The sequence below is a fragment of the Schistocerca serialis genome, chromosome 9 (genome assembly GCF_023864345.2).
Source record: "Schistocerca serialis cubense isolate TAMUIC-IGC-003099 chromosome 9, iqSchSeri2.2, whole genome shotgun sequence".
NCBI classification, from domain to species: Eukaryota; Metazoa; Arthropoda; class Insecta; order Orthoptera; family Acrididae; genus Schistocerca; species Schistocerca serialis.
The window spans coordinates 359,473,676-359,762,033 of NC_064646.1; positions in this window are offsets into that span (position 1 = coordinate 359,473,676).

Here is a 288,358-nt window from a genome sequence, read left to right on the forward strand (position 1 = left end):
AGATAACTGAACGAAACTTGGAATAATACGTTGAAAGAACGGTTAAAGAATGGCACAGAACGTAACTGAAGGAAATACTGAATGAAACGAACAGAAATGACATCAAGATTCATAGATATTAAATGCATCGAAGTCGCCACGGTTTATGATGGTCCCCTGGACATTGCAAAAGAAAGGAGACGATTCTAAATAAGGTGTGTGAACACCATGGACTGCACTGCATTCTCTGCAACGTGTACAAGGTTGGAAAAGAGCTCTTCTGGTAAGGCGTCCCATTCCTCCACCAGTGCGGGTGGCAGCTGATGGATGGTCGTTCGTGCATGTGGATATGCTGCAGTAAGTCTCCGCAGACCCTTCCCACACGTGTTCGATGGGACTGAAGTCGGGGTAGCGAGCAAACCAATCCATTCTCTGGATATCCTTTCGTTCCAAGAGCTTCTGCACCGGCGCTTGTCTGATGCGAGCGAGCATTGTCATCCATAAAAATGAAGCAGGGCCGAATGCACCCCTGAAAAGATGCACATTGGGAGGCAGTGCAGTGTCAGAATAGCGTTGACCAGTGAGAGCAACGTGTTCAAAGATTTTTAGGCGGTATGCACATGGAATGTTACGCTTCCGCACACCATAACAACTGGACCATCAAAATGGACACGTTGAACAATTTTCCTCAGTGCATTACACTTACTGCCTCTTCCCATATGAGGGAAGACCTATTTCCATGCCATCAGTGTTTGCTAAAGTTATTGAAAAGGCTGTGTATGTAAGAATAATTGATCATTTTATAGTGCATAATTTGCTATAAAATGTAGAGTTCGGCTTTAGAAGTCGTTTAACGACTGAAAATGCTATATTCTCTTTCCTCTGTGAGGTACTGGATGGGTAAAACAAAAGGTTTCAAACTCTAGGCATATTTTTTTAATTGACTAAGGCTTTTGACTGTGTTGATCACAAAATATTGCTCCAGAAGTTGGACTATTACGGAAATGGTTCACCCCTTACTTTAACAACAGACAGAAAAAAGTTATTATTCACAGTGTTGAGAATGGCTGTAATGTGGGGTCTGAGGGGGGGGTTACGGTCAAATGGGGGGTGGGTACCCCAGGGATCAGTTTTGGGGCCATTCCTGTTGCTTATTTATATAAATGATATGCCCTCTAGTACTACGGGTAACTCTAAAATATTACTGTTTGCTGATGACACTAGCTTGGTAGCAAAGGGTGCCGTGTACAATACTGGCAATATTTCTGTTTGCTGATGACACTAGCTTGGTAGTAAAGGGTGTCGTGTACAATACTGGCTCAGTTTCAAACAGTGCAGTTCGTGGCATAAGTTCATGGCTTGTAGAAAACAACTAAAGCTAAATCACAGTAAGACTCAGTTTTTACAGTCTGAATCATAATTGCACAAAACCCAAGGTTTTAATTTCACAGAATGGGCATATCATTAGTGAAACAGAACAATTCAAATTTCTAGGTGTTTAGAAACTTACTAAACTGTCATGGCCAAGATCTTGTTCAGAGACTAAATACTACCACATTAACTATTCGAACAGTATCTGAAGCAAGTGATCGTTCCACACGAAAATTAGTCTGCTTATTTTCATTCCCTTACGTCATCTATTATATTTTGAGGTAACTCTTCCCATTCTAAAAGGATATTTTTGGCTCAGAAACGGTTGGTTCGAGCAAGAGGTGGTGTAAGTTCGCGCAACTCTTGTTGACCCTTGTTCACTAGGCTGGGTATTTTGAAATTGGCCTATGAATAAAATATTCTTTAATGTCTTTCTTGTTAACAATATCAGCTTTTTCCCAAGAATAAGCACCTTTCACTCAGTTAATACTCGGCCAAAATCCAACTTGCATTTGGGTTGGATTTCCTTAACTCTTGTGCAGAATAGTGATGCATCCATTTTCAATAAGCTGCCACAAGAATTCAAAAATATTCTCAGTAATGCACGCGCTTTCAAATCGAAAATAAAGAGTTTCCTTATGGGTCATTCCTTCTATTATGTTGAGGAGTTCCTTGAAAAATTAAGCTTATTATTATGTTATATTGTTGACTGCATTTACTGAAACTTATAGCTTGAATTTTTTTGGATTCATAAACATTTTATTTTTATTTGTTATTACTTTTATGTTGCAATTTCATGTACTGACACTTTCCATGACCTTGGAGATTTGCTCCTCAATTTGGTCCAGGGGGCTTGACGTGTACATAAATAAATAAGCTATGATCCGGGAAGAGCATGCAAACCCACTCCTCGTTGGTCCAATCCTTATGCTTTTGACACCATCACGGATGTCAACGAAACGTACATACTGGTCGTTGGACAAACAGCTCACTCCTATACCATCGCTGCACCGTTGTGGTGTGTGAAATTGCCTGCCTTGCAGACGTGTTTAATGTAGTTGCAGCTGCACCTGCCAGTACATTTGGGTCCCTTATACTGCACATTGAAAGTCTCATCTGCTGCCGTAGTTGACTGCTGTTGATCATCTCCTCTCGTAGAGGCAGGAGAGTCTGTGTTTCAGAATGCTCCCATTGCACATGAAATAATGCTACGAAAAATATCAAACTCCTCATCTACACTCATTTCATTCCTCTTCCAGTTTCCCAATGATTCTTTACCACGGGGAGTCGCCCAGATACTGTCTCCATGTCATGTTGTAATAAGTAACTCCAGCACAGTACACCGTATATGCTCGCTGATTGACACACGCTGCCTTCTTCTGTTCCTTCAACTGCCTTGCGTTGTGGCGCTATAGTCACGATGAACTCATTCCATGTGTCGTCCAGCTTTCTGTGCGTGACTATGAGACATTGGGCAACATTCTCCCATAGTTTTATTCATTTCCACAGAGTTACTAATAAGTCAAGTTACTTCACATGTCTGGTCCGTAGGTTTTCCGGAGCAGTGTGCTTTGAACTACACTACTGGCCATTAAAATTTCTACACCAAGAAGAAATGCAGATGACAAACGGGTATTCATTGGACACATATATTATACTAGAGCTGACAGGTGATTACATTTTCACGCAATATGGGTGCATAGATCTTGAGAAATCAATACCGAGAACAACCACGTCTGGCCGTAATAACGGCCTTGAAGCCCCTGAGCATAGAGTCAAACAGAGCTTGGATGGCGGGTACAGGTGCAGCTGCCAGTGCACCTTCAACACATACCACAGTTCATCAAGAGTAGTGACTAGCGTATTTTTACGAGCCAGTTGCTCAGCCACCATTGACCAGGCGTTTTCAGTTGGTGAGAGAACTGGAGAACGTGCTGACCACGGCAGCAGTCGCACATCTTCTGTATCCAGAAAGCCCCGTACTGGACCTGCAACATGCGGTCGTGCACTATCCTGCTTAAATGTAGGGTTTCGCAGTGATCGAATGAAGGGTAGAGCCACGTTCAAAATGCCGTCAATGCGAACAAGAGGTGACCGAGACGTGTAGCCAATCGCACCCCATATCATCACGCCGGGTGATACGCCAGTTTGGCGATGACGAATACACGCTGCCAATGTGCGTTCATTGCGATGACGCCAAACGAGGATGCGACCATCATGATGCTGTAAACAGAACCTAGATTCATCCGAAAAATAGACGTTTTGCCTTTCGTGCACGTAGGTTCGCTAAACTTAACGCTTGAAATCTTCCAGTGAACGATGAAGTATAACTACTCTTTCCTATAAGGGGGTCTTTATATAAAAAACAATTCGTAAATTTCATAAGGATCCGTCAACGCATTATCATTCATTCTCACTTGAAGTGTTTGTTCTGGTCATCCTATGTAATATCGCTAAGTGGGTCTAAGGCTTCTATCGAGTCAACTGCTGTTCAGTCAGGTGTAGCAAGAGAAGATATCAAAAGTGAGAACCAAATTTTAAATTCTCATTTAAGATATCGTTCACGTAGAAGAATCGTGCAAACATACAGTTGTTTGACAGTCGCACAGACTCCCGTGTGAAGGACATGACAATCGCTGGTGTAGAGAAAGAACTAAAAGAGTGGAAAACAAATAAGTCACCGGTCCTGATGGAATCCCAGATCAGTTTTACAAAGAATACTCTAAAGCATTGGCCCCTTACTTAGCCTGCATTTATCACGAATCTCTCGCTCAGCGCAAGGTCCCAAGCGACTGCAAAAAAGCGCGGGTAAATCCTATGTATGAGGAAGGATAAAAGAAAGGAGCCGAAAAATTACAGACCCGTATCCCTAACACTGGTTTTCTGCAGAATTCTTGAACATATTCTCAATTCGAATATAATAAATTTCTTTCAGAGGGAAAAGCTTCTGTCCACAAATCAGCATGGTCTTAGAAACAATCACTCATGTGAAACTCAGCTTGCCCTTGGATCCTACGAACCATGGATGGAGGGCAAATGCAGATTCCACTTCCTAGACATCCGTAAAGTATTTGTCATGGTGCCACAATATCGACTGTTAACGATGGTACAAGCATAAGGAATAGCTTCCCAAATCCGAGAGTGGCTCGAATACTTCTTAACTAACACAACTCAGTATGTTGTTCCCCAATGCGAGTGTTCATTCGAGACACGGTTATCGTCATGAGTGCCCAAAGGATGTGTGACAGGACCACTCTTACTCTTTACATACATAAATGATCTGGCGGACAGGATAAGCAGCAATTTACGGCTATTTGCTCATTGTGCCGTGGAATACGGGAAAATGTCGTCGTTGTGTAAGTGGAAGAGAATACAAGATGACGTAGACGAGATTCCGAGGTGATGTGATGAATGCCAGCCAACTCTAAAAGTAGAAAAACCTAAATTCATGGAGGTGAATACGGACAAGAAACCTACAGTGATTGTGTACAGATTTGCAGTGTGCTATTTCACAAGGTCACCTCGATTAAAGATCTATGCGAAACGTTGCAAAGCAATATGAAATATAATTACCGTGGAAAGACTGTAGTACGAAAGGCGAATGGTAGACTACGCTTTTTGAAAGAATTTTAGAAAAGTGTGGTTCATCCGTAAGGGAGACCGCATACAGGACACTAGTGCGACCCATTGTAGAATAGTGTTCGGGTGTTTGGAATCCGCACCAGATCGAATTAAGGAAGACATTGAAGCAATTCAGAGACGGGGTGCTAGATTTGTTACCGATACGTTCGAACAGCGCGAAGGTACTACGGAGATGCGTCGTGCACACAAACGGGAATTACCGAAGAGAAGGTAGATTTCTTTTCGCGAGGCGCTGCTGAGAAAATTTAGAGAAACGGCATTTGAGACTGCTACAGAACGATGTTATTTTCGCCAATGTAAATTCCGCGCAAGGACCCTGAAGGTAAGACGAGACAAATTAGGGCTCGTACAGAGGGATAAAGACAGTCCCTCTATTTGCGACTGGAACAGCAAGGCGGCTTCCAGAATATGTACGTAGATGTAGATGTAGATGAGGTGCCACATCTGAGAGACAGGGACTTTCCATTTGCTCTGAACTTCCTGGTTTGCAAACCATCAGCTATTCTTCACGCTCCTGATGCACCTCAAGACATTAGTTAAACTCTTCTTGCTGGCTATGTTCTGAACTAATCCCACGTTTCTTACCTTCCAATTCAGTCCTTGTACCACGTCTGGATTCCAAATGTCTATTGATTCTCCACACCCGCTGCTACTCTTTACGCTCCAGTTCAGTATATGCTTCTGGACAGTGCCACCTGATTTTCTTAGAGGGTGTGCCAACCACTTGTTTTTCTTTTTTTTTTTTTCTTTTTCATTCCTGTTTCTTTATTCGATATCCTTCAACAGATACAAATGTATTTAGACATTAATAATGGATTCATCGAAGACAAAGTTTTATGGACGCTTGAAATTAGTGTGTGTTCATTCATGTTTCATACACCTCGTTGGGGTCAGACTTTTCAATATTCTATACTCCGGTCTCAGTTTTCGTGGTGGCATTTTCAGTATCCCATTTTATGGGAATGTTGCATGAATGTTCAGTTTTTTATGCTCCCGCATGTTATTTTTTTCTCTCTCTTATTTGTAGGATTCGGTAATTCGAATGGTAAAACCAGAATACTTACGGGATCTCTTTGTTGTATGCCTGGCTGTCTGTCTGTTAAGACCCCTTTTCCTCATGAACGGATACAGGTATCAACCTGAAAATTACACCGAGGTGACAAGAGTCCTGGGGTACATCCTAATATCCTGTCTTCCTTTTGCCCATCGTGGCGCAGCAGCTAGACCTGGCATGGACTGAAAGACTCGTCGGAATTCTCCTGCAGAAGTAATGGAAAATGCTCTCCCTATAGCTATCCATAAAAGCGAGTGTTCCTGGTACACGATGTTGTGCACGTACTACCCTCTCGATTATGTCCCATAAATATTCGATGGGCTTCATGGTGGGTTATCTGGGACGCCAAACCATTCGTTCGAAATGTTCAAAATGTTCTTCAAACAAATCACGAACAGTTGTGCCCCGGTGAGATAATATCTTTGTTTCGGAACATGAAGCCCGTGAATGGTTTCCAGATAGCCGAACATAACCATTTCCAGTCAATGATCGGCTCAGTTTCATCAGAGAACCAAGTCCATTACAGGTAAACACAGCTCACATCATTGTGGATCTACCACCATATTTCACAATGTCTTGTTGACAACTTAAGTCTTTTGTATCCCACCTGGATAGGCGGTGCGTGTGTCTGTTCCTGTGAACTGATTCTGCAATATAGGCCGAGAGTGAAGGAAGTGAGTAGGAGCGGGAGAGGTGAAGCACTTCAGTACTGCTTGTAAGGTTGGACTATTATGGAAATGGTTCACCCCTTACTTTAACAACAGACAGAAAAAGGTTATTATTCACAGTGTTGAGTATGGCTGTAATGTGGGGTCTGAGGGGGGGGGGGGGTACTGTCAAATGGGGGGTGGGTACCCCAGGGATCAGTTTTGGGGCCATTCCTGTTCCTTATTTATATAAATGATATGCCCTCTAGTACTATGGGTAACTCTAAAATATTTCTGTTTGCTGATGACACTAGCTTGGTAGTAAAGGTTGTCGTGTACAATACTGGCTCAGTTTCAAACAGTGCAGTTCGTGGCATAAGTTCATGGCTTGTAGAAAACAACTAAAGCTAAATCACAGTAAGACTCAGTTTTTACAGTTTCTGAATCATAATTACACAAAACCCAAGGTTTTAATTTCACAGAATGGGCATATCATTTGTGAAACAGAACAATTCAAATTTCTAGGTGTTTAGAAACTTACTAAACTGTCATGGCCAAGATCTTGTTCAGAGACTAAATACTACCACATTAACTATTCGAACAGTATCTGAAGCAAGTGATCGTTCCACACGAAAATTAGTCTGCTTATTTTCATTCCCTTACGTCATCTATTATATTTTGAGGTAACTCTTCCCATTCTAAAAGGATATTTTTGGCTCAGAAACGGTTGGTTCGAGCAAGAGGTGGTGTAAGTTCGCGCAACTCTTGTTGACCCTTGTTCACTGGGCTGGGTATTTTGAAATTGGCCTATGAATAAAATATTCTTTAATGTCTTTCTTGTTAACAATTTCAGCTTTTTCCCAAGAATAAGCACCTTTCACTCAGTTAATACTCGGCCAAAATCCAACTTGCATTTGGGTTGGATTTCCTTAACTCTTGTGCAGAATAGTGATGCATCCATTTTCAATAAGCTGCCACAAGAATTCAAAAATATTCTCAGTAATGCACGTGTTTTCAAATCGAAAATAAAGAGTTTCCTTATGGGTCATTCCTTCTATTATGTTGAGGAGTTCCTTGAAAAATTAAGCTTATTATTATGTTATATTGTTGACTGCATTTACTGAAACTTATAGCTTGAATTTTTTTGGATTCATAAACATTTTATTTTTATCTGTTATTACTTTTATGTTGCAATTTCATGTACTGACACTTTCCATGACCTTGGAGATTTCCTCCTCAATTTGGTCCAGGGGACTTGACGTGTAAATAAATAAATAAGCTATGATCCGGGAAGAGCATGTCAACCCACTCCTCGTTGGTCCAATCCTTATGCTTTTGACACCATCACGGATGTCAACGAAACGTACATACTGGTCGTTGGACAAAGAGCTCACTCCTATACCATCGCTGCGCCGTTGTGGTGTGTGAAATTGCCTGTCTTGCAGACGTGTTTAATGTAGTTGCAGGTGCACCTGCCAGTATATTTGGGTCCCTTATTGCATACTGCACAATGTAAGTCTCATCTGCTGCCGTAGTTGACTGTTGTTGATCATCTCCTCTCGTACAGGCAGGAGAGTCTGTGTTTCAGAATGCTCCCATTGCACATGAAATAGTGCTACGAAGAATATCAAACTCCTCATCTACACTCATTTCATTCCTCTTCCAGTTTCCCAATGATCCTTTACCACGGGGAGTCGCCCAGATACTGTCTTCATGTCATGTTGTAATAAGTAACTCCAGCACAGTACACCGTATATGCTCGCTGATTGACACACGCTGCCTTCTTCTGTTCCTTCAACTGCCTTGCGTTGTGGCGCTATAGTCACGATGAACTCTTTCCATGTGACGTCCAGCTTTCTATGCATGACTATGAGACATTGGTCAACATTCTCTCATACTTTTATTCATTTCCACAGAGTTACTAATAAGTCAAGTTACTTCACATGTCTGGTCCTTAAGTTTTTCAGAACAGTGTGCTTTGAACTACACTACTGGCCATTAAAATTTCTGCACCAAGAAGAAATGCAGATGACAAACGGGTATTCATTGGACAAATAAATTAAACTAGAACTGACAGGTAATTACATTTTCACGCAATATGGGTGCATAGATCCTGAGAAATCAATACCCAGAACAACCACCTCTGGCCGTAATAACGGCCTTGATACGCCTGGGCATTGAGTCAAACAGAGCTTGGATGGCGTGTACAGGTACAGATGCCCATGCACCTTCAACACCATACCACAGTTCATCAAGAGTAGTGACTAGCGTATTTTTACGAGCCAGTTGCTCGGCCACCATTGACTAGACGTTTTCAGTTGGTGAGAGATCTGGAGAATGCGCTGGCCAGGGCAGCAGTCGAACATTTTCTGTATCCAGAAAGCTTCGTACTGGACCTGCAACATGCGGTCGTGCACTATCCTGCTTAAATGTAGGGTTTCGCAGGGATCGAATGAAGGGTAGAGCCACGTCCAAAGTGCCGTCAATGCGAATAAGAGGTGACCGAGACGTGTAACCAATTGCACCCCATACCATCACGCCGGTTGATACGCCAGTATGGCGATGACGAATACACGCTTCCATTGTGCGTTCACCGCGATGACGCCAAACACGGATGCGACCATCATCATGCTGTAAACAGAACCTGGATTCATCCGAAAAAATGACGTTTTACTATTCGTGCACCCAGGTTCGTCGTCGAGTACACCATCGCAGGCGCTCCTGTCTGTGTTGCAGCGTCAAGGGTAATCGCAGCCATGGTCTCCCAGCTAATACTCCATGCTGCTGCAAACGTCGTCGAACTGTTCGTGCAGATGGTTTTTGTCTTTCAAACATCCCCATCTGTTGACTCAGGGATCGAGAAGTGGCTGTTCGATCCGTTACAGCCATGCGGATAAGATGCCTGTCATCTCGACTGCTAGTGATACGAGGCCGTTGGGATCCAGCACGGCGCTCTGTATTACCCTCCTGAGTCCACCGATTCCATATTCTCCTATCACTCATTGGGTCTCGACCAACGCGAGCAGCAATGTCGCGATACGATAAACCGCAATCGCGATAGACCTCGATCCGACCTTTACCAAAGTAGGAAAAGTGATGGTACGCATTTCTCCTCATTACACCAGGCATCACAACAATGTTTCACCAGACAATGCCGGTCAACTACTGTTTGTGTATGAGAATTCGATTGGAATCATTCCTCATGTCAGCACGTTGTAGGTGTCGCCACCAGCGCCAACCTTGTGTGAATGCTCTGAACAGCTAATCATTTTCATATCACAGCAATTTTTTCCTGTCGGTTAAATTTCGCGGCTGTAGCAAATCATCTTGGTGGTGTAGCAATTTTAATGGCCATTAGTGTAGAACATGGCTGTACTTAGTCATGCAACGAAGTTACAGTTTCTAATACTGTTGTGTCTACAGCTCACTATGTCAAGTTATAATGATGTACTTAGAAACTGTAAGTTATTTAAGTGGTAACCGACTAGTTTTCTTTGGGATGCTGCAGAGCTGGTGTTTCCCGTGTTTGCCAACAGTTGCGTTGTCGCTGCTACGTAGTTCGCACCCGCCTGGATGCGACCGGTCGTGAACGATTCGGCGGCCAACTTTTCTGCCGCTTCGCCTAGGCTGGCCGTCGTCGGCACGCGTCCGCCCCTCTCGACCAATAAAACTCGGCGACAACTCATTTCACCTGCTGTCACCTGCAGGACACGCCGTCCGCCGCGCGTTACACACCCGCTCGATAACATGTGCGCCCAGCACGTGGCTTGATTGGCCGTGTCACCGCAATTATTTCCTGACGAGCGAAATGTTACAAAAGAAGCACAAGTGCGTTTTGTTCCACAGCGCTAGTTTGACAGGACTGCCTGATTCCACGGCAACGTGGGGGCCTTTGTTGGCTGCGTACTCGCATTTTCGAGATTCTCTAAGTGTCTTGGTCACCTGAGAAGACAAGTACTCGGCAGCACTCAATAGCATTCACTCTCTTCACAGTAAAATGAAATTAGGGGAGAAATGTGGTATGGATAACAGATAATCTCAGCCTTGTGTCGAGCATCAGAGAAGTTTTGCGGTAGAGTCGATTCACATTTTAACCATCGTTTCTGTAGTAAAACAGAATTTTTGCTATACAATCGATGAGTTTGCCACCTACACGGTGTATAGTAGATTACGATTATGGCTTGTTATACAAAAAAGTTAAAGATTTTATCGCACTGATAGTTAGTTGACGAAAAACTAAAAAGTGTTTGTCTTTCTTTTGTTGCATATATGTCGAGCAAATTTGCCAAGTGCTGAGGCTGCTCTTTGTGTGGCATGGGAACTTTGAGATGCCGGATTATTCATCTGATCTATGAACTGGGCACAGTTTTTTGTTTGAGGGATCTACAATAAATTATAGGTAAAAGACGGGCTACCTCAGCCGAAAATTTAGTATAGAATCTGTCAGGAATTCCATCGGGGCGTGGAGCTTTGTTATGTTTTGAAGATTACAGTTGTTCCTCAAGACACTGACACTTTGTGTGGTGGTCTTCAGTCGAGAAACTGGTTTGATGCAGCTCTCCATGCTGCTCTGTCCTGTGCAAGGTTCTTCATATCCCAGTACGTACTGCAACCTACATCCTTCTGAATCTGTTTAGTGTATTCCTCTCTTGGTCTCCCTCTACGATTTTACCCTCAACGCTGCCCTCCAATACTAAATTGGTCATCCCATGATGCCTCAGAACAAGTCCTACCAACCGATCCCTTCTTCTAGTCAAGTTGTACCACAAATTTCTCTTCTCCCCAGTTCTATTCAGTACCTCCTCATTACGTATGTGATCTATCCATCTAATCTTCATCATTCTTCTGTAGCACCACATTTCGAAAGCTTCTATTACATTCTTGTCTAAACTATTTATCGTCCACGTTTCACTTCCATACATGGCTACACTCCATACAAGTACTTTCAGAAAAGACTTCCTGACACTTAAATCTATACACGACGTTAACAAATTTCTCTTCTTCAGAAACGCCTTCCTTGCCATTGCCAGTCTACATTTTATATCCTCTCTACTTCGACCATCATCAGTTATTTTGATCCCCAAATAGCAAAATTCATTTACCATTTTAAGCGTCTCATTTCCTAATCTAATTCCCACAGCATCACCCGACTTAATTCGACTACATACCATTATTCTCGTTTTGCTTTTGTTGATGTTCATCTTATATCCTCCTTTCAAGACGCGGTCCATTCCGTTCAGCTGCTCTTCCCGGTCCTTTGCTGTCTCTGGCAGAATTACAATGTCATCGGCGAACCTCAAAGTTTTTATTTCTTCTCCATGGATTCTAATTCCAACTCCGAATTTTTCTTTTGTTTCCTTTACTGCTTGCTCAATATACAGATTGAATAACATCGGGGATAGGCTACAACCCTGTCTTACTCCCTTCCCAGCCACTGCTTCCCTTTCGTACCCCTCAACTCTTATAACTGCCATCTGGTTCCTGTACAAATTGTAAATAGCCTTTCGCTCACTGTATTTTACCCCTGCCACCTTCAGAATTTGAAAGAGGGTATTCCACTCTACATTGTCAAAAGCTTTCTCTAAGTCTACAAATGTTAGAAACGTAGGTTTGCCTTTCCTTAATCTATCTTCTAAGATAAGTCGTAGGGTCAGTGTTGCCTAACGTGTTCCAACATTTCTACGGAATCCAAACTGATCTCCCGGAGGTCGGCTTCTACCAGTTTTTCTATTCGTCTGTAAAGAATACGTGTTAGTATTTTGCAGCCATGGCTTATTTAACTGATAGTTCGCTACTTTCGGTGGCACTAGAATTAAATTGGGTCAATTCTCAGAGGTTTACCTTTGTAAAGGTCCTTACGTACCTGAATTTCTTTGTGTTCTGCGAAAGATCACTTGACAGTATTCTGCCACGGTAGTCATTGAAGGCATAACGTATTTCTCTCTTGACAGCCAAATGCGTTTCATTCAGCATCTCTCTATCTATAGCCCCACGTTGGTTTACACCTATTATGCCGTAATCTTCGTCTTTTTAGAAGTTTCTATACAGTGACTGTAAACATGCAAGTTCCTCTCCCCAGTATGAACTGTACTAGGGGGTGAATATCCATTCAGTTCGAGATCAACTATTCTTTTAAACTTGATCCAGAGTTCCTTTATATGCTCCTGCCCTGTGCTAAAAGTTTATAGTTCCTCGCTGAGATTTGACACTACCGATTTTTATCTAGTTTACTGAACTTTTATATCTTTCTGCTTTGGTATTCATTGTTGACACAGCTGCGTCATGGTCACTGATACCATTTTTGATGTGGACATCCTCAATGAAGTCAGGTATCCCTCTTGCCATTAGATCTAATACATTTCCATCACGAGTGGCGTTCCTGACTATTTGTTCTAGGTAGTTTCAGAGAAGGCATTTAGTCAAGTTTCACAGGATGTCTTATCACACCGATCACTAGCAAACCTGATATTTTCCAAATTAATTGTTGAATGATTAAAGTCCCCACCTATAATTACGGTGTGATTGGGGAGTTTACATGTAAGTGAACTGAGGTTTCCTCTAAAGCTTTCGGTTACATCAGAAGATGAGCCTTATGGGCGATAGAAGGATCCAATTACCATTTCATGCCCACCTCTGATACTGAGTCTTGCCCAGACAATCTCACATGCATCTGCGATTTCTACTACGGCGGATTTGAGTTTCCTATCTACCGCAACAAATACACCACCTCCATCTCCCATTTGCCTATCCTTTCCATATGCACTTAAAGTTTCCCCAAAAATCTCACTGTTATTAATTTCCGGCTTCAACCAGCTTTATGTATCTAGTGTTATGTGAGCTTCACTGTTTCTCATGGGCCTTACAATATTTGGCAATTTGTTGCGAATGTTTCTACAGTCTACCATTAGGATTTTAATCATCTCACCTGTGGAAGGCATTTCTTTCAGTCTTACAATGACACTTCTGGGTTTCCTACAGCTATCGTTATCTGGACTGGATGGAGAGTCAACTAATCTAAAAAAAGAACGTTGTGGGCCCCACATACAGTAGCAGCCTCTTATGTGTAGTGCACACCTGATCTATTTAGGGGAACCCTACAGTTCTCAACACTTTGGCGCAAGTCCAGGAAGTCGCGCCTTGCTTGTCTCAGGACCTTAGCAGTCTCTGGTCCAATCCTTCCACTCGATTCAAAACCATAGCTCCTCGATCAGTTCTGAGGACAGTGCTGCAACTTGTGAGCTTCGTTGAAACTCCACGCGCAAGGCTGCGCTTCTCAACCTTCTCTATCATTCGCTGGAATTACCCAAGAATGACCTCGGCGCCCAGACGACAGGCATCATTCGTTCCAACGCGCGCCACAAGATGCAGTTGGTTGCACTCTGTTCCCTCAATGGCTGCCAGAATATCGTCTTCAGCATGTTAAATGAGGCCCCCATGCATACACACTGAGTGCACCTGATGTCCTTTTCTCTCCCTTGCTGCCACTTCTCTAAGGGGTACCATCATTCACCGTACGTTTGAACCGTCGACGATTAATAGACCACTAATCTTCTGCGTTTGCCTTCTCCTGACACCGGACAGAACGGGTTTCCCCAAAACAGGTGAAGTGAGTCCCACTGGCTTAGCTTCGTTTAGTGAAAGACAGCACCTCAGACTTGTTGGTTAGAGCGATCTGTTCAAAACCCAGAGTCCTCCCTGGTTCCCTTCCCCCCTGTTGTACATGCTGTGCATGAAACCGATCGAAGTTATGCGCTCTTAATTGTTTTTGACTCATTTTCACCTAAAAACTATACGTGTTTTCTCTGTTAACTAATCTCATTCAAGTATCAACCCAAAAATCGCTTATTTTACGAGCCACGCAACTCTGTTGGTGTTGGCTGCTGTATTTTACAATCGCTGCTTGTCCCTGAAGTCACGATACGGTTGTTTGTCCTCGCCTCTTGATGGTTTTGGTGGTAATACAGGAACTTGCGATTCACAGAGTGTAGTTGAGCGCTAGATTAAATAATGTCATTGGTTGTCTGAAAAAAAATCAACATACATCTTACGACGACTTCTGATGTCAGATTACAACGAAAAATATCTGTCCTTTGCATCCTAGTCCACCTCAAACGAGGCGAACTGGCAAACCCTTGCTGATTTAACGACGAACAATTAAAGAGTATTGACTACTGAAAACAGTTTAAGTAGAAAAGGGTTTGTATATGGTCAACGTATAAACCAAGTATGTTCAACACTGTAAGGACGTCAGATTACACGGTGTGAAACACAGGCTGGATGTTAGAGAATTCTGCGTTACGATTTGGCGCGTAATTCCGAATCGCGAAAGCTTCAGACACCAGATAAAGCAGAAAAGGACAGAAGTCAGAATGTTAACAGCTCACCACAAGAAAAATGTATGGTACACGTGCTGGGATGTACTGGTAGTAAATAAGTAAATTTGTGAAGCAGTTGCAGTTGCCTCTGAGGAATGCAAGATAATGGCATACCTAGGTGAGAAGACTAATAGAGCGTCACTTCCTCTGCGACTGATTGCAACCAAGTACCTTTCACTTTTTGAAAAAATTGGCACCTCTTCTAACGAATTTACGTTTCTAATTCTAAGCTTAATATCGCCACCCCCCTTGCTTTGGCTGCAATCCGGTTTGATTCGTGTTTTTAAGTAGTATTATGTATACTTATTATTTTCAATCTACACTAGTGGAAATGGAAAAAAGAACACATTGACACCGGTGTGTCAGACCCACCATACTTGCTCCGGACACTGCGAGAGGGCTGTACAAGCAATGATCACACGCACGGCACAGCGGACACACCAGGAACCGCGGTGTTGGCCGTCGAATGGCGCTAGCTGCGCAGCATTTGTGCACCGCCGCCGTCAGTGTCAGCCAGTTTGCCGTGGCATACGGAGCTCCATCGCAGTCTTTAACACTGGTAGCATGCCGCGACAGCGTGGACGTGAACCGTATGTGCAGTTGACGGACTTTGAGCGAGGGCGTATAGTGGGAATGCGGGAGGCCGGGTGGACGTACCGCCGAATTGCTCAACACGTGGGGCGTGAGGTCTCCACAGTACATCGATGTTGTCGCCAGTGGTCGGCGGAAGGTGCACGTGCCCGTCGACCTGGGACCGGACCGCAGCGACGCACGGATGCACGCCAAGACCGTAGGATCCTACGCAGTGCCGTAGGGGACCGCACTGCCACTTCCCAGCAAATTAGGGACACTGTTGCTCCTGGGGTATCGGCGAGGACCATTCGCAACCGTCTCCATGAAACTGGGCTACGGTCCCGCACACCGTTAGGCCGTCTTCCGCTCACGCCCCAACATCGTGCAGCCCGCCTCCAGTGGTGTCGCGACAGGCGTGAATGGAGGGACGAATGGAGACGTGTCGTCTTCAGCGATGAGAGTCGCTTCTGCCTTGGTGCCAATGATGGTCGTATGCGTGTTTGGCGCCGTGCAGGTGAGCGCCACAATCAGGACTGCATACGACCGAGGCACACAGGGCCAACACCCGGCATCATGGTGTGGGGAGCGATCTCCTACACTGGCCGTACACCACTGGTGATCGTCGAGGGGACACTGAATAGTGCACGGTACATCCAAACCGTCATCGAACCCATCGTTCTACCATTCCTAGACCGGCAAGGGAACTTGCTGTTCCAACAGGACAATGCACGTCCGCATGTATCCCGTGCCACCCAACGTGCTCTAGAAGGTGTAAGTCAACTACCCTGGCCAGCAAGATCTCCGGATCTGTCCCCCATTGAGCATGTTTGGGACTGGATGAAGTGTCGTCTCACGCGGCCTGCACGTCCAGCACGAACGCTGGTCCAACTGAGGCGCCAGGTGGAAATGGCATGGCAAGCCGTTCCACAGGACTACATCCAGCATCTCTACGATCGTCTCCATGGGAGAATAGCAGCCTGCATTGCTGCGAAAGGTGGATATACACTGTACTAGTGCCGACATTGTGCATGCTCTGTTGCCTGTGTCTATGTGCCTGTGGTTCTGTCAGTGTGATCTTGTGATGTATCTGACCCCAGGAATGTGTCAATAAAGTTTCCCCTTCCTGGGACAATGAATTCACGGTGTTCTTATTTCAATTTCCAGGAGTGTATATATCTTGCAAATCGATTGAGCACTCACCTGAGATAGATTTAACTCTACTGCCGAGTCATTTTCATTTGTTACTGACAAGAGAGAGAAACAAAATAATTATAGAAATGAAAATAAATTTTAATGTACCATGTTTCTAAATCGAACTAAACCGAATAAAACAGTTTCTGCTAGTCCCGTGCAACTTCCTGACCCAACACCGATAGTCCTAAAAATTCGTGTGTGAGGATTTTTAACAACTTCCACAAAACCTGTAACATTTATAACGAGAAACGTGGGACGCATACACGAGATTAAAGATGCATGAATAGTTCACCTCCTAGCTGTTACCTGGTTCATGAGCCCCAATTTTTCATTGTAATCTTACAATTATTGTCATAGCTGTTAACAACTGACCAGCACAAATTTTTCAGGACAGTCTGTATAAGGTTAGCAATTTGTATGGAGCTAGAAGAAATTATGTTACAATTTTTAGTCAGATTTAAAATGATTTACTCTAAAAACTGATATTTTTTAAAATAATTAATTTCTTGTGTTCTGCTTTATAGACTTGTGATTATGAAATTTATCAATGCATTTTAAACATTGCAATGAGATTACATTTTTATTTAAATAATCAACTGTATATATACCAGCTTTTTACTCACACTTTTCCCTATGTATGTATATATAATATATATTGTACACTTCTCCTCCTCCCTCTCTCTTTCTCTGTCTCCTCTTCCTCCTTTCTTTGCACAGCCATGCCTGTCTGCTCACATACTGCCTGTAACACATTCCGATGCTCTCCATACAATACATCGTACCGGCAGAGCAGCTAAAATGTCAGGCGTTACCAAACTTTTCCATCCCCACCCCCCATCCCTACCGAACAGATCATCAAGAAAGCAAGTTAATACTGCAGTATCACCCACTCCTGGGCTATATTTAAAACTGCAACTCTCTAACTTGTGAGGTAATGGGAGAGTTGTTGCACCCTGGGAATACTTTAAGTTCAGAAGTTGGTGGCCACTGCTTGGGCCGCTCAGCAAGCCGCAGCTTGTTAGCAACTGTATGAAGCCGCACAACAGCTGGACCACAAGGTCCAGCTGACCGTGTGGCTGGGAATACCATGGTGACGCTGTGTTGATGAAGGAGACATGTCAGAAGTGGATGTACATTTAAATAACTTGACTTTGTGAAACCTTAATGGCAGACATTTCACAGTTTGTTTGGAAATTAACTGTAACCAGACGAATCATGACACCACAAAAAGAAACATGTACATTACCATTATTTGCATTACAATTCTCATGGTGCAATCAGATTTTTAATATTATTAGTTTAAAGTTCTGTATTTGATAATAAATTATACAAGTAACACCCAGCAACGAATTTCCAAAATCTAAATGGTTCATCCGATTTTGTCGATAGACGTGCCTTTAAAAAGCTATTAGTGTAAGCCTAAATTGGTATAAATTACAAGCATGCAACTTGAATAGTACATGAGTTATTGGAGGTCAAATTGGCCGATTGCTATCGATCACGTCGGGTAATAAGTACTCCACAGTTACTCGAAAAACGGTAGCAGCATGCTTATATTTATTCATCTATGTCTTTGTTTATGTCAGATATATACTATGCATGAAGAAATTGGTCAATTATTTACTGTGTTTTAGAAAGCACAGAGACATTAGGCTACTGGCTCACTTTTGTTCTATTCCTTTGATATATTTCCATTAATTTGTTTATTTATATTTATGTATTTTCTCCTCCGATTGCGAAAACATTCTGTTGGCACCCACCTACATAGGGAGAAATGATCATCTCAATAAAATAAGAGCAATCAGGGCTCGCACGGAAAAATTTGAGTACTCGTTTCTCCTGCGTGCCGTTCGAGAGTGGAACGGTAGAGAGACAGCATGAAGGTGGTTGATTGAACCCGCTGCCAGACACTTTATTGTGAACAGCAGAGTAATCACGTTGATGTAAATGTGTGTTAGAGAGCGTGTTTATGGTCCAGCCATAGAAATATTTATTTAATTTCAAGTTATTTAAATGTAAATACAGTATTTTGAATGTGTTTCATTATGTTTGTGTGCGTTGGCTTCGAGACAGGGCGGGAGTGCTCTAGCCAATCACAGCGATCGTTCCAAAAAGGACACTTGGAGAAGTTTGGGAGGAGGATCGTTTCGAGAGAAGACAATGGAGTTCTGGACAGAACGGCATAGGACACAGGAGCTGCTGCACGGAAAGTGCTGGATGGTGAGTCGCGGGATAGACAGGGAGAGTGGAGCAGTTTGCCCATGGTCGCGTGAGATAAAAATATTTCGTAGTGCCGACTCGTGCACTTGTGAGACTTCCGTGGCTTCTACAGTGAAGACGTAGTATGCGTGTCGGAGTGAATATATCGCGAGCTATGTTGTTCTTCATAACTAATTACGTGAAGTAGGAATCTATTTTTTCCACCCTGTTATTCAACTTATATTTTATTTAATTGCTGGGCCATCGACACCAATAAGTGTTTTACAGTAATAAAGGGCATTCTTAAAGGTTCTTTTGCTATCGTACTCATCACTTAAAGTCGTTAAAACAGTGCTTGCAGAATTTATTTAATTGCAATCTTTCATGAATAAATGTCTATGTTACGCTCAAAATTCGCAATTGCCGAGTGATAGGGACCTTCGACCATTCGATTCATGTGTACATTTATATTGTATACTGTAGACTCAACAGTGTCTGGCTTGTAGTGAGGCAACGACGTATCCCAGCCCTAGACAACGAAACCAGCCAAAAACTTTTAATATTTCAACTCTGAGTCTGTGGGTACGTAGTTGAGGGACACTTCATCACATCTTTATTATTTGAAAGCTCTCAAGCTCATTAGGAAGTTCGTTTAAAATCAGTTGAAAAATTTGTATCAAAGAGACAGACTGACAAGGAAACGACCTTAAACTGTTGTCTTGCACTATCGTATCGAGCACATACATGTCAGAAGCACGTTCGAACTTGTGTCTCATTGCACTCAAAAAAGATTTAAGTTTATAGCATCATAGTGTTGCCTGTAGTTTTACAAATAATATAACCATCCGGATATGCTTTCATGAACTCGAAGGTCAGCAGCCTATGAAAACTGGATACAATCAGAGGAAGGTGAGATTGCAAAATTTATCTATGTTACTGTATTTTCGAATCTAACATACGGCTTTAAACAGAACTGTTATTCATAAATACTGAATACATTCACCACCATCAAGCATTTCTCGAAAATTAACCAACATCAAACACCACAACAGTTAATAAAAAGTATGAATAATAAAATAGTCCCTGCCATAAAATTGAAGACCTAGAAGCCACGGTCTGATCTCAATGTAACTTTGTACATGTACACACTGTTCGCAGATGCCGAGATGCAACTCTGTGTATCAGGTAACTGCCACTACAGTACGTTGGCGGTGTTTATGTTTAGTGATCACTGTGAATGATACGGAAATGTCGCGTTCTCGCGTGAGACAGCGTTATCACCACGTAACAGAGGTTGTAGGGGCCAGTTTCTGGTTCTCCATTTGGACAGCCGAAACGAATCGTGCAGTATCAGATATGTGGGGCATTCAGATATGAAGTAATCCAATGCTGAAATGCATGGAAATATGGTGGCAAGTATATTTGCCGTTAAGTTTCTGGTCGACCACTTCTGATCACCACAAGGGAGGTTCCCCGTATTTTGCAGCAAGCACATCATAACCCCTTTTCATCTGCCCCTGCTATCGGAGAACCAGCATCGCATTCCCTGCAACATTCTACATCATCTCGCACCAATGGTCAGAAACTTGGAGCATCCGGACTAGGGAGTTACTGCCCTACGCATAAGTTGCCATTAACAACAGACGGCTGCATTTAGTCCCGTCACCAGGACATAGGGACTACTGATGAAGGGCGGCGTATTGTGTTCAGCGATGAATCCTGATTTTTCACTCCCCCAGATGACCACCTTCAGCAAGGTTCACCGTGACCTGGGGAGAGGTGCCACTTTTCCATTGTCCTGGAAAGACAGCGGCGGTGTGGGGAACCATCGAGTATGACTTAAAGTCATAACTTACAGAGACGGATGGGACGGCACAGCCGTACATCAAAAACATCTTGCGTCTGCATGTGTTACTTCTTACGCGACTGTATAGTGGTATCATCTTTCAGCAGGACAATGATCGTTCACAGATGGCACTAGTCTCTATGTACTGTCTGCGTGATGATGCGATAGTCCTGTAGTCAGCAAGATCCACGGATCTATCCCAAATGCAACGAGTATAAGGCCAACACGAACGTCAAATCTGTCCCAGTGATAGTACTCGTAATATCAAGGACCATGTTACAACTGTGGGTTAGTTTGCCTCAGGAGAGGATAAAATGGCTTTATCACACCCTTATACTCAAATCAGAACGTGTATCCAAATCAGAGGGGGTGCAACGTCATACAGGTAAGTCGATTCATACTGCCATTCTTTGTAAATTTGACTCGATTTGGTAATAACGTCACACACCCTTTCATCCCGTGAAGTATAATTTCGTTTTGTTCTCCCATCCTGGGTGCTTTAGCTATTTCTCAGGGAGCGTATAATCTGACGGACAGTGCTGAATGTGATGTGAAACTGGGCCCTGTTTTTGCTTCAGGCGGATAGGACACCATTCTACTAACTAAAGGACTCTACTAGTGTCAGCTGCTAGGCATTAAGCGAATAGAAGAAAAAACAAGAGATGCAATGGATCTAATGGTGAAATTTTTTTCCAGACAGATACTGTTTAATACAAGATTTGGCAATAAAGTACCTGTACCGTAATGGAAGCCGTGTGATAACAGCAAATGAAATGTAGTATCAATCTCTCTGCTATGAGGTTAACGGTTTTTGTTGTTATAAGGTACAGCTATGTAGTATTAGGCCACTACAAAACTGCTGGTTACGATCGCACCAGTAAGTTAGTTATCAAGAGTAAAAGTAACGGTCTGATAACAGAAATCCACTTTCTTCACAGGGATTTGATCCGGCAACAAAGAAATGTTCGAATGTATCTGATCGTTGCCAACTGCTGGTTCTTATGTATAGCAAGCAACTCAAATTTTTGCCTAATGTGTCATGTCAGTATTGCAACGAAATTACCACATTAAAATGTGTAGACAAGGATTAGGCAAAAATGTGTTGCAATTCTGACATGAAAAGATTATCCTTGCAATTCTGAGTTGAGAGCAAGTATGAATTTACAGACACGAAAATATTAGAAATGCACATATGTGAGATTACAGCACTGATTCCATTTGTTTTTAATATATCTGTAACATATGAAGCGCAGTACCAGTGGACATTCACCGCCAGCTATGTACGAGGGGTGTCGAGAAAGTAAATTCCGATTGGTAACAAAATGGAAACCACATTGTAAATCAGATCAAGCCTTGCACAGATGTGTTGTGCATTCTCTCAAATACATCCATCGATCGCATCACGTTGGACTTTGCAGTTCTGAATCTACAATGAGTACACAATAATGCCTAGAAAATAAAGTTTCCCATCAAGTATGGCTGCCTGCCGAGAGATTTCGCCTGATTTCAAGCATCCCACGTAATGTAACAGTCACACATTTTTTCTTCATGACAAAACTTGATCGTACGCTGTATGGGCAATGAAGAAGCTCCTGCAGCGTTTTCCATGGGAAGTGTTTCTTCACCCTCCTTACAGTCCAGACACGCCTGGTTCCGATTTTCATCTCTGCTTACATGAACTGCTGGCTATGAAGAAAAAATTTTGGCACATAAAAGGAGTTGCAGATCGTCGCCTTCCTTCTATAACGAAGGTACTGCAAAGCTGGTACAGCGCTAGGAAAAATGTCTAAGTCAGAGCGGCGACTATGCAGAGAAGTTGCTGGAAGGTTCTGCTAACGATTGTAAATAAAACATTTCTCATTTTCACTGTGTTTCCCATTTCGCGACTAATGTGAACTTACTTTCTAGACATCCCTCGTAATAGCCATGGCAGCGAAGGTGCTCCTATAGATATATAAACGGTTGGTGGATGGGTGTAAATGTTCAGTTCATGATTTTTTTAAATATTCATGGCACAGAGCGAATTTATTAAACATCAATATGGTAAACATTTTGAGCCACTTATCTTAAATATCGGGAAAAATTCTGGTGATGTAGCCATTAGAACAAAAGGGAAACAACACATTGCAAAATCTGTAAAATCCGTTTTGGATAGATTAACCTATGTCATATCTTCAATACACTGTATTGATGAGCAAAATTTACTAATATCTGCTTAATCAGTAAGCTATGAAACATTACAGGATCATGTCAAAGTTGTTTAACTATGAGCACAACAAGAAATTCAAGGAATAAATACGTAAGGAATTAGTAACGAATCAATATGCGGAGTAGACTCAAGCACAGATGAAAATTCTGGAATCCTGGAATATTACGATACCGAAAACGGAGAAGTGATCAAACTAATCTTTGGTTTATTCCTGAGGTTCTAGAACACATGCCCTCAGCATCAATTACATTGAATGTCGATAATGTATCAAGGAAAGACAGAAAATTAGAAAAAATAAATAACAAAAAAATACGGGACGAGGTAATATCAATAAACAAAAAGAAACGTATGGTTTACACTCTTCATTGTCAAATTCTGCACGTTTTCGTATGTCTTGAAAATCAAATAAAGTTGTGAATGAATGTCCAAAACAGCACCCAACTGGTGTACATTTTTAAACAAGAACACCCTTTTGAGAAGCATGTAATAGACAGTTTTAAAAATTTTCTATAAACTGTAGTATGCAGTTTTTAATAACTAGCTTAATGATATAACAAAATGTCGGAAAATGGAAGAAGAATTGTACAGTACTACTCTAAAACAAATAACAGAAAAAAATATGGAGCTCATGCGGAGAGTTATATGGTTTTTGACGGCTTTCAATAGAACTTTGGTAAAGCTATAAGTGAAAAACTGTAGTAGTCATGAAGAACATGGTCTCTTCTGAATACGTCACTACAAAAGTCTTCGATGTCTCTGTCGCAACAAATCTTAACGGTCAGATTTGATTGGTGACTTCAGTGAATTATTTACATCTAACAATGGACTACTTTGCATCTCCTACACATTTTAATTTTAACGTAGACCTGATTTAAAGTTTTGGATTATTGCAATAGGAACTAGATTTTATGTTAAATCTATCGTTGTTCTGATTACTACTTAATACGCTAAAGACATAGTTGTTACACAAAGAACTGAATATTGTAGGAAACAGCAACATTCAGATTGCACATAAGTTACCAGGATTACAGTATGGTAATATGTGAGGATAAAACGAAAGTAATAGTGGTTCAGGCCAACGATCAAGTCAGTTTCTAAGCACTGCACAGGGGGCAGTAACTGTGACCAGGAGTCTCACGACAGATATCTTGGGCGCAATTCAGGTTTCGAAATCAGGTACCATGGCGTGACATGATTAAAAAACATCAAATATCTGGAAGAATACAAAAAATTCCAGAAGAATAATATAAGATACGAAACACAATTAAAGTTGTACAATACAATAGTCGCCTCAGCTATGCTATGCGGAAGCGAAACTTGCACGCCAACAAACTTGGTTAGTGTGCAAGACTTAAATGTGTCATTGCCAAGTAATGTGGCTCCATGAAGCCTGTACCACGCATACAAAGAACTGCTACGGAATAGTACTGAAGGTAGCTGAAAGAAATATACAATGAGCCTGAGCTAAAACGAATAATTACACAGCGATTTATGATAGTACCTAGGCCATTATTTTTGGTCGGCACATGGTTCTTAGTAGTGTGCGTGGTAACCACGGGCGGTAATGTATGCTCTGCAACGTGGTCACGCGCTATTGACGAGATTAATAAGGAGTGTTTGTGACAGGAGATTCCGTTCCTCCACCAATGCGCTTGCCAACTGCTGCACGGTTGATGGTGAGTGTGAATGTGCTTATGTGCTGCAATATATCTCCCTTCTCCCCAATGCACGCCATTCGCCCTCAATGGGATTTATATCAGGGGGGCGGGGGTTGAGGGAACTGGCAGGTCAGTTCATTCGCCGAATATTCTCTCGCTGCAACAGCTCCATCACCTTCGCTGTTCGATGCAGTCGCAGATTGTCGTCCACAAAAATACAGTACAATGTGAGAATAACTTCGATTGTCAGCGGATCGGAAAGTACCGGTCGTCGAGCAAAGAGACCGCACCCATGCATTTACTATACCGTTGTGGAGGGTGACATGGTGTGCCATTTCAGTCATCAGTCTTCTGACTGGTCCGATGCGGCCCGCCACGAATTCCTCATCTGTGCCGTCCTCTACATCTCAGAGTTCTCAATTGTTTGCTCGATTTATTCCAATCTCTTTTTTCCTCTACAGTTTTTATCCTCTACAACGCCCTCTATTACCATGGAAGTTGTTCCCCAATATCTTAACACGTCTCTTACCACGTTATAGCTTCCTCTTGTCAGTGTTTTCCATATATTTTTTTCTTACTCGATTATGCGGAGGAGCTCCTCATTCCTTACCTTCTCACTCCACCAAAATTTCAACATTCTTCTGTAGCACCACATCTCAAGTGCCTCGATTTTCTTCATTTCCAGTTTCCCACAGTCCATGTTTCCCTATCAAACAATGCTGTGCTCCAAATGTTCATTCTCAGAAATTTCTTCCTCCAATTATGGCCTATGTTTGCTATTAATAGATTTCTCTTGGCCATGAATGATACATTTGTCAGTGCTAGTCTGCGTTTTATGTCCTTTTTGCCTCCACCATCACGCGTTATTTTGCTGCCTACGTAGCAGAAATTCTTAACATCATCTGTTCCGTGATCTCCAATCTTGATATTAAGTTTCTCGCTGATCTCATTTCTGCTACTTCTCATTACTTTCGTCTTTTTTCGATTTACTCTCAATCCATACTCTGACCTCATTAGACTGTTCACTCTGTTCAGCAGATCCTGTAATTCTTCCTCACTTTCCTTGACGACAGCAGTGTCACAGCGAATCTTGTCATTGATATCCTTTCTCCTTGAATTTTAATTCCACTCTTGAACCTTTCTTTTATTTCCATCACTGCTACTTCGATACATAGAGTGAACATTAGGAGCGAAGACTACATCCCAGTGTTACACCCTTTTCAATCAGAGCGCTTCGTTCTTGGCGTTCTCTCTTGTTCCTTGTACATATCGTATGTTAGTAGTCAGTCACTATAGCTTACCTGAATTTAAAATATCTTGCACCATTTAATATTGTCGATCGCTTTTTCCACGTCGACAGATCCTATGAACGAGTACTGATGTCACTTTAGTCTTCCTTCCATTATCAATCACAGCGCCAGACTTGCCTTCCTGGTGCCTTTACCTTTCCTAAAGCCCAACTGGTCGTCATCAGACTGGTCCTCCGTTTTCTTTTCTATTCTTTAATATATTTTTCCTGTCAGCAACTTGGATGCATCTGATGTCAGTGAGCGATAATTCTCACAATTGTTGGCTCATGCAGTCACTGAAACTGTATGAATGATATATGAGACTCGGCTGTCAACCCGAGAAGATTTTATCACTGTGTGAATGATGCTTTTTTTCCGAAATCCTGATGATATAGCACCAGGCTACACACCAACGTGGATAGTCGTTATGTTGCCATTTCCCTAATGATTTTAGAAATTCGGATGAAATTTTATCTATCATTTTGCCTTATTTGATCTTCAGTCCTCCAAAGCTCTTTTAAATTCTGATTCTAATATTGTATCCTCTACCTCTTATAAATCGACTCCTGTTTCTTCTTCTATCACATCAGGCAAATATTCCTCCTCATACAGGCTTCCAATGTATTCTTTCCACCTAGCCGCTCTCTCCTCTACATTTAACAGTGGAAGTTCCGTTGCACTCTTCACATTACCACCCTTGCTTTCAATTTTGCTGAAGTTTGTTTTGATTTTTCCATATGCTGACTCAGTGTTTCCGACACTCTTTTGTCTTTCGATTTATTCACATTTTTCATGTATACAGTTCGTCTCAGCTTCCATGCACTTCCTATTTCTTTCATTCCTAAGTGATTTGTATTTCTGTATTCCTGAATTATCCTCAACATTTTTGTACCTGTTTCTTTCATCGCTCAACTGAAGTTTCTCTTCTGTTAACCATGGTTTCTTCACAATGATATTACGTTCTTTGTACTAGTGTTTTCCGTTCCAGCTTCTGTGATTACCTTTTTTGGAGAAATCTATTCCTCTTCAACTCAACTGCCTACTGAGCTATTCCTTATCGTAATATATATAGCCTTACAGAACTTCAAGTGTGCCTCTTCATTTCTTAGTAGCTCCAGATCCCACTTATTTGCTCAATTATTCTTCCTCGTTAGTCTCTTAAACTTCAGACTACTTCATATTACTCTTCATCACTCCTAAACTGTGACCACAATCTACATCTGCTCCTGGGTACGCCTTACAATCCAGTACCTGTTTTCTGATTTTCTGCCTGACCATGATGTAACCTAACTGGAATCTTTCCGTATCTCCAGACCTTTTCCAAGTATACCTCCTCCTCTTGTGATTCTTGAATAGAGTATTCGCTATTACTAGCTGAAATTTATTGCAGAACTCCATTAGCCTTTCATCCTTCTCATTCGTAGCACCAAGCTCATTTTCTCCCGCAACAGTTTCTACCACTCCTTCCCCTACAATCGCACTCCAATCCCTCAGTACTATTAGATTTTCAACTCCCTTTACGTTCTGAATTTCCCGTTCAATAACTTCATATATTTTTTCTATCTCTTCATCTTCGGCTTGCCATGTCGGCATGTATACATGAACTATCGTTGTCAGTGTTGGCTGGCTGTTGATTTGGATGAGAACAACCAAATCACCTAACTGTATCTCACAGTCTTGTTTTACATGGATCCCTTCTTGCTTTTTGCACAATGTAGCGGACATCTGCTGCTGTATATGGCCATAGTCGACCACGTCCTCTATTTCAGGCAGCACTGCCTGTCGCTCGGAAGGTATGCAAGTGAATCATTGCTGTAAGAACTGTCAGACTCCTGAGCTACTCTCGTCACACTTCGTCATTCCTCTAGTTTCCTGATGATTCTTCTTCGTGTGAAGTCATTCCAAGGCTGTCTCCAGACAATGTTATAATGAGGAACACCATCAATGGGCACCGCAACTGCCCTCTGACTGATACACACACATCTTTTCTCGTTCCCTCAACTGCCTCATGTTGCGGGACCAGCCCCATTTGGCGCTGTAGTGACGCAGGCCACACACCATGCGACATCCAGCTTTCCGTGCACAACTGGGACACCTCTGGCAACATGCTTCACACATTTGTATCGGGTTGTTAATATGTTGTGTTACACTGTGTTCGTCATCATTAAGTTCTGCAGAGTAGTGCAGTCAGTCAGATACTCATCTAAACATATCCTGATAATCACCAAAATAGTAGTATCAGACTAATGTGAATTTCAACTTTGGTCGATATGGTTACCTGTTTAATTTATAGGGAAAATTAAAACCACTGAATGTAACAATAGGACTAAAAAGTAATTAGCTGCAATAGCGATACGAAACATAGCCAGAAACTTACAGCCATGACAACAGTCATTTCTTTCGCCGACTTTCATCGAAACCTTCAATAACCAAGCCTATTGTCTCTTTTAGTTACACTCACTCCGACAAAACTGAGAATCTAAAAGCGAAAAAACTGGCCAAACTCTGTATTCCACAGACAACTAGCAGCAGACAATAAAAAATTTACTTCCTTGTTTCGTGAAACATGTTGCCACCTGTTGTAACTTCTGCATACAACACGGCTACGGTAGTTTTTATAGAATGCGTTTCATTGTTCGGGCGCTAGTAAAAATTTCATGCTTTTTCGCAACAACCTTGATAGGGGATGCGTGCAGTACAAACAAACTGCTGCAAAATTTTACGTCGTGCTGACTGGTTCATCGCATTGCCTGGAGCCATTCGGAATAAATATGCAACCTCCCTCGAAAACGTTTTGTCGTCCACGTCTGTACGTGAGTTTATCACACGGGTTGATGTTCTATTGAAGCGATTATACTAGAAATGCAATGGTGTGTGTGTGTGTGTGTGCGTGTGTGTGTGTGCGTGTGTGCGTGTGTGCGTGTGTGTGTGTGTGTGTGTGTGTGTGTGTGTGTGTTCGTATTTGATTTTTCAGTCACAGATAGTAAGGCAGAGATTTTTTTTTGTCTGTAAAAACACATGATTTTTCTTGGCCTGTACTTCAGTCTAGTGTGATTTTAGAATCACGTGAAGAAGAACGTACTTAATTCCGCCATTTTCTATAGTACTTGCAGTTACTAGACATTAAGTTCTATTATGTGCAGCATTCGTAAGTATTTAAGTTCTGTATAATATATCAAATTACGAGGGTTGCCCGGAAAGTAATGTAACGCAGTTTTTTCTTTAACAATGAGAATTACACACACGAAACGATGTTGTTTTGTCTACACACCTTATTTTTTCTCGTAATCTCCATCCCGTTCTTTGGTCTTCCTCCAGCGCCAAACAAGGGCGTGCGTATCCTGCCGGTACCACTTCTTGTCCTGGTGGCGGAGCCTGTGTTTCACTGTGTGGATCACATCCTCATCGACTTCAAAATGTCTCCCACAAATGGCATCCATTAATGGCCCAAACAAGTGGAAGGGTGAAGGGACTAGATCAGAGTTATCAGGTGTGACATCCGTCGATGGTCTCCCCGACCGCTGCAAATCGTGGAGCTCCCCACAGTTTCTTTCTCTGCAGTGAGAAGTTCAATGACGGCACATTCCTCGTTACGTACATCGCCTACAGACACTATTTTGAAACTGACCTGCAGCTACGTTATTTGTCGGAAGTGACGGAATCTTGGCGCGCTCACTCAGGAGACTTCAAAAGATACATACGTAACCTTTCGCATTCGTAGCATTGTTTTCAGCTAAGAAAGAAAATGCGGTGCACTATGTTCTGGGCAACCCTAGTATTTGGAATCTACTGTTAATTCTTCATTTACAGAAATTTATGGCAATTAAAACTCTATATACATTGGCGGAATAAAAATTGCAAAACCAAAAATAATTAAAATAGAGTAATGAAATTTCGAAATATATTTATATAGGTAACATATTTAAATAATTAACATAGCAGTATCACAGGTTAAACCAAGCTAGAGATAAACCACTGCAAATGTGAAATGTTGGTACATTAATTACCGGTGTAGCCGCCAGAATGTTGAATGCAAGCATGCAATCAAACATTCATTGTGTTGGAAAGGCGCCGGTTGTCAGTTTTTGGGATGGAGTTTGGAACTTGGAGCCCGTTGCACTTTGGCGGTCAGTACAAGGACCGATAACGCTGGCTGTCAATGACGCTGGAGCTGACGTCCAATGATGTTCCATATGTGCTCGACTGGAGAGAGACCCAGTAATCGTATACGCCAAGGCAAGATATCGACACTCTCTAGAGCATGTTGGGTGACAACACACTACCATTACTGGGACCGAGGCAGCTTTCATCAGGAAACACAACAGACTTTCACAGTACCCTCCAACGAACTCTCGCTTGACATCGATAAAGTCACAAATCGTGGTGGTTTGAGGTCAGTGGGATACACTGTACAGGGCGCGAGATCCCCACCGATCCGGATCAAAGGAAGATATCGAAGGAATTTAGAGACAAGCTGACAGTTTGTTTCCGGTAGATTCGATCAACAGACGAGTATTACCGAAATTTGTCTTAAACTCAAAATGGGAACTCTTGGAGAGAAGACGACATTCGTTTCGTGAAACTCTATTGAGAAAGTTTATAAAATCGACATTTGAAGCTGGCTGCGGAACGATGCTACTTCTAGCCAACGGGAAGAGCGTCCTGAAAAAGAGAAAATAGTCCTGCGAAGGAGATGGCTCAGACATCAAAACGCTTTTGGAGCACCACTTTGAAGACTGCGTGGCCAACGACGATCTCAAATTCTACACTGAGGTGTCAGACGAGCGGGAAAACACTCCTAGAGTCGCGCCTGCCGCTGCGACCCCTCGAAGCGAGGAAGAAGCCGGAAGCGATTTTGAGTTGGTGGACAGTGTTGAGGTCGATGTCATTTAAAAGAAATTTTCAGTCAATTTCATCTGCTAGAATTTTTTATCGCTGTTTTAACTAAGATGAAACTTTCAGTCAATTTTATAATTTTCTAAAATTTTATCCCTGTTTTACTAAGATGCAATTTGGAATTTATTTTATTTTCTACAATATCTTGTGATGACGAAAGCGCGATGGTGTATTTTGTTTTAAAAAAACTGATGTTGAACATTCATTTCTGTTCTCTTTTTGAGGTTAAACAAGTCAGTTTTGCTTAGTAAACTAATGTCACTTTCGTATTTTTATATGTCAATTTTGTAGAATTTTCAGACTCCTCTTTGAAATAAAACTGTTTATATTCGCAATAACTAAATTCCTAACGCACCACCGAATAGTAGGTTTTTCAACCGAATTTTGGTTTCCTATTTGAATCGGTATGTGTGCAAAATATTCCGACTGCGTAATAAGGATGCGAAAACCGCTAAGTCAATATTTCAGTTAAGATATCAACGTATAAAACCTAATCGCAGATTTCAGTCATTAAAACTGAGTAATTAATTACCTTTTCCTAATTTTTAGCCGGCCGCAGTGGCCGAGCGGCTTTAGACGCTTCATTCCGGAACCACGGTGCTGTTACGGTCGCAGGTTCGAATTCTGCCTCGGACATGGATGTGTGTGGTGTCCTTAGGTTAGTTATGTTTAAGTAGTTCTAAGTCTAGGGGACTGATGACCTCAGTTGTTAAGTCCCATAGTGCTCAGAGCCATTTGTATTTGCACCTAATTTTTAAAAAAGGAATGAAGTCTTAGTTTTAATGTTTTGATGCGACGAGTTTTTTGCGATTATCTCAATTTCGCTTATCATGCTGTTAGCATCTACATCTACATCCATACTCCGCAAGCCACCTGACAGTGTGTGGTGGAGGGTACCTTGAGTACCACTATCGGTTCTCCCTTCTATTCCAGTCTCGTATTGTTCGTGGGAAGAAAGATCGCCGGTATGCCTCTGTGTGGACTCTAATCTCTCTGATTTTATCCTCATGGTCTCTTCGCGAGATATACGTAGGAGGGAGCAATATACTGCTTGACTCCTTCGTGAAGGAATGTTCTCGAAACTTCAACAAAACCCCGTACCGAGCTACTGAACGTCTCTCTAGCAGAGTCTTCCACTGAAGTTTATCTATCATCTCCGTAACACTTTCGCGATTACTAAATTATCCCGTAACGAAGCGCGCTACTCTCCGTTGGATCATCTCTATCTCTTCTACAACCCTATCTGGTACAGATCCCACAACAGTGAGCAGTATTCAAGCAGTGGGCGAACAAGTGTACAGTAACCTACTTCCTCTGTTTTCGGACAGCATTTCCTTAGGATTCTTCCAATGTATCTCAGTCTGGCATCTGCTTTACCGACGATTAATTTTATGTGGTCATTCCATTTTAAAGCACTCCTATTGCCTACTCCTAGATAATTTATGGAATTAACTGCTTCCAGTTGCTGACCTGATATATTGTAGCTAAATGATAAATGATCTTTCTTTCTATGTATTCGCAGCACATTACACTTGTGTGCATTGAGTTTCAATTGCCATTCCCTGCACCATGCGTCAATTCGTTGCAGATCCTCCTGCATTTCAGTATTATTTTCCATTGTTACAACCTCTCGATATACTACCGCATCATCCGTAGAAAGCCTCAGTGAACTTCCGATGTTATCCACAAGGTCATTTATATATATTGTGAATAGCAACGGTCCTACGACACTCCCCTGCGGCACACCTGAAATCACTCTAACTTCGGAAGACTTCTCTCCATTGAGAATGACATGCTGCGTTCTGCTATCTAGGAACTCTTCAATCCAGTCACACAACTGGTCTGATAGTCCATATGCTCTTACTTTGTTCATTAAACGACTGTGGGGAACTGTATCGAACGCCTTGCTGAAGTCAAGAAACACGGCATCTACCTGTGAACCCGTGTCTATGGCCCTCTGAGTCTCGTGGACGAATAGCGCGAGGTGGGTTTCACACGACCGTCTTTTTCGAAACCCATGCTGATTCCTACGGAGTAGATTTATAGTCTCCAGAAAAGTCATTATACTCGAACATAATACATGTTCCCAAATTCTACAGCTTCTGCATCTGGGCTGCTCAAGTAAGTCCCCACAACGAAATTTTCTATAATGCCGCACCATACACTTCCGCACCATGGCCGCTGATGTTGCACCTGACAAAGCCAGTGTCGCTTTTCGGCTGTCCAGTAGTGCGTGTTATGCAAATTTACATTAGCGTGGTTAGTAAACGTTGCTTCAGCGGTACAGAGCACACGTTGGAAAAGTGTAAGGTCGTCTTCCAGTTGCTGAAGGGCAAACTGGCAAAATTCTGTACGACGACATCACGCTCGTCGAGTGCCTGATGTAGTGAACTATGATAGAGATGGAAATTCTGTCGAAACAGGATGCGATTGACACTCGTCTGGTTGATTCCACATTCCTTGGTAATATTTCTCGTACCAATATGCGGATTCATTAGCGTAGTAGTCTTCTTTCTTGTCCTATTTTTGACGTTCAGCAGCCTGTCCGCACTGGTGTCTTGACACTTATGAATATTATAACATTATGAATCACCTTGAGGAAAATGACTTACTGATACATAACCAACACGGACTCAGAAAATATCGTTGTTGTGCAACACAGCTAGCTCTTTATTCCCATGAAGTAATGAATGCTGTCGACAAGGGATCTCAGATCGATTCCATATTCCTAGATTTCGAGAAGGCTTTTGATACGGTTCCTCACAAGCGACTATTAATCAAATTGCGTGCATATGGAGTATCGCCTCAGTTGTGTGACTGGATTCGTCATTTTCTCTCAGAGAGGTCGCAGTTCGTAGTGATAAACGGTAAATCATCGAGTAGAACAGAAGTGATATCTGGCATTCCGCAAGGCAGTGTCATAAGTCCTTTGCTGTTCCCGATTTACAGAAATGATCTAGGTGATAATCTGACCAGCCTACTTAGACTGTTTGCAGATGACGCTGTAATTTATCGTCTAGTAAAATCATCAGCCTGCCGGTGTGGCCGTGCGGTTCTAGGCGCTTCAGTCTGGAACCGCGTGACCGCTACGGTCGCAGGTTCGAATCCTGCCTCGGGCATAGATGTGTGTGATGTCCTTAGGTTAGTTAGGTTTAAGTAGTTCTAAGTTCTAGGGGACTGATGACCACAGATGTTAAGTCCCATAGTGCTCAGAGCCATTTGAACCATTTTTTTTTAAATCATCAGACGATCAATTCCAATTACAAGGTGATCTGGAGAGAAATTCTGTATGGTGTGAAAAGTGGCAATTGGCACTAAACAAAAAAAAGTGGGAGGTCATCCACATGGCTACTAAAAGAAATCCGATAAATTTTGGGTATACGATAAATCGCACAAATCTAAGGGCTGTCAATTCGATTAAATACCTAGGAATTACAATTACGAGCAAATTAAACTGGAAAGACCACATAGATAATATTGTGGGGAAGGTGAAAGAAAGACTGTGCTTTGTTGGCAAAACACTTAGAACATGCATCAAACCCACTAAAGAGAAAGCCTACATTATACTTGACCGTCCTCTACTGGAATATTGCCGCGCGGTATGGGATCCTTACCAGGTAGGATTGCCGGAGGACTTCGAAAAAGTGCAAAGAAGGGCACCTTGTTTCGTGTTCTCGTGCAATATAGGTGAGAGTGTCACTGATATGATACGCGAGTTGGGCTGGCAGTCACTGAAACAAAGAAGGTTTTCTTTGCGGCGAGATCTATGTACAAAATTTCAATCACCAACTTTCTCTTCGAAATGCGAAAATATTTTGTTGACACACACCTACGTAGGGAGAAATGATCATCATATTAAAATTAGAGAAATCAGAGATCGGAAAGATTTAGGGGTTCCTTTTTCCTACGCGCTATTCGAGAGTGGAATGGTAGAGAACTAGAATGAAAATGGTTCGATAAACCCTCTGCCTGGCACTTAAGTGTGAATTGCAGAGTAACCATGTAGATGAGATTCGTGGAATTGCCTGGCGCGTCGGACATTGGCGATCCGGATAGATAGCCCTACACAGCTTACTGTTCTTACGTGTTTATTTTACATTCACGATGTAAAAGTAGTGTGTCCCACTTCTCCTCATGGATGTACATGCCTGCACGCGCCGAATGTAGAAGCAGAAATGAGCGGCTTACAGTGCAGACAAGTAAATAGGCAAATGTGCAGGAGAGTTCTGCAGGCAGTGCTTGCACTACTACTGCCAGTTCTGCCCACCATGCTCTCGAATTCTATGACATTTCTCGAATTTTTTACGACAGGTTTCAACGTCAGCATTGAAAACGTTATATCCTTGTAATTATATTCTCAGGAGCTATCGAATTCAGTTATAAAAAGTTATGTGAAGGTCGATTGGCAGCATGTCATGACCGCACACAAATACAGGATGTTTTTCGATCGGTACCCCTGGGATTTGCAGTGGGATGATAGAGGCTAGCACGAATGGGACGGTAGTAGGAAACTAGAACATTCAATAATAATTAGTGCAGGAATGACAGAGTAAATAACTTTTACTTAACTCTGTCCTGCTACTGCACTCCAGGGACATAACTAATAACAACTATGTTTCTTGGATACAAATGCCTCATTAACAACCATTAACTGGATTATACAACAAGCATGATAACACAATTCTGGTATTACGTGCGTAATACATGCGCGAACTAGAGACTGCGAACCTAGCGAGCTGAAGGCTATTCTAATCTGACATCGTAGCTGACTCGGCTGGAGCGATCTGCAAGTCTCTGTCCGTGCCATACGGCGGCGCTGCAAGCGCCAGCGAGTCCAGAGAGGTTGCAAGTGCTGGACCGCTATCGATTATCGCAACCTCTAGCGTGCTGTCTAACGTTGACACCACAAAAAGTAAATGGTTTTATCCAAAAATAGTATTGCTTCAATATCTGTGTTGATACAAGCGCTAAGAACATCAATCAAATAAAAAAACAACGTACCCCTTGACGCTCTGACATTTGGCGGAAACCGCGTTTGGATAGGTGTAGCCATTCACGAAATAAAAGGGGTGTTACGTCTTACGTGACTCACCCTGCACACTCAGTCAGCGCGTACTTTGCGCACTTGCCTTATCTTTGCATTAAAACCTAGAGATCCAGAGTTGCTGTATTCAATGATTTTTAAATCTCTTTGCCGCCACGCGTAACCACTTGCAGACTTTGTGATTTTATAAAATGAATGAACATATATGGAAAAGATCCATTTCACCGTTATTCATTCTGCGTTGTATACTTAAATCATTCAATCATTCGAACATTTTCCGAGTCGCTGATGATAATTTGTCTGACTTGATTGACAATAAAACAAACAAAAACGAGTGTGTCCGTGTAAATAATGCAAATAACCAAATACTGCCGTTTACCAGATTAATAAACAAGTAACGAGAGATATTTTTCTATCGCACAAAAGAGAAAATATAGTCGACCTTTTAGTGTCTTGTGCATTATAATTCTATCTGGTGATATATACACTCCTGGAAATGGAAAAAAGAACACATTGACACCGGTGTGTCAGACCCACCATACTTGCTCCGGACACTGCGAGAGGGCTGTACAAGCAATGATCACACGTACGGCACAGCGGACACACCAGGAACCGCGGTGTTGGCCGTCGAATGGCGCTAGCTGCGCAGCATTTGTGCACCGCCGCCGTCAGTGTCAGCCAGTTTGCCGTGGCATACGGAGCTCCATCGCAGTCTTTAACACTGGTAGCATGCCGCGACAGCGTGGACGTGAACCGTATGTGCAGTTGACGGACTTTGAGCGAGGGCGTATAGTGGGCATGTGGGAGGCCGGGTGGACGTACCGCCGAATTGCTCAACACGTGGGGCGTGAGGTCTCCACAGTACATCGATGTTGTCGCCAGTGGTCGGCGGAAGGTGCACGTGCCCGTCGACCTGGGACCGGACCGCAGCGACGCACGGATGCACGCCAAGACCGTAGGATCCTACGCAGTGCCGTAGGGGACCGCACCGCCACTTCCCAGCAAATTAGGGACACTGTTGCTCCTGGGGTATCGGCGAGGACCATTCGCAACCGTCTCCATGAAGCTGGGCTACGGTCCCGCACACCGTTAGGCCGTCTTCCGCTCACGCCCCAACATCGTGCAGCCCGCCTCCAGTGGTGTCGCGACAGGCGTGAATGGAGGGACGAATGGAGACGTGTCGTCTTCTGCGATGAGAGTCGCTTCTGCCTTGGTGCCAATGATGGTCGTATGCGTGTTTGGCGCCGTGCAGGTGAGCGCCACAATCAGGACTGCATACGACCGAGGCACACAGGGCCAACACCCGGCATCATGGTGTGGGGAGCGATCTCCTACACTGGCCGTACACCACTGGTGATCGTCGAGGGGACACTGAATAGTGCACGGTACATCCAAACCCTCATCGAACCCATCGTTCTACCATTCCTAGACCGGCAAGGGAACGTGCTGTTCCAACAGGACAATGCACGTCCGCATGTATCCCGTGCCACCCAACGTGCTCTAGAAGGTGTACGTCAACTACCCTGGCCAGCAAGATCTCCGGATCTGTCCCCCATTGAGCATGTTTGGGACTGGATGAAGCGTCGTCTCACGCGGTCTGCACGTCCAGCACGAACGCTGGTCCAACTGAGGCGCCAGGTGGAAATGGCATGGCAAGCCGTTCCACAGGACTACATCCAGCATCTCTACGATCGTCTCCATGGGAGAATAGCAGCCTGCATTGCTGCGAAAGGTGGATATACACTGTACTAGTGCCGACATTGTGCATGCTCTGTTGCCTGTGTCTATGTGCCTGTGGTTCTGTCAGTGTGATCATGTGATGTATCTGACCCCAGGAATGTGTCAATAAAGTTTCCCCTTCCTGGGACAATGAATTCACGGTGTTCTTATTTCAATTTCCAGGAGTGTAGTTTCAGTGGCCATTAATTACGATTTTCCTTAAACGACAATGAACCTGCAGAGTTCGCGCCACGGATCAACTTTAATTTCATTTACTAGTAAAAGCAGATTTATTAAAGAATATTTTCACCAAATAGAGCGGCTATTACATCGCGTTCTGTAATGTAAAGGAAGCAATACACTAGGGAAAGGGGTGGCTTCATTAACGCCCTTTGTGCCATCCTCTGAGGCCTTGCTTTGATTGTGAGCGGCGATGTGTCCTCCCATAAATAAACCGCGTCATTTCAACACTAGGTGTCGCATTTCTGAGCTCCATTGCAGAGATGTCAAACGAAAGGGCCGACATGTGGATATCAGGAGCTATGACGACCCACCGTCGTCTGCCACGTCCACAGGAGGGCTGAGCAGAATTCTAATGGCAGTGTGACATCATTAACCCACCTTACAGCTCACATGAATTTCTGAACTGCGGCCTTTTCTTCGGAAGTGTCAACAACTTGCTGTTTGAGGCGTCACCGAGCCAGAGGGTGACGTCACAGGGTACCACACTTCTGCACCACCACAGAGGAAAGTTGCAGACACCTTCGAGCCAAATTTCAAACTTAAGCGTCACATTGGGAGACGATTACGTGGTTTCGAAAAACTGATCCTTTAATTTTGTTCCGAGATGTGGCAAAACAGACCATCCGGGTTATAAACAGACAAAAAATTTGTTTGTATTTCAGTGCCAAATAGGGTTCATAACCGTATTTGTCCAATATGTACACAGGACCTCAAACATTTTTATCTGTGTTGGCACAATTCAATGCGGGCACCGTTTGTAGCTCGACAGACAGCGAATCATCGCATGTACATAAGCATGACAGGTGAAATGTCCTCTACTGCGGCATTGATCCGTTGTCTCAAATCTACCTGATGTCGAACCTCTGTGCTGTAAACAAAGTCCTTGATACAACCCAAGTGCACTAAAACAAAGCGAAGTCAGATCGGCGGGTGACCGAAGGGGCCAAGCAATGGGACCCTCCCTCCTCCTGTCTCCGATCCAACGCACAGGAAACGTCTGATGGAGAAATGTGTTAAAGTCCCCGTGATAGTTGGGTGGGACACCATCCTATTGGAAAATGACGTCGGAGGCATCTGGAGACTTGCATAGTTCGCCAATATGTCGAGATAGGTGTCATCTGTAGCTGTATACTTCATAAAAAATGGGCCAATCATACCATTTTATGTAATCCCAAACCTTTCGTACTCAGTCACTTCTCCTGGAGTCTCACGACCCCATATTCGAAGTTACGTTGATTAACTCTGCCACAGACGTGGAAGGTAGATTTATCTCTGAACAGCACTGCAGTGACGTAGCCGTTTTCGTCTATACGCTGCAACATTTCAACAGCAAAATCAAATCGTCTGTGGTGATCCTCAAAATTAATGTGAAGCAAAAGTTGGACTTCTAAGGCATGCAACCTGAGACATTTGTGCACAATGTCGTGCACCGTCGAAAGGGGGATGGCTAGTATCCTATTACTTTGTCCAACGCATTTTCGTGGTCGTCTGGCGAATTCTTCGGGCACGGGTTGCACTGTCTCTTCATTCACTTGTATAATAGGATGTTTTACAGAATTTGAAATCAAACTTCCAGTTTTTCGATGATTTTTGTCCCACTGATCAATAGATTTACGTATAGGAGGATTCACGTTCCGTTCTCTCGTTGCACGCCGCTGCATACTTGTAGATTGTAATTCCACTAATCATAGCACGTACTGCACCTTTCATTGTGGCGTCCACATGTTGACTGTCAAGAGTACGTCTGCCTCCTGCACAGTAAATATTTGTGCGCATGAGTGCGCATGCTCCATACGACTCAGTGCTCTTCATGAAATGCTGAGTATCACATCTTGGAGAATGTTTCTATTGACTGCGTGTTTGCCCAGCAAAATAGAATGTGGAGTTCTTTCGTTATAAGCATTTGTTTGTGTGTGTGTCTGGTCCTGACACCCTTTAAGTAACCGCCCACTGATAAGAACCTGTGCTGGATGTCTGATGTTACAGATCTAAGACGTATAGGCTGTGGTACTTTTACATTACATAAAATGATAGGTTTTGGAGTGTTATAATTTTATTGCGATTTATGTGCTTCTCAATTGTCACGAAGACAACTTGATCTAAGATTTTTACAGTTTTGATACTTTCGTTTACAGTCACCGGAAAGTTCTCTTTTAACCACTTCAGGCGTTGGCAGTTCATTACTGTATCATCCAAGTGCAGGCAATGCGAATCCCGCTTTCATATTTACATTGGAAAAAGCTACAAACCCAGTAAATACACCCCCTCGCCTATTTTGAGAGCATTCCGCGATTACCTCTGTCCGCTGCCCGCTTATTTAGAGATCGCAGTAGTACGTTTACACACATAAATTAACAGTTATACAGCTATCACAAAATATGACCGATATTTCGACTGAAATTAACAATTTGGGAGCTGTATGAGTGAAATTGTATAGGCATGAAATATGGCAACAGTGTGTAGGAGTAAAGCAGAGTAAATCAGATGCTGGCAAATATGAATATTACTCAACTGTCAATTGAACAAATAATGGTTGCAAAATACTATCAAGAATTATGTACAGAAGGGTGGAAAAACTGCTATGATACGACTACGGGAAAGATCGGTTTCGGTTCTGGAGAGATGCACGAATACGCGAGTGCAAACTGGCCCAATGAAATATCTTAGAACATCGGCTGAAGAAAGTAAAACGTACGTTCATAATCTTTGTAGATATGGAGAAAGATTTTTACGATGCTGACTGAAACACTCTCTTTAAAACTCTTACGGTAGTAGGAACACAATACAGGAGCGAAAAGAAATCTTGCCAACAAACCAGACTGCAGTTAAAAGAGCGAAAAGGACATCAAAGGGAAACCGCTGTTCAGCGGAATAGAGACAGTGTTATACCCTGTACCATTTTTTATTCTGTCCGCACGTGCAGCAGACTGTGATACGAGTAAAAACCAGAGAGAAATTTGTGAATTAGAAATACAGTCTTTGAGGTTTTATAACGACGCTATAATCTCTCGGCAAAGGACTTGGAAGAGCAGCTGAAGCATACGGATGGTTTATTCTTTCTGCCGTGCATCCGAGATATTATTAATTTTTGTTCCGAAATTTCGGCCGACAACCTTACGGCCATTCCCAAAGTCAGTAGCTTGCGACACTTTTAAATCACTTTACGCCTTGTTGTGGAGTAAAGGCGGTGATACTCGAGGAATGAATAGCATTTTGGAAAGAAGTTATAACATGAACACCAACAAAACTGAAACAGTGCTACTAGAATGGATTCGAAATAAATCAGCTTTTGCTTGGGTAATAAGACCATAACGTGAGTAGTATTGTATTGAACAGGGACCTAGAAACGACGGAGAGTCTTCGCCCCTCCGTAGCCACATTGGTTCACAACCCTACAATATGGTACAGCAGTCCACTCACCCCTCCGCCGCCCCATAACGAACCCAGGGTTATTGTACGGTTCAGCCCCCAGTGGACCGCCCCCGCCCCCCTCCCCCCTTTCCCCGCGGGAACGTCTTACACGAGACGAGTGTTTGCTTAGTAGAGTAATTATGGTGTACGCGTACGTGGAGAAAGTGTTTGCGCAGCAATCGCCGACATTGTGTAATTGAGGCGGAATAAGGGGAAACAGCCCGCATTCGCCGACGCAGATGGAAAACCGCTTTAAAAACCATCCACAAACTGGCCGGCACACACAGACCTCGACACTAATCCACCGGGCGGATTCGTGCCGGGGATCGGCACGCCTTCCCGCCCGGAAAGCAGTGCGTTAGATCGCACAGCTAACCGTGTGGGTAGCATGAATAATAGATTAGTTTTGTTGTTTGGACATAATAATAAGTGACAATACCAGAAATAGAGAAAATATAAACTGCAGACTGGCAGCAAGAAAGAAGACATTTTGGAAAAGAGAAGATTGTTAACATCTCTATGTATCCAAACTGAAATCGCTTGCTCGCGTTTGTCTGTATATGCAGGCTAATGTCATAAACTACAGAAGGGATTTTGATCTAGTTCTGACTAATAAATACACTGATTCACGAGGAACGTTTTTGTACATAATTTTTAAATATTTCGTAAAAATTGCCTGAATCATTGAATCATGATGAATTAAAGTGAAGTTGTGAAAACGGTGCTACTCTTATCTAGCGAACAGCCGCCATAGCTCGGGAGAGCAACCGTGCAACAAGAATGCAGCAAGTGGAACCAGATTTGCTTCTGTCGTGGTGGTCTGTCAGTCTGTTGTCTCACAAATCTCACCAGCCTACTGTTGGCGATCCTAATTCCGCCCCTTCTCTCAATCACTATCAAGCATTCAGACGTCCCGCCGCCCTAATTTAACTTTCGCTTCTTTTTTTTAAAGTTCCTGGCAGGTTAAAACTGTGTGCCGGACCGAGACTCGAACTTGGGACCTCGAACTTAGTTATGTTATTAATACTCTATTGCCAAAACACTTGATGTCTACGAAGGCGCTCCATCGCTATGTTCAGCAGCACAGGACACCGAATTTGCTTAAGGGGAAGCATCCCCACGCTGACTGGAGTGTCCTCTAGCAAGCAGAGTGCGCTCCTTATCTTGCCACTGACATCCAGTCTGCATAGTACCTTACGCGCAATGGGAAGAAAGTACACCGGTCACAGCTTCACGGGGTTCATCTTGCAGATATCCCAACGTGTGTCGCCTGTGATGTTCTAGACATGGACGTGCATCGCCTGGTGCGCAGATCAACGTTAGGTGTCTGTTTCGTGGTGCGACAGATGCTGGCAGGGCCTTTATTACCCGTACGAATCCTCACCAAATACATCCTCACCTGCTCCTCGTTGTGGACTCGGGATATTTTCCACTGTAGTTCAAAATGGTTCAAATGGCTCTGAGCACTATGGGACTTAACATCTGTGGTCATCAGTCCCCTAGAACTTAGAACTACTTAAACCTAACTACCCTAAGGACATACATGCGCGAGGCAGGATTCGAACCTGCGACCGTAGCGGTCGCGCGGTTCCAGACTGAAGCGCCTAGAACCGCTCGGCCATACCGGCCGGCCCCACTGTTGTGGCACTACTCAGTGTCATTGGTAAAAGTATTAGATCTTACGTACCAGTGACTGAAAGAAGCATGAGACCGCCGCGTAATATTCCGGTGGCAGTGCCATGCGTCAGCCAAGTTACGTCGACATGAAGGGCGCAACAGATGTGCAAGTGATTTATGAGCATGGATAGCTGATCGCAGCGGTAAACTGCCGTGCGGTCCAAGGAATGATGTAGTAAGCGAGTCGTTGCCACCACACTTGAGTGAATTCCTCTGTAATGGACGACGTGACACCAGGTTCTAGAGAAACAAATGGGCAGAATCGGAGTGTAAATGGGGCATAGTTTGAGGACAGGACATCATTTGATTCGGGGACTTGGTCATCGCTGAGTAGCCGCCTCACGACTCCAGAGCACCTCTGCTCCGCGAGACAACCGGCCATTGCCAGCAGCAGCTTCCGGTTCGAGACCAGGCTGCGTCCGCCGCCACTCTGGGTCCTTCACGGGGCTTGGTGCCGCAGCCCCGCCGGCCTGCCGTCCGCGCCTGCTGCCGCCGACGCTGAAGCCCAGGAGAGAATCAGAGTCACAACGCCAGCCGCCGTCTGTCCGAGAGATGCGGGTCAAGGTCCAAGTTCAACGGCCCCCATAACTGTGGAGCGAAAGCAGCGAGGCCGCCTCCTAGCAGGTCACTCCACCGGGAAGTTCGCTGTCGCAACAGCTCGTGGCCTCGCCTTCACCGCCGGGGCTGGAGTCCCCATGCAGCATCGCCGGGTGACGTTCTAGCAGCAGACGTCAACTGCACCGTCCAGAGATCATGACGAGAGGCGTGATTGTCTAATGTAGAATTAAATATATACAGGGAAGCTATATTGTTAAAGTTCCCATAGCGTTTCTACTGGTCCCCCCCCCCCCCCCGGCTACAGCATCACCACATACACACCACCCCCTACAGTGGTGCCACTACAGTGGTGCCACTACAGTGTAGCCCATCCAGAATTGTGTCAGCAGGCCCGACGTCGCAGAATCCATCAGAGGAGTGTATACCACCTTTACAGCAAATCTTTCGAGCCACAACCCGCAGTGTCGTCGTTCTGCGGCGTAATCATGTGGTCGAAGTTTAGAGGACGAGGTTTTACGAAAGCTACATTTATGGAACCAGAGGAACCTGTGAAAAAAATGGTTCAAATGGCTAGGAGAACTATTGGACTTAACATGTTAGGTCATCAGTCCCCTGGAACATAGAAGTACTTAAACCTAACTAACCTAAGGGCATCACACACATCCATGCCCGAGGCAAGATTCGAACCTGCGACCGTGCGGTCGTGCGATTCCAGAATGAAACGCCTAGAACCACTCGACCACAGCGGCCGGCAAACTGTGAATCTGGCGCATTTAAGGAGTATGTATGTATGTATGTTAACCGGGGGCCTAGGAACGACAGAGAGCCTCCATCCCCGCCGCACCCGCAGTGGTCAACATTCCCACGACGACTACCACAGTCCACTTCGCTCCTCAGCCGCCCCACACCGAACCACTCCTTCAAGATATTGTGCGGTTCGGTGGACCCCCACACCCACCCCCTCACCCCCCACCAGGGAACGTCTCACACCAGACGAGTGTAACTCCTATGTTTGCGTGGTAGAGTAATGGTGGTGTACGCGTACGTGGAGAACTTGTTTGCGTAGCAATCGCCGACACAATGTAGCTGAGACGGAATAAGGGGAATCAGCCGGCATTCGCCGAGGCAGATGGAAAACCGCCGAGAAACCATCCACAGACTGGCTGGTTCACCGGACCTCGACACAAGTCCGCCGGGTGGATTCGTGCGCGGGACCAGGCGCTCCGTTCCAGTCAAGAAAGCCGTGCGTTAGACCGCATTTCAGAGTAATGATAAATATGAATGGTTAGTAACTGTACGCTTCACTCAGCGTTACTCGGGAATTCTGTGCCTTGGCTAAATCAGTAACGGAACTGCTTTACTTGTAACCATTTTGGGCACACAGCTAGGCAATTTATAGAGTCTAGGTGGCTCATGATTAGAGAGAAGAATAACTTGGTAGAACACTTTGGGATTAACTCTTTGATGTGTATTGCTTTGTTGTATTGTAGTATAATTATCGTGGATAATAGACGCAGAGGCAAATTCAGAGACACTACGTATCGCCAGTGAAGAAGCTGTGCAGTCATTAATCATTAATAGATCAGGTGACTCAACTGAGAACGGATAATCTGGTTATGTTTAATGAACAAGAAGGAAAGAACAGCTAGATGGAAGCGTTAAAGTCCCAAACTGTAGGAGTGGACCTGAATGTGGCTAGTCTTGTTTCTCCTTTTCTGGTAGAGCGTCCGAGGATGTGTTGGCATTTAGAGAGGATCTTAAGTCATGAGCTGACATAGAGGTATGGTCAGATAAACAGTTGTTGTACATCGAAAGATCATGTTTGTCTCGAGAAGAAAAATTATTCGTAAGGTGCACAGAGGCATTGTAAAATGCAGGAACTTTGACCAAGTGAGACAGGGGTTGGAACGACGATACAGGAAGTATAATAGTGCACGGTATTTTCGCTAACATTGAGGGATGGTATCCACGAGACGAGATGAGGCTATAGAATACTTTTAGGATAGAATTAGGAAAATGAATGTTAACAAGTACCAGCTCTCATTAAACGAGAAGTTAAGCGCCTGAGGATCTACGTTAAGGAGTTAGATTAGCTTTGATATACGAAGAAATCGATAGGACGACAGGGGTAAGAGAAGGGGAGTAGTTATTTATAACGAAAATTAAGTGTTTTAATTGCTGTCGAACGGGACATGTACAAAGACAACGTTAAGAATTGCGGAACCCACAGCACAATTGGAGTAACAAGGATCGCCAACATTTTGGTGGAAATGGCAGTACAGGAGATTTCGGTTAACGGCAAGGGCATAGGGGTGGTGGAAGATGTATTCCAGGAAATAGCAAGGATGTCCCAGGGCCGCCGACAGGTATTCCCGATAGGAATAAGTTCAGTCAGAGGGAATACAGAGGTTGAATGTGCCATAATGGGTCTTGTGAATGGAAGAGAGTATAAACTATTGTTAAATACAGGAGCATATCTGTCAGTAGTCTCGAGAGAATTAGTGGATAGAAAGCATTGGAGCCCACCTCGAAATGATTTAAGTGGGGTGGGGGATAATTATATATGACCATTGGTATCAGTAGCGGTGAATTTTTTGGTTGGCAGTGTGTGGAGGTGGTGTATCGTGTAAGTGAGAGGTACAGCATGATCCTAGGGTTAGATTTTCAGCCTCGACATCATGCCATAATTGACCTTCAGCGACGTATAATGGAACTGAGAGGAAGACATTCTGACTAGGGGAAACTGTTGTTAATGTTAATCTGCCGCAAGGAGTGTCTAGCATACAAGACGATCCAGTTAAACCAAGAGCAATAGCATTAAGGTTCGATTCGCACGATTTTGTGTCGAAATGCACCAGGAAACAAATATCGGTGAATGTGTAAACGAACTTAGTGTGACATATGTAATAGAACCGTTGGAGGGTAGTGAAGTGTTAGACACAGCCTGTTGTTGGGTCAAATGTAGTATTGCACTCATATAGGAAAGGGATGGAGGAAAAGTGATATCCATCAATGTGGATAATTTTGTCACTGAAGATGTAGAGTTCTTGAAGGGAACGTTATTAGCTACGATTGCCATAAAGGAGGTGTGAGCTATGAGAGGCCACAGGAAGCAGCTAGGACTGCATTTCGTGAGATGTTGAACCATTTGAAAGGAGCAGAAGGAGCGCTGTGGGTGGACCTGTAGCTATAATTCCAGGATCTGGTTTTTCTCAGAGGAACGTTGCCTGCCACGCCTGTAACACAACACAGGATTCCAACAGCAAATGAAACATTGGTATACTAAAGACGATATAGAATACCACGGTCGCTGCAACCTGTTTTAGAAGAGTTCGTAGATCGACAATTACCTGACGGAATAACAGAAGAAAGTAACAGTGCATGGGCAACAGGAATTGTAATCGTACGTAAGAGGTCTATGGACAATTCGCAGAAGATTCGGTTTTATCGTTATTTGAATAGCAAGAATACAACAGATGCATATTATATTCCGGATGCCATGGAAACCACAAATAACCTAGGCAAAAGTAAGTATTTCTCGAGCTTGTACCTAAAGATCAGACAGCATCAGGTAGAAGTGGCCCCTGAAGACAGAACAAAAACAGCTTTTTCAGCAAGTGGGGACACCACCAAAATTGAAGGAGGATTTTTAGGTTAAAAAATGCGCCGGCAACATTCCAACGGTTTCTGGACGGATAACTGGGAGGACTGAGACTATGTCAGCGCTTAGTATATCCTGATGACATAATCTTCCATTGGGCTATGCAGGAACATAGACAAAGTCAGATTAAGGACAGCACATCTCACACTCACCGCTGAAAAATGTCACTCTGCGCTGGAGGAAGTTAACTATTTGGGCCATGTCATAAATGAGGATGGTGTAATGACTGATTCGAAGTTGGCACAAACAGTGCAAGATTTTCCAGTATTACAAAGTACTAGGGAGTTACAATCTTCCCTCGTTCTTGCGTATTATTATAGGAGGATTATTGAGGCATTAGTGGATATTGCAAGCCCACTTATGTAATTGTTGAACAAAGTGGTTAAGTTTACTAGGATGAAGGAATGTCAAGGAGTGTCTGATGAGTTAATGAAGGTGTTGAAATGCTGTCCAGTTCTGGTGTTTCCAAACTTTCAGAAAAAATTTATATTGTCACATGATGTGTCAGACCATGCCTTTGTCTGCGTTTTGAACACGGAGGTCGATGCTCAAGAACATCCTGTTGCCTTTAAATCAAGACAACTGAATGCCACATAAAGAAATTACTCTTCAACGGAAAAAGAAATGCTTAGTCTGGTATACGGAATAACGTACATGCAATGTTATTTGAGCAAGAGGAAGTTTAAGGTGGTAGAGTACCATGCAGCTTTAAAGTGGTTACTAAGCTTGAAGGCCACATCTAGTAGAATAACGAGATGGGCATTGAAACTTGGTGAAATTGAGTACGAAGTAATCGACATGCCGGGAAGGAAACGCACAGAAATGTGGATGCACTAACCAGAAAGATAGCTGTAATACAAGCCCTAGGTCACAAACTTGTGAAATGGTGAGTGGCGCCAAACACTGACAAGGAATGCAGACAATATAAGAGGCAGAAGTAATTTGGTGTGTGTTGTGTACATAGTTCCACGTAGTCAGCGCGTACACAACTTTCCCACTAGAGTGCGCCCCGCTAAGCACAACAGCACAGGCGCAGCGCTCGTCCGTCTCTGCACTACGAGATGGCGCTGCCTTAGACACGGACCAAATTCTGCTTCTGCCGATCCACGTATTAATATGTAACGCAGCCAATGAGATTGCTGCTATCGTAGAACCATTTCTCCTCGCGGATCACACTCACGCAGTGATCCCTGAATGCATGAGGTGTTATAACGAGTGTACAGACCTCCAATTAGTCAGTCTGCATTAGTCTGTATGAGTCTGCATTTGTCTGCACAAGTCTGTACCAGTCTGCATTAGTTTGTCTATAGTCAAGTTTCAGTCTGCACCTAATAAGATTACCATATTCCTGTACATAGCCATGAAGATAAATGAATAGACACTTTCTCAAGTGTCAGAGATATGTGAGAATAAGATTAATGTACCAAGACCAAAGGAACTTCAGATTGTCAATTGTAAACAGCATCCAGAATCAAGTTACGTAATGCCTATGCTTTTTATTATTTTAATAAATGTGTGTGAAAATTAATCAAGTTCTGTTTAAAGTTGGTCACCGTCAATCTGCTACTCTAAGCGTGCAAGTGGCATTTCTTTTCGTCTGACCTAATGGCACAAGATAAACACGCCACGATAAGATCACGAGACATATTGCTGACACTCGCCTACTTCGTTAGAGCGACAAGTCAAATAATCTGATGGTGCGTGTACCGAAGATCTTACAGTACGCACACCACAGTGTGCATGATGGATTATTACGCAGGGAGACAAAATTAGGACCATAAGTGGTGATGTTGGCCAAGTTAAAATTGGAAGCATTACATGAGATACCTAACCACGTTTTGCCAGGCCATGGTAAATGCAGGGCGGTGAATAGAAGGGTGCCCGAGAAATAGTGGTGGAAAGGAAGGAAGGATGATGTTGATCTATACGTTAAGAATTTTGTGGATTGCACACAGAGGGCTAGTCTGAGTGAGAAGCAGGTACTGTTACAAAGATTTCCAGAAACAACAGAACCTTTTAGTTTCATTGGGGTGGACATATTAGGACCATTCAGCCGAACACCAGCTGGTAATCGTTTTGTGCTGACCATAATAGATCTACCGTTACATCGAGATGAATCCAATTTCGGACCAACGGACAATCACAGTCGCACAGGCGTTAGTTAATAGGTGGATACTGAAGTCTGGAGTGCCACAGACGATGATAACGGACTTCATGTCATTCTGATAAAGGAATCATTTCGGTTGCTCGAATCTGAGGACTAGCCCACTACATCTGCAAGCTAATGGAAGGACAGAGGGAGTAAGCAGAACAGTTTGGAAAATGCTTAGTTACTATTTGGATTCAAATCACTGAAACTGAGATACATACCTAGCTTTTGTGGTAAATGCATATAACTGTAAAGCACATACAGCACTGGGTCATCACAATTTGAGGTAGTGTGTGGCCAAAAAATGCCGTCATCTTTCCACATGATTGACCAGAAGAGTGGCAGAGAGGGAGAAGCATTCCGCTATTTTGCAATAAAAATGAAGGAGTGTGTAAGAGGGTACAAATAGCAAATAAAAAGAGTTTGGAGAAATAAGAAGAAGCCGTTAGGCCTGTGAGAACGTCACTGCACAATAAGGTGGGCCAATGGTTAATGTTGTCAAGTCCATATACGCTGAAGGTGAAGGCAAAGAAGTTTTTTTATTCCATGGGAAGTGGTAGAAAAGACGAGCAAGGATATTAAGAGCAAAAAGCGAAATGATGAGCAGTGGGAGAGGGAAGTTCAGATACCTAAGGCTCGGTATACATTGGGTTCAAGAAAATATCGACTTTGTGCAGTTTATTTATATATGTATTGTTGGACGTAATCTTGATAATATTGAGGGTAGACCTGTATAGTTATTTGAGGTAAACAAGTCTGTTTGTGTGGCCATCCTCCGCAGCAAGCATATAAATATTTGATTTGCAAATAAAAATACCTTTTTCTGGAGCTACTTACTTTATTTATCTCATACGCATTTCGCCTTCTCCTGTTCTAAGGCATCATCAGTGGGATCTATAACGATACAGTTTTGTTAGTTATAGATTATCAAACAGTTCACTTCGATATTTTTTGTAAAAAAAGTAAAATAATTACCAACGATTTGCTGATATGAGTTTCCTTACATCTGGTCTGGAGGCCACACTACCACTTTTTTCACTGCCATATAATCACATTTTTGTGTTCTCTCCTTCCACACTCTGTTCTCCATGTTTCTCACTCTTTTTTATGGTAGACTATTGTTCGTTCGTCACTCGATACAACTATTTGGTGGTACCCTGATTTTCACAGCGTAAATATTGCTGCTCCATTACGTCTTTCATCTTCTTTGGTATGTTTATCTATTTGTTGTCAACCTAACGAAGTATATGTTCGAAACTAATTTCTATTTATGATGTTTATACCATGTGTGTGTGTGTGTGTGTGTGTGTGTGTGTGTGTGTGTGTGTGTGTGTGTGTGTGAGTGAGACAGAGGGGGGGGATAGAGCCGACGTTTTCTTTGGGGGGGGGGGGGGGAGAGGGTGGCAGGTGTACTAGGTGTTAGCGAGTGGCTGAAAACTTTGATGAGAGCTGATTTGACTTTTCGTTTCAATATTCTGTGGAGCGGTTCATGAATGAGTGAGTGTAAAGATGTTGGGTTCTATTATTATTACATTGGACAGTATTATTACATTAATACTTTTTGCGAATGTTATTCTATTATTTTATCTATTAGTGTAAATAATGAATTGCTTGGCATGTGTCCTTGGTCATTCAACTGGATTTTCCCCTCTCCTTTGCTTTTATGTATGTAGAAATTTTCTTGCATGGTCAGGAGGTGTTTTTTATTGTTGATTCTAATTATTTTCATGTCATCCTCTCTACTGTTTGGTTTGTGGACATTTTCTCTTAGGTTTTCTGCAAATGTGCAGTGGTTTGTCCCATATTTTCAGGCTCTCATGTGCCCCTTGTATCTGACATCCAATGTTCTCCCTATTTGCCCTATGTATGTGCCTTCACAAGTGCTACACTGTAGCTGATATAAACCTAATTTATGGTATATGCCTCTATTTTTTGTCAGTTTTGTGGTGTATTTTTGTATGGAATTGACTGTTGTGTATGCTATGTTTATTCCCTGTCTTTTGAAAATGTTCGTGATTTTATGGGGCAGTTTGTATGTCATTGTGTACCATCTTTTTCTGATTATCCTGTGTAGCTGTTATGAGACTGCATGTTTGTGTTTGGTTCTGTTATGTTGTTGTCTGTGGTTTGGAGCTTTCTGCTTTTATTTTATTTAAAATTTTGTTGTTTAACTTTGTGACTGTGTTATTACTGTAACCATTATTTTGTGCTATCTGCATTATTATGTCCAGTTCTTTTTGGTACCTTTCTTTGGTGAGTGGTGCTGCGTTGAGTCTATGGAGCATGTGTCGAAGTGCTGCTTTCTTTTGTGCGTGCAGGTGGTTCGAGGATTGGGGAATGATAATGTCTGTTGCTGTGGGTTTACAGTAAATTTCAAACATATGCTTATTGTTTCGTTTTTTGATTGTTATATCCAGAAAGTTAATTTGGTTGTTCTGTTCTCTTTTAATTGTTAATTTTATATTTTTATGTATCTTGCTGATGTCAGTATGTAGTTTTTCAATTTTTGTTTATGGTTCATCTATTAAGCAAAGGATGTCATCCATAGACCTGAACCATTATAATATGTTGTATTCTTTTGCTACTATTTTTGTGAGAATGATCTGTTCAATGTGATTTACAAAATTTTTGCTAAGGCCCCTGAAACTGGGGACCCCATTGGTAATCCATCTTCTTGTAAATAAAATTCATTATTGAACTGGAAGTAATTATGTTTTCTATATCAAATGAGAGTAGTGTTGCTGTGACTGGGATTTCTATATCTTTTATTTGTTGTATTAGGTGTGTAGTGCTTTTAATAGTTATGTCTTGTTGTACTTTGAAATTTTCAGACAGTACTTTTAACATGTATCCTGCAAGCTTGTAAGTGGGGGATTTTCTGAAATCCAGTATTGCCTTCACAGGAAGGTTCGGTTTGTGGATTTTTGGTTGGCTTTGGAGGACTGATGCAGTAGGACTGATCTGTGTCAACTTTCTTTTCTCTGTGTTATCCAGTATGATGTCAATATTTTTCATTGTGTTTTTTACTTTTGTCTGGATCTGTATGTCGGGTCTGATTTTAATTTTGTAATGGTATTTTGTGAGATGAATTCTTGTGTTTTTTCAATGTATTGTTCTTTGTCTATCAGTACTTCTGTGTTCCCCTTGTCTGCTTTCAAAATTATAACATTTTCATTTTGAAATTTTCTCGTACGTTTTCTGAGTTTTTTGTGTTTTTGTTGTTTTTGTGTTGTGTTTCAATACTGGTTACTATATTCTGGATTTCTTTTTCCACTAGTTCTCTAGTTAATCCAATGTTGACACTACTATTTTCATTCCTATCTTCCATTGTCAAAACACTTTCTGCTTCTATAATTAGATTTTCTAAGTAATCTTCATCTATTTCTGAATTTACGTTGTACTTTAATCCTTTCTCCAACAGCTGTCTTTTTTTATTGCTTAATTGTTTGTCTGTAAGGTTCACTAATCTTGGGTAGAATTTGTGTGTGTGTTTCTATTGGCTGTGTGTAAAGGTATTATGTTGTGACTGAAGTTTTTTGAGTTGGTTGATTTTTCTTCTATGAACTGTTTCCATTCTTTGTACAGCAATTTTTGTGTGCTTTTCGACCTTGTTGACCAAATGGGAGAAAACTGTCATATTATTTATGGTGTCTTCGAGTCGTAAATGTGTCTCATACAACTTGTAATGTAGCTCTTTTTTTTTAGAATATAGGGATTTGATATCGAATTTTAACCATATTTTCTGAGTAGCATGCATTGCGTTTTGGGAGCTGGGCGAACTGTTTTTAATCTTCACATTGATATATTTAGGCACAAGATCGTTACATTTGCATATGTTGTTGAATTTTATGTGTTGTATGGTTTTATTGATTTTCAGATGAAGTCGTCTAAATTTCTGGTATAGGCCACCAGGAAATGCCTGGCATGGCGTGGCGTGAATAACAAGTTTGTTTGTGTGGCCATCCTCCGCAGCAAGCATATAAATACCTGTTTTGTAAATAAAACTGCCTTTTCCTGCTGCTAGCTACTTTATTTATCCCATACATGTTTCGCCTTCTCCTGTTCTAAGGTATCATCAGTGGGATCTATAACGATACAATAATGGATTTCAGTAAATCCCCAACTTACAAGCTTGCAAGATACATGTGAAAAGTACTATCTGAAATTATCAAAGTACAAGAAGACAAAAACGCGTATGGGATAAATAAAGTAACTAGCAGCAGGAAAAGGCAGTTTTATTTACAAAACAAGTATTTATTTGAGGTCGTCTTTTCAGTAGACAATAAGATGATAGCTGTTCATACACTACCGGTTTCTTGGGGAAAGGGAGGTGGTATGGATCCCTGTCCTCAGAAAGCAGGCGAAGGACACGAAGATGAATAGTTTTGGCAGTACTGATCCTCTTCGCCAGGGGGCGGAGTAACGGGACTAGGTGTGTTATAGTAGGACCTATGTATCATTTGCCAGAGGCTGTGATGGGAGATACTATATTTAATACTACACAGCCACAGCTGTGCTGGCCAGACGAACCACTAGAGATCTTATCCCAACAGAATCTTAACTTTCTGAACGATACTTGGTATCCAAGACTACACCACTCCTTAAGCCAAATGGCAGCAAACTAAGAAGGGCAGGTAACTGCACCATCTACAGCACTATTAGAATAGGAGACGTCAAGTAACAGTAACTTTAAGTGTTTCAATTCCTGGCACCATGGTAATCCTGATTTTGCTCTGATTGCTTTTTATTTTTGAGGTGACGAAGCATGAGGAAACCCGATCCAGGGGTGATACAAATTCCAGCAGACTGGATTCCTATGGCAAAAGATGACAGATAGATCGACTTATCTGATGCAGTACTTAGTAATTGCTAGTAATAGACAAGTTGGGGTAACTCTACAGATTAGAAGTACAGTTGTAATCAAAGTAGCGTACTGGCTCTGAGTAAGACCCGAAGGATCAGGTCTTCTCCATCGAAGCAGGCAGTGTAGTGGCTCTAACTAGCATTCAATCTGTAGTGTAAGCGACAGAAAGTTGCATGGAATCGACCGCGAAATGTTGTGGTAATAGAGCTGGCCGTCAGCCTTGCTATTTCAACATGTACTCCACAACAACAGATGCGCAAGTGAGCTCCGAAGCGACGGTAATCTGCTTCGTGCAGCAAAAGCGATGTAACATATGGGTCATTGCCACCACACCCGAGCGAGGCCCTTTGTTAAGGGCGGCCTGTCTGGGCAGTAACGGAATATAAAGGAGGCTGAATTTGAGGACAGGACTTCATATGATTCAGGGATTCGACTCAGGGACTTGGTCATCACTTGAGTAGCTGCATCAAGACGGCACAGCACTGCCACACTGCGAGAAGACTCCAGTTCGGGAGCAGGCTTCATCTGCCTCACTTGGTCCTTCACCGGACTTGGTGGCACAGCCCCGCTGGCATGCTGTTCGCGCCTGCTGCCGCCAACGCTGAGGCCCTGGTAGAGACTCCGCGTCACACAGCCAGCTGCCGTCCCCACCTGTCTGAGGGACATGGGTTGAGACTCATGTGTGCCACCTCCACCACCACAGAGTAAAGAGCAGCGGGACTTAAGCGCCACTGTCGCAACTGGTCATGGCCTAACCTTTGTCTCCAGGCTGGAGCCCTGATGCAGCATCGCCGGGACCTGTCCTAGCAGCCGACACCAGCTACATCATCCAGAGCTCACGAGGAGAGGCGTGTCTGCCTCATGTAGAACTGAAGATAGTATAAAGGTACACTGCTAAATAGCTCACAGCGTTTGCACTGGTTCCCCATCACCTGTGACACCACCACACACGATGAATCCCATAGAGTGGTGCCACTGCAGGATAGTCCATACACCTCAAACGGATTCCAATTCCATAAAGTGGATTTGTGGACATACAATTCACTTCTTGTTTGGCGACGTCGAGAAAAATGCTCTTACCTTTTGACACTTCCTTAATGAAAGACATCGTGAAATTGACTGTAATCCGTGATATACACTACTGGCCATTAAAATTGCTACACCAAGAAGAAATGCAGATGATAAACGGGTATTCATTGGAAAAATATATCATACTAGAACTGACATGAGATTACATTTTCACGCAATTTGGATGCATAGATCCTTAGAAATCAGTACCCAGAAGAACCAACTCTGGCCGTAATAACGGCCTTGATACGGCTGGGCAATGAGTCAAACACAGCTTGGATGGTGTGTACAGGTACAGCTGCCCATGCAGCTTCAACACGATACCACAGTTCATCGAGAGTAGTGACAGGCGTATAGTGACGAGCCAGTTGCTCGGCCACCATTGACCAGACGTTTTCAATAGGTGAGAGATCTGGAGAATGTGCTAGCCAGGGCAGCAGTCGAATATTTTCTGTATCCAGAAAGGCCGTAAAGGACCTGCAACATGCGGTCGTACATTATCCTGCTGAAATGTAGGGTTTCGCAGGGTTCGTTTGAAGGGTAGAGCCACGGGTCCTAACACATCTGAAATGTAACGTCCACTGTTCAAAGTGCCGTCAATGCAAACAAGAGGTGACCGAGACGTGTAACTAATGGCACCCCAAACCATCACAAAGGGTGATACGCCAGTATGGCGATGACGAATACACGCTTCCAATGTGCGTTCCCCGTGATGTCGCCAAACCATCATGAGACTGTAAACAGAACCTGGATTCATCCGAAAAAATGACGTTTTGCCATTCGTGCACCCAGGTTCGTCGTTGAGTACTCCATCGCAGGCGCTCCTGTCTGTGATGCAGCGTCAAGGGTAACCGCGTCGTCCAACTCTTCGTGCACATGGCTGTTGTCTTGCAAACGTCCTCATCTGTTGACTCAGGGATCGAGACGTGGCTGCACGATCCATTACAGCCATGCGGATAAGATGCCTGTCATCTCGACTGCTAGTGATAGGAGGCCATTGGGATCCAGCACGGCGTTCCGTATTACCCTCCTGATCCCACCGATTCTATATTCTGCAAACAGTCATCGGATCTCGACCAACGCGAGCAGCAATGCCGCTATACGACAAACCGCAATCGCGATAGGCTACAATCCGACCTTTATCAAAGTCCGAAATGTGATGGTACGCATTTCTCCTCCTTACATGAGGCATCACAACAACGTTTCACCAGGCAACGCCGGTCAACTGCTGTTTGTGTATGAGAAATCGGTTGGAAACTTTCCTCATGTCAGCACGTTGTAGGTGTCGCAATCGGCGCCAACCTTGTGTGAATGCTCTGAAAAGCTAATAATTTGCATATCACAGCATCTTCTTCCTGTCGGTTAAATTTCGCGTCTGTAGCACATCATCTTCGTGGTGTAGCAATTTTAGTGGCCAGTAGTGTAGAAAATTTTCTCTATTTTCCCGCTCTTAGTATAGTTTAAGTTCTGCGCTCTGGAATGTTCATCTCCAAGTAAATATGCATCGATAGTTCCACTAAGAGTGCGGACTGACGCTGCCTCCACCTCGGGACGTCGATTTCCTGCTACTCATGGTGGTCTTAAAAAAGTAATATAAGAACCTTGTTTCGTTGATATGCTTTTCTACCTCTGCTACTCCTCATTCCCTACGCTTTCATTGATTCCTGGGGCAGAGAACAGGACATAGTGGCAGCACCTTGGGATATGACCGCTGCCCAGTTGGCTTCCACCTCTCCCTTTGGGAGTCGCGAAAGTTCCACTGGAGAAAAATAAAGAAAAAAAAGTAGAATAGTCAGATTTGAAAAAAATTTAATAGGCACAACTACACGACCAAAGAAAAAAATGTAAGTAGGCTGTTTAGGTTTTCTTATTGGTAACGCCACGTGCGCTCTGTATGAAAATCACTGGCTGTGCTGTGTGCAGTCTGTGGCTAGTTTGCATTGTTGTCTGCCATTGTAGTGTTGGGCAGCTGGATGTTAACAGCGCGTAGCATTGCGCAGTTGGAGGCGAGCCGCCAGCAGTGGTGGATGTGGGGAGAGAAATGGCGGAGTTTTGAAATTTGTAAGACTGGATGTCATGAACTGCTAGGTATATTATGATTTTTCAACACTATTAAGGTAAATAGATTGTTTGTTCTCTATTTAAATCTTTCATTTGCTAACTATGCTTATCAGTAGTTAGTGCCTTCCATAGTTTGAATCTTTTATTTAGCTGGCAGTAGTGGAGCTCGCTGTATTGCAGTAGTTCGAGTAACGAAGATTTTTGTGAGGTAAGTGATTTGTGAAAGGTATAGGTTAATGTTAGTCAGGGCCATTCTTTTGTAGGGATTATTGAAAGTCAGATTGCGTTGCACTAAAAATATTGCGTGTCAGTTTAAGCACGGTCATGTATAATTGTTCTAAGGGGACGTTTCATATGGCGACCCTGCCAGGATACGAACCGGGTATCTTCTTTTAAAGATATTTGAAGTACGATGATACAAAGGTTTTCCGTGATACATATCATTCCATTGCTGTAATCTGTAACACCTGAGGGTATAATTACATTAATCCTCAGGGGGGTACACACTTACTTTGTGCACCATGTATTTGGCAAGCACAAGGAGCCCTAGCTAATATGGTATTTGCTTATACAACTTTACACATCGGTACCATATTTCCCTAACACACAAATTACACAGCTATCTGATCATTTAACTGAGAGATAAACATTTTTTTTACTACATCAGTGACACATGTTTACGCAATTACGCAGTTGGATAACTTCACACCTACGAAACTGTATTTTGTATGTACTTTGTGAACTCTTCATATTTTTTCGGAACCATTGTGATACTATGAGAGTGTTGAATGGTGTATTTGGTAAGGGAGCATGATTTTAAAGTACTTTTGAGTTAGATGACACTATTGAGAATATTTTTTAGGGTTTGAAATTGTTGGAGGAAGCTATGACGTTTTTGAGATTTGATTGAGGTGTTATGATGTTATTTTTATGACGACAATGTGTATTATGCTGTTGAGGTATGTTTATGATCAATAAGATGATGCTACCATATATGAGGAATTTGATTATGCTACGTATTAATTATGATAAAATATTGAAGTGTTGACACAAGATTGACGTGTTGACGAATATGTATATGTGTAATAAGGTAAGGAATATAGAGTTGTGGTTATGGACTCTGACTTGTGAAAAAGGATGATGGAAACCAAGAATCGTACTTTGAAGAGTTATGAAATGTATGTAAATGTGTGAATGTATCACAATGCCGACGAAAATTTTTTGGACACTATTATATTTAAAGGATTTTGTTTCTACACATTTGTAACGCAAATTCTTGACCTGTGAAATATTTTTGTATGTGACTGTCACTGTAGCGGAAACTGCTGTCGTGAATATTTTGGTAAGAAAGTTAAGTGATCACCTTCACGTAATTTGTCATGGGCACCCAGCTGCGCGACAGACGCCTGGAAAAAACCATTAGTGTGTGCCTTTCAGAGGCACAGGTGGAGAAGAAAAAAAAAGAGGCCATTATCCTCGCTATTGACACTCCTTTGCAGAAAGCACCGTAAATACGACACCCTCAAACTTGAAAACGTGATTACACTGTAGAGTTCTTAATTTATGATATGTACTGAAATGAAATGATGAGAAACATTTCATGTCTATTGTCTTGCTAGTTGAAAGATTGTTTACTGTATTATGAAATGCCATATAGCTAGTGAATGACGTTTCACGCCTTGCTTTGCCTATTATGTTTAATATCTAGTTTCTAGCTGCACTGCAGCATTGGTTAAAATAAAATTTAATAGATGAACTAATATAGTTATTTTATGCCTACAGATCCAGTCAATTATAAATTTATGATCTACTTCCAAGAAAACGAGGGCACATAAATAGACATTTCCCTTCACAGGAATTGCATAAATAATTTTTCTACGATTTGGTAACTTATCTGCTAGCATAAGTTCTCGTGATGTGTCACCTTAGTGTTAAGATGTGACATAAGTATTAAACATGGCCGTTTTCACTGTAATATTTTTTCTGCTTGAGCTATGTCATGTTTAGATATAAGTTACTGCATTTGCTGCTGCTGTTTGCAGGCATAGTGATACTAAATTTCACTTTACATTACTCTGTTAAGCCAGTTTTACTACTGTTTTATTTTCCTTGTTTGCTGCTCATTGCCTTATATTAGTTGTAATATTGCAATTGCTTTGCCGATTTCTATAATGCTGCTTGCTTTGCAAATCTGCATTTTTTATCATTGCTGTTTGTGTTAATTGTTTTGTGCTGCTGCATTGCCTCGTCCCTTAGTTTAGCATCTGAGCTCAGTAGATTTAAGTTAACTTAAGATGGGATAGGCCATATAAGAGAACAAGTTGTGATGAATTGGAAGAAATGCATTGAGAACCTATAAGAAAATGGTTTGGCTAAAAATTATTTTGAAAGAGAGTATGAACCAAAAAAGTAGGGTTTAGGGACAGCAGTTTTAGGTAGGATTTTCTTGGAAATAAATGATGAGGTAAGATAATGGAAAATAAATAATGAGGTAAGAAATATGTGAACATATAAATACAGAAAGCATGCTTGGATATGATCTTTTTTGGTGGAAACAAATGTTGAAATAAGACGAAAAATCTATGGAATGAAGTTTTGGGTTGGACTGCAGTACCAAATGTTACACTGAAAACAAACCTTGTCCTGTATTTTTGTGTTATTACACTATGTGAATTTGTGTTTTTCCTGTCTGTATGTGTTTAGCGAATAAGATTTATGTTGTAGAATTTTTCTGATAATATGTTACTTCCTTGTAAAGATGTTTAGACATTATTTATTCTGTTTTGTTTTAATGCTCATGTGTGAAGTTGATGTTTTGAAAGTTATTCTGATCTTTTATGTATGTACTCATGTCATAATTCCTGTAACACTGACGTATATGTTATTTCGATTTTTTTGTAAAGCCTGTACTACAAATGTTATCTGTATTGTTATGTTCTTTAATGATGTATTTTGTACCTTTGTAATTGTATTCTTATGCTATAAAATTGTAATTGACACCAGTTCCTCATATTATTAACTTGTAAGCTACATTTCACTGCACATGTTTCTGTTGGTCATAGTATATGGAAAATATGTGAGAAGTAGGGACTGTTAGTGTTTGCACGTGTGTTAATAATTCAGCAAGGGACTGGATAACAGCATTGCTGGTTCCAAGGACAATTCCAGAAACTTTGTGAGTGCACAAGTGGTCGTTTATGGACTTGCCATATTCTCTGCAAGACCCTTCGATGGTGATTGTGCACCTGCACAGTCGCAACAGATGGCTGCTGGCCGTCTCTACAAGGACTACAGTGGGTCTGCACCTCTGGTGGCCCACCAATACCATACTCTCTACCAGGACTACAGTGGGTGTGCTCTGTGATCACCTACCTACCAATATTCTTGAAATTGGACTGACTCTGCTGTGGGTTTGCTCTGTTGTGGACCATTACCTGTCTGCATTTCAAGAGCCAGCACTGTCTTTCCGTTGGAAGGACAACACTACTTATTCAAGACTGCATGGAAATCCACTACTTCCGTGTGCATTTTCTTTTACTGCTCAGACTTTGAGAAAAACACTGGAATTTTACTGTGATGAATGATCGGGACTGTATTTATAGACTGTGAGAAAATTTTAGCTTTTGACCAACATTGTATTAATAAGTGTGTGCATTTGATATCTTTCTTACTGTAATTATGAAAAAAATTTTCAAATCTGTATTGGCCAGTGCCCAAAACAATTTGTAAAATTTTTTGTGGGGGAGCATGGGGGCTATGAAAGTAGGCTGTTTAGGTTTTCTTATTGGTAACGCCACGTAGCGCTCTGTATGAAAATCACTGCCTGTGCTGTGTGCAGTCTGTGGCTAGTTTGCATTGTTGTCTGCCATTGTAGTGTTGGGCAGCTGGATGTTAACAGTGCGTAGCGTTGCGCAGTTGGAGGTGAGCCGCCAAGCAGTGGTGGATGTGGGGAGAGAAATGGCGGAGTTTTGAAATTTGTAAGACTGGATGTCATGAACTGCTATGTATATTATGATTTTTCAACACTATTAAGGTAAATACATTGTTTGTTCTCTATTAAAATCTTCCATTTGCTAACTATGCCTACCAGTAGTTAGTGCCTTCCATAGTTTGAATCTTTTATTTAGCTGGCAGAAGTGGCGCTCGCTGTATTGCAGTAATTCGAGTAACGAAGATTTTTGTGAGGTAAGTGATTTGTGAAAGGTATAGGTTAATGTTAGTCAGGGTCCATTCTTTTGTAGGGATTATTGAAAGTCAGATTGCGTTGCGCTAAAAATATTGCGTGTCAGTTTAAGCACAGTCATATACAATTGTTCTAAGGGGACGTTTCAAAAAGAAAAAAGAAAATTCGGTTGAGTGTGTGGCTGTAAATTGAAAAATTGTGGGATCGAATCCTGGCTGAGTCACTTGTTTTCATTCTGCCTTTTAAATTAGCATTCACCCCTCAATGATGTGGGGAGACGCAATTTGACGGCAGTTTAAGACTGCCAGTTTGTGGTTCCCTCCGATTAGCAACCACAGTTCGTACTCTTAATTCATTGCATATTCTTCCAACAACAGACAGTGAGTTATTCAACTTTGAAGTATCGTAATAAAAATTAACAATAACGAAAAGATAACCACCTCATCATCAGGCTGTGATGTGAGACTTACTGTTTGAAAAAAATCAAATATTTTTAACCAGCAGTTTCCTCCAATGTGTGAGACTAACTGCATAGTGAAAACGCACGCGAATTCAAAATGTATGGTGTGCAATTTTTTATGCTAAAAGTAAAACTTTTCCACCCAAGTTTGCTTCGTTTACATAAAGTACTTTCTTGCAGTAGCATATGCCGTCCTTCAATCAAACCTCGATGCATGCATGTCCGAAGGAACTTTGAAATTTGCATTGTTCTTTTGAAGAACACAAGTACTGCAATACGCTATTGATCCGCGGATACCGGACAGTGACTTTAAATTAAAATGTCCTCCCCTGTGCGGGAAATACGTAATGTGTGTACGGTTACAGGTTGTGACGTAGGAACGACGACATATGGATGTTTGGCTCTGTTGCTAGTCGTGCACGGATAGCCAAAACATTTGGGGTGACTGCTCGGGTAAAGTGGGAAATCCGTGTTGGAGGACTTGCCCAAAAGAAATTTTTATTGTCGTCATTCCCTTATAGAGTTGTGTTCGCTCTTATGAACTGCGAATACATTTCATGTAAGATAAACTATGCCACACAAGATACTTATGCTTTCTGTGTGAAGCTGGACAGGGTCGCTAGTCTAATATAAATTTAGGTGTTCAGAAGTATTTTCTGACGGTATTTTCCAGAGTTTATGTTGTGCAGGGGTGGAACATGGGTGATAAACATATCTGAGAAGAAGAGAAATGATGGATTTGAAGTGTGGTACAACCAAAGAATGTTGAAGACTATATGAGTAGAGTATCTACTGAAGAGATACTAAATCCAGTTAGGAGAAAAATAAATTTATGACTCAGCTTGACTGAAACAATGTAACGGTTGACAGGGGTCAAGGCGTCAAGAACTCGCCACATTGGTAATAGAGGTATGTGTGTGGGATGGAAACTGTAGAGGAAGGCCAAAGCTTGACAGTAGTAAGCAGGTTCCAATGGGTAGTTTACAGTAGTTATACATACTGATACCTGTGTTATAAATCCGATAGTAACTCTGTCTTTCATGATCAAACCGCTAAACTGATTTTGATGAAATTTGGTTTGGGGACGACTTCAGCGCCAAGGGATAACATAGGCTACTTTAGGAAGTACGTAGTACAAGACTTTTACCGGTTTGAAGATTATAATACAAAATATGGAGAATAATTACGTTTGGAAAAGCTGTTTACTCTTTGACTTTTGAACTTCATCATACATGTGAAAATGCTGTACTTAATACGAATAAACGTGTTGAATACAATGCTTATAAATTCTCAATGAGTTTCATCCACACTTTCGTACTAATATCTATCACAAGTGCGTCAAATTGTTTCCGATGAGCACCAAGTGTCTCTTAGAGCTTCTGAGACTCTTGATTCCCCCAACGACGGCTTTCTTTATGTGCTGCAGGATAAAGAGTGAGATTTTTCTTTACGCGTAGTACGTGAGAGCCTGCATTTGATTACGATACGCGAGCACACCCATAGGTGACAGGTAGACAAATGAGAACAAATGGTTCAAATGGCTCTGAGCACTATGCGACTTAACTTCGGAGGTCATAAGTCCCTTAGAACTTAGAACTACTTAAACCTAACCAACCTAAGGACATCACACACATCCATGCCCGAGGCAGGATTCGAACCTGCGGCCGTAGCGGTCGCGCGGTTCCAGACTGTAGCGCCTAGAACCGCTCGGCCACCCCGGCCGGCAGTGTTCTGAACTACAAACTGCTTATTTTCATGCTTCGTCAGTTTAACGCTATTCCACATTGTATTTTATTGCCGTCACAGTTACTCATTATAACAAAACTACTAGTATGCATCAACAGTTCATGCTCTTGTCGTTCAGTCGACATGTCACAGCCAGTATTCATACCTGACGCAAAATTCCTGCCGCTGTGTGTGCAGTCGTATTTCGTAAAGATTCAATCTATACTTCCATGTTAATACTATTAAATGCGAAAGTAGCTGTATCTGTTACGTTTTCACGACTAAACCGTTGAACTGATTCGATGTAGTTTGATATGGAGATAGCTTAAGCCATGAGGGAAAACGTAGGCTACCTTAGAAAGTAAAAAGAGAAATCAACTCCTTAGTGGATGAAGGAATGAATGTAAACTTTATGTTACATCAATGACTGCAAAATCTCTTAAAATATTAATAAATTTGTTGCATAATGTACACGTATAATGTATGGGTGCTCCACTGCACGCACCGCTCGACTATGATATGTGAGATATCGATAGTTCCAATGCCACAGCGAAGGTGCACGATCGTAGGTTGGCACTACGAGAGAGGAGAAACTACGCCGACCACAGCGCCCTGTAGCTGACGCTGTGGAGCTCAACGAGCGCAGCTCTGCTTTTTGACCATTTCACCAAGAGCACACGGCCTGGAAACATCGCTTCAACTTCAAAGTGTGTTGGCTTGCTATTGAGACTTTTTGCTAGTTACAACGGCAATACGGCTTCGCACCTTCGAGCTCATCATCGCAAAGTTATGTAACCATTTAACTTGTTTTTATCTATAGTAAACATCTTTAATTTTAGACGCTGTCCCGAAGTGCTTTACCTCACCTGCTCCTACTCGCTTCCTTCATTCGGCCTATTTTGCAGATCGCAGGAGCAGACCCACGCGCCGCCTTCCAAGCGGGATACAAAACTAGGCTTTCCCTAACAGACAGAAACGTATGTTCAGGTGACATTATTGCACGTACGATAGCTTAGTTACCCATCATCAGTCATCATAAGAGAACAACAGATATGCAACAGCAGCTCTCGGTAACAGCTAGTATAAAGAGACTTGCACAGACTACCGTTGAGAGTTCCATCAAACCAGTTTGCGACTGACGACTACGACAACAGTGGTAACTCATGTCTAGCCGCTGTGAAAGAGAATTTATCTGAGAGCTTGCCGGCGATTAGCGGAGGTGGATGCGTAGAACGTCTTAAAACTGCGCACCTACCGAGCCGAGGAGAACACAGTGCAAATGTACGCCTGTGATGTGGTGCCGCTGTTGTCGATGCCCGTGTACGCACCTGCGTTTACTCACTACTTAGTAACGATGAAAGGAAGGCTGCAGGTGTGGAGAGGGTTCGCCGGGCGGCCTTCAGCAGCTAACGAAGCGGCCGGAAGGCGACGGCGCTCCCGCGGTAATCTAGTTTAACGCGACGAGAGCCGGCAGCTCGCCCGTGAACAATCCGGGGCGTGTTGCTAGGCAGCGGCCACAACACGCGCGCTGGAGCGCGATAACTGCCACCGCCGCGCCGCGCCGCATTCCGGAGAGCCGCCACTCGCCACGGCACTGCGTTCTGCGCACCGTGGCGCCTGCCCGCCGCAACCCGCAGCACACAGGGAGGACTCCAATGCTCTAGCTATACACGCCAAATGAGTCGCACGCTATCTATCTCGGGTAAACTTCAGTATTAGTACGGACTGAAGGAAAGCTGGCACTCCATGGACAAGTAAAGTCCCGTACAGGGAAGGAACGTATGGCCACCTTGCCGACGGATGCCATTTTTTATTTTTAACGCTGTTGCTTATACGACGGGTGTTCAGTAAGGAATGCAAAACATTCATTTCTGTCCAGTTTCGGCTCTAAATACGCGGAATTTGTTGCGGGACTACATGGAATGTTCCCGATTCAGTTGAACTTCTGATTGGTGGCTTCTGTAACGGAGGTGCATATCCAAGCAGAGACCTATCATTGAGTTACGCTACTGGCCATTAAAATTGCTACACCAAGAAGAAATGCTGATGATAAACGGGTATTCATTGGACAAAGATATTATACTAGAACTGACATGTGATTACATTTTCACGCAATTCGGGTGCATAGATTATGAGAAATAAGTACCAAGAACAACCAACTTTGGCTGTAATGACAGCCTTAATACGTCTGGGCATTGAGTCAAACAGAGCTTGGATGGCGTGCACAGGTACAGCTGCCCATGCAGCTTCACTCGATACCACAGTTCATCAAGAGTAGTGACTGGCGTATTGTGACGAGCCAGTTGCTCGGCTACCATTGACCAGATGTTTTCAATTGGTGAGACATCTGGAGAATGTGCTGGCCAGGGAGGCTGTCCAACATTTTCTGTATCCAGAAAGGTTCTTACAGGACCTGCAACATGCGGTCGTGCATTATCCTGCTGAAACGTAGGTTTCGCAGGGATCGAATGAAGGGTAGAGCCACGGGTCGTAACACATTTGCAATGTAACGTCCACTGTTCAAAGTGCCGTCAATGCGAACAAGAGGTGACCGAGACGTGTAACCAATGGCACCCCATACCATCACGCCGGGTGATACGCCAGTATGGCGATGACGAATCACGCTTCCAATGTGCGTTCACTGCTATGTCGCCAGAAACGAATGAGACCATCAAGATGCTGTAAACAGAACCTGGATTCATCCGAAAAAAAGACGTTTTGTCATTCGTGCACCCAGGTTCGTCGTTGAACATTGTAGGCGCTCCTGCTGTGATGCAGCGTCAAGGGTAACCGCGGCCATGGTCTCCGAGCTGATAGTCCATGCTGCTGCAAACGTCGTCGACCTGTTCGTGCAGGTGGTTGTTGTCTTGCAAATGTCTCCATCTGTTGACTCAGGGATCGAGACATGGCTGCACGATCCGTTACAGCCATGCGGATAAGATGCCTGTCATCTCGACTGCTAGTGATACGAGACCGTTGGGATCCAGCATGGCGTTCCGTATTACCCCCCTGAACCCACAGATTCCATATTTTGCCAACAGTCATTGGATCTCGACCAACTCTAGCAGCAATGTCGCGATACGATAAACCGCAATCGCGATAGCCTACAATCCGACCTTTGTCAAAGTCGGAAACGTGATGGTACGCATTTCTCCTCCTTACACGAGGCATCACAACAGCGTTTCACCGGGCAACGCTGGTCAACTGCTGTTTGTGTATGAGAAATCGATTTTAAACTTTCCTCATGTCAGCACGTTGTAGGTGTCACCATCGGTGCCAACCTTGTGTGAATGCTCTGAAAAGCTAATAATTTGCCCATCACAGAATCTACTTCCTGTCGGTTAAATTTCGCGTCTCTAGCACGTCATCTTCGTGGTGTAGCAGTTCTAATGGCCAGTAGCGTACTTTTGGCGGGAAACCAGGGCGCCGCAGGTATTCGTAGCCGCTTGCAGAATATCCACGGAGACCTGGAGGATAATAAAAGCTCGTTGAGTCTTTGGTTGAGTCATCTGTCATCATCACAACAAGTCGCGCAGACGTATTCCATCTCACATGCACCGGCCGGGCGCACCAAGCTCTGGCTCCTGCAATGTCGAAACATGCGGATACCCTCTTTCGAGGTGATCAATGGATCACAATCAAATACCTCGCTGAACAGCTGGACTGTGTTGGTTAGCAATGCTGACACCCCCGTCCTCCACTTGGAGTACTCGATGCGTGTGTCCGTTGGGTTCCTCGCCAAGAGAAGACCATAAAGAGTAACGAAGGACCAGCTACGGGGAGCTACTTGAGAATCATGTGGTTGATCGTGAAATTTTTGGCGAAAATCGTCAAAGGCGATGAGACATCTGTTCATCACTTCGAACCGGAAACAAAACGGTAATCCATGGAGTGGCGTTACACCACTTCTCCTCCAAAGAATAAGTTCAGTGCCACACCAACATCCGGTAAAGCCATGGTGACCATCATCTGGGACTCTGGAGGAATTATTCTGTTTTATATCTTCCCTCATGGTGCAACAATCAACTCTGAAGTCCCTCAGGGAAATGAAGAAACGACTTCAGTGTGTTGGTCGCGACAAAAGTGCAAATGAACTTCTCCTCCATGAGAAAGCAAGGCCTCACAAAAGTCTGTGCATCCAAGAGGAGCTGCGAAACTTAATTAGAGAGTTATTCCTCATCCTCCTACAGCCTTTATCCCGCACCTCCCAACTTCCACCTCATTGGCTCAATGAAGTATGCACTCAGCAAGAAGCAGTACGTGGCTGATGTGGAGCTTATTGATCCAGCAAGGCTTCAACGTAGACTAGTATAGTGGTACCGCGCGGGTATACAGCCTTTCATAGTAATGTGGCATTAGGTCGTCATACTGAACGGAGGTTATGTTGAAAAATATAAATTTGTAGCCAAAAGAGTGGGGTATAATATAGCGTATTGGAATCCCGAATCAAACCAACCTCCTTTCAGTGAAAACGGTGTTGCAGTGCTTACGGAGCGGCTCTCGTAGGAGATACGGAATATTTAGTCGCTTTTATTAAATAAACGAACTCGAGGAAATCATATATTGCTAAGGTACATCATTAGCTTCAAATTGTGTGTCTCGAGTTCTTAGCAGCAAAAATGTAAGTATAACGTGTGGGAAAAATATCCTTTGTTATATGGACAAACTCCAGATAAACCACAAAGCCTTCGATACCATCCATCTTCTTTGACCAATTAGCTCATTACAACCCCAACCCCAGGGTGCTACACAAACACGATTTTAAAATGGCGACATATAGCGTTACCTACTACCGTGGCGCGAAAATACGTATTTACGTCAAATATAGAATCATAGAAATTCTTATTTATAAAGATTGGAGATACCGAGAAACCCCGGAAAAATCGAGTTTTAGGGCTGAGCAAAGTAAAACATCTGCAAAATTACGATATGTGAAAATATACAAAACGCAACAATCAGGGAAACACGAAACAAGTCTAGGTTTCAAAGACACAAAAGATAGAACATCGGAGGAAAATAACTTTGATCGGTATCGAAAATATCACTTGAACTACATAGCTTAACTGAAAAGGCTGAGTCTCCAATGACCTGGATGTCGACGAGACGTTAAAACCAAATCCGTCCTTCCTTCCTTTAAAACATTGAGGGAAATACAGAAAGCTAAAGTCGATTACCAACACAGAAATTCAAAATCCGAAACCTGTACAATTAGTAAAAATCGCGAGAAATACTGAAATGAGATGTCGAAAATATCACTTGCTCTACATAGCTCAACTTGAAACCCCGATAGCAATAAAAGCAGCCAAACGCTGACAGCATTATAATAAGCCAAGAAGAAATGCCAGTGCACATAACCAAAATTCGCCAGAGCAAACGAAACGCGGTGTGCAATATGTCACTTGGCCTTTATAGTTCAACCAAAGAACAGTGCCGCTGCCATTTATTAATAGACACAGGTTACACAGTACTTCTTACTGCAACGAGCACTGTAATTGCTACGTAAGTTACGTACAGGTCATTATATTCAGATCCTGAATGTCGTACGAAAATTTGCACCGTCTGAAACTGCTTAGTCAAGCTTAGAAGTAGTTGAAAAATGCAATGTATTAAAAGAAATGGACTCCGGTGATTATATTTGTACTTTTATGTTTTTCTTATTTTCTTTTGTTTCTTTGTCGGATAGATATATGTTCAAATGTTCATATTTGTGTGAAATCTTATGGGACTTAAATGCTAAGGTCATCAGTCCCTAAGCTTACACACTACGTAACCTAAATTATCCTAAGGACAAACACACACACCCATGCACGAGGGAGGACTCGAACCTCCACCGAGACCAACAGATATATACAGGGTGTCACAAAAAGGTACGGCCAAACTTTCAGGAAACATTACTCACACACAAGTAAAGAAAAGACGTTATGTGGGCATGTGTCCGGTAACGCTTAATTTCCATGTTAGAGCTCATTTTAGTTTCGTCAGTATCTACTGTACTTCCTCGATTCACCACCAGCTGGCCCAATTGAAGGAAGATAATGTTGACTTAGGTTCTTGTGCTAACATGCGACTCATTGCTCTACAGTACTAGCATCAAGCACATCAGTACGTAGCATCAACAGGTTGGTGTTCATCACGAACGTAGTTTTGCAGTCAGTGCAATGTTTACAAATGCGGAGTTGGCAGATGCCCATTTGATGTATGGATTAGCACGGGGCAGTAGCCGTGGCGCGGTACGTTTGTATCGAGACAGATTTCCAGAACGAAGGTGTCCCGACAGGAAGACGTTCAAAGCAATTGATCGGCGTCTTAGGGAGCACGGAACATTCCAGCCTATGACTCGTGACTGGGGAAGACCTAGAACGACGAGGACACCTGCAATGGACGAGGCAATTCTTCGTGCAGTTGACGATAACCCTAATGTCAGCGTCAGAGAAGTTGCTGCTGTACAAGGTAACGTTGACCACGTCACTGTATAGAGAGTGCTATGGGAGAACCAGTTGTTTCCGGACCATGTACAGCGTGTGCAGGCACTATCAGCAGCTGATTGGCCTCCACGGGTACACTTCTGCGAATGGTTCATCCAACAATGTGTCAATCCTCATTTCAGTGCAAATGTTCTCTTTACGGATGAGGCTTCATTCCAACGTGACCAAATTGTAAATTTTCACAATCAACATGTGTGGGCTGACGAGAATCCGCACGCAATTGTGCAATCACGTCATCAACACAGATTTTCTGTGAACGTTTGGGCAGGCATTGTAGGTAATGTCTTGATTGGGCCCCATGTTCTTCCACCTACGCTCAATGGAGCACGTTATCATGATTTCATACGGGATACTCTAGCTGTGGTGCTGGAACATGTCTCTTTACAAATACGACACAACATGTGGTTCATGCACGATGGAGCTCCTGCACTTTTCAGTCGAAGTGTTCGTACGCTTCTCAACAGCAGATTCGGTGACCGATGGATTGGTAGAGGCGGACCAATTCCATGGCCTCCACGCTCTCCTGACCTCAACCCTCTTCACTTTCACTTATGGGGGCATTTGAAAGCTCTTGTCTACGCAATCCCGGTACCAAATGTAGAGACTCTTCGTGCTCGTATTGTGGACGGCTGTGATACAATACGCAATTCTCCAGGGCTGCATCAGCGCATCAGGGATTCCATGCGACGGAGGGTGGACGCATGTATCCTCGGTAATGGAGGACATTTTGAACATTTCCTGTAACAAAGTATTTGACGTCACGCTGGTACGTTCTGTTGCTGTGTGTTTGCATTCCACGATTAATGTGATTTGAAGAGAAGTAATAAAATGAGCTATAACATGGAAATTAAGCGTTTCCGGGCACATGTCCACATAACATATTTTCTTTCTTTGTGTTTGAGGAATGTTTCCTGAAGGTTTGGCAGTACCTTTTTCTAACACCCTGTATACCGAACGCAAATAAGCAAATAAGCATGTAGCTGCACCATGCGAAAAGTGGCAATTGACTGTAAATAAGGAAAAGTGTGATATCATCCACATGAGTACAAAAAGTAATCCATTCCATTTAGGTTACACGGTAATTCATATAAATTTAAAGACTTTCGCTTCGGCTAAATACCTAAGAATTACAACTACGGGCAGCTTAAATTGGAACGACCACACAGACAATTTTGTGGGGAAGGCAAACTCTACACTGCGTTTTATTGGCAGAACACTTAGAAAATGCAACAGGTCTACTAAAGAGATTGCGTACATTACGCTTGCCCCTCTTCTGCTAGAATGCGGTATGGAATCCTTACGGGACAGGGTTGACGGAGAACATCGATAAAGTTCAGAGGACAGCCCGTTTTGTAATGTAGTGACATAGGGGAGAAACTGTGACGGGTATGGTACGTAAGTTCGAGTGAAAATCATGAAAATAAAGGCGTTTTCGAGGCGGCGAGATCTTGTCACGAAATTTAAATCAACGCTTTTCTCCCGTGAATGCGAAATTACTCTGTTGGCGACAACCTTCAGAGGAAAAAGTGACCAACATAATAAAATAAATCGGAGATCCTGCGGAATGATTTAAATGTTGATTTTTCCCACTCACTGTTCGAGAGTGAAACGGTAGAGAAATTGTCTAGTAGATGTAGATATAGATGTTAATGCAAAAAAAATTTTCTTTCTGCATTTTCCACTTCAGCCACACCTTCTGGCTCCGAGAACAGGTACTCACACAAATCAGTTTCCTTGTTTACTATAATATTGGATGAATACCGAAGATATGCAAATATTTTAATATGTTATTCCACAAGTAAAACAAAAGAAAAAAGTTCATATATACGTAGGTCCGCAAATGTTTTGTTGCGAAATTACGGCTAATAAATGATTTTGCCTGAAATTTAGCAACTTCGCTAATATGACGCCATAGCAAACTGTATGACGTTAAAGTGAAGAACTATTTCCATTTATTTTGTTGTTATTGGTCTGGTGAATCTAATAAAACACATCCCAGACGTGTATTTGCAGTAGTTTTCCAGAACAACCAGAGAAGCCAATATTTTTATACAAGTAAATTTGTTTACTTTCCATTAAGGATGTAGAAACTTTTATGTCATTGTTGGTAACAGTCAGTGAGTTGTTTCAGTCGTTTCGTAACCTTGAAAAGTGTTTTCTGTATTGTTCAGTGAAAGAACGTAATCACAACAGTGCATTTAAGTGAAACCACATAGTAACTGTTATAGTTTCTAGATTATTTATGAAATAGGGATGTCTTTCAAATTTACGACAGAAGAATATGCCGATATGTTGTTTATTTATGGCAAATGTGATGGTAACGCTACGACTGTAGTTAACGAATATCTACTATGTTATCCAACTCGGAGGATTCCGAATGCACGAAACATTAGTGGAGTATTTCAAGTGTTACGGGAGACAGATTCTGTCATAATCAGTACGAGCGCTCGATACGTGAAGACAAGGATGAGGATATTATGGATGCTGTTCAACGTAACCCGGGTACCAGTACACGACGTATCTCTCAACGATTAGGCTTTTCACAAATTAAGGTATGCCGTACACTGAAGTACAATAATCTGTAACCTTACCATAAACAAAAAGTGCAATATTTACCTCCGGGAAATAATGCCCTTCGCTTGGAGTTGTGTAACTGGTTAAATACTAATCAGCAGTTACACAAATTCATTTTAGTTACTGATAAGGCACATTTTACTCGAAATGGTATAAACAATTTACATGACGAGCACGTATGGTCTAAAGCAAACCCACATGAAACAGTGCAACACAATTTCCAGCAGCGATGTAACATAAATGTGTGGTGTGATATAATCAACACACACTATATTGGACCATTCGTTTTCCCAGGACATCTAACTGGCGAGGCTTACTTACAGTTCCTTCAAGAAGAAATTGCCCGGTTCCTCGAAGATGTTCCACTTGCTACACAATTGCAAATGTATTTTCAACATGACGGCGCGCCTCCACATATCACCAACGCCGTTACTACACTTTTAAATGAACAGTTTCTCCAGAAATGGATTGGTCGTGATGATACACGTCTGTGGCCACCCAGATCGCCCGATTTAACACCAATGGATTTTTGTGTATGGGAATTGATGAAACACATAGTTTGTGAGGACAATGTCAATACACTTGAGGCATTACTTGCTCGCATTATGAACGTCGCAGACGAAATTAAGAACAACCCTGCGAAACTGAAAGGAGTGACAAAATCTGTCCATACACGTGCAGCTAAATGCATTGAACTCGGTGGTGACATTTTTGAACATTTATTGTGAAAGTGCTGTGAAATTTTATGTACGCTGTACAACTTCCTTAACACTGATCTTTGGTGTTTTCCGGTTTAACATGAACTCACGTGTGCTTTAGTATTAATAAAATTAGATTGTCTGACACATTCATACAGTTTCAGTTAACGTTATAACCATGATTTTTCCAAAATTAAATTCTGTACAAATTCTGTTAAAGACTGTGTGCAATTGTCTGGAATTTTTGGGTCAAGTAGTTAGTAAACCAAAATTTTTACGAAATTACCTCTTTGCTTCTCTGGATGTTCTGGAAAACTACTGCATATACACGTCTGGGACATGTTTTATTAGATTCACCAGATCAGTAACAAAAAAATAAATGGAAAGCGTGCTTTACTTCAACCACGTACAGTTTTGCGATGGCTTCCTTACTAACTTTTTTCTTTAGTTTTACTTGTGGAATAACATAATAAAATATTAGCTTACATTCATGAATAACCCTGCATAATCGGTTTTCTTGTTCCTCAAACGTCTCAGACTGTTATTTTGTACGTAAGAAAGTTTCTGATACAAAGCCCGAAGATGCTGTGTTCTAGAACTCAAGCTTAAACTGAATCTGACACCACAGAGTCAAACTCAACGATGCTGCGTTTATTATTTAATTTTTAATTAAAGCAAATGTCCAGAAAATCTGTTATATCTTGAAGTTTACAAGGTCATATATGTACGTTACGGAATTGTAGGAATGTTTATACTTCATTGTTCCGATTCCTGAAGCAATGATACAAGGGTAACTGAGAAGCGAGCGTGTGAAAATTCAGTCGGCCGTTTTATCCCAGTGCTCCTGCGAAAACGAAAAATCATCCGAGATGGAACTCGAAATGCAATACCGTATACATTTATTCTTTCCCATCTCAATACGAGCTCGTCGCATGTTCGCCCAAACTGGCCGAGCAAACCACTGTGATTAAATTTCGCCAAATGCATACGTAATTGTACACTGCAAACGAATATGTTAATATTCAAATTTATTCTGTAGAAATATCGCTCAATAAAATTTTATTTTCATTCACAGGAAAAAAAAGAAGTATACGAAGCGTGTTTTCAAAATTGCGTCGAACGAACGGTAGACAGATTACATTGGTGGTGATTATATCAACTCTGCAAAAAGAGAGGAAAAAGAATTGAGGCCGCATACCGCCCCAAATTCGTGCTATCACGACAAACGATCCAGCTGAAACCGTGTTTGTTTCTGTTTAAACGTTCCATTATCGTCATTAGCTTCCACTTTTACGTTTACTGTTCCGAAACATGAGAGCTGATTTCGTAATGATCTCACTGAGAGTCCGACGTATCTGCTATGACACTAGATCGCATACAAACAGATCGTGTTGCTGACAGTTCACATAAACGCTAATCTGACACTCAAAACGACGACTTGTCTGCTTAAACTCACTTTATTACCACAACTTTGCTTTGCTTTGCTTCGAAACCACTTCTCCAGCGCACTCTCTTCTAGTTACTGCTGTGACAATAAAACTACTCTTTAATGCCGAAATTGTTTCACTTTTAATCGATATTTCCTGCATTATCATACACTGGTATTTCGATGTTGAGATCTTCAGTCCAGAGAGTGATTTGATTCATCTCCCTCTTCTAGTGTATGCTGTGCAAGTCTCTTCATCTCAGATTATCTACTGCAACCTAAATCCGTTTGGACCTGCTTATTATGCTCATGGCTTGGCTATTATTTACAGCCCCCCCCCCTCGCCCACCCCTTAACCCCCTCACCCCTTGCCTTCTTTCCTCCCTCTCCCAGGCGCACACACTCCCCTTCATTACGAAACTGTTGCTTCTAACAGTAATGTCATTATCTTATAATATTTATTGTGAACAATTTCTCAGTTCTTTTAAACAATTCCTCATCTTGCAACTCCGACCGATAGTACACCTTTTTCTGTTTGTGTCCTACTGAACGGTAAACACGATAGTCCTTTTCAGGGTGCACCGCGTTTTTTGCTTTCCGCCAAATACTCGGTTTTATATGCACTTGGCTTCATACAATAAGTCTTCACTTATTGACTAACATGGAAGTTCCTTGTCAAAATAACATCATTCTCAAAAGCAATTTTCATTACAGAATGATGCGACTGGGTAGGGTGTGTTTGCAAAGACATGCATACGTTTGCATAGACACACAGACATTTGCATTTAAAACGGAGCTGCTACTTTGAAAAATACACACTACGAAAAATATATCTCAATGTCGATTGTACTGCAGAACAGCGTTTCAGAGAAACTGCAACTGCTAAGTTCTATTCACAGTATGCCTAAAGACATACAGTCATCTCTACATCGAAATTTAACGGGCACTTTATTAATTATTTAGAACCAAATCAAGGAGAATACATATCTATGGTAATCATACCGTTACATTAGTGTCATTCTCACTACATTAACACTTTCTTCTAAACAATTAATTACGGCAGACTACACTATGAAGCAATTATCTAAATTACGCTGACTTTACCATTCAGATTGTCAACTCTTCAGAGTCTGTTTCATGCACAAGAGAAATGCTACAGTGTTTTCTAACAAAGAATAAGACTGACAAAAGTAATTAACTTTATAGGATAATATTGTGTAATGCTCAACGCATTGCCAGGAAGGGGGTCATCTGTTACAAGCTACTGATTGCTGGATTAAGTAATTTAAAAGTTCATTACGCATGTTTTCTGACCTCGCAGGCTTTATGCTCTGCCGAAAATACATAAAGAGGGGTTTCCTAATCATCCATTTTCAGAGCTACATGCAGACAGATGAAATGTATGACACTAGCATCAACATGGGTCACTGACGTGAAATAGTTACTATTACTTTGTATACGACATCCAAGACATCCGTGGAAATAAAGGATTTGTCCGAAGAACATATCGTAAAAGACGATTACTACATATCTCCTTAAAAAGAAAACACAATACCCCCACTTTTCCACTTAAATTCAGAAATCCCGCCTTTAAATTCAATGATGCCAATTTTTGTATGTAAACAGCCCTTATACAGCCACAATCTGTTACTCTGCGTTTATACAGACAGAAACAGATGGAACTGCAAATTTAAGAGTATATAGGTAAATGATTTTTTCCTACATAATCCTGACTCCAATGCAAGCAATATTTATCCTGATGATGACGAATGATGCGCGTGCCAACCTTCTGCTGAAAAAAAAAGTTTCAAATAGTAGTGACTCCATGTGAGTCAACATTAGTCCTATTTATTCTTCACACAAAGCGTGAAGTTGAAAATATTGTACTAAGTATTAACTGATTAGTAAAGGAAAAGAACGACATAATTCTGAAATAGATATTATTCCTTTTTAAAATTTGGGGCAATGAGGCCAACTATTCAAAAAACGGTACTTCTGTACAGCGAACAAAATTGGAACACTTCCGTACAGATAAGCTATTTCAAGTTACGTATGAAACGAAACACTGGCTAAACTACGACTATTTGCAGATGATGAATTCTTCGCTGTGCTCCTCCACTGAAATGATAGCCCGAAAGTATATTTTATAACAAAGAAGATTGTCGTATAGTTCTCATCATTTCCTGTCCCGTGAAAAATTACAACAGCTTGAAACTCAGTCATTTTAAAAATTGTAAATCTAAAACACAATGTTAAGTACAATACTCATACACTGCTGACGACACTTAACAAACCCATGATGGGCGAGAACGAAATAGCGGTACTCTCTGTGGTACACAAATTAGAAATTGCTATGACATTCAGAAATAAAATTAATTGTACTGGAGCCAGATTGGTACTGAAAGAGCTTTGGTATTACAAGCTAACTGCGAAGAGCTGTTAGAAGCACTTAGAGAGGCAGGCAGATATTTTGTACGTATGCCAAATGGCGTTAGATGCTCTCAAAAAAACTTCGCCATTAGAACTGGATTGATGAGGCATCTGTAGTATATATATTAGAACATATATAGTGTAAAAGGAGGGTCCCTCTCAGACACACCCTGCAGGAATCCTCGGAAGCAGCTTCCCAGGTAGAGAGGTCTCCCAGTAAGGGTTCTCTTTCGGACTTCAAAGAGAAAGACGAACACGGACATGTAAATGTGAGAATGAGATGTGTTACCGTAACATAGAAAGCTTTTTTACAGGTGTAATCTTACACGCAATAATTTGAGATAACTAAGCCATTTCGGTGCCGCAGGGTGAAGATGGAAAGTTAAACATGCCACTGCCACGACTGCCAAGCTACCTAGCGTGAAAATGCTGTGCCAAAAGGATGCTGATCGCTGTAGACGGACCACCTCAGCACAAGAATATCGATACTCAGCCCTATTGGCGAAAAGGAACAGGTATCTCCCTTCAAAGCAAATCGCTGCAGATCCTGCAACTACTACCCATGTTCTCCGACGAATCCCGCGCGGCTTTGGCCACCAGTCAGTGTGAGGAGAAAGGGTAACACGTTACGTACTACAGAATATTCACGAGCGTCATCGGTATCGCCTTGGCGTTATTGTGTGGGGAAGAATTATGCACAATGACCGAACACTAGCACATACCTGTGTGCGCGGATTACAGCGATATAGCAGGGAGATTGTTGTGGATCATGTGCGTCTGTTCAGGAATGCGGTAGGTCCCGAGTCTCTGTTTATGGACGATACCGGCCACAGAGGACAGCTGAGGTGTCGGACACACTCGAAAGTGACGATACTGAATGTATCAAATGGCCTGCTTACTGCACGGGCCTCAACCCTTTAGAGCACGCCAGGGATGCTCTTGACTGACGTGTTTCTCAACGAACACCCTTTTCCCGAACCGTTCAAGAACTGAAAACCGGCTTTGAGAGAGAAGTGGGAATATATCCCCCAAGGATTCCTCAACAGTTCTGTATTCAGCGTGAATAACAAGTGCAAAATATCAATTAGTGTCCAAGGAGCGCATATTCCTTGCCGAGAGTCCGATATCGAACTTTATGTTTGGACGCCTGGACTGTGCAGACGTGAACGTTATTTGTGTCTGTTATCACGCTTTCCCATGCGGTGAGATGTGTGCTATTTTTCGTTATAAACATACCTTTCCACCTCTACTACGTATGTATGGTGTTTCATGTCGTCCATCATTGCCTGTGGTTATTCCCGTCCAATAATGTCTCTGTTCAGGCCGTGTGTATTGGTGGCAAGGCCTTATTAAGCAGATTAAATGTGGCTTATGTGATCAGTCATATAAGTCACTAAGTTAAGGCGTAAGATATGGTCACGCCATCGGAAAGCAATGACGACACCTTTGTGGATATCGCTTCCTCATTGGAGCTTGGAAACGAGACGATGTCGTGTATTCACGAGACGGATGTGGAAAGCTGGCGATTCGGTACACCAGTACCACGTATAGGACCGTTGGCGAAATGGATGACGCAATTCACTAATACTTGTAATGTTGCTTTTAATTATGGGCAAAATAAGTTTGATTCGAGAGGAAGGCGGTTCAATCCCGCGTCCGGCCATCCTGATTTCTGTTTTCCGTGATTTCTCTAAATCGCTCCAGGCAAATGCCGGAATGGTTCCTTTGAAAGGGCACCCAGACTTCCTTCCCCGTCCTTCCCTAATCCGAAGAGACCGACGACCTCGCTGTTTGGTCTCTTCCCCCAAACAACCCAACCCAACCCAAGATAAGTTTGATACGTTAGCAGTCAATTTCCCCAGGCGTTCTAAGTATGACATTAAAGACCGAATGGTGTTCTTCGAGAACATATATGACAAAGCGATTAATAATAAGGAAAAGATGTGTGTATTGAACCATTAATAAAGAGAACACCACACCTGAAATCACACATGAGAGTCAAGAAAATATTGAAAATCATAGAATTACCTTTAGTAACAAGTTTGGTAAGCATTCTATTCAGGGGTTTGATTCAATATACGTTGCTTGGTATGTGTATAACGGTAAAAACTGATATGTATTTAAAGTTATTCAAAACCTAAGAAGACCTTTGATGATAGGTAAATATATAAATGGGTAGATTTACAGAAATTACGTGCAGCTTAGAACAAGATATTTCAAAACAATAATCCAGTTTATTGTGATGTGTTGGTATCGTGTCAAGAACCTAGGAAGGATACTAAAGAAATAACTGAAAGACTAAATTATCTGTCATTCACTGTGTGAACAAAGATTTATAGGACCTTTAGTAATACAGCGTCTAAGATGACATTTTAGGTAAAATGTTTTGCATTCCAGTAAATGTTTACGTTTACGGTTTTTTTAATTGAAATCTTGACCACCTCCGTTGCCTCGTGGATCTAGTTAGGAGAGAATTCCTCTCTCCTGACAAAGAAACCGTGCAAGAAATTGGTATAACATTCTACGAAAGTAAAAGCTCCTGCAAAGGGCCCGTGGTAATTCATTGAGGAAACAATTTCCACCTGCAGTTGTTAGATCGTTATGCCACATTCCAAGGACAATACACATCCTATCCTGTGAGGAATATTAAGAGACGATCGACGGCATAACTACGCCATTCCCGTTGACAATAGCTGGGTGGATATCTTCGTCTGTCCCGTTTTCCCAGGCTGTGACATTTCTGGATCTTAGAGCCATGATCTCTTTCTTGTCATCCTAAGTATGTAAGTATCTTACGAATTACAGCAGGCAGCACACGTCTCACGAAAGTACTCATCGATGTATGCGACCAGGGAAAATTACCACGTGTAGGTTTTCACACAGCATTAGAATTCGGTGAGCTGCTGCTTTTACCTGACGTGGAACCAGCCGAGTATGCCACGCCCTATCGGCTACCGGAGTAATGTTAAGAACATAATTTCAATACTACTCATTAATTAAACAATATATCAAATAAGAATTTGTAAAAGGGTATAAAGTATCTCTTAAGTGAAATCATAAAGACGTATTTATTAAAATAATCTGACCATAGCATTTGTCGTATAACAGATGTTGTGAACAGCCTGAGTCAATTCGTGCGTAGGCGTGTTGTCACGAACAATGCGCCAGGAAATGATCACGGTGGCAGCTGCTTGTGGCGTGCGCGCGTTGCTGCCAGCTGTGTGGTTAGCCGTTGGAACGAGTCTGATAGCAATGCAGATCAATTAGTTACTATAAAAATTATTTACTTCTCATTGTGAATCAAGAGTTTTCGTCTAACATTTGCTGATTATCTTGAGTGAAGATTATAGATCGTTGATCTTTATGAACACACGACTTTGTGATAATCGTTGTGTCGCCTCAGTCGACGACGCCGTTGTGAGTTACGGTTGCATCACTTAATCACTTAATAGTCTTGATGGATTAGAAATTAACAATCATTAAACTGCAGAATTAAATGTTTATTTCAAAAATTTTACGACGCAAACACAATAAATAACAGATGGATCCAATGGTAGTGCTTTTTTTTTTTTAAAGAAAAAAAGTCGTACCACAAAGCCCCATTACTACCATCAAGTATGCATTTTCACTGTTGATTTTTGCGACTGACATGTGTATTGTACTAGAGAAGTGCCTGTCGTCTCCAACATCCGTTTTTGTCAATAAGTGATACTGCGAGTCCATTTCTCTTCTGAAGAAGACAAGTTTATATTTGCCTAAACCATGGTTAAGTCTGCAACTACTTGGCTCTTATTTTCTAGTCCAAGTTTCTACGTGCTCCTTTACTTAAGCACAGTCACATTTAAAATTTTAAAACTTAATTAGTGCTTAAGCCTGAGTATCGGAGTCACATATAGCAGCTATCAGTCTCCACGAACATCACTACAGACCAAGAGGCCACGACTCGCCTGTCAGTCCAAAGAAACTGGTATAGGCATGCGTATTCAAATACAGAGGTATATAAAGAGACACAATACGACGCTGCGGTCGGAAACGCCTTTACAAGACAGCAAGAGTCTGGCGCAGCTGTTATCAAGATGTGACTTTGGACGTGGTGTTATAATCGAGGCACGAGCGATCGGACACAGAATCTCCGAGGTGGCTATGAAGTGGGGTATTTCCCGTACGACCATTTCGCGAGTGAACCGTAAGGAAAAGTAGTAGGTGAATACGGAATGGGAGTAAGAAATGAAAGAGGAAGCCGCCTGGTAGAATTCTGCACAGAGCGTAACTTAATGATAGCTAACACTTGGTTCAAGAATCATGAAAGAAGGTTGTATACACGGAAGAGGCCTGGAGATACTGGAAGGTTTCAGATAGATTATACAATAGTAAGACAGATATTTAGGAATCAGGTTCTAAATTGTAAGACATTTCTAGGGGCAGATGTGGACTCTGACCACAATCTACTGGTTATGAACTGTAGATTAAAACTGAAGAAACTGCTAAAAGGTGGTTATTTAAGGAGATGGGACTTGGATAAACTGACTAAACCAGACGTTGTACAGAGTTTCAGGGAAAGCATAAGGGAACAACTGGCAGGAATGGGGAAAAGAAATACAATAGAAGAAGAATGGGTAGCTTTGAGGGATGGAATAGTGAAGGCAGCAGAGGATCAAATAGGAAAAAGACGAGGGCTAGTAGAAACCCTTGGGTAACAGAAGAAATATTGAATTTAATTGACGAAAGGAGAAAATATAAAAATGCAGTAAATGAAGCAGGCAAAAAGGAATACAAACGTCTCAAAAATAATATCGACAAGAAGTGCAAAATGGCTAAGCTGGGATGGCTAGAGGACAAATGTAAGGATGTAGAGGCTTATCTCACTTGGGGTAAGATATATACTGCCTACAGGAAAATTAAAAAGACCTTTGGAGAAAGGAGAACCACTTGTATGAATATCGAGAGCTTTGATAGAAACCCAGTTCCAAGCAAAGAAGGGAAATAACAAAGGTGGAGGAGTATATAGAGCAAGATGTATGAGATAGGCGAAATACCCTCAGACTTCAAGAAGAATATAATAATTCCAATCCCAAAGAAAGCAGGTGTCGACTGATGTGAAAATTACTGAACTATCAGTTTAACGCGTCACGGCTGCAAAATACTAACGCGGATTCTTTACAGACGAATGTAAAAACTGGTAGAAGCCGACCTCGGGGAAGATCAGTTTGGATTCCGTAGAAATATTGGAACACGAGAGGCAACACTGACCCTACGACTTATCTTAGAAGAAAGATTATGGAAAGGCAAACCTACGTTTATACCATTTGTAGACTTAGGAAAGCTTTTGACAATGTTGACTGGAATACTCTCTTTCAAATTCTAAGCTGGCAAGGGTAAAACACAGGGTGAAAAAGGGTATTTACAATTTGTACAGAAACCAGAAGACGGGTATAAGAGTCGAGGGGCATGAAAGGGAAGCAGTGGTTGGGAAGGGAGTGAGACAGGATTGTAGCCTATCCCCGGTGTTATTCAATCTGTATAATGAGCAAACAGTAAAGGATACAAATGATAAATTCGGAGTATGAATTAAAATCCACGGAAAGGAAATAAAAACTTTAAGGTTCGCCAGTGACACAGCAAAGGACCTGGAGGAGCAGTTCAACGGAAAGGACAGTATCTTGAAAGGAAGATATAAGATGAACATCAACAAAAGAAAAACGAGGATAATGGAATGTGGTCGAATTAAGTCGGGTGATGCTGAGGAAATTAGATTAGGAAATGAGACACTTATAGTAGATGAGGTTTTGCTATTTGGGGAGCAAAATAACAGATGATGAACGAAGTAGAGAGGATATAAAATGTAGACTGGCATTGGCAAGGACAGCGTTTCTGAAAAACGAAAATTTGTTAACATCTGGTACAGATTTAAGTGTCAGGAAAACGTTTCAGAAAGTATTTGTACGGAGTGTAGCCATGTATGGAAGTGAAACATGGAGGATAAATAGTTTTGACAAGAAGAGAATAGAAGCTCTCGGAATGTGGTGCTACAGAAGTATGCTGAAGTTTAGACGGATATATCACAAACTAATGACGAGGTATTGTATAGAATTGGGGAGAAGAGAAATTTGTGGTACAACTTGACTAGACAAAGGTATCGGTTGGTAGGACATGTCCTGAGGCATCAAGGGATCACCAGTTCAGAATTGGAGGGCAGCACGGAGTGTAAAAATCGTAGAGGGAGACCAAGAGATGAATACATTAAGCAGATTCAGAAGGATGTAGGTTGCAGTGGTTACTGGGAAGCCTTCACGGGATAGAGTAGCATGGAGAGCAGCATCAAACCAGTCTCTGGACTGAAGACCACAACAACACCGTGAATATCAGGAATCCGGTAAAACATCAAATGTCCGACATCGCTGCGGCCAGAAAAAGATCCTGCAAGAAAGGGACCACTGACGGCTGAAGAGAATCGTTCAACGTGACAGAAGTGCAATACCTCCGCAAATTGCTTCGTTTCATTGCTGAGCAATCAACAAGTGCGAACCATTCAATGATACATTATCGATATGGGCTTTCAGAGCAGAAGACCAGTCTGCACATGATGACTGCACGACACATAGCTTTACCCCTCGCCCGGGCCCTTCAACGCCGACATTGGACTGTTGATGGCTGTAAACATGTTGCCTGAGCGGACGAGTCTCGTTTCAAATTGTATCAAGTGGGTGGACTTGTATGGTTATGGAAACATCCTCCCGAATCCATGAACCCTGCATGTCAATAGGCGACTGTTCAAGCTGTTGGAGGCTCTGTAAAGATGTGGAACGTGTGCAGTTGGAGTAACATAACTCTCATAGGGACACGTACGTAAACATCCTGTCTGATCACCTGCATCCATTCATGTCCATTACGATGGACTTGGGCAACGCCAGCAGGGTAGCGACACCCCACACATCCAGAATTCCTACAGAGTGGCTTCACGAACATTCTTCTGAGTTTAAACACATCCGCTGGCTACCAAACACCTCAGACATGAACATGGTTAAGCATATCTGGGATGCCTTGCAATGTGCTGTTCAGATGAGATCTCCACCCCCTCGTAGTCTTAACGATTTACGGACAGCCCTGCAGGATTCATGATGTGACTTCTCTCCAGCACTACTTCAGACATCAGTCGAGTCCATGCCACGTCGTGTTGTGGCATGACTGCGTGCTCGCTGTGGCCCTACGCGATATTAGGCAGGTACACTAGTTTCTGTGGGTCTTCAGTGTACTTTGAGCATAGAAACCAGGTCAGTATAGCTTCCAGAGTTCTGCGATCTTTGGCGATATGTTGAGATACAACCGAGAGTTCCACACGGACTGGAGTATCAGCATAAATGAGTCCAGTTCCGTGGACACAATGGAAACATTTGCAGAGGGGAACGTTTCATTCTTCAAAATGGGTTGTTATTCTACGTCATATTTCCTTCTAAATTAATAGATGTTTCGACTCCCCTTCTCGGATCTTCTTCAGGATGTTAAGGTGCCCACTATTGCTAGCAATAGTGGACAGCCTAACATCCTGAAGAAGACCCCAGCAGAGTGGTCGAAAAGTCAGTTAATTTCGAAGGAAATATCCTAGCATATACACTGAAGCGTGAAAGAAACTGGCGTATTCAAATACAGAAATATGTAAACAGGCATAATACGGCGCAGCGGTCGGCAACGCCTATGTAAGACAACAAGTGTCCGGCGCAGTTGTTGGATCTACTGCTGCAGCTACAATGGCAGGTTATCAAGATTTAGGTGAGTCTGAACGTGGTGTTATAGTCGGCGAACGAGCGATGGGACTCAGCATCTCTGCGTTGCCGATCTTCTTCTAACCTCTGTGCCGAATGATATGCTGGAGCCAGCTTACGCCAGCACAGTTGACACAAGATTATCTTAGATTATTTTATGATACAACCAGTGATCTGCGTCGAGAAAAGTGAATAACGCCGCTAGTTGTGGGAAATAAACCTGGGCTAGCGTCCTACACATTTCCTATTGTTGTTACTGTTGTTGTGGTCTTCAGTCCTGAGACTGGTTTGATGCAGCTCTCCATGCTACCCTATCCTGTGCAAGCTTCTTCATCTCCCAGTACCTACTGGAACCCACATACTTCTGAATCTGCTTAGTGTATTCATCTCTTGGTCTACCTCTACGATTTACACCCTCCACGCTGCCCTCCAATACTAAATTTGTGATCCCTTGATGCCTCAGAACATGTCCTACCAACCGATCCCTTCTTCTGGTCAAGTTGTGCCACAAACTTCTATTCTCCCCAATCCTATTCAATACTTCCTCATTAGTTATGTGATCTAACCATCTAATCTTCAGCATTCAAATTTCGAAAGCTTCTATTCTCTTCTTGTCCAAACTATTTATCGTCCATGTTTCACTTCCATACATTGCTACACTCCATACAAATACTTTCAGAAACGACTTCCTGACACTTAAATCTACACTCGATGTTAACAAATTACTCTTCTTCAGAAACGCTTTCCTTCCCATTGCCACTCTACATTTTATATCCTCTCTACTTCGACCATCATCAGTTATTTTGCTCCCCAAATAGCAAAACTCCTTTACTACTTTAAGTGTCTCATTTCCTAATCTAATTCCCTCAGCATCACTCGACTTAATTCGACTACATTCCATTATCCTCGTTTTGCTTTTGTTGATGTTCATCTTATATCCTCCTTTCAAGACACTGTCCATTCCGTTCAACTGCTCTTCCAAGTCCTTTGCTCTCTCTGACAGAATTACGATGTCATCGGGGAACCTCAAAGTTTTTATTTCTTCTCCATGGATTTTAAAACCTACTTCGAATTTTTCTTTTGTTTCCATCACTGCTTGCTCAATATACAGATTGAATAACATCGGGGAGAGACTACAACCCTGTCTCACTCCCTTCCCAACCACTGCTTCCCTTTCATGTCCCTCGACTCTCATAACTGTCATCTGGTTTCTGTACAAATTGTAAATAGCCTTTCTCTCCCTGTATTTTACCCCTGCCACCTTCAGAATTTGAAAGAGTGTATTCCAATCAACATTGTCAAAAGCTTTCTCTAAGTCTACAGATGCTAGAAACGTAGGTTTGCCCTTCCTTAATCTAGCTTCTAAGATAAGTCGTGGGGTCAGTATTGCCTCACGTGTTCCAGCATTTCTACGGAATCCAAACTGATCTTCATCGAGGTCGGCTTCTACTAGTTTTTCCATTCGTCTGTAAAGAATTCGCGTTAGTATTTTGCAGCTGTGACTTATTAAACTAATAGTTCGGTAATTTTCACATCTGTCAACACCTGCTTTCTTTGGGATTGGAATTATTATATTCTTCTTGAAGTCTGAGGGTATTTCGCTTGTCTCGTACATCTTGCTCACCAGATGGTAGAGTTTTGTCAGGACTGGCTCCCCCAAGGCCGTCAGTAGTTCCAATGGAATATTGTCTACTCCGGGGGCCTTGTTTCGACTCAGGTCTTTCAGCGCTCTGTCAAACTCTTCACGCAGTATCGTATCTCCCATTTCATCTTCATCTACATCCTCTTCCATTTCCATAATATTGTCCTCAAGTAAATCGCCCTTGTATAGACCCTCTATATACTCCTTCCACCTTTCTGCTTTCCCTTCTTTCTTATTGTATTCCTATTGTATTCGAATGAAATCTGAACTGTCAGAGGAAGAATAAATTCCAAAATTTATGCAAAATATGTTTCGTTGGAAAGCTTTCAGTAATAATATCTGGGTAAGTCAGTAAGTTCAGTCCAATTTTTAGAGACAGTAAATACGATCTGATTTCAAATTCTGTTAATGTAATAGTAAAATAATTTAGATGCAACCTCAAACTATATTACCTCAAACTTGTTTATTTGTTGAATGATTTTATGAAAGCTTTTTGTTGCTTACTTGCATTTCGGAGTTTCAATTGTGTTGTTATTGGATTATTATTATACAGGGTGATTCAAAAAGAATACCACAACTTTAGGAATTTAAAACTCTGCAACGAGAAAAGGCAGAGCTAAGCACTATCTGTCGGCGAATTAAGGGAGCTATAAAGTTTCATTTAGTTGTACATTTGTTCGCTTGAGGGGCTGTTGAATAGGCGTCAGCGTCAGTTGATGCTAAGATGGCGACCGCTCAACAGAAAGCTTTTTGTGTTATTGAGTACGGCAGAAGTGAATCGACGACAGTTGTTCAGCGTGCATTTCGAACGAAGTATGGTATTAAATCTCCTGATAGGTGGTTTATTACACGTTGGTGTAAACAGTTTACAGAGAATGGGTGTTTGTGCAAAGGGAAAAGTTCTGGACGGCCGAGAACGAGTGATGAAAATGTAGCACGCATCCAGCAAGCATTTGTTCGCAGCCCAGGAAAATCGACTCGCAGAGCTAGCAGGGAGCTGCAAATTCCACAATCAACTGTATGGAGAGTCCTACGAAAAAGGTTAGTTATGAAACCTGAACGTCAACTACCCGAGGCGATGGATCGGCCGCCAGGCAGCCCGTGACAGAGCACTTCATCACTGGCCTCCAAGAAGCCCTGATCTTACCCCCTGCGATTTTTTCTTATGGGGGTATGTTAAGGATATGGTGATTCGGCCACCTCTCCCAGCCACCATTGATGATTTGAAACGATAAATAACAGCAGCTATCCAAACTGTTACGCCTGATATGCTACAGAGAGTGTGGAACGAGTTGGAGTATCGGGTTGACATTGCTCGTGTGTCTGGAGGGGGCCATATTGAACATCTCTGAACTTGTTTTTGAGTGAAAAAAAACCTTTTTAAATACTCTTTGTAATGATGTATAACAGAAGGCTATATTATGTTTCTTTCATTAAATACACATTTTTAAAGTTGTGGTATTCTTTTTGAATCACCCTGTACATTAAGGGGAGACTTCTGAATTATTTAATACGGTGAGATTTATAATTTTTATACACGAATTTCATTAATTTTGCCTGTGAAGGTTCACGTTTACGATATAAGGCATTTTTCATCCAACAGAGGGAGCTCACCAATTAATCATTTCCTTATCGAAATAATTACTCTTGATTTTCTTTAGTAATTTGAAACCATAATTAATATTTCTCTTTCTTACTCAATAAAGTGATTATGTTGGTTGTGAGGACTGTTTTGTCAGCACACATATGTTGACGTAAGTTACTCCGTCGATATCCAGCTGGATAATAACAGAGCTGTTACCCAGTTGCATTGGCAAACAAAAATAGAAAAGACTTTATTGATTTGTTGTGGGTTACTCAAAATTACGTGGTACTTTTCGTTGTTTTTGTTGTGTCTCATTGGCTCTGTTTTATATCGATCGCTTACAATTTACGCAAGAAGAAGGCGGAGTTAGTTATTTTCAGAATGTGAGATACCTTTCGCATTTCTTGATTTTATGTTTTCGTTATCATCAAAGGCAAAGAGAAAAGGTGAATCGGTAACCCAACGTAGAGCCTACGACTACCGTCATCTATTTTTCATTTTCAAATGTTAGAAAAACATAAGATGTTTTTCCTGTTTCTCGTTAAGAAGGAGGACTCGCTCTCTGTTAATGAATTAAGGCAGACGTACGTTATTTCAGAGCTAATAGGCGGTAGCCATTTTTGTTTTGAGAATAAGTCAAAAGTCTGTATTTTATGAACGTAGAAGGAAGAATATAGTATTACTTCACCAGTGAAAAACTGAGTCATTATTCTAAGTAGTACTATACATAAAAACCCAAGAAGGCCACCAGAGTACTTCAGAGTTATTACGAAGTTCCGTTAAAAGCAGTAATGACGAACATGGTCATTAATTTTGTAGGTGGATACGGCGATATGACGTAGTACTATTAAGTGATAATCATAAATCTAAAACAAGAGAAAGACTATTTCCTTATCTGAAACTAATATGAAAAGCTTCTTTACCCATTTACAGGCATAGCACAGCTTAATGTGCTTTTCCCATACTTCGAAAATTAATATCATTATTTCCATATATTCAAAAACGTTATTATTTTTTATAAGTGGCAACAAGTGACAGGCACGATACGTATTGGGCAGGACAGTGAGTACTAGTATTGCTAAAAAAATGAATATGCATGTATATTAACAATTTTTTTATGTTCCGTGTACTCTGATGACATGACGGAGACAAAATGTAGTACTGGAAAAAAACTAACTGAGAAAAAATAATAAATAAATTAGATCGAAGAAAATAACTATACGAAGAGTGGACAACTAAAAGTGCAATAGAGGGAAGTACCAGTTACAAAACAATAATAGAATAGAATCACGCTATGTACATAGAGAATGCGTTCTAAGTAGACCTATTAGAAAATAGAAGCACCCATTTCCTAAATTCCAGGACATAAACCTCCAGAGGCTAACGCAATTCCAATCAAGTATAGAGAATGACATTTCTTTATCAGTACGAAAAGCATATTGAGTGAATAACAGTTGAGAGTACAGTTACATATAGCTGTACTTGCATTCTGTCACGCGAGAAAGAGCGCGGAAGTAAAATCGAAACAGAGAAAATATTAATTTTGGTAATTGCAAAGATGTAAAGATTTTCATAATACATACAAAAAACGATATTGAAATGTCATTTCAAAATCAAAATACCAATGTAGTGGACTTGCATTTGCAAAACAATGAGGGATTTAGAATCTTCAAGCGGTTGTTATTTGGATGCTGGGGGCCACATACCATTGTCGCAGTCGACGCCAGTGAATACGAAACATTTCTTTACAAGCAATATTTTGATTGAAGTAGATGAAATTAATGACACCTCAAGGCAAAGGAATGTAATAGTATAGACGCAGATACTTACAGGCATGGGCCAGAAGTGACTAGGGAAAATGGTTCAAATGGCTCTGAGCACAATGGGACTTAACATCTGAGGTCATCAATCCCCTAGAACTTAGAACTACTTAAACCTAACTAACCTAAGGACATCACACCTATCTATGCCCGAGGCAGGATTCGAACCTGCGACCGTAGCAGCAGCGCAGTTCCGGACTGAAGCGCCTAGAACCGCTCGGCCACATCGGCCGGCGAACCTTAGCAGAAACAATGCAAACAGACATTAAAGCAATGAAAACAGACATGAATTCGAAAATGTTGAGTTTAGAAGCCAATTTCAGCACAGTAAATTAAAAAATGTCGAGTTTAGAAACAACACAAGCAGACATGAACATAATAAATTCAGAGATGTCGAGTTTAAACAAAATACAGGCGTGACTAATCTGAAAGCAGACATGACCAGAGTAAAGTCCGATATCGAGATGGTAAATATAAACATGACATATTCATCAGGTGAGGTAAAAAAATTGCTCACAGAACTCGATAATCTGGATAAGGAGTTGACACAGCAGATTTCCCAAAACTTGACGGAGGTGGATAGGAAAATTAAAGAACAAGTACAAACTTCAGTTCACAATATGTGAGAAATTAAAAGGCACAGTGGAAGAAAAAAATGAAACACTTACACGCACATACGGAGAGGAGCTATCCGGAATCAGACAAACTCAGGATGATTTACAGGTAATGCAAAGGAGCGTGGAATGTCAGATCCCTTGATCGAGGAGGTAGGTAGAAAATTGAAAAACGGAAAAGGATAGGTTAAAGTTAGATATAGTGGGAATTAGTGAAGTTCGGTGCCAGGAGAAAAAAGACTTCTGGTCGAGGTTATAAATATAAAATCCAATAGGGTTAATGCAGGAGTAGGTTTAATAATGAATAAGAAAACTGAACCGCGGATCAGCTACTATGAACAGCATAGTGAACGCATCATTGTAGCCGAGACAGACACGGAACCCACACCTACCACAGTAGTACAAGATTATATGCCAACTATCTCCACAGATGATGAAGATATTGAAGAAATGTATGATGAGATAAACGAAATTATTCAGATAGTGAAGGGAAACGAAAATTTAATAGTCATGGGGGATTGGAATTCGACAGTAGGAAAAGAAGAGAAGGAAAAGTTGTAAGTGAATATTGAATGGCGATAAGGAATGAAAGAGAAAGCCGCCTGGTAGAATTTTGCACAGAGCACAACTTAATCAGAGCTAACTTTTGGTTTAAGTACCATGAAAGAAGGTTGTATACGTGGAAGAGGCCCGGTGACATTGGAAGGTTTCAGATATATTATATAACGGTAAGACAGAGACTTAGGAACCAGATTTTGAAATGTAAGACATTTCCAGGGACAGATATGGACTCTGACCACAATCTGTTGGTTATGAACTGTAGATTAAGACTAAAGAAATTGCAAAAAGGTGGGAATTTAAGGAAATGGGACCTGGATAAACTGAAATAATCAGATATTGTAGAGAGTTTCAGAGAGAGCATTAAGAAACGATTGACAGGAATAGGGGAAAGAAATACAGTAGAAGAAGTATGAGTATCTTTGACAGATGAAATAGTGAAGGCACCAGAGGAACAAGTAGGTAAAAGTATGAGGGCTAGTAGAAACCCTTGGATAACGGAAGACAAATTGAATTTAATCGATGAAAGGAGAAAATATAAAAATGCAGTAAATGAAGCAGGCAAAAAGGAATATAAACGTCTCAAAAATGAGATCGACAGAAAGTGTAAAATTGCTAATCAGGGATGGCTAGGGGACAAATGTAAGGCTGTAGAGGCATATATCACTAGGGTAAGATAGATACTGCCTACAGGAAAATTAAAGAGCCCTTTGGAGAAAAGAGATCCACTTGTGAATATCAAGAGCTCAGATGGAAATCCTTTTCTCAGCAAAGAAGGGAAGCAGAAAGGCGGAAGGAGTATATAGAGGGTCTATACCAAGTCAATGTACTTGAAGGCAGTATTATGGAAGCAGTATAATGATAATGGAAGAAGCCGTAAGTGAAGATCAAAGGGGACGTATGACATTGCGTTAAGAATTTGACAGAGCTATGAAAGACCTAAGTCGAAACAAGGTCCCAGGAGTAGACAACATTCCATCAGAAAAACTGATGGCCTTGGGAGAGCCAGTTTAATAAGTCACAGCTGATGCTAAACCTACAAATTATCTTAGAAGATAGATTAAGGAAAGGCAACCCTACGTTTCTAGCATTTGTATACTTAGAGAAAGCTTTTGATAACGTTGGCTGGAACACTCTTTCAAATTCTGAAGATGGCAAGGGTCTAATACAGGGAGCGGACGGCTATATACAATTGGTACAGAAACCAGATGGCAGTTATAAGAGTCGCGGAGATGAAAGGGCAGCAGTGATGGGGGAGGGAGTGAGACAGGGTTGTAGCCTATCCCCGACGTTATTCAATCTGTATTTTGAGCAAGCAGTAAAGGAAACAAAAGCAAAAATTGGAGTAGGAATTAAAAGCCATGGAGGAGGCAAAAACTTTAAGGTTCCTCGATGAAACTGTAATTCTGTCAGAGACAGCAAAGGACCGGGAAGAGTAGTTGAACGGAATAGACTGTGTCTTGAAAGGAGGATATAAGATGAAAAAACAAAACCAAAACGAGAATAATGTAATGTAGATTTTTGAACAACATGGTTGTGGAGATGAAGCAGCGGTTAGTATGTTCAAAAACAGTCTTAATCGTATTGAAACGTCCCCTTTGAACAATTATACACGACTATCCTTAGACTGATACACAATACTTTTTTTAGCGCAACGCAATCTGACTTTCAAAAATCCCTACAAAAGAATGGCCCTGACTAACATTAAACTATACCTTTCACAAATCACTTACCTCACAAAAATCTTCGCTGCTCAAGCTACTGCAATACAGCGAGCGCCACTACTGCCAGCTAAATAAAAGATTCAAACTATGGAAGGCACTAACTACTGATAGGGATAGTTAGCAAATGAAAGATATTAATAGAGAACAAACAATGTATTTACCTTGATATCATCATATATAAATATAGCAGTTCATGACAAATTTCAAAACTCCGCCATCTCTCTCCCCACATCCACCACTGCTGGCGGCTCACCTCCAACTGCGCAACGCTACGCGTTGTTCACAGCCAGCTGCCTAACACTACAATGGCGAGTATTACAACAATGCAAAGCATCCACAGACTGCACACAGCACAGCCAGTGATTTTCATACAGAGGTGGCGTTACCAATAAAAAAACCAAAACAGCCTACTTACATAGCCCCCATGCTCCCCACAAAAAAATTTTACAAATTTTTTTGGGCATTGGCCAATACAAATTTGTTAAAATTTTTTTCACAATTACAATAACAAAGATATCAAATGCACACACTTATTGATATAATGTTGGTCAAAAGCTAAAATTTTCTCACAGTCTATAAAGATAGTCCTGATTCATCACAGTAAAATAGCAGTGTTTTTCTCAAAGTCTGAGCAGTAAAAGAAAATGCACACAGAAGTAGTGGATTTCCATGCTGTCTTGAAGAAGTAGTGTTGTCCTTCCAACGGAAAGACAGTGCTGACTCTCGACATGCTGACAGGTAATGGGCCACAACAGAGCAAACCCACTGCAGAGTCAGTCGAAGTTTTGATGAATATTGGAAGGTAGGTCATCACAGAGCAGACCCACCGTAGTCCTGATAGAGATTACGATGTTGGTGGGCCACCAGAGGTGCAGACCCACTGCAGTCCCTGTAGAAATAATGGTATTGATGGATCATCAAAGATGTAGACCCACTGTAGTCCTTGTAGAGATAATGGTATTGGTGGGCCACCAGAGGTGCAGACCCACTGTATTCCTTGTAGAGATGGCCAGCAGCTATCTGTTGCGATTGTGCAGGTGCACATTCACCATCGAAGAGTCTTGCGGAGAATATAGCAAGTCCATAAACCACCACTTGTGCAATCACAAAGTTTTTGGAATTGTCCTTAGAACCAGCAATGCTGTTATCCAGTCCCTTGCTGAATTATTAACACATGTGCAAACACTATCAGTCCCTACTTCTCACATATTGTCCATATACTATGACCAACAGAAACGTGTGCAGTGAAATGTAACTTACAAGTTAATAATAAGATGAACTGGTGTCAATTACAATTCTATAAATTTACAACATGAAAATACAATTACAAAGGTACAAAATACATCATTAAAGAACATAATAGTACAGATAACATTTGTAGTAATATGGGCTTTACAAAAGAATTGAAATAGACATATACATCAGTGTTACAGGAATTATGACATAAGTAAATACATAAAGATCACAAGAACTTTCGAAACATCACCTTCACATGTGAGCAACAAACCAGAATAAATAATGTCTAAGCATATTTACAAGGTAAATAACATATTATTAATGCAAATTATATTTGAGGATAACAGTATTCCTCATCATAGTGAATGTAGCTTAATATTAAAAGAAGAAAAAATTCTATGAAACTACACAGAGACAGGAAGAAAACAAATACACAAGGGTACACAAACATATAGTGGGATAACACAAAAGGAAAGGACAGGGTTTGTTGTACTGCAGTATTTTGCAAACAAAACTTTCTTTACTTCTTGGAGATCTCCCTTCATTCATCATTATTCCCAAAAAGTCCTATCTATACCTGCTTTCTGTATTCTATTCATATTTCTTTCAATATAATTATTTCTCAGTGTACAATACTCATTTTGCCCCAAATCTTTTTCATATTGTCCATAGTCAGTTTCTTATATAGTCTACTTCCTCTTAAGCTAACTTAAATCTACTGAGCTCAGATGCTAAACTAAGGAATGAGGCAATGCAGCAGCACATAAAACAATTAATATAAACAGCAATAAAAAAATGGAAAATCGCAAAGCAAGCTACAGTAAATCTAAATTACCAAGCAATTCAACATTACAACTAATATGAGGCAATGTGCAGCAACAAGGAAAATAAATGAGTAGTAAAACTGGCTTAGCAGAGTAACACAAAGTCAAATTCAGTAACACTATGCCTGGCAAACAGCAGTAACTTATACCTAAACATGACATAGCTCAACCAGAAAAAATATTACAGTAAAAACAACAATGCAGATAAGGGAAATGTATAATCACATCTTAATGTCCATGTAATTAAAGTGGTGCACCACAACAACTTATTGTAAAAGAAGTATTACCATGTACTTGAAAAGAAAATTATGTGTCCAGTTACTGTTAATAGTCCCTTCTTATTGTTCTTTCCTTTCCAAGTGCTCCTTTTTTTAAAGAATGTGGATTACAAAATTATCATTTAATAGATCTGTTGACAGAAAGTGTTCACATTAGCAAATGCATCTAAGTTTATTTTACAAAACTAATGCTGTAACACAGCTGGAAAACAGGTATCAAATGAAATAAGCAATTACGCAAACCAAAGCATACAAATATCATTCAATAGTCATGTGACATTTCATAAGTCAGTAGCTCTCAACTCTCGTAGAAAGACACTTGTCATTATCAGGTTTGCAGATGTAAGAATATTTCCCATCAGTTTATAAGCATTTCAGTAAGTAGCAGAAAGTAGGCACTCCACAATATAATCATATGTTTCCAAGTAATGAGCGTGTCTTATTTGCGATGCTTTCCACAAAGGAATGTCAATAGCGAGGTTAATGATCTCTCTTTTTTTTTTCTCCACCTGCGCCTCTGAAAGGCTAATGGGTTTTTTTTCGGGCGGCTGTCGCCCAGGTGGGTGCCCGTGACACATTACGTGCAGGTGGTCACTTAACTGTCTTACGGAAATATTTACGACAGCAGTTTCCGCTACAGTGACAGTCTCACATAAAAATATTTCACAGGTCAAGAATTTGCGTTACAAATCTGTAGAAACAAAATGCTATTGATATAACAGGGTCCAAAAAATTTTCGTCTGCATTGTAATACATTCACGCATATACACACACATTTCATAACTCTTAAAGTACGTTTCTTGGTTTCCAACATCCTTTTCATAAATCAGAGTCCCTAACCACTACTCATTATTCCTTACCTTATTACACATATACATATTCGTAGACACTTTTTCAATATTTTATCATAATAAATACGTAGCATAATCAAATTCCTCATTTAGCATCAGCTTATTGATCATAAACATACCTCAACAGCATAGTACACATCGTCGTCGTAATAATAACATCATAACACCTCAGTCAAATCTCAAAAACGTCGTAGCTTTCTGCAATAATTTCAAAACCTAAAAAAATTCTCTGCTCATTTCAGTAGTGTCATCTACCTCAAACGTACTTTAAAATCATGCTCCCTTACCAAATACATCATTCAAAGCTCTCATAGTATCACAATGATTCCGAAAAAAAAATATGAACAGTTTACAAAGTACAGACAAAATACAGTTTCATAAGTGTGAAGTTACCCAACTGTGTATTGCGTAAACATGTGTCACTGATGTAGTAAAAAAATGTTTATCTCTCAGTTAAATGATCAGATAGCTGGGTAATTTGTGTGTTAGAGAAATATGGTACCGATGTGTAAAGTTGTATAAGCAAATACCATATTAGCTAGGGTTCCTTGTGGTTGCCACACACATGGTTCACAAAGTAAGCGTGTACCCCCCCTGAGGATTAATGTAATTATACCCTCAGGTGTTGCAGATTACAGCAATGAAATGAAATGTATCACTGAAAACCTTTGTATCATTGTACTACAAATATCTTTAAAAATAAATGTTTTAAGTACAAAATTAATCACTCAAATGCGTGTCCTGTAGCGCTAAATGTGCGTCTTGCTGTAAGATAATTCTGTGGAAGTGACGTACTTATCTTCCTCCGAAAGCTAAGCTCTGCAGAAGTCGATGTACTTACCTCATGATAAACAAAAGTGAAATGCTTTGCGTAGAGATATCTTAGTTATTACGCTTATTGTTGTGATGATGAAAGTACTGTGCTGTAACGTATTGTTGTGCTATGGAAAAGGCTGTCTCCTTGTAGCTATACCACAAAAGTTACTAATAAAACATGTTTTGATTTCCAGAAGAATTCAGAAAAACTGTGCAGATATAAAACAGATACACCGCAAAAGCAACACTGTAAATTGTCACTCATTAGTAGCGTCGTGATAAAATCGTGTAGCTGTCACATAAACTAACCACTGTGTCGTCTGGTATCTCACAGAAAGTACTTTAAACCCAGAATGTATTTTCAAGTAAACCAAAATGTTGCATTAAAATCTCATTAGCAGTACCAGTATGTGTCCTAAGTATGTAACCCTGATAGTCGTTACGTAATTGTGCAACTAACAAGCAAGAATGTACAAATACAACACTGTGTCGTCTGTTCACTATAACAATGCATTCGTAATTTCTGTTTAAAAATGTTCCCTAGGTTCTAGACTGGATATTTAACTTCAAACATTGTTGCATGTTAACAGTTTCTTAAGTCTGACAAAGCATATTAGTATTATGAGGCGAAAAATTTTATGACAAAGACTAAGTTAAAAAGCAGATTATCTTTCAATAAACGGTTTTACATGTGAAATGTGGTGTAAACCTTTACTCTTCCTAGTACGCAGAGTTTCAACTTCAACGCAATTATCATGTGGTATACGTCGGATTCTGTAAGGTCCATTGTAAACTAGAAAGAATTTGTGACTCAAGTGTTTCTTCTTATGTGACAATGAATGAGCTTTAATGAGAACTTTCTGACCAATATACAACTTCTTTGCATTTGCTTTACCGTGTAGTTTTCTCCTTTTGTCTGCTGCAGATTTTATATTTTTAAGAGCCAAATCAATTATGTCTTTGTGTCGAAGTTTACGTGTATTCGGGAAAGGTACAAGCTCTCTGATTCTGTTCGGTGGTTCTTCATTCTTCAGTACAAGAGTAGGTGGTAAAGCAGTGTAGTCGTGAGGCATTTCATTCAGCACGTTTTGAAATAAGTGTAAATATCTGTCCCAATGCTGATGCTTTCTGTGACAATAAAGTCTGCAAAGCTTATTGATTTCTTTCATAATCCGTTCGGAGGGGTTACAATGTGGTGAGTACAATGAAATAAAAACAGGTTTAATTTTATGGTTGCGAAGCATGCGTGACCAAACAGCAGATCTGAATTGCGGTCCGTTATCTGAAATGACTTTACTAACGTGTCCAACTTCACGTAAGAAATTTTTAACAAAGGCGTTGGATACAGACCGTCCATCGGCTTTACGTAACGGTGTGAAAGAAACAAATTTTGAAGTAAGTTCAACAGCTACTAGAACGTACGAAAATCCATTAGATGTTCTGACAAGCGGTCCCAAGAGATCAACAGCAGCAAATTCTTTTAATTTAGAAGGAATGATAGGAAACAACGGAGCACGATGTGAGACAGTAGATAGTTTCGCCTTTTGACAAAGTTTACAAATAGACAAGACTCTTCGAATTCGCTTTTCCATATTGTTAAAATAACAAGTCGTTCGAAGAATATGATAACATTTTCGTGGGCCAAAATGTGCGCAGCTGAAATGAATGTACCAAATGAGCTTATTAACAAAATCGTCTGGAATGCAAAGTACCCATAGCTTGTCATCAACAGTGCAGCGTTTGAACAGTATGTTGTTTCTAACCAGATAATAATGCCGAATCTGAGTGTGTGTCTTTTCATGCCATTTGCTCTTGATGTCTTTCCAAATCGGATCTTTATCTTGTTCATGAGCAATGTCCTTTAAAGATGTGGTGATGAAGTTTTCAAAGGCGACTTTCTGAATGTAAAGAATACTGAAATTTTTCTCGAGGTTGCCTTCTGTGGTACTTTTCTCAAGCCCAGCCGGTGCGCGTGACAGTGCGTCCGCAACAATGTTCTCCTTGCCGGGAATGTAGACTATTGTGAAGCGGAATTCTTGCAGAAACAATGCCCAACGTTTTAACCTGTCATGATTTAATTTTGAAGACATAAGAAATTGTAATGCACGATGATCACTGTATACTTTTACGTGCTTACCAGAAAGAAAGAAACGGAATTTGTTAAATGCCCAAACGATAGCTAAAGCTTCTAATTCAGTAACGGAATAATTTTTTTCAGATTTTGTTAGCACTCGGCTAGCAAAAGCAATGGTTTTCTGAATGGTAGTGCCATTTTCTATGGCTTCTTGAAATAAATGGGCACCAAGACCGACTTTAGAAGAATCCGTGCTAAGGCAGAAATCTTGTGACAGATCTGGATGAGCTAAGATTGGCGCATGAAGTAACGCTTCTTTCAAAGAATTGAATTCCAACTGTGCTTGTTCGTCCCAGTTCCAAATAGTATTTTTTCCAGTGAGAGAACAAAGTTTTGGTGTAACAAGAATTTGCATATTCAGAAAACCACGGTAAAAATTTATGAGACCTGGAAAACTGCGGACTTGTCTTTTTGTGGATGGAACTGGAATGGCTCTGATTGCTTCTAACTTTTCAGGATCCGGCTGAATCCCTTCAGTAGAAATAATATGTCCCAAAAACTTCACTTTTGTCCTACAGAATTCAGACTTTTCCAAGTTAACTGTAATTCCAGATTCTGCAAAAATACGTAACAAACTGTTGAGGATGCGATTATGTTGTTCCCATGAAGCTTCTGCTATCAGAATATCGTCCACATATAAGGTGATGTGACGTTTTAAGAACTCAGGTAATATGGAATTTAACCCACGAATGAATGCTGCCGAAGAAATGTTCAAACCAAAAGGAAGTTTCCGAAACTGATAACAAACGCCGAAACAAAGGAAAGCTGTGTATTTTCTACATTCTGGATGAAGTTCGATTTGATAAAAGCTGGATCTGAGATCAATGTAAGACAACACTTTTACACCATTAAAATTTTGAAGAAGTTCTTCTAACGTTTGCGGCCTGTCTGTTTCAGGAATAATGATCGTATTGATTTGTCTCGAATCTAAAACAAGCCTGATCGATCCATTTTTCTTCTCAACAACACGTAATGGGTTGTTGTATGAGCTTACTGCAGGCTCAATAATGCCCTCATTAAGCATAGATTGTATTTCTGTTCTAACACAGTCCCTATAATGCGCCGGAATTACGTATGGTCTAACACAAAATTTAGTATGCTCACGAACACGAAATTGGTATTGAAATCCATTGATTGTTCCTGTTTTATGAGTAAAAACTGTGGAATGTGCTTGTAAAATCTCAAAAAGGTCCTGCCTATCAGTGTCATTACAATTCTCAATTGTTTGAATTTTATTCTGAATTAACTTATTAGTGTCAAATGCGCCGTCGATATCATCCCTGACAGTACTTGCAGAGTGATTGTTAGTGTCTAGTTCCGTAGAAAAGTCCGAACTGTTGTCTAACAGAAGGTAAAGCCGATTAATTTCCTCGTCATGGTTTGAGAGCCAATCTTCAAATTTCAAAGCTATTGACTTACCTTCTTTCTCTAAACTTATTTCAGCATCGTGAAAGTTTAAGATTGCTTTGTATTCATTTAAAAAGTCTACTCCCAATATAATTTCCGTCGACAATAATGGAACAATGAGAAAGTTCATAGAGAAGCTGTGGCTTTGACAAAAGAATTCTAAATTGGTTTGTTGGCGTACATCTACATTTTTTCCAAAGATTGCACCTTGTAATTTAATCTTACATAACGGAAGTGTGGGGCAATCATTCGATTTGTTGCATTTGCTAAAGGCTGTTTCACTGATTACTGAAATGGGACTGCCAGAGTCAAGTACTGCCGTAAATTTTACGTCATTTACAGTAATGTGAATCACAGGATATGCAATGTTGTTATGTTTTATGTCGTGTTCCTGGAGTAAGATGTCCCTAATGTCTTCCATTTTTAGGTAATTACTAGCTACGGCAGCTGCGTCGTTAGTGTCATAAGAACGTTTTGTGGCTGCCAGCGGTGTGAGTCATTGCCTATTGTCTCTTTGTTGGCGAGCGTCGTTATTGGGATTTGGAGACCTAACTTCTACAAATTCACCTTGACGAGAGGGCCCTGCCCTGTTTAAATCCTGCCAGTTCTGATGCAATTCAGGTCTGTCGTTACGATCATATCGTCTGTCGTCATGTCGGTAGTTCCTGTAGTTTCTTTCTTGTCGGTTAAGTGGTGGAGAATTTCTCCCTGAATCGTAACTGCGCGCTGGACCGTTGCGTCTAAAGTTATTCTGTCTCCCTTGATAATAATTATTTTGGTTCCCAAATTGTCTGTTTCTCTGATTGTCTCTGTGACAGTCACTACCGCGGAGAGGTGATCTTTCCCTGTAATTATTACTACTCTGCCAACGGTTGTAATACGGGTGGTGTCTGTTTCGGTCACGATTTGTGTTGTGAGAATAGCCTTGTCGCGTCCAGTTATTATTTCTTTCATCGCGGAATTACGACTGATGTGATCTGTAATTGTTGTGCTCCTGCGTTCCGTGATTGTCAGTGTCACTTTCCAGTTCTTGTAACAGTCCCTGAAAAGCTTCAATGTCGTCTTTGCAACGTCCTGCCAAAATAATATGTCATAAATGTTCAGGTAATTTGATTAAGCAAATGCGGATGAGTTCTGAGGGGCTGTATGGGTTTGACAGGTACTGATTCTTGTGCAACATGTCTTCAAAATATTTCACAAGACTGGAGAATTCAGATTGTTCGAAATGTTTCATCATTATGATACCATGTTTTACTCGGTCTTGTGCGGCTTGAGATCAATATGCTGAGAGGAAGGCATGGTAAAATTCTCCTTCACTGTGGCAATCGTGAATGACCGATCGCATTCTTACAGCTGGTTCATTCTCTAAGTAGCCACACATAAATTCTAATCTGTGCTCCAATGACCAGTTGGGAGGAAAACAATGAGAGAATTGATGGAGCCACGCTTGTGGATGAATGTCGTTGCCGGAATTCTTAAATGTTTTGAATTTACGTGTAGTAATGAACAGCTTATAGTCAAAATCATCATGTCGGCGAGTCGCATATCGGTCGTTGTTAGGTCGTGTCGGCCGTTCCATCTCAAAATTCGGTGCACATTGCCAATTTCTTTCATAACTTCCGAAATGCCCTGTGTTATTATTTTGCGGCTTTTCCGTATTTCTAAGTCCCTCTTCCCGTGTTGGAGCGCGAGTGTCCTCTGAAATACGTAATTCTTGTATTACCTGTGTCAGCTGATCTTGTACTTCCCGAATTTCTCTTTGGTGTTGTGTATTAATTTGATTCTGATTTTGTTTGAATTTCCTAATTTGTTCGTACTCTTCTGTGTCATTAAAGACTACCGGTCTTGCGTCAATGAGATTATCATCTACCTTCGTAGATAAATAGGTGAACTGATCCAAAAGTTCGGCTACTTTCTCCGATAGTGTACTTATTTCCTCAGTGTGTTTTTCTGAACCAAGTTTCAGAGTATCTACTGTGTCCTTAAAGTTTTCCTGAGTTTTTGCAAGTTGCGTAACCGAATCGGTAGATGCAACTGAGTCAAATTTAGCTTGCAAGGTCTCATGATTTTCATGAACAATAATTTGCAGTTCTTTTATGGCTGCTTCGTGATTCTGTAATGCATTTTCATGCCGCGAAAAAATAGGTTGAAAATGCTCACAAATTTGAGTTTTTACGTCATTACAGACTTTTTGACATTTTGATTCAATGTTATGTAACTCAGTAGTTAAATCTTCACGCGTTTGTTCAAGAGTTTGTTCCAATGAGTCTAACTTTTGAAGCTGTTGCTGTGTTTGTCTCTGATTTTGTTCCATTGTGTCTAACTTTTTGAGATTTTGTTCCACTGTGTCTAACTGTTGCTGTGTTTGTCTCTGGTGTTGTTCCATTGTGTCTAACTTTTCAAGCTTTTGTCCCATTTGTTCCATTAATTGTAATAACAATGCACTGGTGTCTGAAACATGTTCCTCAGTGCTTTTAGGCAGTGAAGTTGCACCGGCAACATTCACATTTTGACAAGCGGAAAATGTGTCTTGACTCATTTGAGAAAACGGTGAGAACCCAAAACCTGAGTCTGCAGTATTTGCAATATTGTGTTCTGTCATTCCCGATTCCTGAGGCGAGCTGTTGCCGACCAATCGATCGATAACGCTTCCCTGTTCACTACCTGTTTCACTGTCTACACCATTGTTTGCCGCCCGCTCCATTTACCTATGCGCAATTACCAAATTACTACTTTGAACATTTCTCAGTTTACTTTGGAGCCTAGTATTACGTTTTTCACACGCCATTATTGTCACAGTATTTCACACGACAACACAGAAAAACACAATTTGAAGATCAAAAATAAGAGAACACATTAAAATAGCACTGAAAATAATATCTAGTTAATTGCAGCTGCGAAATACTTGGTGCAAATCTACATGCATACCACAACTGTTTTACTGTACAACAATGAAAAACTACAACTACAAAGGAAATTCTCTCTACAGTTACGTGCTAGCAATAAACAAAATCTACACTAATTACAGAAACTACAAGAAAAATCAGAAGATTCCAGTGAGGTATCCTAGGCTAAGGGTCGACATATGAAACGTCCCCTTTGAACAATTATACACGACTGTCCTTAGACTGATACACAATATTTTTTTTAGCGCAACGCAATCTGACTTTCAAAAATCCCTACAAAAGAATGGCCCTGACTAACATTAAACTATAACCTTTCACAAATCACTTACCTCACAAAAATCTTCGCTGCTCAAGCTACTGCAATACAGCGAGCGCCACTACTACCAGCTAAATAAAAGATTCAAACTATGGAAGGCACTAACTACTGATAGGGATAGTTAGCAAATGAAAGATATTAATAGAGAACAAACAATGTATTTACCTTGATATCATCATATATAAATATAGCAGTTCATGACAAATTTCAAAACTCCGCCATCTCTCTCCCCACATCCACCACTGCTGGCGGCTCACCTCCAACTGCGCAACGCTACGCGTTGTTCACAGCCAGCTGCCTAACACTACAATGGCGAGTATTACAACAATGCAAAGCAGCCACAGACTGCACACAGCACAGCCAGTGATTTTCATACAGAGGTGGCGTTACCAATAAAAAAACCTAAACAGCCTACTTACAGTATTTATTATTATTATACCGCCAACCGGTTTCAAGCCGACGTAGGGGTCATCTTCTGGGCGTTTACACCATTGGTGATGTCACTCCTGTCTACATAACGACAGGAAACTGTTTTTGAATAATTAATGTAATGTAGTCTAACGAAATCATGTGTTGCTGAGGGAATTAGATTAGGAGATGAGACACTTAATGTAGTAAATAGGTTTAGCTATTTTGGGGAGAAAAATAACCGATGATGGTCGAAGTAGAGAGGTTATAAAATGTAGCGTGGAAATGGCGAGAAAAGCGTTTATGAAGGAGAGAAAATTGTTAACATCCAGCAGAGATTTAAATGTCATGAAGTCTTTTCTAAAAGTATATGCCTAGAGCATAGCCGTTTATGGATGTGAAACATGGACGATAAATAGTTTAGACCAGAAGAGAATAGAGGCTTTCTAATTGTGGTGCTACAGAAGAATACTGCAGATTAGATGGGTAGATCACATAACTAATGAGGAGGTATTGAACAGAATTGGGGAGACGAGGAATTTGTAGCACAACTTTACTAGAAGAATGGATCGGTTGTGTAGTGCTTCGAGAATTTCCGCATACATTCTAGACCCACTCGTCCTTCTACCGTCTCTAACACACGATATTTTAAAAATAAGTGTGAGAGAACGTACATACTGCACGATACATGTTTGTGTGTGCAGGCTGGAAAGGAGTCACGAGCACAAGGTAGACGCGACGGTCGAACGGAATCGAAATGTTTGCCACTCACGTCACGGAAGCAGTATTGGAAGAACAAGGAGTATTTATGTATCTTATATTGTTTTATATCGTTACTTATTGTAACGAGAAAAAAGAAGAACAGTTAAAACATCGTTAATTGTACTTCACGTATTGGACTTGCTAGAAACAAGACGGGTTCATAAATTACGAGTCTAATGGAATCAGGTGTTGCTGAGGGAATTAGATTAGGAAATGAGACACTTAAAGTAGTAAATAAGTTTAGCTACTTGGGGAGAAAAATAACCAACTCACAACATGTTTCTAAAACTCGAAATACGAGTGAAATACGAGAAGACAGAGATATTTACATGTGGAATACGAGAATGTTATTTTGCATAGTCCAAAACATGGTTAATTGGTGAAAACATAAAGTTTGTATATTTACTCCACACGTCTTATCGCCACACATCGTTAGAACTCGGTGACCAGTGAAAAAGACTCAAAAAAACTGGAATTTGGGAGGAAATTGAAGCAGAAGATATAATGTGTTGGCATAGTAACCAGGCATAACAAGACAAGGTAACTGTTTCATGGAATTGGATTGGGCCAAAAAGTTCAAATGGTGAAAATTAATAAACGCAATAAAAGAGAAGACGTAATAAAGATACAACGTTAAAAGAAAAGAGAGAAGATTCCGACATATTAAACTAAGAAGAAATACGAGAAGAATAATTCATTGAGGAAGACCCGGTGTGGGGAGTAAGCAGCTTTCACACACATCGCGGGGACGCAGACGTGGAAAGCAGCCTAAGTCCGACGACGCCGGCACCAGTCGCTGTTCACCAGCGCTGATTACGCATCTGCTCACCAACGTAGCTAGAACTCTACGCCGGGTGAGCGCAAAACAATAATTATTTGAGTGTAAAGTTAAAGACACTGTTGCGTAATAGACTTAGTATAGTTATTATACTGAGTGTAGAATTTTTTATGATAACTAGATCTAAATCTGAGAAGAATAAGGACAATACTCAGAAAACTGGGGAAACTTCAGAACCAGCCATGGCTATGACAGTGAGTAAAGAAATGCCACACTGCTCTGAATTAGTGAATTTGATCAAAACTTTCAGTGATAAAATAGATTACAAAAGTGCAGATTCAGAAGCGTTAAGAAAGGAACTAACTGCTCAAAATACTTCTTTAAGAAAGGAACTAAATACAGCATTAAATGCTCAAAGTCTTAAATTGGACTCAGTAAATACTCAATTAAATGATGAAACAGATGACCAGGGTGCCTCTCTGAAAAATGAAACAAGTGCAGCTTTAAGTGCAAAAGTCGATGCATAGAGTGCTAATTTAAGTAGAGAAATACACACAGTGAATACACAATTAAATAATAAATTGGATGTTCAGAATAAAACTTAGTATTGTTAAGTGCTAATGTAGAGGTACAAAGTAAAGACTTTAGTAATTTATGTGAAGGGATGGGAAATTTGAAGACGGAATTTGACGCTTTAACTACTAAAGTAGAGAATTTTAAAATAGATTTGAAAGAGGAATTAACTAGTTCGTTAAGCAGTCATGTAAACCAACTGTTGACTGACTTTAGTCAAACACAGATTAACCAATTTCAGGACTTAGCTGAAAAGTGAGAATGTGATATTGAAGATAAATATGATAAAGTAGGAGCTGAACTTGGTGAAAAATTAGGATCATTTCAAAGTGTATGTAATGTTACGTTTGATGCTGAAAAACAGAGATTACACACCTTAAAAGAGTGTGTTGAGAAGCATGACCAGATATTACCAACAATCCAATCGCAAACTGCAGGCGTTAATACTCGAGTAGATCACGTGGAACGAAATTTTATAGAGAAACTAGCAACTTCAGATATTATAAATATAAGTAGCCTGGAGGAACAGGTAGAAGAAATGATAGACCGAAAAGTGGCCGCGAGAGTAACCTCCGACAACGTGTCTCCAAATTTGTCTTCTGAACTTGACGACACCAAGAGAGGTATAGATAATTTATGGAAGCAATTCAAACATATTCAGGACAAAGTAGATAGTAGGGTGACTTCTCCTAACTTGACCATTGAGGTGATGACTGATCTACAATGGGGAGCCAATGTGGACTATCTAGGCAATTCCCTAAGTTTAAACCAGACGGGGAAGTATATCGTACGCATTTTTTGAAAAGGTTCAACCAATTCTTGCCCAAGAACTGTGGGGAATCGAAAAAGGTTGAATTTGCGGTGTGGTATCTATTAGCGGAAGCCTGAGAGTGGGGTATGTTAAATAATGAGAACTTTTCCTCTTGGGGAGATTTTCGAAAAAAAGTTTAAAGTGAATTATAGGTCACAAGTTCCCAGGAAAAACTATTATCGGACTTGTGGGACCCGAAGTATTACAGTAATACGTGGGGAACAATGAGAAAGTATTTCGACTGGCGTTTAACACGAGCGAAATACCTAAATAAGCCAATGGAGGAAGATCGGTTGGTTAAAATTTTAATCAGAAGATTGCCTATTTACGAGAGGAAGGACATATTATGTAGTGGGTGCAAACGGTTGAAGAATTATTATCCTTTGTGGACGCACTGGATGCCTTAAATAAGGACCGCAACGACAGCGTACACCAGAATGAAAATCAGAATTGCAAAAAGATTAGTAATAATAACTTTAAAAGACATGAGGCTAACTTAGCTAGAGTACACTTGTGTAACAGGAATAATATCAACGAGAATTATCAGAAGAAACATTCACCTTCGAATTTAGATTCAGTAACTTCGCACGAATTTGTACCAAGCAATAATAGAGCACAAAGTGGCAACGTAGTGCCCAGATTTGGTAACCAACCGGTGATTACTAGTAATGAGGAAAACGTAGTGCTATCTGGATCCAGGGCCGGGGCCCAGGTCGTAGAGATGCCCTAGGAGGCCTGTTTTATACAAACATGTTTCTTTCACGCATAAAATACCTACAAAAGAATGGTTGTTACTGGAAGAACCAAACTTGTCTACCAACAATCCACAACCAATAACAGTAGCAAACATGAAGACGTTTGAAGTTAACATATTTATAGACTTAAGGAGTGAAGTGTCACTCATTTCTAGAACATTCTCAACTTATTAAAAACTAAACATCACCTACCTCCTTTACCATTAACTAGAGTGTACATAGTTGGTATAACAGGAATGAAGAGCAAAGTTGTGAAACACGAAACCCGGGTGAATTGCCACATTGGAAATAATTTCTTTCATAAGACATTATTAATAGTAGGAAATATTAACAGAGATGTATTATTTGGGTTAGATTAGCTATTAGAATTTAAAGTAATTTTAAATTTTGAGGAAAATCTTCTATGTTTTGGGAAAGGGGCCAGTAGATATTGAGTACCGTTTGTGACAGACAGCTACACGGGTAAACAAACAACTGAGAGTCAATGTCTGCGATTAACAGCTACAGCACAACTGTCACCGGAGATCGATAATGTAGACCAATTAGCATATAGGATTGACATACAAAACAAAGTAAATTGATCCCCAGTACTAATCAATGCACAAAAACTAGATTTATATAGAATTATAATGGAATATGAAGAAATAATTTCCGATCGTCCCAGTAATATCAGTAATTATAAATGCAAGTTAAAAATCAAAGATGACACTCCATTTTTCTGTAAGCCATATCGAAAACCAGTAAGTTTGAAAGAAGCAGTTAAGGAGGAAATTGACAAAATGATTGACAACAAAATAATGGAACGTAGTTCTAGTGTCATGAATAATCCTCTAGTAGTAGTAAAAAATGTTACAGGAGGTGTGCGATTAGTGCTAGACGCGCGTACATTGAACAAGCATATAGAAACAGAACGAGACAGACCAATTAACATCGATGAACTGTTATAAAAAATTGGAAAGGAAAGTTTTTTAGCACGATGGACCTGACTGCTGGATATTGGCAGATTGGGTTACATCCGGAGTCAAAAAAGTATACCGCGTTTCTGTTTGATGGTAAATCGCATCATTTCAATGTGCCACCGTTTGGACTTAATATCTCAGTCTCAGTATTTATACGTGCCCTGGACGAGGCATTAGGGAGAGATTTGTTAAAGGATTTTACAATATATGTAGGTGATATCCTCATAATCTCAGCTACTTGGGAAGAACATTGTCTAACATTGAGTAAGTCTCTGAAAAAATTTAAAGAAAAAGGAATTACAGTGAAATTGTGTAAGTCGCAATTTGCGAGGCAAGAGCTTTAGGTTTTTAGGGCATCTTGAAGGGGTACAGGGGATTAGACCGGATCCTGAGCGCATAAAAGTTATTAAAGAATGACCACCCCCCCCCCCTAAAAACGTGAGACAATTGTAGGGATTTATAGGAATGGAAGGGTACTATAGACGGCACATTCGGGAACAAGAACTAAATGACACAATAATTTTACATTTGTTAAGAAACGGAATACCGTGGGTTTGGGATCAAGAGGCAAATAATGTGATTGAATGCGTAAAAAGAGCATTAGTAGAAGTACCCATATTGCCTCATCCGAGTACGGGCGGACCATTTTAAATGGCAATCGACGCATCTGACTATGGGTTCGCGGCAGAACTATTCCAAGGAGAGTGGGGTATAGATAATTTAAATCACAGATCTATAGCTTTTGCTAGTCATAGTCTAAATACACATGAATTAAACTACACAGCTACTGAAAAAGAACTGTTAGCAATAGTATGGAGTATCCAAAAATTCCAAACACTGGTATGGGGGTCAGAAATCCATATATACACAGACCATCAAGCTTTATCTTTTTTTTATGAATAGTCGTTTGTTACGTAACAGATTAATGCGATGGATGTTGTTCCTACCAGAATATGACATTAGAATACAGTATGTAAAAGGTTCTGAGAATGTTGCATTAGACGCTTTGTCTAGGTTACCTATAGGCATGGAAGAGTTAAAACGGACGGAAGGACCTGGCGTAATTTTTGGAATTAATTTTCTTACAGGATAGTGTCCACACACCACGGTACAAGAGATGGCACAAAGAGTAACAGAGAACATACATCATAATCCCTATTTTGCCGGCCGGAGTGGCCGAGCGGTTAAAGGCGCTATAGTCTGGAACCACGCGACCATTACGGTCGCAGGTTCGAATCCTGCCTTGGGCATGGATGTGTGTGATGTCCTTAGGTTAGTTAGGTTTAAGTAGTTCTAAGTTCTAGGGGACTTATGACCACAGCAGTTGAGTCCCATAGTGCTCAGAGCCATTTGAACCATTTGAATCCCTATTTTACAGAGATGCTTGCTATGTATATTAGGAATTTCTTGCCTCTTAATCAAGCAGGAAAGTGGAAAATTATGGGTCATAATTTATTTTGGAGAGATAGTATAACATCGTAACGGTGGCATTTATGCATTCCGAAGTTAATGGAAGACGAAATTGGCTGGTATGTTCATACAGGGTATGGATACTTCAGAATAAAGAAATGTATAACTCATATGAGTAAGTTCTATTACTTTAAAGGGCTAGGACATAAAGTAGCATATTTAATTAGGACTTGTGAATTCTGTCAGAAGATGAAAGAGAGTAACACTCATGTTAAACACAGAATGGATCCAATCACTCATGTCCATACACGATCTTACAGCAGCGGGTTTCTTTTGACCAATTCCGAAAGGTATGGGAGGAATGGTGTACATTTTAGTCGTCATAGGGTGTTGGTCGAAGTATGTTAAGTTGTATCCTATTAAAAAAGCAAATACACCAATCGTGATACACTGTTTGCAACAATGTTTTCTGGAGGTAGACAAACCGAAACTGTTTCTCTCCGATAATGGAACACAGTTTGTTAGTAACGATTTTAAAGAAATTTTAGCATGGGAAGCTATCCGTCAAGTGTTAATATCCAACTATAGCTCTTCCTCGAATGCGTGTGAACGGGTAATGAAAGAGATTGGGAAATTATGCCGCACCTACTGCCATGAAAAAATACTTTATAGGCAACGAAAATCAAAGACTTTGAACTTATTTTAAATGAACTACCACATTTGTCAACGGGACTAACTCCATTAGAAGTAATGGGGAAAACCCTTTGTAGGAGAACCCCTTATTAAGTGTTTCATTTGACCTGAACAGCCTACTGAAGATTACGAACTTAAACAGGAAATAGTTTCTAAAAATTTAGTTGAAAAGGAACAAAAACGGGCGAGTAAACATAATGAGAAGGCTATCGAACCTCAGTACAAGGTCGATGACCTAGTTCTCGTAAAACAGCATCTTAAGAGCTTTGCCCTGAGGAAAGAGACACATAAGTTTCTCCAAAAGTATGAGGGACCATACCGAGTTCAAACGGTAATACATTCCAAGACATTATTTTTAGTGGATCCCATAACGGGATCAGAGAAAGGAAAGTACAACGTAAAGGACATAAAGTTGTACTTGTATATCCCCCAGGGACGTTAACATTCTGAGTTAACGGGCGGAGTGACTACCGTCGGATCCCGAGTTGTTTTCGGTGTTTCTTCCCAGATAGTTTTCCTGGACCGAATTCTCTTCAAATCTTAAACTATTCTGCAACCTTTTCCTAAAATCTTACACTATCTTATAATTTTAGTACTTAGAAAACTTCATATGAAGACAAGAATAAATAAAACAACCCAATAAGAAAGGAAGTAATTTCTAAACATAAAATTAAACAAATAGAATATTATATTAACGGAAAGTATAATATGCTGGTACTGTTCAAACAGAGTAATATCGACACGAAGTGAACAGAGTACTATGTTTTTAAAATATAAAATAAAGTAACTAACTAAATATCTATTTTATCGTGGTGTATGATTTTCTGTTTTATATAGAATATTTTATAGCTTTTATGAGATGTGACGTAGATGGGAGGGTTTGTATCGGTTTTGAAAGAGGGTGGGTAGTGTAGATAAAAGCATTATTTACACCAACAGATAAATCCTGGCTAACACTGAACACACATTACACCTTTCAAACAACCCTCGCAGACAAGTGTGCCTGGTTCTTCACCATTTGCCATTTGCATAGGGTTACTAAGATTTTCTTCGGGGACCCGAAAGGTGAAGGTGGGAATGTCCGTTCTGTAGGAGATGATTTAACACCAAACTTCCTCCGGCTTCTCACTCAAGTACCGGCGAGGTAGGGATCCTGGGGAAGGGGGGTGGGAAGGGTTTCCTGACTTTGGGGCTCTCTTCTTTCTCTTCTTTGATCTTAGCAACCATTTCTATTTTTTCCTTTCTTATTTCTCTTTTTAGTATCTGCCTAGTTCTTCCCTTTTTCCATATTCATGTACTTCTATCGCAGAAGTCCTTCATAGTCTCCGTGGTTTCCAATAACCTACTACTTTTCTCCAGATACGAATGCCGAAGAATCAGGCTGTACAAATACACATCAGCATACACACAAAGATACAAGGGTACACAGACAATGAAACTACTGACAAGAAACCTGTCAAAAGGTGAGGATCGTCAAGTGTTGAAGGTGAAAGGTATGTATACATCGGCAAATATGTACACATTGTTGTTTATTGTGACGGTTCTACATCGAATATGCACAATATGTAACTACATATATAAGAGGGAAACGTTGTTAGCAAAAAATCTCGAAAAGGTCACTCACTCACACACACATACACACACACACACACACACACACACACACACACACACACACATAAGAACAATGATAATTCAATATCGCATATATACATAACTACAGAAAAACTACGATGATTTTACAACGAGTATACATAAGAAAGAGGCATGAATAAGGAAAGAGAACATAAGGCAGGAAGGAATCTATTGTGATAATTATTCTGACGATTTGCAGGAAAGCAAACGTATTATGTATTGAATAATGTATAGAGACATAGTATATTCCGAGTATGTAGAAGTTGAAAAGTAGGGGAGGACTCTAGGAGCCAAATGAAGTATTAAGAAGGATATACGAAGAGTATAATAGATTTATATAATTACCAGAAAATATTTAATTATAGTGTACATTAAGACGTATTCTAGGGCAATGAGCAATGAAGCCTACTCAGAAAGGATAAGGGGGATGTACCCGGCATTTGCTAAGGATATAGGGCAGGTGTACCTACATGGAGATAGGAGGACCTGTTGCCTGATGAACAGGGATGTTTTAAAAAGGAACGTACTTACCAAAATGGAAGGAGTAAGTGCACTCACAGGGTCCACCCACCTGTACGATATAGGTACTGATCCTAGGGGAAAAGGACAGTATCGTGACAGAAGTCACATATTTAATAGGAATTATTCTCGTAAGTTTGAATTCTACGTTCCACTAGCATTATTATGTTTTATATGAGTTTACAAGTGTCGAGAAGAAAACTTTCATTTGCCCAGAGTTCCTCCAGATTACAAACAGTCTATAATTAATGTGACTATCACGTACTAAAGAAGCAGTGCAAAGAATTAAAATAAAGAATAAAATACTTAAGTGTCATGAACACATGGAGCTTACGATTGGAAACCAAACGCTTAGGCCCCACGACTCCTAGATATAAAAGAATTGACTCCAAAATTCAGTGAAATACTCACGTTTTATAGTCAAAGTAAAATGAAAAAAAAAGATAAGTAGCAAATAAAAGCATGGTTAATAAAAAATGTGGAATGTATACTACGGAAATATGAATTGTTATTATAAGTAATACTAAGGTACATAATAAGTGTGTATAAAATATCGCGTGTTTGAGCTGAGTGGAGGGATATGTAGTACTTTGAGAATTTCCGCGTAAATTCTAGAACCACTCGTCCTTCTACTGTCTCAAACACTCGAAATTTTTTAAAAAAATTAGTGTGAGGCGCACTGTTTGTGTGTGCAGGCTGGAAAAGAGTAATGAGGACAAGGTAGACGCGACGGTCGAACGGCATCAACAAGTGTTTGCCGCTCACACCACGGAAGCAGTATTGGAAGAACAAGGAGTGTTTATGAATCTTATGGTGTTTTATGTCGTTGATTGTTGTAACGAGAAAAAAGGAGAACAATTGAAATATTGTTAATTGTACTTTACGTACTGAACTCGCTAGAGGCAAGACGGATTCATGTATTATGCGATTGGTAAACCAAATATATTGCACACGTATTTAATCGAGTCTAGTGCTAGACGAATCAGTTGACTTGTAAACATTTGAATATTAATGTGAGAAATGGTAAATATGTTACTTGCGGAAGTTGAAACATATCATGACTGAACTAGAAGTATTCTTCGAATAGTAAATTATTTCAAAAGTAGAGAGAGAGTCTTTTAAATTCCCTTAACCAGCAGTATTCTTAGGAGAAGAAGTTTTCGGAGATCGACTGTGCAGATCGACTGTGCAGATCAAGTAAGCCAACTGATGTGAGGTGTGAATTTTGCCATCCAACTTCACATCGCTTCAGGTCGTCTAAATCGTTAGAGTTGGTAGTACATGTTCTGAGCTATCAAGGGATCACCAGTTTAGTACTAGAGGGTAGCGAGGAGGTTAAAAATCGTAGAGGGAGACCAAGAGATGAATACATTACGCAGATTCAGAAGGTTGTATGGTGCGGTAGTTACTTGGATATGAAGATGCTCGCACAGAATAGAGTAGCATGGAAGCATGGAGAGCTGCATCAAACCAGTCTCTGGACTGCAGACCACAACAGAAACAACAATGCAAAAGAATATGCAGGTTAGCGTAGATAATGTACAATCAGAAGTAGCGAAGCTGTATTCGTTCCGTGACAACTTAATAGGAAATGTAGAGAAAACCACAGTGGAGATAGGATTACTGAAGTTGGAACATAAAACAATCAACTCAGATATTAAGCAAATTTAAGAAACAGTAAAGGATAATACAAAAGATGAAAACACAACGTTCGCGTAAAAATGCGTACGCGAACAGCGTACTTATGTGGGAACGGTAAAGGAAATAATGGGTGACAAGGAAGAAGAAATTTTAAAACGCGTAGTGCATGATATCAAACAGAACAAAGATTAATGGACGAAATAGTTGGCAAACAAAGTACGGTAATATCATCGCCGGGGGCGGTAAGCTGAGCTCTAAACAGCCGTCCGCCGGTGAAAAAAATCAGTGGTGCGGACAACAATGCCCAACCCACGCCGCCCGAGCGCACGCCGACGCGCGACGCGAGCAACGGGCAAAACTTTTATGTGACAGATATGTCATCATCGCTTCTAAATGCTGTTCCGTCCTGCTGGACAGCGTTGTTAATGGATGAGAGTTTAATAAAATACCGACAGTTTCCTGTATTTTCAAATTAAACAAACCGAACGCGTGCGGTAGTCTTTGTCCGAGCCTTTAGGAAAGTACTACCTTGGACTTGGGCAGAAGCTCAAAAGATTAAATATGTGATTGGACACACAGAAGGCGAAGCCCTTTTGTGAGCTACATAGATGTCGGAACTCTGTAAGATGTATGATCCATTTGACATTGCATACTGGTGAACAGCTATCCAGGAGAGAATAAGACGAGAGGTATTCAATCCATTATCATATCACCTAAAATTCTAGGGACTAAGAAACTGTTTTGAAACATATCTAAACAAGACGCGCTACTGGAATAATCCAATATCTCATGTCATGTATTGAAAATCTTAAAGAATAAATTACAGCAAATGATCTCGAGTATTTTCTCCCTGTGCTCGACTCAATAGTTCTAATTCACGAGGGTGAGCAAGCCATGCATAGTTCTCGTAACGGTAATGAACACAAGCCATATGGGAGGAACTACTACGGTAACGGCAATGGCTTTGGAAACTATAATGGTCATGAGCGTAGGAATGAATGGCATCCTTATGAACAGCCGCGCCACAACGGAAATCAGTACAATCGGTTAACCTATCAGCCACAGGGTGACCGAAGACACGAAAAAAAATATCAGCAATGGCAGAGAGGGGAGAAATTTGAGAGAAAACTTTGATACTAGGCAACAAGGAAATGCAAATTACCAGGATCGGAATGTGGAACGCAGGAATCAAAGAGAGAACCGGCAGCCCGCACAGTCAGACCGAAACCACCGGGACACGAACTGGCGAGCTCACGAACTTACGGTGAACATAGTAGAGGTGACGGCAGAAAATGAAACAATACCTTTACCGTCATGAGGAAATAACAATAATCGGGCGTGACTAGAGGAAGAAGGTAATGAACTGCCTATGTGCCACAGTAATAATATTAGCGACATAAACACTAACACGAACAGAAATAGGAAAGAGGAAGTAGACACTGAAAAAGAGATTACACGTACAGCATATCTGTAATCTATTTTGAAGGTATGTTAAGGAAGCAGAAATGAAAGAAGATTTGTTCACTGAAGAGAAAGAACCAACAGGCAAGGTAAGTGACAATATTCGAGCAATAATAAAGGTAAATGTGAGAAAGATAGATATACCAGTTGTTTTGGATACTGTCGCATCGACAAGCCTAATGTCAACCAGCTTGTTTAAAGAGATAGCGAGGGAAGTAAATGTACCCACGTTACCTGTAGAGAACTGTAAGGTCGTAACGACCATGGGAAGTAAATCTAAACTTACAAAATTACAGGCTAGCATACCCATTAGCATATGTGGTTTAAGTAGAAAGTATACTGTATAGCTTTCATAAATGCCAGAAGGAGCTACCAGTTTAGGTTGCTACCCTCCGGATTAAATGTGAGCGCTGGTGTATTTATTGAAGCATTAGACAGAGTACTTGGACTGGAATTGCTTAGCCAGATTACACTCTATGTTAATGACCTATTAATTGCGACCCAAACATGGAATGCGTTCTGGAAAAGATTTTCCAAAAATTTGAAAGAATACAATGTCATAGTTAACTTTAAAAAGTCCGATTTCAGGAAAGACAAAATAAAATCCTTAGGGCATAATCACTTCAGTCCCCGCCCCCCACACGAACCAAGGACCTTGCCGTTGGTGGGGAAGCTTGAGTGCGCCAGACAAACGTGTGGTTCCTGAAGAGGGGCAGTAGCCTTTTCAGTTGTTTCAGGTGCAACAGTCTGAATGATTGACTGATTAACCAAAACGGCTTTGTTCTGCTGGTACTGAGAACGGTTGAAAGCTTTTCCCGAAGGCATGCAGCTTTCCTGTATAGTTGGTGGGATCCCCTTGGGCAAAATATTCCTGAAGTAAAATAGTCCCCCATTCGGATCTCCGAGCGGGGACTACTCAGGTGGATGTCGTTATCAGGAGAAACAAAACTGGCGTTTTATGGATCGGAACGTGGAATGTCAGATCCCTTAATTGGGCAGGTAGATTAGAAAACTTGAAAAGGGGAATGGATAGGGAGAATTAGTGAAATACGATGACAGGAGTAGCAGGACTTCTAGTCAGATGAATACAGGGTTACAAATACAAAATCAAACAGGGTAATGCAGGAGTGGGTTTAATAATGATTACAAAAATGTGAACGCGGATAAGCTACTGTGAACAGTATAGTCAGTGCATTATTGTAGCCAAGATAGACACGCAGCCCACATCCAACACAACAGTACAAGTTTATATGCCAGCTAGCTCTGCAGAAGTGGATGAAACGAAGGAAATGCGTTATAAGATAAAAGAAATTATTCTGATAGTTACGGACCCGACAATTTAATAGTCATGGAGTACTGGGATTCGATATTAGGAAAAGGAAGGGAAGTAAAAGTCGTTGATGAATATGGACTGAGAGAAAGAAATTAGGGAGCAAGCCGCCTCGTAGAATTTTGCACACAGCATAATTTAATCACAGTGAACACTTGCTTTAAGAATCATGAGAAAAGGTTTTATACTTGGGAGAGCCCTGTAGACACCGGAAGGTTTCAGATAGATTATATAACGCGAAGAAAGAGATTTAAGAACCAGCTTTTAAATTGCAAGATATTTCCACGGACAGATGTCTGCTCTGACCACAATTTATTCGTTATGAACTGAGGATTAAAACTAAAGAAACTGCAAAAGTGAAGTAATTTAAGGATATGGAACATGGATAAATTGAACGAACCAGAAGTTTGCAGAGGATTTAAGAGGGGTTGTTAGAGAACGATTGAGAAGAACAGGAGTTGAATACAATAGAAGAAGAATGGGTAGCTTTGAGAATGAAATAGCAAAGGCAACAGAGGATCAATTAGGCAAAAAGCGGAGGTCTAATAGAAATCTTGGGTAACACCAGAGATCTTGAAATTAATCGATGAAAGGAGAAAACATAGAAATGCAATTACGGAAGCAGGCAAAAGGGAATAGAAATGTCTAAAAAATGAGATCGATAGGAAGTAGAAAATTTCTAAGCAGGAATGTCTAGGGGATAAATGTAAGGATGTAGAAGCGTATATCACTAGGGCTAAGATCTATACTGCCTACAGGAAAATTAAAGAGACCTTCGGAGAAAAGAGGACCACATGCATAACTATCAAGAGCTCAGATGAGAAACAAGTCCTAAGCAAAGAAGGGAAAGCAAAAAGGTACAGGGAGTATATAGAGAAGGACAGCGTCCCCCCCCCCCCCCCCCAATTCCCCCGGTTAGCCGTGGGGTTTAACGCACTGCTTTCCGGGCGGGAAGCCGTGCCGATCGCCCGGCGGATTAGCGGCGAGGTCCGGTGCGACGGCCAGCCTATGGGTGGTTGTTTTAAGGCGGTTTTCCGTCTTCCTCGGCGAATGCGGGCTGGTTTCCTTTATTCCGCCTCAGTTACACTATGTGGGCGATTGTTGCGCACCGTACTCCACCACGCAAACATTTGGGCTTATACTGGTCTGGTAAGAGACGTTCCCGAGGACGTCCACTGGAGGCCGAACCGTACAATAACCCTGGGTTCGGTGCGTGGTGACGGTGAGGTGGATGGACTGCTGTGTCTTGTTGTGGGGTTGTGAACCACTGAGGGCTACGGCGGGACGAAGCCTCTCTGTGGTTTCTAGGTCCTCAGTTCAATACAGAATACACAATACATAGGGACTATACAGGTGAGATGTACTTGAGGGCAATATTATGGAAATGGCAGAGGACATAGAAGAAGGTGAAAAGGTAGATACGATACTGCGTAAATAATTTGACAAAGCATTGAAAGACTTAAGTCGAAACGAGACTCTGTTAGAGCTACTGAAAGACTTGGGAGAGCCAGCTGTCACAAAACTCTTCCATCTGGTGTGCAAGATGTATGAGACAGGCGAAATACCCACAGAATTCAAAAAGAATATAGTAATCCCAATTCCAAAGAAAGCAGGTGCTGACAGGTGGAAAAATTACCGAACTATCAATTTAACAAGTCACGGTTGCAAAATAGTAACACGAATCCTTTACAGAAGAATGAAAAAACTGGTATAAGCCGACCTTAGGGAAGATCAATTTGGATTTCGGGGAAGTTTAGGAATATGCGATGCAATAATGACCCAACGAATTATTTTAGAAGATAGGTTTAGGTGAGGCAAAGCTACGTTTATAGCATTTAGAGAAAGTTTTTGACAGTGTTTATTGGAATACTCTCTTTCAAATTCTGAAGGTGGCAGGGGTAAAATGCAGGGAGCGAAAAGCTATTTACAATTTGTACATAAACCGGGTGGCAGTTATAAGAGTCGAGGGGGACGGAAGAGAAGCAGTGGTTGAGAAGGGAGTGAGACAGGGTTGTAGCGTATCCCCGATGTTATTCAATCTGTATTTGAGCAAGCAGTAAAGGAAAGAAAAATAATTTGGAGTAGGAATTAAAGTAAATAAAAACATTGAGGTTTGCTGATGACGTAATCCTGCCAAAAACCGCAATTGACTTGGAAGAGCAGTTAGGAGGATATAAGATGAGAAACAAGAAAAGCAAAACGAAGATGATGAAATGTAGTCGAATTAAATCAGGTGATGCTGAGGGAATTAGATTAGGTAATGAGACCTTCAAGTAGTAAATGAGTTTTGCTACTTGGGTAGCAAAATGACTGTCGGCGTGGGGAGGATATAAAATGCAGACTGGTACTGGCAAAAAAAGTGTTTCTGAAGAAGAGAAATTTGCAAACATTGAGTATAGATTTATGTGTCAGGAAATCCATTCTGAAAGAATTTGTTTGGAGTCTAGCCATGTATGGAATTGAAATATAGACAAGAAACAGTTTAGACAAGAATAAAATAGAGCCGGCCGAAGTGGCCGTGCGGTTAAAGGCGCTGCAGTCTGGAACAGCAAGACCGCTACAGTCGCAGGTTCGAATCCTGCCTCGGGCATGGATGTTTGTGATGTCCTTAGGTTAGTTAGTTTTTACTAGTTCTAAGTTCTAGGGGACTAATGACCTCGGCAGTTGAGTCCCATAGTGCTCAGAGTCATTTGAACCATTTGAATTTGAATAAAATAGAAGGTTTTGAAATGTGGTGCTGCAGAAGAATGCTGAAGATTAGATAGGTAGATCATGTAACTAATGAAAAGGTTTGAATAGATTAATGGAGAAGAAAGACAACTCCTCTCTGCTATTTTGTGTAGTCCCCACATGTACCCATCTTACTAGACTGATTCCAAGCACTCCTGGAACATACATATCACTTCACTGCGGTCACTTACAAGCCGTGGTGGCTCTCATCTTTTTGACATGGTATTCCACTGGCGCCGCGAACTACTTAGGTTGCCAATATCGATTCCACCGTGAGTCGCGAGCTAACGTCTTTGGTCGAGGTCTGTGTGTTGTTAGTTGGACAGAGCCCGGAGAGTCAGTCGGCTGGAGGGCAGATGGTAGGAAAATTGTTGCTTTTGGGGACTCCGGCTGTCTATCGCGGGTCACAAGAAGACGTGAAAGCTTAAATCGGTCAGGGGCAAGCCTTGCCGGCTCACTTAAGGATTGGTAGCCGCGGGCTGCGGGAAGACCATCGTACGTCGCGTGCAACATGGTCATCAAGTTCCCGGCCTACTGTGTAAGCTTAAATTTCACCGCAGGTCTACGACCGCCTGTAAGGATTGGAGGCAATAACACGCTGGTAGGAATCCTACAAGCCACAGCTTCTTCACACCTGAGTCAAGTTAAGTGTTTTTTCTTATTTTTGAGTACTTGATACTGTAAGTCCATGTCTGTGTTATATGAGATTGGGTCTATTATATTAGTGCACTTACGATTGATTGAATGCGTGGTAACTGGTCAGTGTCACTAATCGCAATTTGTGGGACAGGCCATACTCCGTACAAGTGTATGAGTATTCCCTGTTATAAGTTCCATGAAGGGAATTAAATTGTAACTTAATCTGTGTGAGAGGGAAAGCAATCTTGGTACATGTGTATGCTTGAGTTATTGCATCAGCAGGAGCTGGTATTTTCGCTTCTGCATACTAATAACCTCAAGGAGTGTTAAACTTGTAACTTGTATCGGTAGCCACTTGTGCCATTAGTACATGTGGCTTTATTTACACAGATTACTGTTCCGTTTTAGTATGTGCTGGCAAGGTAGCTTTGTAGGCAATCGACGCTTTCCTGTTCGCTGGGCCCGGAGCAGAGGCGTGGTTGCTTTTTGCCGCGGTAGCCGTTCCGTCGTCGCACGGCGCCTGGGTTGGTCGGCACTCTGGTGCACCTACCAGTGGCAACGTGATGGCTCAAGCAAAGTAAAGCTGATCGTTTGATGCATGCCACAGCGGAGTGTCACCCAAGAAGTGGAAACCAGTAGTTTCCTTTACTTGGTGAATTAAATAAGCTCAGGATGTTTAAGGCGCGTTTGCCAAGCCCGAGGATCCACTTCATTAAGACCTCTTTAAACACTCGGTTAAACTTTGCGTTCTTATTACTTTAGTTTAAGACCATTACTTATCAATAAAAGTTGTCGAGCCTTACCTTGGCCCACAATCATTAGCTAACTCCACTTATGGTGAATCTTGCCAGCTTCTAGCTTGTTGGCTGTGGTAGCCGTCTGCTGTATCTCTCAGCTTATTTTGAATTTTGTGCAAATGCATTTTTATTAAAGGTTATCTGCTGGTTTTTATCAGTTGGAAGTACATTTCAGTTGCATGTGCTCCCAACTTATGTTGAATTTTTGACAACAATACATTTATTAGATGTCATTTTCAGTGTCTGGTTGGAGTGTACCGGTTGGGATTTATATTTAAATTTTATACCTTCCCAGTTTGTCTATTTGAGGGACTGTACATTTTATTGCTTAAGTGATTTTTTATTATGGCTTATACATTGCTATGCGGCCTTTCAACAGCTATAATCAGTGGCGTGACTTGTGATCCATCCTGTATTTGGATGAATGTTATCCAATTGTGTAACAGTTAGCTAAGATTGGAAACTGTGAGTACATTTAATGACTGTCACTGTAATTCATTTGGTTGATGAAATTGTTTGTTGAACCTACTTCGAGCCATACCCAGTTCACCGTGACCTTTTATTGTTTTTCGGAACTGTATACTTCCCGTTTCAAGCCGTGCTCTTATCGGTGTAATTGTTAAAATTTATTTTTAATGAATTCAGTCTGTTCAAGTTTTTATTGTGAGAATTCTGATTCTTTTAACAATTTTTTAATTGTAATGATAACATTGTTTTTAAATAATAAAGTGTATTACATGAAAAAACAAATGACGAAATATGTGAGCCCACCTTAAAACTACCCCAACGATAGTTGTGAGGTATCAACTTACGTCATCAATGGAGGGTCACATGGCCTCTATTTACCAGTTTTACACCATCCACAGCACCCCTCCCCCCCCCCCCTCCCATTCAGCTATCCACCCACACTGTACTTTTTTTACATGGCTAATGTTTGTCCGCTGAGATTATTTTTTGTTTCTTACTTATTATCACGGCATTGCCTATAAGCTATGTATCAATTAAGAGAAGCCCAACATTTTGTCCATCGCAAGAATTGGTAGTACCGATATGCACAAAACCATTCTGGTTTTTAACTTACACTTTCGGCTAATTTGTAGCTCGATGAGATATCGAAATAAAATGCTGTTGAATTAAAAGTACATAACGCACCCATAAGGGAAGTGGGAACTCGACTCGAGAGCGTGTGTGCTATTATCTGACTGATTACAAAACACAGTCAGTTTTACACTAATCAGTATGATACGCTCCCTCACTCCTACGCCGTGACCGAGCGAGGTGGCGCAGTGGTTAGACACTGGACTCGCATTCGGGAGGACGACGGTTCAATCCCGCGTCCGGCCATCCAGATTTAGGTTTTCCGTGATTTCACTAAATCACTCCAGGCAAATGCCGGGATGGTTCCTCTGAAAGGGCACGGCCGACTTCCTACCCCATCCTTCTCGAATCCGATGAGACCGATAACCACGCTGTCTGGTCTCCTTCCCCAAACCAACCAACCAACAAACTCCTACGCCGTATGGCACGGATGCGATCACAGATTCTGTTGGGAAGGACGTCAAAAGGCCGTTGTATGATCTTCTACCTTCTAAGGTCCAGAACTGGTGGAACTTGTCCTTGATATTCTATATAATACCTCTGGAACGTAGTTTACAACTGAACTGGTCCCATACGTATTCTATCAGGACCTATCTAGCTATCTTACTGGACACAGTGGTATTTCAACACCGTTCAGACAGTTCACAGAGACTCGCTCCAGGTACAGACGAGCAATGTCTATTTCAAAAATAGCACTACGATACTGTTGCATGAGAAGTAACACATGAGGACTCAGGATGTATGTGACGTACCACTTTGCGGTCGGCATCACCTCAGTCACTACTAGCAGCGATCTGGAGCCATAACTGAAGTCTCCCCACACCTAGAGCAACACAGCTGTGCCTCTCCAAAGCATTGGAAGAATGAGACCTCTCACCAGGTCGCCACCATGTTCGCTGACTATGGTCATACAGGCTAGTGCAGAACCGCGATTCATCGCCGAACTCACTGTGACGCCATTCATCACTAGTTTATTCTTCTCAGTCACGAGTTAGGTCCATACGCAGCCGTTTGAGTTCTATTAACGGCAGCCTACGCAAGGGGTGGTAGATGCCTATTCCGGCTGCTGCTGTCTGCAGCCAATGTTGCAGTATTCTCGTCGCAACTGTAGTGTCTTGTACTATAGTAATCAAGGGAGAGGATGTTGTTTGGTGGCCAGTATCCTCTTTACACAACACATCTGCACACATGTATTAACAGGGTTGTTTATTCATGTAAACAGGAAGCTACTTATCTTAAGAGAGTCCATGTATTGCGCTACAAGTTCTTCCGTAATGGTCAACGTTAGCCTCACTACTAGTGACGTACGAGTTCCGCTGGCGATGAATGACAGACGCCAAACTGAAGTGCGAGTTGGAGAGTCAGACTGAGACTGACTTCTCAGGTGAGCGCCGGCGATCTAAATACTTGCGGTCGAGAGGGTTTTGGCGGTGGATTCCTTGCGAATCTATCTTTGACCTCTCTCTAGTAGGCGCGCTTAATCCAGAGCCTACTATCGATCTTCTAGCTACATCTTTGCCAATCGGTGTACTGGCGACAGCTTAGCCAGCACATGCAGGATGACAGAGATTGTTGTAGGGACACCATTATTTGATCTCGGATGTGAGGTGGTCGTATGTAGGCATTACAGTGCGCTTGGTCCACAATACGGTGGTCCTACCTTGTAATGATCAGATGTGGTCGACCGGAACTCCGACTACAAATATGCCTGCTCTCACGTTCCCATGTAGTCCAGTATCGGGATTCAACCACATCTGAATAACCCACAAATCTACATATTACACGATTCGACCAGACGGCCGAATGGAGACCAACAACAAGACCCGTTTCACGCTCTGTCAGTTGCCGAGAACACTAACACGAGTACATGACAACTCCTTCAGAGTGATCATTGAATATCTCGAGCGCTGTTCACGTCGCTTACAAATCCTTCCAGGCCTGGTAACATCACTAAACACGGGGGACACTAATGCGCTCTGGTCGCCCTTCCACCTGTCACAGACAATAGCAATTGTAATCATTTTTTGGCCGGCCGGTGTGGCCGTGCGGTTCTAGGCGCTTCAGTCTGGAACCGCGTGACCGCTACGGCACAGGCTCGAATCCTGCCTCGGGCATGGATGTGTGTGATGTCCTTAGGTTAGTTAGGTTTCAGTAGTTCTAAGTTCTAGGGGACTGATGACCATAGATGTTAAGTCCCATAGTGCTCAGAGCTATTTGTAATCATTTATATTCATGTCCACGTTGTGTACGTGTACGAAGTTCCAGTGACATACGGCCATTTTTTTTTTTTTTTTTTTTGTCAGAGAATGTTGAACATCGGTAAAATTTGCTGTTTTGAAGAGCGCGCCGCAGCACGTAGTGTGAAGCAGTCGCCCTCCGTTTCTGGTGGTGGCGCCGCTGTGGCAATCGCAGCTTTGGTGTCTCCCTCTGGTGGAAAAGGAGAAAGGTTGCCTGTCCATATGTATTTAAGAGGCGCTATAAGCTGACTAGTGAAAGTTGGTCAGTCGGAGTGAGGCTGGCTCAGTCTCGCATCACCAGTTGCTGGTCTGTCTCTCGTTTGCATTTGTCCGGCAGTTAGTCTCTGTCGTCAGAGTGCTAGTACGTCTGTCGTTTGGATGAACTCTGAAGCCAGAAAATCAGTCTTGCCACTCCGCCAGTAACAGAACTCAACGAGTGGTCGCCCGGTCGGGGCTGAGTTCCTACACCTGAGTCTGCGCGTTAGGCCGCCAGTCTGCTCGAGTTGCTCGGGCAACGGTCATTGGCGGTTGGATCGATCGATTGGTCGATCGCGCACTGAGACACAACATGACTTGTCCACCTTGAGCGTCGGCGCATGTGAGGTCCCGACGTGAGTTCAGTGGGCCGCGCCGTATAGAAAGGGGGTAGTGGCTTTGCGGTCGACACGAGAGCAACCGGAGTCAAACCACAACATCGGGCTGGTCGGTGCGAGCTGCGACGCCGTGAGACGGGAGATCGACGCGCCTTCTTACGTCCGTTGAAGCGGCTGGCAGCGGACGGTTCGGGAGAGCGTTGGGGGTGCTGCGCCAGGTCTTCGCCAGAAATTGCAGTTTATTAGAAGTTAAGTGATTGGAGATATGTTCTTTCAGTTACTTGTTAAATTGTACTTGTTTTCTTGGTGAGGTCACCAGCCACTTTGTTTTGGGGTCGTCCCACCATTCTTCTCCGTTTGCCCATCCGCGGGAAGATGGTTATTTATGATTTGGGTTGTCCGTTTTTCCCTTGTGGAGTAGGGGCGTGTTGGAGCAATCTGCGATTCGGATTGTTCAGTAATCCCCCTGTCAATCTGCCATACGTTAATAGCTGCCTCTGTCATTTTTGTCGGATTCGGTGTAAATGAATTTATTGCTTAAGGTGTAAAGGCCGATTTCCTCAAATATGTTTTTATCTTGCCTATCATCTTGAGAGGCGGTATATGTGTAATGTAAAACATGTTGTACATTTTATGTAAGACTGCATTTCATGGGTTTTTATTTAAATGGGCATTTTAGTATATAAAGTTGCCACCCTTCCACCGTAAGAGTTTTCTTTTAAAAAGAAGTTGCACTTTCGGTGGCAAGTAATTTTTTAATGTGATTGTTTACTTTAAAGTACACCGGTATAGTCTTTCAGAGGTTGTTGTGAGCGGTCGTGACCACGGCCGCGTCAAAAGGGAGCGGCAAGGTTCTCAGCCCGAAAGCTCATACTGTCAAAAACAAATTGCTATTTCTGCCTCTGAATAAATTATAACTTGATATTTAGAAGGTGATTACTGATTATAAGTTTTAAATCTGTTTTTTTTTAAGATAGGGTTTTAGGTATAAAATTGCCATTTGTTGAAAGAAATTTGTTTTCATCAGTTACCCACTGGCAACTACCTCCACGCTCATATAGTGTGATTAAATGAGTTGATGAATCGCTAGTAAATAAAGTAAATTCTTTAAGAAATTATTTTGAAAGTAAATCCACGGTTCAAGTGTGTCAGTGTGTTATTAAGAAGGCAATAATCTATAAAAGGGAATCAGAAGTTTGTACCAGGGAGCTAGTTTTGCAGCGTTCAGCCAGCTTTGCTTATCGATGAGTGGCGGTTGTCCACGGCGTGCCGCCTCCCCCGGCTCGGCGTCTCACAACGGCGCGCTTGTCGGTGGCTGGTCGTCAAAGCAAGCGGAGGCCGACCACAAGCTCGTGGCTATCACGGCCGCCCAGACTTTAATTAAACCCATTAAATCGGCAGCCGCCACGGTAATGGAAGTAGCCCGCCACGCCCGGCGCGCAAGCCACCGCCCACGGCACCCGCGAATACGGCAGCTGCACGCGGAAAAGGAAAAAAAATACCACAGCCAATCGGTAACTGCTGAATTCCCTGCGACAAATCTGTACTTATTCACGCCTATTTGTTTAATAAACGCACGGCTACAGCACAACAAGGGAAAAAATAAAATATGCCAATAATAAAGAGAGAGGACCGTGTAGCATCAGAGCAGATCATCTCACAGACATATTTAAGGTTTTCGCTCTTATAAGCGATATGAAAATGGACGATGTGGCAAAAAGAGTACAGGGAAGGTGGATTACAGGCTTAGTTTCTCAGAGTGATTCTCGGAAAGTTAAACGCATCTTAAAGTAACTCGTTTAAAAGACCCTAGTTCTATGGTATTGTCCAGTGTTTGAAATCTTCACCCAGTGGACATTGTAAGTAGGCTGTTTAGGTTTTTATGTTGGTAACGCCACGTAGCCCTCTGTATGAAAATCACTGACTGTACTGTGTGCAGTCTGTGGCTGGTTTGCATTGTTGGAATTTTTGCTATTGTAGTATTGGGCAGTTGGAGGTGAACAGCGTGTAGTGTTGCGCAGTTGGAGGTGAGCCGCCGGCAGTGGTGGATGTGGGGAGAGAGATGGCAGAGTTTTGAGAGCGGACGATCTGGACGTGTGTCCATCAGAAAGAGTATATTTGTAATATTGGATATCATGAACTCATGTATAGATGATGACTTTTGAACATTATTATGGTAAATACATTGTTTGTTCTCTATCAAAACCTTTCATTTGCTAACTATGCCTATCAGTAGTTAGTGCCTTAAGTAGTTACAATCTTTTATTCAGCTGGCAGTATTGGGGCGCGCTGTATTGTAGTAGTTCGAGTAACGAATATTTTTGTGAGGTAAGTGGTTCATGAAAGATATAGGTTATTATTAGTCAGCACCATTCTTTTGTAGGGATTATTGAAAGTCATATTGCGTTGCACTAAAAATATTATGTGTCAGTTTAGTGATGATCAGAATAAGTAAAGAGAGAAATGACTGAGTACGTTCAGTTTTGCCCAGCTGTTTGAAAATCAAATAACGTAAGAGGTTTATCAGCACAGTAATTCATTAATTTTTCTAAGGGGACGTTACAACATGACAACAGACATTGAACGAAATCAGAGACGCATTCATAGAAGCATAAAGTTGTAACACGTGTGTGACTGGTTCTGATCTATATTCCTACCACAGTTGCGCCAAGGACGCTCTGTGAGTGTTTTAGGAATTTGGTGTTGAACCTATGGCCTGCAAGGTAGGACCTCACCATTTCACACACGCAGAGTTCAGAAGAGTGCAGCAGTACGGAGAATGATGTAATCAGACAATGACCTCAATGTCGGTACCTCTGCACTCCCTGTAAAGGAAACGTTATCGCTAACAGAAATTAATGTATGGGTTCACGGGTAACAATATATAAGCAAAAAATGAAAATCTTAGATTTTCGTTATTAAGGTTTGTTTTTACTCTAACTTCATGCCATAGACATGTTAGCAAAATTACGTACAGGATGTTAAAATATTGATACTTGGTGTTCACAACCGTGAAGCGAATTTCCTACTACAAGGTTCTTTAATGGTAAGCTGGTTGATGACCATGTCTGGGGATCGATAAAAATACGAACAAATCAAATAGAATTGGGGTCAGTGATTTTAATTAGGCTAAGATGCACAGTGAAAATAATCAAAATTGAATGGGAATCGATAACGAGCAATCAAAAATAAGTACGCAATCAAAACAATTTATAACTGTGCAGCCGCTGAACAAACCTTTTAGTCAGATCGGACATCTCACGTTTTTGCTTCAATTAGGCCCGAGAATCGTGAATATGTTTAACTACAGATCATGGTTGAATGTACAAAAAAAAATAGGAGAGACGGAGACGATCACAGTTCTGACAATGGAACCTCCCCATCGCACCCCCCTCAGATTTAGTAATAAGTTGGCACAGTGGATAGACCTTGAAAAATTGAACACAGATCAATCAAGAAAACCGGAAGACATTGTGTGGAACTATGAAAAAATAAGCAAAATATACAAACAGAGTAGTCCATCCGCAAGATAGGCAAGATCAGGGATAACATGAGCCTCGGAACGCCGTGGTCCCGTGGTTAGCCTGAGCAGCTGCGGAGCGAGACGTCCTTGGTTCAAGTCTTCCTTCGAGAGAAAAGTTTAATTTTTTATTTTCGGACAATTATCAAATTTCAAGCACTCACACATAATCAACTTCGCTCTCCAAAATTCCAGGACATGTTCAGATTTGCTTGGACAGGTGCAGGATTTGACGGTCTACACACGGAAAAACTTGAAAACGTTAAAAACATGTGTTTTGACAGAGTACAGGGAAAACTGTGCGACTGTGAAACTGTTGCATTCATTTGTTGCACTTTATGTGACAAACTCTTATGTTTTCATCACTTTTTTGGGAGTGATTATCACATCCATAAGAAATCCTAAATCGGGCAAGGTAGAAGAATCTTTTTACCCATTCGCCAAGTGTACAAGTTAGGTGGGTCGACAACATATTCCTGTCATGTGACGCACATGCCGTCACCAGTGTCGTATAGAATATATCAAACGTGTTTTCCTGTGGAGGAATCGGTTGACCTATGACCTTGCAATCAAATGTTTTCGGTTCCCATTGGAGAGGCACGTCCTTTCGTCTACTAATCGCACGGTTTTGCGGTGCGGTCGCAAAATACAGACACTAAACTTATTACAGTGAACAGAGACGTCAATGAACGAACGGACAGATCATAACTTTGCGAAAATAAAGAAAGTAAACTTTTCGCCCGAAGAAAGACTTGAACCAAGGACCTCTCGTTCCGCCGCTGCTCACGCTAACCACGGAACGACGGCACTCCTGAGCTCATACTTTCCTTGATGTTGCCTATGTTGCACATGGACTACTCAGTTTGTATATTTTGCTTATTTTTTTCGTAGTTCCACACAAATTCTTCCTGTTTTCTCGATTGATCTGTGTTCAGTTTTCCAAGGCCTATCCACTGTGCCAACTTATAACTAAATCTGAGGGGGTGCGATGGGGAGGTTCCCTTGTGAGCATCAAATGAATATCACTTACAGGTGTGGCGCTGGTACATGTGTTTACCTTGGTTCGGCGGCAGCAGTTGTGGTTGTTGGCGCGAGCTGTGAACCTCAGAATCTATCCTACATCTCTCTCGACTGTTAAACACCTGTCAGACACATTTACTACGCCTTCAGTGAAGCCGAGACTCCTAGTTATTCCCTAGCTCAGTTAACTGGCATGGTACACGCTATTTCGCTGGAATAGCGCATACGTCATTGCCCTCAAATCACTTGCAAGCATTAACTGTTAGTGCTCGATGAGATTCTCTTGCAGTTTAACGGCTTGCGAGTTAAGACGAGCCCGTGAACAAGCGTTCACACACTGATTCTCGCAATCGTCTCAGCGCAGCCGGCGTAGCCTTGTTCATACATTCGATGATTTCTTCAAGAGAAGAGCCAATTACTCTGTCTGCAATTTGTCTGCATCAAAGCTGGTGGCCACGCCAATGCTATCACAGCATTTGTACTTTGTTATACTCCATCCACTAGAGTTTTTGTAGCCTATCACAGGCTTCGTTTCTTTCATAGGGCAGAGTTTAAGTTTTGCTTCGTAATAGCGAGACAAACACCTTTTCCTTTCATGCAGATTTTTAACTCAGGTGGCTACAATGAGTCACCTATGTTTTGTGTTAGGTTTCTCCGAAACTTTTATCACTCGACTTTCTATCTGGCTTCTCCCGCCATGTTCCTGTGGGAAGGATTTCTGAAGGTTTTCGTTGAAAGGAGTGACAAGGGGCGACTTTTGCCGATGGCCTACGTAGTGGCGGCGGTGTCTCATTGTGTCCGCTAGATCCCCCATCGCGAATTGTGTCGGCCTAAATTGGACTAGCATTGCTGTCATAAAATTCTCTTTCCTTCAGAACTGCATCTTTTAGCTCGGGTCGGAGAAATTACTTGCATGCAATTTCTAGTGTGAGTGTAATTGGCGTATATTCGTGATATTCTGGCTTATTTATTACATCAGCATTTTAATAACATTCGTTGAGTTTCACGTAATTACGTTGTGTGACATATCGAGTTAAACAGAATTGTTTCAGGAAGTCAATTTAAGGTGTGATATTTGTTTGACACCTTACGACATTTCTGTATAGACAATACGAAAGTATGACAGAATTCTTGGAACCTAAATGAGAGAATGGGTGGAAAGAAGATGTAGTAATTCTCCCTAAATGCTGTTGTATAAATTTAGGTAACCTTTATTCGACGAAAATTGTGTGAACATTATGCTGCTACTATCGTATATCTCACATTGCGATTTTGAAAATAAACATGAGATATTATGGATCGTACATCGGCATGTATGGTCATTTTTCCTTCACTCCATACTCGAATGGAAATGGAATCGATACTAGTGGTACGACTTATCCTCCATCTCTCTCTGTACGGTGGCTTACGTAGTGCATACATTAATATGCAGGGCCTTGCAAAGCAATACCAGCAAACTTCGAAGGTCTGTAGATGCTGTTGTGAGGGACAAATTGAGGATAGGAATATGTATTTACAAACGCCATCCAACAACGCTACAGAGCGGCGCAGTTATTAGCACCAGCGCCTGGCGCTAGGCCACCCTTTCAGCAGCAGTCGTCACTTTGTGCGCAGACAGACTGTAGGCGGAACGCCTCTCAATGTTGTTCCTTATTCAGTGATCGTGATTGATTGCGACGACACCAGTAGAGTAAATGGATCTAGCTTCTGCGCAGCCAGGTCGTTCTCCTATATATGTGCTGCTCTAATGCCTCGGTGGATAACGGTTTTGGACACGAGTTTCCCTCCAAAGTTATTTTTCTCCTGTATACAGAAAACACTGGAGATTTGAAAGAGTTCCAGGACAAAAATGAACTGTAGGAGTGAAACTGTGTCTAAAACCATCACCCTCCGAGGTAACAGAGCACTGAATTCACAGGAGACAAGACCTGTCTACGTAGCAGCTAACCCCATCTTCTTCACTGCCAATCGTGGTAAACAGTCGCAATCACTGAACGACAAACAACATTCCACGGATTCTACATCAGCGTACAAATCTAAGTTTGCTGCTGAAGTTGTGCTCTAACGGTGGGCACCGGCGCCAATAACTTCGATGTTTTGTAGCGTCGTTGCATGACGTTTCTGGACATGGGTTTCTATGCTCGATTTCTTCCTGGCGACACACAACCTTTGGAAGTGAGTCGGTATAGTTTGTAACACCCTGTTATTGTTGCGCATGAAAAATGTGAAGTAGCACCCCCAAGGAGCGGAAATACAGTATGTTTATACGTAAGAAACATGAAAACAAGGAACTTGAACGAACTTAGCTAGAAATGGCTATGAAAATGTTATTAGTTATGAACTACTTAAATTAGTATTAATTTTTTCTTGTGCATTTATCCTACATTGGCACGGAATCGACACGGTTATTTACGAATGTATTGGGAGGGAGGATGACCCTCCTGTTCCCATTCCGTTATCTCCCCCCTCCCCCTCTCACCTGCACTCCTGAGTCGGAATATATGCACCCCGATTGTCTGCATGTACATTTGTTCTTGTAAAACTGGGTGAAAGGTTTCTAAATGTTTTCGAGTAGTGTAACTGATGCGGAACTTGGATACAAGGCCGGTATTCACCTACTAGGATTTAGGATGCAGGAAACCGACTAAACATAGCTTCCAGGCGTGCCGAAACACCGATCCTCCTCGTCAAACAGCTGGGCGGACTCCACCCGGGGCCAAACCCATCCCCGACCTGGAAGGCTGCTTTAACACGCATAGCTGTCAGGATAAGTAAGCATTTGCATTAGTATATTAATTTTAAGCATGTTCTCAAGATAATTAATAACTGACGATGCCATAATTATGTTCCTCGTAAAGAGAATGTTTCTCCGCAGTTTTTGCGGGTCTGTAAGTTTCGTCATTAACAGTTACCCTATTGTTATATAGGTGCACTTGAGGCAACAGCTGTCAAACTAGTCATACAGCACTCATTCCTTGACAGGGTGTCGAAACTACTCACGATAGTGTCTGATTCTTATCTTAGTCCTTGTGGTGATCTGCAATGAGTCTGAGTGGGCCCGGTCAGGGTAGGCAAGACATGTCGACCAGTACAGATCGTTAAGGCTAAATTTTTCATGATTCGCAAGGAAGCTGATTACTAATATTGACTACAACTGGGAGCACCAGGGTCGATGACAGGGCCACCAGCCACTCTTTGTGAGGCCAATGGATGAGCACATTGCCATTCCTGTTATTGGTCCACAGAATATCTAAGAAGGAAACACGCCCTATCTAGCTCTTATATGAGTCCACACCAGGACTTGCGGCTTTAAAAAGCGGCTAGTCAGCAGGAGCCGGAAGTCGGGCACCTGGGTTAATGTCCACTAATACATGTCTGAAACGTTCGACCAGATAGTGTGCCAGCGGGTAGAACAATCACTGCGAGTTTCTCTTCGTACTACATGCTGTGGCGTTGTTGCACTAGGGGGGCAGAGATTTAAGAACATGTAGACAAATCATTCGCTATGTATTGCTATCGAAATAGTTCACGCCTGGAGATAGTCAGTACAATGAACAGATTTCCAAACCGGTCTGCGACAGCAGCGACTTCAATGAATTTGCTTCCATGTGCTCTTGAACCTGTTTCGTCACTTCCCACCTCATAGATAGTGCCCATATTGATCACCTGTATTGTAAGTCAAAATTTGGAGAGAAGCTCTATTCACTGACATGTTCTTACACACATGAACTGCTGAAGGTAGACGTTAACTGTGGATATCATATGACAGAAACAGTCCCATTGAGTGTTCAGAGATGTCACTAAACCCACCCAAAGATGTAAACAACCATGCATGAGCAGCGCCAATCAGACGGTGGGGGTCCGACAGCCGATCAGTCATTTGACAAGGAAGGAGGTACACGGCTCGTGTCGTCTGTAGTTCATCCATGACTAGACGGTCAATACCGCGCTTCGATCGCGTCCGCTTTGTTACTTTGTGCCAGGAAGGGCTCAAAAGAAGGGAAGTGTCCACGCATCTCGGAGTGAACCAAAGCGATGTTGCTCGGACATGGAGGAGATACAAAGAGACAGGAACTGCCTATGACATGCCTCGCTCAGGCCGCCCAAGGGCTACTACTGCAGTGGATGACCGCTACCTACAGATTATGGCTCGGAGGTACCCTGACTGCAACGCCACAATAAATCTTTTCGTGCACCTACAGGACGTCGTGTTACGACTCAAACTGTGCGCAGTGGGCTAGACGATGCGCAACCACGACATCATGCAGCGCGGCAGAGATGAGCCCAACAACATGCCGAATGGACTGCTCAGGTTTGGCGTGATGCCAGCGATGAGTGTCGCATATACCTTCAACCAGACAATCGTCGATGACGTGTTTGGAGGCAACACGGTCAGGCTGAACGCCTTAGACACAATGTCCAGTGAGTGCAACAAGCTGGAGGTACCCTGCTGTTTTGGCGTGGCATTATGTGGGGCTGATGTACGCCGCTTGTGCTCGCAGAAGGCGTCGTAACGGCTGTACGATCCGTGAATGATATCCTCCGACCGACAGTGCAACCATATTGGCGAGGCATTCGTCTTCATGGACGACAATTCGCGCCCCCGTCGTGCACATCTTGTGAATGACTTCCTCCAGAATAACGACATCGCTCTACTAGAGTGGCCAGCATGTTCTCCAGACATGAACCCTATTGAATATAACTGGGATATAGTGAAAAAGGCCGTTTATGTACGATGTGACCGACCAATCACGCTGAGGGATCCGAATCGCTCTTGAGGAGTGGAACAATCTGAACCAACAGTGCCTTGATGAACTTTTGGATAGTATGCCACGACGAATACAGGCATGCATCAGTGCAGGAGAACGTGCTACTGGGTATTAGAGGTAGCGGTGTGTACAGCAGTCTGGACCTCCACCTCTGAAGGTCTCACTGTATAGTGGTACAACATGCAATGTGTGGTTTTCAAGAGAAATGAAAAGGGCGGAAATGATGTTTATGTTGATCTCTATTCCTGTTATCTGTACAGGTTTCGGAACTCGGGAACCGAGGTGATGCAAAACTTTTTTTGATGTGTGTATATTCCTTATGTCTTAGAACTTTCCGCAGTCATCTTCTTAAACTTAAGGGGTACTTATGAGTAGCAGGACAATTAGTATGGGTGACCTATAGATATCTAAGCTTCCATGGACGGCTTATGTGCCTCAGAGTAAGTCGAAGCATGGGAGACTGCGGTTAGATATTAGTGTAGGGTAAGGAAACACAGCCACCTGCGTTTGACATGTTGGCTTGTTTAATAAGCCTTCCCCATATAAATATATTCAGAATGTACACTGAGCGATTAAAAGTATTCGAACACGCCCACCGTGAGAGAGCAGAATGGGGCGCTCCACGGAACTCACGGACTTCGAACGTGGTCAGGTGATTTGGTGTTTCTTGTGCCATACGGCTGTACGCGTGATTTCCTAAACATCCCTAGATCCACTGTCCCCGATGTGATAGTGAAGTGGAAACGTGAAGGGACACGTACAGCACAAAAGCGTAGAGGCCGACCTCGTCTGTTGACTGACAGACCGCCGACAGTTGAAGAGAGTCGTACTGTGTAATAGGCAGACATCTATCGAGACCACCACACAGGAACTCCAAAATGCATCAGGATCCACTGCAAGTACTATGACAGTTAGGCAGGAGGTGATAAAACTTGAATTTCATGGTCGAGCGGCTGCTCATAAGCCACACTTCACGCCGGTAAATGCCAAACGGCGAGTCGCTTGATGTGAGGGGCGTAAACAATGGACGACTGAACAGTGGAAAAACGTTGTGTCGAGTGACAAACCACGGTACACAATGTGGCGATCCGATGCCACGGTGTGGGTATGGCGAATGCCCGGTGAACGGTATTTGTCAGCGTGTGTTGTGCCAACAGTACAATTCGGAGGCTGTGGTGTTATGGTGTGGTCGTGTTTTTCATGGAGAGGGTTTGCACTCCTTGTTGTTTTGCGTAGCACTATCACACAACAGGCTAGCAGTGACGTTTAAGCACCTTCTTGCTTCCCACTGCTGAAGAGCAATTCGAGGATGTTGATTGCATGTTTCTAGACGATCGAGCAACTGTTCATAATGCACAGCATATATCGGAGTGGTTACTCGACATTAACATCGCTGTAACGGCCTGCACAGAGACCTGACCTGAATCCTATAGGACACCTTTGGGATGTTTTGGAACGCCGACTTCGTGCCAGGCCTCACCGACCGTCGTCGATGCCTCCCTCAGTGCAGCACTCAGTGAAGAATAGGCTGCCATTCCCCAAGAAAACTTTCCACAAACTGATTCCACAACTGTCATACATCACGGTTGCTTCATTACTTCCTTAGTGATCGTAGCATCGCAGACATATCTTGAGCACACCTACGAGGCATTCTAAATAAGTAACCACTTTCACTACATGTACATACCACAAAAGTTTTCTTCGAGTCTTTCCGTGTTGATAGCACTACCTTGTGGAGTAGCCTCCTATGTTAAAGCAGTGTCGTTGCACGTTTCTCCTGTTTCTAAACATCGATCCCATAGAATTAGAGAAGGATGGGGAAGGAAGTCGGCCATGCCCTTCAAAGGAACCGTCCCGGCATTTGCCGAAGGGATTTAGGGAAATCACGGAAAACCTAAATCAGGATGGCCGGTCTCGGGTTTGAACCATCGTCTTTCCGATTGCGAGTCCAGTTTGCTAACAACTGCGCCACCTTGCTCGTTGTGTTTTGGATTATAAATGTTATCTCCTCTGAATATTATTACTTTAATTAATTATTGCTGATTTAATATGATTAGATTAGTGGGAATGAAGATGTGAATGAGAAGTGATATGATAAGTGTCTCTTGTTACGTCTGTTAACCGAGTATACATTAGTGTGACTACTGCCGTTTAGTGAACAATAGTACGAACATATCATGTATCAGACCAGATTTGCGATTAGTTACAAGACTTTCTTCTGAATATAAATCCACACGTCGTTCTTCACGAAACAAAATCGACAGATGTAAGGTAATTACTGGACCTCCCTAAGGAAATTTGATACGACAGGAACCATTTACAATGCATATAAATGATCTAGTGGCAAGCATCGGAAGCTCCTTAAGACTGTTGTTGGTTGATACGGGTGTCTATAAGAAAGTTCCAATGCATATGCAGAGGAGTTGTAAGACGTCGTGGTCTCCTGACCTTCATTGCTAACATATTCCGCCCTCACAATCATATTCCGCACATCAAGAAGCTTCATTCGAACCGAAACTCGATAAGATAAAATCAATGTTGTATGAATTCATGTAAACAATATGCAAATAACAAGTAAGTGCTCCAGGGTTGAAATACTCGAGGCTGGCGTACACACATACATTCCATACACGACGGTCACAGGAGCTTTTAGTTTGGGAGAGAAACTGCGCAACGGGACGCTGGTCCCTTCAGAGGACGACCCAGCCTATCTATGTCGGCTAGTGGAACAGACAAGCCCGTGGAACAGACAGCGTGTGCCCGAGGGAAAGGAGGAATGACCCCGTGTTTGGCTTAAAAGCAAATTCCGCTACATTGTGTGGGAGCGGCTAGCCTACGCATTCTTTACACATAGCATGCAGTTTCAGAGATTTTCACAGGGAGGCAGCAAACGCCAAATGCCAATGCTACAGGTTTCCGGATTGGTCGCCTTAAATGGAAGGTCATTCTCTCGTTTTGAAAGAGCAATGCTGATTGGCAGACGATATTTCTGACGCCTTGAGCTGAAGGAGTAATGGAAGAGACCGAAAGATATACCCCTTCATGTCTGGCATGGAGAGGGGCCGTTCAGTTGTCGCTCTTGGAGCGAGGAACAAGTCTCTCCTCAGTACTTCACTGGGAGAGCACCTCTGTCGAGAGCGAATCGAAGTGCGACTCTCTGTATTGAGTCCTTGCGATTAAGTGTAGTTCACTGTGTTGGCCGACACACTTATTGTGCGGTGTGAACGGACAAAGTTATAGTTAAACGCCTGCGAGCGAATTTTTGAGTGGCATCATGGTGGACCGGTTATCTGACCGGTGTACCACGCCAATAGTTAGACTAGGGGCGAATAGGAATCCTTGACTTCATCAAGGCGTAGGGAGAGTCTGATTGGCGAAGGTCAATCCAGATAGAACGAAAGTTATCATATTTGTCAGCAGCGAGTGGCGCAGATGGCAGTCATCGCAGCTTACAGTATTGTGCGCTACAGCTATTGTGAGCCCCATATTTCCTCCACAACAGTACACTTCACTGCATTTCACATGTGACAGCCTCGACTGTACCTAGTAAAATTCTAAAGGATAATTAATCAAGTTGAGTAGGCGCGCCTCTCAGCCATTCTGCCAAGTCAACAACAAACTTTGTATAGAAATTTCATTAGCGAGTTCTATCCTTCAGAGGTAACTTCACGTTCCGAAAAGAACCGGCATGTAACTTGTTCAATTCATAACTAAAAGTGCCATTGTGATTTCTCAGAATTTTTGCAAAATAAATAATAACTTTCATTAGTTTCATGTTTTTCTTACACTAACTAGCACTACTCTGGTACCCAAGTATCCCACTAGTTACGTAAGAAATTTTATGAATTTTTGTGTCATTTCCTTACATCGGACGACTCCAGAAGATATTTATTGCTGAAAATTTTTCAGGCATTTCTCTTTAGAACGTTAGGAACGTCTGTCTGACTTCTGTAGTAGTTTGGGGGTGGAAATTGCATCTTGCAGGAGCCACAGATTAATCCGTTGCGCAAAATAACAGAATCTCAGATCAACCCCACACGCTAGCAGAGTGATAAATGGCGCAGGCTCTGTACAATTGACCCTTATCATAAACAAATGAAGCATACTGTGCATACGTAGAAAATAAGTCCACTACTGTGCAACTACACTACTGATGACAAATCGCTGGAAGCAGTATCTACAGCAAAATGTCTGGGAATAAATATCCAGAGTGACCTTCTGGTAGTTTCTGGCGACAAGAGGAAGCAGTGTGGTGCTGGTGTGCAAGACTCAAACGTTCCCTTCATCATTAGACTTACTTGGAGGTGCTTTGTCGATCTCCCCAACTTCTTCTTCGAAGATATGATGCTGTTTGGAGGAATCTTCTCTACTCTTAAAATGATTCCGTACACTCAAGATACTTTTAAATAAATCCCACTATATTTTCATTTCCACAAACAGAACACCACATAACAGTTTTCACATAAGTGAATCATATTTCGTAAGCCAAATGATTCGCAGTCCGTCAGAAACTGTTAAGTACTTTTACAATAAATACAGTTCCAGAAATCTCTCCAAGTTCTCGCAAGTCCACCATCAGCATCTCTAAATAGTCAGTAAGTAAGTGTCGTTTCCTTTCTTATAACACAATTCAACTGTTCACAATAATGACTGACGTAGCACCGTCACGGAGTAAGGCACGCTTTCTCCTTGTGACGAGCATGTAGCTTCTGTGGCGAGTGCGACAACTACTTGCCCGCGTCGAATATTGGGTGTTCGAGACGGTGGAAAGCCGCGTGTCTCTAGAATTTGCGTCTAAATTCTTGAGGCACTACAAATTTTAGTGGAATGAGCACATAAAATAAATAGTAGGAAAAGTACATGTCATACTGAGATTCATAGGAAGAATGTTAAGGAAATGTAACTCATCCACGAAGGAAGTGGCTGACGAGGTTCTTTCTCGATCGATGTTTGAGTATTATTCATAAACCTGGGTTTGTTACCAGGTAGGGCTGACAGGAGATACAGAGAACAGATGCTAAAAGAGAGGCGTTGTGCGTTACGGAGAGATGTACTATTGAAATTTCGAGAGAGCGCTCTCCGGGAAAAGTCGGACAACATATTAATTTCTCCCACATACATCTCACTAAATGACCACGGCGAGAATATTAGAGAAATTAGAGCTAATAAAGAGGCTTACCGACATTTATTCGTCCCATTCGCCAAACGCGAGTCGATCTGGGTAGGGGGGATAAGTTAATGGCTCCAGAAGTGCCCTCCGCCACGCACTGTTATACATGATTTACATGTATTCGTTTCTCGAAGGAAAGAGTAATTCTATGCTCAGGGGAAACTTTGTAGTGTACAGTTCGCCTGTTTATGATACTGCAGAGCAACAAATATTTTATGATAATTCAGTTATTTAAATTTCTTCATTGTATTGATTGTTATAAAATGATATTATGTGGTGATTAGTTTATAGCAGAAGACAGAGGATAGCGTAGTTTAATTTTGACATACTTTTCTCAGCCAACCAGAAGAGAGAAGATTTGCGCATATTTGGTGGGCTACAACAACTGCTTTGTCGAATCTAAGTTCAGTTTGGAATTCAGTCACCATGACGGTAGGACTTGCGTATTGGAAGCTCTGAAGACAGGTAATAATTTCGCTAAAGCATGAGATAAGCTTGACCATTGGTAGCCGCAAAGTAACAGCGAACGAGTGACAAAGACAAACGGGCGAAATTTTGGATTTTATGTGTGATTTGCCACTTTTTGAATAAATAATATCCACGTAGCGTATTGTGTAATTTTGGACCGATAACTGAAGGTTCACTGGGAGAGAATTGTGGAATATTTGTGCGAGCATTCTGTGGCAGACAATCCGTTCCGCAAGCTTTCCGGTAACGGATTCGGTTACATACCATATGCTAGCTAAATTAGAGTGACTGTGAATGCGTTTGAACGTAGAGATCCCAACTTGAAAGTAGCACTGGCTTGGTGGTCATTTTGTAACAAAAATGTGAGAATATTGTTTAATTTCCATTCGAAAACATTACTTCCACGCAATAGCGAAGTAAACCACCTGCAACCAGAAAAATTTTAAAACAATACAGTTGATGGAACTGGTTCGGCTGCAGCTCAACCAGAAGCGAAATATTAATAGCTTTCGAACAAGTCAGGCATGAGTGTTGCACAACGGAAGACGATCACCAAAATGTTAGCGGATATTTTCTCCCTGCGGAACGATTGCTGCCTAGAAGACTGCTGAGGAGAGTTCACAAGAAGCAGCGATTCTGAAGATCCGCACCTCCCCGAATCATGAAATCATGGTGTAGGGAACTACTGAATTTGATTAAAGCTCTAATTTGGTGACTGTCGAACGGAGACTGAATGCTCGTAAGTATGTGGCAAGAATGATAAATCCAGTTATCTTGCCCTTAACGGTCGGGGTATCAAATGGCGTAATATTGCAGGATAACGCAAGACCACACTTTTGCGTTCACGCCATGGATATCTTGTGAAACGAGGAATGTGCAGATTCTTTCCGGCCCTACTAGTCCCCTGTCTTGGTACCCATACAGCGTGGTTGGGATGCGATGGGAGGACGCATGTTTTCATACGCAAACGCCAATAAGGGAAAAGTAAAATTTCGAGCCGGCCAGCACCCATATAACTCTTCACGAATGACGAACATCTGTTTCAAGAACTTTCTCATGATAGCATACGGAGGCTGTTTGCCCCTACGCCTCAATCAGTACAAGAGTGTATTCGTGTCCGTGGCGATCATACCACGTACTGATGTAGATTATGGATATCATTTCCGAATAGAATAAAAATTTAATATCATTGTAGACCACTAGATGATGAATTCCTCCATAGAATTTGATAAATATCGGAGTGATGTTCCATGCTGTAAAACTTCCCGTTTCCTACATCGTAATATCGCCGCACTTCCTTAGCTCCGCTTCCATGTTTGTTCTTTAGGTCTGACTAGTCGGTCTGCTGAGGCATACGCAGGATGACAAGGAGCAGTGGTTACATTTGTCACCCTCTTCCTTCTATATATATTTTACCTTTGGACTATTGTCAGAGGCGATGGTATTTTGTCGCCCTCTCAATGCGAAATGACGTCACTATCGCCGGTTTGTTGCTGCTGTAGTTGTTGACGTCAACTGGGCAGCATGTTGTAAGTTAGAGAAAGCTTTCACAACAGGTAAACACATAGCCCCCATGAACGGAACTGCGAAGTCCACGCGTACGTCATCAAGTGCCTGACGGGGAGTAGCCCATGTGGAGACATATCGCGCCGCATTCGGCTAGTTGTGGAGCATGTTTTCGGTCTGGAACGGCGTATCCAATATCAGCTTCAGTGACGGGTCAGTATGAATGACGACTTTACAACACGTTCTTCCTAGACATATCCCGCATAGCTGGAAGATATATGGTGAACCGAATCAGAAACCGACACTCGGCGTCTCCGGTGAGGAGCCGAAGGTCTGACTGGTTAGCGTTGAGTCTGCGGTGCACCGAGAAAGAAGTCTGTAGAGTAGTTTAGTGCCTTTGTGGAGGTGCCAGGGTCTGTCGAGGCGAAGACTGCAGAGTGTGTGGTCGTCATTGTCACCTGCACGGCCCTAACGGGGAATTTGCCATCGCGTCTTTGATATTTTCATCAATCTACAAACAGAATAATTCTTTCTTATCAAACTAGTGATCATTACCCATTGACACAAGCAACTGGGAGTCGGTGTTGGGTGCTGATCAATGCGCTGATTGTGTATATCACAACGCTAGCTGCTAAAGAACAGCGACCGCCGCTGTAATGATTGCGCCGTGTTATTGTTAGGATCACTTGGGCACCAAAGAGCAAATTTTGCACCTTGTGCTCTGAGACAATTTGAAATTTCTTTCAGTACAGGTAAAACTAGCACTTCTTGATACAATTAATAATAATAATAAAAATATCACCTTTTGTGTTAGAATGCAGTTCACCTGTGCCGTTGTTAGTGATCTTAATGCGTATATTGACGGTTGTTCCGTGGCTTATTTGGCCACAAGCCACCTATAATTATTAATGAAGCTTGTAACCAGACGGGCAACAGACTCGTAACACGTTGCCGGCTTCAAGAACGCTGGCAGCCTAGAGGCAGAGTACAAAAATTTTTCATCATTTTTCGAATTTGATGCTCGAGACGCATATGATATATGTACAGAGAGTCCGGTGTAAATCTTCCATGGTAATTTATCTTGCTGGATAAAGAAGGTGATTGTTTTTGCTTTTGAACTGCAGGCATATAATCAGTCGTTTCGACGTGGACTGACGAGTGTCAAACCCCAGCTCATGGCCTAAATATCGAACTGTAGTTGTTGTTATGGTCTTCAGTCCTGAGACTGGTTTGATGCAGCTCTCCATGCTAATCTATCCTGTGCAAGCTCCTTCATGTCCCAGTACCTACTGCAACCTACATCCTTCTCAATCTGCTTAGTGTATTCATCTCTTGGTCTCCCGCACCGATTTTTATCCTCCACGCTGCCCTCCAATGCTAAATGTGTGATCCCTTGATGCCTCAGGACATGTCCTACGAACCGATCCATTCTTCTAGTCAGGTTGTGCCACAAACTGCTCCTCTCCCCAAACCTATTCAGTACCTCCTCATTAGTTATGTGATCTACCCACCTAATCCTCAACATTCTTCTGTAGTACCACATTTCGAAAGCTTCTATTCTCTTCTTGTCCAAACTATTTATTGTCCATGTTTCACTTCCATACATGGCTACACTCCATACAAATACTTTCAGAAACGACTTCCTGACTCTTAAATCTATACTCGACGTTAACAAATTTCTCTTCTTGAGAAACACTTTCCTTGCCATTGCCAGTCTACATTTTATATCCTCTCTACTTCGACCATAATCAGTTATTTTGCTCCCCAAATAGCAAAACTCTTTTACTACTTTAAGTGTCTCATTTCCTAATCTAATTCCCTCAGCATCACAAGACTTAATTCGACTACATTCCATTATCCTTGTTTTGCTTTTGTTGATGTTCATCTTACATCTTCCTTTCAAGACACTGTCCATTCCATTCAACTGCTCTTCCAAGTCCTTTTCTCTCTCTGACAGAATTACAGTGTCATCGGCGAACCTCAAAGTTTTTATTTCTTCTCTCTGGATTTTAATATCAACTCCAAATTTTTCTGTTGTTTCCTTTGCTGCTTGCCCAATATACAGATTGAATAACATCGGGGATAGGCTACAACCCTGTCTAACTCCCTTCGCAACCACTGCTTCCCTTTCATGCCCCTCGACTCTGATAACTGCCATCTGGTTTCCGTACAAATTGTAAATAGCCTTTTGCTGCCTGTATTTTACCCCTGCCACCTTTAGAATTTGAAAGAGAGTATTCCAGTCAACATTGTCAAAAGCTTTCTCTAAGTGTACAAATGCTAGAAACGTAAGTTTACCTTTCCTTAATCTTTCTTCTAAGATAAGTCGTAAGGTCAGTATTGCCTCATGTGTTCCAACATTTCTACGGAATTCAAACTAATCTCCCCCGCGCTCGGCTTCTACCAGTTTTTCCATTCGTCTGTAAATAATTCGTCTTAGTATTATACAGCTGTGACTTATTAAACTGATAGTTCGGTAATTTTCACATCTGTCAACACCTGCTTTCTTTAGCATTGGAATTATTATATTCTTCTTGAAGTCTGAGGGTATTTCGCTTGTCTCGTACATCTTGCTCACCAGATGGTAGAGTTTTGTCAGGACTGGCTCTCCCAAGGCCGTCAGTAGTTCTAATGGAATGTTGTCTACTCCCGGGGCCTTGTTTCGACTCAGGTCTTTCAGTGCTCTGTCAAACTCTTCACGCAGTATCGTATCTCCCATTTCATCTTCATCTACATCCTCTTCCATTTCCATAATATTGTCCTCAAGTACATCGCCCTTGTATAGACCCTCTATATACTCCTTTCACTTTTCTGCTTTCCCCTCTTTGCTTAGAACTGGGCTTCCATCTGAGCTCTTGATATTCATAGAAGTGGCTCTCTTTTCTCCAAAGGTCTCTTTAATTTTCCTGTAGGCTCTATCTATCTTACCCCTAGTGAGATAAGCCTCCACATCCTTACATCTGTCCTCTAGTCGTGCCTGCTTAGCCATTTTGCGCTTCCTGTCGATCTCATTTTTGAGACGTTTGTATTCCTTTTTGCCTGCTTCATTTACTGCATTTTTATATTTTCTCCTTTCATCAATTAAATTCAATATTTCTTCTGTTACCCAAGGATTTCTACTAGCCCTCGTCTTTTTACCTACTTGATCCTCTGCTGCCTTCACTACTTCATCCCTCTGAGCTACCCATTCGTCTTCTACTGTATTTCTTTCCCCCATTCCTGTCAATTGTTCCCTTATGCTCTTCCCGATACTCTGTACAGCCTCTGGTTTAGTCAGTTTATCCAGGTCCCATCTCCTTAAATTCCCACATTTTTGCAATTTCTTCAGTTTTAATCTACGGTTCATAACCAATAGATTGTGGTCAGAGTCCACATCTGCCCCTGGAAATCTCCTATAATTTAAAACCTGGTTCCTAAATCTCTGTCTTACCATTATATAATCTATCTGATACCTTTTAGTATCTCCAGGATTCTTCCATGTATACAACCTTCTTTCATGATTCTTGAACCAAATGTTGGGTATGATTAAGTTATGCTCTGTGCAAAATTCTAACAGACGGCTCCCTCTTTCATTTCTTAGCCCCAATCCATATTCACCTACTATGTTTCCTTCTCTCCATTTTCCTACTGTCGAATTCCAGTCACCCATGACTATTAAATTTTCGTCTCCCTTCACTACCTGAATAATTTCTTTTATCCCATCATACGAGGTGCATTCAAGTTCTAAGGCCTCCGATTTTTTTCCTCCAGACTGGAAAGAGATAGAAACATGCGCATTGTTTTACAATGAGGCCGCGTTCATTGTCAATACGTTCCAGAGATGGGAGCACCGTACGGCAGATGGAATTTTACCGCCAGCGGCGAGAATGAGAACTGTTTTAAATACTTAAAATGGCGACGTTTTCCATACTTGAACAGCGGGCAGTCATTCGTTTTCTGAATTTGCGTGGTGTGAAACCAACTGAAATTCATCGACAGTTGAAGGAGACATATGGTGATGGAGTTATGGATGTGTCGAATGTACGTTCGTGGGTGCGACAGTTTAATGAAGGCAGAACATCGTGTGACAACAAACCGAAACAACGTCGGGCTCGCACAAGCCGATCTGACGACATAATCGAGAAAGTGGAGGGAATTGTTTTGGGGGATCGCCGAATGACTGTTGAACAGATCGCCTCCAGAGTTGGCATTTCTGTGGGTTCTGTGCACACAATCCTGCATGACGACCTGAAAATGCGAAAAGTGTCATCCAGGTGGGTGCCACGAATGCTGACGGACGACCACATGGCTGCCCATGTGGCATGTTGCCAAGCAATGTTGACGCTCAACGACAGCATGAATGGGACTTTCTTTTCGTCGGTTGTGACAATGGATGAGACGTGGATGGCATTTTTCAATCCAGAAACAAAGCTCCAGTCAGCTCAATGGAAGCACACAGATTCACCGCCACCAAAAAAATTTCGGGTAACCTCCAGTGTTGAAAAAATGATGGTGTCCATGTTCTGGGGCGGCGAGGGCGTAATCCTTACCCATTGCGTTCCAAAGGGCACTACGGTAACAGGTGAATCCTACGAAAATATTTTGAAGAACAAATTCCTTCCTGCACTGCAACAAAAACGTCCGGGAAGGGCTGCGTGTGTGCTGTTTCACCAAGACAGCGCACCCGCACATCGAGCTAACGTTACGCAACAGTTTCTTCGTGATAACAACTTTGAAGTGATTCCTCATGCTCCCTACTCACCTGACCTGGCTCCTAGTGACTTTTGGCTTTTTCCAACAATGAAAGACACTCTCCGTGGCCGTACATTCACCAGCCGTGCTGCTATTGCCTCAGCGATTTTCCAGTGGTCAAAACAGACTCCTAAAGAAGCCTTCGCCGCTGCCATGGAATCATGGCGTCAGCGTTGTGAAAAATGTGTACGTCTGCAGGGCGATTACGTCGAGAAGTAACGCCACTTTCATCGATTTCGGGTGAGTAGTTAATTAGAAAAAAAATCGGAGGCCTTAGAACTTGATGCACCTCTTCAATTTCTTCGTCATCTGCAGAGCTAGTTGGCACATAAACTTGTACTACTGTAGCTGGCATGGGCTTCGTGTCTATCTTGGCCACTATAATACGTTCACTATGCTGTTTGTAGTAGCTTACCCGTACTCCTATTTTTTTATTCATTATTAAACCTACTTCTGCATTACCCCTATTTGATTTTGTATTTATAACCCTTTACTCACCTTACCAGAAGTCTTGTTCCTCCTGCCACCGAACTTCACTAATTCCCACTATATCTAACTTTAACCTATTCATTTCCCTTTTTAAATTTTCTAACCTACCTGCCCAATTAAGGGATCTCACATTCCACGCTCCGATCCGTAGAATGCATTTTCTTTCTCCTGATAACGACGTCCTCTTGAGTAGTCCCTACCCGGAGATTCGAATGGGGGACTGTTTTACCTCCGGAATATTTTACCCAAGAGAACATCATTTAACCATACAGTAAAGCTGCATGCCCTCGGGAAAAATTACGGTTGTAGTTTCCCCTTGCTTTCAGCCGTTCGCAGTACCACAACAGCAAGTCCGTTTTGGTTAATGTTACAAGGCCAGATCAGTCAATCATCCAGACTGTTGCCCCTGCAACTACTGAAAAGGCTGCTGCCCCTCTTGAGGAACCACACGTTTGTCTGGCCTCTCAACAGATACCCCTTCGTTGTGGTTGCACCTACGGTACGGCTATCTGTATCGCTGAGGCACGCAAGCTTCCCACTAACGGCAAGGTCCATGGTTCATAGCGGGAGGAAAAATATCGAACTATAGGTTGTAAATGAAAATGCTATATGGCTAGGGCCGTCCGTCGGGTAGGCCGTCGCCTGGTCCAAGTCTGTCTACCTGACGCCACGTCGGCGACTTTCGTGTCGATGGGGATGACATGATGATGATTAGGACATCACAACACCCATTCCCTGAGCGGAGAAAATCTTCGACCCAGCCTGGATTCGAATCCGGGCGGTTAAGTATGACATTCCGAAGCGCTGACCACTCAGCTACGAGAGGCGGACATCATAGGTTGTAAAAAAGCACACTCCCTTAATTTAAATAGCATCCTACGACCTCTGGTTGTATTAAACAGCTGTTTCAAATAGTTGAGGTATTGCTTTTGGCTAGCTCCAGTAGCTACAGTGTCGTCTAAATATTTTGCTGCTTGTTACACCCAATTTACAATCTGCTCAAAATATTTTAAAATATTGTAAAAATCAACCTACTACATTGATCTAGGCAGGAAGGAAGACATATCGATACCACAGAATGCTTTGATTCTGCATCTAAGGATAGTTAGGTAATTACAGATAAGCGTCAGGCAGATCTGCCCTACCATAAAAATACCCCACTGATATATTTGCCAGAGCCTTTTCTGCTTACAGAATATTATAAACATATATGCTAGATGGAGTGTTGACAGATTACATAACAGCGCCAGAAATCCGCATTGTGATTTTATTACTTTTCCGTTACAATCATGAGCGTCAGTCGTTGGCTGGACGCGAGTGGTGTATCAACTTCCTTAATAACAAAAGGCACGTGTCTGGTGCAGGAAAACCGATGAGTATTGTTAGATTAAAATATTACCTGCATTTGAACGTTTTCTGACCCATTTAGTTACATTATACACTCCTGGAAATTGAAATAAGAACACCGTGAATTCATTGTCCCAGGAAGGGGAAACTTTATTGACACATTCCTGGGGTCAGATACATCACATGATCACACTGACAGAACCACAGGCACATAGACACAGGCAACAGAGCATGCACAATGTCGGCACTAGTACAGTGTATATCCACCTTTCGCAGCAATGCAGGCTGCTATTCTCCCATGGAGACGATCGTAGAGATGCTGGATGTAGTCCTGTGGAACGGCTTGCCATGCCATTTCCACCTGGCGCCTCAGTTGGACCAGCGTTCGTGCTGGACGTGCAGACCGCGTGAGACGACGCTTCATCCAGTCCCAAACATGCTCAATGGGGGACAGATCCGGAGATCTTGCTGGCCAGGGTAGTTGACTTACACCTTCTAGAGCACGATGGGTGGCACGGGATACATGCGGACGTGCATTGTCCTGTTGGAACAGCAAGTTCCCTTGCCGGTCTAGGAATGGTAGAACGATGGGTTCGATGACGGTTTGGATGTACCGTGCACTATTCAGTGTCCCCTCGACGATCACCAGTGGTGTACGGCCAGTGTAGGATATCGCTCCCCACACCATGATGCCGGGTGTTGGCCCAGTGTGCCTCGGTCGTATGCAGTCCTGATTGTGGCGCTCTCCTGCACGGCACCAAACACGCGTACAACCATCATTGGCACCAAGGCAGAAGCGACTCTCATCGCTGAAGACGACACGTCTCCATTCGTCCCTCCATTCACGCCTGTCGCGACACCACTGGAGGCGGGCTGCACGATGTTGGGGCGTGAGCGGAAGACGGCCTAACGGTGTGCGGGACCGTAGCCCAGCTTCATGGAGACGGTTGCGAATGGTCCTCGCCGATACCCCAGGAGCAACAGTGTCCCTAATTTGCTGGGAAGTGGCGGTGCGGTCCCCTACGGCACTGCGTAGGATCCTACGGTCTTGGCGTGCATTCGTGCGTCGCTGCGGTCCGGTCCCAGGTCGACGGGCACGTGCACCTTCCGCCGACCACTGGCGACAACATCGATGTACTGTGGAGACCTCACGCCCCACGTGTTGAGCAATTCGGCGGTACGTCCACCCGGCCTCCCGCATGCCCACTATACGCCCTCGCTCAAAGTCCGTCAACTGCACATACGGTTCACGTCCACGCTGTCGCGGCATGCTACCAGTGTTAAAGACTGCGATGGAGCTCCGTATGCCACGGCAAACTGGCTGACACTGACGGCGGCGGTGCACAAATGCTGCGCAGCTAGCGCCATTCGACGGCCAACACCGCGGTTCCTGGTGTGTCCGGTGTGCCGTGCGTGTGATCGTTGCTTGTACAGCCCTCTCGCAGTGTCCGGAGCAAGTATGGTGGGTCTGACACACCGGTGTCAATGTGTTCTTTTTTCCATTTCCTGGAGTGTACATAAAAATATCATCTGATTACTGCCTTAGTAACTGAAGTCTGGGTCTGGCAAACAACAGCTCACGCAAAGCAAATACATGCGAGTTTGAACGAATCGGCTCAGATAATCACTAGACGTTTACACACTGCACGAACTTAACCACTTGGCCAGCGTAGTAGACAGCAGCACTTAACATTTATCGTAAAGGGTGCGAGGAAGAAGCACACAGCGTATGTATAACGTCTTATATTTAACCACAGTGTCACAGCGCCCCATCTCAGAACAAAATGTAGCTTCCATTCGGTGCCAAATCAGAATCCACTAAAGACCTAGGTAGTTGGAAACTGAAGGAAGAACTGAATGTAACCTTGTTGTTGGTATTTACAGCATGGAGAGCTTTAAATCGATTAAGAACAGGAATATCAAGACGCCGAAGGAAGCTCGTGAAGCGCAGCTATGAAGATGATGATAGCTGTCAATGTGACTGAGATGAAATGGAAAGATATCATCTCACTTGGTGATAAACAACGCTGGTGAAAAACAATGCGATCCACATGAACGGACATTGATAAAACAGTTCTATTAGTTGGTGCTTCCACATTAGCTCAGACACTAGTTTTTGAGCGACACTGCAGTAACTAGCAGCTCAAACGCGCCGCGGTTGAAGGAGCCATAGGTAGTCAGCGGGTGCTAATGTATCGGCACGCCAGTTGCAGCAACAGGGTTGTTTATATCTTCCGAAGCCGACTAGACCAAGCACCGGAATCCTGTCATTGTAGTGGTAATGCAGGTCTCTTGCAGAACGAGCCAAGCAGTTTATACTTCGCTGTACCATGGATCTGCTCTCCTGATCGTGGCTGGAAGTACTGCACCGAGACAAAAAGAGGGCTGCTGTCCATTATAAGTAACCATGAACTTCAGCAGAGGTATCAGCAGTACGGGAGTGTCCACCATGATGAGACAGCTACAGCAGGGATAGCATGCAGCCGCCCAAGTTTGGGCCACCAACCCTCCACCATCTTTTATCACCAAGTCTTCCTTCTGTGACTATGGTGATCCACATCTTGGTTCACTCCACCACAAATCAAGTGAGGAGTGTATGTCAACAAATGCACCACTATTAAAAACATCTTAGAATTGCCACACATGTGGAACGCAGGCACCGTTAGCACAGAATCTACAAGGAACCTTTCCCAGTCTACGTCTCTACGAATGTCGACGAGCTCATGCATTGTTCTGATCATAAGGAGGCGTCCAACAGATGAAGTAGCCAAAAAGGAAGTGCGTAGTGGCGTGCAGAACCTCTAGAGACATATTTTTCATTGACATCTTTCAGACATAAAACAAAGTGTAAGTTTTAACTTCTTGAACCGTAGTGAATGGATATTCAAGGGTCCTGCAGCGACGATATGTAAGCGTTTTTCTTTCCCAGGGACTCATGCTCTTCTACGGGGAATTTCGATGTAGTATGAAGTTCGAACTGACTTGGTAGTATATTTGGGACCAATTCCGTTCTTCACTAATAACAGGATCAGAGACCACAAATTTGCTAGACAATTTACACGAGTACAGCAACAAGTCACAGATGAAATGCTTACCATTTAATCACATCAGTATTATCGTATATTCTATTGGTGTAAAAAACTGTTTCTTTTTTACCTTTTACATCAGATGATTTTGATCAAAATTAATGTAGTTTTGGGTGTCGGAACTGTTCCAGCTGCAGACATTGTACACAAATCACCCGCAATGTTGAAGTGAGTTGAACAGTCCACGAAGTCTCGCTGTAAGCTTTGTCTAAATCATTTCGGTCGACATTCCGGATAGCTGCTTCAAAGACTCAGTGGCGTTCACTAAAAACTGGTCCGGTACTTTTCGCCAACTGACGATGCTCGCTTAATGTATGTCTAATGGGATTGTCTGGAGAGCGATCCTGGCCATTCAGTTCCAGTCGATTTGCTTAACAGTGACTGGGAGGAATAGGACAGTGTACAAAATTGCCCTCATGAACATGGCGTATACTTCAAATTGTTTTTATACAGTTTTGCAGCGCTAGGATGGATCGTTCTCTTCCGGAAGGTATATGTCATTTGTGTGGTATTGTAGAAGAACAAAGAAATCGACAGGATCAGACGGTAGGCTCCTCTATCGTTCACCAGTGAGAGACACTGGCAGAAGTGCAGAGATCCTGTGTCAAATCAAATAGACATGTCTGTCATCGATGACATTCAATCTCTGCGTTGGGCAGACTGTGAGGGAACCAAGAATAAATTTGGAAAGGAAATTTAAGAGGACAGAGGGGACAAAAATTAGACTTTTCCCTATCGTACAGTGATTCTGTCAAATGCAGCAAAGAAACCATTCCACTGGTTATAATGACTGGGGCGCTTTGTCTCTTTCCTACATAGCAGCTGTCTATAAGTCAACTGCTTCCGGCCGTATTTTGTTAGTTCAAAACACATTCCTAGAAATTTAGAGTGGTATCTTAAAGGAATTCAGAGACACCGTTTTCAGCTTAATAAAAATCGTTATTTTTTTAATTTTCCTTTTCGCGAATATCATCAGCATAACATAGGATTTATTTAGCCGAGGCAGATGTTATGGAATCAAGAGATATTGCGATTTATTCGCATTGTTACCCCAACTACCTTTGTTTCTGTAAAGAAATCTCCACAACAGTGAAAAAGCCTCTAATATGCTATCATCTAAGAGTGCAACGTAAAACACAGAGTAATGCAATAACTGTCGTCAGCAAAATTATTGTAATTTGGTTGCTGCCGCTGTTGGAGATCGCAGCGTAGCGTCATTTTTGCAATCCTACCATTGCGTTCATTGAATTGAAACACGAAGCGCACGTCGGACAACTTTTCACCAGTATTCCTATCCATAACGGTGTGTAGCCTGTTAACGTGCAACTAATACTACCGAAAACACGAACCAGAGACAGAACCATAGTGAATACAAGTCTGATGTCGCACAGTAAATTGGCCATGACTATCGTGAACTGCATGTACCGTGAGTGAATCTAGAAAGTTTGTTTCCAAACAAGATACAGACTGCACACTGTCGATATTTCCACAACTGTGCAAATATTTTCTGTGCAATACAGATAAATGGAGGTAATAAATCAAAACAAACGACATTTTTCTGTATTGAGCCACGGGAGACCAAGAGTCTCTAACATTAAAGTACTCACTAAATTTACCAGAACCAGCTCCGAACTTTTGTTGGTGGATCACTACGTACGTGTCACTTTAATTATACTACAAGGTGAAGAGAGTTTGGCGCATGAAATATGATGAAATAACACACTTTCACATGCCTGATTAACAGCTATCGGCTTAACTATAAATATTTGATTCGTTTCAGAGCCAATTACGGAATTCGCAAACTGTTGTATCGAGATTGTGTGGTGATGTTCGCGGTTTTAATTTAAGTAGAGGATAACACAAGCGGAGGCATTCTCTCAAAGGCACTTCACAGCTGTTACGTGTGAGATTATCCTCATGGTAAATGTCAGGAAGGTATTGAATTAATATATTACACTTACACGAGTAAGAAGCTGACCGTCACATCCCGTTTAGTTATACTTCCTGCAACAGGAAAAGGAGGAGGAGAGGATATTAGTGTTTAACGTCCTGTCGACATCGAGGTAATTAAATATTGAACACAAGCTCGGATTAGGGAGATTTTGGGAAAGAAATCAGCTGCGCCCTTTCAAAAGAACCTTCCAGGATTTTCCCTGAAGCTACTTAGGGAAATCACAGGAAACCTAAATCAGGATGGCCAGAAGCGAGTTTGAACCGTCGTCCTTCGGAATGCGAGTCCAGTGTGATAACCACTGCGCCACCTCCCGCGGTCTGCATCATGATAAAACATCACACCTAAAGTTTCCAGGGGTTTGCTGTTGCAACTTGTGTACAGGGCCAGTTGTGTAAGAGGAAGATTCGTCAAGACTCTACACGACTTCTTTAATTCTTGCCTTTTAAGCGGGAACCGTTTGTCAATAACAACGTTTTAACTGAATGCAAGCTTTCAGCGCTATGGCAAAAGCTGACAACTAATTTATGCACTATCAGCAAAACGCTATGTCCTCAAAGAAAGGACCATTCCATCGTTTTTACTTTGGATTTTGTTAGTTAGCCAGTTCATCACCGAGAGCTAGACGTCATGGTACATGTTTAGAATGAATTAGTTTCCCGAAAAATCATTTCTTCATCGGTGCACAACTCTTCCGGCAGAATGAAACCAATTCCCTGCAGCATTAAACGTCTTATTATAAAGTCTTTCCCGAAGATGACAAACTAGCAGCTGTAGTTGTAGGGTGATAAACCAGGTTAAATTTTTTGAAATGCCAAGAGACCTAGCGCCTCCTACCGTGGCCCCAGTATAGTTGGCGATATACTGTTCGCTGTTGCGTTTCGGTAATGTTTTACTTGCTTGCCTTTTTCTCCTTCTATTATTTTGACTTCAGTGAAGTATTGTTCCTTTTTACGTTATCGATGTTATTACAGTGATTAGAAAAGTCAGTCAAATTCACAAATAACTTGGCAGGATTAGCACACTTATCATTATGACGTTTCGCCCACTCCGGAGTGGACGCAAGAATTGACTCCGTTGGGAAGGTGTCATGAAACCATTGAATCCCATCCTGCAACGAGTTGGTCGACAACTCTTGTAACTGGTCCTTGATATTCTATACACTGTTGCTGGGATGAAGCTGAAGTCTGAGCTGGTTCCACACACACATTCTAACGAGGAAAGGTCTGGGAGTCATGCTGGTCACGACGGTACCTTATCGCCACGCAGACAATTTACAGAAGTACGTGCCATGTATGGACTAGCGTTGCTCTATTGAAAAATAGGATATTGTCGCATCAGACGTAACACATCAGGACCCAGAACCGTTGTACAGAGTACCGTCAATCACTAACAGCCACGGCCTGATGTCATACCCCATTGCTCTCCATACCGTGACACCGGGAGTAATACCGCTGTACCTTTATAAAACGTTCCAAAAATGTGACCTCTACCCATGTCGCCACCATGATGATTGAAGGTGGCCACCCGGAGCAGTGCAGAAACTCAGTTCATCCCAGAACACAATGCAACGCATTTCCTCGACGCTCTATAGTTCCCAATAACGACACCATCCGTTTGTGTTGTGATGTGTTGTTAACCTTAGGCTACGCATGCAACGGTAATTCAGTGGTCCGGATGCTGCTGTTCTCAGACTAAAGGTGCTGCATGGCACAGGATATTACACAGAGTTAATTACTTGTTTTGGGACGGTAGGCGCAAACGTGGAGAGGTTACGATGTGCTTGGTGCATGTATGTGTGGTCATACGTGGTCGGCCGAAACCTTGACTACGAGTACGACCGGCCTCACATTCCCATGCCGTACAATATCGGACCCACATCCGAATGGCCAACTGTATTTGGATGTAGCAAGATTCTAACAGTTGGCCAAATGGAGACTCATAATAAAGTTTCTCACAAACTCTAATTGGTGCTGATATCGCTGTCACATACAAGTACACGGTATGTGCGTGTCCTTTACCATAGTCCCTGTCCACGGCCCTTCCATGCCTCTGAATAACACTAAACACGAACACCACTAGTGCACTCTGATGGCCGTCCAACGTGTCACAGAGAATAGCAATTCTATACTTGCCAATGGTGGGTACGTGAAGAAAGTTACATTACCATCCGACCCTGTCATCTAGTTGCTCCATTCTTTTTGTCAGGCATTGTAGCTGTTCGTGTCCCCCACACTATTAATGAGGCACGGAATAACTAAATGATGTTTGTTTTTAGTTTCACTTGAGCAGTGATGCATGACTTATCATTGCAAATGCGTGGTAAATCTCGACATATTCGATCTTTTGCTTTGACTAACGTACCAATGTTCATGTGACACTTTCCTTTCTCGTGACTAAATAAATTCCATATGCAGTAACACAACAGTATACAACGGTTGGTATTGTACGTATACAGTTGTCAACTAGCTCAATGAAATTATAGTGACATTGCAGTATTTGGCGTCAAAATGTAATCATGAACGACTTTTTGGTTACAGCATTTAATAATCATTAACTTTTTCCATTCGCTACTTGTTGTTGCCAAAAATATGCTCTCAAAGAGTTTTATGGTACATCTGGTTCATTGTTTCACCTTCTGATAGCAGTTGTAAATATTGCCATGTATAACGGCGAGAAACTCAGCATTTTTTCACGGGCTTGTTCAGTGGTTCGTGAGAAAGCAGGTTTTACTTTGAAACCGTTGAGTGTCGAAATACGTAACAAATATGTAACAAATAGAGGAGATTGTTGACAATTGAAACTAAGCGAAATATAAATTTTATACTAGTCTTTTGTATCATTGTATTTTCTGACACTAACTTGAAGAACTTTCACAGTAACATTGCTTAATTCAGCTAATTGTATCCTATTCGTGTTACTGTATGCTTTTAAACTCTGGCCTAAGCTTTGACATTGTCTAGTTTAATTTGGGATTTCCTTCTGCAGTCATACCTGTCTTATGATTTTTTTCCTGTTTGTGTCATTTACAAAATAATTACGTATAGCGTCTGTTATTGCGCAATCTTCATTTTATAAAACAGAGTTCTGCACTTGTAGCTTAGTTTAGTCACTCCTCCCTGTTCTCATGTAAATGCTAACAATCTACATTTGTGACTTTTCTGCCACATTCGAGCTTGGTATCGGTTTTTACTCAGCATCGTACGAATCCATGGTCACTTTGGTGTTCCTTGACTTAAGGATACACGACATATACCACGAGACGGTACCACTGCACAGCCACAGTCATTTGCATGGCTATTCGCAATTCCTAGCGGAAGCCTCAACATGGAGCTAAAAAATTCTGACAACTTTCTGCTTCTGCGCCACATCCATCTGTGCTTCGTACTCGTCCACCTATATTGTTACCAGACGATAAAGGGAGTGGACTACATTGCTTTCACCTTGTGCTGGCCGACAGGTGTAAAACACGTCGCCCGCGGACATACAGTCAGTTCCGATCGTGTAGTCAGCAGTACGATTCACTGCCAGCAATTACGCTACAGAGCACAGTCTTATGAGTTCCATTGAGAACACAACATTCCAAATTACAGGTCGCTGTTTACGGAGAACTAGGATCACTAATAGAGCACCTGCTGTTTACTTTCAGCTGTACTGACAATAGAATATGGAGGACAGTTATTTAGATCTGATTGTACTAGGTACAGACCGTCAAAAGACACACTTAAAACTGTTATCAGCGTACCACATTGTATCATAATTGTTAATAAATTTTATTGGTTATTTCTTACTGTGTTGTCACATTTCTGATCCAGTTCCTCTCTGTCAAGCAGATGTCTAAGTTGGTGGCAATAGCTTTCAGTCTGCCGCTTTTAAAGAACTGCAGCTGTAAAACCACTTTTATCCTACCGTACATGTTTGGAAGCAATTAATAGTAGCATTCATTTATACTGTTCCTAACATTTTTGAGGTGTCGTTTAAGACAGTCACATCCTGAAAAATGTAAGCCTTTTGCTGGATAAAAGTCCTCAGTTTCGTTTTCAGCCCTCCTTGGAAGTTATATTTTCTAGTTATTAACATTCATGGTTTTATTAACAGAAATCTGCCATGTCGTCCTCTGCAAACATCGCAGGCTGGTGCCAGTGCTAGCGTACAAGCGCTGGCGATTGTTGACGTTCCGAAGCAGTTTCCCCGGAAACCATAAAAATGGCGGCATTCCTGGCGTCAGCCTCGCTCCTCTCGCCGCAGCCACGGTAGCAGACAGCTGTGCAATGTGAGTAATTAACTACGTTAATTCTTCTATGTAGTTCTGGAACTGGGTCTTTTGTTAGCTTCAGAATGGAGCTTCACTGTCATACGTGCGGAAACTGAAAAACAGTGTTCTTTGAATAGGCGAACATCAGGATGAAAATAGGTCTATAGTGGGACCATTAATAATGGAATGCGTGATTATAGACACTGTGAAATGTGTTTCATAATGTTTACGATAGGAATCACGTATTCTATTTGGCACACGGCTTCGCAAATTTACATCTCAATTAGATACAAATAATTTTAGTCTTGACTTACACCTATATGATTAAAAGCAACCTAAAATGCCTATGTAATGCGGAACTGAATACGAGACGTCACTAGAGGTGAACCAGCTGGTAAAAAATAGGGCAGGGAGCGTCGTGTTGTCGGGTCAATTCTAGTGTCCGATTCCACCCGTCCGCTTTGACGAATGATGTTATGTGTGATGTTATTTTGTTTGTGCCTCAGATTGGTGTGGATAAACGATAAATAATTTCTCTGGGTTTCCTCGTCAAGCGCATATATTAAAACTTCGATGTAGATTATTTTGGTTTCATATGGTAATTTGTTTTCGGCATCTTTTGTTAATGAAAATAGTCGTGACTTATAAGATCTCGATTTCTCACGCAGTTGCTTTTCGTTATGGATGAGTCAGTTGTGTTTACAGCAAAAGTTCTCTTTCAGAAAATGACTGCCCGGAAATCAACTATAAGATATTTGCAATCTTTGGCCGTTATTGCAGAATTTTGCAAGTGTAATCTTTGTCGAAATTATATGGTTCTGACAAAGGTTACATTATCACGAACTTCCGAAGAATGTATGTGGAGGAGTAGAAAACATAACATATGGAGATCCATAGACAGGGGGACGTGGTTCGAAAGATCGAGGCTGAATTAGGAAGTAATATGTTAACCTACCATTTCTGATCATGCAATGTAAGCTTTCACGGCAGGTATTGTCTTCACTTAAAACTTCCGGGCTGATAGGCCGTGGTCGAAGTACAAAACTCTCCCCTGACGTTTCGTCTCCGACTGGGGGAAACATTCTCGGATGTACAGCGGCGAACTGCGAAGAGAACTCGAGGAAGCGCTGATTATATAGGCAGTACAGAGGGCGCCACTGTCGATCATGTGGCGTCGGCTATGAGATTGTCTCTGGTAATGCCAACATTCTCGACTGAAAGTAATCGATCGTCACGCTTGCGGTGCAACGCTGACATCAAAATTTTATCCAGTTTAACACCTTCGTCTTTCCTGTTAAAGTTATTACGGTGTTTATCAATCTCGATCGCCTCTCTATACATGCGTGCATAATAATGCGAGGTTTTTTATATGACACACGTCTCGCTGAATTTTATTTCATGATCACCTTACTGGTAAACATGTTCCGCTACCGCCGATTTATCCGTGTGACCCAGGCGGTAATTCCTCTTATGTTCAACAACACGGGTGTTGACATTTCTCTTTGTGGTACCGATATAAACCTGTCCACAACTACAAGGAACTTTATATACCACCGGTGTAGCCAAACGGTGCCGTGCATCTTTCGCCGGTTTTAATATTCTTTTATTTTCCTGGTGGGTTTGAAAATAGTTTCCACCCCATACTTGCTTAAAACTTTCCCAATACGATCTGTGACCTTATTAATAAACGGAAGAAAAACATTGCCCTTGGGCGACTGTTGTTCGTCGTTGCTCCTGATTCTCTGCCTAGAGCGAAGTGCTCGATCTATATCCTTACTAGAATAGCCATTCTTATTGCTATCAATATTCTTCAAAATCTATCATGCACGAAGCAGATGTTTCTTGTGGCACTGTAGTTGATTGGTTTTCATTTTGTAGAGAACTCTGCGGAAAATTTATGAAGTATAGGGGATCATTGGCAGGAGGGGGGGGGGGGGGGGGGGTTGCATGGGTTCCAGTATAAGTAGATGAGTCACATTTCACATTTTGGAAAGAGAAAGTACGAAAGGGGGCATGGGGTTGTTCGGCTTTGGGTTTTTGGAGTAGTAGTTCCTGGAGGGGATTGTGCTGATGTTCTATTTAGGGTCGTACCAAATCGTACAAAGGAAGTGTTGACATCTTTAATGGAAGAATATGTGGAAGAAGGTTCCGTAGTCATGTCGGATCGCTTTGCTTCGTACAAGGGGTTGGGTGAAAGGGGTTATCATCATCTGGTCGTGAATCACAATATTCAGTTTAAAGATTACAAGACGGGGGCATGTACCAATACTGTCGAGGGGTTTTGGGGGGCTGTAAAATCTGTTGTCGGGCGGGCAAAGAGAAGGTTTTCGGTGTTAGAAGGCCATTTAGAAGAATACTGTTGGAAGATGAGTATTCCTAAAGATTATTGTGTATTCCTTGCATTTATAAAAATAGTCATCAAAATGTACAAACGTCTTTTTGTTAGTTATGTGTTGGTGGGTCTGATACTTTTTTCCTTGTTTTAAGTTGCATGTTTTTACGCTATTGTATTGTTGCGATTGCTACTTTTTTGTTCTCTTTGTGGGAGGTTTTCCAGTCGTTTTAATGTTTGTGGTTACAATGGTGGACCGAGAGTGGGGGGGGGGGGGGGGGGGGGGTTGTTGTGTTCTTCCCGAGGGGTTTATGTGTTTGACTCGTGAAATCATTTTTTTATTATTTTAAAATTTTGCATCTGTTTGAGGGCGGGTGGTAAGGAAGAACTGATTTGGGTGGTACCTACATCTACACACATACTCCGCAATCCACCATACGGCGCCTGGCGGAGGGTACCTCGTAACACAACTAGCATCTTCTCTCCCTGTTCCACTCCCAACCAGAACGAGGGAAAAATGACTGCCTATACGCCTCTGTACGAGCCCTAATCTCTCTTGTCTTATCTTTGTGGTCTTTCCGCGAAATGTAAGTTGGCGGCAGTAAAATTTTACTGCAGTTAGCCTCAAATGCTGGTTCTCTAAATTTCCACAGTAGCGATTCACGAAAATAATGCCTCCTTTCCTCTAGAGACTCTCACCCGAGTTCCTCAAGCATTTCAGAAACACTCGTGTGATGATCAAACCTACCAGTAACAAATCTAGCACCCCGCCTCTGAATTGCTTCTATGTCCTCCCTCAATACGACCTGATAGGGATCCCAAACGCTCGAGCAGTACTGAAGAATAGGTCGTATTAGTGTTTTATAAGCGGTCTCCTTTACAGATGAACCACATCTTCCCAAAATTCTACCAATAAACCGAAGACGACAATCTGCCTTCCCCACAACTGCCATTACATGCTTGTCCCACTTCATATCGCTCTGCAATGTTACGCCCAAATATTTAATCGACGAGACTGTGTCAAGCGTTACACTAGTAATGGAGAATTCAAACATTACGGGATTCTTTTTCCTATTCATCTGCATTAATTTACAATTATCTATATTTAGAGTTAGCTGCCATTCTTTACACCAATCACAAATCCTGCCCAAGTCATCTTGTATCCTCCTACAGTCACTCAACGACGACACCTTCCCGTACACCACAGCATCATCAGCAAACAGCCGCACATGGCTATCCACAGTATCCAAAATATCATTTATGTAGACAGAAAACAACAGCGGACCTACCACACTTCCCTGGGGCACTCCAGATGATACCCTCACCTCCGATGAACACTCACCATCGAGGACAACGTACTGGGTTCTATTACTTAAGAAGTCTTAGAGCCATTCACATATTTGGGAACCAATCCCATATGTTCGTACCTTAGTTAGGAGTCTGCAGTGGGAAACCGATTCAAACTCTTCCGGAAGTCAAGGAATATGGCATCCGTCTGATACCCTTCATCCATGGTTCGCAAGATATCATGTGAGAAAAGGGTGAGTTGCGTTTCGCAGGAGCGATGCTTTCTAAAGCCGTGCTGATGCATGGACAGCAACTTCTCCGTTTCAAGGAAACTCATTACATTCGAACTGAGGATATGTTCGAGAATCCTGCAACAAACCGATGTTAAGGATATTGGTCTGTAATTTTGAGGATCCGTTCTTCTACCCTTCTTATATACAGGCGTCACCTGCGCTTTTTTCCAGTCGCTCGGGACTTTACGTTGGGCAAGAGATTCGCGATAAATGCAAGCTAAGTAAGGGGCCAGTGCAATAGAGTACTCTCTGTAAAACCGAATTGGAATCCCATCAGGACTTGGCGAATTATTTATTTTCAACCCACTCAGCTGCTTCACAACCCCAGGGAATCTGTACGAGACTCAAACGGCGGTATGTTTCTACGATCCTCCTGCGTGAAAGATTTCTCAAATGCTAAATTTAAAATTTCAGCTTTCGTTTTGCTGTGTTTCGTGCCTGGTAGTTTGTGTTTCTTATTAATTTTTTCATTAGTTGTTCTGCATTTTGCGCATTTCGTTACAGTTTGACATCGTAACATTATCATTTCTTGTTATGTGTTTATTTTGTTCTTCTTGTCAGCCTCTATCTTTCACTCCTTTGGAAGTTCATATGTGGTAAGTTACTTTTTATGTAGCCACTGTGATGTTTTCCTTTTCGATTTTTTTTTGCTATACTTCTTTTAATTTTACTTTCATTCCTGATATATCAATTTCACTGAGTGTTCTTTGGAGCTACAGTAGCTGCTGTCACTTTCGTGCAGTATAGTTATCGGTTCCAAGGTTTGGTCATTTTTGGTGTTTTAATTTAATTTCTCCAAGCCCAAAACCCCAACTACCCTGCGCTTCTCCCGTTTGAATCAATAACCAATAATAGAATTAACGTAATTTTGCTATAGGACGATTTAACCATGCGCTATACTGTAGTACAGTTTATGGTTCTCTGTTCCCCTCCACTCGTATAAATTACGATAATAATTCTAATTCGATACAATTTTTTTTTCACTCATGTTCTTATTTATTTCGGTTGTCTTCAACTCGTTTACGTGTAACACGTGCCTAAATAATAACCACGTTAAATGTATTTTATCGCATGCTGAATTCGTTTGTTTACGAGTGTGATCCGTTCCGTTCATAGATTGCCGATATGCAGCATCTCTGACTTACGTATGACGACATTAGTCAAAGCCGACAGGTGGAATCTGACACTAGAATCTATCCGTGTTGTCAGTAGAGAAGAAGAAACATTGGAGTGCTTCAATTAGGAGAGCTCAGTTACTTCGAAAGCGGACGTTCTGTTGATGCCACGTAACATATCCATCAAGGACATTTAAACCCTTCTAAAGATGCCCAAGTCGACTGTTGGTGATGTGACAGTGACGTGGAAAGGTGAAGGAACAACCACACCTAGATAAAGACCACGCATACCTCACGAACTGGCAGACAGCGACCCTCAACAACTGCGCATGGCTGTTGTACGAAATCGCATAAATTGAACGAAGGAATCACTCATGAGTTCCAAAGTGCTGCCAACAGTCCAGCTAGGGCAATCACTCTGCGTAGAGAGTTAAGAAGAACTGGAAATAATGGTCACGCAGGCAGGCAGGCACTCCGTCTTAAGGCCACAAGTGGCCCATCGGGACCATCCAACCTCCGTGTCACCTCAGCTGAGGATGCGGATAGGAGGGGCGTGTGGTCAGCACACCGCTCTCCCAGTCGTTAGGATGGTTTTCTGTGACCGTAGCCGCTTATATTCGGTCTAGCAGCTCCTCAGTTGGCATCATGAGTCTGAGTGGACCCCGAAAAATGGCAACAGCGCATGGTAGCCTGGATGGTCACCCATCCAAGTGACGGCCATGCCCGACAGCGCTTAACTTCTGTGATCTGTCAGGAACCGGTGGATCCACTGCGGCAAGGCCGTCGCCAGCTCTTTATAAGCGACACAATAATGTAGTTAATGCTAAGCGACACTTCAAACGGTGTAAAGACCGACGCTACTGGACAGTGGGTGACTGGAACCGAGTGATTTGGAGTGATTAATGACGCTGTATCCGGTGGCAATTAGAGGGCAGGGTTTGGGTTTGGCGAATTCCTGGTCTACGTTATGTGCCATAACCTGCAGTACTACAGTGAAGTACGGAGGAGCTGCTCTTACGGCGTAGAAGTGGTTTTCGTGGTTACGGTGTGGTCCTTAAATTGCAGTTAAGAAAACGCTAAAAGTGGATAGGTAATAACACATTTTACAACAATGTGTACTGCGTGTAGTAGAGGATTACTTCGTAGTGATGAATGTGTTACAGTGACAATGCACTCTGTCATGCAGCAGCATTTGTGAGACGTTGGTTTGCGGACAGTAACGTTTCTGTATCGAACTGGTCAGACCAGAGTCCTTAGATGAAACCAATGGAACGCCCCTGGTATGAGTCCGCTCCAGATCCCAGCGTCCTACAGCACAGCCATGTCTGATTTCGTCTCTTGTCCCCAACAAATCAGAAGCTCCCATGGAGGGGAAATGTGGATCACCCCATATTAATGGCTACTAATAGGTGTCCGGATACTTTTGATCAGGTAATGTATTTAAAGTAGTGCTTGCTCTGGACTCGCGTTTATGGAAACATCAAATGAATTTTAAGTCGCTTTTCCCTGAACCGTATTGAATTAACTTATAAGTTCACCTGGGGTGGTGTATCACATCTCTCCTTAATGAATCTAAATTAAGAGTACTTTCATTTACATTTTGTACCGTTCTTTGGTCATCGTTTTACTGTGTAAAAAATAAGAGACACAATGTTTCCGAATCCACTGGAGAAAAAGTACATCCTCTTCGTCGACATTCTATTTAGTTTTCTGATATGAGATTGGAATACAACACTTGTTCGGCTGTCCCGTGGGACTCCTTATCCCTATGTGTCTTGTGCCTTCCCCTTTCGCATTTATGGTAACTACTTCTAGGTGTTTTCGCAGTGTCTGATGTAGAAGAGGATGAAAACGTATAATAAAGGTGTACAGTTAACGCAATAACAATTCTTACTAATGGTGTAGGGGATACATGACAATTAGAGAGATGGTTTTGGTGTAGCCAATATGTCTTCTCCGACACCGCGACTAAAGCGAAGATAACATCGTCGTACTAATTTGCGACATACTTCACGTCTCCATACAAATTTTAGTGGTCGGAATATCAACTCTGAAAATTCTGGATAACAGTTGAAGGTCTGAAGTAATCAAATTGTTGTCCAACACTAAATATATTTTGCACAACTTTTCGACAATCTGTCTAGCTTTTACGTTACCATTGGGATAAATGCCTCAAAGTTCGTGATTTTAATCAACCAGTGAGACTGCTTCAGTATAATTTTCTTGATTTGTGGGAGTACATATTTTGCTATATTTTTGTTTATTTACTCACTTTCGAATTTATATAATCCGACCCATTGGCCGCTGTGTTAAGGTGTTGCTCAAATAAACTTTTGGGCGTGTGACTATATGGCACTGTGGAAAAAACACTTACATAGTGTTCTTCTTAATACGAATGAGAGCACATATGTACAGTCAGTAGATCAATTCCCATGGAGTGAAATAAATATAATGTTTTATTTCGCCAATGGTTAAAGTGATAAATCGACTACCTCAAGAGTTTGAGGTGACAAAGGGACTACGCCAGGGATGCACACTTGACGCTACACTCTTTAAGATCTACCTAGAGGAGGCACTAAAATTATGGAAAAGGAAATGCTTAGGAATGGGTGTCCCTATAGACGATGAGATCTTGTTTACTCTATTTTTTGCTGACGACCAAGTGTTAGTGGCTGGAGATGAGGAAGATGCAAATTACATGCTCCGCAAATTAAAAGAAGAATATGAAAAATGGGGTCTTGTCATAAACGTATCTAAAACAGAATATCTGAAAGTGGGAGACAATACTGTTAACGACTTACAGCTTGGTTCTGATACTGTTAAAGAGTGTCATAATTTTAAGTACTTGGGAGTGATACTGTCGTCCAATGGCAGAAGTATGGATGATGTAAACAATAAAATAGGCCAGGACAAGCGATCCATAAAACAACTAAATGGTATTATCTGGAACAAAAACATAACGCGCAGAACAAAACATACCATCTACCACACAATTATTGAAAGTATCACAACATATGGCGCAGAGTTGTGGGAACTAACTCAGAGGCAGAAAGATCGCCTGCTGGCTGTCGAGATGGATTTCTGGAGATGGAGTTGTGGATACTCCAGACTTGACCATATTAGAAATGATAGGATCAGAGAGGTTATGAATGTCAAAAGCAGAATCCTAGACTATATAGAAAGGAAGCGCCTACTCTGGTATGGTCACTTACAGCGTATGTCAGACACAAGATGGCCAAAACGGGTATGGCAATGGACTCTACATCAAAGAAGAAAGCGCGGTAGACCAGCGAGATGCTGGAAAGACGACGTAAACGAAGCAATGGCGGCGAGAGGTCTTAATGAATGAGACTGGAAAGACCGTGAACGATGGAGATTGGGATGCGAGAGGCAGCGGCAGCCGTAGAAACCTCGCTCAATATATATTATTTTCGTTACATTTCCACTTTTGAACTGATTACAGTATTTAATATATTCCGTTTGTTTATTTACTCTCAGTTTTATATTCACAACTAGCAGTTCCACTAATTAAGTGAAATGTAGCTTGTTGTGAGTACTCATTACCATCTTCAATGCATTGCAGACACGTGGAATGTAGTGGTAGACGGCTTCGTGACGCATAGAAGCAGAGTAACTTTTGTTTGGATGCTTCCTTTCTTTTCTGAATGTAACCTGAAGAGGGAACCACCGATTACATTTGCGTGGCACTGTGACAATCGTCTGATCAGGAAACTAAACAGCGTCCCTCCAGATAGAAGTAAACAGCCCCGCAGTTTTACCATCTCAGCGACAAATTCATTCTTAACAACTAACACAACTACAGTCAGATTACGTCTTACTACAGAAGTACAGAGAAGGGAAAAAATTAAGGTGTAGGTTTTACTGTAAACAAGAAAATTAAAATTTCACATACGTACTGAAAAATTCAGTATAGCATTTCTTATTTTAAAAATGAACTTGAGATTTTCCATGCAAATCATTCAAGTCAAGGGACCAATATGGTGACATTCTAATGATCAATTGTGAAACTTCTACGAAAAGTAGCAGAAGTTAATAAACTACTGCATGTATCACTGCAAGATAATGTGACATGTCAATAAAAAGTGGGACAAAAAGCAAGCCACGAACTTTCAGTGAGAAACTTTGGATTTGATACAGGGTATGTCAAACGTCATAACATACTAGAATGTGTCGATAAGAACGTACCTGTCCATATCATCTTCATTCAGAAGAAATAAAATGGAAAATATATATGGGAAGCGTCAAACAGAAGTAACAGCTACACGACACATGATCTTCTACAGGGTGTGACTGTCCTAAAAATTGTTCAGATTACAAATTGTCACAGACCCGGACAACGCAGAGTAAAATTAGATATAAAGCTAGAAATAGAATGACTGGCCAAGCAGGAAGTTATAAATGTGGTAGAGATTTTGAAAATAAGAGGATATACCAGATTAAACTAAGCAAAATGTTGAATAAATTAGAAACTGAAGGTTATACGAACATAGTTTACAGAGAAGACTGCTAAGAAAACGGTACTCGTGCAAAATGTAAAATAAACTCACAGGCGTGAAGAAGGCAAACGAGCTCAACCAACAAAAATGTTATGAAAGATACAAGAAAAACATGACAAAAGAATTAATTGAAAAGGAGAGTGTAAAAGCGCAAAACAGAGTTCCGTTGGGTAGCCACATCTCATTTTTTAAGACGGTAGAGGACTCAACTTCAGTAAGAAAATTGTATCAACATTCGTATACTATGAATATTTGCACAGTTCAAGACATAAATCGTATTTAGTTCTTCCTTCTGTTTCCTGGGTTTAACACGTGTCTTCACGGGGTAGACACGCTATTTACTGGAGCTGGCAGTGTTAGATGTTGAGGGTGGCCGGATGCGACGTGTCAGCACGCTGTTATCTGGCTACTTATGCATGATATACAGATTACAATGAAGATAATGAAATAGCAGATGCAATGCGAAGTCAGTGCTGTAAATTTCTTTTGTTTTATGGGAACGGAGGCAGGCGACACAGGTCTACAGACATAGCCTCTCTGTAATGTACGAGATTATCCCAAAAATTTTCCACCAGCCTCACAGAACAGTAACGAAATTTTAATTCCGCAAAGAAACAAGTTTGCTCTCCTAGTTGATGTAGCACAATGGACTCTATGACGAAACTGTATGACCGAGTAATGAATAGTAATTACCACTGTCTTGAGTTTATAAATATCTGAGAAACTTTATAACTTGGCTGTTCCAATATCTCTAGGGAGAAACCAGGCATTGCTTTAACTTTCGATAATATGCTGAAGACTGTGAACGTCAATGCATCAGTTTTCGCTAGCGTTCATCAGACTGGGGAAAAAGCCAAGCAGATGTATTATCACTGGTCTCAAACTCATTAGAGGAAGTTTTCGCATTTTTACACAGGAAAAAATAAATTTAAATGCAATATACAGCGTGGTTATAGTTAAACTCTCGCTGGCTGAGAGTGCCCCTATGAAATTCTGTAATCGTAGAACAATGAAAGCTTGTGGAATCATTTGCGATGATATGCGATAGAGAAATAACGAATGAGGCACTGAAAAAAAACCATTTAATTTCCAAATGAGAGGGTGACATTTGTTAAGTGTGTACCATCTTTCGTTCCAGGCTACAAATGGTAGTCAGTATTACGCCATTTGCATCCAAACAGCCTGAAAGTTTCTGCGTACACCATTTCACAGTTGTTCGTAGTAGTTTCCGAATGGTGAACCACAGAACGTTCAGCTAGCGTGATGGAGCTCGTGCACTGCTTGAAACATCCCACATTGCGCCCAGCATCCTCAGCATGGCAACAGCAATTTGTGGCGCAATTGATCGTCGGCGTCTCCCAGGAGCAACCCCCGAATCGCCAGATAACTCGAATTGCCGAATCATGTTCTTCAGTTCCGGTGCGGGAAGACGCCCTCTCCGTATTCCTTTAATGCTTCAATACTAGCTGCACTAATGTTGTTGTTTTCATAAAATAGCATTACCTGTAAAGTCCTGGTCACCTTGTCCAGACCCGTGTTGGCTGCCGCTGTAAGACACAGTGATTCTCATGTTTCAACTCTACGTCGCCGTACACTACCGTCGCCTAACGGCAAGTCATTACACGAACACTTGTAATAACAAAAATCTTGCAGCTAACAGTCTGAACATCATTCGTCTAAAGTTAAGTATCTGTACGTCAATGGTTTTTTGTTTACATTGGTTCAGTTAGCGAAAATGTAATTTCAACCATCCTCCACCTGAATCACTACTTCGTTGATGACTTTGTACTGTTTGTTTCAAGAACAAATAAATTTAACTCACGAACGGAAGAAGAAGTTGGTCTGAAAATAGCATATAATACGAGGCCTGTTCAGAAAGTAAGCTCCGATTGATTGCCAAATTGAAACCACAGTGAACATCAGAAATGTTTTACTTCTAACAATTAGCTACACCTTTCAGCTACTTCCCTACGTAGTCGCCGTTCTGACTTAGACTTTTGTCATAGCGTTGTACCAACTTTTCAATAGCCTCATCATAGAAGGCAGCCGCCAGTGCTTTCCGCCAATTTTCCACGCTGGCCTACACCTCGTTGTCTGTGTCAAAATGTTGTCTTCAAAGACAGCGGTTCATGTGACCAGAGATGAAACTCAGGGGGAGACAATTGCGGACTGTATTGTGGGTAATCTCACATTTCCATTTGAAAACGATGCAGGAGCATCTTCATTGCCCCTGCAGAATGCGGCTGAGAATTGTCTTGAAGAAGAAACAGCACGACAGTTATGTAATGTTAGCTGCATAGCTTCAGGCGAAATTTCTCACCAGGCCCTCGTACTTGGCGGCAGACACTATTTTCTAGACATCTTTACGCACTCACTGCGAGCTCAGAAATGAGAAGAGCGACGTGATGCTAACTGGGGTTATACTAGAGACACTACCCAACACATCTGTGCAAAGTTTTATCGGATTTTCATAGTCGTTTCCATTTCGCGACCGATCGGAGCTTACTTTCTGAACGCCCCTCGTAGTATTGAAATGACAGTAACCAATATACGCTGATTAAAAAAACCACAAGAATACCACAAGTTCCTACATCTGGAAGATAATTGTTCATATATCACGCCAGTCACATAAGAGGCGCTAATAGCACCATTATAAGGGTGCAAAGCAGGTTTCCTTTAAACACAAGCTCAAACAGACGTAAGCGTTAGCTACCTGCGAGATTGGACGTAGGAGCTGATGTCAGTCAAGACTGCTTTTGAAGCGACAGAGACACCATTACTAAGCACCTCACTGATTTCGAAGGAGTTCGTGTAATAGTGACACAAGAAGATGGATGCTCCTTCTCCGATATTGCAGAAATACTTGGCAGGAATGTAGCCACTATACATGATTGCTGGCAGCAGTGATCACGAGAATGTACGGTCGCAGGAAGATCGGCCTCCGGACGGCGGCGTGGCACTACCGAGAGGGAAGACCCTGGTGTCCTGGGTTGTAGAACTGGTGCATCTTATTGCATCTGCAGCCGAAATCTGAGCAGCTGTGGGCACCACATTGACACAACGAACCGTCATAAATCGTTTGCTTCATGGATAGCTCCGAGCCAGACACCCTGTAGCGTGCATTACACTAACCATTAACTACCGCAATTTGCGACTTCACTGGCGTCACGCAAAGGCTAATTGGAGGGCAGGTTGGAGGTCAGTTGTGTTTTCTGATGAAAGCTGGTTCTGCCTCGGTGTCAGTGATGGCCGTGTTTTGGTTAGCAGGGGGCCAATTAAACGCCTCCAGCAACCTGTCTGCCTGCTATACACACTGGACCTAAACCTGGAAAATGGTTCGAATGGCACTAAGCACTATGGGACTTAACTTCTGAGGTCATCAGTCCCCTAGACTTAGAACTACTTAAACCTAACTAACCTAAGGACATCACACACATCCACGCCCGAGTCAGGATTGGAACCTGCGACTAAAGCGCCTGGAACCGCTCGGCCACATCGGCCGGCAGTGATACTGAGGAAACTGCGAACGTGCCGCTTTTAAATAGCAATGTATCCGCACTGCATACGACTTGATTTTATATTGTACATTTCTCAACAGCAATAGATCACCAACAAGACAAATTTTCACTATTATTTAATTATTTTTTGCTCGCTGAACATGTAATTCAGTTCTTATCTCGTAGAAACCGCCAGCATGCGAACAGTCGATGACATTTTCACAGATTTTCGTACTAAACTTGCAACGTAACCGTGACTTACTTAGAGAAAGCTCTTTCACACACATATGTTGATCGAAATACTGTAAACTTTTGCAACCTCATTATGGATATGTAGAAATTCTACCTAAGTAAAACAATAGAGATGTCCTGGACAGCTTTAACGGATAAGGATTTGTCTTTAGAACACAAATCAAACTGTAAAATGTAAACTTTCACGGCCGAAATTGTAACAGTTAATAAAATATTCCGGTCGATTATGCGGTGGTCGAAGGTATTTCACTTTAAAACCCGATGTTTCGTCCCCATTTGCGGAGGACGTTTTCAAGGGAGATGGTAGCTTTGTTGAATGTCCGAGTCACACCCTGGCTCTCTAGTAACTACAGCAAAAGTCCGCTTCTGTGTAGTGGTGTGACGTCACATGTTTTAATAAATACGCGAGCGCAACTGGCCATTATCGACTGCCGCTGTCGACTGTTACTATCGTCCCACAGTGGAAGACTGGTATCAGCAGTCTCCAAATTTTATTCAATTTCACGTATTCCTCCTTCATCTTTAAATTTCAGGGGTGTTTCACAATCACTATGGCCTCGCCATACAGCCTTTCCTGGTATCCGTTTAAGGCTGCCTGTACTGGAGTCCTTTCAAACTGAGTGTGGTGGTTTCCTGGCTGTATAGAATGTCCCGCAACAACAGGTGATCTACCCTCTTCAGCAATTGCCCAAGCTAGCTTCGGACACACAGTTTACCGAAAACCCACGCACACAGACTGTTACATACACCGGGATTCGAACCACCACCCACAGAAAAAACAGGGCGTCATAAAAACGTTGGCGGATAGAGCAAGGAAAATCTGTGGACTAAGCTGCTTGACGGAGAATTAAAACATCTCACAACTGAATAGCTCAATAATGGTTATCCGTTCGCAGAGGTGAAAAGAGGGTTAAAACCACCACATAGAAATAATAGTGATGCTCAAGCGTCGTGAAATCGAAAGTTTTCCTGCCATTCATTAAGGACGTGACAGATGGCATAGGAAAAGCCATGAGAAAGTGGAACATCGCGGTAATTTACACACCCACACTGAAGATACAACATCACCTAAAATCGGCCAAGGTTACTCGCCAACCGCTGGTAAAAGCTGGAATTTGTAGGATTCCGTGTAGTTGGGGGAGGTGTGCTTTGGTACTACAAAAATAACTCAAGAAACGACTCGAAGAGCACAAGGGCAAATGCAGAAGATGGGAGACTGACACATCAGCTGTTGCGGAATATGCTTTACAGCCAGGAGACGGCTACATTCATTTTGATGGGACTCAAGTACTGGCAGTCACAAACGGATACGACGAAAGGCTATATAGAGGGGCCATAGAGATTGCGAGACACCACAGGAATTTTAACAGGAAGGACTAGGCAGTGAAACTAAATGAAATTTGGATTCCGGGTCTTAAAAAAGTGTACCAGTCTTTGACCATGGGATGATGGCAGTTGATAACGGCCAATTCGACTCACGCATTCAAAACATGTGACGTCACCCCACTGCGCGGAAGCACGCGAAAGCGGGATTTTGCTGTAGTCAGTAGCGAGCTAGGGCGTGAATCGGACATTCAACAAAGGTACGATCCCCTTTGAAAATGTCGTCCTCAGATGGGAACGAAATGTCGGTTTTTAAAGTGAAATCCCTTCGACCACAGTATAATAAACCGGCCGGAGTGACCGAGCGGTTCTAGGCGCTCCAGTCTGGAACCGAGCGACCGCTACGGTCGCAAGTTCGAATCCTGCCTCGGGCATGGATGTGTGTGATGTCCTTAGGTTAGTTAGGTTTAAGTAGTTCTAAGTTCTAGGCGACTGATGACCTCAGAAGTTAAGTCGCATAGTGCTCAGAGCCATTTGAACCACAGTATAATAGCCCGGAATACTTTATTAACTGTGAGAAATCAAACTTCAGATCAGCCAGCTACATATGCACATGCACAAATACGCTCTCAACTAAAACGCTAACCGGCCTCGAAAACCACTCGAAAACAGATGTAATACCGGCAGCGTCCTCAAAGCGTTTGGGAAACTACCCCTATAATTCTTTCAAGGTCACACTGAATTCTACAAACCTCACATTTTATTTAACGTCATAGAGCTTAGCGAATTGTACTATGTTTTCCAGAAGCTGTCCCACATGTAACGCGATTTTCTTTTTAATTGCTTCCCATTCAAGTCAGACATAAGTTGTTTCACACGTTGCACTATCTTACTGTGGGTAGCCTGCGTTCAGGTAAATGTGAGATCTGCAGTCCATTCTGTATGTTCTAATTTTCCTTATTATACTCCTTTTTCCTTCATAAATTCAACAATAGTGGCTTTTAAATTGAGAAATCGTTCCAGGCATGACGCTTGAATTAACCAACGTAATTAGTAATAATATATAAAGTTTCCATACTCTTCGTTGATTTCCATCAAACACGCTGCCACCCACAATAAAATAATGCATTTGACTTCAGAAATTTTACTATTCCTGTCACGAATTTCTTCGTGTACTTCATGCCGGCAGATGTAGCACAATTGTGCTTCTTGTAGTATGGACCAATGAATACCGCCCGTCGATCGTTGCAATTTTTTGCTCTTTCATTGACAACTAAAACTTGAAATTCTTTCTGTACACATTTATGTCGTTTATGGCAAATTTACGGTGCACGTCAAATATGGCACTGCATAACAGGAACTGAGAACTCTCATTCCTCTCTTCTGTCATCCCCATTTGTTTTTAAAGGTTGTGAGGATAGATCGCTCGACTGCCTCTTCTTGTGCAAACAGCTGCTGGACCTGTGAACGTCTTTGATGCCATGAACAAATAGCGAAGGGTAAACGGAATTGATACCACGATTCTGCCGAACAGAAGAGAATTGTGCTGACCAAAAATGCAAAAACGCAGTATTAAATGCGATGTCACGTTTCATCGGGTACTTCCGTGAAGGACAAGGAAAATCCGACATGTGCCGGGCCCCGGCCCGCACGCAACCCGCTCACCCAGCACACGTACTGTTTGGCACGTCGTGGCCGGCCCTGTTATAAATGAAGGGCGTAATACATGGAAGTTCTGGCTCTAGAAAGTTTAGTCGGCTAGACTGACCGCTGTGTCATCGTCGGTCAATAGCGTCTTTGGACGCTGTATGGAGGGACAGCTGGTTAGCACTTGTATCTCCAGAACGTTATCGGGTTTTTTGACCTTGGAACCGCTAGTAATCGGCCAAGTAGCTCCTCAGCTGGCCTCCTGAGGCTGGTTGCAGCCCATAACAGTCCTGACACCAAGGAAAATCCCCTGGTAGCACCGGAAATCGAAACTAGGACCCCGCACAGCAGTCAACTGCGCTGATGAATCAGTTACTGAGGCGAACCTATAAGTGTCTACAGGAGGTCTTCACCCACCCAATACCTAAGCTCACGCCAGCCCACGACAGCTTACCAACATCGCCAGATAAGTATTTAAATTCTATACGCTACTCCTATAGAAAACTGACGTAATAAAACAATTTTCTTTCCTTAATAGCTCTGTGTTTAGTTGTAGACGGAGGGTTAAGTCTGATGTTACAGCACTAATGAATAACCTTAAATAACACGCAACTCTGTCATTTACAACTGTTACAGATATGTTAATTATTACGTGTCACACGCGGGGAGGGATGTTACGCCGTCTGTGATCGCCTTACGCCAATGGTCGTGGACTAACAGCTAACCAGATACTGTTCACTGTGGTCTGCTCTGTTCGAAATACTGAACATTCAGTGTCAGTAGCTTGAATTAATTGAAAAAAAGGAAGGAAGATTAGAGTTTAACGTCCCGTCGAAGCGAAGACATTAGGTTTTGCGCTCCGTCTTAGGAACTCGATTATTATTCTTGTTTTTGTTTCTCATTTACCTACCCATGTCAGTAAGTGATTACTGCACGAATGTTTTCCACTGTACACTGAAATAACGTTGTCCTTACCAGTCTACTAAATGTATGGTGTATGAGTTAAAAAGAAAAAAGGACAATAATTGAATGGAAAAAATATTTGAAATTGTTTTCTGTGATATTCCTTAAGTGTATGTTGATTCATAACTAACTGCAAGTGCCAGTTTCTAGAAAAATAATCTGTTATGCGTCCTGTGCCACGATATTGTTGCCAGCGTGTGAAATCTTCAGCAACGTCAACGACGTATGTGTCCCCACTAACGTTCATAAGAAAATATATCTCAGTTGCAAACCTGAATCACACGATACTAATGTTCGGAATTTCTGTGTTTTGAATGATTCTACGATCAGTGTCATACAAAAGATTGCACTAAAGCTTCCTGATGAATAAGAATAAAAATAGAATTAAGAAGTCACATTACAATGAAGCAAACGAATACGAGAATTTAAAAAGATTACAACCCTTCGAAATACTATACGTACATAAATTATATAGCAAATATGTGACACTTATTGGGGAACTCAGTTGCAATTTTACAATTAATATAACGCCTCTCTATCCCCTAAGATGATAAAAAACATTCGTGTAGAAACCCTCTGCAGACATGGATAAACAAATGAAAAAATGAAAAACTCGTAAATAAAAACAATAAAAGTGTTTCGAACACGTGAGAGGCTGGGGCACCAGCCACTGTGCTACCAGATGAGCTGAGGTTCTCATTCGCTAAAAGGCACATAAATTGCGTCTAAAACTTTGACAGTCGTTTTCTCAGAAACGACCGAGTATCTACGGATAAGCCGAGACACGTGTCCGCTTGTTTTGACTCCTCTTCCAATGAACGAAGTTTCTGAGAAATCGACTTACGGAACCTGCCGTGTTGTCCTTGTTACTTCAGTTCCTTATTTCTCTTATTACAGTGGCTCCCAACGCAGGTATTATCATTCCCTGAGGGATAAACCGTAATATTATGAAGAGTGGAAACAAAAAAGGATCGATTGTGTTTCGGTCAGGATCCAAATTATTTTTAAAAGCTCATCTTTCTCGTCTCTATATCTGAGGCTGATTACGTACGTTACAATTTTCTTTAACACTAGCATTAATTAGTGACACAATACGTTGGAGTTACAGCCTGTGAAAAGAATGTATGCATAACATCTTCTTGATATAGTCCACCCACAGTGGATATGCTTTGTACCATGCATCTACGACGACAAAATATAAATGTTCATGACATAAGCTTGAGCATTTCATGAAAATTACTTCTCCGAGTTGTAAGTAGTCCTCGCAGTAGACGCGAAATTAGTGCATTACTCACTTCGAAACAGTAAACGAACTGATAGACATCACGACACAACAGTTACTGCGTATTGACTACATCGCTGCTGTAGGGCCTACACTACATTATTATTATTAATTATTACTGTTATGGCAGTTGTCAGACAAACCTTTAGTGGCCTGAAGGCTTGCCAATTTCTTCCACTTCAGAAATACGGTGTCCAATAATCAAATGATTTACAAAGAGTAGATCTACATATCCTACAAACATTTTAATTCGGCTGGTTTTAAATAGGGATTCTGCACGTGGTTGAAGTAACCCGCGATAGGTTATGTTGGGTTGTTTGAGGGAAGAGACCAAACAGCGAGGTCATCGGTCTCATCGGATTACGGAAGGACGGGGAAGGAAGTCGGCCGTGCCCTTTCAAAGGAACCATCTCGGCATTGGCCTGAAGCGATTTAGGCAAATCATGGAAAATCTGAATCTGGATGGCCGGACCCGGAATTGAACCGTCGTCCTCCCGAATGCGATTCCAGTATGCTAACCACTGCGCCACCTCGCTCGGTCCTTGATAGGAATGGAGTGCTTCAGAGGAAGTTGTTCTTGTTGTTGTGGTCTTCAGTCCTGAGACTGGTTTGATGCAGCTCTCCATGCTACTCTATCCTGTGCAAGCTTCTTCATCTCCCAGTACCTACTGCAACCTACATCCTTCTGAATCTGCTTAGTGTATTCATCTCTTGGTCTCCCCCTACGATTTTTACCCTCCACACTGCCCTCCAATACTAAATTGGTGATCCCTTGATGCCTCAGAACATGTCCTACCAACCGATCCCTTCTACTGGTCAAGTTGTGCCACAAGCTTCTCTTGTCCCCAATCCTATTCAATACTTCCTCATTAGTTATGTGATCTACCCATCTAACCTTCAGCATTCTTCTGTAGCACCACATTTCGAAAGCTTCTATTCTCTTCTTGTCCAAACTATTTACCGTCCATGTTTCACTTCTATTCACGGCTACACTACATACAAATTCTTTCAGAAATGACTTCCTGACAGTTAAATCTATACTCGAAGTTAACAAATTTCTCTTCTTCAGAAACGCTTTCCTTGCCATTGCCAGTCTACATTTTATATCCTCTCTACTTCGACCATCATCAGTTATTTTGCTCCCCAAATAGCAAAACTCCTTTACTATTTTAAGTGTCTTATTTCCTAATCTAATATTCTCAACATCACCCGACTTAATTCGACTACATTCCATTACACTCGTTTTGCTTTTGTTGATGTTCATCTTATATCCTCCCTTCAAGACACTGTCCATCCCGTTCAACTGCTCTTCCAAGTCCTTTGCTGTCTCTGACAGAATTACAATGTCATCGGCGAACCTCAAAGTTTTTATTTCTTCTCCATGGATTTTAATACCTACTCCGAATTTTTCTTTTGTTTCCTTTACTGCTTGCTCAATATACAGACTGAATAACACCGGGGAGAGGCTACAACCCTGTCTTACTCCCTTCCCAACCACCGCTTCCCTTTCAAGTCCCTACAAATGCTAGAAACGTAGGATTGCCATTCCTTAATCTTTCTTCTAAGATAAGTCGTAAGGTCAGTATTGCCTCACGTGTTCCAGTATTTCTACGGAATCCAAACTGATCTTCCCCGAGGTCGGCTTCTACTAGTTTTTCCATTCGTCTGTAAAGAATTCGTGTTAGTGTTTTGCAGCTGTGGCTTATTAAACTGATTGTTCGGTAATTTTCACATCTGTCAACAACTGCTTTCTTTGGGATTGGTATTATTATATTCTTATTGCAGTCTGAGGGTACTTCGCCTGTTTCATACATCTTGCTCACCAGTTGGTAGAGTTTTGTCAGGACTGGCTCTCCCAAGATTGTCAGTAGTTCTAATGGAATGTTGTCTACTCCCGGGGCCTTGTTTCGACTCAGGTCTTTCAGTGCTCTGTCAAACTCTTCACGCAGTATCTTATCTCCCATTTCATCTTTATCTACATCCTCTTCCATTTCCATAATATTGTCCTCAAGTACATCGCCCTTGTATAGAAGCTCTATATACTCCTTCCACCTTTCTGCCTTCCCTTCTTTGCTTAGAACTGGGTTGCCATCTGAGCTCTTGATATTCATACAAGTGGTTCTCTTTTCTCCAAAGGTCTCTTCAATTTTCCTGTAGGCAGTATCTATCTTACCCCTAGTGAGATAAGCCTCTACATCCTTACATTTGTCCTCTAGCCATCCCTGCTTAGCCATTTTGCACTTCCTGTCGATCTCGTTTTTGAGACGTTTGTATTCCTTTTTTCCTGCTTCATTTACTGCATTTTTATATTTTCTCCTTTCATCAATTAAATTCAATATTTCTTCTGTTACCCAAGGATTTCTACTAGCCCTCGTCTTTTTACCTACTTGATCCTCTGCTGCCTTCACTATTTCATCCCTCAAAGCTACCCATTCTTCTTCTATTGTATTTCTTTCCCCCGTTCCTGTCAATTGTTCCCTTACGCTCTCCCTGAAACTCTGTACAACCTCTGGTTCTTTCAGTTTATCCAGGTCCCATCTCCTTAAATTCCCACCTTTTTGCAGTTTCTTCAGTTTTAATCTACAGGTCATAACCAATACATTGTGGTCAGAGTCCACATCTGCCCCTGGGAATGTCTTACAATTTTAAACCTGGTTCCTAAATCTCTGTCTTACCATTATATAATCTATCTGATACCTTTTAGTATCTCCAGGGTTCTTCCATGTATACAACCTTCTTTCATGTTTCTTAAACCAAGTGCTAGCTATGATTAAGTTGTGCTCTGTGCAAAATTCTACCAGGCGGCTTCCTCTTTCATTTCTTACCCCCAATCCATATTCACCTAGTATGTTTCCTTCTCTCCCTTTTCCTACACTCGAATTCGAGTCACCCATGACTATTAAATTTTCGTCTCCCTTCACTATCTGAATAATTTCTTTTATTTCATCATACATTTCTTCAATTTCTTCGTCATCTGCAGAGCTACTTGGCATATAAACTTGTACTACTGTAGCAGGTGTGCACTTCGTATCTATCTTGGCCACAATAATGCGTTCACTATGCTGTTTGTAGTAGCTTACCCGCATTCCTATTTTCCTATTCATTATTAAACCTACTCCTGCATTACCCCTATTTGACTTTGTGTTTATAACCCTGTAGTCATCTGACCAGAAGTCTTGTTCCTCCTGCCACCGAACTTCACTAATTCCCACTATATCTAAGAGGAAGTATGTTTTGTAATAAATGTGTACCCTACTGTGAGTGGTCAGCTTTTTTTTACTGAGAAGTGTTGTAGTTGGGAGTGGCGATACACATAGAATTATTTCATTATTCTGTGTTAAAAAATGTTGTTGGAAACAAGAGCACCCATATGATAGTTCTCGGAGGGAGGAGGGCAAACCGATAGGTATGAAATATTTTTAATATTTTCGAAGATGGATGGTGACGTGTAAGTAGCTACAAAAAATTACAGTTGCGACCCTGTCAGAAACCTGTGTAACAACGACTTGTGAATAATTTTCGTGAAAGGCCGCTACACTATGATTTTTCCTTTTCCTGAGAGGCAGGGCGGGTCGCGAATCCAAGTTGCCCCACGTATGAGCGCCCATGGTTACAAATAAGCAGTACTGACTTAGCTGCTCGTGGTTTAATAAAACGGTTTCAATGACCATACATCGTTTCTCTTTGGTCATTTTAGAAATACATTTGTTCAAAGAAAATTCGCTTCCAGTCCAAAGGTTACATAGGTGGTAGTGTTTACGTGGTGAGGGCAAAACGTGGGAGGAGGGGGGGGGGGGGATACAAGCTACCATCTGATTGCACCCATGGGTAATTGTCTACGAATGGAAATAAGGACAACACGTTCAAAAATAAAATTACAACTGTAATTAATTCTCGCAATACGCAAAAGGAGGGTTCACATGCGCGCTCAGCCACACAGATCTTTCTGATTTCTCCAAATCACTTCTGGCAAATGCTGGGATGCGTCCTTTGAAAAAAGGGCACGGCCGATTCAACTGGTTCAAATGGCTCTGAGCACTATGGGACTTAAGATCTATGCTCATCAGTCCCCTAGAACTTAGAACTACTTAAACCTAACTAACCTAAAGACATCACACAACACCCAGTCATCACGAGGCAGAGAAAATCCCTGACCCCGCCGGGAATCTAACCCGGGAACCTTGGCGTCGGAAGCGAGAACGCTACCGCACGACCACGAGCTGCGGACACGGCCGATTCCTTCTCCAACTTAGGAGTATTCTGGGCTTATGAATCAACAGATTATGAATCAAGATACACTACAGAAACGTCACCGAAAACAATTTCAAATAATTTTTCCATCCATTTATTGTCTTTTTTTCTGTTATATTCACCATACATTTAGTAGACTAGTAAGGACAACATTATTTCAATGTACAGTGGAAAACATTCGTCTAGTAATCATCTATGGGCATGGGTAGGTAAAAGAGACTCAAAAATAAGAATAATAAACGATTTCCTAAGACGGGGCGCAAACCCGCGACGCTCACCATTGTGCCATCGCTACGTTTGAAGAATTTATTTGTTAAAAGGCACATAAGTCACGTCGAAAATTTTGACCGTCGTTTCCTCAGAAATGGTCGAGTATCTACAGATAAGCCGAGACACGTGTTCGCTTGTTTGGACTCCTCTTCCACTGAGCAAAGTTCCCTGCAAATCGGGTTTGAACTCACCGTGCTCTCCTTGGAAGCATAATTCGTAAAACTGGCCAAGTGTTTTGGAATGCCCCCTTGAGTAAGAAACGCCGCCTACAGAAGCAGCTAATTGCTCCCTTCCTCTTCCTGATCGTCCGACCCCTGACGTCCGGCTCCACAAGAAGCGACGACGCAGCCACAGTTGCGGTTGGGTAGTTGTGCGTCTAGGGCGGGGGGGGGGGGGGGGGAGGGGAAGAGGAAGGGGTTCTCCCGTCAGCAAGTCGTGGCGGCTTGGTGTAGCCCCTCCCCCGCAGCCCGCTACAAGCCCGCTGCGACCACATAGCAACGGCGGCTTCCGGGAGCGCGCCAACTTGGCGCAACAATGCGCCGAGGAAGAGGAAGACGCGGCGCCGTCCACGATAGCGTCTCTGCGGCCGCGCCGGGCTGCCTTATCGGCGGCGTTCGCGACCGCGCTGTCCCGGACGCCCGCCACATTTAGCTGCGCTCTGGGAAGGAAGCAAGCAGCCCCTATTGTGACAATCTCAGACCGGCATCTCTGACGTCGCCTGCCGCTGCGGGAGCCGCGCCAGGGCAGCACGTGCCGGCCCGGCGTCAGTATGGCATCTCCGCGCCTCCGTGCTCCGTCTCATCAGTGGAAGCAGTAAATAAACCAACCCATCATAATATCTTGTGCATGTCGATATGTAAATTGTACCAGATAAGACCAAATGTCAATGAAGCGATTAAAGTTGATCTCGAGATGAAGCAAACTCTCGTTCAAATGAGAAGCAATGCTCGATGTTATAAAGCCGTAAATTATCACATAACATAATTTAAACAGGTCCTGTGAAGAAAAGCTTATGGATACAATCACTCTATCTTCTATAGGAAAAAAGGATATCTGTATTATTAAACGACTACCCCAGAACTTGGGGGCACAATACCCAAAAACATTTGCAGGTCGCGTATCTAATGGCTTTCGGGAACAACAAAAATTTTATTTTCAATACTTCGAATTATTATTGACCAAATTTAAAAATTTAAGTGATGTCTTTAACTACCCATTGAGAGGTACAATCTTACGTCAAAAGCTTCGCAACATAAGGCAAGTATTATACACTAAAAGGCCAAAGAAACTGGTACACCTGCCTAAATCGCATAGGCCGTCCGTTAGCACTCAGAAGTGCCGCAACATGACATAGCATGGAATCAACTAATGTCTGATGTATTGCTGGAGGGAATTCACACCATGAATCTTGCAGGGCTAACCATAAATCCTTAAGAGTGAGAGGGGATGGACATCTCTTCTGAACAGTACGATGTAAGGCATCCCAGATATGCTCAATGATGTTCATGTCTGGGGTGACTGGATGCTAGCGGAAGTGTTTAAACTCAGAAGAGGGTTCCTGGAGCCACTCTGGCGCAATTCTGGATATGTGGAGTGTCACATTGTCCTGCTGGAATTGCCCAAGTCCGTCGGAATGCACAATGGCATGATTGGATGCATGTGATCAGAAAGGATGCTTACGTACGTGTCACCTGCCAGAGTCGTATCTAGACGTATCAGAGGTCCCATATCGATCCAACTGCACACGCCCCACACCATTACAGAGCCTCCACTAGTTTGAACAGTTTCCTGCTGACATGCAGCGTCCATGGACTCATGAGGTTGTCTCCATGCCCGTACACGTCCATCCGCTCGATACAATTTGAAACGTGACTCGTCCGACCAGGCAACATGCTTGCTACTGATCTGCCCCAAGAATCTTTCCACTCCCCCAATTTTTACACCCAGAACAGTGCAAACACTTTCTGCAGTATAATGACGTGAATTACCTATCTACCCACGTACCTACCTACGAACATAGGCGTCTGCGAAGATGGGAACCAACTCATTTATATTCATATATAGCACGATGAAATGCTAAGACACAGCTGATAAAGCTTAAGGTCAGGATATATCATAAATTAATATGCGTGTGTGAGATACCATTCGTGTTTTAAGACTGAATAGAATAACACGTGTGACTTATAGATTCATTGTGCACGAGCGCCCTCAGTGGCGAGAACAAGGTATGTGTAATGTGTTTCCATGTTTGTGAAATTGTTATATGTTCTGGAAATTTGTGTATCGTGAAAGAAGGGAATAGTAACCACGATACCGAGATTTAATTTGAATAGTAGGCTAACATGTCGACTTGGTGGCCACGTGGTAGGCCATGTGTAGATCCACCGTTTGCTTAATACAGTGAAATAGTTAGGATGCTGGAGTGTTTCTTCTGTTATTTAAGTTGTGAATTAATATAGTGTAGGGCGATTTTAATAATCATCATGTGCGTAATGTTGATGAAGGTTCCAAGTTACACGTGGGTATGATCTTATAGTCCAGGCAATGCCACGTGCCTTACGTGAATTGGCCTGCCGCCGGCCGAAGTGGCCGTGCGGTTAAAGGCGCTGCAGTCTGGAACTGCAAGACCGCTACGGTCGCAGGTTCGAATCCTGCCTCGGGCATGGATGTTTGTGATGTCCTTAGGTTAGTTAGGTTTAACTAGTTCTAAGCTCTCGGGGACTGATGACCTCAGCAGGTGAGTCCCATAGTGCTCAGAGCCATTTGAACCATTTTTGAATTAGCCTGGCGTATTAGCGTTGTGAGTAGCAAGAGCAATATTCCATTCTTGGACAGTTTCTCTTAGTTAAGCTAAACGTGCGGCTTCACCGCAGGAACAGACCCTAGTGGGCATTTTGCTTAAGGAACCCTCTTAGCGTTCGAATCTGAAAGGAGTTGGGCTGCGAGGAAAAGTACCGCGGTGTGCAGAAGGGACAGAGGATGCGCTGGGCCGAATTCTGGCCGATCTGGGGAAATCCGCCGTCTTGGAGGCGAGCAAAAGGGGACCCGCTAGGCGATGTGTAGCGGCTCATTAGTGTGCGGAGCTTTCGACCAGACCTCTGCTAGTTTAGAATCGTGGAATGCACCTTAGCTCGGAGCTTCATAACCTAGTCCACATAGCGTTCGACTGTGCTGCATTACTTGTAACATATTGCACCATGCTAATCCTGATACATGAAATAAAACCCGGTATGCAGTAAATGTATGACTCGAGCTCACAAGTACTAGCATGAATGTGAATACATCCAGTCCTCATCCATAACCTGAATAAATTATCCGTTGGCCTATAATTGTAAAGGCACCCAGGATATTGACATTATTATCGAGATGTTAAATGTTGCAACAATAAAATAAATACATGTTTAATTCATTGGTTTGCTATTATTCCAGACGATTAAAATAGAATCCCATATTTATAATGAGAATGAAAATCAGAGAAGTAATTATCAGAGAAAGAGAGCATGATAAATAAACTAGAAGCATTAGAAGGAGAAACCTTTTATGAACCCTCCACATGACCAGGAATCTTTCTACTTGCTCCATTAACAAAGATATTTTCATGAAACGAACCCTCCCCGTAACAGAAGCCTTTCAAATACGTACAAGAATCATTCAATATGAGTTAAGAAATTTCCGAGAGCAGCCACGAGACTTACCGAGTGATCAAAAAGTCAGTATAAATTTGAAAACTTAATAAACCACGGAATAATATAGATAGAGAGATAAAAATTGACGCACATGCTTGGAATGACATGGAGTTTTATTAGAACCAAAAAAATAAGTTCACAAAATGTCCGACAGATGGCTACAATTTTACCCTCCACGCTGCCCTCCAATACTAAATTGGTCATCCCTTGCTGCCTCAGAACATGTCCTACCAACCGATCCCTTCTTCTAGTCAAGTTGTGCCACAAACTTCTCTTCTCCCCAATCCTATTCAATACCTCCTCATTAATTATATGATCTACCTATCTAATCTTCAGCATTCTTCTGTAGCACCACATTTCGAAAGCTTCTATTCTCTTCTTGTCCAAACTATTTATTGTCCATGTTTCACTTCCATACATGGCCACACTCCATACAAATACTTTCAGAAATGACTTCCTGCAAGGTTCGCAAGAGAGCTTCTGTAAAGTTTGGAAGGTAGGAGACGAGATACTGGCAGAAGTAAAGCTGTGAGTACCGGGCGTGAGTCGTGCTTCGGTAGCTCAGATGGTAGAGCACTTGCCCGCGAAAGGCAAAGGTCCCGAGTTCGAGTCTCGGTCGGGCACACAGTTTTAATCTGCCAGGAAGTTTCATTGACTTCCTGATACTTAAATCTATATTCGATGTTAACAAATTTCTCTTCTTCAGAAACACTTTCCTTACCATTGCCAGTCCACATTTTATATCCTCTCTACTTCGACCATCATCAGTTATTTTGATCCCCAAATACCAAAACTCCTTTACTACTTTAAGTGTCTCATTTTCTAATCTAATTCACTCAGCATCACCCGACTTAATTCGACTACATTCCATTATACTCGTTTTGCTTCTGTTGATGTTCATCTTATGTCCTCCTTTCAAGACACTATCCTTTCCGTTAAACTGTTCTCCCAAGTCCTTTGCTGTCTCTGAAAGAATTACAATGTCATCGGCTAACCTCAAAGTTTTTATTACTTCTCCATGCATTTTAATACCTACTCCGAATTTTTCTTTCGTTTCCTTCACTGCTTGCTCAATATTAAGATTGAATAACATCGGGGATATACTACAAACTTGTCTCAATCCCTTCCCAACCACTGCTTCCCTTTCATGCCCCTCGACTCTTATAACTGCCATCTGGTTTCTGTACAAATTGTAAATAGCCTTTCGCTCGCTATATTTTACCCCTGCCATCTTCAGAATTTGAAAGAGAGTATTCCAGTCAACATTGTCAAACGCTTTCTCTAAGTCTACAAATGCTAGAAACGTAGGTTTGCCTTTCCTTAACATAGCTTCTAAGATAAGTCTTAGGGTCAGTATTGCCTCACGTGTTCCAATATTTCTACAGAATCCCAACTGATCTTCCCCGAGCTCGGCTTATACCAGTTTTTTCATTCGTCTGTAAAGAATTCGCGTTAGTATTTTGCAGCTGTGACTTATTGAAACAGATAGTTCGGTAATTTTCACATCTCTCAACACCTGCTTTCTGTGGGATTGGAATTATTATATTCTTCTTGAAGTCTGAGGGTATTTCACCTGTCTCATACATCTTGCTCACCAGATGGTAGAGTTCGGTCAGGACTGGCTCTCCCAAGGCCGTCAGTAGTTCTAATGGAATGTTGTCTACTCCCGGGGCCTTGTTTTGACTCAGATCTTTCAGAGCTCTATCAAACTCTCCGCGCAGTATCATATCTCCCATTTCATCTTCATCTACATCCTCTTCCATTTCCATAATATTGTCCTCAAGTACATCGCCCTTGTATAGAGGCTCTATATACTCTTTCCATCTTTCTGCTTTCCCTTCTTTGCTCAGAATTGGGTTTCCATCTGAGCTCTTGATATTCATACAAGAGGTTCTCTTTTCTCCAAAGGTCTCTTTAATTTTCCTGTAGGCAGTGTCTATCTTAGTGAGATAAGCCTCTACATCCTCACAATTGTCCTCTAGTCATGCCTGCTTAGCCATTTTGCACTTCCTGTCAATCTCATTTTTGAGACTTTTGTATTCCTTTTTGCCTGCTTCATTTGCTGCATTTTTATATTTTCTCCTTTCATCATTTAAATTCAGTATTTCTTCTGTCACTCAAGGATTTCTACTAGCCCTTGTCTTTTTACCTACTTGATCCGCTGCTAGCTTTACTACTTCATCCCTCAAAGCTATCCATTCTTCTGCTGCTGTATTTCTTTCCCCCATTCCTATCAATTGTTCCGTTATGCTCTCCCTGAAACTCTGTATAACCTCTGGTTTAGTCAGTTTGTCCAGGTCCCATCTCCTTAAATTCCCACCTTTTTGCAGTTTGTTCAGTTTTAATCTACAGTTCATAACCAATAGATTGTGGCCTGAGTCCACATTTTCTCCTGGAAATGTCTTACAATTTAAAACCTGGTTCCTAAATCTCTGTCTTACGATTATATAATCTATCTGAAACCTCTCAGTATCTCCAGGCTTCTTCCATGTATACAGCCTTCTTTTATGATTCTTGAACCAAGTGTTAGCTATGATTCAGTTGTGCTCTGTGCAAAATTCTACCAGGCGGCTTCCTATTTCATTTCTTAGCCCCAATCCATACTCACCTACTACGTTTCCTTCTCTCCCTTTTCCTACTACCGAATTCCAGTCACCCATCACTATTAAATTTTCGTCTCCCTTCACTATCTGAATAATTTCTTTGATTTCATCACACATTTCTTCAATTTCTTCGTCATCTGCAGAGCTAGTTGGCATATAAACTTGTACTACTGTAGTAGGTGTGGGCTTCGTGTCTATCTTGGCCACAATAATGCGTTCACTATGCTGTTTGTAGTAGCTTACCCGCACTCCTATATTCTTATTCATTATTAAAGCTACTCCTACATTACCCCTATTTGATTTTGTATTTATGATCCTGTATTCGCCTGACCAAAAGTCTCGTTCCTCCTGCCACCGAACTTCACTAATTCCCACTATATCTAACTTTAACCTATGCATTTCCCTTTTTCAATTTTTCTAACCTCCCTTCCCGATTAAGGGATCTGACATTCCACGCTCCAATCCATAGAACGCCAGTTTTCGTTCTCCTGATAACAACGTCTTCATGAGTAGTCCCCGCCCGGAGATCCGAATGGGGGACTATTTTACCTCCGGAATATTTTACCCAAGAGGACGCCATCATGATTTAGCCATACAGTAAAGCTGCATGCCCTCGGGAAAAATTACGGCTGTAGTTTCCCCTTGCTTCAGCCGTTCGCAGTACCAGCACAGCAAGGCCGTTTCAGTTAGTGTTACAAGGCCAGATCAGTCAATCATCCAGACTGTTGCCCCTGCAACTATTGAAAAAGCTGCTGACCCTCTTCAGGAACCACACGTTTGTCTGGCCTCTCCACAGATACCCCTTCGTTGTGGATGCACCTACGGTACGGCTATCTGTATCGTTGAGGCACGCAAGGCTTCCCACCAACGGCAAGGTCCATGGTTCATGGAGAGGGTTTGGTCCCTTAGGAATTCACATACATCTGAACATGTTTTGCAAAATTGGTCAACCAAGTCATTCACTGTTTCCAAAGCACAGAGAACTAATTCTAGAACCTACATTTTTAAGGACAGCAATTATATTGTTTGCAGGATGTTTTCACACAGAAGAGTTACAGAAGAGCTTGGATGATGATGATGATGTTTGATTTGTGGGGCGCTCATTTATTTATTTATTTATTTACCTTATAGCATATAACACATCATATAGAAAAGACATAAAAATCATAAGACACAGAAATAAAGAGTAGTCACAGTGTGTAACATATAATTGTAGATATAAAAGTGTTTAAAACAAAAGTTCACAAACAACCATCCAGATTTCTGACATAGTCTATTGCACTTTCAGTCGCGGTCAGAAACTCATTGGGGTCTCCTGCAAAACGTCTCAGAGGGCAATCTTCCACGATGTGACGAATCGTCTGCCAGTCCGCACCGCAGTCACATCTCGGGGTGGTGATTTTACCCCACCTGTGGAGGCTGTCTGCACATCTGCCGTTGTTTGTCCGAATTCGATTCAGGGTCGTCCAAGTTTTCCTTGGCAAATTGAATCCTGGTGGTTGGACATTGATGCATGGCATATTCTGCAGGTTTTGGGGCACAGATTCTCTCCACCGCATTTTCCAGAGGTTGCCATAATCCGGGTTGAGAGGATGCATATTTTTTGCCTTTTTTAAAGAGGGGTGTCTTGAGCGCAATCTGTTCATCTCCAGGGCAGGAACATCCTTATGGATTGGCAGTTTCTCGTTGTTTAGCACTTTTCCATACTCGCGTAAGAGAGCGTTCTCTCTGCGCAGGTCCGGTGGGGGAATGTTGCTCAGTATAGGTAGCCAGTGTAAAGGCGTTGGCTTTATTGTTCCTGATATCATCCTCATTGTGTAGTTTAGTTGAGCATCGATCAAGCCTGTGTGTTTACTGTTTAGCCATACCAGTGCGGCATATTCTGCTGTTGTGTAGACAAGTCCCAGAGCCGAAGATCTCAGTACATCCGCGGAAGAGCCCCACGTGGTCCCACATAGCTTCTGTATGATATTATTTCGAGTTTTAAGTTTTGCGGCTGTATTACGTAGGTGTTCCTTGAATGTTAGGGTTCTGTCAAAGGTGACGCTTAGATAATGGGGTAAGTATTATGGTTTAGCTGCCTGTTTTCGAAATGAACGTTGAGCTTTCTTTTTGCTTGGGCATTGTCGAGGTGAAAGCATGTCACCTCCGTTTTTGTCGCGTTTGGCCGTAATCTCCACCTTCGGAAGTAATCTCTCAGCTTTGTTAGATCTGCAGTTAATGTATTTTCCGTTGCCTCCATTGATCTGCCTCTTGCAGCTATTGCCCAGTCGTCGGCATATCCGAATTTTTGAGAAGTGGTTTCAGGTAAGTCAGATATGTAGAGGTTAAACATCAATGGCGCCAGAACGGAGCCTTGTGGTAAACCATTGTTGAGCTTCATTTGGTCACTTTTTAAGTCGCCCATTATGACTCTGAAACTTCTATCTGTGAGCATGTTATCAATGAGGTTGGCCAGCTTATTACATGGTATGACCTGCAGCAACTTAAATATCAGGCCTTGTCGCCAAACGGTATCATAAGCGGTTGATAGGTCAATAAAGGCTACTGACGTTTTGAGTTTCTTCTGAAAGCTCGCCTCTATATGAGTTGCTAGGGAGAGGATCTGGTCGGTGCAACTGCAGTTGGGTCGAAAACCTGCCTGTTCAATCGGTACCACTTCAAGAATTTTTCCGCTTATTCTGTTGTAGATGATACGTTCCAACAGCTAATAGACACAGTTCAGCAGAGCGATAGGGCGGTAGTTTTGGGGCATGTCATTAGGTTTGCCTGGCTTTAGTATCGCTATAATCTTTGCTCGTTTAAGCTGGTGTGGGATATTACCCAGTTCTACAATATCTGTTAAGAAGTTTGCGAACCATGTTCTAGTATATTTTCCACAGTGAAGTAGGAATTCCGCGTGGATGCCATCGAAGCCGGGAGCCTTCCCACTTTTGATTTTTGACACGGCTGCTGCAACTTCTTCCGCTGTGATAGGCTGGGAAAATTCGGAGGTAGGCGATGCCCTTTGTTTTAAGGATCTTAATTCACGTTTGACGGTCGTGGTGTGTGTTCTGTCCCTTGGTGCTCTTGAGGTTCTAACTATGTGTGCGGCCACATTGTTAGGGGTTATCGGGTGGGTGTCTTTTATTTTACGTTTACTGCCTCCCAGGTTACGGAGTAGGGTCCATGCTTGCCTACTGGATTTAGTGAAATCTAGATTCTCCACGGTGTCCATCCATTTTTCCCGTCGAGCTGCGTCTAAGCTGTGCAACAGTTCGTCCGCGATTTCTTGGTTGTTGGTTTCGGTAAATTCCTGGTACAGGTCTTCGCATCTCTCATTCCAGCCAGGGATGTACTCTTTCCGGTAGCTTCTGGGTACATTCCTCTTAGCCGTGGCGATGACTGCTCCCACAAATCTCTCATAGTTGTCCCTAGTCGGGGGTATCCAACCTAGACACTTGTCAAGGTTTTCTGCAAAGGTGGCCCAATCTGCCTTCTGGAAATTCCATCGTGGGCGAGGAAAGGATTTTATGATTGGGATGTTAATTCCGACTTTTTTTAAGATAACAGGGCGATGCTGGCTATGTGGGAAATCAGACAGGACTTCACGAGTTGCGGATAGCGGTTGGTTTTTTTTTTTTTTTTTTAGTGACAAAACATAAATCAGGGTTATAATCTCGTCTCCATGCTGCTGATCGAAATGTTCCGCGGTCCTTGGCGTCGAAAATCAGGTGGGTGTTAGTCTCCTCACTTCAGCTCATGAGGGATTCACCGTTCTGGTCGTTTCGTGCGTACTTCCAGTTCTCATGGTGACTATTAAAGTCTCCTACGTAGATAGCAGGGTGGGGATATTCTTGGAGTACTTCTGGAGGCCATGGACAGCCGGGAGGCTTATAGATGTTAACTATAATGGTCTCGCTAATTTTGACAGCAACTTCATGTATGTTGTTGTCTGTAGATATCTTACACAGGGAAGCATTTTCTATCTTATTTCGTATGTAGGTTGCCACGCCGTAATTACGGTGATAGGTGGCTCCCAGTATCTCGAATCCGGGGATTTTTCCTCTAGAGGCCAGCTGATCTATGTTTTCCGCATGAGTCTCTTGTATCGCGACTACGTCGATTTTGTTCTGAGTGAGAACTCTCTGGAGAAATTCACATTTGCTCCTACTTATGCCTTCAATGTTTAGGTGGCAGACTCGGAGGCACGGTCCGAGTGCTCTAGTCAATTCTTCATCGTTCATTTGGTCGGTATCACTCATGATGTGTTTACCAGGAGATCCAGCACAGGATTATCTGGATTATCTGGTTGCCTTTAGTGCTAGTTCATTTAGCGTTACCCAGGGTGCACGTGTAGTATTCTTCTACGGACGCGAACTAGCCTTACACCCCGTGGGGCGCTCGACTGCGCGGTTATCAGCGCCCGTACAAATTCGCAATCTTTGCTCAGTCCAATCTAACCACTTTCATAAATGACGATGAAATAATGAGGACAACATAAACACACAGTCATCTCGAGACAGGAGAAAATCCGTGTTCCCGTTGGGAATCGAACCCGAGACCCCGTGCTTGGGAAGCGAGAACGCGACCGCGAGACCACAAGCTGCGGACTAAGAGCGTAAAATCAGACGTGTATCTCGTATAGACGGTCATACGACGTCGAGGGAATATAGAATTAGTTAAATGTCTTGGTTTTGCCTCATCATAAAACAGCTGGATCGGCGCTGACGATTTGCTACATAACAGGGAGCGCACACTACAACCAACTCAGTACCATAACATGTGTGATTGGAGACACATTAGAGTATGAGGCGGTATTCTCAACGAACTACCAGTCGAATTACACATTCCTGGATAAAACTGCTGTGGACCTGGAACAAAACTTCAAAAGCTATTGGCACGTGGTAATGAAGGGATAAATCTGCTCAACGAAGCGTGTATGGAACAGGACATCGCATACGCAGAAAATTAAGTTCGTCACAATGCCGATCGAGTTTTAGGTGATAAAGCTAAGGCAGTACGTGTGAGAGGGGGTATTGGTATAAGTCAACACAACGAAGTGTCTGCAGTAGAAAAAATTATGCATGGTAAAGTTAAGTTACGCTTTGGTGTGAAGAAGTTCAGCGAAGAGGATGCACGAGACACTGCAGCCTGACAGCTATGTATGCAGCTAAAAGCGCCCTGAAGCGGAACGGAGTGGGAAAATGATTAAACCACCTAGGGTTCTATCAATACGCAAAACGTCAGGTGAAACTAGTTCCCCCCTCATTCCTGCCCGCCGGACTCTTTGTCGTGATTTCCCTGGCTGGGGGTGCTGCGGCTAATGCCAGGACAGTCAAGAATGCACAAAATTCTCAGGAGCAACGTCAGGAGGCACAAAGACATAGCCGCATGATAGAGGCAGCGCCCATCGGGAAAGGGCTATACTTGAACGGATGGAAGGAAGGGCTAGGTCTCTCCATAAACAAAAAAGAAGCCTCTAGAAACCCTACGAGACAGGGCGCTTACGAATACATATCTGCTTAAGTTTGTTAAGAAGAAATTCAACATTCCGAGTTGTGTTTATGTGGAATACATTACCGAGGACTATGTGGAAATCAGGAGAATGCGGAATTGTGAATCTGGATGTTTCAGGAGAATCTGGAACGCACTGGGTAACGTATGTTAAAAAAATAAATAGAAATAACATCTACGATTTCGACTCATTCGGCGACCTGCAACCTCCATAAGAATTATAATGATACTTCACAGGTAGAAGACTTGTGTTCTTCAATTTTCGACGTTACCAAGACTTTAACACATTCCTGTGAGGTCATCTATTTATCATGTTCCTCCTGACATTTACAAATGATACAGAAGGACTGGTATGAAGCATCCATTCAGCAGTTGACGTTTAGATGCAATGTCGTACACTCTGACTTTTTAAAAAAAAATGATCGTCCGTACTACGTGCGAATTACTTCCCACCAACTGAGTTAAGCACTGGAGATTGGAGCATCATGCTGATTGGACAGGACACCACCCAAATATCACAGAGACTAACAATAAACTGCATCTGAAACTTAATGGTAAAAACGAAATTGTGGAAACTGAATCTGGATCATTTAAAACGAAGTTTTCAAACAGTCAGGAAAAGCTATTGATCTCCGTACAAACATCAGTACACTTAAATCTGAAATAAGGACGGTGAACAAATCGACTGACTTTAACTAGAAAGGTTCAGTAGAATCGCTACTGGGTTTCAAAAAGGGATAGTTTTTGAAGACGGATCCCAGTAAATTTTACAAATCTAATCGGACAGTGGATATTCTCCCTCTCAGGATAATCAGTGTTGTGAGTAAGATTGCAACGAATACATATCTCAACTATACCCTGATTCATTCAATTCACGGATTCTTCCCATCAGCTGCAACAGGGTATAAGACTGTTGAGACTCCTACCAAAGACCTTCCAGTGACAGTTCAGACATTGGACTACCTGAAGCTGCTTATTGTGGACCAGAATAACCAAGTTGTTGACTTGCGTGTGACAAAATCATTGTACGGCTATATCTAAGACAGGATGGGCGTAAGGCATAAAACAAGCGCACACAACGCACAGCACAGCACTTCGCAGCAGAACTGCAAAGTGATAACACGCGCGAACTACAAGTTTCTTAAAACAGTAGGCCTTAAACCTCGAAATGACGTCGTCGCTCAATATATCTCACGCAGTGGAATATGATTAGCGAATCATACGTCAGTAATAATTCTCGCATAAATCCGCTCCTTCGACGAAATTTAGCAAGAACGATGAAATAAGGATTGACATCCAGAAGCAAGACGCTTTAACACTTCCATGCAAGAGTTTCATACGTGGTTGTTGTTGTGGTCTTCAGTCCTGAGACTGGTTTGATGCAGCTCTCCATGCCACCCTATCCGGTGCAAGCTTCTTCATCTCCCAGCAGGAATTGCATCACCGAGTCCTTTCAAGAATGTGAATTGTGCTAAACCACGAAGGAATGCAGAGTTGTCAACACGTTTCTTCCATGAACTTCACTGGGACAATCCTGGTACACCTTGCAAAGAAATGATGACATCACTTCTAATATTCGTTCATCCTGAGACCATCAAAGGCGAGAAGAAGATCATATGGATGCAAAGAATCATCAAGTTTGACTTTACTCATTACCTTGAATTCTACAGGTGAGCTGCTACCCATCAGCTCAAGAATAAGAACAAGTGTGAAAATAGTGTTGTGTCTGCTTATGAAAATGGTAAATTAATATCAAATTGGATTAATGAAAATAAATGGATTTTTACCTCAATTCTGTGTTTCTTTTTCTTTCTACCTAACTTCTTCTTACATAGTATGTAGCTCTTCCCAGATCCTACGTCTGTGGCTTTGTTCAAGGACATAAGATATAATTTCAGACATATTTGTTGTATGTCTTTGGAAGCGGATACGATCACGCACCGCCTTTTTCCAAAAACCTATAAATGCAGTGCGATAGAGAAAATCCCATGCAATCACTACACATATTTTGTTTTCTTCCATCTCAAACGTCACCTCTCTCATGGTTTACACTAATACCTTGTGCATCTTGCACAGCCTTTATATGCATTTGTAGAAGTAGGGATTTGTGAAATAGCAACAAAGACATATGGTAACGAATAACAATGTTTTTTTTCAGAAATAAATACTCGCAGTAGTTATACAGCTTTACATCCACAAATCTTGTTGTTTTCACGATACACGAAAAAATACTGCTTTTAAATGCACGCTTTATGTTGTTGTTTGAAATTTTTTTGTTCACAGTTCTTGGTTTTGAAAATAATAGTAATGGTTGCACAAATTTTTTACTTTACATTGTAGTACTGACTGCAGCTATTGAAGAGGTACATTTATCCTACACTATTACTATTACTAGTGAAATTCCTCACAAACAGAAGACTAATTCATACGTTGGGCTGGGTGGCTATAAACATTTTCCACCTCAAGCAGCTGAAATAATGTAATAATACAATGAAGCAGATGGCCCTAACATGTTCATCCCAAATATCTGCACTAAAATGAACTCGGTTTAACTCACACTTAAAATTACGTACAGCTAGCGGTAGGTGAAATTTAAAAACTAAGTTATTTGCACATGCACTCTCACAACCACACAAGCACATGAAATGCAAAAGAGAGAAATACGGTAAACTATTTTTTCCTTCATTTACAGGTTTTTAGCTTTTCTGATGATTTTAGTCGAATTTTTAATCTTATTGATATAAAATGCACATTTTTATCTTTTTTATAAGTTTTATAATTTTTCCTCCAGCATGTGGTGCTTGTATATTCATACATACATAGTATGCTACTTATTCACGAAAAAATAAACCGAATATATTTCCACAAATGCATACATATTTCACACACGTCAACACGCAAGTGCACTGACAAGCATTCACACAGACACATATAAGCAATCACACATGCAGGCACACCATACATCACATACATACAATATTTACACTATGATAAAAGTTCCGTACTATTCAGCTCAAGCTCTCTCTCAGCCAGTCACTCATTATCTCTCTCATTCACACCACTGAAAAATTCCCCCACCCTCTAGCGCTCCAAGTAAATAGTGTGAGTACAGGAGGGTTTCGATCCTGCCATCACAAAAGGCTCTTTTATCGTCATGAGGTGACAATCCGACTTTAGACTGCAGAACAGTGTACACCTCATGACCTTGCGACTGAATACTACTTTGCTGTACCAAATGCAGAGGTTGCAAAGGAGCACCGTGAACACTACTGTACAGGCACTACAAGTAGTCGTCGACCGCGAGGATACGTGATGCCGCCCGCCTCACGCCCTTAGCCCGCCTATGGGTGGTCCCATCTATAGTACGATATGCATACATTTTGGATCTTAGACCAACAAACTCCATAATCGGCAGTAAATCCTCCTCATCTTTCATCAAGCCCATAACCTCTTGTTCTGAGGAACCATAACGCAAGGATTATCCGCTGCATATCCCGATGAGTCGAATTCATTACCGTGACACCTAATTACTTCATATGGGTCGCAGTTCTTTGCCCAGTAGATGAAACTATCTGTATCCATATAAACTTTTATTCCACAAAATGAGTCTTAGCACACTCATAGTGGAAGTGGTACAGTGCGGTTTGGAGATGTCTAGTAGACACATACCCAAATAGACTGGTTTCATAAACTCTAGTGAAACCCTCGAAATCTCCACAAGACAAAGTTCTCATTGAAAATAGTGACCCGCTTAAAATTTGGTCTGGAAATGCATTTTCTTATGCACGACGGCCCATTACAATTGCTCCTAATCAAAATATCGCATTCATTTCTTACATTCTGCATGGTTTTACCGAAAATTTAATTATTATATAATTTTTAAAAATCTATTTCGAAAGCGCTAGTTGCACCCGCCCTTTTCTCTGTTCTCTGTATTTAGATCAATATACTACTGCAACCAAGGGTATTGACGGAAGGAGATAGCCTGGGTGATGCTATCTAGCTCCATCCCTAAACTAAGACACTACTGGAGACTTTTTTTTTTTGGTCATCAGTCTACTGACCGGTTTGATGCGGCCCGCCACGAATTCCTTTCCTGTGCTAACCTCTTCATCTCAGAGTAGCACTTGCAACCTACGTCCTCAATTATTTGCTTGACGTATTCCAATCTCTGCCTTCCTCTACAGTTTTTGCTCTCTACAGCTCCCTCTAGTACCATGGAAGTCATTCCCTCATCTCTTAGCAGATGTCCTATCATCCGGTCCCTTCTCTTTATCAGTGTTTTCCACATATTCCTTTCCTCTCCGATTCTGCGTAGAACCTCCTCATTCCTTACCTTATCAGTCCACCTAATTTTCAACATTCGTCTATAGCACCACATCTCAAATGCTTCGATTCTCTTCTGTTCCGGTTTTCCCACAGTCCATGTTTCACTACCATACAATGCTGTATTCCAGACGTACATCCTCAGAAATTTCTTCCTCAAATTAAGGCCGGTATTTGATATTAGTAGACTTCTCTTGGCCAGAAATGCCTTTTTTGCCACAGCGAGTCTGCTTTTGATGTCCTCCTTGCTCCGTCCGTCATTCGTTATTTTACTGCCTAGGTAGCAGAATTCCTTAACTTCATTGACTTCGTGACCATCAATCCTGATGTTAAGTTTCTCGCTGTTCTCATTTCTACTACTTCTCATTACCTTCGTCTTTCTCCGATTTACTCTCAAACCATACTGCGTACTCATTAGACTGTTCATTCCGTTCAGCAGATCATTTAATTCTTCTTCACTTTCACTCAGGATAGCAATGTCATCAGCGAATCGTATCATTCATATCCTTTCACCTTGTATTTTAATTCCACTCCTGAACCTTTCTTTTATTTCCATCATTGCTTCGTCGATGTACAGATTGAAGAGTAGGGTCGAAAGGCTACAGACTTGTCTTACACCCTTCTTAATACGAGCACTTCGTTCTTGATCGTCCACTCTTATTATTCCCTCTTGGTCGTTGTACATATTGTATATGAACCGTCTCTCCCTATAGCTTACCCTTACTTTTTTCAGAATCACGAACAGCTTCCACCATTTTATATTGTCGGACGCTTTTTCCAGGTCGACAAATCCTATGATAGTGTCTTGATTTTTCTGTAGCCTTGCTTCCATTATTAGCCGTAACGTCAGAATTGCCTCTCTCGTCCCTTTACTTTTCCTAAAGCCAAACTGATCGTCACCTAGCGCATTCTCAGCTTTCTTTTCCATTCTTCTGTATATTATTCTTGTAAGTAGCTTCGATGCATGAGCTGTTAAACTGATTGTGCGATAATTCTCGTACTTGCCAGCTCTTGCCGTCTTTGGAATTGTGTGGATGATGCTTTTCCGAAAGTCAGATGGTATATCGCCAGACTCATATATTTCTACACACCAACGTGAATAGTCGTTTTGTTGCCACTTCCCCCAAAGATTTTAGAAATTCTGATGGAATTTTATCTATCCCTTCTGCCTTATTTGACCGTAAGTCCTCCAAAGCTCTTTTAAATTCCGATTCTAATACCGGATCCCCTATCTCTTCTAAATCGACTCCTGTTTCTTCTTCTATCACATCAGACAAATCTTCACCCTCATAGAGGCTTTCAATGTATTCTTTCCACCTATTTGCTCTCTCCTCTGCATTTAACAGTGGAATTCCCGTTGCACTCTTAATGTTACCACCGTTGGTTTTAATGTCACCAAATGTCCGACAATCATATCTTTTTCGATGTCTTCACATTTCTCCTGCAGCCATTTCGTCTTAGCTTCCCTGCACTTCCTATTTATTTCATTCCTCAGCGACTTGTATTTCTGTATTCCTGTTTTTCCCGGAACATGTTTGTACTTCCTCCTTTCATCAATCAACTGAAGTATTTCTTCTGTTACCCATGGTTTCTTCGCAGCTACCTTCTTTCTACCTATGTTTTCCTTCCCAACTTCTGTGATGGCCCTTTTTAGAGATGTCCATTCCTCTTCAACTGTACTGCCTACTGCGCTATTCCTTATTGCTGTATCTATAGCGTTAGAGAACTTCAAACGTATCTCGTCATTCCTTAGTACTTCCGTATCCCACTTCTTTGCGTATTGATTCTTCCTGACTAATGTCTTGAACTTTAGCCTACTCTTCATCACTACTATATTGTGATCTGAGTCTATATCTGCTCCTGGGTACGCCTTACAATCCAGTATCTGATTTCGGAATCTCTGTCTGACCATGATGTAACCTAATTGAAATCTTCCCGTATCTCCCGGCCTTTTCCAAGTATACCTCCTCCTCTTGTGATTCTTGAACAGGGTATTCGCTATTACTAGCTGAAACTTGTTACATAATTCAATTAGTCTTTCTCCTCTTTCATTCTTTGTCCCAAGCCCATATTCTCCTGCAACCTTTTCTTCTACTCCTTCCCCTACAACTGCATTACAGTCGCCCATGACTATTAGTTTTTCGTCCCCCTTTACATACTGCATTACCCTTTTAATATCCTCATACACTTTCTCTATCTGTTCATCTTCAGCTTGCGACGTCGGCATGTATACCTGAACTATCGTTGTCGGTGTTGGTCTGCTGTCGATTCTGATTAGAACAACCCGGTCACTGAACTGTTCACAGTAACACACCCTCTGCCTTACCTTCCTATTCATAACGAATCCTACACCTGTTATACCATTTTCTGCTGCTGTTGATATTACCCGATACTCATCTGACCAGAAATCCTTGTCTTCCTTCCACTTCACATTCACTGACCCCTACTATATCTAGACTGAGTCTTTGCATTTCCCTTTTCAGATTTTCTAGTTTCCCTACCACGTTCAAGCTTCTGACATTCCACGCCCCGACTCGTAGAACGTTATCCTTTCGTTGATTATTCAATCTTTTTCTCATGGTAACCTCCCCTTTGGCAGTCCCCTCCCGGAGATCCGAATGGGGGACTATTCAGGAATCTTTTGCCAATGGAGAGATCATCATGACACTTCTTCAATTACAGGCCACATGTCCTGTGGATACACGTTACGTGCCTTATTGCAGTGGTTTCCATTGCCTTCTGCATCCTCATGTCGTTGATCATTTGCTGATTCTTCCGCCTTTAGGGGCAATTTCCCACCCCTAGGAAAAGAGAGTGCCCTGAACCTCTATCCGCTTCTCCGCCCTCTTTGACAAGGCAGTTGGCAGACTGAGGCTGACTTCTTATGCCGGAAGTCTTCAGCCGCCAATGCTGACTATTTATCAAAATTTAGGCAGTGGCGGGGATCGAACCTGGGACCGAAGACGTTTTGATTGTGAATCAAAGACGCTACCCCTAGACCACGGCTGGAGACTACGATAATGAATTGTGTACATCTGCTTGTTTCCAACGGTGGTCACCAGTTTAGTGATTGTGCTTCCTCATGGAACTTATTGCTCTGGATATAACGACAAGTCGCTTGTCATTTCAGGCATACTAACAGGGTGTATGAAGTTTACCATCACCACACACCCTACATCAGAACCAGCCACCAGACCCATTATTTTTCTACCAATCCCTCTAATTCGTTTTTGGGCACCCATTGAAACCCACCAAACAGCAGTGGCTGCAGCAAGGTACGTCTGTATGAGATATTCACATCCAAATATGGATATAACTTGAATCGAGGGATGCGTTGACCCCCTCACCCATACACAGGTTATTTACCATGGCATGTCTATGGATACACTGGAAAAGTCCCTCACGGATCCCACGCTCAAAGAAAAGCATATCAGCATCAGTCAAAAGTTCGATGCTGCGCCTCGTTTTCTTGAGCATTGGGTATCAGGACAACACAGGTGCTGTGTAATAGAAGGTGGGGTCCAGAGAATATGTAGCCATACATACTCTCCGGAATTTTTCAAAATCACCCGCAAGCAAACGTACGTCAGTGTCCATGTATAATCTTATGTAGTCAACCAAATTGGAAATGTTGAATTCCCACTAGAAATTCATGGCATGCTCATAATCTGCCCTGATTATGGCATAGACTTTGAGACTACTGGAAAATGCAGATATGTCGGGAGCCTGGTTTTGTCGAGTGTTGCCTTACTATCCAAATACTCATAAGGGAAAACTGCTTTCCTAGTCACAAGTTGAAACTTCCCATCATCGGAGTATGCAGATTGAGTGATACGCTTATCCTCCCGAGGTAGAGTTAGAAGGACTTTCTGGAGTGGCACATGCATAAAACGTAGCATGAAGAGGAAATTTTTCGCGTCATTGGTTTCGAGGATGAAACATATTTTTAAACACTCTCAGGCAGGACAGTGACTTAATTTTTCTCCCAACCGAAATTAACCGATTGTTCAACTAGAAAGTGAGCGCCATACCCATTTAAATTATGGACGGCATGTGTCGTGGTAACTGAGACTTCAAATTGCATGCATTATGAGCTGTGCCGCGGAACCTCCACGTAAGATGATAATAATATGTACAGGAAGTTTCAGTTTTGCTATCTAGCGACAGCCCACAAATATGACAGTTAACACTGCATAATTTTTTATCCTCCTCTGTTTCGGTCATGAGGATGTTGCTGCTGTAGAACCTATCAACATCCCATGAGAGTTTTTCAAGCTCAGTGAGCAACCAAACAGCGGGATTGTCCCCAACATAAGACTCATAGCTCTCAAGACTTGAATCATATTAGCATGCAATTTGGTATGGTGCCATGCCAAATACAGTACGTGGTTTGGCATGAAGGTGGTGTGTGAGGCTAAGGGGTTCCCTTTACAGTGGGTGATAGGGGCAAGGAGACATTCGAAGTCTGCGTATACAACAAATAGACATTGTTCCTGGTGGTGAGAATTCTTGGATTCAATGAACTTGTTTTCTTCTGAAGGCAATACGTACCGGTTTCTTGGATTCACAGTCCACCAGATGTCTTTTTAAAGACTTTTCTTCCGAAAAGGTACTTAGACACCTGAAGCAGATGTGCTGATTACACTTCCGTCTATCGAGTTAGGAGAGAAGGAGGTGGGACATGTCTTTGATACAGTCATAATTCCGATTTACACCTTCAGAAAAGAGCAGCATGTTTACATGTACATGAAGATCACGCTCACCTGTGTATTTCGAAAATGTAGTGATCCAACTACAGTATGCTCGTCCTGCTCATGTGGCTTGCTTCTATGCTTCTTCAGGCCATAAGCATGAACCGATACCCAGGATTTTGTGCCTCAAATTTTGGTATAGCCTGAACCTTTATGGGGATCTCGATACCGTCGTAGTTATACCCCCGGGGCATCATATTTTTGCGCCCGTAGAATTGACCTGTGCGCTCTGGATGTACTCTGTAATTTCTAGCGCCAAACCAGGACTGACCATGCAGAAATCCTTTTCATTTTGGACATGAATACATGCCTTCTTATCAGCTATATCCTTAGGAAATTTGATATAATTGGACCCTTCATAATGGATCGTAGACATGAATATGGATCTCGAGGTGTGGTGTTTGGTTGAGTGCTTTAGCTGACCCTCTTACTTCCATCTCGGAGAGCCATGGCAGTATAGCACCCAAGGTGGATTCACAATACCACTCGGCGATCGATGTACTCCGAGATATAACGCCGTTATTACCCCAGATGTCATGCAGGATTTTCTGTTCAGCAGCACCCTGCTGTTTGGGAGGATGAGTCAACCTGCAGCAGAGTACTGCATTACATTTAGTGGTCTTACATCTCGGATCATATATGGCTTTGAGGAGTTCTGTCTCCAGCACCAGGAGACATACTTCTAGAAACCTGACTTGGTCGGGAAACCCCCCGGCCTGATTCTCAATTCTAGTGAACGAGATACGGTCCTTAAAGGCCCTAACAACTGCCGAGTATTCTAGAGTGCTCATGACGCCCTAACCTGATGTCCTTCTCTATCTGGATGTGATAGAACACTACTGTTAGTCACAGAGTCACAGGTTCACTATCACTAACACTACAGCTAGGAGACGACTACGTCCACCTGGTGGATGATAGCATTGAGCAGGAGGCGCCTTGATGGGGGAGGATTGGACCGAGGTATACATAACTCTCGCTGATGGAAAGGGCAAACAGCCGGAGCCAGAGTAGGAGGAGGCGGCAGCAGTGAGCTCCTGTGGGAGTACCCAAGCTGTGGGGCCCCACTCGTTGATGTTGCTGCATGTTGGAGGCTTCATCCTCGCCAGCCTGGCGGGGTGGGGGATCATTCCTCTGACTGAACTGCGCACGGACACCAGAAGGTATGCGATGGCGTGGGAGCCGACACTGCAGCAGCTGCAGCCGCCTCTCGCGCAGCAACGAGCGGCGCATTGCGAGGCGGTGCACGCCGCTCGGGTGTGTGTTTCATACCTGTCCTCACAACCATTGCGCCAGGTGCACGGGCCACAGCAAGCTGATGTTCAAATGGTTCAAATGGCTCTGAGCACTATGGGACTTAACATCTGATGTCATCAGTCCCCTAGAACTTAGAACTACTTAAACCTAACTAACCTAAGGACATCACACACATCCATGACCGAGGCAGGATTCGAACCTGCGACCGTAGCAAAATCGTGGTTCCGGACTGAAGCGCGTAGAACCACTCAGCCACAGCGGCCGGCCTAGCTGTTGCCGTAACGGGCTTGGTGACACCTATTTTAACATACGAATAACGGAAAAAAGTTAGGTTAAACTTCGAAAATGCTGTAGAAATAACACAACTGGTCAGAATGACGTCAAATTAAAACAGTATATTATCGCAGAAGGAGGAAAACGTATGACAAAAGAAAAAAAATTGTGTGAAAATTGATCGATAGATGGCGCTGTATGTGTCAAAATACGTAAATGACAACACCTGTCATGCGCACGAACAATTGAAGTTTGTATAAACACGCCGGGTACACGGATTTTCCTCCTTTCGCGTCTGCGACGTTCGCCATGACTCTCTCTATGCAGGATCGCGCTCTGCTTGTAAAGCTGTATTACAAGAATGATGACTGTGCACACGTGGCTCTGCAGAAGTTCCGGACACTGAAGGGTTTGAAAAAAAGGCGATGGTCCGATGACTGCCATGGGTCAGGAGAAAACGATTAGGAAATTGGAAAAGGTGAGTTCTTTTGGTGTGGAACCTAGTAGAGGGAGGAAACGAACTGATTCGACGTCCGTTGAAGCAGTGGCCACAGCAGTACAGGAGGAGACGAGTGGTGGTGTGCAAACGTGCAGTGCCGGAGAATTTCCCGAACATAGGAGATACCTGTGAGCACGGTGCATAAAATCCTATAAAACATCTTTCTTCGTTATCCATTCAAAATTACCCGTGTGCATGACTTGCTTCCTGTTGACCAGCCATCAAGAGAGACCTTTAGCTTATAATTTCTTGCTCGCTTAGAAGTGGACAATGATTAGCTGTGGAAGATTTTGTGGACAGACAAAGCCCACTTCCATTTGCCAGGATATGAAAATACACAGAATTGTCGAATATGGACAACGGAAAATCCACACGTAAATCAACCATTATCACTTCATCCTGAAAAGGTTACTGTGTTGTGCGGGTTTACAGCATCATTTATCATAGAGCCATATCTTTTTCGAAGAGACAGGTGCCTCCGGACCTGTCACCTGCCCGTCACTGGCAAGCGCTGTGAGTGTCTTTTGCAGAACCATGTCACTCCAGCTCTCCAACAGCGTGGATGTGTGGATGGGATCATTTTTATGCAAGATGGCGCACCTCCGCATATTTCAAATCCAGTAAAGCAGCTGCTGAAGCGCCATATCGGAAATGCTAGAATTACCAGCCGCCATTTCCCTACAGACTGGCTGTCCCCATCACATGATCTTAATGCGTGTGACTTCTGGTTGTGGATCTATTTGAAAGATGTTGTGTTCAGAATGTAAACTTAGCTGCATTGAAGGCACACATTGTGCATCACAATCTTTTGTGACGCTGGAGGCTTCTCGATCAGTTGTGGAACCTGCTGTTTCTCGATTTCAACTTGTTGCAAAAAACAGTGGACAGCATATTGAACATGTTTTGCGCCATTCAAACGGAAATTAATAATCCGATCTGATTTTTATTGATGTTTTTTATGCGGCTTTTGGCCTGAGGACAATTAAAGCTCGATGTGATTGATACCTTTTATGCGGTTTTTGGTCTCAGGAAAATTGAAAACCGATTTTTCCAATCCGATGTGATTGACGTTGCCGTGGTGGATGGGCTTACGTAGCTAACAGTATTGTACCTGTACACCCACGCATATTGAGTGGTACAGTTTGTTTAACGTCAAACGTACACCTTAGACATTGTTGTATGAGTCATTTGTCATTTGTAGTCAACCACTATTAAATTATGTTGCTTACAGTGCCATCTATTGCTACATTTTGTAACTATTTATTTCTGTTCTGCCATGCGTTTTCCCCCTTCTCCGACAATATTCTGTTGCAATTTGTCGTCATTCTGACCACTAGTGTTATTTATAGAGCGGTTTAAAAGTTTAATAGTAATCACCCTGTATATGCTGTAAACAAACAAGGACAATTGTTTACATTAGCATTCCTCAATAATAATTAGATGCTGTTATGATGTGACAGTCACATTATAATAACCTTTTACACTCTGGTTCCCAGTATTGAGCAGTTCAGCCGGTCTTTCAGGTAGTTCTCCCACCCAGTCAAATATCTCCGTCTCCTGTTCCAGAAGGGAGAGATCGCACTGCCTTGCAGCAGCCACCATCGCACGCCCCCGCTCAGGCATCTCACCCTCACCGGAACTGTTGTCGTTGTGGAGCCACCAATCCATCTCACAGAAGTTGTCTACACCAGGATATTGATTATAAGAAACAACAGCAACAACAACAAATTTTTTACTGAATTTGCCTACAGCGGGATACTGGTTACGGTATACATAACCATGAGAAAAAAATAAAAAGTTCATACCAGATGGAAGTGATGACTCGTGGTCATCATTCTCGACGCATATCCCTGCCAGATTCTCATCCTCCTCTTGATCCAAAGCAACATCTACAACAATGAAGAATATATATCTCACACAACTGTATACGATGAAAAAAAGTCTAACGGCAATATATTACTAAAGTACTTACGGTCATGCTGCATTTCGGCCTCGAGCAGCAGCTCAATGTCCATCAGCTGCCACTCTAATGCTGAAATAGCGAGATCAAAACTTTTATAGACACTTGTTACGATCTCAAAACATCAAGAGCTGTTTTCTGAACACGTAAACTATCAAACAAAATTTGCTGGTGTACTTACATGACACTATCACAACTTCTTCGACTTGCTGGTGACTTTCAGTTTCCAGCCGACGTTCTAATTCCGCAAACATATTGACAACGAATCCTGCAACAGTAAGAAAAAGATCTTTTGTAACCAATTGTTATGAAAATGTATCACTGTCTCGAAAAATATGAATACCTTGCTACAAAATTTTATAACTTTCGCAATTTGAACTCATAATTCTTTTTATAAACACATACACTGCAGTTGCCCAAAGTTTGGCCATTTTCTATCACCGTTGGCGCTGGCATCGTTACTGGCTGGTCGTTTCATATTGCAAGAACCAGACACAACCAGGCGCTGTCAACGATTTATGACTTTTGTGGTGGGGGTTGGGTTTTATATACCTTCAGACTACAGCCTCTATTTTGCAGAATACCAATCGTAATTCAGAATGCTATACCATAAAGTTATAACTTGCCTTATTTTTCTTCAATCTGACTTGGTGCAGGTGTCTGAGAAACCAAAGGCTGCTGTGAGGGAGAAAAAAATTCTGAGATAAACATCCTCTGATTGTGGGCAAGTGCCTGGAAAATTGGACGCATCTGCCATCTTTAGAAAAATAGCCCGCGTTCATTCTGGGAGAAACAGATAGCCTTGCGCTCCGAATACCAGCTGCATCCCTCGAAATATATGTTGTTTTTTTTTTTTTGTTAGTGACAGCTGTGGGAGGAAGACACTAATTTCCGAAAACAAGTCTATGTTCATAATAGATGACTACCACTACAGGCCTTGGGAACAATGTTGTACATTACAATCATCTACCAGCTTCTGTCTGGCTGCTGTATGCCGCCCCCTAAGGCGTGGAAGCGGATGGCGGAGGGTCTACTATTGCGGGTGGGGCAGGTGAGGTGGGCCAGTGCGGGTGGCCGCCTTTCAGACCGTCAGACACCACGCCAAGTGGTTCGCATGCTGCAGGATGTGTCACTCCTTCTTCATCTCAGGCCAACGGAGCAGGCAGGAGCAGGAGGGGGTAGGTGGGTCCGACAACGTCATACAACGTGAGGCAACTGTGGCACCTACCTTGAATGCAGAGCAATGGCGGCTGACCAAGCCCCGGAGGTCACGCAAAGTGGCTGCAGCCTGATGTGTGGTGGGCCGCGCAGAGCAGGAGCAGGAAGTGGGGAAGGGATGGAGCCTGGCACACCACTAATGCAATCACGCCCAGCAGTGCACCGTGCAGTACCTTAATGACTTTGCGATCACAGTATAGGTAATCGGAAGTTCAACACGAGCATCCCTTTCCTACGAAATGTAAATTATGTCCTTTGCAGAGCGTAATTCACCGATTTCCCGTCTTCTGATTTTTTTTTTTCGATTTCTACCAACTATTCCCGTTTTATAAGCAATTTCCATCAACAATTTCCGTTAATATTATGACCTCTGAATTTAAAATTGAATTGTACAGAGAATATTCGAAATTCCCGCCAAAATTCTAAATTTCCAGCAATAGGATAGGTGGTGGAGGGGGAGGAGTGGGGAGGTGGAGGAGCTGGGGACCCACATGCTAGCTGACTCTTCTGGGGCTGGGGATGGTAGTGGGTGGGTGTTGGTTGGGGAATGGGAGTAATTAATTGATCTACTTAATCATTCTTCATATTAATATCGTATCAACAGTGTCCTTGGAGCCCCAGTGCCCTACCACTTCCCAATCAGATATAGACCTATGGCCTTGCGCAAGGTTCTGATGAGAACTTCATAGTCTTTTAGGTGGCGAGATTGAAAATCTGACATACAATTAGAGACAGAAAAGTGAAGTCGTTGTTTCCACAGCCATCTAATTAAATCAAACCACTTATGGCAAGCCATCAGAACTAAACCAAACCACTGATGGGAAGCCATCAGGAGCATATTAGCAAGAGGTGCGAAGTGCCCTATTAATGCTGTAGTTACGACTGGGAGTCTCCTGACCATCGAAAGACATATAACAAGGACTACGGCAGACTCACATCACCACCACTGCCATTCTGGTTCGAACATTCCGTCACTACCGAGTGGTTGCTAAGAAGAGCATTTTGGAGTATGTTTCACCTATGATGCAGCCTGTAACAGTCCCCTCTCCATGAGGAAATTGGCTTTAGCATTGACTGCAGCTTGCTACATGGCACCAGTTCACAACATAGTTCATTACAGTATGTTACAACAAGCTACTGAGATTGTTGAGGAAATCTTCCTAGATCTTTTTACCTTAATATGGGAAACTACACTGTTTCCTGACCCATGGAAGGAAGGATTTTTATTCTACTTCTGAAAAGTGGAAAGCAATTGAAAAGCCCAAGTATCTATCATAGCGTAGCTGTCGCAAGCTGCATTGGAACAACCGTGGAGCAAATAATCAACCGCTACACTGTCTGAACAGAAGAATCCAGGAAGCTTGTACTTAGTTGTCATCAGAGTCGATTCAAGAGAAAACACTAGAGTGTTGATCACCTGGCGCTGTTGGAGGGTGGTTACACAACGGACTTTCCTATACTACCAGCACTGGAAAGGGGTTTTTCTCGACCTTGTGAGGATCAATAATACTATAGGATGAGGCAAACGGAAGTGGCCCGTATGAGTGGATACGATTAGATGTGACTGCATGCATATAACCACGCCCTGTGATGCATGTTACTTCCAGCAAGATGTAGCAATTCCCCCTACAGCTAGCTGAACCTTGGTGTTCATTTACACAATCTTCCGTCTGAAAGAGTTGTTATCAGAGGTCAGTCTAGTCGCGACCAAAGTTGGCCACCCAGGTCCCCTGATCTGTCAGAGGGCGATTCCTTTCTGTAGGGAGCCCTCAAGTCTAAGGTGTATCGCAACAACCCTCATAGTCTTCAAGAACTGCAGCAGAACTTTTCGGATCAGACTGCAGCAGATGCAACAGTCCAGCTTCGATCCGCCTTCAGCAACTTGATGACCAGGGCCAAAGAGTGCCAAGAGAAGAATGATGGTATCTTTCAACATCTCTGGGGTCAGATTAGTACTTTATTTCCTTTCCCCTGCTGTGTTTCTGTGTATACTGGAACTCTTTTCTCTTGGCCAATTTTATTTGCCCCACCTTGTACTTTTTATATGGTCCTTCCTCTCCCCATCTTATTTCAGATATCGAGTAAGTGACGTTTTATTACATTGTTTTCTAGAAAAAACTGTGTCCCTGAAGATTGTGCCTTAGTTGTGACTTTGCTTTCAATACACAATGGTTTCACGGATGAGGTTCCATGCTGCTACCAGCAGCCCGACAGAAGTGGTCTCACGTATTGTCAATTGAGTTTTAATCCGGGGAGCTTAGTGGCCAGGTGAGTGTGATAAACTCATCCTCATGCTCTTCGAACCAAGCACGTACATTGTGAGCTGTGTGACACGTTGCATTCTCCTCCTGAGAGATGCCATCGTCCCTTCAATCCAGATGCACAAGTACAAGGAGTATTATTTTTATACACACAACAGGAATCAAACAAAAGCAAGGTTTTTGACCAGCTATTGGCCAAAATCAAGGTTTATTCTATAGTTCTACCCCTAGCCCTCTTACGACTATTTTCTTACTCTTACTTGCTGTGACGTAAGTATTCCCTATTGCCTTCGCAACATCGGATGCATGAGAGAGAATCACAGGGGGCGAAGCACCTCCCAATAACTTTCCAGCTAATTTACCATCCAGGTTAAAAGTCGGCATAATAGTACACGAATGCGTTAAGGAATTGATGTTACTTGATCTTGATACAACTCTCTTGGTACCTCTAGTTTCCAGGATTTCTTTCATATGCATGTCCTCTTCAAATCCTGATTGGTCGGAGCTGAAAACAAATTCCTCACTGAACAATAGGATAAGTTTATCTCATCTATAAACTTTCAACTGATTCAGCAGTTTGCTGTGCATCGTCAAGTTGACGCCTTGTATTTTCCTTATCTTACGTCTTCCATCTGTAGCACTGTTCGAAGCACTGCTTCCCTTAAAACCACTGTAACAGATGCCACGTGCAGTTTGATGCACATAATGTAGTTTGTCACTATCGTGTACCTCCTGTAAATTGTATCAAGCATTTTTGAAATGTGCGAACGCAGTAGTTTTTCTTACTCACTACAAAATCGTATTACTGCACTTACTCAAAATCTGTACATAATTATCTTTTATCTATGCTGCAGATGATTTTCCATGTACGTAATTATGGTTAGAACCTGCTCCTTTGACAACGATTGTCTTTTATGTATGGACCTCTCTGTAGTGGCACGTGTATAGGTGGTGATACTTGGGTGGTTATGCCACAGGTGGAGGGAAACAGTGGACAACGTAACAATATAACTTTATTATATCTTCTATTCTAAATAAGGCATGCACGCCTCTCCTCGTGAGCTGTTGTCGGTGCAGCTGCTGTCAGCAGCTAGGATGGCATCCGGCGGTGCTGTGTCAGGACTCTAGACTGGTGGCGAAGGCAAAGCCACAGCGTCACTCCCTGGCGGAACGACAAGATAGGTGGCAGCCCCATTGCTCCTCACTCCACGGTGGCGGAGGCGGCGGTGCACAAGTCTCGACCCACACCACTTGAACAGATGGCAGGCGGCAGCTTGTGTAGTGACACCTGTCCCTCCCTCAACATCACCTCTGGCAGCAACAGGCCAGCAGGGCTGTGGCACCAGGTGCCGTGAGTGACCCAGAACAGCGGCACATGCAGCCTGGTCTCGAACCAGAGGCTGTTGCTCAGTAGTGTCGTGGTCTAGAGATTCTTTGCCGTTATGGTACGACTACTCACCAGTTACCAAGTCCCCGATTTGACTGATGTACTGTCCACAAATTCAGCTTCATTTATAATCCGTTTCTGCCCATTTGTTTCTCTAACATCTTGTGTCTAGTCAGGCCACCCATAACAAAGACACTCACCCAAGTGTGGTGGCAACGACCCGCTAGTTGCATCATTAATTGTTGCGCGGTGCAGTTTACCATTGCGCTCATGTATCCTTGCTTCGCAACTCATCTGCACATCTGTTATTGTGCCCTACATGTCACCATAGCGTTGTAACCACAATACTCAGCGGCGAGCTCCAAGATACTTTCAGTCACTTACACTAAAGATTTAATACTTTTACCTAAAACACTGGGTAGTGCCGTTACAGTGCTTCCCTCCATGGGGAAGAGTAGGTCCCTCGAGTCTTACGCCAATCCATTACTCTAATTTGATTACAACTATACTTCTTATCTGTGCAATTACCCAACTTGTCTACTCCTAACTATTATACAAGTACTATATCAACTAAGTCGATCTTTCTGCCAGAGCTTGTATTACCCCTGTATCAGGTTTCCTCATGCTACATCGCCTCAAATATAATAAAACTAGGTAAAGCAAACTCAGAATCATGGTGCCGCAGGGAACTGCGAGACTTAAAGTCACCGTTTCCTGACGTTTCCTATTCCTATTGCTCTACGTGCTATAATATTTGTTCCACAGTTATACACCCTTCTTGGGCTACTATCATTTGACTTAAGGAATGGCCCAGACCTGACTCCCAAGTAGCGTTCAGAAAGATGAGATTCTGTTTGGATAACACGTGTAGAGGTTCGTCTGGCCAGTATAGCTGTGACTGTGTCAACTTAAATAGAGTAACGCCTGTCATAGTCGCTGGTAAATGAGCTGTGGATACTGATATACTACGCCTAGTCCTGTTAATTATTTGTCCACTGCCTCGCAACTCTTATCATTTTACCCCCATGGGTTTCCCTTGCTACAACAGCTAGCGACCACCACTGCCCAGGTGATGCATTAGCAGTACCGTTACCCCACCACTGGCGAAGATGTACAGTAATGCCAAAACTATCATTCTTCTTCTCCTTTGACTGGCAACCAGAGGTCAGTGATCCATATTAGGTCTCCTCCACCAAGAAGCTTGCTGTCTCTGACCAGCGATCATCTTATTGTTATACTAATAAGACAGCCACAAATATATATATGGGGCTACCCGTTCTACTATCAACATTACATCCTACTCTACACATACAAATAAACTACACAAGATTAATACACATAACTACTCTCTTGATCTTAAGGCATAAGGAGTCTGTGGTATCTGGACTACCCTCTCCTGTTGCTTATCGTTTCGCTTTTTCTTCTTGTAGCGTCGATAGTTACGATGCCACAACGTAGGTGCACGCTCTCGTAAGGTGGCACTACGAGAGAAGTCTAACTACGCCGGCCACAGCGCCCTCTGGCCGACGCTGTAGAGCTCAGCGAGTGCCGTCTTGATTTCCGGCCCCATTTCATCAAGAGCAGACGGCCTGGAAATATCGCTTCTACTACCGAGTGGGCTAGTTTGCTAGACTTTGTATTAGTGACGATCAGTTAAAGTTTGGACAGCAACGAGTATTTGTTAGCTTTGAGATTACACAGAACAGTCATCCTAACTTCACAGGATTAGAAACTGACTACGGCTTCACACCTACGTGCTCATCCTAGCCAAAAATTATGTATGCATTTGATATTTACTTGTGTTTTTGACTCTATTAAAAGTGTTAAAGCTACATGCAGAACCAAAGTGCTTCCCCTCTCCTGCTCCTACTCACTTTCTACACTCTTGGCCTATATTACAGAAGCAGTTCACAGGAGCAGACCCACGCGCCGCCTATCCAGGCAGGATACAAAACCTCTTAATATCCTTCCTTGCCTTTACTAGCAGTTGTAGTGGAATTGCCTCTGGCGCACTCTTGACTGCTGAAGACGTCCCAGGTGCATAATGGCCGCCTTTGTTGACAACAGCAGCTTCAGAATCATCAGTGATGTTGTTTCGTTTTCTTGATACGGGGTCTGACACCATGGCAAAAATTTCTTTGTATTTCCATTCAGTGTATATGGACTTGACAGCAGCACTAATTGCCCCACCGTATACTGTAGTGACTTCCCCACACACATCACTGCCTCTTGCTGTTTCTCCAGAGCCTTTGTATTTGCTCTTTGTACCCTGTTCCATACCACCTTAACTTTTGTTGCAAAATCGCGGACTGCTTCTCCATTTCTACCACTCGTCTGGTCAGTGCTGTCGAAAGATGATGGCATCTTCTTGCCATACACATACATACATACATAAATACATACAGAATGGTGGTAACACACTGCTAGTATATACTTTATAATTACATGCATTTACAACAAAAGCTAAGTATGTACCCCAGTTTCAATTATTTGAATCCACATAGTGAATGAGCATTTTCCCGATTCTTCTGTGAACCCTCTCTTTCTTTCCATTAGCTTGCGGATGTAGTGGGCTAGCCCTTAGCTTTTTTACTCTCAGCAACCGTCACAATTCCTCATCAGGACTGACACGAAATTCGTTCCCTGCTCGATTATCATCATTTGTGGCATTCTGAAATTCAGTATACAGCTATTAATTAACACCTGTGCGACTGTACCTGTTGATCTGGCATTGGCACCATCTCGACGTAACGAGAAAAATAATGTATTATGGTCAGTACAAGACGATTGATCACCCGCTGATGTTCGGCTGAATGGTCCTAACACATCCACCCCAATGAAAGTAAAAGGTTCTGTTCCTTCTGACGGTCTTTGTAACAACAACTACTTATGACGCAAACTGGCCCTCCCTGCTAAATCCACACAATTCTTGGTGCCTCGATCCACGTCATCCTTCCTTCCTTTCCAACAATATTTCTCTGCCTTCATTCTGTTTGTCAGTCTGCGTCCACCATGGACTGACAAAATATGATCATGCATCTCACATAACGCTTGCAGTTTTAACTCAGCTGGCACCACCACTCATGGTCCTAATTTTGTCTCTCTATATAATATTCCATCATGAGGACCAAATTTCTGGTTTCTTATACTGCCTACATTCCTTATCAGTGTTCTGTGCTGCTCGCTATTCCACAAGATTGTGACCCAGTGTTTATATTACAGTTATCTTTCTGCTTAGTCCATCCACATTTCTGTGTGTTTCCTTTCCAGCTTGTGGATTCATTAGTACCCAGTTTTACTGATTATCAGTGCCCATCTCGTTAATTTACAAGATGGGCCTTCAGCCTAGTAACCACTTTAAAGCCACGTCTTTCGTTATCACCTTAAACCTCCTCCTGTACAAATAACATCGAAAGTACATTATTCCGTACACCAGACTAAGCATCTCTCTCTTTTCCGATGTAGAGTCATTTCTTTCTGTTTCATGCAGTTGTCTTGATGCAGAGGCAACAGGGTGTTCTTCACCATCGACCTCCTGGCTCAAAACACAGCCAAGAGCATAATTTGATGCATCATGTCACAATATAAATTCTTTCTGAAAGTCTGGAAACACCTGAGGTGGACTGAATGTCAATACCTTCTTTAATTCATCAAATGCTCCTTGACATTCTTCTGACCACACAACCACAAGCCCTTTCTTCAACAACTGTGCAGGTGCTCTTGCAGTATCCACAAATCCCTTCACTAACCCCCTATAATAATTCGTTGAGACTGAGGAAAGATTGTAACTTCCTAGCATTTTGTGGTAATGGAATATCTTGCACTGTTTGCATGAACCTCGGATCAGTCATTATATTACCCTTACTTATGAAATTGCCCAAATAGTGAACTACTTCCAGTGTAAAGAGCCATTTTTCAGCCCTGAGTCTGAGACATGCTGCCTGTAATCAGCTGAATACTTCTTTTATATTTTGTCTATGTTCCTCCATATTCCTTGATGGATGATTTTGTCACCAAGATGTACTAAGCACTGGCATGGTTTCAGTCCCCTCATTACTCCGTCCAGAAATCGTTGCAATCTCGCAGGTTTATTTTTCAATCCAAAAGGCAACATTCTACATTGGTAACGTCCCCGAACTGCTTAAAAAACTGTCGGGAATTACTTGCTATAGCCCGGGTTGTCTATGGTCTCTGAGGTATTTACAATAGGGTATCGATGATCTGTTGTAGTCTTGCTATTCGAATAGTGATAAACGCAACAAAACCAACTTGTCTGTGAGATGTCCACAAACTTCTTCAGTAGGATTACAGTCCTTGCAACCCAGTGCATTATTACTTTCTTCTGTTATTCCGTCAGCTAATTGTTGAGCTATGAACCCTTCTAAAACTGGCGGCAATGACTGTGATACATTGTATGCTCTTCGGTATAGCGGTGCTTCATTTCCTGTTGGAATCTTCTCAGTAAAAAATAGATCCTGGAGTTGAACTGTGACGTCACCACACTTACTAGGTTGTAGGCTTCAAATCGGCCGCGATCTGTCAGTAGGCACCGGACCCGCGAGTCGCCTCTGCTGGTGCTAGCAGACCGAGCGCCGCCACTCGGCTGGTCTTACGAGACAAGCTAGCGCACTGGCCTGTTCTACAATGGACTTCAGTAGGAGTGATTCACTTGTTATAGTTTCAGAGACCTCATTTGCAGAGACGCTAGTTAGCATAGCCTTCAGCTAAGTCAGTAGCTACGACCTAGCCAGGCACCACATACAGTTTATGCATTGACAATTGATCTATATGTGTGAAGCAATGAGAATTGTAAAGAAGTATTCACAGTTCAGTCTGTAACTGCACTTGTAAATATTATTGTACAAAGTCAAGATCGACGTTCACTGCTGATGCTGAATTAAAGCTGAGTATTTAATTGCATTCCTGTCTACTAAATTTCTAATCACCGAAGATGTTCCATATACATCCCGTTAAGTATAGTTCATTGATCCTCACGTCAGCCTACGTGATCAACGCATGCAATTAATGGCCACACCTCGTGATCAGACTAAGAGTCAAATTGCGTGACTCAGCCGGGTCATCATTTTTTTCATGAGGCCCATAGTTCCGCCTCATACATACCATTAACAACAGGCTATCCTCATTTCAAATGCTTCTGCATCTCACAAAATGCAGTCCTAGCAGCGTCCGAAGCCCCCTTACAGCTCACTCCTCCCTCATTCGGAATCTCTAGCTCATCCAACTGTGCTCTTTCTGCTTGTTTAAAATACTTCAACTTCTCAAGAAATGCAATCCTAGCAGCGTTCTCTGCTCCCTTATAGCTCACGTCTGCTGCGTGGCAATCATCCCCATTCATAATTTCTAGTGTAGCTAATAACGTTCCTTTCAACAACTTTACATTTTCGGAACCAAAGTTATCCCCATTGACAGGTACTACTTTTCCTTGGTCCCTTTTCTGTACGTGTACAATACATTTCACCAGACAACACACTGTGTCTAATACTTTGTTACCATCCAATGGTTCTATTACACATATCATCCCTACTGGTAAGTTAAGTTACACGTTCACCCATAGTGATTTTCCAGTGCCTTTTAACACACAATCATGTAACTCAACCAATGCTATTGCTCGCAGTTTTAGTGGACTGTCTTGTATACTAGGAACTCCTTGCGGCAGGGTAACATTGGCAATAGTTTCCCCTAGTTGGAATGTCTTCCCACTCAGCTCCACTATACGTCTTCAAAAGTCAATTATGGCATGATGTTGATATAGAAAATCTAGCTCTGGCATCATGCTGTACCTCTTGCTTACGTGATACATCACTTCCACACACTGCTTAACCTTGGTTGTCCAAGTCGAAAAATTCAACAATAGTGACCCTGTCCCATGTAAATCATATCGTGATGGGTTCCACTGCCCTCTACCCATTAATTCTCTCGAGGCTACTGACACATACGCTCCTTTGTCCAGCAATACTTCATACTTTCTTCCATCCACAGCACCCATTATGGCACATTCCGCTTCTACATTCCTTCTGACTGAACTTATTCTTATCGGGAACTCCTGTCGGCCGCCCTTGGGATCCCTTCTAAGTTTAATGGATCCTTCCCATTCCCTGGACTACCTCTACCATTATCCGCATAACCTTGTCGTTGACTAGAACCTCCTCTGTGCTGATGTGTTGGCAAATGTGCCAACACCTTGTAGATAGAGGAGGCCTAAATGCACGCTATCTAACACAGACGGGCGTGAATTCTGGAACAGGATAAGTAGTGAATTCTCATAAGAAAAGTATGCAGCTCCTCGAATACTTATCTTTTATTCTTTGATGTAAATACAGCATTCTTGATGAGACATTTCATACGATAACTATCAAGCTATGTAAGGCTAATGGCGCCTTGCTAGGTCGTAGCCATGGACTTAGCTGAAGGCTATTCTAACTGTCTCTCGGCAAATGAGAGAAAGGCTTCGTCAGTGTAGTCGCTAGCAAAGTCGTCATACAACTGGGGCGAGTGCTAGTCCGTATCTCGAGACCTGCCTTGTGGTGGCGCTCGGTCTGCGATCACACAGTGGCAACACGCGGGTCCGACATGTACTAAATGGACCGCGGCCGATTTAAGCTACCACCTAGCAAGTGTGGTGTCTGGCGGCGACACCACATTCCTCCCCCGCAAATTGGCGAACGGTCGTCTTATAAGGCTTCCGCCCGCCATGGGGAGGACCCCATGCTGACGTATGCGATGAGGCGGGGAGCCTAACAACAGGCGAGGCTGTGCCACCCGCACCCGGCCATTCGGTCCGAGGGGAGCTAGGAAACGCCTGAAAACCTAGTCCAGGGTGCACGTCAACATGCGGTGTATGCGCCCGTAAAGCTACAGGAGGGGCCGAAGGGTCGACCTCCATTGCGTTGGGGTACCCGACGCGCGATGACGTCATGTGGTCCGGAGCGGGCAAGAGTTCCATGGCAGAGGACAGCTGGTCTCGGGAAGCGATCGGCGGCGCGTGACCCAGGGAGGCGCTTGGCGGCTGCAGCGAAGCGTAGAATGCGGGCGGCGCCGGCGGGAGAACAGGCGGCGGCAGCGGCGGCTGCGGCGGCACGTCGCCATGGGGCAAAATGGAAGGCATCGTCGGTAACACCCGGGTATGAGGCGAGCCAGTAGATGGGTCCCCAGGGCGCTGACCGGACGGCACCGTCGCTGAAAGCAGACGGGGAGCGGCAGAACCCGTGCGACGACAGAGGCGCAGCTGATTGAGATGCCAACGCACCTCACCAGAGGCCCCCAAAACCAAATACATCGCGCGGCCGAGGCAGCGAAGAATGCGCCCTGCGAGCCAACGCCGTGAACCTCGATAGTTGCGATAGAATACAACGTCGCCTGGAGCAAAAGCAGGAGTCTGCCGCTGCACAGGAACCTGATGTGGCGGGTGCAGCAAAGACATCAAGGTTCGATGAGGACGACCGTGGAGCAACTCAGCCGGCGAGCGGCCATCTCGGGGCTGAGAGCGATACGAAGACAAAAAGAGCAACAAGGCGTCCTCCCGAGAATGCGACTCTTTCAACTTCAACATCTGTGACTTGAAAGTCCGGACCAATCGTTCAGCGGCACCGTTTGACTGAGGCGAAAACGGCGCGGATGTCAGATGTTGAATACCATTGGCCTGGCAGAATGACTGAAATTCTGCGGACATGAATTGTGGGCCATTGTCGGAAACAATAGTCTGCGGAAGACCTTCAATGTAAAAGATAGCAGACAACGCTTGGATGGTGGCAGAGGACGTCGTGGAAGACATCCGGATAACAAAAGGAAAATTACTGAAGGTATCTACCAGAACCAACCATCGAGCATTCCAGAATGGACCAGCAAAATCGATGTGCAAGCGTTGCCAAGGTGAAGTGGCTTTTGGCCATGCAAAGACTTTCCGCGGCGGTGCGGATTGTTGTTCGGCACACGCCATGCAAGAAGAACACATATCCATAATCGCAGCATCGATTCCGAACCAAGTACAGTGCTGACGAGCAAGTTGTTTCGTTCGAACTATACCTCAATGTCCTTGGTGAAGAAGCCGTAAAACAGAGGACTGTAACGAACGTGGGACCACAACTCTGTGCTGATCATTATCAGAACGCAACAACAAAACACCACGTCGAACAAAAAGTATCTCCTTGTGAGCAAAAAATCGGCGAACCAACGAATCCTCGATCCGTGACTTTGACAAGGGCAATTGCGTAGCAACAAAACGCAAAACAGTAGCAAGGACAGGGTCAGCAGCTGTGGCTGTAGCTACACGACGAAAATCAATCGGAAACGATTCGACCACTTCATCGGTTTTGTAACCTCCCCACAAAAATTTAAAAGATATTATTTAATAGAAATGGGAGCCTAGCGTAACCTCCCTAGCAATTAAATTTAATGACAATAAAAATGAGAATCGCAATCTGACTCATGGTGTAAGCTGTCACGAAAATAATGAAAAACAATTCAATGCTAATGAGACTTCAGTGACAATGTAAACTCAATTAAACCGAAATATCGGTCTTTGGCCCTGTGCAAAAAATCATAATTAATTTCTTACCTCATTTAAACTGCATGTCAAATTTCTGCTCTTATTGTTGGCCACGGCTTGGAGGAATTGCATCGCAAGTAATTTTTTTTTTTTTTTAATTTAACTGAAACTTTTCTTTAAAGGAAATGGAAGGAAATCGTTCGTTCAATTAAATAGTTCTTTTGTTAAAAATACTGCTTTGAAATCAAAATTATTATTGGGGCACTTGTTGAAAATTAATTACAATAAATAAACTTTACATTATCTGATGGTTACCTACATTAACAATATACCTCATTCAGCATCTTGACCAGAGACCCATGTCGACGCCTGCGACTGCGTCCCGCTCGCGACCATACTCGACTACTGCTGCTAACAGACTGCCATTCGCAACTGAACTCGACTACTGCTACCGACAGAGTACTGCTCGCAACGACTACCGACAGAGTACTGCTCGTAACACTCGCGCGGTCAAGCGCATACTAACCACGATAAAAGGCTCTCTGGTCAGAGACTCTGCAATGCCTCGCCATCGCCGCCACACAACATACGTGTTTCATAACCCTCCACCGGGGGGGGGGGGGCAAAAATTTGGCAGCGATGGTGAGTCATTTGGACTTGCCAAGCACGGCAAAATTTTTCTTTAATTAATCAACTTCTACAATTTACAGAATATTTAGATACATGAATTAAATGTTGTGCACATGCACCGAGTACAACACATTTCAGACAAAGACAAGATATGCGTATAAAACATAGTAGCAAATCAGAAAACTGTATATACAAATTATCTGACAGATAACAGAGTGCACACGCACTGAAAAATTCTGTAGCATTTTCAGAACAAATAAACAGAATGGCAGAAAATCATGTTGACAAGTGACATGAGTGTACTTGCACTGGAGTTGAGAACATATCAGCAAATGACGAAATGTATATACAATGAGTAACAAATGACATAAGTGCATACGCACTGAAGTATTGAACATACAGAATGAGTACAAATCATATTGAAAAATGAGAAAAGTGCACAGGCACTGAAGTTCAGTAGAAAACATATTAACACATAACATAAGTGCACATGCACTGTAGTTCAGAACATATCATCAAAATAAAAATGTATATAGAATATAAAAGACAAGAGTGCACATATACTGTACTTCAGAACAAATCGAAAAAATGTCTTTAGCATTTTCACAACAAATAAACATAATGGCAAAAAAATCATGTCGACAAGTGACATAAGTGTACTCGCACTGGAGTTCAGCAAATCGAAAAAAAAATGTATAGCCCATGAACATAAATGATGTTAGCAAAAAAATGATTTTCACCATTAGGATAGGAAAGGGAAGGATTGCATCATGGTTGTAGCACTTTAGATTGCACACAGCTGTTCTGAAAGTCCATATCTTTCCACAGAAGTACAACACCAAGTGACACAATTTGAAGTTCTTTTCCCATCAGAATTTATCAGCGTAGCCAAGACACTGAACTGTCGTAGTAATATTCCATGTTTTCATTTTGGCAGTACTTTAGGTCCACCAAACAGTGGGACCATAATAACGTCTTCATCGCTCACGGTGGTGGATAGCATGTCGTGTCAACACCACGCTCTTACAAGGCACACCAACGTAGAATTAGTGCAAAACCAAATATAGTGCTCCATGATCACTAGGATAGACAGGACAAATGGACATTGCAGTAATTCAAGGTAGTTAGCTCATAAGGTGAAGGACATTAAGTCACATAATAGGCTTCATTGAGAATTACAGTAGTAGTTTGTGGCATTCATAGCCCAGTTATTGAACATTTCTGTACCAAGTATGTAGTATTACAGAAAAATGTTCATTAATTGTTTTACATAGAATCAGTAGCCTTCTTTTCCTAGTTACAAAGCATTATTAAATAATCGCATTCTTTTCCAGTTACAAAGTATAGCATAGTTAATTAATCATTTGTCATTCCAATATAGTAATAATCATTAGCCTTCTCCTAATTACAAAGCATTATTAAACAATCACATGCTTTTCCAGTTACAAAGTATAGCATAGTTAATTAATCATTTGTCATTCCAATATAGTAATAATCATTAGCCTTTTCCTAATTACAAAGCATTATTAAACAATCACATTCTTTTCCAGTTACAAAGCATAATTAATCATTTTCCAAGATTAGCCCTCTCCTAATTACAAAGCATTATGAAACAATCGCCTTCTTTTCCAATTACAAAGCATAGCATAATTAATTAATCATTTTCCAAGATCAAACAATCACATTCTTTTCCAGTTACAAAGCATAATTAATCATTTGTCATTTCAGTATAGTAAGAATCATTAGCCTTCTCCTAATTACAAAGCATTATGAAACAATCGCCTTCTTTTCCAATTACAAAGCATAGCATAATTAATTAATCATTTTCCAAGATCAAACAATCACATTCTTTTCCAGTTACAAAGCATAATTAATCATTTGTCATTTCAATATAGTAAGAATCATTAGCCTTCTCCTAATTACAAAGCATTATTAAACAATCGCATTCTTTTCCAATTACAAAGCATAGCATAATTAATTAATCATTTTCCAAGTGACATATTATTCATTGCTGATCAGCATTACTCAGAACTCTCTTAGACTGGTATCATTATTTGGGTCTGTTAATAAATTTTTTGTTAGCAATGCATTGCGTTGGGTAATTATAGGGGAAAGCAAGAGATAAGAATTTGCTTCTGGGTTGTTGGTATAAATGAAAATGTGTAACGTCATCCGTTGTAAGTCAGCTGTGGCAAGATTATGAAACAAGTAGAGTATATGTAACCACATTCATAGATTTAATGAACAAATGCTTATAGCACATTAATCTCATAAATAATTTCTCCTGCAAAAAATATAAAAATGGATTATTAAGCTGAAAAGAGAAATGCATTTTACGCTGAGAAGTAGTGAACTTCGAATTAACAGGTAGTGAAATGTGTATAAAAAATGTGTTCCATAGCTGTCCTTTCCAAAACCTTCAGTCATTATGCTATGCAATATAACACCTGCTGTCAAAACGAACTGCAACAAATACTTAAATAACTACATAGCATAAATATAACTTCAACATTATCCTCATCTGCAAAGAAAACTTCATTATCCATATAATCAAAACCCCATTATCATCATCACCTGCAAAGAAAAACTTCATTATTCATAGTAGCATATTCTTCATCATTATTCATCAGCCTTCATTATCATCTGCAAAAAAAAAATCACTTCATTACTCATTACACAACTATTCCTTATCTCTAGCATATTTCATCACTAAAACTAAGATGTGTAGTTCTGTCTGACAGCCTGCATCAATCACCTTGTATTCTGAAAGAAAAAATTAGTTAAGACTGCTATTCTACGATGAGTATAGTATATTCTTGTTAATGCTTGTTAATCCTGATCCATTTACTCTTCCTCATAAAGTTATTGCATCTTCTTTCGTTTATCTGTAGGTGAAATTCCCATTTCTGTTGAATTTATTTCTTACACGCATCATTTCTTTCTGAAATTGATGAACAATGATTAATGTCTTGCATTTAAATCATATACCCATTAAATAATGACTGGTTAATGGTGACACAATTAAGCATACAGCATAACATGACAGAAAACGTAATATGTCAAAAACATTGACAGTGTTCAGATGCAAAAATGTACACAGAATAATACAATGCAGCAGCAAAAAACGTAAAACAGGCACGATCTTGAGATGTCATAGGGCAAAAAGAATGTCAAAATCAACTGGTGTGTTATACCTTAACTATTTCACAGTGCATATAAACAAAACATGAAAACAATCGTACATAAAAAGACAAAATGTGACGTTCGTTGTGTTCAGCTTGTATGTAGTGTAGTTAATAGAGGCGAGAATTAAAGACTTTAATGGAGAGAGAATTTGATAAAATTTATACGTCATTACATAGAATTGCATAATTATTCATGAAATACGTAAGTTCATCTGGAAAAATATGCACGGTCTGATGTGTAACGACAAGAAAAGCGACCTGCTAACCTTACCTTGCCGGGCACTTGCCAAGAAAAATACGATAATCATCAATAATTAGGCATGTGAATATAATTGCATAAGTGCTCATAAAAAAATTCGTAAATGGCATCATAGTGTGTTGAATCATAAAGTGTCTTCATTCAATAAAGGGTTTAATATTTGACCAATGGTGGTTGCCTTTCGATTTTCTGGTTCTCAAAGTTTCGACGTGTACAACATTGGGGTGAGGGGTGCTGCGAATCCGATATGGTCCTGCGTATAGAAGTTCAAATTTACTGCACCTACCTTTTATTTTGTTGGATAAATAGTGTGTACGCACTAATATCTTCGGTCCAATGTGAAAGTCTCGGCGTCTACAAACCTGTTTTTGCTGTCTTCTCCGGCGCTCTGCGGCACGTTTGATGTTGTTCAGCGCAATGTTAATTATTTCATGGTGTCGTAGTCGACGACAAGTAGGGAAGTTTACTAACTCTTTAATTTTGTTTGGTGGTTCAACGTTTTTCAGTATAACAGACGGAGATAGCATAGTGGATTCATTTGGAATGGAATTAATTACATCTTGGAATGAGAATATGTGTTTATCCCAATTAATGTGTCTTTTGTGGCAGTATATTCTACACAGTTTACCAATTTCTTTCATTAATCGTTCACAGGGGTTCGAAGAAGCATGGTACTTGGATATATAGATCGGAGAAATTTTTCTAGCTCGTAACATACGTGTCCATGTAGCAGAACGAAATTGTGATCCATTATCGGAAATTACTTTCAACACATGCCCTACATGAAATAGAAAATGTTTTACAAATGCTTTCGAAACAGTTTTAGCAGTAGCTTTGCGTAACGGAGTGAAGGTAACAAATTTTGAAGTGAGCTCAACAGCGAGAAATATGTAGCAAAAAACTCTGTTAGTCCTCGGAATCGGACCAAAAATGTCTACAGCGGCCATGTGTCTTAATTTAACAGGTACAATGGGATATAAAGGAGGAATATGTGAAGTGGTGTCTGATTTAGCTTTCTGGCAAATTTTACAAGACGCTAAAACTCGTCGTATACGTTTTTCCATGTTGGTAAAATAACAGTTCTGTCTCAGTATAAGAAAACATTTTCGTGCTCCGTAATGTGCGTAACTTAAATGAGTGTACCAGATTAGTTTCTTAACCAGTTCGTCAGGAATGCATAATAACCAATTGTTGCTGTCAGGATGAGAGCGGCGAAACAGAATGTCATTGCGTACAGTGTAATGGTTTCTAATCGTAACATTATTCCCATCTTGCCAAAGGTGTTTAATTTCTTTCCACACGTTGTCTTTATTTTGCTCCTTTGCTATGTCCTGTACTGACAATGAAATAAAGTTTTCAAATGCAACTTGCTGAATGTACATGACACTGAAATTTGCTTTGCAGAAGTTGGTTGCTACGTCCTGCTGATTGTTGCTCAGAGAACGCGACAGTGCGTCTGCTATAACATTTTGTGTGCCGGGAATGTGAACTATTGTAAAATTAAATTCTTGTAAATAAAGTTTCCATCTGCTTAATCTGTCGTGAGTGAACTTAGCCGAAAGTAAAAATTGTATTGCTCTGTGGTCTGTGTAGACGGTGGTATGTCTGCCATAAAGAAAGTGCCGAAATCTCGTGAAAGCCCATACAACACATAATGTTTCAAGTTCCGTAACAGAATAATTTCGCTCAGCAGGTGACAGAATGCGGCTTGCAAATGCGATGTTTTTAATTACTGTTGAACCATCTTCTTCAATTTCCTGGAAAATATGTACGCCTAAAGCGGTGTTAGAACTGTCGGTGGCAATGGAAAAATTTCTAGTAAGATCTGGGTGCGATAAAAGTGGTGCATTCAACAAAGCATGTTTCAGTTTCACAAATTCAGAATGTGCTTGCTTATCCCATGACCAAATAGTGTTTTTACCTGTTAATTGGCATAATCTGGGTGTGTCTAAAGCAGAGTGATGAATAAATTTACGAAAAAAGTTAATTAACCCCAAAAAACTGCGTAATTGCTTCTTCGTCGTAGGAACAGTAATGTCACGTAGAGCTTGAAGTTTTTCCGGATCAGGCGCAATGCCTTCTGCTGAAATTACATGTCCAAGAAATTTTATGGACGTTTTGCCAAAGTGCGATTTACTGAGATTAACTGTGACTCCTTGAGCATGAAAAGTTTGCAACAGTTGTTCAAGAATCATATTGTGTTCAGACCAGTTAGCTTCTGCGATAAGAATGTCGTCTACATACGTCGTAATTCTGTCCTTAAGTTCTGTCGGAAGTATTGTGTTCAAACCGCGAATAAAAGCTGCAGAAGAAATAGTTAAGCCGAACGGTAATTTGCAAAATTGATAACAGTCGCCAAAACAGAGAAATGCTGTGTATTTTCTGCAATCGGATGAAGCTGAATTTGCCAAAATCCCGATTTCAAATCTAATGTGGAATAAATAGCTGTACCGTGAAATTTCTGTAGAAGTTCCTCTAGTGTCTGTGGTCGATCTGTTTCATTAATAATAATGTCATTAATGTGACGTGAATCAAGTACAAGGCAAAGTGAGCCATCTTTTTTCTTAACAATATGTAGCGGGTTTATGTATGGACTAACTGCCGGTTCTATAATTCCTTGATCAAGCATATCCTGCAACTCTTTCTTAACCTGTTCTCTATGAATATACGGAATGGGATAATGCTTTGCTTTAAATGTGTCGTGCTGTTTGACTTGAAATTCGTACATAAATCCGGACATAGTACCAGGAATATTGTCAAAAACTGGAGCTTGCTGTAAAAGAATTTTGTGTAACTGCGTTCGTTCGTCGTCTGTAGTTGCACTGCTTTGTCTAACTTTATCGGAAATCATTTGCATTACGTCGTAGTCAACTTCGTCTGGAGTATTATAGTTGTGTACGTACGTATCCGTGAACAATGTGGGATTACAGCCTATGCTATGTGACGCGGAAATGACCTCTGTGCGATTAATTGTTTGCTCTTCCGCAGATAGTGAGTGCTGAAATTCTATAGCATATTGTATATTTTCATCCTTCACCATTAAATAAGAATTCTGAAAATCAATAACTGCGTCGTGTTGTACCAGAAAATTCGTACCTAAAATTACGTCTGTTGTCAATAGAGGAACAATCCAAAAATTTGAGTGGAAGGTATGACCTGCAATACAAAATGATAAATGCGTCTGTAATTTAACGTCTACTCCTTTACTCGGTACCGCTCCTTTCACTTTTGTTTTGCCTAAAGGTAATGTCGGATAGGTATTCTCTTTGTTACGCTCGTTAAAAGTTTCTTCATTTATTACTGACATAGGTGAACCAGAGTCAATTACTGCTGAAAATTTCGATGAACCAATTTTAGTTTCGATGACAGGATGCGAAATAGTTTTCTGAACAAATGGTCTTTCCTGCAAGAGAGTGTCTCTGATATCGTCAAAAGTAATTACATTTTCGTGAACAACATTTTGCGTGTCTAAAGTAGTGCTTGTATTATTGGAAGATGCGTCCTGTACAGTATCTAGTCAGATTCTATCTGACGTGTTATTATTATTAGGAGGATGTTGTGGCATTTCGACTATTTGAACTGTCCTATTACTTCTTCCAGACGTATTACGCTCTGGATGATACCTACTGTCGGGTTCATTCATGAGAATAGGTTCTTGCGGATAATTCTGCTGTTGGTATGACCGACTGTTGTTAGATGTACGCTGAAAATTGTTCTCATTATTTTTACGTCTGTCGTAATAGTCATTCCTATACGGTGTATTGCGATAGGAATTGAAATACTGTCTTCTCTGTACGTAGTTGTTTCCTTGCTGCCGTGCGCTACTATTTGTTGGATCTGGGACTATACGTGCACGCGGCGGAACATTAAAGCCTGGTTGACCTTGTGCATTCCATTGTTGGTTAGGTATGCTAACCGGCTGGTTTTGATGTTGTTGTTGTGAAACACCTCTATTGTTACTAAAGTGTGGTTCCTGTTGCTGAAAATTTTGACGATATTGATAATTAGAATTTTGGCTGTTATTAAAGTTTTGGTAGTTGTCATTCCTAAAGCGTCTGTTATCTTTCCTATTGAAATTACGTGTCTGATCATAATTGCTGTACTTTTCTTGACCTTGGTTATTATAAGAAAAATTTTTGTTTACAAAAGAATAATCAGATTGTTGTACTTCCAAGAGCTGTAAAAGATCTCTGAATGCTGAAATGTTTTCTTTTTGCTGCCCCGTTAGAAGTGACACTCGTAATGACCGTGGTAATTTAGAGATGCATAATTGTATAAGTGCGGATTCACTGTACGGTTCACTTAGGTACTGGTTTTGTTGCACCATGTGCTCAAAAAATTGCGTCACACTGGGGAAATTGGTGTTCTCATAATTCGGTAAGCTAATTAGTTGATCTTTAATTCCGCGCTGTGTCGTCCTCGACCAGTACGCAGACAGAAAAGCATTCTGAAATTCCTCTACTGAGTAGCATTGCCTCGCGATCGGTCTCATACGAGTTGCCGGTTCGCCTTCCAAAAAGCTGCAAATAAATTCAAGTTTATGCGTAACAGGCCAAGTCGGTGGAAAAGCAAAGCTAAATTGCTGTATCCAATCCAATGGGTGAATCTGTGTTCTGTCATTCCTAAACACTTTAAATTTCCTCACTGATAGAAAATGTTTGTAATCGAAACTATCATCTCTGTATGACGGAACAGGTTCATGATTGTAAGAGAATCTGTTGAACTGTGGTTGCTCGCAATCTAAGTCCCGTATTCTCTGAAGATTACCCAAGTTATACGCGCTGCGCGAGTCTGACAAATGTTCACTAACTGGCGTCTGCTGTGATGTGTTATTAACTGAAATATTTTTTATCTCTGTTACCTCATGCTGTAAATCTGACAAATTTCTCCGTAATGAGTTATTAGCTGAACCGATCTCATTGGCTGTCTGTTGTAGATTTTGAAATTCCGGTGTTTGACTGAATGAAACCGGTGAAGTATCGTCTGATTTGTTGTCATTACTACTTTCTATAACGTCAATACGACTGGCCAATTCATCACATTTTTCAGTCAGTATTTTTACCTGCTCATCGGTTTTAGTGTCAGAGGCATTAATCTGTTTTTGCAATTTACGAGTAGTTTCATTCAGTTTTTTAACGTCAGTTTTGACATCTGAATCCTGTGTTAGTTCTAATTGTTCGAGTCTGTCGGTCACTGTTTGATAATCGGTTGTGTATGTGTCTGTTTTCGATTTAAGGTCAGAAATTTCGTCACGTAATTCTGTGTTCGACTGTTTGATGGAATTAATTTCGTCGGACACTGTAGCAATATTGTTGTCTACATATGTCTTCGCTTTCGCGAACATTTTACGTTTGTCTTCTTGTCTCTGAGCAGTGATTGTTTCCTTGACTTGACGTTTTAGTTTATTTTGATCCTGAATAAATTTGCGGAAACGCGTATTACTCTTTTGTATGTTGTGACTAAATCGCTCGTCAATTTGAGTGTTCTGCTGTTCAAATTTCGCGTCAATCTTTTCATCCATTGTGCGCGAAAGTTCTGCTGTCATTGCTTTAAACTCGTCGCGTAATTGTGTAGCTTTTTCAGAGCATTGTTTAGCGACTGTACTAATTTCCGCTCTAAGTGTTTCTGTTGCGGCTGTTTGCATTTCCCTTAATTCCTGAGCAACAGACCTAATTTCTTCGCTATTTTTTTTTTAACAAGCCTCAATTTCCACGCGCAACTGCTCCTTAGTGTCATGGCACTGCGCGGCAACGGCTCTAATTTGTTCACTAAGCTGTCTGGAATTGTCGTCCAATTTTTCATTTAAGTGTCTGGAATTGTCGTCTAATTTTTCATTTAACTGTCTGGAATTGTCGTCTAATTTTTCATTTAAGTGTCTGGAATTGTCGTCTAATTTTTCATTTAACTGTCTGGAATTGTCGTCTAATTTTTCATTTAAGTGTTGTTTGAGTTTTTCGTTATCTTGTTTGACCTGTTCACTAAGTTTGTCTTGTTTTTCATTATTTTCATTAAGTTGTTTAGTCATTTGTAGCAACAATGCCATTATTGGATTTGACTCAAAGTCAGCATTTCTATTCTCTGTGCTGTTTAATGGTGGATCTGGAATTGTTTCGCTTTCTGTAACCATTTGGTTATTTTGAGATTTACAAAAAGGTTTGTCAGTCGAATGTACACTGTCGGTCATTATTTCTGAATTAAATAAATCCGTCCTACTTTCAGTACACTGTTCATTTTCACTAGACAAATTTGTCTGTTCGTCATGTGAATTTAGTAAACCGGTTGTGTTAAGCTGGGCAGCACTCATTACAATAGTGCGCCCCGCGTCATCAATTGTCGACAAATCAACACAAGACACAATCGAGTTCGTTTGTTCATCATTAAGGTCTACATCATTATTAATGGTTGGAATGCACTGATTGTTAGTGAACGCAGGATTGTTATCATTACACTGCGTGTCACATGTCCTATCGGTAAAGTTGTTTGAGTCGGTAGTTTCATTCATAATACCTCGCGATACACTATTCACAGTCTTTCGCGGCATTTTTGCAATAGTCAAAATTATTCACAAAATAAATAAGCACAATGCAAAAGCAACACACAAATACAACAGAGCAACGAATTGCCGTTGACCTGTAGAAAGAAAGTCACAAGATTAGTAAAAGCGTTGCGCCAAATTCTAATTATATCTAAGCAAATAAGAGCAGATATCTGACTGTTTTTCAAAAGATTCTCAACGAAATACGATCCTGGACTGGGTGTCGCCAAGTGTAACCTCCCCACAAAAATTTAAAAGATATTATTTAATAGAAATGGGAGCCTAGCGTAACCTCCCTAGCAATTAAATTTAATGACAATAAAAATGAGAATCGCAATCTGACTCATGGTGTAAGCTGTCACGAAAATAATGAAAAACAATTCAATGCTAATGAGACTTCAGTGACAATGTAAACTCAATTAAACCGAAATATCGGTCTTTGGCCCTGTGCAAAAAATCATAATTAATTTCCTACCTCATTGAAACTGCATGTCAAATTTCTGCTCTTATTGTTGGCCACGGCTTGGAGGAATTGCATTGCAAGTAAATTTTTTTTTTTTTTAAATTTAACTGAAACTTTTCTTTAAAGGAAATGGAAGGAAATCGTTCGTTCAATTAAATAGTTCTTTTGTTAAAAATACTGCTTTGAAATCAAAATTATTATTGGGGCACTTGTTGAAAATTAATTACAATAAATAAACTTTACATTATCTGATGGTTACCTACATTAACAATATACCTCATTCAGCATCTTGACCAGAGACCCATGTCGACGCCTGCGACTGCGTCCCGCTCGCGACCATACTCGACTACTGCTGCTAACAGACTGCCATTCGCAACTGAACTCGACTACTGCTACCGACAGAGTACTGCTCGCAACGACTACTGACAGAGTACTGCTCGTAACACTCGCGCGGTCAAGCGCATACTAACTACGATAAAAGGCTCTCTGGTCAGAGACTCTGCAATGCCTCGCCATCGCCGCCACACAACATACGTGTTTCAGTTTCCGAATCAATGAACATGCAAGCAAGTTCGGAAGAATCGAATGCTTTATCCTCAGCAACAGGCAAACGGGAAAACGCATCGGCGTTTCCGTGCTTAGCAGTGGACCGATTCAAGATATCGTAGCGGTACTGCGAGAGGAAAATAGACCAGCGAATGAATTTCTGCGCTGTACGCGGAGGTACAGGCTTGTGCGGATGAAAAAGCGACGTCAAAGGTTTGTGGTCTGTGATGATAGTAAAGTGACGACCATACAAGAAATCATGGAACTTAGTAACACCAAACACGAGAGCCAAAGCTTCTTTCTCTATCTGTGAATAATTTCTTTGCGCAGATGAGAGCAATTTGGACGCAAAGGCAATAGGGCGATCATGCGAGCCAACTTTGTGCGCAAGCACAGCACCGATCCCGAAATCCGATGCATCGACCATTAACAAAAGGGGTTTCTGGGGATCGAATGGCGTAAGACAAGTATTTAAAAGCAACGCCGATTTCAACTGGCGAAAGGCGCGTTCGCATTCCGTCGTCCAGAGAAACGGAACACCTGTACGGCGTAAGCGATGAAGCGGAGCTGAAATGGAAGAGGCATTGCGCACATTCACTCATACCTTGTGATACGAAATCGTTTAATGTTCTTGCGACCTCATCACGCAATGCGTGGGGAACATTGCGCGCTCTGAAAAATTTCGGTTGCGCGTTTACTTTCAGTTCCAAATGCGCTTCATAATTCTTAGCGCAACCAAGGCCCGGTGCAAAAATGTCTGCAAATTCTTCACATATACTAGAAACACTGTCTGAAGGCACAGTCTGATTCACTGAGAGGATCTGATTTACTATAGACATGTTAAACAACTGAAATAAATCTAAACCAAACAAGTTCACTGCAGTAGAAGAACGAAGAACGTAAAATGACACAAGTTTTGTTTGTCCCTTATATGTTGCAAGAGGGCTGCACTGTCCTAACACAGGAATTTTCTGTCCTGAATATGTACTGAGCTGAACATTTGCGGCACGCAACGGAAGTTTGCCCAGTTGTTTGTACGTGTCGTGATTGAGCAATGAAACTGCAGCTCCGGTATCGAGCTGGAATGGAATGACCTTGCCATTAAAGTACAAATCTACAAAAAGTTTATTGTCCTGCTGACGATAAGAGCGACTGTTTTGTGCAATTTGAACAGACACTGGTACAGAATCACTTGCTAATTGACGCGATTTCCGGCGACGTCGGCGCACACTTTTTGTGGGACGAACACAGTCACTGTTAGAGAAAGTGGCACTGGGCGGAGTGGAATTAACTACATGAATGTCCATGGGCGAAGGTCCACGAGCCTGAGTATTCGTGGTTCGATTCCGGCGCGAAGCAAAGGGCCTGGAATGGTTGTGATTGTCTGATCTGAGCTTTTTTTGGCAAACACTTTGAACATGTCCTCTCTTAGTACAGAAAAAGCAAATAGCTTGGCGTGACGGGCAATGGTCACGCGAATGTCTAGTTGCACACCGCGGGCATGATTTCAGCACTGCATTTGCTCGCTTTCGCGGGACACGTGGTTGTGCGGACGTGCGCGAAGGCTGTTTACAGTTCCTTGCAGCGCGCCCGGTGGGCCGGTTAATGCGACACACAGCTGGCGAAGTTTCAAATGATTCCTGAGCAAAGTCAAGTGTGTCTTGTCTGTCCAATATGTCTATCACTTGTTGAAGGGAGGGATTAACTAGTTTCAAAATTTGCTCCCATATGCGAACATCAGAAACGTTCTGTGCTATTGCATCACGCACCATAGTATCTGAATAAGGAAGACCACAGTCACATTCAAACGCACAATCCCTAGTAAGGCCTTGCAAAGTTGCAACCCACTCCCGATTAGTTTGACCGACCGTACGTTTTGAACGAAAGAACGTATACCTTTTTGCAACGACATTTACTGTTTCTTTGAAATAGGCATCTAAAGCAGACAAAATGTCTTCGTATGACAGAGTTGCTACGTCGCGTCGGGGAAACAATTTCACTATCACACGGTAGGTGGACACACCTACACACGAAAGCAAAAACGGCTGCCGCTCATTACCTTGAATTCTGTAGGCGGCGAGATGAAATCCAAACTGGCGGGACCACTCGGTCCAAGATTCGTGCGCCGGGTCTAGTGCCTAAAAGGCGGTGCAACTGCGAGTTGTGGCTGCGGTAGCGGTGAAGCGGCGGCTGCCGCATCGGTTTGAATGGCACGTTGACCCTGGACGAGCTGTCCAAGGGCATCCAATAACGCCTGCGTCTGCTGATTCTGCAAGCGATAAAATTCGAACAGTACATCGGGAGATTGTGGCGAAGCCATGACACAAGTAAATGTAAGCAATTAGAAAGAACTACCCTTTCCCTCATCGCCAATGATGTGTTGGCAAATGTGCCAACACCTTGCAGATAGAGGAGGCCTAAATGCACGCTATCTAACGCAGACGGGCGTGAATTCTGGAACAGGATAAGTAGTGAATTCTCATAAGAAAAGTATGCAGCTCCTCGAATACTTATCTTTTATTCTTTGATGTGAATACAGCATTCTTGATGAGACATTTCATACGATAACTATCAAGCTATGTAAGGCTAATGGCGCCTTGCTAGGTCGTAGCCATGGACTTAGCTGAAGGCTATTCTAACTGTCTCTCGGCAAATGAGAGAAAGGCTTCGTCAGTATAGTCGCTAGCAAAGTCGTCGTACAACTGGGGCGAGTGCTAGTCCGTATCTCGAGACCTGCCTTGTGGTGGCGCTCGGTCTGCGATCACACAGTGGCGACACGCGAGTCCGACATGTACTAAATGGACCGCGGCCGATTTAAGCTACCACCTAGCAAGTGTGGTGTCTGGCGGTGACACCACATGTGCCATATCCGCAGCCCCCACGTCGTGATTTCCCTAAACAACTTAGGGCAAATGCCGGGACGGTTCATTTGATAGGGCATGGCCGACTTCCTTCCCCACCCTTCCCCAATCCGTTGGGATCGATTAGCTATCTGGTTGATCCCCTCCCCCAAATAATCAACCAACCAACCAATAGCCTCCACGTCTTGATAGACTGATGGAGTTACAGATGAAACTGCTGCAAAAATAATAGCTATTTACACAATATAGTAGTGCACCTGTTATGTCAATGCACCGCTTGGCAACAGCACTGATACTTTCTTTGCTCTGCTGGGCCTTGCCGCTGCATTGGCAGCCTCCAACGAGTGAGCCTCGCCTGTCACACAGTAGTTCAAAAGCTTGGTTGGTATAACCGAAATGACAATACCCTTCACTCTCCAGCTGCCGGCGTCGGCAACAATAATCCATCACGTATTTTCACATATATCCCATAAAATGATAGCGCCAGTAAATGTGCGTGGGGAGAATAGCTGTTGGTAAGTCACTGTACGAGTTCGAAATTTTCTTATTACTTAGTGTCAGCAGTTTTGCGAGATGTTAGGAGGATCCAATATATTACTTGATTCTTGTTACAACGTACACTTTCCAAATATCTACATAAATAAAAATCAGTTGCAGTTGCCACATGTATCATAGATCGTCAGATGAGAACGGCACTACCAATTTGGAGCTCTTTTTTCTTTTTCTTTCTTTTTTTTCCTTTGGAAAATCCATTGTAAATGCCGGAAGTTTGAATGGTATTTTTGCATCAAAATTTCAATTAAAGAAATGAGACCATCGGTTTGACAATTCTACTGTCACATGTTTCCATAAAAGAATGTGACATTCAGGTTGACAGTTCTGTCGCGTGTTTCCATAACAAAAACGAAGTCCTCACTGAATATTGATATTTTGCATAAAGGAATACAGTTGAAAGTGTTACCAGAAAATTTTGAATTGTGGAGATCAACAGTTGTAGAACTGAACCGTGATGAATGATACCCCTTCAGCTGCATGGAAAATCTTTATTTCTGATCCAAATAATTTCGCGGCGTTAGAGTAATATTTTCAGGGATACAGATTTATGATTTTTATCAAACGATAAGCAGTAGATGAACGAACATTATACACCTGTATTCCTGAAGATGTGGCTCTTAACTCCGCGAAAGTGGTTGGATCAGAAATATTTAAAACATGGCTTAAGCATTCTTACTCATCATGGATGAAAGCGATAAAACCATGCCTTTGGTGTGTTGCAAACAGTGCAATCACTTCAGTTGGTAATAATTTAGAGTGTTGCAAAGAATAAACACTTCCCATTCAACCGGCCATGAAAAAGAATATTCTAAGCTGTGCTCCGAAAATTCATGGTTTTTTTCCTCTTCGCAGTCATGTTTAACAGAAAATAGGAAAGTTGTGTTCGTCTCTAACTTTACAATTCTATCTGTTCGCAAATTAACACCGTGCGAGATATCGTCATTAAAGCTACTATCCTCACAGACCCAGCAGCTGGAGAGATCTCTTTCATATCACGTGTACTTATGATTCCAACTGATTTACCCACTCATTTTAACTCCAATTTCCAATGTAGTTTCCGTTTACAATACCCATTAGTAAGATCAAAGGGGGGGGGGGGGCGGAGAAAGAGGATATAGAAATGGAAGGGGGGAGGAAATGGATATAAAGAAAGTCGAGGAGGATATGGTGAGAGAGATTAGGGAGGAGGAGATGGATGGAGAGAGTTTGGGGTAAGAGAGGTACAAGGAGCGGGGAAAGGAGATTGACAGAGAAAGGGGGAAGCAGGAGGAGATGGAAAAACGGAGGGCGGCGAAAGGAGGGGGATAGAGAGACGGGGTAAGAATGAGAGTAAGACGTACATCCAATTCCCAAACATATTTAGCACTTGCGGAACACTGCCGGGTTCGATAGTTTTTGCAATAAACCTCTGCATGATGCACAGTGCCCCTCTTGCAGCGTCTGCCACTCAACGTGAATGAGTATATCAGTCACGCTCTCGCGATTATTAATTGAACTGTCGCTGAAGCATGCCTCTCTTCATTGGATCTGCTCTACCTCTTCTCTTAATCCTGTCTACTAATGTTCCCTCACTGACTAAAAGTACTTCAGGATTGATCAAACAAGCATTTTATGAGGCATCTGTCACGGGATGAATTATAAGTGATAAGAGTTCGTCCAGTGGATCAGAGACGCAGCTCCTTTTCCTAAAAATACACTGCAGCGCCAAAGAAACTCGTATAGGCATGCGCATTCAAATACAGAGATACTGAAACAGGCAGAATACGGCGTTGGGTCGGCAATGCATATATAAGACAAGAGTCTGGCGCACTTGTTAGATCGATTACTGCTGCTACGAGAGTACAAAGTCCGATTATCAAGAAGTTTGAACGTGGTGTTACAGTCGCCGCAAGAGCGATGGGACACAGCATCTCCGAGGCAGCGATGCAGCGAGGCTTTTCCCGTACGACTATTTCACGGGTGTACCGTGAATATCAGGAATCCGGTAAAACATCAAACCTCCGACATCGTTGCGGCCAGAAAAAGATTCTGCAAGAACGGGACAAATGAGGACGGAAGAGAATCGTTCAACGTGACAGAAGTGCCATCCTTGCGAAAATTGGTGCAGATTTTAATGTTGGGCCATCAACAAGTGTCAGCGTGTGAATCATTCAACGAAACATCATTGATATGGGCTTTCGGAGCATAAGGCCCACTCCTGTACCCTTGATGAGAGTACGACACGAAACTTTACGCATCGCCTGGGCCCGTCAACACCGACATTGTACTGTTGATGACTGGAAACACGTTGCTGGTCGGACGAGTCTCGTTTCAAACTGTATCGAGCGGATGGACGTGTACCGGTATGGAGACAGCCTTATGAATCCATGGACCCTGCAAGTCAGCAGGAGACGTCCAAGCTGGAGGAGGCCATGTAATGGCCTGGGGCGTGTGCAGAAGGAGTAATATGGGACCCCTGATACGTCTAGATACGACTCTGACAGGAAACACTTACGTAAGCGTACTGTCTGATCATCAGTGTCCATTCGTGACCACTGTGTATTCCGCAGGACTTGGGCAATTCCAGCGGGACAGTGCGACATGTCACACGTCCAGAATTGGTACAGAGCGGCTCCAGGAAGATTCAGCTGAGTTTAAACATATCCACTGGAGACCAAACGCCTCAGACATGAACATTATTGAGCATATCTGGGATGCCTTGCAATGTGCTGCTCAGAAGAGATCTCCACCCCTTTCTCCTCTTACTGATTTATGAAAAGCCCTGCAGGATTCATGGTGTCAGTTCCCTTGAGCATTACTTCAGACATTATTCGTGTCCATTCCATGTCGTGCTGCCGCACTTTCGCGTGCGCCTTTCGAGGGAGCCCTATACGATTTTGGGCAAGTGTACCAGTTTCTTTTGGCTCTTCAGAGTATTTGCATCTGGTCATTCCGCTTGAGGTCACTGGAGGAAAAATGATACTAGATATTTAAAGGTTGTTTCTTTTTTCAGTCACAGCCACCTTATCCAATAGCTTCGGTCTTTCCAATTACTTACGCGTAATTACTTACCCGTACTTGTACAGCCTTATGGAGCTTCTGATGTCACCAGTCAGACCATTTAGGTATATCGCGAGCGAAAAATGTTACTTAAAACTGAAACGTCCCCTTAGAACAATTATACATGACTGTGTTTAAACTGACACACAATAATTTTTAGCGCAACGCAATCTGACTTTCAATAATCCCTACAAAAGAATGGCCCTGACTAATATTAACCTATACCTTTCACAAATCACTTACCTCACAAAAATCTTCGTTACTCGAACTACTGCAATACAGCGAGCGCCACTACTGCCAGCTAAATAAAAGATTCAAACTACGGAAGGCAGTAACTACTGGTAGGCATAGTTAGCAAATGAAAGATTTTAATAGACAACGAACAATGTATTTACCTTAATAGTCATAATATATATAGCAGTCCATGACATCCAGTCTTACAAATTTCAAAACTCCCCCATCTCTCTCCCCACATTCACCACTGCTGGCGGCTCACCTCCAACTGCGCAACGCTACGCGCTGTTCACATCCAGCTGCCCAACACTACAATGACAGTCAACAATGCAAACTAGCCACAGACTGCACACAGCACAGCCAGTGATTTTCATACAGAGCGCTACGTAATGTTGCCAATAAGAAAGCCTAAACAGCCTACTTACATAGCCCCCATGCTCCCCACAAAAAATTTTACAAATTCTTTTGGGCACTGGCCAATACAGATTTGAAAAATTTTTCATAATTACAATAAGAAAGATATCAAATGCACACACTTATTAATACAATGTTGGTCAAAAGTTAAAATTTTCTCACAGTCCATAAAGACAGTCATGATCATTCATCACAGTAAAATTTCAGTGTTTTTCTCAAAGTCTGAGCAGTAAAAGACAATGCACACGAAAGTAGTGGATTTCCATGCGGTCTTGAAGAAGTAGTGTTGTCCTACCAACGGAAAGACAGTGCTGACTCTCGTCATGCAGACAGGTAATGGGCCACAATAGAGCAAACCAACAGCAGAGTCATTCAAAGTTTTGAAGAATATTGGTAGGTAGGTCATCACAGAGTAGACCCACTGTAGGACTGGTTGAGATTACGGTATTGGTGGGCCACCAGAGGTGCAGACCCACTGCAGTCCTTGTAGAAATAATGGTACTGGTGAGTCAGCAAAGGTGTAGACCCACTGTAGTCCTTGTAGAGATTGTGGTATTGGTGGGTCATCAAAGATGCAGACTCACTGTAGTCCTTGTAGAGATGGCCAGCAGCCATCTGTTGTGACTGTGCAGGTGCACAATCACAATTGAAGAGTCTTGCGGATAATATAGCAAGTCCATAACCACCACTTGTGCACTCACAAAGTTTTTGGATTTGTCCTTAGAACCAGCAATGCTGTTATCCAGTCCCTTGCTGAATTATTAACACACGTGCAAACACTAACAGTCCCTACTTCTCACATATTGTCCATATACTATGACCAACAGAAATGTGTTCAGTGAAATGTAACTTACAAGTTACTTAATTTGATGAACTGGTGTCAATTACAACTTTATAACATAAGAATACAATAAGAAAGGTACAAAAAATATCATTAAAGAACATAACAATACAGATAACATTTGTAGTACAGGCTTTACAAAAGAATAGGAATAAACATGTACATCAGTGTTACAAGAATTATGACATAAGTACATATATAAAATAATGAGAACAGTTTTCGAAACATTAATCTCACACATGAGCATTAAGATAGAACAGAATAAATAATGTCTAAACATATTTACAAAGAAAATAATACAGTATTAGAAAAATTCTACACCATAACTCTCATCAGCTAAACATATAAAGAGAGGAAAAACACAAATTCACATAGTGTAATAACACAAAAATACAGGACAGGGTTTGTTTTGAGTGTGACATTTGGTACTGCAGTCCACCACAAAACTTCATTCCATATATCTTTCCTCTTATTTCAACATTTGTTTCCAACAGAAAAATTCTATCCAAGCATGTTTTCTGTATTTATATGTTCACACATTTCTTACCTCATTATTTATTTTCCATTATATTACCTCATCATTTATTTCCAAGAAAATCCTACCTAAACCTGTTGTCTCTAAACGATACTTTTTTGTTCACATCCTCTTGGCCAAACCATTTTCTTATAGCTTCTCAATGCATTTCTTCCAATTCATCACAACTCGTTCTCTTATATAGCCTGCCCCATCTTAAGCTAACTTAAATCTACTGAGCTCAGATGCTAAACTAAGGGACGAGGCAATGCAGCAGCACAAAGCAATTAACACAAACAGCAATGACAAAAAAATCAAATTGGCGAAGCAAGCAGCATTATAGAAATTAGCAAAGCAATTGCAATATTACAACTAATATAAGGCAATGTGCAGCAAACAACAAAAGTAAATCAGTAGTAAAACTGGCTTAACAGTGTAATACAAAGTCAAATTCAGTAACATTATGCCTGCAGCAGCAAATGCAATAATTTATATCTAAACATGAGAAAGCTCAAGCAGAAAAAATATTACAGTAAAAATGGCCATGTTTAATACCTATGTCACATCTTAACACTAGAGTGATGCATCACTGTAACTTGCTCTAACAGACAAGTTACCAAGTCACTGACAAAAATTATGTATGCAATTCCTGTGAAGTGGAAATGTCTTTTTGCGCTCCCTCATTTTTTTGGAGTACATCCATCATAAAGTTATTTTTTACTGGATCTGTAGGCATAAAATATTTATATTAGTACATCTATAAAATTTTATTTTAACCAATGCTGAAGTGCAGCTGGGAACTAGATATTAAACAAAATAGGCAAAGCAAGGCGTGAAACATCATTCACTAGCCATATGGCATTTCTTAATGCAGTAAACAATCTTTCAATTAGCAAGACAATAGACATGAAATGTTTCTCATCATTTCATTTCAGTAAATATCATAAATTAAGAACTCTACAGTGTAATCATGTTTTCAAGTTTGAGGGTGTCGTATTTACGATGCTTTCTACAAAGGAATGTCAATAGCGAGGATAATGGTCTTTTTTTTTCTCCACCTGCGCCTCTGAAAGGCACACACTAATGACTTTTTTCCAGGCGTCTGTCGCGCAGCTGGGTGCCCACGACGCATTACATGAAGGTGGTCACTTAACTTTCTTACCGAAATATTTACGACAGCAGTTTCCGCTAGAGTGACAGTCTCATATAAAAATATTTCACAGGTCAAGAATTTGCATTGGAAATGTGTAGAAGCAAAATCCTATGAAGATAACAGTGTTCAAAAAGTTTTCATCGGCATTGTGATACATTCGCACATTTACACACATTTCATAACTCTTAAAGTACGATTCTTGGTTTCCAACATCGTTTTCCACAAATCAGAGTCCCTAACCATTACTCATTATTCCTTACCTTATACGTCGACACTTCTTCAATATTTCATCATAACAAATATGTAGCATAATCAAATAACTCATATAGCATCAGCTTATTGATCATAAAAATACCGCAACAGCATAATACACATAGTCATCGTAATAATAATATAATAACAGATCAATCACATCTCAGAATCGTTGCAGCTTCTTTCAATAATTTCAAAATCTAAAAAAAAAAAATTCTCTGCTCATGTCAAAAGTGTCACCTGCCTCAAACATACTTTAAAAATCATGATCCCATACCAAATACATCATTCAAAGCTCTCATAGTATCACAATGGTTCCGAAAAAATATGAAGAGTTCACAAAGTACATACAAAATACACTTTCATAAGTGTGAAGTTATCCAACTGCGTAACTGCGTAGACATCTGTCACTGACGTAGCAAAAAAAATGTTTATCTCTCAGTTAAATGATCAGATAGCTGTGTAATTTGTGTGTTAGAGAAATGTGGTACCGATGTGTAAAGTTGTATAAGCAAATACCATATTAGCTAGGGTTCCTTGTGCTTGCCAAACACATGGTACACAAAGTAGGCGTGTACTCCCTGAGGATTAATGTAATTATACCATCAGGTGTTACAGATTATTGCAATGGAAAGAAATGTATCACGGAAAAACTTTGTATCATTGTACTTCAAATATCTTTAAAAATAAATGATTTAAGTACAAAATTAAACACTCAAATACGTGTACTGTAGCGCTAAACTGTGCATCTTGTTGTAAGATCATCTCTGTGGAAGTGTCGTAGTTATCGTCCTCTGAAAGCTAAGTTCTGCAGAAGTCAATGTACTTACCTCATGATACACAAAAGTGAAATGCTGTGCATATAGATGTCTTAGTTATTATGCACCTTACCGTGATCAAGAAAGTACTATAATGTAACGTATTGTTGTGCTACGAAAAAGGCTGTCTCATTGTAGCTATACCACAAAAGTTACTACTAAAACATGTTTTACTTTACAGAATAATTCAGAAAAACTGTGCAGATATAAAACAGAAACACCGCAAAAGCAACAATGTAAATTGTGTCACATTAGTAGCGTCGTGATAAAATCGTGTAGCTGTCACATAAACTAACCACTGTGTCATCTGGTATATCACAGAAAGTACTTTAAATCCAGAATGTATTTTCAAGTAAACCAAAATGTTGCATTAAAATCTCATTAGCAGTACTAGTAAATTTTCTAAGTATGTGAGCCTTATAGTCGTTACATAATCGTGCAACTAACAAGCAAGAATATATACACACAATAACACTCTGTTGTCTGTTCACAATAACAATGCATTCGTAATTTCTGTTTAAATAAGTTCTCTTGGTTCTTGACTGGATATTTAACTTCAAACATTGTTGCATATTAACAGATTCTAAGTCTGACAAAGCATACTAGTAATGTAAAGTGAAAAATTTTATAGCAAAGACTAAGTTAAAAAAAAACAGATTATCTTTCAATAAACGGTTTTACATGTGAAATGTGGTGTAAACCTTTACTCTTCCTAGTAGGCAGAGTTTCAACTTCAACGCAATTGTCATGTGGTATGCGTCGGATTGTGTAAGGTCCATTGTAAACTAGAAAGAATTTGTGACTCAAGTGTTTCTTCTTATGTGACAATGAATGAGCTTTAATGAAAACTTTCTGACCAATATATAATTTCTTTGCATTTGCTTTACCATTTAGTTTTCTCCTTTTGTCTGCCGCAGATTTTATATTTTTAATAGCCAAATCAATTATGGCTTTGTGTTGAAGTTTACGTGTATTCGGGAAAGGTACAAACTCTCTGATTCTGTTCGGTGGTTCTTCATTTTTCAGTACAAGAGTAGGTGGTAAAGCAGTGGAGTTATGAGGCATTTCATTCAGCACGTTTTGAAATAAGTGTAAATATCTGTCCCAATGCTGATGCTTCCTGTGACAATAAAGTCTGCAAAGCTTATTGATTTTTTCATAATCCGTTCGGAGGGGTTACAATGTGGTGAGTACAATGAAATAAAAACAGGTTTGATTTTATGGTTCCGAAGCATGCGTTCCCTAACAGAAGATCTGAATTGCGGTCCGTTATCTGAAATGACTTTACTAACATGTCCAACTTCCCGTAAGGAAATTTTAACAAAGGCGTTGGATACAGATCATCCAGTGGCTTTACGTAACGGAGTGAAAGAAACAAATTTTGAAGTAAGTTCAACAGCGACTAGAACGTACGAAAATCCATTCGATGTTCTGACAAGGGGTGCCAAGAGATCAACTGCAGCAAATTCTTTTAATTTAGAAGGAATGATAGGAAACAACAGAGCACGATGTGAGATAGTAGATGGTTTCGCCTTTTGACAAAGTTTACAAATGGACAAGACTCTTCGAATTCTCTTTTCCATATTGTTACAATAAAAAGTCGTTCGAAGAATATTATAACATTTTCGTGGACCAAAATGTGCACAGCTGAAATGAATGTACGAAATGAGCTTGTTAACAAAATCGTCTGGAATGCAAAGTAGCCATAGCTTGTCATAAACAGTGCAGCGTTTGAAGAGTATGTTGTTTCTAACCAGATAATAATGCCGAATCTGAGTGTGCGTCTTTTCATGCCATTTACTTTTGATGTCTTTCCAAATCGGATATTTATCTTGGTCATGAGTAATGTCCTTTAAAGATGTGGTGATGAAGTTTTCAAAGCCGACTTTCTGAATGTAAAGAATACTGAAATTTTTCTCGAGGTTGCCTTCTGTGTTACTTTTCTCAAGCCCAGCCGGTGCGCGTGACAGTGCGTCCGCAACAATGTTCTCCTTGCCAGGAATGAAGACTATTGTGAAGTGGAATTCTTGCAGAAATAATGCCCAACGTTTTATCCTGTCATGATTTGATTTTGAAAACATAAGAAACTGTAATGCACGATGATCACTGTATACTTTTACGTGCTTACCAGTAAGAAAGAAAAAGAATTTGTTAAATGCCCCAGCGATAGCTAAAGCTTCTAATTCAGTAATGGAATAATTTTTTTCAGATTTTGTTAGCACTCGGCTAGCAAAAGCAATAGTTTTCAGAACGGTAGTGTCATTTTCTATGGCTTCTTGAAATAAGTGGGCACCAAGACCGATTTTAGAAGAATCCGTGCTAAGGCAGAAATCTTGTGACAGATCTGGATGAGCTAGTATTGGCGCGTTAAGTAGCGATTCTTTCAAAGAATTGAATTCCAACTGTGCTTGGTCGTCCCAGTTCCAAATAGCATTTTTTCCAGTGAGAGAACAAAGTTTTGGTGTAACAAGAATTTGCATATTCAGAAAACGACGGTAAAAATTTACGAGACCTAGAAAACTGCGGACTTGTTTTTTTGTGGATGGAACTGGAATGGCTCTGATTGCTTCTATCTTTTCAGGATCCGGCTGAATGCCTTCAGAAGACATAATATGTCCCAAGAACCTCACATTTGACCTATCGAATTCAGACTTTTCCTAGTTAACTGTAATTCCAGATTCTACAAAAATACGTAACAAACTGTTGAGGATGCGATTATGTTGTTCCCATGAAGCTTCTGCTATTAGAATATCATAAGGTGACGTGACGTTTTAAGAACTCAGGTAATATGGAATTTAGCCCGCGAATGAACGCTGCCGAAGAAATGTTCAAACCAAACGGAAGTTTCCGAAATTGATAACAAACGCCGAAACAAAGGAAAGCTGTGTATTTTCTACATTCTGGATGAAGTTCAATCTGATAAAAGCTGGATCTGAGATCAATGGAAGACAACACTTTTACACCATTAAAATTTTGAAGAAGTTGTTCCAACGTTTGCGGCCTGTCTGTTTCAGGAATGATGATAGTATTGATTTGTCTCGAATCTAAGACAAGCCTGATCGATCCATTTTTCTTCTCAACAACATGTAATGGATTGTTGTATGAGCTTACTGCAGGCTCAATAATGCCCTCGTCAAGCATAGATTGTACTTCTGTTCTAACACGATCCCTATAATGCGCCGGAATTACGTATGGTCTAACACAAAATTTAGTTTGCTCACGAACACGAAATTGGTATTGAAATCCCTTGATTGTTCCTGTTTTGTGAGTAAAAACTGTGGAATGTGCTTGTAAAATCTCAGAAAGGTCCTGCCTATCAGTGTCATTACAATTCTCAATTGTTTGAATTTTATTCTGAATTAACTCATTAGTATCAAATATGCCGTCGATATCATCCCTGTCAGTACTTGCAGAGTGAGTGTTAGTGTCTAGTTCCGTAGAAAATTCCGAACTGTTGTCTAACAGAAGATAAAGCCGATTAATTTCCTCGTCATGGTTTGAGAGCCAATCTTCAAATTTCAAAGCTATTGACTTACCTTCTTTCTCTAAACTTATTTCAGCATCGTGAAAGCTTAAGATTGCTTTGTATTCATTCAAAAAGTCTACTCCCAACATAATTTCCTTCGACAATAATGGAACAATAAGAAAGTTCATAGAGAAGCTGTGTCTTTCACAAAAGAATTCTAAGTTGGTTTGTTGGCGTACATCTACACTTTTTCCAAAGATTGCATCTTGTAATTTAATCTTACGTAACGGAAGTGTGGAGCAATCGTTCGATTTGCTGCATTTGCTAAAGGCTGTTTCACTAATTACTGAAATGGGACTGCCAGAGTCAAGTACTGCCGTAAATTTTACGTCATTTACTGTAATGTGAATCACAGGATATGCAATGTTGTTATGTTTTACGTCGTGTTCTTGGAGTAAGATGTCCCTAATGTCTTCCATTTTTACGTAATTACTAGCTACGGCAGCTGCGTCATCAGTTTCATACGTACATTTCGTGGCTGCCAGTCATTGCCTATTGTCTCTTTGTTGGCGCGCGTCGTTATTGAGATTTAGATACCTAAATTCTACAGCTTCACCTTGCCGAGAGGGCCCTGCTCTGTTTGAATCCCGCCAGTTCTGATGCAATTCAGGTCTGTCGATACGATCATATCGTCTGTCATCATGTCGGTAGATTCCATAGTTTCTATCTTGTCGGTTATGTGGTGGAGAATTTCTCCCAGAGTCGTAACTGCGCGCTAAACTGTTGCGTCTGAAATTATTCTGTCTCCCTTGATAATAATAGTTCCGGTTACCATATTGTATGTTTCTATGATTGTCTCTGTCATATTCATTACTACGGAAATGCGAACTTTCTCTGTAACTATTACTCTGCCAGTGGTTGTCATACGTGTGGTGTCTGTTTTGGTCATGATTTGTGTTGTGAGAATTGCCTCGTCGTGTCCAGTTATTATTTCTTTCATCGCGGAATTGCGACGGATGTGACCTGTAATTGTTGTGTTCCCGTTTTCGCGTTCCGCGATTGTCAGTGTCAATTTCTAATTCTTGTAAGAGTCCCTGAAAAGCTTCAATGTCGTCTTTGCAACGTCCTGCCAAAATAATATTTCTTAAATGTTCAGGCAATTTCATTAAGCAAATGCGGATGAGTTCTGAAGGGCTGTATGGGTTTGAAAGATATTGATTCTTATGCAACATGTCTTCAAAATATTTGACAAGACTGGAAAATTCAGATTGTTCAAAGTGCTTCATCATCATGATGCTATGTTTTACTCGGTCTTGTGTAGCTTAAGACCAATATGCTGAGAGGAAGGTATGATAAAATTCTCCTTCACTGTGACAATCGTGAATGGTCGATCGCATTCTTACAGCTGGTTCATTCTCTAAGTAGCCACACATAACTTCTAACCTGTGCTCCAATGACCAGTTGGGAGGAAAACAATGAGAGAATTGATGGAGCCACGCTTGTGGATGAATGTCGTTGCCAGAATTTAAATTTACGTGTAGTAATGAACAGCTTATAGTCAAAATCATCACGTCGGCGAGTCGCTTGTCGGTCATTGTTACGTCGTTTCGGCGGTTCCATCTCAAAATTCGGTGTACCTTGCCAATTTCTTTCATAATTTCCGAAGTGCCCTGTGTTATTATTTTGTGGCTGTTCAGTATTTCTATGTCGCTCTTCCCGTATTGGAGCGCGAGTGTCCTCTGAAATACGTAATTCTTGTATTACCTGTATCAGCTGATCTTGTACTTTCCAGATTTCTCTTTGATGTTGTGTATTAATTTGATTCTGATTTTGTTTGAATTTCCTAATTTGTTCGCACTCTCCTGTGTCATTAAAGACTACCAGTTTTGTGTCAATCAGATTATCATGTACCTTCGTAGATAAATTATTTAGCTGATCCGAAAGTTCAGCTACTTTCTCTGATAATTAACTAATTTCCTCCATGTGTCTTTCTGAACCAATTTTCAGAGTATCTACTGTGTCCTTTAAGATTTCCTGAATTTTGTCAAGTTTTGTAACCGAATCGGTAGATGCAACTGAGTCAATTTTAGCTTGCAAGGTCTCATGATTTTCATGAACAATAGTTTGCAGTTCTTATATTGCTGCTTCGTGATTCTGTAATGCATTTTCATGCCGCGAAAAAATAGGTTGAAAATGCTCACAAATTCGTGTTTTTACGTCATTACAGACTTTTTGACATTTCTATTCAATGTTGTGTAACTCAGTAGTTAAATTTTCAATTGTTTGTTCGAGAGTTTGTTCCAATGAGTCTAACTTTTGAAGCTTTTGCTGTGTTTGTCTCTGATTTTGTTCCATTGTGTCTCACTGTTGCTGTGTTTGTCTCTGGTGTTGTTCCATTGTGTCTAACTTTGGAAGATTTTGTTCTATTGTGTCTAACTTTTGAAGATTTTGTTCCATTGTGTCTAACTTTTGAAGCTTTTGTCCCATTTGTTGCATTAATTGTAATAACAATGCACTGGTGTGTGAAACATGTTCCTCAGTGCTATTCGGCAATGCATTTGAACTACCAATATTCGCATTTTGAAAAGCAGAAAATGTGTCTTGACTTATTTGAGAAAACGGCGAGGACGCAAAACCTGAATCTACAGTATTTGCAAGATTATGTCCTGTCATTTCGGATTCCTGAGGCAAGCTGTTGCCGACCGATCGATCGATAATGCTTCCCTGTTCACTAATTGTTTCACTACCTACACCATTATTTGCAGCCCGCTCCATTTCCCTATGTACAATTACCAAATTACTACTTTGAACATTAGTTAATTCATTACACGGTGGCGCTAACACACTGCTTTTGTCTTCACTGTCATTTCTCAGTTTACTTTGGAGCCTAGTATTACGTTTTTCACACGCCATTATTGTCACAATATTTCACACGATAACACAGAAAAAGCACAATTTGAAGAGCAAAAATAAGAGAACACATTAACATAGCACTGAAAATAATATCTAGTTAATTGCAGCTGCGAAATACTTGGTGCAAATCTACATGCATGCCACAACTGTTTTACTGTACAACAATGAAAGACTGCAACTGTAAAGGAGATTTTCTCTACAATTACGCGCTAGCAATAAACAAAATCTACACTAATTACACAAACTACAAGAAAAAATCAGAAGATTCCAGTGAGGTATTCTCGGCTAAGGGTCGACATATGAAACGTCCCCTTAGAACAATTATACATGACTATGCTTAAACTGACACACCATATTTTTTAGCGCAACGCAATCTGACTTTCAATAATTCCTACAAAAGAATGGCCCTGACTAACATTAACCTATACCTTTCACAAATCACTTACCTCACAAAAATATTCGTTACTCGAACTACTGCAATACAGCGAGTGCCACTACTGCCAGCTAAATAAAAGATTCAAACTACAGAAGGCACCAACTACTGATAGGCATAGTTAGCAAATGAAAGATTTTAATAGAGAACAAACAATGTATTTAGCTTAATAGTCATAATATATATAGCAGTTCATGACATCCAGTCTTGCAAATTTCAAACTCCGCCATCTCTCTCCCCACATCCACCACTGCTGGTGGCTCACCTCCAACTGCGCAACGCTACGCGCTGTTCACATCCAGCTGCCCAACACTACAATGGCAGACAACAATGCAAACTAGCCACATACTGCACACAGCACAGCCAGTGATTTTCATACAGAGCGCTACGTAACGTTGCCAATAAGAAAACCTAAACAGCCTACTTACAAAACTCCGCAGCACTTACAAAATTGCTTGTATACCCCAAGATTGCGAACCATAAGATATCTGTATAATGTCGCATTGTATAAGGGGCAATGAAGTGATAACCACACACTACGTCACAAAGGGGCCATAGAATGGTTCCAGTCAAAAGTAATCACCACACGCAATAAGAAATTTATCGCACTGGGTGACGAGACGTTTAAAATCTGTTTCGTAGAACACGGTCGGCCGGTGACGGACCAAAAACAGCATCCACTTTTGCATTCATTAGCCGGCCGCTGTGGCCGAGCGGTCCTAGGCGCTTCAGTGGGGAACCACGCTGTTGCTACGGTTGCAGGTTCGAATCCTGCCTCGGGCATGGATGTGTGTGATGTCCTTAGGTTAGTAAGGTGTAAGTAGTTCTAAGTCTAGGCGACTGATGACCTCAGGTGTAAGTCCCATAGTGCTTAGAGCCATTTGAACCATTTTGTGCCTTCATCGTTCGACTGAAACCGACGTCCATGCATGTCTTTCTTCGGATCGCCAGTGATGTGAAAATCACACGATGAAAGATCCGGGCTGCATGGAGGCTGTTGCATGATTCCCAACCAAATCGCTGAAGCGTAGCCTTCGTCCTATTGGCAGTTTGAGGGCTGGCGTTACCGTGCAACAAAAATGATTGCGTCCGACACTATTACTGCTGCTTAGCTGGGTGGTAACGTGCTCGCCTCCCAAGCAAGCTGGCCCGGGTTCGATTTCCTACTGGGTTGGAGGTTCTCTCCGCTCGTGGACTGGGTGTTGTGTTGTCCTCATCATCATTTCATCCTCATCACCGACGCACAAGTTGCCCAATGTAGCGTCGACTGAAATAAGACTTGCCCTTAACTGCCGAACTTCCCCCGTTGGGGCCTCCCGGCCAACGATGCGACACACTCATTTCATTTCACTGGGCGTTTTGACATAATGGTGCGTCGCAGTCTCTGCAAAGTGTCTTTGTAGCGCTGCGCATTGATTATGGTTCCATGCTGGAGGAACTCGACGAGCGGAGGGCGCCTGTAATCGAAGACGATGGTCGTCAGAACCTTAAGGGAACGTGTGTGAACAACTTTGGATTTATTGGGCGGTGAGGATGTGAGATCTTTCTACTGTGGGCTTTGCCCTTTGCCCTTGGGCTATCGGAATATTGTCGGACGGAATCATCCTGCAGTACGACAACGCCCACTCCCACATTGCCTTTGGGCCGAGACATGAATTGATCGCCTTCTCTCACTGTGGGATAAATATCTTAAGGCGGGTGGAGATTGCTTCGAATGGGACCATTTCATCGTCCCGTTGTGGGCTAGTGTTCGATTTTCATTTGAGGACTGTTCCTTATACACATCCTGAATAAGCTCCTGAAAGCTTATCAAATTTTACTACCTCTTAAGACATGTTTGAAATCGTTAGTTGCTGTGAACCACGAAGAACAAACGGATAGGATGCCAACAATGTCTCAGATGGGTGATGTTAACCTGCGCCTTTTCTGAAGCAGCTGACCGAAACGTTAGTACATATTGACTGCATAAGAGTTAAAGTTATGTGGAAAGAAAGCATTTCTGTCTCTAAGATGAATGTAATACTTCAATTTGTAAAGTGATTGTGATGTTGACAAAAAGTATTCATGGACTATACACGACATCACAATGCATTTATTTAGTTTAGGCAAGTATCTGAGTAATTACAGTTATTTTTCGCGTTAAGTTCTTGTAGTTTCAAAGGCAGTCGTGCCACGAGTCCAGGGGGAGTACCGCTACTAATGTAAAACCTTAGCAGCCAGATTATCTCGTCATGTGTCATATTGTAATAATAACAATAATAATAATAATAGTAATAGTAACAGTAACAGGACACAGTGGGCGCAGGCGTCAATTCCAGACGGAAAAGCGACCGTTAATAACATAATTGTGAAGCAGTCTAAAATTGCATTCTTCTTTCTACATGTTTCCTTTATAAAACTCAGGCGTCTTCATAGCAGTGAGAAATTACAGCGTGTTACAGCAGCAAGAAATGAGACAAAATCACAGATTCAACTTACAACAAAATAACTAATATTTACTACCCAACGACCACATGTTAATTGCATCTGGCTGTGTACAGAGCCCACATGATATTTAAAATTGAATAATTTAGCTGTGCCTGCCGAAACCTCTATTGTGAGGTATATTCAAAGACAAAAGACAAACCAGCATGACATATCGTTTGTTGTTAGGGAAGCCACAGCCTACTTACACTTTGGTGGAAACCTATCTCATTAAGCCTAATGCAACACAGAAATGAATAATATCAATCAAATGTAGCAAATAAACGCCGGTTATGCTGCCATTAACAAACCTGATTTTAAAACTTGCAGCAGGTACTAGTAATTAAAATACGTTCAAAATGGCAAAGTAAAATCGCAAATTGAAGTTATAGCCGTCGCTTTAACTGGCGTTAGAGTACATGTTATGTTATTATTTTTAACAGATAATTAATGCCATTCGAAGTAACTTATATTGTAAATATGAGTGGGTTAAACATAGCAGCCAGACGTAGTAACCTGATCCCAGTTAGGTGTGTGGTTCATTATGGTGTAATATATGCAAAGATCGACTTAATGGAAATCATATGTGTCACTTGTATATTTAAGTCACTCCTATTTACAGTACAGATTAATTATAATGGTATCAATAACTTGTTGCAAACATGATGTACCTCGTCAGTCCAAAATCTTTCGAGGTTGAATTAATAAAAAAATAGAGAAAAGTTAATATGGTGGTTTTAATACATCTAGGGTTCCACATAGGCTCCCTCCATTGTGTACAACGAACAGAAAGTAGATGATGTATCTAGATTGACACCCATAAAAGCAACGGTTATAATTTCAAACTGTAATTTTATATGTCATTTCAAATATATTTTAATAACCAGTTACGAATTTTTGACATAGAAGTGTTAAAGGTCGTAAAAGCGGAGCTAATTTCCTATAGTTCAATTATGTTATTTATTTTTGTATTTCAGTATGCTTAATGAAGTAGTTCGCCACCGAATTACGTAGACAGGACTCTCACTCGCCGAGCAAGAAATTACATGGTTTGTTGGTTTATCTCTGAGTATACCTTACTATAGATGTTACGGTAATTGTGAAACTGCCATCTTACTCCAGCTTTTTTTTCTGTCGTCGATGCTTTACACAACCAGATACATTTAATATGTGGCCGTTAACTACCAAATGTGACTTATTATGCTGCACATTGAATCTGTGATTCTATTTCGTTTAATGTTATTGATACCCATTGTACTTTCCCAAGCCCTGAAGCTTCGCGCGTAAGACGAATGAAAAGTGTAAAATAAATTTAATGAAACTTGCGACTGGTCCACAACATCAGCAGTACGTGTAACAGGATATTATGGATAACGTAAGGCAGCACAATGTACTAACAAAGAACATGTAACAAAGCAAGAGAGATAAAGGACACAATTAAAGTTTAAATGATTAGATGACTGACTCTAAAAATAAACGAAACGAAACAAAGAGACAGAATAAACAAGAAGAAGAGAATCAGAGAAAAAAAAGGGGTTTCTTTTGTCGTTGACCTATGAGGTAAGATCATCTTTGTTTCTTGTTGTGACGATATGATGACAACGCAAAACTTCAGTTTCGTACTGAGTGCTATACGACGCGAATCATAGATAAATGGTGACCTGGAATGACAGTATGAGTAAGTTTACGTTTACGCTTCCTAGTCACTCACCTAGAGTGAACCAGACATAGCGGATTAGTAAATCATGAACACACACTGGTCATTCCTGCGAATGCCGAAACCCTCTGACATTTTCAAAGATTCGTGAAATAAATGTTTCACCAATTGGAGGGCTCGGCAAGTGTTAATTGTGCATCATTTCCAACAGGCCACACTCCAAATTTCGTGCAGCCTTTTAGCTAAACATACCGGAAACGGAATGAATGGAGAATGTACATCGTACTCTGCACATAACGTACTTCGGATGTTACTGACAAAGCATTCCAGCGGTGTCGAAAGCGGTCCAGAATTCCCTATCATTCTGACAATCATCAAAGCCCAAAGGATCAACTTCACATCTAGTGCGGATCTCTCCGTGGTTCAATGCTAATGCCGGCTGCATTGCGTTACTCCTACATGATCAGCTAAGCAGAACATCAAACTCAGCGTTACGATAATTTTAAACCGGAGAGCGTTTGATGTACTACTGACAAAAGTAGCTGAACAAATTATTTCATTGCAGATAGACTCAGATACCACATGTGAGCACACAACATTCTAAAAGAGCGCGATACGAGCATGTCGTGAACTTGAAACCGTTTCTCATGTGTCCGGACACAAGAAAAACTTAATGGCAGAATATATTTTAAACCCTAGCTTTATATTTACTAAAGCTTCATTATATGTTACATTACAGTAATTTTAACTAAGTTAATTACTACTAAGTTAATTTATAAAGCTGATGCATTCGGATAATTACTCATTCTCATTCGAAAAATGAAAAACATGACAGAACAGCATCAAAATAAACTAGCATAGAGAAAAAAATACTACTGCTTTTTTTTATTTGTTGTCTGCACAAGCTATTCAGTTTGTCAAAACAGTTGAAGCTTCTTCTTGTATGACACTGCCACGGGAGAAAGGTTTTGGTATTTTGTGATCTTTGGAGTCGTGAAAGATACTCTATTAACTCCGGCAGTATCACACAAAAAGAAGACGAGATTCTCGATTGAAAGGAGAACAAGAGAGGTCATGTAAGAGAAATTAACGTCATGTATCACTAGTCCATTTTAACATCTTCGTAATATTTCTACATGGCTGCCGCCAGCAATGTGGTTGTTTTTTTTTATATAATTTGTTTCAAATGAGCCAGAATGAAAACTTTTTTAGTGCTGCCTACTACCAATGTTCTTAACTGCTGTACTGCAACTACTTAACTAAAATTCGGATATCTATTTCCAAACTTACTACAGCTTCATCAAAAGAAATAGGGAATAATCAAATCGCTGTGGCCCAGCGGTTCTAGGCGCTTCAGTCCAGAACCGCGCTGCTGCTACGGTTGCAGGTTCAAATCTTGTCTCGGGCGTGGATGTGTGTGATTTCCTTAGGTTAGTTAGGTTTACGTAGTTCTAAGTCTAGGGGACTGATGACCTCAGATGTTACGTCCTATAGTGCTTAGAGCCATTTGAACCATTTTTTGAATAATCAAATACCAACTCTTTGCCGATTCATTAGAATGTTGTGTAACTTCACATGTAAATAGAGCCTTTATATGTCCATACACACTCATTCATTCACTCCATACTGCTGAATGTAAAAATGAAATTATGAAATACAGCGATATTAAGTAGTTATGTAAGTCAAACGAGCTGCATTTCCGATGAAACAGAGTTTGTGAGTAGCAGAGTTGATAATACATATCTCCCTCACAGGTAGTTATAAATCGATGTTACGAATCGACCGAAACTTTACTTAGTCGTTTCTGAAATTAAACTATGTATGAGAATGCTACGAGAAACTTTATATTAATTTAATGTTTATTTTTCATTCTCTTTGCTTGTGTATCTGTATTAATATAATGTATCTAGCCATAGTATGTTTTTGCTTTCAATCCCCAGTAGTCCAAACAAATTAGACACTGTGCTGGACATTTTAAAAAAACAAGCTGAAACTTGGCAAAAACGTTCAAACAATGTCCAGATCAAAATCCCAAAATTCCAAAAAATCCAATTTGAGGAAAATACGCGATCTTGAAAAAACAACCGACATCCTGGAATTTTTGCGTTTTATCCACAATAACTGAACCAAACGTCCATTTGGGTTCATTTTTGGGTCAAATTACTAAGTATAAACACCGCTGTCCTCTAAACAGAAAAAATTAATTACTATAGTACAGTTTTCCTTTTCGAGAAACAATAATACATATTTTAACTCAAGTAGTGTTGAAATAAAATTGACATAAAATTTTGCAGCTTTTGATCACCGTTTTTGATGCTATTTTAATCACGAATAATGTTGTAACGTACAATAAAAGCAACGGAAATGGATGAAGTTTTGGATTTTTATAATAGATGTTCATTGGGACCAGTAACCGCGGCCATGAGTGCATTCTAGCCAAGTGCGGCGTTTATTGGAGCTGGTAACCCTTCATTCATAGGTTGTCAATGAGACGAGCTTGTTTACCTGATGTGGGTGCTGAGACGAGCGTGTTTAGCTTATAAATGGAAATGTCGTGTGGCTAGGGCCTCCCGTAGGGTAGACCGTTCGCCTGGCGCAAGTCTTGGAGTTGACGCCACTTCAGCGACTTGTGCGTCGATGGGGTTGAAATTATGATGATAAAGACAACTCAACACCCAGTCACTCAGCTACCAGGGGCGGGCATTTAGCTGATGTGGGTGCTGAAATGGCGGCGCTGCGTCTTGCCCAGCGTTGTGTGCTGTCCCGAGTCTGACATTTTCGTAGGTTACCGGTATCAGATCGAGTGAACCTAAAGACACCAACTCTGTTGTCGAGGGTGGCTTGTTACTTCCTGAGACTTGAGCGCTTGCAGCTAGCTCCTGCAGGGATGATGCATCTTAAACCTCCCACAGTTTGAAAAGTATCGTGGCCATCCAAAGCCCACACGTTGTGTTCTGCCTTGTCTAACACGAATTGTAAGAACGCAAACCCTTTTACTTTAGGTTGACTGTGTTGCGCATAGGAGGGCTCAAAATGCGTCGTTTCAGAATATGATGCATATACACTAAGTCTTGAAAGCAGGAACATCGAAACATAGCGTCTACGAAGAGTTATCCCCAATCCAAATCGCAATAGAGAAATGAACGAACAAGGACGATCAGAGTAACTATCGGATGAGCGACGGTTGTGGTCTTTCTTTTGGTAGCGCTGTTTTCTTCGAATGTTTCCCGAGTTTCAAGAACATCTTTCAGAAACGCTTTAAGAGTGGGCGGAATCAATTTTTTTATTTCCAGTTGCTATTTGTTCCACTGTTGGATAGGTGGAACACTAGTAAATTTCAGAGAAGACGTCCTCGCGAATAATTCTTGCTACTGTTTCGAAATTCTCATCCTTTCTTCCATTTCATTTGCTTTTTTTTCCCTGTACCACGCTTCATTAAGAATCTGATGAACTTTCTCTGTGAAACAGATAACACTTTTTCTTCTAATTAGTTGGTAACAATGATGCTTTCTCCGTAGACATATTGCAATTTTCTCCTCAAATGTTTTTCTGTGTAAGGTGCTTCGTCAGGACAGGCATTTTTCATGAAGTCGAGTAGTTTCATGGAATGTCGGCTGGCACTCATCTTCGTTCTCGCTGTAAACATAAAACATCTGAAGCCTCCGAGTTTAGTGCTATTCCAACGGCGTCCAGCATGAGATGACTGTTTTGCAGGTGATTTCGTTGATCGATAAGGCGGCAGTTTCGTACATAAGTGTACACGAACCTTGCAGGGAAATCGTGGAGTAGCAGAGATGGTGATAGGGGGCTCAGCAGCCACGACATCGTTTCCGGTACAAAGTATTCCTGAAATTTCATCACCGCATAGGATTTCATTAACAGTTATAATCATGGGAATATTGCAAACAATAATAAACGGTACTTAGTGACCTGGATGCTTGCATATGTGAACAACGTAAACATTTTTTCATAAAACATCCAGTGCTTTTTAAAATCAAACTCGACACTCATGCAGCTCAGTCGATTGCTTCGTTACCGTTGCTGTATGTCTTCACCGTTAGTGCTTCAATCAGTGCGACGAGTGCAAGCCCTACGACGATTCTCATGCACTGCAACACTTTCTTTGTCATACAGTAAGCCTGAAATCTCGTCATTTCTTTCCAGTCTTTCAAACGAAGTGAAGCATCCAGGTCCCTTTTCACAACAGCTTCACCACTTTCACGATTTTTACACGAAACGCTGTCCATCGTTTCACTGTTTATAAACATTACAACAACTTATGCTAAGAAATCAAAAACTCTTACACCGAACGAAATTCCCAATAACGAAATCAACCACCACAAACGATTAGTGTATCAGAACGGAGAAGTAACCGGACCACAACTGTGCCAACAGATAACATCAAACTAACATCTCCTAAGATAACTACTTTGGAAATAACATAACCACGAGCACTAAAACAAAACTGTCCCTCGTATGAAAGATTCTGTAAAATTTTCAGCAGTACCTGCATCCATAGGAATAACGTACCCAAAGTCCATTTTTTTTAGTGCAGTTCGTACTTCCTTCAAGATAACAAGTTTTATCAAAATAACACTTACGAGCTGAATGTCTTCGGTATTAAACCGTTTACCTTCAGACAACAAAATGGGTAAATGTTCACAACAACAATTTTTCAGTTACGTTGCAGTCAATAAACGACATAGAACAAGGTGTAACATGTCACAATAATGCCGCATCAACCAGAGAGGCCCAGGAGCTTACAACGAAGATAAGATACGAATAGTTAGCGCTCATACGGAGACGTATAGCCAGTCGTTTCTCCTTCACTCTATTTGCCAATGGAAAAGGAAAGGAAATGACTGCTAGTAGTACAGATTACCCTCTGCCACGCGCCATACGGTGGCTTGCGGAGTATCTATGTCGTTGCGGATGTAGACCAGGAGGTTAGACCTAGCGGCAAGCGAGAGAACTATCTGATGGCAAAATACTGTGCGCGACTCGACTGTTAATTATTGCTTTAAATCACAAGAACACAAAACTACATTCTCCCAAAACAAATGGAATATTAAACACTTTGTGATTTAGTTCTTTGGCTGTGAAATAACATTTTATTGGCGCTTTTATATTTTTATCTTCATTTTTGGCTACAATGGGCGACAAAACAAAGACTTTGGAGAGAAAATGAAGCCAATCGGACGCTTGGTCAGTTACTATGGTTAGCAATCGTCAATTCTAAGATGGTGAACTTTCTCCAAAGTGGATTTTTGAAGACTTTCAGGATTTGGATTTGGACATCATCTTGACCGTTTCTGGCAATTTTAAGCTTTTTTTAAAATTCTGGGGTTTGAGCGATTTTTTGTATATTTTAACTGGATTACAATACTTTCGTTTTCACTGCTGGTAACTGATCACTATTATAAAGCTATTTGGCAGAAATGATTTTCGTTAATACAGTTGAAACTATCCTTTATAGAACTGCGGCGTCGTATAATTGTGAGTCCTATCAATTCGTTTCGGTTAAAATCAATGAAGTTTCGTGCCAGGTACCGCCGATGTTTCGCTGTCTCTGCTCGCTGAGAAGCAAGGCTCTAGAAACCAGCTCTGCTAGTGGATAGCGCCGTCTGTCAGTAGGAGACGAGTCGTTTTGTAATTGAATACAGTAACCTAAAATGTTTAACGACTCAAACTGTAGCTTTGTTACACTGTACAGTGGCTAGATCGTCTTTAAATACTTTAGGTGGGATGTGTACATAGGTTCACTCGGTTATTTTGTAAACAGACGCAGTTATTAACTGTAACAATGCACGGCTGCACAGTAACTTCTGTAAGTGGCCTGGCATCTGCTTGTCTAACATTTTAGTTCTCAGAACTAATATACCTTTGCGTTAGGCTCTCAGTAGTTACTGTGGAAATAGTTGCACCGTCCCAACATCGCCCTACACGTCACAAAAGATCGCATAATGGTCACTTTCTATCTACACACTCCACCAGTCTGCTATAGTCCACTAGCTCTTTCCTTCTGTCTTTCAGATAACTAATTCTTATCTTCTCCACGTGCTGTATCTGCTGTTCTGTACACTAACACAACTTTAACGACAATCTATACAATTCTTGTTCTTCCGATATCTTGATTTCTTCTTTCTTGATGATCTGTTGTGTCGACCTCTATTCATACCGAGCGAGTTGGCGCAGTGATTAGCGCACTGGACTCGCATTTGGAAGGATGACGGTTCAATCCCACGTGCGGCCTTCCTGATTTAGGTTTTCGTGATTTCCCTAAATCACTTGAGGCAAATGCCGGGATGATTCCTTTGAAAGGACACGGCCGATTTCCTTCCCCATCCTTCCCTAATCCGACGGGACCGATGACCTCTTTGTTTTGTCCCCTCCCCCCAAATCAACCAACCAACATCTATTCGTTTCCTCTCCCTCTTCCTCGGGCCCTCTTCTGCGTCTAAAACCTTAAAACCTCAATGTTTTGCCGCGAAAGTTCAGTGTTTCATTATAACAATGACGCTGCCGACCGTATCTGGTAACATCTTCATTCCGCTCGTCGCTCTTATTCCAAAAGTGCTTCTAGCTCCCTCGATCCCTTCGACTCTCCTCTCCAAACTTCATTGTTCATCCTTTATGACCAAATTACTTCTTTCCATTACAAACATACTAATTGTTCTTCAGCTAAGAAGCTTCCAAAGCTCGGTCTACCTTTCCGTTTCAGACTCCACCTGTCAACTGTTTCGCGCCTCGTCGTTATTTACAAAGATAATTTTTCACATTTCAGGCTATTGCATGTCCTTGTTGCATCAATAATACATATAATTTATATTGACGTGAAACACAACAAACATATAGAATGAAATTTTCACTTTACAGCGGAGTGTGCGCTGATATGAAACTTCCGGGCAGATTAAAACTGTTTGCTGGTCGAACTCGGGACCTTTGCCTTTCGCGGGCAAGCGCTCTACCGACTGAGCTACCCAAGCACGAATCACGCCCCGTCCTCACACCTTTAATTCCGCCAGTACCTCGTCTCCTACCTTCCAAACTTCACAGAAGCTCTCCTGCGAACCCATCCCCCAGGCTGTGGCTAAGCTATGTCTGCGCAATATCCTTTCTTCCAGGAGTGCTAGTTCTCCAGGTCAGGCCAAGTCACATTAACATTTTATAACCGTTGACAGATGGCAGGCGGCAGCACTGGCAGTAGAGGGTGTATAAAACGTGTTTGGAGAGACGCGTAATACAGTGCAGTCGTTGTCGTAATACGGAAACCGAGCGAGTTATGTGGAACTCGTGGGTTTCTGGCCAAGAGCTGACGCCTTCCCGAAACAGTAGAGTTTGTAAACGGTTAAAGTATACCGTGCATGCCAAAATGGCACTATCCAAAACCAGCGCTGAGGCAACTGTGCTACAACACAGGCCATAGATGACAGGGGTGAACAACGGCTGCGGAGATGTGTATGTGCGAATATACGTACAATGGTTGAGCAACTGACAGCCCAGATGGAAATGGATATGCCGTGTGGCTACGGCCTCTCGTCGGGTAGACCGTTCGCCTGGTGCAAGTCTTTCGAGTTGACGCCACTTCGGCGACTTGCGTGTCGATGGGAATGAAATGATGATGATAAGAACAGTACAACACCCAGTCCCTGAGCAGAGAAAATCTCCTACCCAGCCGGGAATCGAAGCCGGACCGTTAGGTATGACATTCCGCCGCGCTGACCACTCAGCTACCAGGGGCGGACACCGCCCAGATGAACCATGGTACTACCAAAAGTGTCTTCTTAACAACCATTCAGTGAACATTGCTGCGTATGGGTCTCTGCAGCAGGCGCCTGGTTCGTGCACCCATGCTGACTGCTGTTCATCAGTGACGAAGGCTGGAATTTGCACACCACTACCGCAAATTTACGTCCACTCAGTGACAACAGATGGCCTTTTCAGATGAATCACGTTTCATGATCCACATGGTTGTTGGCGTGTGGCGTGAAACGTCTGGGTGCAAAAAGCCTACATCCAGGAGGAAGCGCTATCGTCTGGGCAATGTTTCCGTGGCATTCCTTGAATGATTTCGTATTTCTGGAAGACTCAGTGGATCAACACAAGAATGTATACGTCCTTGGAGACGATGTCCACTGCTGCATGCAGTTAGTTTTTCCTCAACACACAAACTCCCCGGATTTAAACCCATTGGAAAATTTGTCAGACCATTTCGATCAGGCTGTTCGCTCCATGACGGATCCTCAACCGAGAAACCACTGCACTGGAATCGGCATGACTCCACAGCCCTGTCAGTACCTATCAGAACCTCACTGGCACTCTTTCTGTACGTCTCGCTGCGATCCGCTCTGCAAAAGGTAGTTATTCAGGCTTTCCACACGTGGCCGCATTAATGTGGTTCAAAATGGTTCAAATGGCTCTGAGCACTATGGGACTTAACATCTGAGGTCATCAGTCCCTTAGACTTAGAACTACTTAAACCTAACTAACCTAATGACATCACACACATCCACGAATCTTGCATTCGAACCTGCGACCGTAGCAGCAGCGCGGTTCCGGGCTGAAGCGCCTAGAACCGCTAGGTCACAACTGCCGGCGGATTAATGTGACCGGACAGTGTACGTACGAGCCAAAATATTACAACCACTTTCTCAGGAGCTTTATGGTCCACCACTGGAATGTGACACAGCAGTGATTCTTCGTGGGCATGGGTTCGACAAGTTATTGACAAGTTTCCAGAAATATGTGGGTTCACATTTCTACGCACCGGCCAGACAAATCCTATAAATTAAGGACCGGTTGTTTTCGGCGCAGATGGGCTCCATAGAGTTCGAATCAGGCGAATTTGGTGGAAAAGACATCAATATGAGTTTACTTTCCTTGTCATACAGACAGAACTCATTTGGAAGATACCGTTGTCGTCGGGGAAGACATCAAACATGAAGTCATGCAGGTCAGGCGTAGTTGGCACAGCTGTAGTAGTTTCTTCCGTTACTACCACAGATTCCATGGAATCCCAGATGAATGTGCCCGTCACAGTATAACACCACTCTCACCGTCCTACTAAATTGGCGGTGGGCATATTTCGGGCAACCGTTCGCCCGCATGACGGAGAATACGGACACGATCATCTGCCTGGTGCAACAGGTAACGTGAATCATCAGACCAGGCCACCCGTTTCCCTTGATTTATGCTCAAATCTCGACCATCTTGTGACCACTGGAATTGTAATTGACGATGTCGTTGGGTCAACATGGGAAAACGTGTTACCTTTCTCTCTCTAATTGGTTATACGGACGACCATTATAACGGAAGCATAATAGGATCATAAAATCAAGGCAGTCACTTCTGAAATAATAACTGATTGTCAAGGAAAGCGGTAAACAAGTAGCTCCTGCAAATAACTTACTCCGCCTTCTTCTTGCGTAAATTTTAAGCGATCGATACAAAACAGAGCCAATCAGACACAACAAAAACAACGAAAGGTACCACATAATTCTGAGTAACCCACAGCAAACCAATAATGTGTTTTTTATATTTGCTCGCCAGTCGAACTGGACAAAAACTCTGTTATTAACTCACCTGAACAGACGTTTGCAGACAAAACAGTTGTCACACGAAACCAACCTAATCACTTTATTGAAGAAGAAAGAGAAATATTAACTATGGCTTCAAATTACTAAAGAAAATCAAGAGTAATTATTTTTAAAAGGAAATGATTAATGGATGAGCTCTCTCTGTTGGATTGAAAATGCCTTATCTCGCAAACGTGAACCTGCTCCGGCAAAATTAATTAACTTCACGTATAAAGCTTATAAATTATAAGGAATGCAGCAACCAGTCGCGGAAACATAATTTATTTATCTTGCTGCAAATCGATTTCGACTGATATCAGTCACTATCGGTGCATTTTTCTAACCAATACATGGCATAAGTAGAAGAATGATAGAAATCTGCCAAGGTCAGTACTTCTACTTATGGTAGGTATCGGTTATAAAAATGCACGAATGATGACTGATATCAGTCGAAATCGATTTGCAACAAGATAAATAAATTATGTTTCCGGGACTGGTTGCTACATTCTTTGTAATTTTGTACTCCACGGTCGCTGCACAGAAAGCGAATCTTATGGAGCCCAATATTCAAAAGCTTATAAATCTCACCTTATTACATAATTCGGAAATCTTCCCATTACGTATAATAATAATAATCAAAATACAACACAACTGTACCTCCGAAATACAAGCAAGCAACAAAAAGCTTTCATAAAATCAACAAATAGAAAAGTTTGAGGTAACGTAGTTTCACGTTGAATCTAAATTATTTTGCTATTAAATTAACAAAATTTGTATTCAAGTTATATTTAGTGTCTCTAAAGGTTAGACTGAACGAACTGACTTATTTAGATGCAATTACTGAACAACTGAGAACGTTTTCCAACCAAATATAATTTGCATAAATTTTGAAAGTTATTCATCCTTTGACGGTTCAGATGTTCATTCGAATACCATAGTAAATGTGTAGGATGCTAGCCCAGGTAACAGTGACTAAATGTAAATCTCGTGTGACTAGGGCCTCCCGTCAGGTAGACCGTTCGCTGGGTGCAAGTCTTTAGATTTGACGCCACTTCAGCGACTTGCGCGTCGATGAGGATGAAATGATGATGATTAGGACAACACGACACAACACCCAGTCCCTGAGACTAGAAAATCTCCGACCCAGCCGGGAATCGCACCCGGGCCCTTAGGATTGACATGCTGTCGCGCTGAACACTCAGTTACCGGGGTCGGACAACAGTGACTAAAGTTAATGATAACGTCGAGGGGCTTTATTTTATTTTCCACAACTAGCGGCATTATTCACTTATCTCGATGAAATTCACTGGGTGTTTCATTAAAAAAATCTAGGCTAAGCTGGTGTCAACTGCGGCACAGAGGTTACAATAAGATCGACAGAGGCCAAAAACAGACTGACAGGAAACGCGCTGCCAACGCCCTCTCGGCACCCAGTATTTAGACAGCTGTCCGCGGACCGGAGGACCAGTCAGTCAGTTCGAGTTAGTTCGAGTCTGTCATCCAAGAGGCACCGAGTCGGAGTCGCAGTCACCTCCGCTAACTCAGAGACAGGCAGCACGTAGCAACCGTAATTGTGTTCATAGCGGACTTGTAACTTCACCAGCAGTGAGGCTAAAGTGGACTAGTACAGAGAGCTTGTACTACAGCACAGGGAAGCTTAAGTAAAGTAGCTCTTGGTTTATGTTAATAAAGAGCTCAGTTAATAATTGCGTGCAGTTTCCGTTATAAAAAGAGGATACCGGCCACCAAACGTCATCCTCTCCTTGCTCCTATGGTAAAGCTCTACAGAGACAACGAGACGACTTAAAAGATGACAAACGAGGCTTCAACATCAACGGCCTTTCAGGTTGTCAGCGTTATTGAGACGACAGCGTCAGCGTCTTAAAGAACGCTACAGGAACATTCAGGCGATTTTGGACCTGGCTTTTGATGTTATCTGAAGCACAGTACATCTGTTCAAATATGTCTCTTCCGCTGTCTCTCGTAAAACATGACTCGTCTTTACAGCGCGGCTAATTTCGGCCGGAACGCGCCGGAACTTGGTTCCAGCACCTCCTAGGGAATTTGTTTTGAACTCATTAGGACAAATCGGCACCGGTGATTTGAAATAGTACACTTGTATCAAATTGCAACGAAACTATAACTTGCCGCTGCCGGCACCAGTGAACGTGTTAATGAGTGAGCAATGTGACGCAATGGACAGGAGTGTGTGGCGAGCTATTGTGTGTATGTGTGTGTGTGTGTGTGTGTGTGTGTGTGTGTGTGTGTGTGTGTATGTGTATGTAGGGTATGCCCAAGATATATCGAAATTCTTTTGGAAGTTGTGATCGGTGCAGATTGATAACCTTCATGTCGACTATCTTCTGTTTACGACTGATAGCAGTCTCAGACATCTACAATATAACAAAGATAAGCAAAGCTTCATTTCGAAGTTGTTATCGGCACATATCACCTTTTGTTTACGACTGTCAGCATCCTCAGCGATATGGTAGTAATCACCGTATATCTAACTCCGTGTCTAACGTCACATCAAGTTCTGTTTGTACTAACTCTTCGCAAAGGCGGAATTCTATGTGACCGCGATGGTCCAGGAATACCTTCATCCTTATTCACAGCTAAATGCTTTAGTAATTAATACTGGACATTCGCTCACTGAGCAGCTACAGTGTAACTGTTTGAACGTTGCGGCTGGCAGCAGTTGAAAACGTGACGTCATAGTCGCCGTGTGTTTCGAGCAGAACTAGGGAGCAAAGTGACACTGCTACGGGGCAGACGCCATAGCACCTATTATGTATATTAAGTCTTATAGCCGGCCGGTGTGGCCGTGCGGTTCTAGGACCTTCAGCCTGGAACGGCGTGACCGCTGCGGTCGCAGGTTCGAATCCTGCCTCGGGCATGGATGTGTGTGATGTCCTTAGGTTAGTTAGGATTAAGTAGTTCTAAGTTCTAGGGGACTGATGACCACAGATGTTAAGTCCCATAGTGCTCAGAGCCATTTGAACCATTTTTTTTTAAAGTCTTATAGTTTTATTGTTAAGATCATAAATATTTACGTTCTGAAGACCTGACTTTAAGAACTATATTGTACAAGAAAATTAATTATTTCTACCTGGAAGTTTTATCACAAGTTTTCAAATGCTGAAGCTTGTCATTTTTATGGCCTTGGGAGGAAACTGTAGGAGATGGAAACGGGGTCGTATGGTTGAAGAGGTGCATTCTGGCACCTAAAAGTTTCCAAATTAAGCACTGTTTCACACTTACTAGCTTCTCATCTCCCGCCAGGTACTCACCTCCACCCTACATCGTGGGTAGTACAGTAATGTCGAGCGCGCTCGAACTGACGTAGCAAGGCTGCACCCACAGGCGTTGCGACAAGAATAGTTTTCCAAAATGAACATGAACAGTTTCGATCGCAAGAGATTGTTGCGATCGAGACTGTTTATGTTCATTCTAAAGTACAAAGAAGAACCGCTGTTCTCCACGAGAAATGCTCTCAAAAATTAAAGAACAGCTTCTTCTCTCACAAATATAAAAACATCTGACATTCCCTTTAAGACATAATCGACTATAATAATAATTTACATAAAATTGCAAAAGATGTTGATCATTTTACAAAAGGCATATCACATAGGCAAAACCTATTTTATTTCAGTCACTCTTGGAAGAAGTAAGAGAAAAGACCTTTTTTTGTTGTATAAAATTAGATGATATTTAAGAAAAATATTGGAAGAAAACCTCAATTGCGGAGCCCCATCATGTTCATCAGTGTGCGTTGAACGGTGTGTCTCTAAGCGCTTATGCCTTCACCAACATTGTACTCCGTCGTCAGATGTGCCACTTACGGCCGCCTGTCCTACCGCACAGGCCGGGTAGACATCTGATATCCACATTCTATGAAGAGGCGTGGGCGTCCGACAACTTGTCGCCAACTAGCGGTCTCGACATCCTTCAACCGCTTTCCACAGATGCTCACAATAGCATGCGAACAGCCGACCACTATCGCCGTTTACTAGATGCTCGTTCGCAGGCGACAAGCCGTAACAAGCCGCCCTTTGTTTAAGGCGCTTATATCATGGTATCTGCACGCTTGCGGCGCTTATCGTCGCTACTATCATTCCCTTTCGTCTCTAATCCACTCACATACTTTCCTTACCGCGTCAATAGTGGACAATATGTTTCGGATCATGTGTGTAGTTCCGCTATGTTTATCAACATCGAGTTAGAAAAGGATAAAACACGACATAGTTGATGGAAACGCGTAAATTATCACAACTAGCATCTACAATAGTGGAACTGGTCCACAGTAATGTAAGCAAAAAGCTGAACCCAAAGCTCAAATGAATTCGACGTTAATGACAAACCCGGGGATAGAAAGCGTTGCACAGCGCTGCGTAAAGTGGGCGATCTACTATACTCATTCGGCACGTAAGTTGGAAAGGTCTCGAAATATTAAACAATGCATCCGGTAGAACAATATTCCCAAGAGTGGTAAATAATAGAGAACACGCGGGAGCCGTTATGAATAATCGCCATGGCTCATGAAATCACAACGCCCAAGCCTACACGACTTTCGCCTGTCTACGGACGGGGTCGCAGAGAAGTACGCACAAGATATTCAATACTGTTTCCGCAGGAGCACGGGTTACCACCATTAGCAAGTCAAATTGTCTGCCGCTCCCCAGCCGAGAATAAAGGCGAACGCATCGTATGATATATTCCTGTTTCCAGCTCGTTAAGACAGACAACTGATATATTCCCCTCCAAAGCCTGAGAAAGTGTTCCGGTTCCCTGCCACCCTATTACGCCATTTGCGGGAGCCTGCTGAATCTGGTGGTTTACTCAGCCGACGTAGTAAGAACAGCCTTCTGCTACCGTTATTACGTCGTAACCGCAATCACAAGAACAGTGTAGTGAAATTAATATATCACAAACGAAATACACGAGACACCTCACTCTCTCGTCTAGCAACTAAAGAGGCTATCCTCATGCCAAATCTATAGGTGATGAGCAATGAAATAATTGCCAAATGTTGCACTGACCAAAAGAAATTTTCTTGAATGCCGTTACAATTTCCTTCTTTTTCTCTTTCCTTCTCCTCTTCTCCTACACATTTATCAAGTATTCCCCACCATCGTCACTGATATCGGTTGGTTGCTTCTCACTGTTGCGTAAAGACTGCATCCATATTTACCGACGCATTAGTACAGTGATTCCCAACAAGGGGGTTAATTACCCTCAGAGGGGCAAAATGAAGTTTTGTCAGGGATGAAAATGAAATGGGTTCGAAGAAGACTTAGTGATCACTGCACGTTACTTTCTCAAAAATTATTCGTATTACCATATTTTCTGAAGCTATCTGCCTACCATCCGTTACTTTGTCTTCCCACGTCTCTATTATTTCTTGGAATCCGAAAACGAATTATCTTTGGAAGGCTACATTTTATTTTCCTGGCTGCTATCCGGTCCACCTTCGCCTCTTTTATCATCATATTTACGTCTTCCATTCCAGTCTGTCCCCTAATCAGTTTACTTCTTTTCCTGTCTCAGCCAGTTACTTGTAACGCCAGACTCTCCATTTGTCGCTAAGCAACACTCAAATTCTAAATGGTCTTCGTGCTAAAAGACCACATCTCACTGCCATGGTCACACGAACTGTTTGAAAATGTCCCGCTCTGAATACATTAAAAACTTCACTTTGAAAATTTATTTAGTTTGCCAAAAGCGTTCTAGGCCATTTTCCTCGTCTATTTATTTCCTTTATTAGTCGTCCAGTGGTGGTAGTTATCACTCCTCATCAGTGGCAAATTCTTACATAAACTCTTTCTGATTTGGAAAACTGATAAGTAAACATATGATTTCCGATGCCAGTTTTTGTGAATGAAAGGGTGTTTCAAGATAGTGAAATTCAAGTGGAAGTACAGTTCCTTGAACCTGGACGAAGGAATATACGGTAAGCAGATTTTTATGAAAGAGAGACGATACTATTTTAGCGAAAGGTCTGTGGTTAATTGCTGTTATTCGAAGCATGCTTAAGAGTATGATGAAAACAAAAGAGAAGAACTGTATGAACCTGGAGCGTGGCTTACGATGTACAAAAGGGGATACGAAACCAAACGCAAAAAAAATGATTTTTAGAAACAAGCAGAACCAGACACCCCATTGACTCATTACTTCTTGGTTAGTGAAAAACGTGGGATGTGCATGAGTTTCAGTTGTTTGAACGCTAACTAAATATTATAAATGATTTATCCCTTCAGAAATAAGAAAGTAATTTTTTTACAGTCTAGTATTTAAACTGGTCCCAAAATCGGATGACATCTGACCTCCTTCAGAGGAGAGAAACCACTGCATCAGTGCCGTTATGTACACGTGTTGCCCCTGGATCTTTTCACAGGACACAGCACAAACTCTGTACAATATTGCTTTCCAACAAGCCTCGGTTCCTCAATTTAAATCGAGAGACGGGAAATCCAGCAAGCTAATACCACAGCCAGTCTACTAAGTAGCGCTGCCTGGCCAGCGAGTCAGTATGTGACGTCAAACATATTCTCGACGCCAACCTGATAACTGAAATACACAGATCAATAGAGGGGCCTCCACAATGCAGAAGATATCAGTGTCGTTCCATAGGCCAATTATTGCCACCTACCTTCTCGGTGAGTGAAATGCATTGACCACCACCCGTCCAAAGCTTGCCAGAAACTCCGAACCAAAAGGCAAAAAGTGTTGATTGGGAAGGTGAACTTCCTACTACATGGAGAGGAGGCCCCAAACTCCAGGAAGCACTGCAGATTTACACTGCCCACGGACAAGCATCATATACCAAACAACAACAGGTTCCTGCCTCCACTCCGCTCGATGTTGCCAACGAAAAGGAATTTCCGTCTTTACGTCGGAGAACGACACAGTCCACAGCTAGAACCATAGTCAACAACAAAGCGCGACTGCAACTAACTACATTCACAATTCGACTTCTTGGGAACAGTGAAGATGGTTACGAGGGTAAAATAATTCTTAGCGACACTCCACCACAAGAATATGAGACCATACAGTGATTTAATTAAGCACCATACGTCCTATCAAAACTACTCACCTTATGAGATACAGTCATCAAGATATTTGCTCCATAGAACAACAAGGCTGGATAATCTTTCACTGTGTATATTCATCGCAAACGGTAACTAAAGTAAAAAGGTGGAATCTACATCTACATCTACATTGATACTCCGCAGGCCACGCAACGGTGTGTGGCGGAGGGCACTTTATGTGCCACTGTCATTACCTCCCTTTCCTGTTCCAGTCGCGTATGGTTCGCGGGAAGAACGACTGTCTGAAAGCCTCCGTGCGCGCTCTAATCTCTCTAATTTTACATTCGTGATACCCTCGGGAGGTATAAGTAGGGGGAAGCAATATATTCGATACCTCATCCAGAAACGCACCCTCTCGAAACCTGGCGAGCAAGCTACACCGCGATGCAGAGCGCCTCTCTTGCAGAGTCTGCCACTTGAGTTTATTAAACATCTCCGTAACGCTATCACGGTTACCAAATAACCCTGTGACGAAACGCGCCGCTCTTCTTTGGATCTTCTCTATCTCCTCCGTCAGACCGATCTGGTACGCTGATGAGCAATACTCAAGTATAGGTCGAACGAGTGTTTTGTAAGCCACCTCCTTTGTTGATGGACTACATTTTCTAAGCACTCTCCCAATGAATCTCAACCTGGTACCCGCCTTACCAACAATTAATTTTATATGATCATTCCACTTCAAATCGTTCCGCACGCATACTCCCAGATATTTTACAGAAGTAACTGCTACCAGTGTTTGTTCCGCTATCATATAATCATACAATAAAGGATCCTTCTTTCTATGTATTCGCAATACATTACATTTGTCTATGTTAAGGGTCAGTTGCCACTCCCTGCACCAAGTGCCTATCCGCTGCAGATCTTCCTGCATTTCGCTACAATTTTCTAATGCTGCAACTTCTCTGTATACTACAGCATCATCCGCGAAAAGCCGCATGGAACTTCCGACACTATCTACTAGGTCATTTATATATATTGTGAAAAGCAATGGTCCCATAACACTCCCCTGTGTGTAGACGTCTCTCCATTGATAACAACATGCTGTGTTCTGTTTGCCAAAAACTCTTCAATCCAGCCACACAGCTGGTCTGATATTCCGTAGGCTCTTACTTTGTTTATCAGGCGACAGTGCGGAACTGTATCGAACGCCTTCCGGAAGTCAAGAAAAATAGCATCTACCTGGGAGCCTAAATCTAATATTTTCTGGGTCTCATGAACAAATAAAGCGAGTTGGGTCTCACACGATCGCTGTTTCCGGAATCCATGTTGATTCGAGAAGTTACTCACGCTTTGTAAGATCCGACATTCCGTTCCTGACGGAAACACACTTCCGCGTCACCCAACCTTTCAACTAACGCAACATAGTGGGCTACTTGACGGACAGAGCATATGGCCGATAGGGCGGGACAGCGCGATCAAGTGATCGATCTCACACGTTCCTCTCACACTGGCCCGATTTACATCTGTGGAAGCAACTGCAATTAACATCACCACCCGTTTTGGAATCATTACATTGGTTGCGGTGTATATTAGCCCTCAGACAATGACCCTCTGCTGCTATTTCTGTTCTGCGGGCACCTCAACGCCAAGCACAACGCGTGGAAATCGGACCGCACCAGCCCACGAGGGAATCACAGTTTTCGCTCCAGAACATACGTACCTACAACAGTCCTCATAAAGGAGGCCATCTCTGCATTGACTGGAAAGATCCGAAAAGCCTACCATCAGGCTATGGTTATAACTGACCGGCGCGCATTCTACAGTGAAGACTTTTGACCATTGCTCCAGGACTTCAAGAACCTGAAATATAGGGTATGAAAACGCTGGCAGCGTTTGCATGGCCCCAGGGACTGCCGGTAACTTAAGCATTTCTCTCGGGAGTACAAAGCCGTTGAATTCTGTCAAAAAAAGTGGGAAGACAAGATTAATGTTCTCACCTTACACACCAGGGAAGAATGGTGTCTGATGCGAGCCTACCGAAAACCGAAGCCCAGCAAATGTGACGCTTCTTGGGCCAGCGGGCTCAATGTTTGACCCATGGAGCAAGGAAGAATATTTTACTACGATGAGTGCGGCGCAAAATGTCTTAGCACACGAGGACGCCATTGAAGAGATACGCTGAGCAAAAAGCATATTATGAATGGCACGACAGACGGAACCACTACTAATAATGCTGGCAGAGGTCTGCTCGATTGTGTGGCGACTCGGCAGCCATTTATGCAACGGACCGAACGGTATAACGAACGAATATCTGAAGGCGAATAGCTGAAGGTATTAACACTCTGCACTTTTAACAGTTGCCTCCTGCTAGTATACTTCCACTCTGGAAGATTGCTTGCATAGTACCACTACCTAAGACTGGAAATGACCATTGCCAACCACAAACCCCATCAGTCTTCTGCCAGCACTCTCCATAGAACTGGGATGGATCACACTCCAATGACTTCGCCTATCAGTCATCGAAAGGGTTGCGACACGCCCAAACCAATTCGTCTTCCAGCCATGCCTGCCAGCCGAACTCTCGCTCCTTCGAGTTACTGAGTATGTAGCGTATAGTATGAATCAGGAAAACTACACAGCTGCGGGCCATCTTGTTGCTCAAAAAAATGTTCAAATGTGTCTGAAATCTTATGGGACTTAACTGCTAAGGTCATCAGTCCCTAGGCTTACACGCTACTTAACCTAAATTATCTTAAGGACAAACACACATACCCATGCCCGAGGGAGGACTCGAACCTCCGCCGGGATCATCCGCACAGTTCATGAGTGCAGCGCCTGAGACCGCTCGGCTAATCTCGCGCGGCTAATCTTGTTGCTAAAAAGACTTATAATCGAGTATGGAAAAATAAGTTGCTCACCAAACTGCATGACGTCCTCACTATTCTGGACTACTGCTTGAAGATTGTTGACAGCTATCTTCAAGATAGTCTCTGCTTTGTTCGAATCGATGGTAAGTGGTCCAGCGTTCAACAGCTGCCAGAGGGCATCCCTCAAGGCTCCGTTGTGTCCCATATTCTATTCGTCTTGTGTATAATGACTTTCCGTTACTTTCACAAGTCGTCTGCGCAAGGCGCGGATGATTCAGAGATCCTTACCAGCGGCCACAGCGTCGATGCAGCGACATGGAACCTCCAAAGTCATTTTACACTTATTGACTTATGGACACCAGCAAACCGCATTACCGTGAATTCAGAGAAGACACAAGCCATTACTATTACTCGCCATCAGCCGGAACTCAGAGGCTGTCCTGCACTGCACAACATCAAACTCCCTTGGACATATCAGATGAAATACTAGGGAGTGATACTGGACTGAAAACTCCTCTTCAAGGCCATGTTCACGGAAAACTCTACAGCATCATTTGCCTGTTTCACTAATTATACCAACTGCTTTTCAGTCAACATCTAAGCTCCAACAGGAACTACCCATTTAGACCATCAGGGAAGTAACTGTACCATTCACAAAAAAAAAAAACAGATAGCTATCACTGAAGCTCTAAGGCCCACTACGAGACATTTTGATTATGTGCGGTCTGTCGCCCTTGAGAGATGATGTCGCAACAGCGTTCCCCACTCCATCGCTGAGGCACCCCAAAGCAATAAGAAAGTAATGTATATTTATAGGCCAAAAAGGACAAAAAGTAATGTAACTTTGTTTGACAGAAATGTAAAGTCAACTCGAACAGAATCTAACATAAAATGAAATGTAATGAATAAACCAACGCCTCAAGAGGGTCAAAAGAAATGGTGCCCAATACCCTTTCCAAGGGGAAATAAAGAATAATTTACTCCCCTATACTTTACATCTAAACACAAAATCAAATAGGGGTAATGCAGGAGTAGGTTTAATAATGAATAGGAAAATAGGAATGCGGGTAAGCTACTACAAACAGCATAGTGAACGCATTATTGTGGCCAAGATAGATACGAAGCCCACACCTACTACAGTAGTACAAGTTTATATGCCAACTAGCTCTGCAGATGAGGAAGAAATTGAAGAAATGTATGATGAAATAAAAGAAATTATTCAGATTGTGAAGGGAGACGAAAATTTAATAGTCATGGGTGACTGGAATTCGAGTGTAGGAAAAGGGAGAGAAGGAAACATAGTAGGTGAATATGGATTGGGGGACAGAAATGAAAGAGGAAGCCGCCTGGTCGAATTTTGCACAGAGCACAACATAATCATAACTAACACTTGGTTTAAGAATCATGAAAGAAGGTTGTATACATGGAAGAACCCTGGAGATACTAAAAGGTATCAGATAGATTATATAATGGTAAGACAGAGATTTAGGAACCAGGTTTTAAATTGTAAGACATTTCCAGGGACAGATGTGTACTCTGACCACAATCTATTGGTTATGACCTGTAGATTAAAACTGAAGAAACTGTAAAAAGGTGGGAATTTAAGGAGATGGGACCTGGATAAACTAAAAGAACCAGAGGTTGTACAGAGATTCAGGGAGAGCATAAGGGAGCAATTGACAGGAATGGGGGAAATAAATACAGTAGAAGAAGAATGGGTAGCTTTGAGGGATGAAGTAGTGAAGGTAGCAGAGGATCAAGTAGGTAAAAAGACGAGGGCTAGTAGAAATCCTTGGGTAACAGAAGAAATATTGATTTTAATTGATGAAAGGAGAAAATATAAAAATGCAGTAAGTGAAACAGGCAAAAAGGAATACAAACGTCTCAAAAATGAGATCGACAGGAAGTGCAAAATGGCTAAGCAGGGATGGCTAGAGGACAAATGTAAGGATGTAAAGGCCTATCTCACTAGGGGTAAGATAGATACAGCCTACAGGAAAATTTGGAGATAAGAGAACGACTTGTATGAATATCAAGAGCTTAGATGGAAACCCAGTTCTAAGCAAAGAAGGGAAAGTAGAAAGGTGGAAGGAGTATATAGAGGGTCTATACAAGGGCAATGTACTTGAGGACAATATTATGGAAATGGAAGAGGATGTAGATGAAGATGAAATGGGAGATTTGATACTGCGTGAAGAGTTTGACAGAGCACTGAAAGACCTGAGTCGAAACAAGGCCCCCGGAGTAGACAATATTCCATTGGAACTACTGACGGCCGTGGGAGAGCCAGTCCTGACAAAACTCTACCATCTGGTGAGCAAGATGTATGAAACAGGCGAAATACCCTCAGACTTCAAGAAGAATATAATAATTCCAATCCCAAAGAAAGCAGGTGTTGACAGATGTGAAAATTACCGAACTATCAGCTTAATAAGTCACAGCTGCAAAATACTAACACGAATTCTTTACAGACGAATGGAAAAACTAGTAGAAGCCAACCTCGGGGAAGATCAGTTTGGATTCCGCAGAAATGTTGGAACACGTGAGGCAATACTGACCTTACGACTTATCTTAGAAGAAAGATTAAGGAAAGGCAAACCTACGTTTCTAGCATTTGTAGACTTAGAGAAAGCTTTTGACAATGTTGACTGGAATACTCTCTTTCAAATTCTAAAGGTGGCAGGGGTAAAATACAGGGAGCGAAAGGCTATTTACAATTTGTACAGAAACCAGATGGCAGTTATAAGAGTCGAGGGACATGAAAGGGAAACAGTGGTTGGGAAGGGAGTAAGACAGGGTTGTAGCCTCTCCCCGATGTTGTTCAATCTGTATATTGAGCAAGCAGTAAAGGAAACAAAAGAAAAATTCGGAGTAGGTATTAAAATTCATGGAGAAGAAATAAAAACTTTGAGGTTCGCCGATGACATTGTAATTCTGTCAGAGACAGCAAAGGACTTGGAAGAGCAGTTGAATGGAATGGACAGTGTCTTGAAAGGAGGATATAAGATGAACATCAACAAAAGCAAAACAAGGGTAATGGAATGTAGTCTAATTAAGTCGGGTGATGCTGAGGGAATTAGATTAGGAAATGAGGCACTTAAAGTAGTAAAGGACTTTTGCTATTTGGCGAGCAAAATAACTGATGATGGTCGAAGTAGAGAGGATATAAAATGTAGGCTGGCAATGGCAAGGAAAGCGTTTCTGAAGAAGAGAAATTTGTTAACATCCAGTATTGATTTAAGTGTCAGGAAGTCATTTCTGAAAGTATTCGTATGGAGTGTAGCCATGTATGGAAGTGAAACATGGACGATAAATAGTTTGGACAAGAAGAGAATAGAAGCTTTCGAAATGTGGTGCTACAGAAGAATGCTGAAGATTAGATGGGTAGATCACATAACTAATGAGGAAGTATTGAATAGGATTGGGGAGAAGAGAAGTTTGTGGCACAACTTGACCAGAAGAAGGGATAGGTTGGTAGGACATGTTCTGAGGCATCAAGGGATCACCAATTTAGTATTGGAGGGCAGCGTGGAGGGTAAAAATCGTAGAGGGAGACCAAGAGATGAATACACTAAGCAGATTCAGAAGGATGTAGGTTGCAGTAGGTACTGGGAGATGAAAAAGCTTGCACAGGATAGAGTAGCATGGAGACCTGCATCAAACCAGTCTCAGGACTGAAGACCACAACAACAACAACAACTTTACATCTAGCAATTCCGGCCTAATAGCTCAACGAAACCATACAAAAATGCGTTTTTTACTATTCACTATTTTAAACCTAAGAGGAATCAAACCTCTACAGCTAGCTATTGCTGTCTATTATCTAATGCTGCTGCTACACTTATGGTTCGTTATTCAAATTGTGCTGCTTTAAGCTGCTTTCTATTAGTGCCATTCAAGTGCTATCAGTTAACACTTCGATTTTTACTTTCTCTTAAGGCATTTAAAAAATGGTAGTTATTGGCAGGTAATTGTAAGAAAATAGGTACAGTCGTGCTCAAAAGTATCCGAACGACCTGAATTGAATTTCGCCTGATTCGCATGCAACCGGCATAACGCAACTGTCTAGCAGGCCCTCTAAGCGCTCTTTGGTACAGTCATTTGACTATTGAAAATGGTTCCAACAAGTCACCTCTAGAAAACACTGCTCTGTATCGCAATATCTCAAGAGGTAAAACAATACCACGATACTACAAGATGTCAGGGAACACATTATCACACATAAGACTGTCCTTAAAGCTTGTAAGCTCACATTTACTACAATAAATGACATACCTGAAATGTTACCACTCTCATTATTACGTCAGATAGGTAATGCACGTAGTAAGTTCGTCGTATTCATGATTTACTCTTGGAAGTAACATACCGTACTTATTATTTAACACAAAATGACATTAAAAATATAAGTTATTCACGAGCAGCTAGTTGAGAATATGTATGAACTTCAAATGACACGACGAACCGTCTCGTTATGCATCTGGATTCAAACCCAGGTCATGCAGACTAAGCAAAGAGCCCGCATCTCGTGGTCGTGCGGTAGCGTTCTCGCTTCCCACGCCCGGGTTCCCGGGCTCGATTCCCGGCGGGGTCAGGGATTTTCTCTACCTCTTGATGGCTGGGTGTCGTGTGATGTCCTTAGGTTAGTTAGGTTTAAGTAGTTCTAAGTTCTAGGGGATTGATGACCATAGATGTTAAGTCCCATAGTGCTCAGAGCCATTTGAACTAAGCAAAGATTTCGTGACTGACGGAAACTAACAGTCATTCCTGATTAGGCATACAGAGAGTGATATATCACGATTTTAGGCAGTATCAGTTAACAAATATCAACTTTAAATTACATAACGCAAACTTTTTAACGGACGCGAATTCCTACCCAGCATCTACTATCCCTGTTAACGAACTACGAGAGATGTTAAATATTGCTTCTTCACAAGTAACTTACTTGAAATGCCGTGAGGTAAAGCTTTGTGTTCGACAGGAATTCGAACCCATAACCTAATCGGATTGATATCGAAGCACAATCAACTGTGACATATCGGATTTTCTCGGCAGTAGCTAGATATTTTAACTGAAATGACGAGACGAAACAGTAATTTTTTCCTTCCCAGGACTCCAACCCGGCACCTATCGCTGTTATATTCTAGAGAAAACGAACGTTAAATATGGGTTTGTTGCAACAGCAGCGACATGTGGGCACGTTTGAACTAGAAATAATATAACGAAGAGTTCAGTGCTGACTGGCAATAGATCCCCACACATATCGTTGTTGACTACACACAAAGAGACGTCAGTTACCGAATTTTTCTCCACCAGCAGCTCGGAATAACATCTTGAACTTACAGTGATCTGGCAAATAGCTTACAGTGATCTGGAAAATAGTTCTGTGTCTCACTGGGAGTCAAAAACGTCAAATATCGTTAGTGTTGACAACGAATGAAAATACATTAAACATCAAAATTATTATCCACCAGCAGATAGGTGTTCTCATGCTAGAGCCTTATAATACATAATGAAATCTTTAGTGACGGACCAGGATTCGAACCCATTCACGCGCAACATGTGGAGATGTTGAGGAATCTGCAGTTTTGAACAAACAACAAATTGTAGCCGAGCTGTACTGTCACGAAGGGATCAAATTCCGCGTTAAGGGCGGTCTGAGTTGCATTCCCAGTTCAGAACCAATTTTATCGACATACAGAAGCTCAAATAAAAGATGGAATAAGTGCCCTGTGACCCTACATAACGTTTGTTTCGTCACTAGAAATAAATAACTAGTATAAGAAAGGTTACTGGTGACAGAGTTTCTACACGTCGCCACTCCAGACTTTATTGTCGTTCAAACGAACGTCTACTTGGTAGAGAAGGAATATCATTTTTAGTGTGAATTTCAGACCACAGTGCCATTATATCTCCTTCACTTGGTGTAGCCAGGAGAGAAAGGAATCTGTCTCTCCCTATATAAAATAATTGACAGAAGCTGGAATCGAACCCAGACCGTAGGTATATGTACCTATCATCAGTCCAACGGACCACCAAATCCTCTTCACTGTGACTAATTTTTCTATGGTAATGCCGTTGCGCCACACTGCATGAGAATTCTGACACACAGGCTCCCTGTAGTAATTTGCAGCATGTTCAGTAAACTCATTTACTTGTTTGACCGAATCACCATGAACTAGCTGCCTCGGCTACCCAGTGCATACATTCGACTCTATTTTGTAATCACCGAAATAAAATCACGTAACTGCGACCGACACAGAACAGCCAACAGTGTAGGATGCCGAAATTTAAATAGGAAGTGTTCCTTTCCACTTGAGTTACTCTATTGCGCTTTCTGTTTGTTGAAAACGTCGTGCAGTGCAAAAGAAAAGCTGTAACTGTTTGTCTCTCAGACGTCTAGACTCGGCCATATGCATCATCTCACAGTGCAGTGGAATGAAGAAGGTCTGGGGGAACTGTTGAGTTCATGGTAAGTGTCGTGTGCTGTAGATAAGATGTCGCGAGTTCGAGTACATTCACTGCTACGTTTTTTAAAACACAATTCTTCTGTCTGCTAAAATTATCAATCTAATGGAACTTTGAACATAATTCCCTTCACTTCTCAACCCAAAATAGTTGCATGTCAAGAAAGGGCTAACTTCTGCGACATTTTGTTCTTTTCAGGTTTAATAGACAGCCAGGCAGCAGATGCATCTCGAAACTTTTGTATTATGCATGGGGAGAGCGCATCGTGCTAAAATAGGCCTACGTCAGAAAAGTATTTTCTACATTAGCTGTCGTGTGGTAGTGTCATTTTGTTATTCTTCAAACCTTGTTTGACAGCTTTAACTCAGAACAAGTTTTCTACATGCATGTAATCATTAAAGTGCATGTGCATTGTCAGACTGTTATAGGTAACATCAGAGAATTCGCATATATCCTTGATGATTAATATCTCTCTCATGTTTACTATTGTTTTAACAACACTAAAGGAAAACTTACCAAAATTGTGCACTGTATTATAAGAAGTGATATAAAACTACCCATGATTGCTTTACGACCACAGTCTGTATTATTAAAAATGAGTATCTGTACACAAGCGTGCCTCTATGGACACGAATTAGAAAAATACTACTCATTTAGATTTTGATTGGGTCTGTGTTTAATTGGTATGCTGTGACATACTCAAGGGGTATACAAACGTGGCATTTCACAAATAAAGTTGCATATTCCTAGAACCCAAAACTTGCTTACCAGCAGCGGAAAGAGGCGTTACCTGTGGTGCAGCATTGTAAGTTTTTCACCATTGTACTATGACCCGAAAGTATTTTCTTGCGATTTTCTTATCGATGTTTGCCTGACTGCTTGTAGCTCTTCCACAAAAGGGATAAAAACTTTGCAGTCAGCGAGACTGGAACTATAACAGACGCTTTCTCACAGGTCAGCACGTTACCAAATAGCTAGCGAAGAGGTATGTCTTAGCTTCGTCTTACGAAGCCAGTGGTTGCTAGGACTCGTAAACCGCCACTTAAAGGACGAGATTAGTTGCGATTTCGAAGTGCAAAGACTTTCCTGGGTTGAAAACCGTAAATTTACAATTTTTTATTACACCTCAAGCGATAATAACTCAGATTACTCAATGGAAATGACAGGTAAAATCAAGTGAACTTTGAGGCTTATTTTTGTGCACACCTATAAGTAACTCGTCGATCACAGACTTAACAAACATACCCTGCCTTGTTGCCAAATCTCAGTTATGGTACCAGAAGGAAGAAGACGAACCGATGTGATCCTACAGCGGACTGGGAAGTGACCATAGCTGGCGTCTCAAAGACGCGGCTGTTACGGCCTGGAATACGTAGTGCGTCTGATTCGAATTTCTGTAACTAGGTTTAGGGACTGGAGCGTAGTTACTAATAATACTCAGAACTGACTGCAAACTAAGCATCATAAATCAGTAACTCTCATAGCTGTGTTTATATTTCTTTCGTAAGTGTACTGAAAACTAAGAACATATTCACAGAAATTTTCGTGCCTCGCTGATAGTCGAGCACAACAAAGAAATAAAAATAAAAAAAAGAATGTGTGTGTGTGTGTGTGTGTGTGTGTGTGTGTGTGTGTGTGTGTGTGTGTGTGTGTGTGTGTGTGACAGAAAGAGAAACAGAAAGATAAAAATCAAAAAGAATGAGAGAGAGAGAGAGAGAATAAAAAAACGTTGTAAAGAAATTGAATCATGGTATGTAAAGAAATCTTTCATTAAAATAACACGTTCCACATCATTATTAAATGTCGTATTTATGATCTATGGAATAAGAATTAATCTAATGTAATCCAATCTAATCATGTCATATTGAGAAATAGCAATGAAGAGTCATTAATTACCGAAACTTTTGCCAATTCCAGTAACCAAATCTAAACTTGACAATAAAAGACGACAATTTTTGTAATAAACCGGGACTCCTACCAAGACCCTTTCGTCCCTGTTAACTAACTACGAAATATGTCTGATATACATCCACTCTGAAGTAACAATGTGTGCATGTATTGAAAGATGAATTGCATGATGTGGATTTCTGTGACGGAGATACGAACCCAACACATAATCGGATTGTTAACTAAGTAAAATCAAATGTTACGTATCGGTTTTTCTTACCAGCTGCTAGGTGTTTGAATACAAAACAAGGATACAAACTTTCGTGCCTAAGCGACAATCGAAGTGCACACCTACCGTGCTTCCACGAATATAGCTTAAATATCAGCTGCTTACTCACCAACAGTAAGATGTGTGCGTGTTTGACCAGAAATAACGGTACCTAATGCGATTGTTCTCAAGACATGAACAGACATTAAAAATGCACGTTAATTTTCACTAGCAGGCCGGTAAGTACGTGATAGGGCTTGAAATGATATTATGAATATTTTTGTATTGGATCAGTATTCGGACGCACATACGTACCTTTGGAGGAGACCTAGAGAAGATTGCATGCAGTCATGGGAAAAGGAAAGAAATGATTGAACTATACTGCTCCGAGAGATTTAGATCCTCGAAAGAGGAGATACGAATTCGAATCACAGTCCAGCATATAATTTTTGACGTCTCTAGTTCAATCCAGTATCAGTAAAATAAGAGTCCTGTTGCTTTAAATGGCAATCGGTTCATCAAATGAAATAAAATTTTCTAATGCAAGTAAGTATACTGGCGACAGTATTTCTGTTTACCATGACTTCCGCTATGTCATTTCCCAACCTAAACCGGCTCTGCTCAGTTGGCAATGAAGAGACATGATGTTTAATGCGGATTCGGATTATAACGTCTTTCTGTTGAGGTTACCAGAGGTAAAGAAAATCTGTTTGTGCCTCTTAAAAGTATATGCCTGAACCCAGACATTGCACCTGTGATAGTTCGTTCCACCAGACCATTGTGGCCACACTTCCCAGCCCCAGGAGTGTGCTGTAACGGATGATGTGCTTAGCTTACAAAATTAGTCACGGTGGAAAAAATACGAGTCTATTCAGTGGTTAAGTAGAGGAAAGTTTCTGACGCGGAGATTATGCTATTCTCATGTCAGCAGGATGTAAAGACTCTTCTAGGCATCATAGGCTAGCCATTTTGAAATTTTCACAAATTCAGCAAATTTATCAGTTCGAGAAAATCCACTGTGAAGTGTGAAGTGTGAAGTTACCGGATAATTCGATTATTACCGTCATTATTACTATCATTTTCTTCATACTGCTGCTGGAACACATGTGCTTGAAGATCATTTAATGCCTTTTGGTCATTATAGAAAAAGTAGCCCAAGAACAGGTGCTTTCCCTGTCTGCGGAATCCTTTTCATGTTAATATCAAACATCAGCAATTACTCGAAGATTACATTATAGCTAAAGTAATTGATGAAGACGTTACTTTATAACAAAAACGCGCTGCCTTTCTTCATTTACTTGTGCCTATAAATGGCTATCGAGTACTGCCAAACCTAAAGGAAAGAGATCTTACTGCCTTCCGATATTCGTCGCTGTCAGTTCTTCCGTATGATTTCGTCGACATGACCTGTTTCAAGTTGTGTATGACAGACAATGCTTTAGAAAATCAATTGTTATCCTGTGCAATAAACAGAAATATTTTCATTCTATGCTATGCAAGTACAAAATTTTCGCAATATTAGTTCAAATTTAATATTCGCTTCTACACTCCTGGAAATTGAAATAAGAACACCGTGAATTCATTGTCCCAGGAAGGGGAAACTTTATTGACACATTCCTGGGGTCAGATACATCACATGATCACACTGACAGAACCACAGGCACATAGACACAGGCAACAGAGCATGCACAATGTCGGCACTAGTACAGTGTATATCCACCTTTCGCAGCGATGCAGGCTGCTATTCTCCCATGGAGACGATCGTAGAGATGCTGTATGTAGTCCTGTGGAACGGATTGCCATGCCATTTCCATCTGGCGCCTCAGCTGGACCAGCGTTCGTGCTGGACGTGCAGACCGCGTGAGACGACGCTTCATCCAGTCCCAAACATGCTCAATGGGGGACAGATCCGGAGATCTTGCTGGCCAGGGTAGTTGACTTACACCTTCTAGAGCACGTTGGGTGGCACGGGATACATGCGGACGTGCATTGTCCTGTTGGAACAGCAAGTTCCCTTGCCGGTCTAGGAATGGTAGAACGATGGGTTCGATGATGGTTTGGATGTACCGTGCACTATTCAGTGTCCCCTCGACGATCACCAGTGGTGTACGGCCAGTGTAGGAGATCGCTCCCCACACCATGATGCCGGGTGTTGGCCCTGTGTGCCTCGGTCGTATGCAGTCCTGATTGTGGCGCTCACCTGCACGGCGCCAAACACGCATACGACCATCATTGGCACCAAGGCAGAAGCGACTCTCATCGCTGAAGACGACACGTCTCCATTCGTCCCTCCATTCACGCCTGTCGCGACACCACTGGAGGCGGGCTGCACGATGTTGGGGCGTGAGCGGAAGACGGCCTAACGGTGTGCGGGACCGTAGCCCAGCTTCATGGAGACGGTTACGAATGGTCCTCGCCGATACCCCAGGAGCAACAGTGTCCCTAATTTGCTGGGAAGTGGCGGTGCGGTCCCCTACGGCACTGCGTAGGATCCTACGGTCTTGGCGTGCATCCGTGCGTCGCTGCGGTCCGGTCCCAGGTCGACGGGCACGTGCACCTTCCGCCGACCACTGGCGACAACATCGATGTACTGTGGAGACCACACGCCCCACGTGTTGAGCAATTCGGCGGTACGTCCACCCGGCCTCCCGCATGCCCACTATACGCCCTCGCTCAAAGTCCGTCAACTGCACATACGGTTCACGTCCACGCTGTCGCGGCATGCTACCAGTGTTAAAGACTGCGATGGAGCTCCGTATGCCACGGCAAACTGGCTGACACTGACGGCGGCGGTGCACAAATGCTGCGCAACTAGCGCCATTCGACGGCCAACACCGCGGTTCCTGGTGTGTCCGCTGTGCCGAGCGTGTGATCATTGCTTGTACAGCCCTCTCGCAGTGTCCGGAGCAAGTATGGTGGGTCTGACACACCGGTGTCAATGTGTTCTTTTTTCCATTTCCAGGAGTGTATAATGTAGGAAAGTATTTCACAGTTGCAAAACTCGCATCCAACTCATTGACCTTACACTTAGTCGCTGACCATAAATTCTAGTTCAGAGTGACTCCGGTTTAAGTAACCCAATGTAGCGAAGACTGTTTGCCAGTGCTCTCTCTCACTGGAACATACGCAGTTCACTCATTTGGCTCCATAAGTACACTGTAACAGTAATTTCTGTGTGTATGCAATGCATACAGGTTGTAGAATTTAGTGGTGCTCTCTCTTCCACTTCTGTATATAATACGCCTGACCTAAACGGGCCCTTTATCATTACAGGCCCTGGGCAGTGCAACATCATACTGACAACGGTAATGTGCTTATACTGACAACCTGACTGTTCGTTTTACCTGATTTTGTAATAATTTAAATAAAATAATATGACCTTCCAGTGGGAGTCATTTCGACCCCCTTTTCCTTCTGTGAAATTTATCAGTATGCTGTTTGCCTTCCAACCAGCGAAATGCGGCAGAGTACGGCCGGTAAACGATCCACAAACCACGATTTAGTGCCGTTAAGACGATTTCCTTAAACATTGTCGTAGCTGAAGGAATTAGTTTCTTCTTCAATCGTCTTACGCAGCAACGTTCACAGATATCTCAAATTAGAAAAGTTCTTTATCCAGATACGGAAGTTGTAAAACAAACTTCCCACAGTTTGTGTCAGGTTGATGTTTTCGTCTGATAGCAATGCGTAAGTACTTTGTCTAAGAGTTATACAAGTAAGTGTTCCTGTAGCTGTGGGAATCATTGGTTGAATACGAGTTTAACACCAATGGGTACAGTACTGCTAAATATCCAAAATGATGATCAACTTAAATCTGAGTTCATCCACAAACTGAAGCGTATTTATAATATTGAAGCTAGACTGTGTATCCTTGTCTTCCTTGATTGGACATTGGAAGCCGTTTGCACACACGTATACAATACTTTGAATACTTCGAACTCTATAATTAATGTTTCTCTCATAAACTACTTCTGTTTTTTTAATTCTTCTGGGTCTTCAGCGTACAATATGTGTCGCAGATACAGTCTTAGAGCAAAAAACTGACCGCTGAGTCGTTCACGTGAGGTAGACAATACAACCGTGCTCCTCTCAGAATCCTATGTCTGGCAATATGCTCTATCTGGCAACATTGTAGATTGAAGCACTTCCCAGAGGAAGTCTTGACTGCAGTATTAGTATATTAGACTTGACTACGACTGTAGTGTTGAAGTAAAACACGAGACTAGCTAATATGACGTCTGGCAACCGAAAGCACACGTCGACAAAATTTCTATCGCTCCTTTCCTCTCAGTGCTGAAGCTATGAGTGTAATTCAAGCAAATCTACAATATATTTCGCTTTCTGTCACATTGGTAATGACAGTTTGGTTCAACAATGTTTTAGCCGACCATCTGCCTCTGAAAACCGCATGCGTCAGAGTTCTCTGGGACACGTTTGCTGCCTACCGGCAGACGAAAAGATCAACCTGACACAAACTGTGGGAAGCTTGTTTTACAACCTTCATACCTGGATAATGAGCTTTTTCCTATTGAGCTTTTTCCTATTTGAGACATTTGTGAACATCGGTTCGTCTTCTTCCTTCTGGTACTGTAACTGAGATTTGGCAACAAGGCAGGGTATGTTTGTTAACTCTGTGATCGACGAGTTACTTCCTGGTGTGCACGGAAATAAGCCTCAAAGTTCACTTGATTTTACCTTTTCATTTCCACTTAGTAATCTGAGTTATTATCGCTTGAGGTGTAATAAAAATTGTAAATTTACGGTTTTCAGCCCAGGAAAGTCTTTGCACTTCGAAATCGCAACTAATCTCGTCCTTTAAGTGGCGGTTTACGAGTTCTAGTCACCATTGGCTTCGTAAGACGAAGCTAAGACATACCTCTTCGCCAGCTATTTGGTAACGTGCTGACCTGTGAAAAAGCGTCTGTTATGGTTCGCAGTTCCAGTCTCGCTGACTGCAACGTTTTTATCCCTTTTGTGGAAGAGCTACAAGCAGTCAGACAAACATCGATAAGGAAATCGCAAGAAAATACTTTCGGGTCATAGTGCAATGGTGAAAAACTTACAATGCTGCACAACAGGTAACGCCTCTTTCCGCTGCTGGCAAGCAAGTTTTGGGTTCTAGGAATATGTAACTTTATTTATGAAATGCCACGTTTGTATACCCCTTGAGTATGTCACAGCAGCCGGCCGCGGTGGTCTAGTGGTTCTAGGGGCGCAGTCCGGAACCGCGCGACTGCTACGGTCGCAGGTTCGAATCCCGCCTCGGGCATGGATGTGTGTGATGTCCTTAGGTTAGTTAGGTTTAAGTAGTTCTAAGTTCTAGGGGACTGATGACCACAGTAGTTAAGTCCCATAGTGCTCAGAGCCATGTCACAGCATACCAATTAAACACAGACCCAATCAAAATCTAAATGAGTAGTATTTTTCTAATTCTAGTCCACAGAGGCACGCTTGTCTACAGATACTCAGTTTCAATAATAGAGACTGTGGTCGTAAAGTAATCGTGGGTAGTTTCATTTCACTTCTTATAATACAGTGCACAATTTTGGTAAGTTTTCCTTTAGTGTTGTAAAAACAATATTAAACATGAGGGAGATATTAATCATCAAGGATATGTGCGAATTCTCTGATGTTAGCTATAAAAGTCTGACAATGCACATGCACTTTAATGATTACATGCATGTCGAAAACTTGTTCTGAGTTAAAGCTGTCAAACAAGGTTTGAAGAATAATAAAATGACACTACCACACGACAGCTAACGTAGAAAATACTTTCTCTGACGTAGGCCTATTTTAGCACGATGCACTCTCCCCATACATAATACAAAAGTTTCGAGATACATCTGCTGCCTGGCTGTCTCTTAAACCTGAAAAGAACAAAATGTCGCAGAAGTTAGCCCTTTTTTGACATGCAACTATTTTGGGTTGAGAAGTGAAGGGAATTATGTTCAAAGTTCCATTAGATTGATAACTTTAGCAGACAGAAGAATTGTGTTTTAAAAAACGTAGCAGTGAATGTACTCGAACTCGCGACATCTTATCTACAGCACACGAAACTTACCATGAACTCAACAATTCCCCCAGACCTTCTTCATTCTACTGCGCTGTGAGATGATGCATATGACCGAGTCTAGACTTCTGAGAGACAAACAGTTACAGCTTTTCTTTTGCACTGCACGACGTTTTCAACAAACAGAAAGCGCAATAGAGTAACTCAAGTGGAAAGGAACACTTCCTATTTAAATTTCGGCATCCTACACTGTTGACTGTTCTGTGTCGGTCGCAGTTACGTGATTTTATTTCGGTGATTACAAAATAGAGTCGAATGTATGCACTGGGTAGCCGAGGCAGCTAGTTCATGGTGATTCGGTCAAACAAGTAAATGAATTTACTGAACATGCTGCAAATTACTACAGGGAGCCTGTGTGTCAGAATTCTCATGCAGTGTGGCGCAACGGCATTACCATAGAAAAATTAGTCACAGTGAAGAGGATTTGGTGGTCCGTTGGACTGATGATAGGTACATATACCTACGGTCTGGGTTCGATTCCAGCTTCTGTCAATTATTTTATATAGGGAGAGACAGATTCCTTTCTCTCCTGGCTACACCAAGTGAAGGAGATATAATGGCACTGTGGTCTGAAATTCACACTAAAAATGATATTCCTTCTCTACCAAGTAGACGTTCGTTTGAACCACAATAAAGTCTGGAGTGGCGACGTGTAGAAACTCTGTCACCAGTAACCTTTCTTATACTAGTTATTTATTTCTAGTGACGAAACAAACGTTATGTAGGGTCACAGGCCACTTATTCCATCTTTTATTTGAGCTTCTGTATGTCGATAAAATTGGTTCTGAACTGGGAATGCAACTCAGACCGCCCTTAACGCGGAATTTGATTACTTCGTGACAATACAGCTCGGCTACAATTTGTTGTTTGTTCAAAACTGCAGATTCCTCAACATCTCCACATGTTGCGCGCGATTGGGTTCGAATCCTGGTCCGTCACTAAAGATTTCATTATGTATTATAAAGCATGAGAACACCTATCTGCTGGTGGATAATAATTTTGATGTTTAATGTATTTTCATTCGTTGTCAACACTAACGATATTTGACGTTTGTGACTCCCAGTGAGACACAGAACTATTTTCCAGATCACTGTAAGCTATTTGCCAGATCACTGTAAGTTCAAGATGTTATTCCGAGCTGCTGGTGGAGAAAAATTCGGTATCTGACGTCTCTTTGTGTGTAGTCAACAACGATATGTGTGGGGATCTATTGCCAATCAGCACTGAACTCTTCGTCATATTATTTCTAGTTCAAACATGCCCACATGTCGCTGCTGTTGCAACAAACCCATATTTAACATTCGTTTTCTCTAGAATATAACAGCGATAGGTGCCGGGTTGGAGTCCTGGGAAGGAAAAAATTCCTGTTTCGTCTAGTCATTTCAGTTAAAACATCTAGCTACTGCCGAAAAAATCCGATATGTCACAGTTGATTGTGCTTCGATATCAATCCGATTAGGTTATAGGTTCGAATTCCTGTCGAACACAAAGCTTTACCTCACGGAATTTCAAGTAAGTTACTTGTGAAGAAGCAATATTTAACATCTCTCGTAGTTCGTTAACAGGGACAGTAGATACTGGGTAGGAATTCGCGTCCGTTAAAAAGTCTGCGTTATGTAATTTAAAGTTGATATTTGTTAACTGATACTGCCTAAAATCGAGATATATCACTCTCTGTATGCCTAATCAGGAATGACTGTTAGTTTCCGTCAGTCACGAAATCTTTGCTTAGTCTGCA